Consider the following 254,943-nt stretch of genomic DNA (forward strand, 5'->3'; position numbering starts at 1 on the left):
TCACCCTGCCTCAGTTCACATAAGTATTCCCAAGCTCCTCTGAATTGTTCATGTTCTCATTTCTTACAGCATATTAATAACCCCATTGCACTAATACAACGCAATTTGTTCAACCATTCCCTAATTAATGACCATCTCATGTGTTTCTAGTCCTTTTCGACCACAAAAAGTGCTGCTACAGATATTTTGATGTCTGTGGTAGCGTTCCTTCTGTCCTAACACTGTCCTTACAAAACAGTATGAAACTATCTATCTATCTCTATGTATGTATTTATCTACCTACCCACCTGCATATATATTTATATCTGTGTGTATATGCGCATATGCATATATGTGTGTGTGTGTATATATATATCCTGTTACCTACCCTTTTTTCCATCTTTTGTACATTTTGTCCAAAACTCTAAGTTGGCCAATGAATTCCTTATGAATCCATCTAGGTCTTTTTAGATAACTCCTCTTAATCATCATCAGATTTCATTTACATCTCTCCTGGACTAGTTTCCTCTGTGGAATTTTAGCCCATAGGATCCTAATTATCCTTTTTCTCAACCCTTTGAAAACATCTCTGCCAAAACCTAGGGTACACAACAGACTGTGTTCATCTTTCCTCTCTTCTATTATAAATTCTGAGATTGAATGTTCCCTTCAAGTTTATTATTACTTCTATCTAAATCAGATCCAGAATAGCAGTTCCCATCATTAGCTCTTCCACCTTTCAATGAATGGAGTTATCATTAAGGTAAGCCAAAAAAATATTAGTGAACCTGCTTTTGGATGAGAGAGTATCAGCAGACACCCATCTGGACAATTTAAGTCCCCATCAGATCATACACACACACACACACACACACACACACACACACACACACACACACACACACATATACACATACACATGCGTGCGCGCACATATCTATGTGCCAAGCTTGGCTTGGGATTGATTTCCAAAAATCCTCAACTATTTCCGCTTCCTGTCCAGGTTTATAATAGATCCTAATGTCAATATCATTGGAAGTAGCTAGGTGGCTCAGTGGATAGAGTGCTGGGCCTGGAGTCAGGAAGAGCTGAATTCAAATCTAATCTCAGACGTTCACCTGGGTAAGTGTGACCCTAGGCAATCCACTGGAGAAGGAAATGGCAAACCACTCCAGTGGTTTTTTTTGTCATGGAACACAACAGAACAACACTAATGTCAATATCACTTCTGTTTCTGCCTCCCTTGATCTTTACCCAAATGCTTTCCCTCTCTGCTTCCTGGCTTTCCTCATATGTGTAAATTCCTCTTGATTGAAGAGGTCTAGGGGTTATGGGGTGCTGGGACCCCAAGATCGCGGTACCGGGCCCTGCTGAATGAATTCAACTCAAATCTTCTTCAGCCAGAGGAAAAGTTTATTAGTGATAAATCACAGAGCCCAGGTGACGCCCATAAGGACAGGTGGGCATGAGAAAGGCTCAGCCCTTTGGGGCACGAGAGATTCTCAGCTAGGTGACGCCCGTAAAGACGAGAGGGCATGAGAGGTTCTCAGCCTTGTGGGCCTGAGATTCTCAGCATCTGAATGAGGGCCAAGGTGGATCTTAAATACTAAAGTAAACTTTGGGTGGCCAGAGAAGGGGGTTGGGAAAAGGGTCTAGGTAAGAATTCTAATTGGGGAGGTCAGAGAGATTGAATAGACAATGGGAATAGATAATGGAGGGAACAGGAAGGCAGAAGTTTGAAAGGCATCTGCACAAAATCAAGGTGGGGCTAGGACTTTCAAAAGGAGATAAAGGAAGTCGATAAGGAACAGTTTGAGACCAGAGAAGGCCTTTCTGTAGCCTGTAGACAAAAGGGAGCCTAAGGCTTTCAAAGGGAGATGAGGGTCTGGGGCCTGTGAGTCAGATTCCCTTTTGGGGCAAAGGGCGAAGATCTTGGCCTGGGCCCTGCCCCCATCATTGATTACAGTATTAACCTGATCCTCCTTTATTTAGCCTAGTCCTTTTGAATATTGTATATCCTTCCAGAACCATAATCCATGAGAGGTCTTATCCCACTAAGTTTCAGTGATACATGTGATGCCAAATTTGCCTCTTGCATTAGTATTCCTAGTTGACCGTGCGTGTTACCCATACATGGTACAAACATCTGGGGCCATGGGTTTTCATGCTGGCTCATGTCTTGAATTTCATCTCTTATGACCTTCTGAGTTTCACTATCTTCTTCTTTTTCCTACATTATAGCTCCAGTCCTCTACTTGCCATACATACACAGACACACATGCAGCTAAGTATAATCCATAACCTTTCACATTCATTTCAGTACAAATAGATAGACAAACATCCCACACATGTCTTGTTGGCACTTTCTTTAGTCTCTCCCTCAAAGTTTTCATGATAGGAAGGATAAGACATTTATTGAGTAAAGCCATTCTCTCTGGGCCTCAGTTTACTTATCTGTAAGATGAGGAGAATTGGGCTAGTCTCTAAAGTCGCTTCCAGTTCTACATCCTATGATGCCATGAAGTCAGGAATCAAATCAAATCCCTAACTTTCCTCTCCATCCCCCAGAAAATTGTCATTTAAATGAGCAGCATTATTTAATGATTACCTACACAAACATGAGTGAGATTCATTCCAAAGTATTAACTCTAACCCTAACCACCCCACCTCCCTAGTCCCTTTGTCAGAAGAGGCAATAATTGCCTTCTTTGGTTAAATCTGTCTTCTAACAGTGTGAAATATCACCTCCTGGGGCTGTCCCTTAGTTACCAGCATGCAGCTCTCAGGGCACTCCCTTAGCCCCATTAAAGCATTTGCTTTTCAATTCTCCATCCACCTCCCCCACCAGCCCAGGGTTCACTTAGACACATTTTGAAGGAGCATTTGGAACAATGAGCACAAATGGGAAGGATAAGGAGCCACACCAGCCTTTGAAGATAATGACTTTGGAAACTGGAGTCATAATGGGTCCCTAGACAAGAGCAGAATAGCTCTCCATTTCTGCTTTTCTTATGTATGAAGAAGATGACAGCCTGTTAGCATAAGCAAGTACTTGACCTACGAACTTGCCTTGAAGAGCACCAGGGGCCTGGCTTTCAAGGAGAAACACAAGCGCTTGTCATCTCCTACTTTCAATTCAATTCAATAAGCATTTATTTATAAAATGCCTGCCATGGGCCAGGCAGTGAGCTGAGAGCCCAGGAGGCAAAGATGGAAAAAAACCAACCTATTCTCTCTCCTCAAAGGTACTTACAATGTAATGGGGAGGTGGGAGCTATGCAAATAAGGTTGATACACAGTACTTTAGAATAAGGGTGAAAGAGGGACAGACACTCAGGTGGAGGAAAGCACGAAGAGGCACCATAGAGGAGGTGACACCTTGAAGGAAGATTTCTTTTTTAATTTTTTTCAGGAAGAAGATTTCAACAGGTGGAGATGTGATAGAAGTGCCAAAGCTCAGAATCAGGGCCATAGTCATGCTTCTGAGTTGAGAAGAATAAATGAGAGACCCCTCAAGAAAGTTACAATTTGAGACTAATTTTATTCCATTTTCTCTCTTTGCATCTCACCCTCCAGCCCTCTGGGATAGGGATGGGCAAGCGGGCAAAAACAGTTATGGGAGGAGGCAGCTAGGTGGCCCAGTGGATGGAGCACCAGCCCTGGAGTCAGGAGCACCTGAGTTCAAATCTGGCCTCAGACACTTACTAGCTGGGCAAGTCACTTAACCCCCATTGCCTTAAAAAAAATAGTTATGGGTGGGTAAATGGTTAGAACTTATTTGCAAGGCTATTCTGGCCTCACAGTACATTGGAAAGCTTCCGGGCAGACCACATTGCAGAGGGGAGGCAGGATGGTATTCCTCCAGAGCATAATAAAGTACCTGTGCATAGTGATCTATGCACACTTTGGGAACTTTTTTTCTTGGCTGGTGGAAGGCAGAGGAGAGAACAGGAAAGGAACTGCAGCGGCCAGAACATTGACACCTTTGGCTGGAGGCCTGGTACCCTGGGCCTGTGGTCAGCCTGCTCTTAGAAGGGTGCCCTGCCTTGGTAGCAACAAGTAATCAAGAGTGCCCTTGCTCATCCGGTTCTGATCCTTTGTCTGGTGGATAATAGAGCATGGGGCCAGGTTGGAAGACTTCTTTGTCCTGCCCTGCCCTTCACTCATACAATTATCTCAATGATAGTCTGTTGTCACTGTCTCTCAGTCTGAAGGTCATGGTTAATGACAAACATTCTGTGCTAATGGTTTTCATTTTACAGGGTCTATAAAATGGACCTGCAGAGCAGCTATCTGAGGGTTTGACAGAAACCACTCATTGCCATGGTCTTGCTCTATGACATCAGATATTTACACAGCCCTTGGAAAAAATATCCTTCCCTGCGGATTTTTAAAGAACGCAATGAATATCCATTTGCCTGAGTTGAGTTCAGTACAGTCTGTATTAGAGGCAAGGGATGGACTCAAAGATTTGATTCAAGGAGCTAAGTCATATAATTGACATTTAGGTATCAGGAATGATGGGAAGCAGATCAAAGCTCTTGCCCATATTTGATAAAAAGAGGGAAGTGAAAAAACAGTGATAATAAAGTCAATTCACTTCAATTGAACAAACATCTAGTAAACATCCACTGTAAGTAAGGTACCAACCATGCTACGCACCAGAAATACAAAGATGGAAACAGGATACTTACTTAGCAGGGAAGACACTACAATAGGGAAAGTGGTTTTCGCAGTATGACATAGTTATTTCACAAGCACTGGAAACAGTCCCTGTCCACTGAATACAACATGTGCAGAGATAAGTAAATACAAAGCATGTATGTGACACATGGCCTAGGACCCCCCCAAAGGAATTCTAGGATCAAAGAGACCTAGTTCTGATTCTGGTGCCTGACTCCCAAAGGGTCAAGTATTGTCCCTTTGGCCCATTCCCCCTACACAGGAGCAAAACTCTCCGAAAATCTGAAAGACGTTTAGTTATGGATTGTGGATTTATAGGCACAGATTCTCCAGATATGGGCATTACAGTCCCTCGTCCCCCAAAGGTTCTGATAAGGGTACAAGGTATGAGACAGCCTTTATTTTGCCCACCACAGAAAAATCGTGAGATACAAGGGATTCATAGGAGCTCACAAACAAATGTAATGTAGAAATATACATCACTCAGCCCATTAGACTTCTGAAAGGTAAAGACACTTTGGGAACCTGAACAAATATGCCCCATTCCCCTCAGTCCAGCTTCATTGGAGGAACTCACAGCAATGACAGAGTAGGCAATATCCTGGGGAATATGGGTGAGGACATGTGCTGTTATAGCTATATTTCCCTCTAGGAGGCCAGGGTCCATCTCTCAATTCAAGAATTCTCAATTCCTTGAAAACTTTGAAACTGATCAGAAAAAACATTCTTAGAAATTGTGGTTGGAACAGAAAGGCAGAGGAAGATGAGGTCCAAGAATTCCCTTTCCTCCTTTCCCTCCCTTCCTCTACTTGAATCTTAATCTGGAAGCCCAAGGGAAAGAAAGTTTAGGGGCAAAAATCAGAGATAATAACCCACATCACTGCATACTCTTATAGTCTATGGGAAAAGGGCAGCTTCCCTCACCAGTTTGTTCTCAGTCATCAATTTTCTTAAAAAAGTCACTGGGAACCAATCAGAAATGTTCCCTCTCAACAGGTCTATCTCCATGGGACATGTCTTTTCCATCAATTTCATTAGGGGAGGGAGGATTCATCAAATTGCTCTGATGGAAGGGGAGGGCTTATCACCCTTTTATGTACACAAAGTTGTATAAAGTAATTGCAAGATGTAGGAAGTCCTAATAAGAAGGCAGAGCAATAGGAAGGGGTGGCTCCTGAGCTATGTTTTCAAGGAAACTAGAAACTCTAAGAGACAGAAGTGGGCAGGGAGAGAATTCTCCTGTCCCAAACCTGGGGGACCACTTGTACAAAGGTCGCTTCTACTAGGAGTAGCTAGCAGGCCAGCCTGTCTGGAGCAGGAAGGGAGTAAGAAGACATAAAACTGGAAAGGTAGACAGGAAACAGAGTTTAAAGGGCTTTGAAGGCCACCCTATGGAGTCTGTTTATGTTTTAACTAGAGTCAATGGAGGGGGCACTTAACATTTTTGAGTACGATAGTGACACGGTCAGATCTGTATTTTAAGAATATTTATTGCTCTCTGAAGGATGTATTCAAGAGAAGAGAGAATGGAAACAGAGAAACCATTTCATAAACTCTTAAACTAGATGCGGCAGATAGAATGCTGGTCCTGGAATCAGGAAGACCTGAGTTCAAATCCAGCATCAGATTCTTAGCAGCAATGTGACCCTAGGCAAGTCTCTTAACCTCTCTCTGCCTCAGCTTCCTCATCTATAAAATGGGGACAATAATAGCACCTACTTCCCCCAGCCATAGAGAAGAAAAGATAATATATGTAAAGACTTTGTAAACCTTAAAGTGCTACATACATGCTCACTGTTATCAATCAAGTATTTATTAAGTGCCTATTATACACTGGCATTGTGCTAAATGTTGGGAATACAAATATTAAAAATGAAGTAGTCCTTGCCTTCAAGAAGTTTACTTTATGTGGGGAAAAGCAATGTAAGTCCATACAACAGTAAATACAAATGGTTCTCTCTTTATGCAAATTTACATTACATAAATTTGACGTTATGTAAACAATTCTGAAAGACACCCACATTCCAAAAAAAACACCTATGTTAACTTTACTGTACAGTACTGTGCTCTCTCTCCACTCTTGCCCCTCAGTTTGGTGCTCCATGGCCTTCGATCCCCCCACCAAAAAAAAAACCCTCCAAGTGAAAGCAGAAGGGCTGTGGGAGAGACATTAGCCCTTCTCAGCCCTCTCAGTCCTGTGTCCAGCCCTGCATGTCTGTCTTCCATCAGTCTGTGCTAGTCCTCTCCAGTCTCTATCCATGTCAGGCTCCCACGTGTCTGCCCCCCACATTCTTCCTTTTGTTTAGTCCAGGTCCCTAAGTGTTCCTCCTCCTGCTCTCACTTCTCTGTTCCCTGTCCCCATGTGTTTTTGAACCATGCACAGGCCCCCTTCTGCCTCCCTCCATCCCTTCCACAATTGGGGGGGGGGAATTCACATGATGTAAAAATTGCTTCACACAGAAGTCTGTGAAATGGTTCACTTACATCCAGCAAGAACTGTTTGTACTTGGTCATTTCAGTGTGGGGAGGCTCAAGCAGTAGGGAGAGGGGGAATCAGGAGAGGCTGTGTATAGGAGCTGGTATTTGAACTGAGCTCTAAAAGGATCCGGGGATCCTAAGAGGTAGAGGTGAAGAGGTGGTGTGTTCCAGGTATGGGAGCCAGCCTGGGTGAAGGAAAGAGACAAAAGAGGGAATGTCACATATAAAGAACAGTGACACTAGTTTGACATTTGATCTTCTGTCCCTGCCTTTTCACAGGCTGACCCTCATACCTGGCATGCACTCTATAGGGGAAGATTGTATAGTAAGACTGGAGAGATAGGTTGAAGCCAGGTTATGAAAGATTTTGAATGCCAGACAGAAGAGTTTTAATTTGATCCTTGAGGAGCAGGAAGGGAAGTGACGTGGTTAGACCTGTGCTTCGGGAATATCACTTTGGTGGCTAAGTGTGAATAGATTGGAGAGGGGAAAGCTTCAAAACAGGGAGGTCAATTAGAAAGCTATTTCAGTAAGCCAGGTGAGAGGTAATGAATGTCGGTGGTGGCTATGAGTGGAGAGAAGGGGATGGATAGCAGAAGGGCTGCTCTAGTAAATGTTTAACAACAGTCTCTCACCTAAACGTAAGCATTATATACTCTTAAATTTAATCTACATCATTAATATTTTCTCCATCACTTTCTTGTCTAGACATCTAATGAAACGAAAAATTGAGCTCTTATTTGTAGCATTTGCTTTTTTCTCAGGTCTAAATTGCACACACCGAAAATTTAATAATCGGCTTTCTAGAGCACACACCTGCTCCTGCCTAATCTTTCTGGCCCATGGTTTTCATTTCCTTCAGGAGACAGAAAAATTTCCATCTGGTTTCTGTTTTTCTTATCTGATTCTCCTAATCAGTCAAAGGGACACTGACTGGTGCCCAAGCCAAAGCTGGCAGGAGGGTACACAACTTCTAAGATGGCATTAGTCTGATAAATTTGATAACTGTTGAGGGTCTCTGCAAGACAATGACAGGAGAAGTAGGACTGGAGAGTGTCAGTCACCAAAGCCGAGGGGACTTGCAGCAAAAAGCATTTTCCCTCTGCTTTGGCTCTCTTTCTCCCCAGAGGCTGAGTGTCCCTTAATATTAGGATTCAGAGGAGGTCTTAGAAGCTCCATTCAAACTGGGTTTATTTTTAGTCCCCTCCCCACCTTTTTTGTTTTTTCTAAGCCTGCTTGGCAAGCTGCTTAAATGCTCCCAGCTGTTATCTGCCAGAGGCCAAACAAAAGGGAAGGTGCTTCCATCCTGAGGGGTGAGGTGGGGGGATGGAAGGGGGAGGGAGGTTAGAGGGACAAATTTTTCCCTTCAGTTAGAGATGACATTGTGAAGTAAGAAAGCCTGCCTTCCTAGAAGATAAGGATTTTGCTCCAGAGTGACAGTTTCCAGGGACTTCATTGAACATCTGCTCAAACAGCTCAGTGTCCCTCTCTTCCAAGGCTTTTGAAGATAATTCTGGGAACCATTCAATGAGTGCCTACTATGACAATGATAATGAGAACTCACAAAGACCACCGTGCAGGTCAAGATGCACTACACTTTTCCCCAAACTTGCAACCTATAATCACGCAACAACAAAAATGAAGACTAGAGCAGTAATGGGTTTTTTAAAAAGCATATTTACTTGAAAAGAAATATGAATTTTCATAGTAAGTCATTTTTATTAAGTAGTAAATTTGTGTAAGAGGGGCGATGTGGTGTAGTGGGTAGAATGTTGAAACTGCGGTCAGAAAATCTGGGTTCAAATCCTGATTCCTGGTAGCCATGTGACTATCAGCATATTATTTAACTTATCTGAGCTCCAGACAATTTTTTAAGAGTTACCTGCTATTATAAAGAGAGTGTGATTTGCATATGTGGGAGAGGCAACATGATGGAGTAGAGTAGGTCAGCTTTGGAGTCAGAAATATCTGGGTTCGAGTCCTGTATCTGACCCATAATGTCTATGTAACCACAGACAGTCATTGAACCTATCAGTTCTCCAAGAAGCCCTAAGTCTATAAATTATAGATAAGTTAAAAATTCACTTGTGCACCGGATATCACAGGAGGCATATTGAGGCAGTCAACAAGCATTTATAAAGCATCTACTATGTGTGCTAGGTACTCTGCTAAGCCACAATACAAATACAAGTGAAGAGGAAGCTAGTCACTGCTCATTAATATTCTGATGGGGAATGATAACACATAAAAGGAAACTGCAAAGCTGGTGTTGGGGGTGCAACCAAGCCAAGACTCCGTGAAGAAAAAGTCTGGAGTGTAGTCTAGTGTGTATATGGGTGTGTGTGTGTGTACACACCCATGCACATGCACACAGCCACACCCACACCCATATACACACCTACATACACATGAACACACACACACACACACACACACACACACACACACACACATTACAAGATAACCTTAGAGATGAAGGCAGGCTTGGTTGGGGAAACCAAGACAGGCCTCTTGCAGGAGATGGTACTTGAACTATCTCCTCCTCCTCCTCCTCCTCCTCCTCCTTCTGCTCCTTCTCCTCCTTCTTCTTCTTCTTGTTCTTCTCCTCCTCCTTCTCCTTCTCTTCTTCTCTTCTTCATATAGAAAGATATTTTGAATCGATCATTTCACTTATTGTTTACTCCTCAGATTGGTCTTGACTCATTACCATGTTTATTCTCATCATCCTGAGTTATAGGGTAATCCAGAGGTATATTTGAATATTTTGTCATTAATTAATAAAAATTACAATCCCTTTCTCATTAATTCAGCACTCGGCTTGGAGCCTTCCTCCACCCTATTTATTAGATATTATTTAATAAAGTAGAGAACTCTCTTTTGCCATAAGTAGTTTCTTATACTTCTCTGTACATCAAAAATAAACATCTTCTAGGATTAATTCAATATTGAAATGAGTGACTGTATAATTTATTAACAAATTAATCTGTAATATCACAAGACCTAAATAAATATTTTCAATATGTTAGCTGTGTGAAAGATCAAAGTCAGAGTCACCTCTCACCACCCCTGTAACTACAGATGATTTCTCCTTACTTCTTCAGTTTTCATCACTCATTTCACTTAAGGGTGCCAGATATAACCCTGCCTCAAAGGGCCAATTGTGAGGGACTCCATCTTCATTGGTAAAAATTAATTACTCAATGCCTCACACCTCCCTGAGGGGCAGAGCTGAGTTAGTAAGAACAGGAAAGAAGAGAGATCTGGTCTTAGGTCTTTGGAGTGGGGAGGGGCAGGACTTCTAGCTTCCAGTATCAAAAGAAAAGATGCATGGGATACCAACCTCTCCTTAGGGCCATGAAGACAGAAAGACTATGGAAAGAATGAGAAGAGCTGGCTGTCTCTATCATGCCCTTATCTCTCTCTCTCTCTCTCTCTCTCTCTCTCTCTCTCTCTCTCTCTCTCTCTCTCTCTCTCTCTCTCTCGGTTGAGCTGAGTTACCTCAATCCCATAAGGAGAACTCCTTCACTCTGCGTTGTTTGGTATATATTCTCATATCCACACTTTCTCTGATTTTTGTTTTGCTATTGATTTGGATAAGTGGGTTTCTTTGCTTTTTGCTATGTGTGCTTTCATTGTTGAATTGGCGTTTGGTGGAAAGGAAGTCAAGCATTGTATATAGAACTTGGAGTCCTCCTTTCCCCATCAAGAAATAGTGGCTGGGAATTTAGCTTGAGCCTAAAAATTACATTCCCTAGCCTAAGAACATTTTATGACAACACCCCTTCTCTCTGAGAAGAGCAGAGGGACCAGTCTCTGGCGCCCAACCTCCTGCTGCTCTTCCTGGTAGAAACCAAAGTCTTTCTTAAAGAAGGGTAAGGGAGAGAAGACACTAAAAAATGTCTATTTTTGCCTCCCTCTGAGCCATTCAGCACCCCCTACGACATAAGCAAAGTCTATTCTCAAGAATTTTCTTCAAAAGATAAAGATTGAAATAATCCTATCAAAAAAATAAGGCCTTTATTCTCTTTCTGTCTTCTCTACCTTCTTTCTATCCATGAGAGGAGAATAGCCTCTTTAGGTTCTCTCAAATCATTACACTAAACAGGAAAATTGACAAATAAAACTATTTCTTCAACATTCCATTTGATTCTTAAAGATACAGTAACAGTAATAATAGTCTCTATAGGAAAGGCTTTTAAAGCAAGTCTTACATTTAATTTTCTTTTTTTATTATGAACTAAATAAATATCAATAAAAATTTACAAAACATATAAAGGACAAAAAGGAGATTTCATATCTAACCCAATATTGTTATATAGAGTTTGATGTTTCCCTCACTCTTTATATTCTTTTTTTAATAATTCAAATTTAACATGGTAGATAAAACATTGCCCTACTTGTCTGCATCCATTTCTGAACTTCCTCTTGTTGTCCATTGTTTATTTTCTAATTATTTAGTCAACCAATAAACAATCAATAAACGTTGTTTCAACAATTATGCTGAACGCTAGGGACACAAAGAAAGGCAAAAGACAGTCTACTCACTTGGAGCTCATAGTCTAATGGGACAGACAACATACAAATAGCTATGTATAGACGAGGTTGTATATGTCTTGGATAAGTTAGGGATGAAGAATAGAGAACGCACTAGTATTAAGGGCCTTTAAGGAAAAGCTTCCTTTAGGAGGTGGAATTTTAGCCAGGATTTGGAGGAAGCCAGAGGAAAAGATGAGAAAGAAGAGGATATTAGGCACGAGAGACAGCCAGTAAAAATGCCCCAAATCAGAAAATAAGAGCATCTTGTTCAAGGAATAGGAAGAAGGTCAGTATTACTGGATTGTAGAGTATGTGAGAGAAAGGGGGAGGGAGGTATAATAAGGCTTCAAAGTATGTGGTGGCAAGGAGAAGACAAATTATGAAGGTCTTTGAATGCCAGACAGAGGAGTTTATATTTCATCCTAGAAGTGATAGGGAATTATTGGAATTGAGTAGGAGGTGATACGGTCAGACCTGAAATTTTGGAAGATCACTTTGATGGCATAATGGAGGATGATTCGGCAACAAATTGAATGTGAGAGTGAGAAAGACTGATGAGTTGAGGATGACACCTAGGTTATAGGTCTAGGTGATGGGAAGGATGGTTATACCCTTGAGAATAATAGGGAAATCAGAAAGGGGAAGGTTTGGGGCAAAAGATAATAAGGTCAGTTTTGGATATATTGAATTTAAAATGTCTATGGTTCATTCAGTTCAATATGTCTGATAGATAATTTGAGATAAGAAACTGGAGATCAGCAGAGAGGCTAGAATTGGATAAGTAGGTTTTAAAATCATCCGCAGAGAGATGATAATTGAATCCTTGGGATCTGATGAGATCACCAAGTAAAATAGTACAGAGGAAAAAGAAAGGAGTGCCCAAGACAAGGCCTTGGGAGACAATCATTAAGGAATGACCCATACAGCAAAATCAACTGAGAAGGAACAGTCAGACAGATAGGAGAAGAATCAGGAGAGAGTGGTCCTGGGAAAATCTGGCATAAAGACAATATCGAGGAAAAGAGAGTGGTAGTCAAAGGCTGCAGAGAGGTCAAAAAAGATGAGGATTGAGTTCATGTTCTTTTCTCTCATTTTTAAAGTATCACTAACATTACTCCTCTCCCCCCGCCACACTTCTTTCTCCCACTCTTCTACACACACAAAAAAAGGAAATATAAAATAACCCTTGTTAAAACAATGTATAGCCATAGAAAACAACATTGGCTATATCTGAAAATGTATGTCTCTTTCTGCACCTCTATTCCATCAGCTCTTGTAAAGAGATGTGAAGTATGATTTATCATTAGTCTTCTGGAGTCCTGATTGGTCATTGTTAGTCAGTCAATAAACATTTATAAAGCCTTACTATGTGCCAGGAAGCATGGTATGTTGATAGTTAAGTCTTTCATAGTTGTTTTTCTTTACAATGTATAGACATGGTATACATTGTTTTCCCACTTCTGCTTACCATATTCATTCAATTTAATTCATTCGGTTCCTCCAAGGTTTTTCTGAATCTGTTCCTTTCATCATTTCTTAAGATGTAATAGTAGTTCATTACATTTTTTAATTTAAGAAGTTTTAATAAACTGAAAGATAAGTAAATGCCACCGATTGAGGAATGACTGAATAAATTATGGCATACAAATATAAATAATTATTACACTGTCACAAATATAAAATATGAGGACTTCAGAGAAACTCGGAAAGACTTATATGACCTGAAGCAGCATAAATCAGAACCAGGAAAACAATCTACATTATGATAACACTAACATAAAAAGAGAAAGCAAAGATTTCAGAACTTTGATCAATGTAGTCATCATTTGTAGATTCAAAAGAATAACAGTGAAACATACTCTGTCCCCAGGAATGGGGAATAGAGGTAGGAAACCATATTGTCCTTCCATTCGCATTCTCTCTCTTTTTTGTGGCTGAACTCCCTGAGAAAGCTGCCTATAGTAGATGCCTCCATGTCCTCTCCCACCACTCTCTTCTTCATTTTCTGCAGAATGGCCTTCAACCTCATCTTTTAATGAAACTGCCCTCTCCAAATTTACCAGTGATCTCTTAATTGTCATATCCAATGGTTTTATTTTTTTTCCTCAATCCTCATCCTTCTTGAACTCTCTGCAGACTTTGATATCATTAATCTCCTTCTTCTACTTGCCACTCACTTTCCTCTAGGTTTTTGGGACACTGTTCTCTCTCATTCTCCTCCTTCTCTTCCTGCTCTTTCTTCTTTGCTGAATCTCCACTCAAGTCAAGCCTGCTAATCATGGGTGTTCCATAGGGTTCTGTCCTGGGCCTTCCAATAGAATAAAGAAGGCCTTTTGCCTACAACTTCTGTGAGCTCTTTGGTTTTATTTTATTTTATTTTATTTTTTTAGAGTTTAATAGTTGGTGTACGGCCTCTGTGGTTCTTCGATATTTTCAGAGTCAACAGTTGTTGCATGACCTCTGTGGCATTTTGGTCACTTATTTTCAGAGTTTGACACCTTAAAATATGTTTTTACCACTGTCTGTCATGAAGAGATGGCCCTTCTCCTTGCTGAGACAAACCCTTCTACATTCACAAGAATCCCATTCCATCCAGTCTTGTCCAGAAGATTGCCCCCCATCATCCCCATTCTCTCACCTAACTTTCATCTTTCTCTGACTATTGGCTGTATGGGCTGCTTCCCTGATGCCTACAAACATGCCCTTGTCTACCTCATTCTCAAAAAAACTCTCACTTGATACATCCATCCTTGCTAGCTATCTTCCCATATCTTTCTTCCATTTGGTGGCTCAGTTCCTTGAGAAATCCACCTAAAATTGATGTCTTCATTTCCTTTTCTTTCACTATCTTTCTAAGTCTCCACATCATTGCTTCTGACCTCATTATTCAATTGAAACAGCTTTTTCCAATGTTACCAATGATCTCTTAATTGCCACGTTTAATGGTCTTTTCTCAATTCTCATTCCTCTTGAACTTTCTACAGAGCTTTTGACCTTCTTGACCTCTCTACTACAGCTTATCATTCATTGACTCCTTATCTTTAATATTCTCTTGACTCTAGATTTTCAGATCCTCATCCCTCCTGCTTCTCCTTCTACCTACCCTGCCGATCCTTTTCAGTCTTCTTCAATGTCTCTTCATCCAGGTCACACCTGCTAATGATAAATGTCCTTCAAGGCTCTGTCCTAGCCCCTCTTTTCTTCTCCCTCTATACTTTTTTGTTTAGTGATTTCAGCAGGTCAAATGAATTCAGTTGTTATCTATGTTGATTATTCTTATGTCTTCTTATACAGCCCTAACCTCCCTGCTGACTTTCAGTCTTGCATCTCCAACTGTCTAGTAGACATATTGAAATGGATTTCTCATAGACGCTTTAAACTCAATATGTCCACAAGTGAACTTGTTATCTTAGAACAGTGACTGGCACATAATAGGTGCTTTAATAAATGTTTATTGATTGATTTCCTCCAAAACCTTCCCCTGTTTCTAACTTCCCAATTACTGTCAAGGGTATAACCATCCTTCCCATCACTTAGGCTTGCAATCTAGGTGTCATCCTTGACTCCACAGTCTCTCTCACCTTCATGTTCGATCTGTTGCCAAGTCAATTCTACCTTCATATCATCTGTTGCATATACCCCTTTATCTCCTCTGACAAAGCCACCATCTTAGTGGAGATCTTCATCATCTCACACCTGGACTATTGGGATGGCCTGACGTCCATGCTTTGTCATGCCACAAGTCTCTTCCTACTCCAATCTATCTTCCACTAAGCTGCTAAAGTAGTCTTCCTAAAGTGCACCCTCCCTACTCCCCAGTCAATAAACTTCAGTGGCTCCCTATCATCTCCAGGATCAAATATAAACTCCTCTTTCTGGCATTCAAATCCCCTCATAACCTGACCACTTCCTACCTTTCTAGTCTTCTTACACCTAATATTTCTCTCCTCACTCCCATACTCTGTTATCCAATTGAATGGGATGTCCCAGTGAAGACTTCTCAGTGTAATTAAGGTATGAGTACAGAAGGTAGTGTGAGAAACGAACTTTCAGAAGTGAAGGCTCCTCAAAGGGTCAAATAATTCTTGACTATTACTTTCAAAATCCTCCCCCACTTAGACCCTGTTTTTAAGCACTTAACAGAAGGAATAAGCCCTTCCCCATCCCCAGCCTGAGCTTCTGGCCTCTTTCCTTGTCTTTGAATTTTGGGCCTGGAATGTAAGCCTCACCTCCCAGTTAAGAAGATAGGAAGAAACTTTGGAGCTTAGAATGTAAGCCCAACCCCAGTTTAGGGGGTAAGGGATAGTGGTGGGTGGAAACTTGTTTGTGTGGTGGGTGGAGGCTTGTTTGCATGGGCGGAGATTTGCTTTCATAAGGTGGCCCCTGTTACTCCGTCTCCCTCTCTCTCCACGTGTATGCAAGGAGCAGACAGCCATCTCTCGAGATTGTAATAAAGGTAACTTTTACTTTCCAGCTTGAGAAGTCTCTGAGTTTAATTTGGGTTGGGGTCGCTGTCCCACACACAATGACATTGAACTCCTTGCTATTTCTCAAAGAAGACACTCCATCTCCCAGTTGTGTGCATTTTCTCTGGCTGTCCACAATTCCTGGAACTCTATCCCTCCTAAATCTCTCTACTTCCTAACTTCCCTGGCTTTCTTTAAGTCTCAGCCAAAGGGTTCAGAAATGCTTTCTCAACCCCACTTAATTCTAGTGTCTTCCCTTTATTGATTATTTTTATCCCGCATATATCTTTTTTTTAAATATGTAGTTGTTTATATGTTGCCTCCTCCAATAGACTGTGAGCTCCAGAGCAGAGACAGTGTTTTGCCTTTCTTTGTATCCACAGTGCTTGGCACATAGTAGGTGCTTAACAAATACTTGTTGACTAGAAGAGAGGGAGTAGTGCTTAATAGCATAAAAAAGCTGCAGAGATATCACGTAGACCAGTGGTGTCAAACTCAAATATAAAAGGGGACTAATAAACCATAAACCATACACAAGGATCATATATTGACTTAGTTTTAAAATTTAATGTTATCTATGTTTTATTGTATTTTTATCTATTTTGTTACATAATTTCCCAATTGCATTTTAATCTGATCCCACTTTGGAATGTTGCAGACAGTATGCACTGCCAGGCATGTTTGACACCTCTGCTGTAGAGTGAGGACTGAGAAAAGGTTGCCAGTTTTAGCAGTTAATAGGTCATTAGTAGAAAGTATTTTCAGTCATGTGGTAAGATTAGACACCAGAATACAAGGAGGTGAAAAGTGAGTTGGATGGTGATGTGGAGGCACTGATGATAGAAAACTTTTTCCCAGAATTTGGTTGTGAAAAACAGAGATTTAGGAGGATTACTTGAGTGAATAGTGAGGTCAAGTGAAGGGTTTTAAGGCAAGCAAGGAAAACAAAAAGAGGGTTTTCTTAGCTATACATTGGGAAAATAATAATAGTAATCACTAGCATTTACAATACACCTTAATGCTTTTTTTTGAAGGATGGTGGAGAATTGAGAATGTTTTCAGGCAATAAGAAAGGAAAGATTGAAGATGACAGATAGAAAGAGAATGAATGAAGGTCCAAACTTCTACAGAGGAAAAGAGGAGATGGAATTAAGGGTCCAAGTAAACAAGTTAGGCTTGGTGAGGATGAGGGCCATCTCTTCCTCAGTGACTGGAATACACAATGTAGTAGGGTTTTGAGGTGGGAAATAGGGGACAAACGGGAACTCACAACATCCTGCATTTTCTCAGTAAAGCAAGAGGCAAAGTCTTTTCCTAAGAGAGATTTGGAAGGCCATGTCTTAGCGGACTGGAAAAAAGGTTTGAAACAGTCTTTGTGAGGAGCATGATAGAGTTGACTATGAAAGAATAAATGGATTGCTATTCAGTAGACAGGTCCCAGTTAAACTTAGACCTCATCAATTTTTCATGGACCTTGCCATTATTATGTGGTATTGAAGTATCTGGTGTCTGGATAGAGTATGGACTTGAAGTTAGGAAGACCTGGGTTTGAATCCTGCCTCTGATGACCTCAAGGAAGTCATTCAACCTTTCTGTGTCTCAGTTTCCTCATCTGTTAAATAAGGAGGTAGGATTTGATGACCTTTTCAACGCTAAATCTCTGACCCTTTGATCTATGGAGACTGAGGTTGCATGACTTTTCCCAGTGGTTTCAGAAGAACTCACGTAGGATGAGAAAAGGCAGATGTGATGAGAGGAGCAGGTGGGATCACATAGGTAAAGTGCTCTTAAAGCAATATAGAAATGCTAGCTTTTTATTATTATCACCCCAGTGTTAGGGTTTGGTAAAGTGTGCCTGGAAATGAGATGAAGAAGCAAGTACAGAAATTAGTGTTTAGTTGAACTGGTCACCTAGAGGGTCCACATGGTGAAGGGAGGAAAGTGAGGTCAGCTTTGGGGTAATGGCCTGAAAGAACAAAGAGAGATGAAAAGAGTGGAGGTCAAATATGTACAAAAATGTTTATAGCAGCTGTTTTAATGGTGGCAAAGAATTGGAAATTGAGGGGATGCTTATCAATTGGGGAATGGCTGAACAAATTGTGGTCTATAAGTGTAATAGAATACTATTGTGTGATAAGAAATGACAAGCAGAAAAACCTGGAAAAATTTAAATGAACCGATACAAAGTGAAATGAGTAGAACCAGGAGAACCTTATATGCAGTAATATTGTTTGATGAAGAACAGTGAATGACTTAGCTATTCTTAGCAATACAATGATCCAAGACAGCTCTGAGGGACTTGTGATAAAAAATGCTATCCATCCCCAGAGAAAGCATTGATGGAGTCTGAATACAGATCAAAGCATAATTTTTTAACTTTTTTATTTTTCTTGTGGATTTTTTTAGTTTGTGTTTTTTAAACAACATGACTAATATGGAAATATGTTTTGCATGACTACACATGTATAACCTATATCAAATTGTTTGCCTTCTCAATGAGAGGGGTGGGGAGGGAGGGAAGGAATTTGGAACTCAAAATTTTAAAAAGACAAATATTAAAATTTGTTTTTACATGTAATTGGGGGGAAATAAAATTCTAAATAAAGTAAAAACAAAAAGACTGGTGGTCAAGCTGAGGATGAAGAATGATTCCAGAAGGCCAGTGATGAAGTATTCTATCCATCTCATGACAGGGAAATGTTGGATGCAGGGTGTAGAATAAAACATTTTTTAGCACAGCCAAAGAGGGGATTTGTTTTGCTTGACCATGCATACTTAATACAGGGAATCTATTTATTTTTCCAATGTGACAAAGGTAAGAGGGAAGCAAAGTATATATTTTTTAAATTACAAAATAAAACTTAATTTTAAAAAGAATTGGTCTAGAAGGAGTGAGGCAGAGAATGAGAATAAGAGTGAGACAGTTATGATCAGAGAGGGAGATTTCAGGATTCAGTATCTTGGTGATAACACAGTAATGGGTGGTGTCAAGATCCAAGCTATGACCATCACTGTGGATGGCTGAGGTAGAGTGAAGATGTAGGTCATGGAAATCAATGAGGTTGATAAACTAGGAGGCCAGTTTGATGCATAAATGCTTAAAACATAAATGTCTTTATGGAATTTCCCTAACATAAAAGGCAAGAGTTGGGGTATGGAGGAAGATGTGGCTCCAGATACTGAACTCATTCAGAGAGGGGAGAAAGTGACCTGGAGGCCAAGAGATGACTGCATCAAGGATCTGTACAGAATAATATCAATAGATGGAGAGAACCAGGAAAAAGGAGGGATTACCAAGTGGTCATGGAAGAGTGAAGAACTGGGAGCAGCTGTGAAGAGGTGATCAGATCTCCTCCTAGGCCAGACTTGGGGTCCTTCACTAATGTCAGGAACTCAAGCTTCTTGTTGGAGATGGCCCTGGCTTTTGTTGTATTACATCTAACAGTGAACTGGGCATAACAAATCAGTATTGCCTGTGTTATAGAATTACAGCAACCACAAGACCTTGGGGCTACAAGGGATCTTACTCGTCTATGAACTGATCTAACCTCTTGGTCAGCACAGGGATAAAGGGAGGACACAAGGTAGAAGTACCGGGTAGCCAGCAAGGCAATGCCTTCCTAGGAGATCCAGGTTTTCATGAGTGCAAGAAGCTGAACACATCACAAGAGGAAGCGGTCTAAGATAATGGGAAGCTTACTCCCTTCATCTTATCTAGGAGTTCTGGATAGCACACCAAAGTTGAGGTAGGAGATAAGGACTGGGGAGGAGGCAAGACTGTGATAAAAGTGGATGAGGCAGCGAGGATTGCTTAAAGAAGAAAAGAGCTTTCTCCTCAGCAAATAGTGATTCTGAATCCTATAAGCAGTTGGGTAGCCATAGATAACTGACTCTGATGCCAAAATCCTCAGTGTTGGGGACATTTCCTTGGTCACACAGCATGATGTTTTGTAAGCCCCTCATATATCCCCATTCTCCCCTGTCCCATGCCAAGTCTGAAGTAGAGAAGCAGAGATAGACTGGGGCACTAGAGACACACCCCATCTGGAGATGTCCAGACCCCCCAGTGAAATCTCTCCCTACTCCACCCCACATTTGTATTGCCCCATAACCCACTTCTAAAACCCATTAGCACAAAATTGCTGCCAAGCCCTGGATTCATAGCTCCTGTCTGCAGGCATGGCCCTCACTTCCCTCCTAACAGCAGTTGGAAGCCATTAGCCAGAGCTGGGCAGGAAATTGCTTTCTTTGTCCTTGCAATCTGTGGGGGGGGGGAAAGGGAGGGGGTGTTTTTCCCACTCTGAATAGACTATTTCTTGCTCTCCTTGAGCAGGCCTCCTGTTTTCTGCACAGTTGAGATTAGATTTCTGTCTTTGATAAAAAGAGGGAGCCTTGTGACAGTGATGTCAGAGAGGAACAAGAGTCAGAATGATCCAGTTGCGGGGAGGGGAGTAACCTTAACGGGGGAGGGGGGGTGGACATCTGTACACCATCATCACCATCACCATAAGCTTCATCAACATTTATTCTTTGCCAAGTGCCCACAAGCCACCCAGCTCAGACTCCATGCTGTACCAGCAGAGTAGAGCTGTGGCATTTAGGCATCATGGCGGATGGAGCACTGGACTCAGAGTCAGGAGCCCTGGGCTCCCCATCAGGGTTCTAATGCTTAAGTATGACCTGAACAAATCACTTCATTTCTCTGGGCCTCGGTTTTCTCATCTGTACAAGGAGGATAGTAGATGCTTTCATTACTGACCTCATGGGGTGGTTAGAAGGAAAATCCAGCACTGTGATTTCATCAGTGGAGAGAAGTCCTGGTGAAGAAACACCTTCTACCACTACAGATTAGCAACTCAGTCTTAGAGAGTTGCCTGGAAGACTGGGAAGCTGAGAGCTGCTCTACACGTATGCCTGACAGATAGAACTTGAACCCAGGTCCATCTCTATCAACTAAACCAGTGGGGTCAAACTGAAATAGAAATGGGGGCACCAATCCCTACATATTAGTTTCATTTTAAAATGTGATACTATCTACTTTTTACTGTATTTTTAAAATACATTTTGTTAAATATTTGTTATTGATATTTGAGGAGTGTAGCCCCCAGACCATATGTCTGATGAACATACATGATGATTACTCGGGGGAGGTCCATAGCAATGCTGACATTGTTTAGGAAGGCACTTTGTAAGCCTTAAAGTGCCAACTAAATGTGAACCATTGATGGAGGGCAATGAATGGGACAAACTCACAGGATAGGTTTCTAGGTTCTTGGATTGACTGGATAAAAATTTGAGTCTATAAGCCAAACTGTACAACCTCATCCAAACACATACAAACACCACCCCCACACACACACACTTGCACAGACTCAACTAAAATGTTTCCATTCTAACTTAATGTTAGAATACATAGAAGTCCTACTAGCATTTGCAGGAGCAAATACTATCTGTGGTCCTCCTTTCTCCAGGGTCTGTTAACCCCTCCATTTTTCCTTCCCTCATTTCCCACCCATCTCCACACTGTACTCTAGCCATCATCCTCATCCTCCTCCCACTGGAAACTTGTACTCTCCCTCCAGAACTCTAACACTGACAGGTGAGCTTTTCACCTTGTCCTACTTGGAACCAAGACTCTCCACTGCTTCTCAATCACTTCTATAACATACTGCTACATGAAACTCCACTCCCCCTTATGTTATCTTCCTCCATTAGGAAGGGAGGGATTATCTTGTTTGCTTGTATTTGTACCTGTGTTTAACACAGTGCCTGGAACATAATAAATATTCCATAATAAATAAAATCGAATAAATGTTCTATCTATCTATCTATCTACCCATCTACCTACCTACCTGTCTCCAGGCACTGCCCCTTACCCCTAACCTCTCTCACAGCCCATGAACCATCCCTCTTCCACTCAGACTTTCCCAGTCTCCCGTCTGGGAAGCACCTGAACTGGTTTTCACAGCCCTGGCCTAGCATAAAAAAAAAACCCTATTGATTGGATTTTGCCTAGCTACTCAGTCTCCACTACAGCTTTTTCTAACTTCTCATGACCTCCCTGGTACTGCCTCATTTCATCTTCCTGCAATCTAACTGTTTTCCTCTTCAGTCCAACTCAATTTGATAACTATTTAATATAGGTGGAAAGAGATGAAGAGACATAAAGACATATAAGATATGGTTCCTGCCTTGTCAGGAACATATTGGGGGGGGGTTATAATCTAGTGAATGGGCAGGACCAATACTCAGGAAAAGTTAATTAGCAAGGCAAAGCATTCATTTATTCAATCACCATTTGAGAGCTTACTATAATCACCATTTATTCAGTATCAAAGCACTGGGTTGAGTACTTTGGGAAGAAGTAAAGTGAATAGTAATAATATTTATATAATGTAATTGCAAGGTACTTTATAAGTAGTATCTCATTTGAGTTTCACAACAATCCTGAAAGACAGTTACTATTATTATCTCTATTTTACAGATAAGGAAATTGAGGGAGATAGAGGGTAAACTACTTGTCCAGGATTACTCAGCTAAGAGGTCTCTGATGCCAGATTTGAACTTGTACTCCTGACTTCCAATCCAGCTCTCTTTCCATTGTGCCTATCCTAGTGCCTAGGTGAATAAAGCCCGTCCTTCCCCTTGATAGCCTTGAGACATTTAATCTGGAAGGAGATCTAGGATATGTATTCAAATCATTGTAAGAAAGTACAATAAAGCATTCTGGGGACAGAGCTATGCTTAGGAGTAGGTAAAGTAGACAGCTGCTTAGGGCATAATTCCCAGGTGGGAGCACACCATAACCAATTCTTTGCACTACATTTCATATGTAACAGCTTCTTTGAAGCAATGACAGTGAAAGCCAGGAGAATGCCAGTAAATGACTTGGCCTGTCCTGGGTTCCGTCCACATGAAGGATATGAGGATATGTAGTATGTAAGGAGAAGGGGCTGGTAATCTAGGTTGCTATCCAGGGGCACTTACTATGTTCTGGAAACTGTTCCAAGCCCTGGGAATACAAATAAAAGCAAAAAGGAAGTTCTTGCCCTCATAGAGCTTATATTTTAGTGGGCAAAGACAACACACCAAAGAAGGCTGAAAATCAGGGGCAAGGGAAAGAAATCCCAAGTATAGCTTGGTGAGAAATGAGACGTGGCTGGCCTGGTTGTCTTCAAATAAAAGTCATAGAAGAAGCTACCCAATCAGAGAGACAGGCTTCGAAGGTGTAAATTCCCAGGCTGGAGTAAGGCTTTGGGATAAAGAGATTTCTGGGACATAGTAGAGAAGTCAGGAGTGCAGCCTGGTGGGCAGACTTTGGATGGACACACACACACACACACACGCACACCCCTGAACCAAATGTCTGGGAAACTTGAGGCCAACTAGACAAACCTGTACTTGAACAAGAATTCCCTCTAGAGATGATAGAAGGGAGGGCAGATTGGGGAAGGAGGTAATCTGAAGCAAACACTTTTGAGGAGAAACAGGGTCAAAGGAGAGAATAGAATAAATGGAGGGTGGGATAGAATGAAGGGAAGTATAGTTAGTTTTTCACAACATGGCTATTATGGGAGTGTTTTGCATGACTACACGTGTGCAACCTATATTGAGGTGCTTGCCTTCTCAATGAGGGTGAGTGGGCAGGGAGGAAGGGAGAAAATTTGGAACCCAAAGTTTCAAAAACAAATGTTAAAAATTGTTTTTACATGCAACTGGGAAATAAGGTATACAGGTAATGGGGTATAGAAATCTATCCTGCCCTACAGGAAAATAGAAGGGGAAGGAGATAAGAGAAGGGAGGGCAAATCAGGGGAAGAGGTATTCAGGATACATGCTGTCTTGGAGTGGGAGAGGGGAGAGATGGGGAGAAAATTTGGAGCTCAAAATCTTGTGTAAGTGAATGTTGAAAACTACAAATAGATAAATTCATTAAAAAAAAAAAAGGATTCCCTCTAGACCAGGGCTTCCTAACCTTTATTGTATCATGGACCTTTTTGGCAGTTGGGTAAAGCCTATCTTCACCCCTTCTCAGAATAATGTTCTAAAACCCATAAAATAAAATATGTGAGATTACAGCCCATATATTTATATTGAAATAACAATGTGGGTTTGTTTGTTTTTCCCATCCAAGTTCACAAACCCCTCTGAAATCTATTAATGGATCACAGGTTAAAGGCTCTTGCTATACAACGTGTGGTGCAAGTGGATAGAGTTCAGGGCCTGGAGTCAGAAAAACCTGAGTTCAAATCTGGCCTGATACATTTTTTATCTGGGTGACCCTGGGCAAGCCACTTGACTTCTGTCTGCCTCAGTTTCCTCATCTGTAAAATGGAGAAGATAATAGTACCTGCCTCCCAGCGTTGTTGTGAGGATCAAATGATATAATAATTGTAAAGTGCTCAGCATGGTTTGTCCTTCATTTTCGAAGAGGACCAATGGCATCAGAAGAATGATGCCTTGACTTGCAAGTGAATTGGATTTAAGTGAGGCAGATGCAAAGTCATCGTCCTCACTCTCCTCCAGAGTTATCAGAGTCCAGTGGCAAAACTGGCGATGCTACAACAGTAATAATTACTGTTGTTGTTAGGTGCCCAACAAGTGTTGATTGGCTTGAAGCCTCCTTCAAAGGTAATGCCAGTCTTTATTCGAAGAATAGCCTTGAGCGGCATGATGGGTAAAATCTGAAATAACTGTGGAAACAAAGGTTTGAGTTTCTGAGCATAATGATTTGTTAAGGAATGTATGCCAATTGCATAACAAATTGGGACCAGGCCTCCTCACTTGGCACTGGACCTGATTTCTTATGCAATTGGCATGCACTGCTTACTAAACCCCCATCTCCCCAACCCATCCCATCCCACTCTTATCTAAGTTTAATTCCTAGGAAGTTTCTCCTTACATTCAAACCGAAACAACCTCTTTATAACTTCCACCCACAGGATCACAAAACTACAGAAATTTAGAGTTGGAAAGGACCCCAATGGCTACCTAATCCTTCCAGGACTGAGCAGAATAAGTCTAATACCTTTTTCACATGACAGCCTTTCAAATGCTTGACTCCGGGTATCATAAGCTCCTCCTTCCTTACTTAAATCTCTTCTTTTTCCCCCGGTAGATATTTCACTTTTTCCAATTACATGTAAAAACAATTTTTAGCATTGATTCTATATAAAATTTTGAGTTACAAATTTTCTCCCTCCTTCCCCACCAAGATGGTAAGCAATTTGATGTAGGTTATGTATGTGCAATCATATAAAACATATATCCATATTAGTCATGTTGTGAAAGAAGACACAGAACAAAAGGAAAAAACTATGGAAAAAAGCGAAAATAGTATGCTTCAATGTGTGTTAAGAGTTCTTCAGTTCAATGAAAGTACTTTGTAAACCTTAAAGAACTATATAAAGGTGAGTTGTGGTTGCTTACTACCTGCACGCCTTGAGAAAAGTCAGTAAACTTTCTCTGGACCTCAGTTTCTTCAACTGTACAGTGTGAGTAGAGGTTGAATAAAATAAACTCTGAGGTACTTTCCTGTTCTAAATGTATTATGATCTTATGATCCTTTCATCACCCTAGCTGCACTTCTCTGGATGATCTCTAGCTTATCAAATAATAATAGAGAACATTTATATAGCACCTAGTTTTTTTCTGGGCCCTGTGCTAAGTGCTTAGCAAATATCTCATTTGATCCTCACAACAACTCTCAGAGGTAGATGCTATTATCAAACCTCTTCTTTAAACCAAATAGTCACAGAGCCTTCTGCCCATCTCATATAGCACAATATCAAGACCCTTTATCATCATGTTTGCCCTCCTCCAGCCTAACAATGCCTTTCCTAAATTATAGCACCCCAACTGGAGCACAATACTTCAGATGTGTTCTGGCCAGGGCTGAGAATTGCAAGAGTCTCCTCCTTGGTCCTGAATACCATAGCATTCCTAATGAGCATTTCTTAATAGAGAGGATAGGAGAGAAAGGACCTCAAAAAATAGCAGAATTATATTCAATGGTCTCAGAGACCAATACATACACATTTGTTCCAGTTATCTTTCAGGCAACACATCCCTGAAAAAAATTACAGAATAGTCCGCTTATGTAGGGAAAAGAACACAAATTACTGGATGAGGTAAGCACACCTGTAATTCTTGCTGCTGGGGAGGCTGAGGCTGGGAGATTTCTTGAGTTTAGGGGTTACAAACTTCAGTGGGCTAAATCAGTTGAGTGTCTGCACTAAGTCTGGCATCACTATGGGGAGGCTTGAGGACTGGGGAAACACTAGGTTGCCTAAAGAGGGCCAAACAGGCCCAGTTTGGAAACAAAGTGGGTCAAATCTCCCATGATAATTACTAGTACAATTGGGCCCACGAGTAGCCCCTGCATTTGCAGCCTGGGGAAGATATGGAGGGCCAATGTTTATAAAAGAAGGAAGGGAAACAAAAATTTAAAGCACAGTCATGTACTGATGGTTCTGAGTAGGGTAGGAAAAGGGTTTTGAGGGGAGGATTTGGAAGTACTGTATCATGATGGGAAGAGTTGAGGGAATTATAAAAGCTCTTGCCAAACTTCTGGTCAGGAAGGTGGGTAGCAACGTATGGTTGCATCCTGCTTTCCTTGCTGAGCTGATGTGGATAATAAGTCTTCTTGAGATGCACATGCAAGACAAAAGTCTCAGTCTCTATGTTATTCTGTACCTCTGGCCCTCTCTACAGGAGAAGAAAGGGGAACATTAGGACTAGAACACAAGACCAGGGACCAACATCCTAAAATGTACATTAGCCTGTGCTTGGCCTTCCCTTTTAATTTATCCCAGTCTCTCTAAGATGGTATCATCACTGCCTCCCAATGTTCCTATCATTTCCTATCATTTCCTATCAATAGCTAGATGGTGAAATGGATAAAGAACTGGGCTTGAAGTCAGGAGGACCTGAGTTCAGATCTGCAGACACTTGCTAGCTACATGGCCTTAGGCAAGTCATTTAATATGTCTGCTTCAGTTTCCTCAACTATAAAATGGGCATCGATATGCCTAGTTGTTGTGAAGATTAAATGAGATTATCTTTGTAAAGCACTTGGAACAGTGTCTAGCACTCAGAATTAAGCTGAGAGACAGTCATAGAATCATAAGAATATGAGAATTGAGAGTGACCTCAAAGATCATCCAAAGTCATCTGGCCAAATCTTACCCTTTTATAGATGAGGAATTTGAGAAACAGATTAATTGACTCGCCCTAAATTGAACAGCTAGTTAGTGGCATGGTCACTTCTATCTGATGCCATCTTGGGCCACTGACAATTGTCTTGACTTTTGTCTTGCCACTGGACTTTGATGACTGTGGAGGACAGAGTGAGGCTGACAACTTTGTGCTGCTCTGCCTCACTTAAATCCAGTTCACTCTCAAGTCAAGACATTACTCTCATGATGTCACTGGTCCCCTTTGAGAATAAAGGATGCAGAAATACAACAATAATTCCAAAGAGTCAGAGTAGAGTGAAGTGAGAAGTGGTCCCTGCCCCCTGACCCTTGGGTATTCTGGACAGAGAGAGAGAAAGAGAGAGAGGGAGGGAGAGAGGAGAGAGAGTAGGATTAGAACCTTAAAAGGTCACGTGGTAGGCAGACAGCAGTGTTGACATAAGGGAAAAGTTTCGGCTAGCTGCAGGGATGGTTCACATGTTCTCCTCAGAGAGATAAAAAGCTGAGAGACTTAGTCGCATCGTATGTCCAAGGACAATGAGAAATATCAGTTCATAAGACATATTTGATCATCTTGCCCTGTGATCCCATAATAAGCATAAATAAAAGGACCACCATGAAGAAAATCGTAGCTTACAAATCAACATCCATTTCAGTTACTCAGTCAATAGACATTTATTAACTGCCTACTATTGTGCTAATTCAAGATACAAAAAAAGTAAAAACAGTCCCTGCTTTCAAGTATCTGACAGTCTAATAGTGGATATGACATGTGTGGATATGACAGCTATGTATGCACAAGCTATAATCAGAATAAACAGGAAATAATCAACAGAGGGAAAGCATTAGAATTAAGAGGGATTGTGAAAAGCTTCCTGTGGAAGGTGGGATTTTAGCTGGAAGTTGGAGGAAGCCAGGATGTCCAGCAAGCAGAGATGAGGAGGGAGGGAATTCCAGGCATAAGAGACAATCAGTGAAAATGCCCCAGAGCTGAGAGATGGAGTGTCTTGTTCAGGGAACAGCCAGGAAGCCAGTGTCTTGGGATCAGAGGGTACCTATCTAGGAGTAAGGTATAAGAAGACTAGAAAAATAGAGTAGAAGTTCTAGGTTATGAAAGACTTTTTATGCCAAACTGAGGATTTTGTATTTGATCCTGGAAGTGATAGAGAGCCACTGGAGTGTATTGAGGTGGATTGTGGGGGCAGGGGAAGGCAGGGTGATATGATTGGACCAGTGCGTTAGGAAAATTTCTTTAATGGCAGGATGGAAGATAGACTAGATTAAGGAGAGATGTGTGGCAGAGAGACTAACCAGAAGGTTATGACAATAGTCCAGGTATGAAGTAATGAGAGCCTGAGCCAGGGTGGTAGGAGTATCAGAGTAGATAAGGAGATTGAAGAGATTTTGCAAACATAAAATCAACTGGTTTTGGCAACAGATTAAATGTGTGTGGTAGGGGGATGGAGGGGAGATCGTGAGGAGTTGAAGATGAGACCCGGCTTGTGAACCTGGGGGACTAGGAGGAGGGTGATAGGGGAGTCTGGACAGGAAGAGGGTTTAGGGGGGAAAATAATGAGTTCGATTTGGGGCATATTGAGTTTAAGGTGTGTATTGGACATCCAGTTGAAGATGTCTTATAGTCAGTTGGAGATGCAAGATCGGAAGTTAGCAGAGAGTTTAGGATTGGACAAGTGGCTTTAAGAATCGTCAGCCTAGAGATAATACTTGAACCATGGGAGCTGATGAGATCACCAAGTAAAATAGTATAAAGGGATAAGAGAGAGCCATATGGGGCACCCACGGTTATTGGGCTTGACCTGGATGGAGATCCAGCAAAAGAGACTGAGAAGGAACAGTCAGATAGGCAGAAAAAGAACCAAGAGAGAACAATGTCCCAAAGATCTCGGGAGAAGGGAGTGACAAGTAAAGAAAGGTAATTAACAGTGTTGAAGGCTGAAGAGAGGTCAAGAAGGATGAGAAAAATCCATTGGGTTTGGCAATGAAGACTTTGGAAAGAGTAGTTTCAGTTGAATGATGAGGTTGGAAACCAGACTGTAGAGAGTTAAGAAGTAAGTGAAGGAAAGGAAGTGGAGGCATCTCTTGTACATGACCTTCTTAAGAAGCCTAAAATATATGAACACTTCAAGAAAAAAATTGGAAGACTTTGGACATGGTGATCACCAAAAAAATGAAACTGACCGTAACTTGTCAAGAAACAAATAATTAGTGATGTAAGAATCATTTCAAATCAGCTGAGTACAGTCACACCATGGACTAGTTAAAGCAAAGCCAAGCTCAAAACCAAATTTTAAAAAAGGCTACAGATAGAAAAAGGCACTGTATACAGTCACAGTAGCTCCAACCAACCTATTATTAGTTAGTATTTAATAATACCTAGCATTTATACAGCACTTTAAGGTTTGAAAAGTACTTTACAAATATCTCATTTTATCCTAGTAAGTGTCTGAGACAAGATTTAAATTCAGGTCTTCCTGACTACAAGCCAAGTGTTCTATCTACTGCACCACCTAGCTGCCTCAAAGTAAGCTATTGACTCTGAAAAATGGACTAGGGATAAAAATGAAAAGACATTGACTGAATATCATCACTTCTTAGAGGAGTTTAACTGATATGAAGCAGCTGCTGCAATGAGGAGGCTGATAGCACTTTAAGGCCACTTCAGCCAGTAAGTGCTTAATCTTCTTGTCAAACAGAGAGACATGGTAGCCAAGGGTATTTGTGAAACACCAAAGAAAATGACAGCAAGCTACAAAATAGCATCTAGCAAAAAGCAGTGGGAAGGAAAATAAGCCTGCAGAAGACCTGACATGAGACCCAACTCCCTAGAGTATCTATAAATGAAACTGGAAGAATCCCAAATAGCTCTGCCCCTACGAATGGAAGAGTTCTGCCAGCATTTCTATAGTTATATATTTCATCACTCCTGACAGTGGAATTACAGCACTGAGATTCTAACACCTCAGTTCCCAATATGTAATATGAGGTAGCTGAAATGACAGTAAAGAATACAAAATCAGGAAGAAGGGCACAACTTGGCCAAAGACACATGCTGAAGGTGACATAATTTTGAAGGCATTCAGGGGCTGATTTTTAAGGTATTTCAAAGAAAGAGGGAATGAGACCCACACTCACACCAAAAACAAAGAGAAAAATATCACAGATGGTGGTGTTACTTTAAAAAAAAGTGGCCCAGAAAGCATTAGCAACTACAACCTATATGCCTACTTTCTCATCTCTATAAATCATCTTGTGCTACTACATAATGTAACCTGACCTACAATGTACTGACTTCCTCATTGGTTCCCTCTTCCTCCTATTTTAGTGACAAGATTTAGTGACAACCTGACCTGTGGTTGTGAATCATGAAACACTATAATCTCTGAAAAACTGAAATTGAGGATCATCTAAAGGATGATGGAGAGAGCCATGGTGAGTATAAGTATTCTTGCCATACATGACAGATATAACCCATCCCCCAAGGGTTCCCTGATCACAGCCTGCAGCATTAACACAAAGAAGGGATTACAAAAGAGACATAGCATAAAGGATGTCATCAAAGAAATATATGCATAATAAATAAGATAGGCTGATCTTCTCTGGTAGAAATCTAGTGTCTGACAAACCTAAAGGTCTACAATATTGGGACAAGAAATCACTATTTGACAAAGATTGCTGGGAAAACTGGAGAGCAGTTTGGCAGAAACTAGGTATAGCACAACATTTACACCATATACCGAGATAAGTTCAAAGTGAGTACACGGTCTAGACATAAAGGGTGATGTGAGCAAAGTAGGGGAGTATTGTATATTTTAGCTTTCGCGTTTGTGGATAAGAAAAAATTATGACCAAAAAAGAGATAACATTATAGGATGTGAGATGGATAATTCTGATGACATCAAACTAAAAAGGTTTTACACAAACAAGACCAATGCAGCCAAGATTTGAAGGAAAGCAGGAAACTGGGGGGGAAATTTTTACAGTAAGTTTCTCTGATAAAGGTCTCGTTTCTCAAATATATACAGAACTGATTCAAATCTATAAAAATACAAGTCACTCCCTAATTGATAAGTGGTCAAAGAATATGAACAGGCAGTTTTCAGACAAAGAAATCAAAGCTGTCTACGTAGTCATAGGAGAAAAAAAAATTATCTAAATCACTATTGATTAGAGAAGTGCAAATTAAAACAACTCTAAGGTACCACAACACACCTATCAGATTGCCCTAATATGACAGAAAAAGGAAACGACAAACATTGGAGATGTGGAAAATTAGGGACACTAACGCATTATTGATGGAGTTGTGAACTGATCCAACCATTCTGGAAAGCAATTTGGAACTATGCTCAGAGGGCTATAAAACTGCATATGTTTTGAGCCAGCCAAGACCACTACCAGGTCTTTACCCCAAAGAAATCAAAGGAAAAGGAAAAAGGACCTATATAAACAAAAAATATTTATAGCAGCTCTTTTTGTGGTGACAAAGAATTGAAAATTGAGGGGTTACCCATCAGTTGGGGAATGGCCGAACAAGTTATGGTATGCAATTGTGATGCAACACTATTCTGCTATAAGAAATGACAATTAGGATGCTTTCAGAAAAACCTGGGTAGATTTAGGTGAACTTATGCAAAGTGAAACGAGCAGAACCAGAACATTGTGCACAGTAGTAGCAATGATAATCAGCTGTGAATGACTTAGCTATTCTCAGCAATACAATGATCCAAGACCATTCTGAAGGACTTGTGATGAAAAATGCTCTCTGCCTCCTGAGAAAGACCTGATCAAGTCTGAATGCAGACTGAAGCATACTTTTATACTTTCTTATTATTCTCGGGGGATTTTTGCCTGCATTTCCTTTTGTAACATGGTCAGTATTGGAAACGTGTTTGCATGAATACACATGTATATTCTTTCTCAAATTTCTTGCCTTCTCAAGTAGGGGGAAGGGAGAGAGTAAAAGAATACGGAACTTAAAAAGTTGTTTTAAATTAATGTTAAATTTTTTTATTTACACGTAATTGAGAAAAAATAAAATTAAAATTAAATGTAAAAAACCAGCCCATTACTTAGTATTGACTGACATTTTATCAGAAAGATCAAAGAAAGATGTCAAATTCATCTTCCTAAGGGCACAAGTCTCATCCAATTTCCCCTCTTCTGCTACTCTCCCACCTATCGCTTGGCAGAGGTGGGGGAAATCTAGTCATTATTCCTCTAGTTTTGTTAGGATGAATTTGTCAACAGAACTGCCTAATCTATTTACAGAGCAAGGAATGACCTACACTGTTAGAGGGAGTTTCCTCTATACAAATGGAATCACAAGACCAGTACCCAAAACATGTCTCACTGCCTATGTGGCTTTGTTTGTCACTTTTCCTCTCTGGTCCTCAGTCTCCTCATCTGTGAAATGGAGGGGCTGGATTAGATAATCTCTAAAATTCCATCCATCTCTAAATCTATGGTCCTTTGACCCCCATACCTGTGCTAGCTTTGAAGATAGTGAACTCAGTCTGTGAATGAAGAAATTGGCTCCCCAAAAAGGGGCCAACAGGCTACTCCTGACATAAGCCACTCCTTCTGACATTACAGGAAATGAAATATAGGGGACCAATCTCAAATCCCCACTCCCCTCCTTCCTTGAAGGAAGCTCCAAGGCAGGAGCTCCTAACTGGGTGGCCCAATCCTTCACTTCAGAGAAAATGTATAAGCACTAGTACCCTGTCGGTAGAGCTGTGAAGTGGTACAGCCATTCTGGAAAGCAGTTTGGAATCATGCCCAGAAATCTCATTATCAAGCTCTGCATGATTGACCCAGCTATACCACTCCTAGGCCTATTTTGCTAAAGAAATCAGAGAAAGAGGAAAAGGACTTCTACATATGAAACTCTTCATAGCATCTCTTTTCACGGTAGCCAAAAATGGGAAACTAAGGAGCTATCCTCCTGTGAGGGGAATGGCTAAACAAATTGTGATATATGAATATAATGTAAAATATTGTGCCATAAGAAATGATGAACTGTACAATTTCAAATGAAACTGGGAAGACCTTTATTAGAATGTAGAATGTAGAATGAAGTAAGCAAAACTAGGAAAACAATTTATAAAATGATACAACGTTATGGAGAAAAACAAGTTAGACTTTATAATGTCAATCAATGCAGTAATAAACTACGAATCTAAAAGAATGAAGAAGAAACCTGTTCTTCACCTCTTGGCAAGAGAGAAAATGAACTTAAAATGCAAAAAGAGATGTCCATTTTAGGATATGGCTAATGTGGGAATTTGTCTTGCCACACTATGTGGATGTATACTGAGAGATTTGTTTTTCTTTCTTTTTTTTTCAATTTGTTCAATGGTGGTGGGGAGGTTAGCTGTGGGGAATGAAAGAAGCAAATTAATAATAAAAAATTTGTTGTTACTTAAATAGACATATTTTGTCTTCTCTTTCCCTTCCAGAACAGCTTTGGGACCCACTTAGAACAGACTCGGTGAGCTGAGCTTTTATTCATAACTGGCACTTCAGAGATGAAAAGCCTGGGTTATGATGTAGGGAGGAGGGGAGAGAGTAGGAAGCATCTTCCTCTTCTAGTCATACACCCATAGCACATGGAGATTGGGGTGGTGACTGATGGGTTGTGGGCCCAAGCCAAGGTCTCCCATTTGTCTACAGGCCCCAGCCCCTTATTTCCCTTTGAAAGCCCTAGCTCTACCTTTTGATCTTATCGAGATGTGCCCTTGGCCCCTTGCCCCAAAAAGAATATGGCTACTGTTTTAGGTTCCTTATGGCTCCCCTTATTGACTCCCCTTATCTCCCTTTGAAAGCTCTAGCCCCACCTTTTTTATCTCATTCAGATGCCTTTCAGTTCCCTTCATTATCTATTCCCATTATCTTTTCTATCTCTCAGAACTTCCAAATTGGACTTCTTACTTACACCCTTTTCCCAGCCCCCTCCTCTGGCCACCCAAAGTTACTCATCCTAGCCCCTATTCAAATGCTGAGAATCTCTCATTCCCAAAAGACTGAGCTTTTCTCGTGCCTGCTTGTCCTTATGGGCGTCACCTGGCCTATGTGTTTTATCTCTAATAAACTTTTTCTCTGGCTGGAAGAAGATTTGAGTTGAATTCATTCCCATCTTGGGGTTCCAGCACCCCAAACCTCTAGACCTCTTCATATGGTTCCCTGACTGGGAATCGAAGCTGACAGTCTTAGGTGGTATGAGAGGCTTTCTGGAAATACCTCTGCCACAGGAATGGCAGGATTCTACAACTGAGGGCAACCAGCCATTTGATATACAGTCTGCAGGGAATTTTCCACTTTCTGCATTTTTCTAAAAGCCCCTGGTCCCCACCTCGACATTGGATCACTCAGTTTTGGGGAGCTTGCTATCCATAACACTTAACCCCTATACTAGTAGGATATTGTGGAGAAAAAAAGATGCAAAGACTCAGCATATAAGACACAGGAGTTCACAAAAACTCTTCTCCAATTTCCTTCCAACAGCATAAGGAATCTTTTCCAAAGTAATTATGGGAAACAATGGACTGTTGTATGTGGGGTGGGTGTGGATAGGGGTAGGCAGTAAGTAAAGAAACTGGCCACTCATGAACAAATGCCTAGATTATAATTGTAGCTGACTCTTACTCCAAAGTTCCACCCCTATCCCTACTCCAAGGAAATTCATCAGAGTCAATAGAGAAGTTGTCTTCTATTGCAAGTGACCACCTGATTACCTCAGTAGCCCTCAAATTCAGATGCCTCATTGTGATGTCACTCAATTTCTCCTCACCTGGATACTGCCATTTGCCTTCCTCATTCTGCTGAGCTTGGATAAGGCCTGGGCGGCTCTGTCATAAATACTTCTTTCCTTGATTTTTTGAAGTCTTCACTCACCACTCTGAAACAAATGAAAGTTTCTCCCTTCCGTAAGGCCCAAGCCCCTGATCTTTCCCTATGCAGCTCCTGGGAACCAGACCGAGCCTCCAGAGACTATGTGCATAGGCCCTGGAAAGTGTCTTGCTGTTCAGCATCTTAGTGGAAACGTCACAGCAGCATTTGAATGCTGGAAGTTACAAGATTTTGCAAGCCCTTCAAGTACAAAAGAATGGGGGAGCATGGGAGCAGCAGCAGCCCTAGAGAGATAATGGGGAATCTTGTGAACAGCATGGCCTTGGCAACAGTGGGTCAGCCCAATAGTTTCCTTTTCTCACCCCAAGAGGAGAAAGGAAGAGAAGAGTCATTATTAGCATGGTACAGAGACAGTTCTCCATCGAGGCAGCCCTCCTGCCATGGGGCTGAAACTCCAGTCAAATTGCAGAGGCCTTTCAAAGCCTGGAGGAATAATTCCCCACTCTCCTCCACTTGTTTGTTCATTAGCAGGCATTAATTTATGGTTTGTTTTCTTGTCACGTACTAAAAAGCTATAAAGCTTTTTGTTTCTTACTGACTTTTGCTTTTTCTATAAATAGTTGGTCAACTGAGATGTTGTTGTTCTTCCTTCATTCTGGAAAAGGACCAATGACATCATAAGGGTGATATCTTGACTTGTATGTGAATTGTATTATTTGAGGCGGATTGGAGCAAAGTCATCAGTCTTTCCTCCAGAGTCACAGAAGTTCAGTGGCAAGACAAAAGTCAGACAACTGGAGATGGCCCAGGAGGTAGTGGGTGACCTTGGCCTTTCAAATTGAGGTCTTTCCCAGGTCTCAGTTTATCTGAGGCAATGCCCATTCAATGACTAAAGGCTAGGTAAGAATTAAGATGGCCTAATTTACCATGACAAAAAATTCAAAGTCTCCGGCCAAAGCAGAAAATAATTTCAGAAAGTAATCTATACTCATTCTAAGCCATCAGAACCTAAACAATGAGCCATAGAGGCTTGGGCTTGAAGCTACTGTTAGCCATTCAATGAAAGCCAGAGTGATTTTGGGTTTAAAGATATAATCAGGTAGTTCAATTTGAAATACAATGGGCTTTTTTTCCCCTTTTTTGGTGAGGCAATAGGGTTAAGTGACCCGCCCAGGGTCACACAGCTAGTTAAGTGTCAAGTGTCTGAGGTCAGATTTGAACTCACCTCCTCCTGACTCCAAAGCTAGAGTTCTATCCACTGCGCCACCTAGCTGTCCCAATGGGCTTTTTTTTAAAGGCCAGTTTTTACAGAGCTGTATTTCAAGAAATTCATAAATGAAAACTGCATAAGACAAAAATAAATTATCCCAGCTCTTTGAAAAAAATAAAAATTAATTAATTAAAATTCAAATAAAAAACTAACCCCTAAATCCTAAAATATCTTACAAAATATAAACAATCAAAAATTATATTCCTATGGACAGAGTATCTACATGTAAGGATATGGAGCTCCAAGTGGAGAGAGGGACCACATACGGTGAGAGAAGAAGAAAGATGAAAGAAGGAGGAGGAGGAGGAACATTCCCCTACCTCTGTTCAGATTGGCAGATTAGGTTCCCAGAAGAGAGATGCTACTACTCTCAGGGTTCTAGAGATATCTCTCAGAGACTATGTCTCTCCTACTATAGGTTTTGAGTGACAAATGCAGTAGTTCTCATTGACAGTCATCCAATACTCTCATTTAGTTTTTATCAGTTAGTTTTTATTAATTAATTAATTATTTTAATTAGTCAGGTTTTACTCAGTTTTATTTCAGGAGGAAATTTGGTTGAATAAATCAATGTACACAAACTGGAAGTTCCTATTTGTAGCTTAGGGGGTGTGTGTGCATGTGTGTCTTTATGTTCCCTGAGGGCTTAATGCGCTAGTATTTTGTTTTATGACTGATTCTATAAGTGTTTCAACAAAGATAAATTTAAATCTAAACTTGGACATTCATTTTCTTTTCCTTCAGAAGAATAAGCTTATGTTAAGTCATGTGGGACTGAGATCTAGTTCCTGAAGCTAAAACTTCATCCCTTTAGCCAGAGGTGGGGAGAGTAATAGTGGGTGGCTCTTACTTTGGGTTTCATTCTCCACCTTGACCCAAGATCCTTGCCATATATATTCAATCAACCAACCAGCATTTGAAAGTGCTTATTACACGTCAGGCACTGTGCTAGCGACATCTAGTGGTTTTACCCAATGTACCAGTTCCTACTACAAGATGACCTAGGACTCTGCATGTTCTGAGCTCTTGGAAACTAGGTCCCATGATTAGGTCTTCTGGGGATTTGACTGTCTGCTCTGAGAAAAAGAATCATACCTTGGCACTTGATGGAGACGTCACATGTCGCATCCCACTCCCTACCTCCCCTCACCCTACATCTCCCGGAGGTGATAGAAATGACAGAAAAAATCTTGGAGTTCACCTACTTTCAACTACTTAAATTTTCAAATAAGGAAACTAAGGCCTAGAAAGATTAAGTTACTTACTCAAAGACACATGAGTTATAAGTGGCAGAGCTAGGATTCAAAGCCAGGTTCTCCAACTCTGAATCTAGCTCTGCTCCTAAGAAAAGTTATTCTTTCCATGACATTAACATAGCGAAGCAAACTTGGGGAGTCTTGCAATTGTAACAAGACTGTGTTCCTGAGCATTCCATCACTAATGTTTGGAGGGATAGGATTTAAGGATTCAGTCTAGGGTAAATGAAGGTAAAAAGAATAAGTTAGAAAAGACAAGTTGGAAGGCAATGTGGAGAGCATCAAATTTGTAATCATCAGCACAGAATAACATGATTGTAGAGGCCATCCAGTCTAACATACACCTGAATACACTTTAATATACACCTGAATACACTTTAGAGGCCATCCAGTCTAATACATACCTGAATAAAAATTCCCCAACAATATTCTTGACAAAAAGTCATCCATATTTCTTAAAGACCTTTGGGGAGGGGGAACCTACTACCTAAAGAGATGGCCCATTCATTCCATTGTTGGCTAGTGCTAATCGTTATGTAGTTTTTCTCCACACTGACTGATATTTGTCACTCTGTAACCACTATGCCAAATTAACAATTCTGCCACTAGGGCCAAGCAGAAAAGGTTTATTTCTCTTCCACATGAGAGTCCTTAGAACCCTTGAATGAAGTTACATGCCTCTTCTCTTGGCTAAAGTTCCTTCAACTACCCCTCACATGGTATGATCTTGATACTAATAATTTGGTTTTCTTCTTTCTTTTTTCAAGTCAGATTAACCAATGGTTTAAGTATTTTTTTTTTTCATAAAACCAGATCCTAGTTTTATTTATTCAGGTTTTTTTTTTGCTTCAATTTTATTGATCTCTGATTTTTAGCATTTCTATTTTGGTATTTAATTGGGGATTTTTAATTTTTTTCTTTTTCCAGTTTTGTTTTTAGTTACATGCCCAATTTATTGATCTGCTCTTTCTCTCTTTTACTGATGTTGATATTTAGAGATACAAATTTGATATGTTGTCTCATTATCATTGTTATCTTCAACGAAATTAATGTTTCTATGATTTGTTCTTTGACTCATTCATCCTTTAGGATTAGAATGTTTACTTCCCAATTAATTTTTAATATATGCTTCCACAACCCTTTACTGACTGAAATTTTATTGCATTATGGTCTGAAAAGGATGCATTTAATTTTTCTGCATTTGTTTGTAAGTTTTTTATGCCCTAATAAATGGTCAATTTTGTGAAGGTGTCATGAGAAAAAGGTATGCTTCTTTCTATTCACACTCAGTTTTTCTACAGAGGTTTATCATATCTCATTTCCCTAAAATTTAATTCATCTACTTAACTTCTTTCTTATTATTTTATGGTTAGATTTTTCTAGCTCTGAAAGGGAATGTTAAGGTCCCCCACCAGTATATTTTTTCTATTTCCTCCTGTTACTCATTTAACTTTTCCTTTAAGAATTTGGATGTTTTTCCATTTGGTACATATTTGTTTAGTACTGATATTTATTTCATTGTCTTTGGTACCTTTGAACATGATGTAGCTTCTGTGATTATTTCTTTTAATTAAATCTATTTTTGCTTTTGCTTTATCTGAGATCATGATTGCTACCTCCTGCCTTTTTTTTTTACTTCAGCTAAAGCATAATAGATTCTGCTCCAGCCTCTTATTTTAATTCTGTGTGTGTCTCTCTGTCCCAAGTGCATCTCTTGTATATAACACATTGTTGGATTCTGGTTTCTAATCCATTCTGCTGTTTCCATTTTATCAGTGAATTCCTCTTATTCCCATTCACAGTTATGATTATTAACTGTGCATTTCCCTTTATCCTATTTTCTTTTGTTTATCCTTCTTTATCTCTTTTTATCTTGTCCCTCCTCAAAAGTCTGTTTTTCTTCTGGCTACTGCTTCCCTTAATCTGCCGTCCCTTTTATCACCCCTCTCTTTCTCTTTTTTCCCTACTAATTCCCTATTGGGAAGGTTAGATTTCTATACCCAAAAGAGTGGGCGTATATTTTCTTCCCTCTTTGAACCAATTCAGATGAGAGTGAGGTTCAAGTGTTATCTGACCCTCCACTTTCTCCTCCACTTAAAAGCTCTCCCTTGCAAACTTCTTTCATGTGAGATAATTTTCCCCATCTTTCCTCTCCCTCACCCCTTCTCCCAGTGCATCCCTCTTTCTCATGTGTCCATTTATTTTTTCAGATCATCCTACATCCTACATCACTCCTTTGCCCTCTGTCTATGTAGAGTCTTTCTAACTGCCCCAATAATGATAAAGTTCTTAGGCATTATATGCGTCATTTTCCCATATATGAATGCAAACAATTTAACCTTAAATTGCCCCTTATAACTTTGCTTTCATGTTTACCTTTTTATGTTTTTCTTGAGTCTTGTATTTGAAAATTGTATTTTCTATTCATTTCTAGCCTTTCATCAGGAAAGCTTGAAAGTTCTATCTTTCATTAAATATCCATTTCCTATACGTAGGATTATACTCAATTTTTCTGAGTAGGTTATTCTTGGTTGTAATCCTAGCTCCTTTGCCCAGAATATCATATTCTAAGCCTTTTGCTCCTTTAATGTGTAAGCTGCTAAATATTGTGTGATCCTTACTGAGGCTCCATGGTATTTGAATGGTTTCTTTCTGGCTGCTTGAAGTATTTTCTCTGACCTAGAACTTCCGGAATTTTACTATAATATTCCTGGGAGTTTTCATTTTGTGACCTATTTTAGAAAATGATCAGTGGATTCTTTCAATTTCTATTTTACTCTCTGGTTCTAGGATATTGGGGCAGTTTTCCTTGATAATTTCTTAAAATATGATGCCTAGCCTCTTTTATTTTATCATGGCTTTCACGTAGTCTAATAATTCTTAAATCATCTCCCCTTAATCTATTTTCAAAGTCAGTTGTTTTTTCAATGAGATGCTTTACATTTTTCTATTTTTTTCATTCTTTTGACTTTGTTTTATTGTTTCTTGATATCTCATAGAGTCATTAGCTTCCACTTGCCCAATTCTAATTTTTAAGGAATTATTTTCAGTGAGATTTTGTGTCTCTTTTTCCATTTGGCCAATTCTGCTTTTTAAGGAGTTTTCTCCAGTTTGTTTTTTTTTTTTGTGTGGGTTTTTTTTTGTTTGTTTTGGTTTGGGGTTTTATTTTTGGCCTTTTACAAGATGTTAGTTGTCTTTTCATAATTTTCTTTCATCACTCTCATTTCTTTTACCAATTGTTCTTCTATCACTCTAATTCGATTTTTTGAAAAATGTTTTAGCTCTTCCAGGAATTTTGTGACCAAAAATGCTCCTCCTGTCCTGGAACTTCACCTTGGATCTGGGAATAAGCAATGGAGTTGCCAAACAGTACCCGGTCCCGTGCCCAGTGCTAGCATAGGGGTCCCAGGTAATATCTTTCTGACCAGTTGCCTAATCCTCTTACCATTTCTGGCTTGAGAACTCCTGATGCTTCTGTTGCTGCTGTCATTGCCTACAAGGCCAGAGGCTATAACATAGCTGGAGTTACAGCAACTTGTGTACCTGGCCAGCCACCCATCCCATTGTCACAGATCTCTCCTTCCAATTTCCTAAGTTATCTTGGCCTGGGAAAATGTCTCACCTGAATATTTTGTGGTTTCTGTCATGCCAGAATTTGATTTGAGGCATAATTTTAAAGTTGTTTGGAGGGGAATGCTGGGAGTGCTCACCTGTGCTTCTTCTACTCCACCATCTTGGCTCTGCCCTTGTATCCAGAATGAGCTTGAGCATCTTCACCACACTAGTTGCACTACTTTTTACTTTCTCCTACTTATTACCATCTTTCCTAAAACATGGCAACCAGAATTGAACACAATATTTCAGATGTAGTCTATAATCTTGTACAGCAGGATTGTCACATCCAGAGTCCTAGATAGCATAGTTCTCTCAAGGCAACCCAAGATCACCTTAGATATTTTAGCAGCAATTAAAAAAAAAAAGCTCTAAAACCCCCCAAACAAACAAAAAAATACCTTTTCTCAGATAAACTGCCATCTCCCCATTTGTTACTTGGTTAGTTGATTGTCTACACCCAATCATGACTTGACTTTACATTTATCTCTACTGGGTTCCATCCCATCAGATTCACCCTAGTGCTCTGGCCCAGGGGTGAGGAATCTGTGGCCTTGAAGCCACATGTGGCCTTCTAGATCCTTAAGTGTGGCCTTTGGATTGAATCCTTGGCCTTGAGGCCACAGGTTCCCCATGCCTGGGCTATCCTGTCAAGATCTTTTGGCATCCTGGCTCTGTCATCCAATGCACTAGTCACCCCTCTCAACTTTGTGTCATCTGCAAATTTGATATGTATCATTTATGACTTTATCCCAGTAACTGACAAAACAAGTTTAAAAATACGTGCCAAGCAAAGATCTCTGGGGTGCCCCACTGAAGACCTCCCAAGATGCTATCTTTAATAACTACTCTTTGGGTCTGAACACTTAATCAGTTTCAAATATGTCTAACTGTACCTTTTACCCAGACCACATTTCCTCATCTAATCCACAAAAATACCATAAGAAAGTCTGTATTATTCTTGTGGTCAAGATGGAGAGATGAGATTAGACAATAATAAAATTAGTTGCAATCAGGGCTGGTTGCTAAATTTAGGTAAACCAAATTACTATGCTGAACTAAATAGACTGCTAAAATGTAGGTAGACTATCTGCAGCACTTTCCCGATTTTGTAAGTTGGCCAAAAGTTAAGTGAGATTAATTTGATATGACATGTTTCTGATGACACCATCCTGGTTTTTTCTGATCTCTACTTCCTTTTCTACATATTACTAACCATCTGCTTCATAAGGCATTCTAGAATGTTTTTTACAGGAATTAAAGTAAAACCTGGAGTGTACACATTTTAGTCTCCTTCCTGTTTTTGTTTTTTGTGGGGTTTTTTTTGCTAAGCAATGGGGTTAAATGACTTACCCAGGGTTATACAGCTAGTAAGTGTCAAGTGTCTGAGGCCTGATTTGAACTCAGGTCCTCCTGATCCCAGGGCCAGTGCTCTATCCGTTACTCCACTTAGCTGCCTCCTCTCTTTTCTTTCCCTTTTTTTTTTTAAATTGAGATGTTATCATCTAGTACCATGGTACCTCTGTTCTCTACAATCTTTCAGCAGTCACATCCACTGTTTTTTTCAGTACCTATCTGGGATATAGGTTGGCTAGGCGTGGTGATTTTAACTTATCGAGGGCAGGTAAGTAGTTAAAACCTTGCACAAAACAGATGCTTAGTAAATGCTCATTAATTGACTGACTGACCTATTATCCACTTTTTCTCTAGTCTTTTCTAGCCTAAAGATTATTCTATTTGGGACATATAGTCAAAATAAGAGTTGACTGAAAAAAGTCTGCCTTCTCTCTATTATGTTTCCATTTTCCAATCCACCCTAAGAACACTTCTTTGATCCTCTCCTTTTACAAAATAAAAAATTCTTGTCATCCTCAGCTTTTTTTGAGATTCCCAACTTGAGCAGCTCAATTCCACATCATTCTTATAGGAACTGGCTGCACTATTGTCTCTTTCTTCCTACTTACAACTCTTATCTCCATATTTTATACATGTCTTTTGAAAATCTTGGGTTGGCAGTTACACATCTACACATCTACATTGGTTTGTTGAGACAACTCTCTCTTTTTCCTTGTCAAAGGAATTATTTTTCTTTATGTCTTCAGAATTTCATTCTTGAGAGCTTCTCCCCAATTTTAGGCCGTGGGATTGGATATATCCTTTTTTCTGAACACTCTGATCTCTGCCCTCCAAAAATTCTGGGCTCATGTCAGACTTTGCCCAGATTTCCCTTCCTTCTCTATCACAAATTCTAAGATGGACCGGCCACTTCCTGCTAAGTCTCACCATTTCTGCCCCAGCAACAAGTTCTTAAGTCTTATTGAGGAGAACCTGGTCCATGCTAGCATTTCCCTTTACTGGTTGCTTCCCCCATCTTTCGAATGATTGAATTATGATTAAGTCCAGCCAAGAATATAATAACAGCTCTCCTTTTGGCAGAGGGAGAGAGGCCTCACAGATGGCCAGATAATTGAAGTCTCCCATCAGTACTATCTAAGGCCTTAATGCCAGGCTTCAACCTATTTTTCAAATGTTTCATGTATTTGGGCATCCTGTCCAGGTGGTCTATAATGCAAGGGTCAAATACGGGCTGCAGGCCTCGCTGCTTACAACATTTCCCAGTAGATTCAAACCAGATTAAAATGTAATTGGGAAATATTTAACAAAATAAATAAAAATGCAATAGAACACATACAATGTTACTACGTGATTTTCTAAGTCAATATGAGGCCAGCAGCCTCATTTCTATTTGATTTTGATACTACTGGTCTATAGTATTCTTAAGATCAGTTCTGCTGATTATTTGGTATGAATCCTGGCCTCTCCAGGCCTCAGTTTTTTCCTCTATAAAACAGACTATATGAATAAAATTATATATGATTTTGTAAGGTCCCTAACAGCTTTCAGGCCCAAAGATCCATGCAATGTCCCTTGTAAGGTGGAAATAACACAGATATAATGGGCCATAGGTGTAGCTTTTGATGATCAAAGAAAGACAGAGATAGGAGTAATAAGGAAAAAAAAAAGCAGGACTGGGTTAGGAACAAAATGAGGGATGTTTGGGCTTCGTTTTGTCAATTCGACTCAAGAAATATTTATTAACTACCTACTTCGTACCAGGCACTGTGCTAGGAACTCAAGATACAAAGACAAAAGAAAACAATTCCTGCCCTCAAAGAGCTTACATTATAGTGGAACACGGAGGTCGAGGGGGAATAAGCACACCGGTAAGTAAATAAAAATATGTATGTACAAAATAAATATAAAGTAACTTCAGGGGGATGCTATCATTGGGAAAAAAAAATCAGGGAAGGCCTATTGTAGGAAGTGGCATGTGAGCTGAGCCTTGAAGGGAGCTACAGATTCCAAGAGGTGGGTGAGGAGAGAGAGCATTCCAGGGCAAATCAGGGGCATGAAATGTTGAGAGTGTAAAGGGGAGGAATGTGCCATCGGTCTGGAACAATGGATTGGAGCCAGGCTGTGAAAGGCTTTCAACACCAAGGAAGGCTGTATTTTACCTTTCAGCGGCAGCATTAAGGGAGCACTGAAAGGTTTCTTGAGCGATGGGAGTTATGTGGTCAGAGCTACGCTTTAAGAGTCTCCATTTGGCCGTTGTGGTGGAGGATATATCAGAGAGAGGAGAGAGACAGGCAGCAGGCAATAAGAAACAGAGTAACGGTGGTGTGAATGGAACAGGGGGACCAGTGACTCTGAGCTTGTGCACCCGGTACTTTTGACAAATAGGGAAATCAGGAGAAGGGATAGGTTGAGGGGGACAAGAAGTTGGAATCTGGGACTGTCCCGCCAAGTCCTGGTGTCATGTCGTAGAAACATGGCTGGGCAGCCTCATGACTATTAATAGGGGCCATCATAAAGCTGCCCCAGGCTAGGAAGGAGGCCTACCCTGGGGGTCAGTGACCCAAGATGACTCCTTGAGGTTAGACAAATTTTATTGTTGAAGCATCTTGTGTGATATAGCTGCCCAGGAAAGGGACTGTCATCCCTCACAGAGACATTAGCCAGCGCAACTCATGGCAATGGCCCCTGTGTTGGCAAAGACGTACTAGTGCTCAAACAGGACTTGGTTTTCCTGCTCTGATTCTTCTCTTGGCAAGAGATGACCTCAGCCTGAGCAGGGAGGCCCCAGCTCCTCATGGGTAGATCATGCTCCTCTTCTTCATGTGCCGCCCCCATCTTCTGGCCTCAGAGGCCAGTTTGGGAGCAGGAGGTAGCTCTTGGGAGAATGAGAAGTATGGGAGAAGAGGAAAAGATGTTCAAACATTCAGCATCTGGACAGAGATGAAAGGCAGGCCGCACTAGTGTTTTCTGGGAGCAAAGCCAGCTTGGATCCTCAGAAAGAGCAGTGTGGGGAGGTGAGAGCAGGGGGAAGTATGTCCAGGCTTTCCCTCCTTGGCATTGGAGCACACATAGGTGCCACGTTGTCAGACCCAAAGAGAAGATGAGGAAAGTATAGATGGAATCGTAAGGCACTGTAGGCATGGGATAGGCCCTTGATATGAGAGATATTCCAGTCCAGTAGGATTTTGCCATGGATTCTCAGAATCCTGGGCAAGGGTCCACATCTTTGCCACCTCCAGCCCTTGAATCTTCCAGGTAGGGAAAGTGTGGTTCACTTGTTGGCAGCCAGAGTAGAAGCCAGATATCTCAGAAGCCTGGCAGGTCTAGAGGACCCCCAGTGGGGATCTCTTGGGAAAACATTAGACTCTGAGTTCTAGCCAGATACCTTCTGGCATAGTCCAGCCACAGACTGTGGATGCAGGAGAGGCTGGGAGGAAAGAAGCCATCTCCGAGATTCTGTGAAGGCCTTGATCTCAAAAATATCTAACTCTTTTCCAACTCTTTAAGAAAAAAAAAAGTCAAGTCATCCCTGACATGGCTGAGGAGCAGCTTCCATTGACAGTTAAGAGGTTGGATGGCCAATGTAGTAGACTGAAGCATTAAGAGGACAATGGGGAGAAGTGTGGAGCACCTTTACTAGGTAACACTGTAGATCTAGCAGAAACTTCCTTCTGGAAAAACATTATCCAGGGCAGCTAGGTAGCGCAGTGGATACAGCACAGGCCCTGGAGTCAGGCTGACCTGAGTTCAAATGTGGCCTCAGACGCATAATACTTAGTAGCTGTGTGACTGGACAAGTCACTTAACCCCAATTGCCACACACACACACACACACACACACACACAACACACACACACACACACATACACACAAAACCATCATCTAAGCACTAAGGGAAGATTTGCTTCAAGGGCCCTCCACACACACCCCAGTGACCCTCTATGTGCAGCGTGCCTACGGCTTAAAGAATTTAGGTGCCATGCCTTTGTCAGCTTGTCTTTCTGCCACGATCCAGAAGTCAGCAAGACAAGAGCAAGAGAATAATCCAGGTCATTGAAGGTATCTCCAGAGCTCTTCCATGATCCTGTTCACTGGATCCACCCACTTAGGCTTCCATGTCAACCCTTCTCCTCTCTAAACTGGTGTGGGCATTCCCTGTTGAAAAGGTCCACGGAACTCAAGGTCAACTCTCCCAATATTTTCCAATTTGGTTAGAAAATTAGGTCCTTTTCCATTTTACAACAATGCTGCCCAGGCTTGGGAAAACAGGGACATGTACACACATAAGCATACACACGTTAACATGCACACACACATCCATGTCCCCATTGAATGAAATAATAAAATTACTGAAAAGCATCTTTTGGGCCCACATCTCCAGGTCATACTGGAGAAATCCTGTAGCTTCAGTCACAGGTAGAGCCTTCATAGTCAATGCTGTGAGATGGTCTGGCTTGTCATGCCATTTATTTAGAACTTCTGGCCCCGCACCTCACCCTGAGAATAGAAGAAAAGTAAAGTACAGAGCAGGTTAGAAGGGCACAACAGGGCCTGGAATTTTCCTTGCCCTCCTTAGCAGGGATTTGTTCCCTGCCTCCCAGGAGAGAAGATAGTGGGCCCCATTTCAATTCAACTCTAGAAATACTTCTTTAACACTTACTATGTGCCAGGCTAGTGCTAGGCAGGGTAAAAACTACAACCGAAAAACAGGCCCTGCCCTACATTCAACTATACACAAACAGGTAAATACAAGATAATTTGAGGAAAGGGAAAGAATTTGGGAGAGATTAGGAAAGGCTTCATGAAAGTGGCTCATAGCAGAGCCTTGGGAAAAGCTAGCAGGGATTCCAAGGAGTTGAAATAAGGAGGATAGTGGTGCTTTCTAGGCTTAGAGAGTAGTAAAGGCAAAGGTAAGGGGATGGGAGGTATTCCATATTTTAGGACACTGTAAAAGTGACCACATTAAAGTATAAATGTCCATTTGGTTAGGATCCATGCCGAGGAAAGGGGCTCCTTAGATGTCTGGGTGGCCTGTCTCATGCCCCTAGTTCTTTCACTTGTCATTCTCCTACCTCTGAGACATTGGAAGGGCTAGGTATAGGGGTGTGCTAGTATATGTTTAACAACTGGCTCTCCCCTCCAAAAAAAAAACACCCCAACAACAAAAAGCAGGTATAAGACATTTTTAAACCTCATCTGCATCGTTAACATTTTCTTCATCACTTTCTTAAGTCTGGACAATTGACAAAACAATCAAGCAAGCTCTAATCTGCCTATTTCTGAGGTGTAAATGCTCACCAGAAAATTTAACAATCCACTAGCATGAGCTGGCTCCAGCACACCCCTGGCTGGGGATGGTTTTTCCCTTTTGACCACTGGAGACAATAAGGCACAGAGACAGCAAATACTCTGTCTGATCACACAGCAAGTTGGGGCAGAAACCAGATCTCATGACTCTTAGCCTCCTTCCTGGACAATACTGAATTTCCAGCACAGAAAGGTAAACTCCATAGCAAGCCTCACCTTTCATGGCCCAGGGGTGGGGAACCTGCAGCCTCGAGGCCACATGAGGCCCTCTAGGTCCTCAATTTTGTTCTGTGAAGAGTTCTGCACTTGAGGACCTACAGGGCCTCATGTGGCCTCGAGGCTGCAGGTTCCCCACCCCTGGGCCATCCTAACTAACAATGTAGGTGTTGGGCCTGTGGGCCTGCAAAGGACAAAGATGACATTTCAGGTTAGCACAAAAGCAGGGTCCCACCATATTTTCCTAGTAGGGAAGCAATGAAAGGAGAATGGTCTTTAAGTGTGATGAATCCTTAAATTTTTGCCAACTCTATGTTTTGTAACTTGTTAAGCCACTATCATGTAATATAGCATATGATCATTTGAGGGTTTTGTCTTATCTTCTTTTAAGACTGAAAATTTCACAAATGCAGAAACTGGCTCTCATCTCAACTTTGTATACACTCTAGTGCTCAGCTCTACACACGATAGTACATCATACATTTCTGTTAAACTGAATTTTATTTTAACCCCACCATTTTTCAGTCATTGTATTATGGCAGCATGAGGTAGGTGGCATAGTGGATAGAGCACTAGACTTGGGAGTCAGGAGACAAATTAAAATGTGCCTTCAGACTCTGACCAATTCATTTAACTTCTATCTGCCTCAGGTTCCCCATCTGTAAAATGGGGAAAATAAAAGCATTTGCTTCTCGGGGTTGTTGTGAGGATCAAAGGAGATAATATTTGTAAAGTGCCCTGTAAACTAAAGTTTAAAAAGTGCTACATAATAATAAATAGTAACTATAGTAATAATAATAAATGTTGGTCAGATTAAGGGGGGCAGAGTTTTCTGTCCTCACCTAGTCCAGGAGTGCTAGCAGAGTACCTAGAGGTCCAGAACTGACAGGATTAAAGATTAAAGACTAGTACCCATGTTCTCTTGGTTTTGCTCATTTTGTTCTTCATTATTTCATGCAAATCTCCATTGATCATTAAGCTCATCATTTCTTTTTTTAAAATTTTATTAATTTATTTTGATTTATCAACAATCACTTCTATATTCTTTTGAGTTGAAAATTTTTCTCCCACTTCCTTCCCACCACCCTCCCCAAGATGGCACACAATCTAATATAGGCTATACATTTACATTCCTATAAACATATTTTCACATTAGTGAAGTTGTAAGTAAAAATTAAAACCAATAGGAGAAGCCATCAGAAAGAGGAAACAAAACTCAACAGAAGAGAAAAAAATGATAGCGATTCAACTTCCATAGTTCTTTCTTTGGATGTGGATAGCATTTTCTATCACGAGGCCTCTGGAGATGTCTTAGATCCTTGTATTGCTGACAAGGGTTAAGTTTATCAATATTAGTCATTGCACAACTTGGCTGTAATTGTGTACAACGTTCTCTTGGTTCTGCTCACTTCACTCAGCATCAGACCATATAAGTCTTTCCAGGTTTTTCTGAAATCATCCTGTTCATCATTTCTTATAACACAATAGTATTCCATTACATCCAAATACCACAACTTGTTCAGCCATTCCCCAACTGATGGGCATCCTCTCAATTTCCAATTCTTTGCCACCACAAAAAGAGCTGCTATGAATATTTTTGTACATGTAGATCCTTTTCCCATTTGTATGATCTCTTTGGGATATAGCCCTAGAAGTGCTATTGCTGGGTCAAAGGGTATGCACATTTTTATAGCCCTTTGGGCATAGTTCCAAATTGTTCTCCGAGATGGTTGGATCATTTCATAACTCCACCAACAATGCATTAATGTTCCAATTTTCCCATATCTTCTCCAGCATTTATCATTTTCCTGTTTTGTCATGTTGGCCAATCTGATAGGTGTGATGTGGTACCTCAGAGTTGTTTTGGTTTGCATTTCTCTAATCAATAATGATTTAGAGCATTTTTTCATATGACTATAGATGGCTTTAATTTCATCTGAGAACTGTCTGTTAGTATCCTTTGACCATTTATCAATTGGGGAATGGCTTCATCATTTCTTATAGTACAACAGTACTACATCACAATCACATGCCACAGCTTGTTCAGCCATTCCTCAATTGATGGACATCCCTGAAATTTGCAGTTCTTTGCCACCACAAAGAGATCTGCTATAAACATTTTAGAACATGTAGGTTCTTTCACTTTTTTTGTAATCATCTTTGGAAATAGATCTAGTAGTGTATTGCTGGGTCAAAGAGTATAGGCAATTTAATAATTCTTTGGGCATAACTCCAGATTGCTCTCCAAAATGGTTGGATGAGTTCATAATTCCAGCAACAATGAATTAGCTTCCCAATTTTTCTTTGTCACTTTCCCCTTCAATCATTTTAGACAATCTGATAGGTGTAAAATGATATCTCAAGGTTGCTTGAATTTACATTAGAGCCATTAGAGCATTTTTTTCATCTACCTATAAATTGTTTTGATTTCTTCATTGGAAAACTGCTTGTTCATATCTTGACCATTTATCAGTTGGGGAATGACTTGTATTCTTATAGATTGGACAAAGTTCTTTATATATTTGAGATATAAGACCTTTACCTGAGAAACTGTCTATAATAATTTTCCCCCAATTTTCTGCTTTCCTTCTGATCTTGGCTACATTTGTTTTATTTGTACAAAAATTTTTCAATTTACTGTAATCAAAATTATCCATTTTATACCTAACTTTGCTCTCTGTCTTTTTTAATTCATAAATTTTTTGCCTATCCATAATTCTGGTAAGTATTATGTTCCATGTTCTTCAAATTTTCTTGTAATATCTCTCTTTATATCTGGGTCATGTATCCATTTTGACCTTATCTTGGTAAATGGTGTAAGATATTGGTCTATACCCAGTTTCTCCATACTGCTTTCCAGTTTTTCCCAACAATTTTTACCAAATAATGAATTCTTATCCTAAAATCTTAAGTCTTTATACTTGTTTATACTATATTTTCACATTAGTGAAGTTGTAAGTAAAAATTAAAACCAATAGGAGGAACCATCAGAAAGAGGAAACAAAACTCAACAGAAGAGAAAAAAATGATAGCGATTCAACTTCCATAGTTCTTTCTTTGGATGTGGATAGCATTTTCCATCACGAGGCCTCTGGAGATGTCTTAGATCCTTGTATTGCTGACAAGGGTTAAGTTTATCAATATTAGTCATTGCACAAATACAAGGTTATTATATTTATTTGCTGCTATAAATTGTATGTCTATTTAGTTCCATTGATCTACCTTCCTATTTCTTAGACAGAATAGTGAAGAGTGAAATCAGCAGAACCAAGAGAACATTGTATACAGTAACAACAATATTGTTTTAAGAATGACTCTGGGCAAATAAGTCATTTTGACTATTATAAATACCCAAATTAACTATGAAGGACATATGAAGAAAGATGCTATCTGCATCCAGAGAAAGAAATGATAAATAGGAGTACGTATAGAATAATTTTACATATATACCTATGTGTGTCTAATGGTAGCCATCTCTGGGGCAGGGGTGGGGAGGTAAGAGAAGAAAAGGGGGGAGGAAATTTACATGATAACTTTGTTGTATATTTAAAATGAATAGCAAGTTTACATAGTGGATTTGTGATTTCAAATGCAATTATCTTTTTATTGTATTATGAAAATGCTTGTTTTATGCCATAAATTAAAATAATTAATTAATTTTAAAAAGAAAATTCATTATTATAATAAACTTATTATTATCTGTTTTATAACAAAATATACTTCATTAAATATTTAACAGTTTTCAAATGTCAAAGACAGAGAGAGAGAGAGAGAGAGAGAGACTGGTACCCAGCAAAGCTGGGGTGTGGGATTATTGAAGAGTAAGGCCTAGGGCTCAGTCATGAATACCCCACCTCTCTCTGGAGGGAACGCCTAGTTCTCTCACCTCCATTTTGCTGTAAATCCAATGAAGTACTTCTGTCACTTTGGTGTATACGCCAGGTTTGTTCCTCTGGCCACAGCCTGTGCCCCAGCTGGTCACCCCAGTGAGGTACCATCGGTTGTTCCTCTCACACACCAGTGGCCCTCCACTGTCCCCCTACAAGGAGAAGATAGTGGTCACAGACAAGGAGGGACACCAGATTCTTCCCCAGGTATCTTGGGTATCTTGCTATAGGGAAGCCTGAGTCTCCATTCCCCCATTTCCTCCCCACTCTACTCTATCCCCTGGGACATTAGGATCCACCCTCCCTTCCCACTCACCCAAACAGGAGTCACTGCCTCACCTGGCAAGAGTCTCTCCCTCCTCGGAGGTCCCCAGCACACATCATTCGAGGAGTCAGGTAATTGTCATAGACCAAATAGTTATTGCACTGCTTAAAGTCGATGAGATTGACTTGAACTTCCCGTAGGTAGGGGGAAGTCTTCTCTTCATGGAAAAAAGCGTGAGAGAAGGGAAGCAAGGGAGATGGGGAACGAAACCCAGAGTTTGATTTCCAGCCCAGCTTGGCCCAGCCCAACCTCCACAGTGCCCATGTCCAGGGAGGCCTCCTTTCATTGAGGTTTTCTAAGTATTACTGGTCCTCGTACTTGACCCTAGGGCCAAGCAAGCCCAAGTGGCTGAATGTATACTCCCCAATACACACATCTACCAGATACATTCTGATTGACATAAATGTACACACACACACACACACACACACACACACACACACACACACACACCCCCCATACTTTGATTTTGCATAAACTCATCCACAAAGCACCTTCACACACCTGCACTGATCCTCGAAAGAGTTCCATGAAGTAAGCAGGGCAACTATTCTCATTCCCATTTTACTGATGAGGAAATTAAAGTTGAATGAGATTGCCTTAGGTCACCTGACTAGTATCCTGGGAGCCTAACCCAGATCTTCTGACTCCCAATCCACTGTCATATACTACATTCACATACACATGAACCCCAAAATGTGCTCTGCAGTTACACATGCAAACACACAAAAAGAAAACCAAAATTTACACAGACATATAAACACAGACTTCTTCGATGGAGGCCAGGTGGCCACCACCCTCCTTCTGTTCCTGTCCCTCGGTTTCGCTCCCCCCCAAGATTTTCAGCCTAAGAAGCAGTAGGGCACAATCACCATCATCATCATGATAATAATTATAATTTTTTTATATTGTGTCCTAAGCATTTTGTGCAAAGCATTTTCTATCATGTTATCTTACCTTAACAACAACCTTGTGAAGTAGGTGCTGCTAGTATCCTCATTTTACAGATGAGGAAACTGAGGCAAACAGAGGTTAAGTGACTTGCCCAGACTCATACAGCTAGTAAGTGTTTGAGGCAGAATTTGAACTCAGGTCTTCCTGATTTCAAGTCCAACACTCTATTTACTGCATTTAACACCAAGGAGTTAAAACTGAGCTTCCTGGCAAGACTACTGGCTCCCTGTGGCCAGTGACCTGCAGAGGTGACTACTGCTGGGTCCTCTACCCTCCTCCTGAGGCAGATAAATTTCCCTGTAGGATACTCAAACCCATAGCTCTAGTTGTTTCCCTTGCTTTTCTAAGCTCATCACAAGATCCCTAATTAGATTCTGAGGAGTAGCCCCCCTCCCCAGTCTTATTTCCCACAGGGTATGGTCAGCTCTGTACATAGTTTACCTCTGGTTCAGGGCAGGGAATTTAGGAAGGCTGTGTCTCAGGCTGCCTGCCTCACTGCCCCCACAATCAGCCACTGCCTCAACATCATCTCTGGCTCCTTACCATCCGTCTCCTTTGTCTTGCCAAAGCCTGTGATCCAGCAGGTCTCATTGAGACTGAAGGTCTGTCCATGCATGGGGAGGCAGGCAGGATGGACGTGAGCTGCAATAAAGACGGCAAGGAATCAGCCCAAGACCAGCACTGGAGTTTGGTCGTTTGTTTTAATTTTTTCTCATAAGTATGGAATCTACCAAATGCCCTAAAAATCCTTGTTCTTCCCCACCCCTATCCCCCACAGATCTCAGAATTCTTGGGAGACCTGAGACTCACTCCTTCCCCTTTTCCCAAGCAGGTCTCATGGCTAAATACTCGTAGGCCTCCTCTCCCCTTTATCCACATACAGAATCACATTGAATTTGAGAATGGGAAAAAACCTCAGTGGCCATCTAGCCAAGCCCATAGTCATCCATACTTTGGTTTCACCCCAGTCCAAAGGTCAGTCCTTAGGTCACCAAAAGCATGACAGGATTAAGTGTGTGGTCTGTGGACACTGAGCAGCCTGCAAGGGGCTCACTCCAGTACCCTATGGCTCTCTTGTACCATACTTGCAATAGAGGGACATCTACTTGACAGAAAGCACACAGGACGTGTGTTTTATAGCCACTGGACACTTTTTGCACTCTTTTTGTTAGACAGAAGAAAGCAATAGCTTGAACTTCTGGACATCCAGGGCAATGGTCTGGTCTCCTAGGGCTGTGTCCATTCAGCTCTGGTGATGGTTTTCTCCCTTCTCCCTGGAATTAATTCCAGGCCATATGACCAGAGTAAAAGTCTTCTGATTCTATTTACGTAACTCTGACTTAGGAAAATGTAGAGGGACGAACACTGAACTGAGAGTCAGAAGATCTGGGTTCAAGGCTATACTTTGACATTTACTAATTATATGTAATCTTAGGGAAGTCATTTCTACCTCCCTAAGCCTATTTTTCAGATGAATATTTGGAAGGTAATTATTTGATCTCTAGTCCTTCCTATAATATGGTTTTGAGCATGTTAGTAGGCACTGAAAAGGTTTATTAAATTGAATTCCAATCCTAACAAACCTCTCAAGAATGGGTCCATTCCACTGTCCTTCTCTTTTATCCCTTGTGTTCCCCATAGGCAAAGTGTCTTTTCCCTCCAGGCTCCTTCTCTTCTCTTCAAATGTTTGTTTAAACCTTTCCATTACAGACTTTTCCTGCACAAGGATGAATGTTGCCCTGATGGTGGTCTGAACACGTTTCAGAGATGCCAAGCCATCACAGTCTCTTGAGACTCTCCCTCCATGCCTAAACATCAGGCCTGAGTGAGACTGAATCCCTCAAAAGGGGACCCTTAAAAATGGGAAGCACCTAGGCCAGGTTTGTGATGGTCACAGGTTCTGGGTGGGGACCCCTGGTTCACTCTATGCCCCACTTCCAGTCCCTCCATGCTCACCAGGACTCAGTTTCCTCCTCATTCCAATGGACTAATTGCAATGATTCATGGCATCATTTTCATAATTAAGGAGCCAGATACTAGCAAGTACCCCAGGCCCAAGAGCATGACAGGGGCAGGATTAACAAGGTTAAGATTCCTGGGACTCTGGCTCCACCCTAGGACCTCCTGCTAGTACAAGTGTTAGACACAGAACAGGCCCTACTCCCACCACACCTTCCATTTCTCCATCTGCATACCTTTGTAGCATCACAAGATCAAAGATCTATGGATGTAAGGCACCCCCAACCCTTTCATTTTGCAAATAAGGAGAGTAAGGCTCAAGGAAGCTAAGTAATTTGCTTATAATCATACAGGCAGTAAATGTCATTGGTAAGATTTGAACCCAGGTCCTCTCTCTCCAGAGCTACATGTTCCTCGTATCCTGTACTCTCATTTTACAGGCAAAGAATCTGAGATTTAGTTTAGTGAAGTGATTTTTCCAAGGTCACATGGCTAGCTAGTGACAGGACCAGGCCTAGAACCCAGACCTTCTGACTCCAAAGCATTCTTCCCACAACACCAGGATTGACCATGCTTCCATGGTCTTCTTTTTTCCTGTCCTCTTACCCAATTCCTTCCCATCCTTCAAAATTCAATTCAAGTGTCTCCTCCTCCATAAAGTTTCCCCTGAGTAACACAAACTACCATGATTGCTACCCCTCCTTGGAACTTCTGAAATACTTACTGCCTGACTCATTCTTTTGGTGCTTATCAAAAACTGCTTTATGTTGCTTTACTATATACATCTTTTTAAAAAATTAAATTCTATTTTATTTTCAAGTCTTCATTTTCTCCCTTCCACTCACATACCCCTCTCCCCACCATAACCCACTCTTGAAAGAGAAAGAAAAACAAAACCAGTTACAAACACTTAGTTAAGCAAAACAAATTTCTGCGTTGACTATGTCCAAACCGAAAAAAAAAAAGAAACCTCAATCTGCACTATCTTTCTATCTGGAGAAGGGTGGTATACTTCATCATGGTATTGTGTAATACACATGTCTTTCCAGACATTCTGAAAAGCAAAAGTGGAATTATACCCCCCAAAAAAGTCACTGTCACAAAATTGTTCATATTATGTCCCAAAGAGAACAGAGAAAGACAAAAAGGACCCATAGGTACAAAAATATTCATAGCAGTTGTTTTTGTGGAATGTCAAAGGATTGGAACAAATTATAGTATATGAATATAATAGAATGCATTAGAAATGATGAAAGAGATAGATTCAGAGAAACCTGGAAAGACTTGTATGAACTGATGCAGAGTGCAGTGAGAAGAACCAAAAGGAAAATTTATACAAAGACGAGAGTATTGTAAAGACAAACAAATTTGAAAGACCAACTATAATTCCAGAGGGCTGATGCGGAAGCATGTTGACTACCTCCTGATAGAGAGGGGACGAACTCATCAAGGGGTACAATAAGTTTTTGGACATGACCAATGCAGGAATTTGTTTTACTTGACTAGGTCTATTTGCTTTAAGGATTAGGTTTTCTCTTCTTTTTTCAATGAGAGGCAGGGTAAAGAAAGGTGGTAGTGAAAGAAAACAAATGCTTGTTAATTGAAAAACAAAAGAAAAGTTGGGGAAAAAAAGAAAATAATAATGTGTATGCTTTATGTTTCCAGCTGAATAGAAAACTCCTGGAGTCTAGAAATCACAGAGAGAAAGTAAGAGAAAACAGCTTCTGTGAAAAAGATCTAGAATTTTTAGTGGAATGCATGCTCGATATGAATCAACAGTATGACATAGCACTCCTAAACCTGATAGCCCCTTGAATACTTCAGGACCTGCTGTTTCATTGGTGAGGACTCTCTCTCTCTCCCCATGGAGTTTACAGCCCCTCTTTGCCGTAGGATGTTAGTCTTCATGAACTCCTGTGGCCCCAAATTCAGCACCTGGCTCAGCATCTAGCTCCAGAGTCAAAACCTTAGTTAAAAAACCTCCATAGACAAAACGTTTCCAGCTGACTAGGAACTACCGTGACATGTGCTCCATTGGCCAGGGTCATCTCCGCACTACAATTCGATCTCAAAGAAGGACTTCAGGCAGAGGTGGCCTACACGCAATAGTGGGCTATATCAGTATAAGCATAAAGTGAGGTGAAAGTCCCACTAAATTCCACCCTCACTGGATTCCGCTTTGGAGTATGACGCCCGGCTCTCAGTACCACATTTGAAGGACTGTGAGGAAATGGAACATGACCCAAAGAGGGGGAATAAGATGGGAAGAGAACTGGAAACTGGGCCGTAGAAGATGTTGGAGGAACTGAGGATTTTAGTTAACCTGGAGAAGAGGTGACTTAGAGGAAACACGATAGTTGTCTTCAACTATCTGGAAGAATGTCACCTGGAAGAGGGATTAGATTTGCTCTATGTGGGCCCCAAGGACAGTCTTAGATTTCAGCTAGATGTGATTAAAATATCCCTTAAACAAACAAACAAACCCAAAAAACCTGTTTGAGAAGGAGATGGAATTTCTCAACAAGTAGTGAGTTCCCCATCATTTAAGTAGGTGGCTAGGGGCTAGTTGACAAGTAGGGGCTAGATGACACTTCTTTTGCATATTGTCAAGGAAATGAATACTCAAGCACCAGCTAGGTGAGATGACCCCTGATCTCTGCTTGTTGAAACCCTGCCCATTTTCGAAGGTTCTGCTCTAATGCCACCTCCTCCTAAAACCAGTCCAAAGTGGTCTGTCCAAAATTTGCAGAGCACTTTGAACTTTTCTTAGTTTTCATTCTATTCATTTCTGCATGACATCTATTATATAGTTATGACATATCTGTGTATAAAATACCCCCATATTAATTTCTGATAAATTCTGTAACTGCAAGTGTTGGCACCAGATCCACCATTAAAATATAAGCTCCTTGAGGGCAGGGACTGTTTCACTTTTGTCTTTGTATTCCCAGTGCTCAACCAGTGTTGGCACAAAGTACGTGCTAAATAAATATTTGTGGATTGATTCATTGATATGTGTCGTATGGCCTTTGCCATACTATATCATGGGCAGCCCAGTGTTACAACAGGTAGAGTGCTGCGCCTGGAGTCAGGAAAACTTAATTTGGACTCAGGCACTTGCTAGCTGGGTGACCCTGGGCAAGTCACTTAACACTGTTTGCCTCAGTTTCCTCATATGTAAAATGAGCCAGAGAAGGAAATGTCGAACCACTTCAGTATTTTTGCCAAGAAAACCCCAAATGGGGTCACAAAGAGTCAGACATGCCTGAAAAATGACTGAACAACAACAATAAATATGACATCATCACGAATGAGATTATATAGTGCTTTAAGATTTGCAAAGCTCTTGAATACATTTTCTCCTTTGGCCTTCACAGCAAACCTACAAGGCAAGTGCTACAGGTATTATTATTATCCAATTTTACAAATGAGGATACTGAGGCTTGGAGAAGGTAAATAGTTGCACCAGAGCCACATAACTAGTGTCAGAAGTGAGACTGAAGGCCAGTTAGTTATTCCTGTCTTCAAGCCCAGCCCGCTATTCACTCTACTATGGGAGCAGGGGCTGTGTCTTCATTCTCATCACACTCTTTCCCTCTCCCGCTCCCCACACACCCCCGTGTTTTGCACATAGTTAATGCTTAATAACTGAGTGGCTTCATGGAGGCTGCCACACTGAGCTTCATCCTTCTCTGGTACCATCCCCAGGGAGATCTGGGAGGGACAGTCTCAAGACTGTCTCACTCACCAGAAAGGGTCAGGGGTTTGTCAAGCTTCATGAGAGCGATGTCATAATCATCCTGCTCATCAGAGTAGTTGGAATTGATGATGATCTGGGCGACTGAGGCTGCTTCAGGCAAGTGCAGCAGGTTAGTAGTCCCAGCATACACTTTCCAGCCCTCCAGGATCTTCTCTCGGGTCCTGTCAGAGAGAGAGAGAGAGAGAGAGAGAGAGAGAGAGAGAGAGAGAGAGGTTGTCAGCAGCCACCCACCTGCCCAGCCTAATTAGCAGCATCCGCTTCAAGCAGATAACATCAGTTTGTGCCTATGGCAGCCTGATTAGAAGATCAGTGGCGAATGGGATGGCTTGGGAGGCGCCTTCTAGGAACAGAGTTTCCAGGGGTCCAGTTACTCTGAGCTCCTGTCCTTTACTATACAGCCCCTCTGCATATGCAGAGTACCTGCTGTTACTTCAGCACCTCTTGCCCTCCCCTTCCCCCACCAAAAAAAAAAAGCCAGAGACTAGGACAGCTGTCAGTCCCTGCCACCCCCTTTCCTTGTATCACCTATGCAGGGATGCAAGTAGGAAAATTTCCCTATGAGCTCTGATTCAGTGGTTGCTGCCACAAACAAGCCTCCTTTAGTTTCATTTCACAAATGTAACCTCCAACTTCTTAGTTGTGTTGAAGATACTCCTGCCCCTCCCATCTTCCCCTCCTGTAGGGGAAGTGCCTCCAATAGGCACTAAATCAATGGTTAAAGACTGACTGAGTGGCTTCATGGAGGCTGTAACACTGAGCTTCATCCTTCTCTGGTGCCATCCCCAGGGAGATCTGGGAGGGACAGTCTTGAACTCACTCACTCACCAGAAAGGGTCAGGGCTTGTCAAGCATCATGAAAGCAATGTCATAATCACCCTGCTCATCAAAGTAGTTGGAAGAGATCAGGAGTAGTTTAGGGGAAAGAATGTTTAATTTGGAATCACAAGACCTGAATTTGAATCTTAGCTTTCATACTTGCTACTTTCAGAATCTCAAGCAATCATTTAACCTCTACCGGCCTCAGTCTTCTAATCTGCAAAATGAGTGCATTGGACTAGAGCTCTAAGATACCTTCTAGCTCTAGACCTGAGGTTCCCAAACTTATGTGGTCTACAGCCCCCCTTTAAAAAAATACTCAGTGTCCTCCTGGAAATCTACTTTCTTTAACCCTTTAACAGTTTTTTTTTAATTTGCATCATTCAAAAAATATAAAACATATTTTTTTAAATGACACATCTTAAATTTAACAATTTATTATAAATTTGTGGGTTTTTCCTACATTGAAATTTTGATGATGCAATATTGCATCATGTAACCATATAGTATCATACTATAAACAAGTCATTACATGCACATATTCCTGCCGATTCATACCGGACTTCCCGACAATGAGCGATAAGCTCGCCTGCCAACACTTTCTTGTTAAGATCTATTGGCAGACTTGACCATTGATCAGTTATAACTTGCATTTTATATGTTTATTTGAAAAATAGTAATCACTATGACTTTAACTCTGTTACACAACAGATGAAACATGTAAAATTGTTTTTTGAAGTTTTCATCTCTTCTCTTCTTTCCTTATGATTCCACTGCCCCCTGATTTTTATACAATGCTCCCCAGTTGCACCGGAAGCTACTACTACCCCCCTGGATTGTTCCAGCACCCCCAGGAGGTGGTATCGCTCACTTTGGGAATCTATGCTTCTAGACCTATGATCCTATGAGTCATGTAATTTCATCCTCAGTCTATAAATTAGATGAGGCTCCTGAGAGAGCAGCAGCAGCATCTTCTAACTTTGCAGAAGTCATCTAACCTAATTCCTGACTGGGAGCATGACTTTATTTGAGACAGCCCAGATGCACGGGGGGTGAGAGGGAGGGGAGGAAGATTCTTCATTTGGGAGTGTGCCCTAGCCCTTATTAACCATCCCACTGCAGTTTGGAAGCCCTCTGTTTCCTCCCCTGCCCGGTCCAACCCAGTCCACCCCCACCCCATCCCAGATCATCACTTACACAAAGAAGCAATGGGCAGCTGTGAGCACCCACTGGGCATCAATGAGGGTGCCCCCACAGATGTGGGTTGTGCCGAACTGGAGACTAACTTGCCAGGGCCACTTGTTCTCAGGGGCCAGGGCCCCACCCACAATCCGCCCAGTCATGACCCTCATACCACAGCCTGTGAGGGAAAGAACAATGGGAGAGACCCTAGAAACTCTGATTCTTCCCCATTACCCTCATTCCTCAACCTAGGCACCATGCTGTTCCCCCTTCGGCCCAGGAAGGGCTGAAAATGCCCCACCCCTGCAAAACACACCTCCCACACTTGCTGCATCATGTCCTAAATATGACCTGGCTTTATCATTTCCTAGTCCCACATTGCAAAACTTCAGGGACCTGCCCTGGGCATCAGTCACTTTGAGAGTTATCTAATATTTGGAGATTCAAATGAGATAACACATGTAAAGCACTTTGCAAACCTCAAAGTGCTACATAAATGACTATTGTTAGTTTTATTATTCTCTCTGACCTCAGAAGTCTATGGTACTTCTTCCCCTTTTCAATCTAATTTTAATGCCCCTCTTGAGCAAGATATAATTAGAGGAATAAATCTGTTTTTAAAAATAATCATGTGATATACTTCAAAGCCCAGATTAAATAAACTTTGGATTATATTATATTTTTTATTATCCACTCCATAGCTCCTTTCATTTAGGATAAGTAACTGAGGGTTAAGTAAGACTCCTTATACTGATTTAGCATGTCCAAACAATACATTTCATCAGTGAGTTTCTTTGTAGGTAATATGCAGGGGTGCAGTAGATAGAGTGCCTGGAGTCAGGAAGACTCATATTCATGAGTTCAAATCTGGCCTCAGATACTTACTGGCTGTAAGACCCTGGGCAAGTCATTTAACCCTATTTGCCTCAGTTTCCTCATCTGTAAAAAGATCTGGAGAAGGAAATGGCAAACCCCTCCTGTCTCTTTGCCAAGAAAACCCCAAATGGGGTGGTGAAGAGTCAGGTATGACTTAAAAGGACTGGATAACAACAACAACATGTGTTGGTAAATGTTTTAACAAGGAAAAAAATATTTTTTTAAGTAATCAACACGAACACTTTCTGAGGTATAGAAAATCAACAAAATAACAACTCAAGCCCTGATTTGTAGCCATTGCCTATTGTTAGAGCTGGCTCAAGCACATGCCTGCCAATAGGGGAGCAAACTTCAAATCACAGACTGGGCAGACTTCCTCCAGAGGTCAGTGGCCCAGAAGCCAACAAAGAAGTTTACACTTTAATGATGAGGGTGGAGGGAGCAAGCTCTAGGCTAAGTGAGCCTCTGGGTACTCTGCCCAGTGCCATGGGTGCCTATGGCCTGACCCTGCACTAAGGCATGGGACGACATCTAGATCCGGACTAGGATTCCTGCTTACCCCTGTTCCTTTGAACAGTGTTGTCAGACTCAAATAGAAAAGGGACCAGTAATCTGTGCACAAGGATCCCTGCAGGCCATATATTGACTTAGTTTTAAAATGTTACATTATCTGTATTTTATTGTATTTTTATTTATTTTATTATATATTTCCCAATTACATTTTTGTCTGGGTCAGGCTGCGTTTGAGAGTAAGCTACATGTTTGACACTTGTGCTTTATGATACAATAGATTCAAATTTCCCTTCTGGGCCGAGTATATTAAGCTTGGCACTGGCTAGTCAATGGAATGTGAAGCCATCACATCATAGTATCACACTGAGGGATTCTAGCCCTGAATCAAAAGCCTGTTGATCTCCTCTACCCTAGCTTGCATGCAACCTGTAATGTTATTAGTAAAAATAACAATGGCTAACATCTACAAAGTGCTTTAATGTTTGCAGACTGCTTTATAAATGTGATTTCATTTGATCAGCATAACAACCCTATTATTATTCCCACTAGATGCTTTTATTATCCCCACTTTACAGATGAGAAAATGAAGGCAACCTGAGGTAAAGTGACTTGTCCAAGGTCACACAGGAAATGGGCATCAGAAGTGGGATTTAAACTCAGGACATCTGACTTTTTCTCCTGCATCTGAGCAATGTTAGAGTGGAGGTAAATTGTCCAAATAATAATTGTAATAATGACTCATGTTTCTATAGCCCTTCACAGCTTACAAAACACTTTCTTCACAATAGGTCTATGAAATAGGTAGTGTACATATTATTATTCCCATTTCACAGATGAGAAAACTAAAGCTCAGAGAGACAGCATAGAATAAAGGATAGGGCACTGGTTTTGCAGTCAGGAAGAACAGAGTTTAAATTCTGCCTTAGACAGTTATTGGCCGTGTGACCCTGAACAAGTCATTTAACCTCTGTTTCCTCATCCTGTAAAATAAAGGGATTGGACTTAATGGCTTCTAAGTTTCTTTCTAATTCTAATTCTATGACCCTATAAATGGCTCACACACAGTCACATAACTACTAAGTATCAGAACTACAGCTTGAATTCGTGTCTTCTGATTCTTTCGGCTACTGCCTTGATGTTCCATAATAAAGCCTCATCTTTCACATTGTCTCTGGCCCAGAGCCACTGAAGCCTGGCCACCCACTCCCCTCGACGACCCTACTGCCGCTTTTAGCCCAAGTCCGGTTCCTAGCAGGTGCCAGGTCTACCCTGAGCCAACAAGAAGGGAATCTTCTTACGGGTGCACTGAAGAGAGACGAACTGATGGGAAGGGCAGTCAGACCTAGAGAAGGAGATACACAAAGAGGTGGGAAGCGAGAAGGACAAACCCGCCTCCCCCAGGAGCCTTCCTTGATTCACCACCAGTCAATCGTCTGCATTGCTACTGATGAGGCCATCCTGTCAGAATTCACTTCCCACAAAAATCTGTTGAAGTTGTACTTGGCAGACAAAGCTGACTCCCTGCCAGTAGAGCTGACTGTTAACCACTGCTCTTAGTCATCTACCCTTTCTCACCCAGTTGCTTTTGTGGCTGAAGACCTGTGTTTGCCAGGATAGATGGATTCCACAGTTTCTCTCTGTGTGAATCTGATTTGTGGAATCTGTGAGGGTGGTGTAGTTGAAGGGGTACTAAGGTAGGACTCAGAAAACCTGCATTAGAATCTGCCACCTCCTGGCTGTGTTACGTTAGGCAGATTGCTCTGCCTTTCTGTACCTCAGTTTCCCTATCTCTAAAATGAGGGGATTGGACTAGTTGATATCTCAGTTCTCTTTGAGTTCTAAATCCTACCACTGGGTGAATCATGCTTATCTTCTAATGGCTGAGTCCCCTATTCACTGCTGTTAGTATTCCTCAGTCTAGCTCCAAATAGGCGCTCAGGAAATGCTGTCCATTGACTAATAGTAAGGTCCTGGTGGTTTCAGGACCAAGGTGTATCAGATAAACCCACAGGTAGAAACTGTATCCAAAGCATAGTTGGGAACTCACCACACAAGCCCTGCCAGTTCTTAGAATTCCCTCCATTCTTCCGTCCCACTAGTATATTCACCCTCCCCATTCTTCTATTCAAAATCCACTTCCTCCTAGCAGATTTTATAGTGTAAACATTGTGATGTTTACCTTGGCATTAGCCTTATTAAATGTTATATTGTGCTCGTGAGGTCAGATCAGCCACTCTGTCCTAAATGTCAGCTTCCCAGAAGCCCAGAAGGTAGGAATTATGGCCATGTCCATCCTAAATAGGCATTGCATATGTGCTTGTAGACCATAAAAGGAAGGGGAGGATTGAATTTCCTGTGACCTCCATAGATGTCACAAAATCATAGACTAACAGAATCTCAGAGTCAGAAGGGCCCTGCTAGGGCACAGAACTGCAGTTACCTAGGGTTAGAGCCAGAAGGAGTCTTAGAGGCCACTTATAGACAAAGAACTTGCTACCCAGAGAGGTTATGTGACTACTCCCAACTATAATTGAACAGGAATCCCCTTGATGACCTTCACAACAAATCATTATAAGCAGATCGCCTTTTTTTTTTAATAGCTCTAATTGTTAAGAAGTTTTTCCTGCCATCAAGTTTAAATTTGCCTCTTTGCAATTGCCCTTACTCCTAGATCTGCCTTCTAGTGATAAAAATAACCAATTCAATCCCTTTTCTAGATAAAACCCTTCCTATACTAGAAGATAATGATCATGTTTCCTCTCCACCTCCTACTCCCCAACTAGCTGGGGACCCAACTGGAACTGGCCAGTGGAGCAACACAGCTTCCTTCCTTCCTTCCTTCCTTCCTTCCTTCCTTCCTTCCTTCCTTCCTTCCTTCCTTCCTTCCTTCCTTCCTTCCTTCCTTCCTTCCTTCCTTCCTTCCTTCCTTCCTTCCTTCTTTCTGTCTCTCTCTCTCTCTTTGTCTTTCTGTCTCTGTGTCTGTTTCTCTCTATCTCTGTCTGTTTCTCCCTCTTTCTCTCTGTCTCTCTTTGTCTGTCTCTCTGTCTCTGTCTCTCTTTCTCTGTGTCTCTCTCCCCCCAACCCCACCACCGTGCCACACTGTTGACTTATATGTCCATGGCTATAATCCAGGAGTCTCAAGTTCCACACCTAATCCAAGTTGGAGAAGATTCCTAACATAGACACTGGTCCTCTTGCCCTCTGGCCCACCTGATAGGTGAGAAAAAATGGAATATGGAGGGACAGGTGGCCTCTAGACAAATTGGTAGCACTCCTCCTCGACCCTTACCTGTTGATGCTTTCCTGGATGGTGTTGTTGTATTCAGACACAGAGTAACTACTGGTGAACCCTTGGTGAACAACTTCACCTGTGTGGTGAGCACTGCTAAGACAAAGGAGAAAAGAATGAGGCCCCTTGAGCCACTTGTCCCTCCCCCATGACTCTGAATTCTGACACAGGCCTGAAGTCAAAGGCTAAGCGTTCCAAATCATAACCCCTTAACATGGATGGAACCCCTTCTTATCCCCTGCCCAGAGCATTTTTGTCTATTGTCTTATTTCATCCTTACAGCATCACTGAAAGGTAGATAAAGCAGAAGTTATTCTTCCTATTTCACAGATTAGAAACTGAGATGGAGAGAAGATAAGGAGCCACTCCCTCTACTCCCTACTGAGAAAACTTTAAGTTTCAATACTGGCTTCTGGGAAAACGCCCTTCTGACTTCTGGAGGAGGTCTGCTCGGCCTGTGATATGAGGGACATCACTCACATTCTCTAGCATCAAAGAAACTCACTCATTAAATGAATTGCTTGAACGTGCTTTGTCTGGATAAGGAGTCTTAGAGCCACAAGGGTGAGGGTCAGAGGACTGGTCAAAAGTCCCAGGCCTGGTCTTTTATGGTAGCTTATCTCCAAGGAACACAGAGTCCTCCTAATTAAGGTTTCTGTGAGAAATGCTTTTGGTATTGTTAAGCTTTTTGGTGTCATAAATTTCTTTGGCAGTCTGGTGAAACCCATAGACTCCCTTTTTCAGAATAATGTTTTAAACTTTTTAAATATATAGTTATCAATTTTTTTTTAAAAGTTTTGATGAAGACCTCAGATTAAGAACCCCTGACTTACACAAATGTTCTGTCACTTGGCTGTGCCTGGATTCAGGAAGACCTGGGTTCAAATCTAGCCTCACACATTTACTAGCTGTGTGACCCTGGACAAATCACCTGACCTGTTTGCCTCAGTTTCCTTAACTGCAAAATGAAGTTAATAATAGCACTTACCTCGAAGGGTTGTTATGAGGATCAAATGAAATAATTTGTGAAAGCATTCAGCACTGGCCCTATATCAACTCTTAGTTCCTTCTCTTTTCTCATCTTCCAAGATCCTTTTCAAGACACAGACACCTGTGCCCATAAACACATTCAGGCACATTCAAGCATTTACATGCTTGACCAGTCCCATGCATAGTCCTATACTGGTGATAGCAAAAACTCAAAAACACAGAGGGCAGAAGGAGAGCAGATATTTTGGCTATAAATCACGTGATACTATGAATCCCAGGCATTATCTATACGTACTTCAACCTAGTAAAGCAATTACTTTGCTCTTCCTCATAGAGGTTCCCAGCATCCTTGGTCGTCTCTCCCCACATCTCATTTCCCTTCTAAGACAACAAGATTATAGGATTTGGATCTGGAAGAAGGCTTCATGTCACTTCGTCCAACCCTACCATTTTGCAGATAAGGAAACTGAGGCCCAGAAATGTGAAATCATTTGTCCAAGACCTTATTTAAGGTCCTTCTATTGCATGAGACTCATTTAATCACTGAATATCAGGTGTGAAAGGGATATGAGAATTCATCTAGTCTACCTCACTGGCCAATATAAGAATCTTCTCCATGACATCTCCAACAAGTTGTGATTGAGGCTTGACTCCAATCATCTCTAACGGTAAAGTGTTCCCCACTTTCAAGGTGGCCAGTTAGACTCTTAGACAGTTCCATGGTTAAGAAGTTCTTCCTTAGGCCAGGAAGAAGGTCAGATAAGCAGGATGGCTTTGAAAGTTATAGGTTGATCTTACTACATGCTTTTTTTTTAAAAAAAGCAAGTTATAGATACTTGAGACCTGCAAATTCATGTACAACCCTCTTCCTGTTCTACTACGTATATACAAATACAATATGAATTCTATTTGGTGTTTGTTAAGATCAGAATAAAATTTAGAATTAATTCTTAAAAATGTTCTTCCATAGACTTATATGAACTGATGCAAAGTGAAGTGAGCGAACCAGGAGAACATTGTACACAGTAACAATATTGTAACAGTAATCAACTGTGAAAGGCTTAGATGCTCAGATCAAGACAATGATCCAATTTCAAAAGACCCTTAATGAAAAATGCTATCCACTTCCAGAGAGAGAACTGATTAACTCTGAGTATAGATTGAAGCATACTTTTTTTACTCTACTTTTCTGGTGGGTTTTTTTTTTATATGTGTATGTGTTTTCTTTTTCAATTTGGCTAATATGTTTTGCATGACTTTACATATATAATTATTATTATGTTACTTGCCTTCTCAAGGGGTGGAGAAAAGATGGAGAGGAAGGAGAGAATTTGACACTTGAAATTTTAAAAAATGAATGTTAAAAAATGTTACATGTAATTGGGAAATATTTAACAGAAAAAATAAAAATATATTTACAGTAAAAAAAAAAGTACTTCCTCATATGAAACTAAAATCTGCCTTTCTGTAGCTTCTGTCCATTTGTCCTAGGGCCCTCTTGGGACCCAGGAAATCATTTCAGGATGGGTCCTTTCATCCCTGTGCTAGAACTCGTTCAAAAAGGTTTTGGAAAACCGATTGTTTTCAATGTGAAAATTTAATGCCTCAGAAATGAGCAAAAGCTACAAGTCAGGGCTTGGTTTATTGTTTTGTTGATTTCCAGACTTAAGAAAGTAGTAAAAAAAAATGTTAATACTGTTGATGAAACTTTAAAATGCCATGCATTGTTTTTCCCCCTAGAGAACTAATTGTTAAGTATTTACCCTTGAGTCCTTTTGATCCCAGCCATCCTATTAAATAGCACAGCAGCCTCTTCAGAGAATGCTGTACAGCAAGACTCTGGCTTTCACAAGTCTTGGAGTCAGGAGGCCCTGAGTTCAAATGCAACCTCAGACACATAACACTTACTAGCTTAAGTCACTTAACCCCGATTGCCTCCTCCAAAACCAGAAGTCTTCTTAGGCTAATATTTAGCTACTACTAGGGTTAGAAAGCTTTGGAAGCTGAAGGGGAGGTGTTGGAGGGAAGGTAATAGGACATAAAGGCAAGAGGGCATGGGCAAAGGTGGAGGATGGATGAAAGGACATAGTACCTCTGAAAACCAAGTTGTTGGCAGATCTTTTCAGAATAGGAGTTGTTCCAGCCATCACTGCAGACAGGCAACCACTGGCGATGGACTCCAGAATAGAGTCTAAGCAGAGACTTGTCCCAGTCAAATCTCACTGGAAAGAAAGGAGAAAAGACCCTGAGTCTTGAGATCTATGGGCTTACAAGCCATCCTCACAGAACAGAAACTAGGAGGAAGGAAGAGCTAGACACACTGAGGGCCTGAACTCTTGTTTGGAGAGGTAATCAGGAGCCATTCTAGGAAGCTCTTTATTAGCTGAGGTCCAGGCATCCTGAGAAAGTATATGAAAGTGAGAATATCCCTCAGTTGCTATGTTGGTTAGTTTTCCTGAAACGCTTTTTTTCTTTCTCCTTTTTTAATTTTTGTGACACGGGATGGCTTTCTGGGGAAGGGAGATTGAGTCAGTTAGCCAACAAGCATTTATTAAACTTCTACTATGTGCCAGGCACTGTGCTAACTGCTGGGGATACAAAGAAAGGCAAAACAACAAACAACAACAACAACAACAACAACAACAACATCAAACCTGGTCCCACCTCTCAACGGGGTCACAACTTAATGGGGAAAACCCCATGAAAACAACTACGTACATACAAAATATATACAATCTGTAAAATGAGCCGGAGAAGGAAATAGCAAACCACTCCAGTATCTTTGCCAAGAAAACTCCGAATGGGGTCACAGAGACTCGGACATGACTGAAACAAGTGAGCAATGACAATAACAACAACAACAAAAAGTGGGTGGGGGTAGTCTCAGAAGGAAGATTAAGGGGGACTGGGAAAGGATAGAGGAAATGAAGATGATATAACAAAATCAACGAAATCATTATAACAAAAAAAATTTTTTAGTTGTTCTTTAAAGAAAGAAAGAGATTTCCTGGGTCTTAGTTTCCTTAACTGTGAAATGAGGTGTTGGACTAGATGGCCTCAGATGTCCTTTCCAGCTCTAAATTGATGTCTGCACTCCTAATCCCCTAGGCCATTGGCCAGACTGTCTGTACCTAGGAGAGCCACAGCCACTCACTGCGGGTGGGCTGGAAAAACTGCTAAGGAATACTGCTCTGGGAAGAGGTGTGAGGCCCACAGAAGAGAGAGCAGGGACCTCCATCTGGGCCAAGTTCATAAACATCAAAGGACATGGCATCCTAAATTTGGAACTGGAAGGTACTTTAGAGACCAATGAATTCAACCCCCCCACTTTTTTACAGAGAGAAAACTGAGGTACACTTTGTCGATTTGTCTCTCCCCCGCACACACACACACATAGGCACACATGTGGGTGGAATATGAACACATGCGCATGCATAGATATTCACAGACATGATTGTGCAGCACCCTGAAGGAGGATGGGGTGGGCATAGGAGCCTTTTGTTTGTCCCACATTCATCTTCACACTTACAGACCCCCGTGTGTACCAGGCTTAGGCAGGATCATTCACATTTACAGCCAGAGTGCTGCCCACCCACCCTGACCCCACTTACCACAGCCCAGCTCATCACTTTTAAACTTGCAGTCCACAACTCCATCACAGCGCACGGCATTCCTGTGGCAGCTCTCCACGGGCTCCTTGTACTTGATTGCTGTGTGGCCCTTCCAGAAATAAACTGGAAAAGGAACAGATGTGTCTTTCACTGTGAGGACTGAGGACCCAGGAGACTCAGCAGTCAAAGAACCAGACAGGGAGCTGGGTTCCTCTGGGACTCTGGGGTTCTCCTTCACCATTGTCAAAGAATGGATAATCTGCAATGCTCCCCAAAACTCTGTATGTAGCATGGAAAGCAATCTCAAGGAAACTGAGGCAAGTCATTTCCCTCACTCTGGGACTCAGTTTGTGAAATGAAAGACTTGGACTGGTAGATTTCTGGTGTCCCTTTAAACTACAAAGGGTCAAGGAGGCAGGGTGGAAAAGTGGAGAGAGAGCAATGAACTTGGACCTGCAAAGATCTAGGTTCAGATTCTGCCTCTGACATACTAATTGTATGGGCAACATACTTAAACCCTCTGAACCTAGGTTTCCTCATCTGTAAAATCAGGATGTTGATATCTATACTACACACCTCATAGAGTGGTTGTGAGGTCTAATAAAGTAGTGTATTTATGATAATAGATAAGGTAAAAGTGGAGTGAAAACTCTAAATGTTAATTTTTATTATAAGTAACTATAAATCCAGACTCATTGGAGGAGAAGCCCTCTATGCTGTAGATGCCATACATCCCAGGTACGTCTTTTAGTTCATCAGGATCCATCAGACAGAAAATCCTCTTGGGATACTTCCTATACACTAACACATACTAACTCTGTCCACCTAACTGGCTCCCACCATCTTCCAGAACCTCAAAAGTTATTGGGTTCTTTTCTTCTTTCTATCCATTCAATGAAGGGGCCCCTCAAAATTTTATCCTGAGCCATTTAAATTCATTCCCTCATTAATTGTATTGCATTATCTCTAAAGCCCCTTTTGATTCTAGTGATTGATGACTACAAGTGGTAGACAATGTAGCATAGTCAATAGAGAACTGGCCCAGAAGCCGGGAGAATCTAGTTTCAAGTCTCAACTCTGAAAGGTACCAGTCTATGTGACCCCAGATAAGTTATTTAATCTTTCAGTGTTGTAGGAAACTCTCTTAGACTCTATGTTCCAAAGAAGCACTGACTTGCATTGGTGGAGAGAATTTCCTTACCTGTGACTTCATCAACAAAAGCACAGATACACTTATCCATTAATCTTTTGGTGAAGGAAAGCTCACCTATGACCACAATTGTAATTATCACCTCTTTGTGATGCATGGGATCATTTTAATGACTTAGAAATCTCTAAGTGGTGAGATGAATGCCATAAGCCACATACCACAATCCATCCCATTACTTCTTTGGTCATACCTTGTCTGTAACTATATCCAGCCCTGAAGTTTCATCCAAGTTCTAGTCCCTGTTACATCAAGTGACTCCAGGGCATCTCCACATCCTCATCATCACTCACATTTCTGTAGCGCTTTTAAGGTTTACACCTTCCTCACCAAAGCCCTGTGAGGTAGGGATAGTGAATATTATTATCTCAGTTCTACAGATGAGGAAACAGATTCTGGAGGATTGAATGACTGAAACTTATAGGTATGGAGCTTGGATTCTAACCTGACTACAAGTCTACAACTTTCTACTACACAATGCTATCCAGTACCTCCTCCCAATGAACACAACTGAAGTCATAACCCCACCCTCCAAACCAATTCCCTCTCCTAAATTCCCTATTGCTGATATAGCTGCTGCCATTCTCCCAGTACTACATCTGAAAGCTTGGCTTTGACTTTTCCTTTATTTCATACTTTCTAGCAAATCTGTTGCCAAGACCTGTCAATTCATCCTTTGCAAATCTCTTGAATTAGTCCTTTCCTTTCTGTTATCAATACCATCTCTCTAATCTAGACCTTCACCTCTTGGATAATTGTTAGAATCTATTGATCAGTCTTCCTGACTCCAGTCCCTCTATTCTCTACGTGCCCCAACCCCAAACCAAACCACGTTGAATACCATCTAATCAATTTTCTTTAAATGCCACTTAAATCATATCACTCCTTTTCTTAAGAACCTACAATCTCTCACAGCATATCAGATCAAGTCCAAACTAAACATACTGAGACTCAACTATGAGTCCATAATCTGGCCCCATTTTACTTAAACTAAACCTCTCTCTTATCACTCTTTGTTCCATCAGGAAGAGCTGCCTCCTCACTGACCACTGAACTGACTCCTATGTTTATTTTTACTTCCTTCACTATCGATGGAATTGTACATCCCACCTGGAATGCCCCACTTGGAATGCCCTTTTCTCTTTCTTGTTACCTATCCAAAGTATTGCCTTCCTAAGTCTACCTCAAGTCTTCCTTCTTCCTTGAAGTTTTCTCCTACAAATTCCTCACCCAAATGTCTGGTCTCAGATATTTCCTAGCTGTGTGACCCTGGATAATGCTCTTAACCCCTTTGAGTCTCAGTTTCCTCATTTGTAAGATAATAATAATAACAGTAGAATAATAATAGAATTTATGTAGCACTTTAATGTTTGCAAAGCACTTTACATATGTTACTTCATTTGATCCCTACAGTCCTGCGAGGAAGGTGCTATCGTTAGCCCCATTTTATAGATGAGGAAATTGAGAGAGTTAGAGGGCAAGTGACATGCATAGGATTACACAGCTAATAAGTGTCCGAGGCAGTATTTGAACTCAATTCTTCCTGACTGCAAGTCCAGTATTCCACTGTTCCACCTTGCTGTCTCCCGATGAGGATAAGAGACCAGTAGTACCTATCTCACAGGTTGTTGTGAGGAGCAAACAAGATAATGTATGTAGGTTGCACTGCAAACCATTAAGCACTACATACATGCTAGCTATTATTATTATTGTTGTTAGGGTAAGAGTTGAGTGGATGGTTCCCTGGTCACTGCCTGTGAAGGAATCACAGTATTTCTGAGTTGGAAGGAATCTCAAGCCATCTAGGCCAACCTATAGTGATCCAGAATCCCCTCTACACCACTCCAGACACATGGCCGTCTAGCCCTTGTCTGAAGGCCTCTAATGAAAGGGAACCCACTACCTTCCAAGATATTTCATCCCACTTTGGGATAGATCTAATGAGTACACGCATGACCTTGCCTGCCCAGCCCACCCATCAGCGGCAGGACTCACACAACAGGATGAGTGCGACGACCAGGGCAATGAGCAGCAGGACACAGCCAACGAAGGTAAGTCTTTTCTGGCTCCCCTGCCAGGTGAGCTTGGGCATGGACACACCTAGGAGTGGGGTGGCAGCAGAGGAAGGTGAGGTTCTCGGGAGGGATACAGGCACCATGGAAGAAGGAGAAGGAAACAAGACTGGCCCATTTGGGCCCGGTTAGGGCTTTGACTCTTCACCCAAAAAAAAAATCCCTCAACTAATTGAATGATTGACTGGAGCTTTCCCAAATGACTACCATTTAATACAAAGTACCTGGATGCTTGTTCTTAGTGTTGGGAGACCAGTTGGGTCTCGGACAGGTAGACAACGTGTCTAGGGTATTAGGGCACAGTTGGGATGGGCTAGCAGAGCAAGCATGAGTAAGACTTGAATACTGTCAGAACCAATCCTAAGTAATCCATTCAGAATGACTAATTTTCCTGTAGATCAGTAGTTCTTAACCTTATTGGTATAATGAACTCCTTTGACCATCAGTTGAAACCTATGGATCCCTTTAATGTATTTAAATAATGGAGGGAAATGCCAAATTTCATTTAGAGGTTATCAAAAATAAAGATGTAATTTCTTTCTTATCCAAATTCACAGACCCTCTGAAATCTATCCACAGACCCCTACAAAGAATCCTTTGCTGTAGAGGAATTACCCACCCCCATGGTCTGGGCAAGCCATGTTTCTCTCCTTATGTCAATCTCCTCCAAGAAAGGAAAACTTTTTCTCTTAGTCCTTCTTCACAGGTGGATCTTGCTCACCATCACTTCAACCCACAGCCAGCAGTATGTGGTACCAGGTGGACCCCCAGCTAGTTGAATAGGATGACCCAATGGAAAGAGCTGTGGTCTTTAATTCATTTCCTGGTTGTAATGGATTATCCCATGCCCAAGAAATCAGAACATCAGACAGACCAATAGCAGCTAAAGTTCTTATCTGTCTTACGGGGATCCTGCATTCCCCACCCCCTGCACTGCCATCGTGACCATGGTCTCCTATCTAATTACTTCTTCAATATCTCAATAAATACTCCATGACTGATTGATAGAACTTCATTGCCAGCTCTTCTTAATTCTCCTAACACATATAAACACACCCAAATTCAAGAAACAGAATCAATAGCAGGATGTCCCCCCTCTTATATGGGTTCAATATGTCTACTGTTTCCCTATGGCCCTCAGTCCAAATTTTGTTCCCTCCAACCCAATATCCCGTCTTACTTCTGCTTTCTGGGGCTGCCCGTACGGCTGGAGATGACCTTGTGGGAGTTGATCTGACAGCAGATCTCACTGGGGATGATCTAACCAATCTGACTGAGGATGCTCTGGCAGGGGATGACCTCACTGGGGATGATGCGATGGATGGTACCCTGGAGGGTGATGACCTTAAGGGGCATGATGCGATGGATGGTGACCTGGTGGGTGATGACCTTAGGGGGGATGATGCGACAGATGGTGACCTGGAGGGTGATGACCTTAGAGGGGATGATGCGACAGATGGTGGATGGTGGACGGTGGACCTCGTGGATGGTGACCGGGAAGGCAAGGCATTCTGAAAGGAGAGGAGATGGGTAGGGCATTTTGTGCATTTTCCCTGAGCTTTCAAATGTGTATAACCGCCAAATATTCCCAAACCAGGAGACAGAAGCTACACAAAGAGAGTCTGTAGTTTCTACCAAATTTCTTCATAAACAAAGGTCTGAGATGGGCATATCTTCCAGCAAGAGCTGGAATTACCTCAGAATCACCATAGCTGCCCCGCAAACTATCATCTCTAGGGATCTGCAAAGGGTAAGATGGGCTCCCAAGGGCAATGGGGCACTTCCCTCAGGTCTGCGGAGTAATCTGCCTTTTGGAGACTTTTCTGTGCAGGGGAATTAAAGCACCCTAGACCAGGCTACCAGATACTAGACATAGCCTAGTGTCTTGGCATTAGAGGAATAGGCCCTGTCCGCTGAGCAGAGGTTACCCATTGTAATTTAAAGAAAGCCTGCAGGCCATGATAGATAACATAGATAGATAGATAGAAAGATAGAAAGATAGAAAGTTAGATAGATAGATAGATAGATAGATAGATAGATAGATGATATACAGTCAGACAGATGATTTAAGTGAGGCAGAGTTGTGCAGTCATCAGCCTCACTCTCCCTTTCAGAGTCATTGAAGTCCAGTGGCAGGACAAAACTCAAGACAACTGGCGATGGCCCAAGATACAGTGGATGACCTTGGCATCTTTGATGTCTGACCAAGCTCTAAGCGCTCCACAGTGCCTGCTTCAGCTGCCTTCATGGCCATTGGAACAAATTGTTCTTATCGACCCATTCCACAAGGGAAGTCTTCACATGCTTGGAGTAAACATCCCTCTAACTCACCAATGGGTTTGAGGCCTGTTAGTTGCCCTAAACCTGTCTGCCAAGACAGTTCACCAGGGTGTGGCTGCTGCACATGCTACCACTTCTTGGAGCGACATGTGAGAGTTGGGTGAATCAGGTGACACCAAAGGTGGATGAGCAGCCTGAAAAGGGCTCAGCAAGCCCTCACACCTGAAATGCTAGTCCTCTCTGAATACCCCATACACCTCAGATAGATTACACACACACATACATACACAAATACATACATAGCATCTACTTCCCAGGGCTGTTGTGAGGATCAAATGAGATGATATTTGTAAAGTGCTGAGCATATGCCAGGAACATAGTAAGTCTTAATAAATGCTTGTTTCCTTCTTTCCTTCCTTTCTCCCTTCCTCTGATCCTTCCTTCCTTTCTCCTTCCTTCTCTCCTCCCTCCCTTCCTCAACTCTTCCTTCCCCCTCCTTTCTTTCTTTTTTTCTCCATTACTCCCTCCCTTACTCCCTCCTTCCCTCCTTTCCTTTCCTCTCTCCCTCCCTTCCTTCCTCCTTTTTTTCCTTCCTTCCATTTATTAAGTAATTTCTACATGATACTAAGCACTGAGCAAAACACAAGCAAATGAGTCAGTCTCTGGCCTAAAGCTCACTTTCTATTTTTATTTTATTTTATTTTTTTAATTTTTTTTTCCATATGCTTTTGAGTTGAAAATTTTTTCTCCCTTTTTCTCCCCCCTCCCACCCTCCCCAACACAGAGCACAATCTGACATAGGCTTTACATTTACATACCCATTGAACATATTTTCACATTAGTGAAGTTGTAAGTAAAAATTAAAACCAATAGGAGGAACCATCAGAAAGATGAAACAAAACTCAACTGAAGGTAAAAATAAGTGAGAGCGATTCGACTTCCATAGTTCTTTCTTTGGATGTGGACAGCATTTTCCACCCCGAGACCTCTGGAGATGTCTTAGATCCTCGTAATGCTGAGAAGGGTTCAGTTTAACATTCTTAGTCATTGCATAACGTGGCTGCTATTGTATACAAAGTCCTCTTGGTTCTGCTCACTTCACTCAGCATCAGACCATATAAGTCTTCCCAGGTTTTTCTGAAGTCAGTCTGTTCATCATTTCTTATAGAACAATAGTATTCCATTACATTCATATACCACAACTTGCTCAGCCATTCCCCAATTGATGGGCATCCTCTCAATTTCCAATTCTTTGCCACCACAAAAAGAGTAAAGCTTACTTTCTAAAGGGGGAAAATGATGCAAAAAGAAAGAGTTGGTAAGGGGAGGTGAGGCGGGTTGAGGGAGGAGAGGGGCACGGCTGTGGCTATTGAAGAGCTGGAGGATACAGTGAGGGAGTAAAGCAAGAAGTGACATGAGTGTGACTGGGGCGCCTCCTGAAGTGATGGCCAGGTCAGGGCCTGGGACTCACCAATCCTGAGAGCAGCCTCAGGACACAGACAATGGGCTATGTGCCCGTCACAGCTACCAGCAGGCATCAGCACTAAGAGCAGCTCTGCCCTGAGGAGACCAGGAGACCCAGGGCCTGGGTGGGGGTGGGGCTTCTAAATCTGAGGTACCATAAGTGAGAAAGCTAACTGGACCTTGGCGCCTGCAATTGTCCTCGGCTAGCATTTTAGAAGATGCTTCTCCCCCTCTTCACCCACTGCTGAACACTTGGCATAGAGAATATCCAATTTCCCCTTCCAAGCTCTGGCTGCCACCCTGGAGCAATGCCAGAGCCGGTGGTGCTGATACATTCCAAGCTGCCTGGCAGTTTTCCAGCATCCAGGCATGCTGCTCTCTGGTGATTCTCTCTGCCTGTGCCAGGCACCTGCTGCAGCTGGAGAGCATCTCCTCTTCCTCCCTCCCAAGCATCTCTGTAGGAACAGGAACAAGAGACCCAGCAGGCCAGCCCATGTGTCCCTGTGTCCCTTGTACCATTTCTGATCCAAGCTGCTCGGGCTGACAGGTGGATGAGGTAGAACTGAGAGGAGCAGGCTCACAGGAGCCCAAAATTTAGAGCTGGAAGGAAACTCAGGAAGCCATCTAGCCCAACTCCTCATTTTATAGCGTAAGAGGAATTGAAGCCCAGGGAGGTTATGAGAGAGGTGGCCAAGGTCACACAGGTAGGAAGTAGCAGGGCCAGGATGAAAATCCGAGTGTGCTAACTGCAAGTCATGGCATCCTTCCACTGTACCAAGCAGGTGGTTTGGGGAGGATGAAGAAAGTTGACTATGAGATCTAATCTGCTGTGCTATGTGAGTTTGAAAAAAAAAAAGTCACCTCTCTAGGTCTCCATTCATTTTAAAAGCATAGTAGAAAATCCCTTATAATTATTTCACTTTATTACTAGGGCTAATAATTAATAAAATGGTCTATCTAGTTATTAAGGTCCTTGCCTCAATCCAACACTAGCATCCCTTTGGGGTAGGAATCCAAGTACTTCTATCATTATTGTTGTTGCTATCTTATTATTGAGATATTAAGATGACACGGTGGTAAGACCTGGATTCAAGTCCAGCCCATGACCCATACTGGCTGCGTGGCCCAGGCAAGTCCTTAACCTGATGGCGTTCACAGGTAACACTCCTAGACTAAATTTTGCAGTGGCAGAAGTTTTCTTATTGCAAGTGCCCTATCCAGGTGGAAGCAGACATCCAATCCAAAAACTAAATCTTTTGATTCACATCTCTGAAGGTAAATGATGTAGTCATTTCTTCATGGTGAAGTTCTGAGGAAGGAAGGGCCTCTTTGGGATAACATCCCAGGCCCAGGAGTGGGGAAATCTGGGGTCCTATGCCATATTCCACTGGCTGAAGAAGGGGTTAGGAGGCTCAGTGACTTGGCAAGCATGTTGCTGGAGCTAATTACTGAATGTTTGCTAGTGGTGTTGATTTCCCGAACGATTTTCTCAAATGAGATATCTGTAAAGCACTTAGCCCAGTGCCTGGCACATAGTAGGCACTTAATGAATGCTCTTTTCATTCCATTGTGTCTGGCTTAAAGTGCTTACAGATATATTTGTCTAGCTGCTGATGATGATGATTACTGACCCATCGAAGGGTGGTTTTCTTAGCAGGGATTTTTTCACCTGGGGTAAAAACAGTTGGGGGAATGGGGAGAGATGAAGAGTGGTGCAGTATGAAAGACGGTCTGGGATCCACAATCCAGCTCTAGAAACCTCTCCTTGATTTGGCTTCATCCTTAACTTTCATTGGGTTATGAGGAACAGGCCACATGGGAGAAGGACCTCTCTCTCTCAAATCCTCTGAAGTCCCACTTTCCCCAAGCGGGAATGGGATGGGTGGTGGAGGAGCTGCAACACGTGAAGCAGGGGCAAACCAGCCTCTGGACCACATCGAAGAAGAAGCAACTCTCCTGGATGTTGACACTTAGGACATAGCCTTAGTTGTCCCATCCTGGTTCGGGTTCTGCTCTCATAAACTAGAGACTGGATTTGCAGAAACCTTCATAGTGAAGCCCTCTGAATGAAAATTTACACAGGGGAAGGATGTGTGCCTCCCCCATACATTTTCATCCTCCTATTTTCACAATCACATAAATCATTAGCCGTGGGATAGTGACTAAGCCTTGAAATACTTTTGCCAGAGTCCCTGAAGCATCTGCACAGTGTCCTAACACCATAGGCATCTGCCCAGCCTGCTCTGACCCCTTTCCTCTCTGTGTCCAACAGATGAGCCTTCCCCTGGTCTTGAGGAGAAAGGGGATGTACAGAATCTTCTCTGAACTGTCCCCTGAAATATAAGCCAGGCATCTGGTATAGTGTTGGGGGTGGGGAGGTGGAGTAACAGTATCTCTGATCCTTTGGGCTGGGGATGGAGATTCTCAGGTGGACTCCCCTTTAGTTCCTCCTGTCACCCTGGGTCTCCTTTCATCCCAAGAATTCCAGCCTGGAGAAACTACAGGAAGGGGGTGAGAAGGGCCTCAAAAGAACTTCATCATCTTTCCCTCCAGGGTCATTTTCCTCTAGCAAATAAGCAGGTTTAAAATATCTCTCCACCCACTGTCTAGGCTCCAGCAGGAAGTGGAGGTGATAGGCCCAGAGGTAAGGGAGGTATGTAAGGGGTGGAGTTATCAAGACGGTCCCATTTTCCCTAAAACAGAAGATGGTAGGAAAGGCCATGCTGAAGGTGAGCCCAGAATAGCTATAGCCCTGGCCTTAGCTAGCCAGAGGAAGGACAGAGTTCTCAGAACTAGGAGGTTAAAAAATAAATAAGCTGCTGGTTTCCTGTTGTTCATTGTGAAATGTTCACAGGCCTGGAGGGTGGAGGCAATATGCCAGGAATGAGGTCCTGTTCTGGGAATGGAGTATATATATTGAGGAGGTCAGGGAGTGGAAGGGAGGAAGAGAATAAGAACCAGAGAGAAGAGAACACCTTAGAATTCAGGACAAGGGTTCTATTCTACCCCAACTCTGGAATTCCCAAGACCCAGCTTTGGGCAAAGGTAGCCATGCTCAGGGACTCCCAGCCACAGAAGAGCAGGCAGCCTGGTTTGCAAAGCTGTTTGGAGGGGGTGCGGGGAGCACCATTGGAAGACAGCACAGACATTAGCCGCCTCCATTTGCAGAATCCCTCTTTGGTAAAGGACTCAAACAAAGCTTCCCCAGATTCCAAAGAGCTGAGTGAGAGAGATCTATGTCTCTCTCATGGGGACATAGTGGTAAGGAGAATAGAATCCCGGAGGGAGGAGGTAGATGGGATGTACTGGAGTGGCTTTGGATTCAGAACACCTGGGCTCAAATCCCTGCTCAGCCCTGACCAGCTGCATGACTCTGGGCAAGTCTCAACCTCCCTGGGCCTCAGTTTCTTCATAAGTAAAATGAGTGGATTGAACCAGACAGTTTCTCAGGGCCCTTCTAATTCTAACCTTCTATGAAATCCTCAGTTAAAAAGAGTGATATCAAGGTTTTCCAGTACAAACATGGCTTTGGGGGTGGAACTACACCCAAACTGTTCCAGAATATACGTAGAGTGATCTAGTTTGTAGGACCCACCTAGGAAGCCTAATATATTGCACACAGGGGACACTTGATAATGAATGCTTGTTTAATGAGATTCCATGGCCTTCCTCTTCACTTCTAGTACTTGGCATTCCTCCAGTCCTTCTTGAGCTCTAAACTACAGCAGCATTAACTAAACCGAGTCTCTTCTTCCTTCCTCGATAAAGACGGGGAGTTCAATTCCACAAACATTTATTTTTACAGTATGTAGAGGATTGCCCTAGGAGTAGGAGGTACAAAGAGAGAAAAGAAAAAATAAAACAAGCAAACAAAAGTAGTTCCTGTCCTCAAGGAGCTGGCGCTCCCCTGGAGTCTAGACATGGCTGGTGAGATTCCAGCATCTTGGCCAGAGTCCTAACTTCTTCCCCACCCCTCCCCCCAGGGCCAGCTCAAACTGATCCATCTCTGGAGACCCTAGGGGTCTTCATTTATCTATTCACTCAGAACAATTTATTAAGTACCTATTTTGGGCTAGGTAGGGGCAGAGTAGGGGGTAGAGGGGGCTAGAGTCAGAAAGACTTATCTTTGTGCGTTCAAATCTGGCCTCAGACATTTGTCTACTAGCTGTGTGATCCTGGGCAAGTCACTCAACCCTGTTTGCCTCAGTTTCCTCATCTGTAAAATAAACTAGAGAAGAAAATGGCAAACCACTCCAGTGTCTTTGCCAAGAAAACTCCAAATGGGGTTATGAAAAATTGGACGCGACTAAAATGAGTGAACAGCAACAAAATTGTGCTAGGTACTTTGTTAGATTCTAGGAATACAAAGATAAAAACCAAAACAGTTCCTGCCCTCAAGGAACTTACATTCTAAAACAGGGGTTATTAATTTTCCCTGTGTCATAGACACCTTTGACAATCTGGTGAAGTCTATTGACACCTCCTCAGAATAATGTTTTTAAATGGATAAAATTAAAACATATAGGATTATAATTATATTAAAATAGTTATCAAAAAAATTAAGTATATGGACCCCCTCAGGTTAAGAACCCTTGTTCTATAAGATGAACCAACATGTACGCAAATTAGGTTCTAAGTGCCAGATGACGAAACTTCCTGGTCTTGGGAGTGTGCATAGGACTCAGAGAGACTGACTTGCCTCTTCTGTCAGAAGTAGGACTTGAACCCAGGTCTTCCTAACACTGAGGCTAACTTTTCAACCACTATACCACACTGCCTCTGTGTATGTGTATACAAAATATGTACAAAGTAAATATAAAAAGAATCAAGAAGACCCAGGTTCAAAATCCTGCCCCTGACAAATACTGGCTCTATGATGTTGAGCGAATCATTAAACCCCTAATGTGACCCAGGTAACTCTTAGACTTCGAGTTGCAGAGAAGTTGCCAATCTGCACTGGTAGAGCTAGTTTCCATACTGGGAATCCCTCCATTTATGAAATCATAAATTCCAATTCATCCTCCCCATCCCCCATCCCTCAAAGAAAACCCGAAGGAATTTGAAGTAAGGAGAGTGCTAACAGAGGCCTCTCACAGAAGGAGCCCCTTGAGTTGGGCCCTGGAGGAAGCAAGAGGTGGAGCTAGGGAAGGGGAGCCTTCCAGGGAAGGGGTGACTGCCCAAGGAAAGGCATAGAGATGGAATGCTATGTGTGAGGAGCAAGTCAGACAATTTGCCTGGGAAGTAGACTTGAGGGTGAGGCTAGTGTCTTCTGAGGTCTAGATGAGGGAAGATATTTCTAATGGGTCCTAAGTAGAACCCAGTGGGACTATTAAAATGCCTCTTTCCAGAGGAAAACAGCAATGCCCAAGAGAATACCACCTGGAATCAGGCTGATGACAATCATAGAATCATAGCATTTAGAGCCAGAAGATACCTTAGAGGTCATGTGATCCAACCAACAACCCCTGGAGTGTTGTTTTCACTTTTATTTATTTATTTATTTTGCATGTAATATATGATATATAAATAATATGTTTATTTTACAGAGAAGGAAACCAAGGCACAAAGTCTTCAAGTGCCTTGCCCAGATCGCACAGCGACTAAAATAGCACCTAGATTTCTGACTACTAATCCATGGCTCTTTCCACTACACTATATTCACCCTTTCATATCATTTTACAATTTACAAGATTTTTTTTTATAACAACCTTGTAAGGCAAGTCATAGCAAAGTATTATCATTCCCCTTTTGTGGGTGAGGTAACTTGAGACTCAGAGCTGTCAAGCGACTTGCCTAAGGTTACACAGTGACCTTAGTTCTAGTGTTAGAACTAGGATTTAAGCCCCAAATCTTCTGTTTCAAATCCAGCATTCTATCCCCTACACTCAGAACTTTGTTGATCTTAGAGTGTTCTATAAATACAAGCCACTGTGAGTCATTCATTCACTTAACCACAACAATAACAACAAAGGACTGGCAGTAGGAAGGCTGTTGAAATAGTCCAAGCAGATAGCAATGAAGGCCTATAGTAGGGCAACAGAATTAGGAGTCAAAAGGAAGGCCTGTAGATAATTTTTTTTCAGGCTTCAAGAGAGTAAAGAAACTGCCCAAAGTTATACAGCAACTACGACATCTGTGGAGCAGTGGGGAAAGCCCTAGATTTGGAGTCTGAAGGCCTGGGTTGGAGTCCCAGCTCTACCACGGATAAATAATCTGAGTTCACAAACACAGAGAATTTCAGGGTTGGAAGGGACCTCAGATGTCACTTAGCCTAATGCATAGCTGAACAGGAATCCCCTCTAGAGCAACCCTGATAAGCCATTCAACAACTACTTGAAGACCTCTACTTTGGGCAGTGCTAATTGTTAGAAAGTTTTATTTAAGCCAAGCCTAAGTCTACTAATCCACTTCGCTGAGACTTCTCCCCATCGCTCCTGGTTCTAGCCCCTTACACCAAGTAGAACAAATCTAAACCCTGTTCTCCACGACAGCACTTAGAGACAGTTATTTTGTCCCTTCTTAGTGGTCTTTTCTAAAAGTCAACTGTCTCTTGCTCCTAAAACCACATCAGTCCTTGTTTGGCAAGATCTCAAGGTCCTTAATCATCCTGGTCATACTGTCTATATGAACATGTCTATGACATACTTGAGTTTGTCTATGACCTTCCTAAAATGTGGTCCTCAGAAAACCATATTCCAGATGAGGTCTGAGCAGTGTAGAGGACCAGGGGACCATGACTGGTCCCTTTCTCAGTACTGGGCAACTTTTAACTCAGCCTAAGTTTGCACTTTCTTCTTGGCTGCCATATGATACCACTGATTCATATCGGGGTGGCAGTCTACTAAACCCCCCTGATCTATTCCAGGCAAACCCCTGGCTAGCTTTACCAGCTACATCCTGTATTTCTGAGGTTGTTTTTTTTTAAATCTTTTTAGAATTTTACATTTATCCCCACTAGAGCTCATTAAAAAAAAAATTAGTAAATGAAAAAGCATTTATTGAGAATTTATTAAGTGAAAAGCACTGAGCAAAGAGCTGAGGACATAAATAAAAGCAAGATAGTCTTGCTCTCAAGGAGCTCACATTCTAACGGAGAAGACAATACATATAGGAGGTCTCAGCTGCAAGACAAAATTAAGGCATTTGAGATGCTTTTGGATCTTGACTCTTGGCATCTGATGCGTTTGCTATTCTTCCTAGCTTTGTGGCAGCTATGCATTCTCTGTGCCTCAGTTTGTTGATGTGAAGCAATTAGGCTAAAAAATATCTCTAAGGTAAGAGTGTCCTCAAGCTCTAATCCATATTTCAGGTCAGGGTTCTTCCTACTCAACCCACAAATCTCTACTACCACTACCACTACAACTAGCACCTGAACTACCATAACTAGGGCCACTACCACCACTGCTACCACCACCTACCACTGCCACCTTGCTACCACTACTGCCACCATTACCATTTCCCAACATTGCCATCTTGCCACTACTACCACCACTATTACTATTACTACTAAACTGTTACTACTACCACCACTATTACTACTACTACTACTGCTACTTATTATTATTATTATTAAGTTATGGATATTTTTAATGAGCTTACAAAAATACATTCATAACCTAAAACTTTTTAAATTGAAATTACAAAAAAATACAGTTATTTTAGCTACTTGTGCAGTTGTCCTCAGAATATTAAATAGAAAATAATAATAACAGGATAATGACTTGCCCTAGGACCATTTCCATTTGGATTCCGTAGAAAAAAATGAGAAGTTTTGATTATTATTATTAATCATTGAACCGTTGTTTTGTTAATATTATTACTAATACTAATTAGTATTACTGATAATATGATTAACAATAATTAGTATTACTAATAATAATAACAACCATTCACTTTTCTATAGTGTTTTCCTCACAGCAAACCTTTGTGGGCAGGTAATGCAAGGTTTATTATTCCCATTTAACAGATGAGCAACTGAAGTTCAGAGAGATTAAATGACTTGTTCCTGATCGCATCACTAGTAAATCACAGGCCCAGGATTTGATTCCATTGAGCTCCCTCAGAAACATGACAGGGGAAGGAATAGGTACTGAAAAGAATAATGAAGGTAGAGAATTGGTGTGTGTCCTTTGGCTCCTTACAGGCCTCAGGGACATAGAGGACCTTCCTTCCCGAGACTGCATGGCCTTGCCCACCCACCCACCATCCTCATTTCCACCTCTCTTCCCTAAAAGTTTCCCTATCTGAGGAATTACTCTCTCCCCTCCTCTCTCTGAGGCAGTGACCCCTATAGCTCTCTGCCTTCCCCTTGCTGGTATCCAACTCCTAGACCTGAGACCAGAGACATACTATCTTAGCAGTGAAAAAGATAGTGGTCACAGACTTGCCTCTCCCCCAGAGAAGAGCAAAGAGAGAAGCTCTAAAAGAAAACAGAGAAATCTCTTCCATACCCACACAGCTTGCTACTTTTCAAAGCACTCACATTTAAAATAAATTATTGCATTTTATCCTTCACAATCCTGTGAGAAAAATAGGGAAGATCATACCCATTTTACCCATGAAGAACTAAAGGCGTAAAGAGATTAAATGATCTGCCCAAGCTATTATTTAGTAGCTGAACCAGGATTAAAATTCTTAATTTTCAACCTAGTGCATCTTTGAGGGAAGATTTTCCCTTAAGTAGCAATTTGCCTTTTGCCTATTATCATGGTAACCTGGTGCTTTTCTGCTTTTACAAGGGAAGAAAGAGTAAGTAGGTCCCTGGCCTCTCTGCACTTCCTGGGGACTTGCATTCTCTGCCCCCCCCCACCACAGTCACTTGCTCTAGGAAAGGTTTCTGACCCTTGTGCCTTCTAAGGAAAGAGGTGAAGACTGCATTCTCATAGTCCTGGGGCCAGGCCACCAAGAGAATTTCCCAGAAACTTCCCAGATGCCTAATTACTTTTTCCCCCTAGAACCACCCCAAACCACTCTTGTTAGATTGTGAATATACTTATCTGTGCATGTGTCCTAATCCCTTATTTAACTATAAGCCCCATAAGGCCCCCTACGTTACCTAGGCAGGCAACTGGGCTAAAGTGGAAAGATCCCTAGTCTTGGAGTCAGAGGATCTGGGATCCAGTCCTAGCCAGAAGACTTAATAGCTGGGTGACTGAGGGCAGGACCCTTGATCTCTTTCTTTCTCCACCTATAAAATGGAGATACTAATGCTTGGATTGTGGGCAGCTAGGTGGCGCAGTGGATAGAGTGCTGGGACCAGAGTCAGGAAGACTCATCTTCCTGAGTTCAAATCCAGCCTCAGACCTTACTAGCTGTATGACCCTGGGCAAGTCACTTAACCCAGTTTGCCTCAGTTTCCTAATCTGTAAAATGAGATGGAGAAGGAAATGGCAAACCATTCCAGTGTCTTTGCCAATTATTAGACACAACTGAAATCACTGAACAACACCAATAGTGATTGGATAACCTCTCTCACTGGATTGTTATAGACACATTGTTTTGCATGCAGTAGGCACTTAATAAATATACAGTAGAATTTCACTGTGACTTTCTGGGATCATAGATCTGGAACTGAAAGGAACCTCAGAGGCCATCTATTCCAACCTTCTTGCTTAGTACTTACCAGCTGCATGACCCTGGGCAGGTCACCTCACCCCTGTTTGCCTCAAGTGTTCTCATCTGTACAACTGGGATGCTAATAGTTCCTACCTCCCATAACGGCTATGAGGATAAAATGAGATATTTGTGAAGTGCTTTGCAAATCTTAGAGTGCTATATGAATGGTTTTACTATGATTTCAGAATTGAGGAAACTGAGGTCTAGGGTGGTTAAGTGACTTTGCTCAAAGTCACACAGCCAAGATTTGAACCCAGGTCTTCTACTTGATAGCATTGCTTTCTCCACGTTGCCTCTAAACGAAGAGGTAAGGCCTTTGTGTAACACTTTCTGTACTGTGTACCAGGAGCTGCCTCACGCTTTCTGCTCAGAAGGAAGAAGAGGCTATGGCATGGGAGAGGCAGGCAACAGTGTCCAATATGACCCACAACACTCCATCATATAGCCTCAACTGGATTAAAATGTAACTGGGAAATATGATGTAAATAACAATACAACCTAGATAATGTTAGTTTGTGCTTTTCTAAGTCAATATGTGGCCCACAGGGATCCACTTCTATTTGAGCCTGACACCAGCCACATAGCAGATTTGGAACTAGGTTTGGATCCTCACTCTGCTATTTCCTACTTGTGCCAACATGAGTGTCACTTTCTCTTTTGGCATCCCAGTTTCCTCTTCTGTAAAAATAGAGAGCTGCAGGACCATATTACATGATCCCAAAGTTTCCTTTTGACTCTAAATTCCACAATCCTCTCCTGATAGTGGGCGTGGTGGTAGATGGATGGGACTAGAATGCACTTCCTCTCTTATGGTGACACCCTCCATCCCCAGCCCTGACCACTTGGGTGGTTCCTGCGTAGGGATGGAAGGGGGAAACTCAAACAACCATCAAATAACAATGTTAGCATAGAGAGCAACTTTAGCAATCATCTAGTATAAGAGTTCTTCACCTGGGGTGTTTGAACTCTTTTAAAAAATTTTGATAACTAATCTCAATATAATTGCACAATCAGAAAGGTAGTGTCAGAGGTGAAATTTAAGCCAAAATCTTCTGCTTCCACAGCCAGCATCCGCGTTCGTGTCTTATTAGGTAGTTGGTTAGACAGCAGGGCTAATGAAGTTGAGATCGTAGGTTAGATTCCCTGCAGACTTGTTAGCTTTGAATAAAGAAATGCTTTGCTCCTGAGTCACTTCACAGGTGAGGGGAGTATGGCGGGGGGAAGGGGTGGTGAGAGAACATGAACGATTAAATGTAAGGGATGAGGGAGTGACTCTTCTTTACTTGTCTGGGACATTAATCTGACTCGGCGCTTGGAAGAAAAGCAGCTGCTGAAGTAAGCATCCGAGGTAGAATTTGAACGCATATCCTCTAACTCCGTATCTAATATTTATTTCACTGGACTATTCTATAGCTGCACGTTCTGAAATGTTGTCGTTTTTGTTGTTCAGCCGTCTCTGACTCTTCGTGACCATGTGAACCACAGCACGCCATTACTGGCTATGGGGATTTCTCAGCAAGGATACTGAGGTGGTTTGCCGTTCCCTTCTCCAGAGGATTAAGGCAAACAGAGGTTAAGTGACTCACACAGCTAGTCAGGTAATCCTGACTCCAGGCCCAACACTTTATCCACTGAACCACCCAGCTAGTTGCTGAACCACATCTGGTAGGTTTGAAAGGATATACTTTACTCTCTCACCTGCCACTTGAGGCTGAGGAGAAGAAAGATTAAAGAGGACAACTTTGCTTCCTCCTAAGTACAGCGGCTGACAAAAAATAAGAAGAGAAGACAGAAGAGATTTCTCTGCATTGCATGAGAATTGTTGTTGCAAAGGGGAGAAGAATCCTGCCAAAGGAACGCTGGAGGGGTTTTTGCCAATATTACGATAAATGTCACCGCTTTTTCCAAAAGGAATGTAACACTACTTCAGCTGCAGGCAACAACTAAACCGGAGACTGGAAGTGATAGGTACTATATCTTGTCAAGGATTAGGCCTAGCTGAGCAGTGAACAGATCATCAGAGAAGCATCTCCACAGCTAAAGTCACCCAGCAGCGACTGTGCCCAGAGAGGTGTTAGTTAGCCCAGCCCAGCAAGGATTGACCTAGCTTAGTAGTACAAATATCTGGCTCAACACAGAAACTACACTCATCAGGTAACTTGGACGGACAATGCCTAAGACAGTATGGAGATATCAAAATCTTTAGTTCCAGAACTCTGTACCACCACGGTCACAAGAATTCCCTAGATATGTGCCTTAATACCCCGGTACCTTAAATGCATGCCCACTCCTCCCAACAGGCAGTGGTAAGTGCATTGGTGGGAGCATGTGATTCAGGTTTATGAGTGGGATGTTATGTAACTATTATGTGTTCGTTTTAGACATTTAGTATTAGTTAAAGTTAATGGAGTATTAGAGGCTGGTATACTAATGGGAAATACCCTGGTAGGGGTAGAAGGGGGGAGGTCCTGAACTACAGTGTTAGTAACACCCACAGTTGTCACTTCTAGGGCTCTGACAGTATTGAGTATAGCAGATGCCCTCCCCCTGATGAAACTCCTACTTGCTAGCATGGAGGCAGATTGAGGGGGAGAAACAGTTGCACAAAGAGAAAAGTGGAATTCCTCTGGGAGCACAATGTTGCAATGCATTGCCTTGAATAACTCAGAGGGCATAGTCTGATAATCAGCCAGCCAGATCATTCTCATAGAGAGACATCCATCTGGGACCAGTGATCCGAGGGTCCAGAAACCTCAGGAAAGATGCCAGGGCTGAAGAGGACCTCCCAGAGCACCTCCTGGGACTCGGTGTCTGTGCTTCAATAGAGAGACAGCTACTAAGCAGGGCAGCTGTATGTGGCCAACCCATAGGATGCTCTTTCCCCCCCAACATTCACACATTGAACATAACAGCCAGAGGCCAAGTTCCTAGACCACCCACTAGTGCCTTGCTGAAGGTCCTATTGCCTCCTAGTGATTCCCTAAAGAGATAAAAGGACACAAGGAACATCAGAACCTTCCACTGTGAACTTTCTTCAACCCTGGATGCGTTCTGGAGTGGGGAGGGAGAGAAAAGGGAACTTTCTCCTCTCCTGGAAGCCCTAAGGGCATCAGAAAGGCCTGGCATTCCCTATAGTGAGTGTGTGGAGCCCTTTGACTGTGGAAAGACAAGCAGAATTAAATCAGGTTTGGGTTGGATTGGATTGCACAGAATTGGACTGGCCCAGACTAGGTTGAATAACAGTTTCTCTCTTTTTGGTGCTCCCTACCAGAAACAAACAAAAGCCCCAAGACAATCGACTCACAGCCAGTTGACTCTTCCTAGCCCAGGCATGGAACCTCCTCATGCTTTCACGGCCCTGGACAGAGTGCCCTTTCTTCTCCTACCCTTCAGAAAGAGCACAGTGCCTGTATCCCCATAGACCCAGGGATAATATGGATGCTAGTGGGGATTAAAATGTCAGTCCTTTACTCTTGATTCCATCTCCTCCCATCCCTCACCCCCAGAGTGGAGTCAAGGATGCCCCCACGCTGTCACTGTCACCCATAAGGCTGAGTAGGATTCGGCCCTCCGAGCCCCAGGGAGCCAGACTGTCCCTATTCTCTGGCCCTGGTACTCATCCTACCCCCACCCACCCTAAACAGCTTCCTGCATGCCCTGGATTGTCACCTCCACCCCCAATATTGCTGCACAAAGGGGCAGATACATTTCAAGACAACAAGCCATTTAAATGTTACACAAATCAGAATTCCTAGATGTCACCGTAGGAGTCATACACCTACACACACACACACACAAAACTATATTGGCTGTTCAGTATAAAAGGATGAATCCACTAGGGAGAAGGGGAACCTGCAACCTAAGCGAGATGCCTACATAGGATTGACAGCTTCAGATGCAGGGAGCTGCCATCAGGCTAACCCAACTCTACCTCTCCCAAGTACGTGGCCAGCGGCCTGGGAAGAACTTACATTTTGTATGCTTTGTGAGACAGGCAGCATGGGACCTCTAATAGACCACTGCACTGGTAGTCAGGGAGTCTGGGTTTGAATCCTATCTGAGACGTGTACTAGCTATGTAATGCTGGTCAGATCATCTAGTCTCTCTGAACCTCAGTCTCCCCATGTGTAAAATAGGAATGAAAGTAATAACCCCCGCTTAGAATCACAGAATTTTAGAGTTGGAAGGCTCCTCAACAGTTATTTAATATAACCTATACCCCCAAGGAGAATCACCGCTGTGAGACAGAGAACCCACTTCCTCCTGAGAAAGGCCATTTTGGATAGCGCCAAAAGCTGTCATCAATAGAAGTTTTTTCCTGACATCAAGTCTAGATTTCCACTTCATAGTGCTGACTTGAGGATCAACAGAGATTATACGTAAAGCTCTCTGCAAACCTTGAAGCGCTATATAAACATTCACTATTACTCTGGGGGAAGTGGAGAGGAGGGAGGGAACCACAGCAGCAGGCTTAGACCAAGGGTTTTCTATCTGATGGTCTGACAGCTTGGTGGCGTGCCAGGCCTGGTCTTGGGAGGGTGTCTTCAGCTATCCCCACAGGCCTAGAGTCTTAGCGTTATTCGGCTCAAAATAGACCCTAATAAAACCTGGCTGTTTTAAGGTGATGTTTGAAGAAGGTCTTGTTCTAAGAGTGCTTGATATAAGAAAAACTAAATTTTGAAAGCATGTGAATTCATGGGGTGATCATTCTTTAAGCAGGAATTCAACCTAAAGAAGGCCCAAAAAGCAGTGGTAAGATAAATGGTAAGTATACGGATGCTGTTAGCTGGGTATGAGAAGAGACATCAAATTCATCACCAAGGTCACATATATTGGGAAATGGAGGCTGGTCAGCCATGAAGGGGAGTGAGAAAGATAAGGCAACATCCCTAATCTTACACTGCACCCCCGACTCTGATATTGGAAGAACTAGAGGAAGGCCACCAACACCTTGGGCATATCTCACAAAGTGCACCTGTGGAAGGATGTGGACAAGAATTAAGGACAGTACAGGATGAAGAAGTGTAGGCAGGTTGGAGCCTAAAGTGATGGAGCCAGAACCCAGTTCATGGATCATTTCCTGCCCACCTAGCTGCACTACTTTGGGACTCCTCTGACCCACTTCTCCACCATGCCCAGGAATGTCATCATTGGGAAACCCCATCATCCTGCAAGATCAAATCAGCCTTGGTCCTCATACCTCATCACTACCTTCTCCTCCTCTGATTGGAGAGTGGAGCCATGAACACTAAAACTCCCATTTAAGTAGGGCGCTCAAGTCAAACAACACATTTCTCACCTGACTGCACTATATAAGGACTTCTTGGATTTCTCCACCATGCCACCTCGTAAGGTACCTTCTCCTCCCCCTTTTCAGTTTCCTTTTGTGTTTTATCTTTACTCATTAAATTGTAAGCTGCTTGAAAGCAGGGACTGTCTTTTTTTTTCATATTTTTATTCTCAACATTTAACACTGGGCCTGGCCCAAAGTAGGTGCTCAATAAATGTCTTGACTATAGGTACATCAAGGAGTCAAAATATTCACTTTACAAAAGAATTCTTTGCTTAACAAAATTGTCTGCAACAGTTTGTTTGAATATCAAGTTCACTTCATGTATTAAATTATATTTTACTTGCAAAAACTCAATTTGCAGACTGTTTTACATTTTTTCCCTTACTACCTGCCTGACCTTCAACAGACCACTTAAGGCTTCTCTAGGTCTCAGTTTCCTCATCAGTAAAATGAAAGATGACAAAAAGACCATCAAAAGAAAATCTATTCTATGAGTGGAAGTTTCCACTGTGCAGTGGAAGGGCCCTAGCTTTGGAGTCCGAAGAGATACATTCATATTCTGGTTCTGTCACCCACTATTTGTGTGGCCTGGAGCAAGTGTATAACGCCTCTGGTCTCAGCTTCCTTATCTGTAAAATGAGGGGGTTGAACTAAGATCCCTTTCAACTCTAAAATGATTATCTTTGAAAGGCCAATAATCCAATTCTTTGACATTTGAAATGTCCTGTTTTCCTTCCTTGGATATAGAAGGGAAGCCATCCCATCTCCTCTTCCACACTATCCCTGGAGGCTCTAGTGAAAATGTAATGAATGGCCATCATGAATGGACAACAATCTTTTTAAGCCACCAGCTCGCATGCTGTCAGAGTGAACACCTATGACTGTTCTTCTGTTACTAGTAGGACACCACGGCACGTAAAACTTAAAGTCGATGGGTCATCTCTGTTCTTCCTCAACCCCTACCTCACCAGCATGAGCCTCCAGACTGTGCCTTCCAAAGGTTTTAAAGAGCCCAGCCTGCAAGCACCCTGGAACAATATCCGATGGAGAGGTGCCACGCCAAACAAAGGGATGAACTCAGAGACCACAGAGGAGGGAATTAAAATTGCTCACCTCAAGAGTGAAAGTTTGCCACTCAGGGGCCTATGTGGCACCTGCCATGCCACATCATGGGGCACCTAGGAATTAATTGTTCACTAGTCACCACTTTTCTACCAACAAGAACAATCCCACTCTCAGCTCTTACATGTTGGAAATGAGTGTCCTTAGCAAATGTTGACCCAAGGTCACTCTCACCAAGCAACCATGTGTCATGAAGCCTCCAAGTCCAGCTCTCCTACACCTCAGGCCTGCCCCTTTCTCACCTATTGACAAGCGATTAGCAAGTTCCACTCATTCAACTAAGTGGGACTCCAAGATGAATTTAGCAACCTGGAGAAGACAAAAGTAAACAGAACACAATTCATTATGGACAAGGAGGTGCCTACCCAGAGTAGGGGGGGAGGGGGAGAGGGGGAATGTAGCCAGAGAAACTAAAGGGAAGGATAGAAGAGTGACAAGTCTGGTAGAAAAGGATCTGGGAGTCAGAGTGAATAGCAAGCCCCACTCCAAATCAGCTTCGTACCTCTGTAACCATGGGTGTTGTGAGGCTCAAATGAGATAATGGATATAAAGCACTTCATAAAACTTAAAGTGCTACATAAATGCCTATCATTATTATTATTATTATTAGCCTCTAGTCTGGTGATGACTTCATTCTCTGAGCCTTCTACTGCACTTCATTGAGCTCAAGCAAGGCTTATAGAACAATACAGGGGTGCTCTGGTAAATGTTTAATACCCAGGCTTGGGGAAGGTATGTATGAACACACCCTTTTAAGTTTAATCTGTATTATTAACACTTTTTTAAATCTAGAAAATCAACAAAACAATAAATCAAGACTTGACTTATATAGAGATTGACCACTTCGGAGGTCTAAATATTCACACTAAAAATTTTGCAACAGGCTTTCTCAGGCTGGTCTGAGTGGCGCTAATACACACCACATGCATAAGGAGAAGTAAAGCATAGAATAGACTAGGGGTGGGGAACTATCTCGAGGCCATGTGCGGCCCTCTAGGTCCTCAAGTGAGGCCCTTCGACTGAATCCCAACTTCATAGAACAAATCTCCTTAATAAAAGAACCTAGAGGGCCACATGTGGCCTGTAGGCCACAGGTTCCCCACCCCTGGAATAGACCCCTTTAAAATCACTATTTCTTGGGCTTTTTTAGAGTCCCAGTACAAGTGAAGAGATACTAAAGAAATGTGAGGAGTAAGTGGGATGGGAAAATATCTCTGAGAAAAGAGTCAAGGAATTGGAATGATTTCACCTGAAGAAGAGAAGGCTGAGGTATCATTTACCAAAGACCTTTGGGTTCACTCTACCTTCTCAACTGCCTCATTATGGAATGGAGGTGATCCAGAGTTCTCAAAGGTTCCTGAAAGACCAGGCCTAATGGGGTGCTTGTTGTGCTAGGTGGTGCAAAGAACATAGCGCTGGGCCTGGAGTGAGGAAGACCTGAGTTCAAATCTAGCCTCAGACGCTTAGAACTCTGTGACCCTGGGCATGTCACTTAACTTCTGTCTGTCATTCGTTTCCTCCCCTATAAAACAAGGATAATACTTCACAAGGTTGTTATAAAGATTAAAGGAGATAGTTTGTAAAGTACCTGGTACATAGCAGGTGCTTAATAAATGCTTACTACCTAACTAAATCCAGCAAGCTTTGTCACCAGTTTGTGGACCATCAGGTGGTAAAGTAGTTAGTTTTTTTTTTCCTATAACAATTCTCAAAGATCATCTCCTAAAGCTCAGAGAGGGTTGTAGAGAGAGTAATCACAAGGATATCAGATATTTTGAAATCTGAAAAACTGCCTCAAGTACCTAGGGCAAAGTGGTTTGGTGGAACAGGTCACTGAAGGCAGAGGACCTGGGTTCAAATCCTAATTACCAACTGTGAGGCTTTGGGCAAATCATTTAACCTCCCTGGACCTCAGTTTCCTCATCTGTAAAATGAGCTGGAGAAGGAAATGAAAAATCACTCCAGTATCAAAATCACGAAAGGGATCACAAAGAGTCAGACATGATCAAAAACTACTAAACAACAGCAAAATGAGAAAGAGCTTCCCAACATCATAATAGCAACAATTATTAAGTGAGAGAATGGTTGGCCAAGGAAGACCGTGAAACCTCCTTTAAAATTATAAAAAGTTATGAAAGAGTCACATCTATCTGAAATGGTTTAAATGTCTAGAAGCAGAGATGAATGGCATCCTCACTAAAGGTCCTTTCCCATCCATGAGTCTCTAAACCCCAGAAAGGTTATAATCAACACAGATCGACAAGTAATTGGAAATAACTAAGCACCCACAGGGTGTAAAGTCAGTATGTAGCACTTAAAGAAAATGCATGAGCTTGACCCTCCCCTCACCCCAGCCTGGTTACTCCCACTGACCAAACCCCAAATCTCCATTGGTTTCTCTCCCCCATCAACTCCTTCCTGAGAAAAAAAGAGATGGAGATCTCTGATCAAAGTAGCCATTACATGTAAAAAGCTATATTCAAAATTTAGGAAACAAAGAGAGAGAGAGAGAGAGAGAGAGAGAGAGAGAGAGAGAGAGAGAGAGAGAGAGAGAGAGAGAGAGAGAGAAGAGAGAAAGAAAAAAAGAAGGGCAGGGAGAAAAGGAAGGAAGGAAAGAAGGGAGGAAGGGAGGGAGGAAGGAAGAAAGGAAGGAAAAAAGAAAGGAAAGAAGGAAAGAAAGCAAAAGAAAGAAAGAGAAAAAGAAAGAAAGAAAGAAAAAGAAATCTAAGGCAAATGATGAAACCACATGATTCTGCTTCTCCTGAGCCTTCCTTCCAAACCCTCCCTGGAATCTAACCACCTCCTAGGAGGAACTAGCTGAACAAGGTTTCCCAGAGTTAGCTTACCGGGTGGTTGTCACCCTCCATGATTTCAGGTGGGATGAAACCTCCCCAACTCAGCTGATGAGCGGATCCATGTTGTACTGGACTCTGGTGTCCCAGGTACAGGAGGGGAAAAAAGAGGCTGGTTCAAAGGCCTAAAGGGCTGGTCCCCGTCAGAAATGGGGCGGGGGAGCAAGGTAGTTGGGATGTATGAGGTAATGTGATGTATAAACAACAAGGCAGAACTAGCTGGACCTGTCCCTCCACCCCTCCTCCAGCTGGATCCCCAGTTACTCAGTGAATACTAGAGACTTTGCCTGAAACTATCACCTTAGCGGCACCTTTGGGTGAAGCTTTGTGTGGGGGTGTGGGCCTGGTACTTAAGAAGAAAGAGCAGGAACCTAGAGAAATGTAGATAGTGTTATCCCCCTCAGCACCTAAAAAAAAATATCCCCCACCAAAGCTTCTCCAATATCACCTAGTTCACATAGCAGGCATCAGAAGAGATCCAGGCCAGAAGAGGCTGAAACCTGTATTACTGCCTGTGTTCCATCTCAAGCTTCAAAATCCAAAGAGATAGACAAAGAAGCAGTGTGGTATGAGAGAAAGAGACCTGGAATGAGGGAAGACATTAGAGGGACCAGAGTTTGAATCCTACTTTGGTTCATACTAACTGTGTGACCATAAGCAAGTAACTTAACCTTTCTCAGCCACTATTTCTTCATCCATTAAAGGAAGCGGGGCGGAGGTGATGAGGGTGGTTGTGAATAAGTTTGCAGTACTTGCCTTTCAGAGTAATTGTGAGGAAAGTGCTTTGTAAGCCTTTTATAAAGCACTATAAAATTGTGAATTATGATTATTATGATGATTATTAATATGAAAGAGGGAGTTATCCAAAATTGCAGTAAGAAAGGTACAGCTGAATTTCTAAGAACCTTCCTATTGATCAGAGCTTAAAAGACTCTAGGATAAAATGTTATCCTCCTGAAGAAATTCAGCAGAACCCTAGACATTTTTTTTTAATCACCTAGGACAAAGAGTTAGGGGTGTGAAGGGTGTTGGTGGTACAGAAGACCATCTAATTGGGTACAGTCATTCAGGGAAAAGGGCATCTCTGTCCCCTAGAAAATCTGGCCCTCACCCCTGCTAGAATTTGGGAAAAAGGCAGGCTCTGGGAAAAGGGGACCACAGTGATAGGGCCATAGAGGTAGTACCAGCCCATAGATTTTTGGCATGGGCTATCAGAGTTTCGGGAAGGCAAAGTACATGAATGGCCCCAAACAGGAAATATAACCATCATTTCAATGTCAGCAGCCAGGGGCAAAATTCTTTTTACCCCATGCTAATTACAGCTAGGTATTACAGGGCAGCTAGGTGGTACAGTGGACAGAGTGCCAAGCCTGGAGTTAGGAAGACTCATCTTCTGAGTTCAAATCTGGCTTCAGACACTTAGTAGCTGGGTGACCCTGGGCAAGTCATTTAACCTTATTTGCCTCAGTTTCCTCATCTGGAAAATGAGCTGAAGGAAATGGTAAATCACTCCAGTATCTCTGCTAAGAAAACCTCAAATGGGGTCAGAAAGGGTCAGATGTGAGTGCAAACAACTGAACAACAACAAAATTACAGCCTGGAAATTCAGCAGTTCTCATCTGCATGGGATCATGTGAGAGACAGTGTGGTATGGAAGAATCGCTGTACTGAAAACTAGGGGACACCTGGCTTCTAGTCCCAGCTGCCTTGCTCCCCATATGTTTATGTCCTTATCTGTAGAATTGTAGAGAGTCAAGGGGATTGGACTATATGATCCCAAGGCTTCTTTTAGTGTTTATATTCTATGAAATCTGGGTAGGGAAGTGAAGAAGACGGCACGTAGAGGGTCCAACTAAATAGGGGAGTTTAGAATTTGGGGTTATTTTTAAGTGCCATATCCCGTTCCCATCAAGAATGATCACTGTGAAGAGAATGGAATTTATGCCCCCTATTCATGGCCTATTGATCTCACCACGCTATTTATAGATGTGACCCATAAGATTGTGGAGTACTAGACAGGCAGAGCTGAGATGGAAGCACCTCGCCAGGCCCTTTTCCCTTCCTGCTCTTCCTCACTGTCTGTGGGACCTGGAGAAGCTAACCCTCACCCAGAGGAATGGCCACTCTGGCCGTCTTGGAGACTTCCCTTCTATGCAACAATCAATGGGGGAAATGGAGGAGAAGGAAGGAGGAGCAGACAGATATAGCTTCCTTGAAAAAAATTAAGCAAATCTCTTTGATTCTAGGACCTAGAGCTAATCTTCCAGAGGCTGGGACCAAGGCTACCCAATAACTCTATTCACCCTGGGGAAAGGGGGATGAGGGAAGGACAGGTTCCCCAAAAAGCCAATGGATATATGTCCCATTACCCTCTACAGGAATCATACATACTCATCTGCATGTATGCACGCTGCTCACATGCGCGCGTGTGCACACACACACACACACACACACACACACACACACAACCAAAACCCTACCCTTGTAGCTCCTGTGGAGCCCTATTCCCAGCCTTCTTGGCTGATCATGGCAGTGTGGGAGAGGGAAAAGAGCACTGAATTTATAGTCAGAGGGTTCAAATTTTGCCTCTGACCTTAGGCAAATCATTTAACTTCTCTTAAGGAAAAAGGCCTGAGTTTCCTCTTCTATAAAAAGGAGAAGTTGGAACCTCTGAGGTCCCTTCCAACTCTAAGTCAATGGACCTAAGATGACAATCACCCACCAGCACCTCTATGTCTTAAGACTATTTCTAAATAGCTTCAGAGCTCTCCTTGGGTGACAGAAGACAGAGGCTCATGCCCAGTGACTTCTGAAAGAATCTAACTTTTCCTACTTCTTGACTGTGAGAGAGGGAGTCTCACTATGGCCTCAGCCCATGGACATCCTGTTCAGGGAGCCACCATTATTGGCCAACAATACAACTTGTCTAGATACAATTATTCCACTCTAATGGACTGGTATCTAATGGACTGATATTTATCCTCAACCCCCTACCTTCCCTCCTTCTGCACCTAACTTCTGGTAGGTTTCACTCCGCCTGATTTCACCAGCTGCAATCCTGCTCCGTCTCATCTCTGATCTCTCCCTTGGTCTACCTCCCTTCTCACCTCCTGAGAGAGGAACAATGAGTCTTTACTCATAGGTTCTCTGCTCTGCCACGCCAACATGCCTCCCATGTAGGGTGCCCAGCCTGCCCCAGAGAACTGAACCTGTCGACCTAGTTGGGTAATAGGCATTGTGGCCCTAGCTTCCTCCACACTGGGCCGTTAAAAATAAATCATCATCAACACCCTGTGCCCTACTGGGGGAGGGAACTCCATCAAGAAGGCCCAGGTTAAAAATAACACTCACCTTTTATTCCCTAGCTGCTTAGGACTGCCCTTCCCTGGCAGCAGAGACACAGGCCCTCACCCTGAAAACCATGCCCATTTGTTCTCTGGCCATTTCTACTTTAGGATTTTTTCCATGTTGAGTCCAGGAAAGTTTCACATTAAATAATTATTATTATTATAATTATAACATTGCAACTGTGATAATGAACTTCTGTTTAAGGTAAACTAGGCATTAGGTCTAAAAGAAATCAGGCAGTGGGTCAGTGAGAAAATGGCAGACTCTGCCTTCTTGGGCACTTCTACAACCACTCCCCAAGGTCTTGGAGAAAATTACTTTCCTGGGGACTGCAGCCTCAGGAATGTCATCACAATTGCTGGCATTCATATAGCGAGCATATGATAGTCCAGACAAACTCTCTGGTTTATGGACCTACCCTCTCTTATGTCAAGCTGTCTCTGCTCTTCACGTTCCCCCTGTTTCCCACATGACACCCTCCCCAGCCTTCCCTTTTTTTGGAAACTTCTATGCCTCATACTTTTAGAGCAGGGCCTTTTCTTAGCCAATATCTAGAACAGGGATGAGGAACCTGTGACCTTGAGGCCACTTGTGGCCTGCTAGATCTTTGGGGTGCAGCCCTTTGACTGAGTCCAAGTTTTATAGAATAAATCCTTTTATGAAGGGGATTTGTTCTGTGAAGTTTGGAATCAGTCAAAGGGCTGCACTTGAGGACTTAGAGGACCACGTATGGCCTCAAAGCCTCAGGTTCCCCACCCCTGATCTAGGGCCTTCTTTCAATGACATGAGAAACAGGAAAACAATCAGACACTCCAAACTGAGACCTCCCTATAAAACTTGTGGAAACTCTCATCTCCCCTAGGGCTGCCCCGATGGAGTGTGTGCTCACTACTCACTACCCTAGTGTGGGAAGTTGACAGTTGCTCTAGTTTGGAGGTGTCAATGGGCCTTCTTGGTATGGGAGAGCCAATCCCCAGCTGTCTCATGTATTAACCAGGAGAAGGGATAGAAAATAATACAATTAGTTAATACATTTATGTAGCACTTTAAGCTTTGCAAAGCACTATACATCTTAACTCATTTGACCCCCACAACAAGCCCTGGGAAGTAGGTGTTGAGGAAACTGAGGCTGAGAAAAGTTAAGTGACTTGCCCTCAGGATTACACAGTTAAGTGTCTGAGGCATGATAGAAATCAGATCATCCTGACTCCAAGCCCAGCACTCTATCCATTTTGATACCTCAATGCCTACAGAACAGAGAACTGGTGAAGCCAGGTGTACCAAACCCAAGAGGCTCCACCTGGGCATCATTCACTGAGCCCTTCTTCCACCTGCTGCAGCCTGAAGACCACCACCTCTCTGGTTGTATCTTTCTCTAGTTCCCTCAATGGCCCACATTCTTACCTCTAGGTGTATTGTGTTTGGCCCAAAGCCTTACCTTACTCGGTTAAAGGGCACCATCATGGGCCTTAATGCTTGAGTCATTTACTGGCCAATCTGATTCTTCTGTGAAACTGTCACAGTGGACTGAGACATACTTCATAGTTTCTAAACATTTCTCATACATCATCTCATTTGGTCATGCAAGGGAAGTGATAAACAGTGGGGAAAGCCCTAAATCTGAATTCAAACACTGTCTCTACACTTTACTGCCTCTGTGACCTTGGGCAGATCACTTGTTCTCTCTCTGCCAGAGCTTCCTCATCAGTTACATAAGGAAGTTGGCCTGTGAGGTCTCTTCCAGCTCTAAATCTATGACCATCTGATCCTCTCACACACACACACACACATACACACACACACACACACACACACACACACACATACACACACCCATTTTAGAGATGAGGCCCTGAGGTTCAAAGAGAGTTCTAAAGTTGCCCAGCTATTAAGTGGAAGGGTTAGAATTCAAACCTAGGTCTTCTATACTTTCCACTGAGGTACCATAGCTGTTTCATGTAGCTGCCTCACGTTCAGCTAACCCCCCATTGGTCAGCCAGTCAGCCAGCAAGCATTTATTAAGTGCTTACTGTATGCCTAACTCTGGGGGTACAAAGAAAGGCAAAGACATCATTCCTGCCCTCAAGGAACTCACATTCTAATGGGGGAGACAATATGCAAATAACTACATTCACAGTCTCTACATATACGTACACATGCACACATATATGGTAAATGTAAGATAATCTCAAGAGGTTGTTATTGTTGTTTGTCCTTCGTTCTCCATGAGGACCATGACATCAGGACGGTGGTGTCATGACGTGCAAGTGAGTTGGATTTAAGTGAGGGAGGGCTGTGCAAAGTCATCAGCTTCACTTTCTCCTCCAGAGCCATCTGGGACCAGTGGAAAGATATAGATCAGGACGACTGGAGATGACCCAGGATACAGGGGGAGACCTTGGCCTTATTAAGACAGGTCTCAGTTTGACTGAGGCAATACCCATTCAGTGATTAAAGCTGAATAAGAAATGAGGCAGAAAATGGCCTCAAGAGGAGTAGGGGTAGGAAAGGACTGGGAAAGGCTTCCTGGAGAAGATGAGATTTGAACTGTGTCTTGAAGGAAGCTAGAAAGTGGAGGGGAGGAGGGGGAGCATTCTAGGTTTGGGAGACAGCCAGTGAAAATTTCTGGAATCCAGAGGTGGAACACCGTGTGTGAAAAATGGCTAGAAGGCCTGGTCAATCTTAGAGTACATGGAGAAGAGTTGATTATAAGAAGACTGGAAATGTAGGGAGGGACCAAGTTGTAAAGGGATTTAAATGCCAAATAGAAGATTTTGTCTTTGATGCGGACAGCGATATGCAGCCGCTGGAGTTTTATTATTCAGAAGATGGTGGGGGTCAGACCTGTGCTTTGGGGAAATCACTTTGGCAGCTGAGAGGAGGACAGACTAAAGTGAGGAGAGACAGAGATGGATTAGAAAGTTATTGTAATAGTCTAGGTCAGAGCTTCTTAATCTTTTTCCACTCTGGAGTTGGCATTGCGTGGCCCAAGGGCATGTACAGTGCAAAGTGCACATGCTTCATACTCAGAACCAAGGTTGCAGTGAAGTTGCCCAATGCAACATGGGCAAGCACTGACAAAAACACCTCAGATTCATTACACATTTGATTTTTAGTTAATTTTTGGTTATTGCACATTCAGAAACCCTTTGCTGTTGCCAATTTTTTTTTTAGGCAATTGGGGTTAAGGGACTTGCCCAGGGTCACACAGCTAGTAAGTGTCAAGTGTTTGGTCCCAGGCCAGATTTGAACTTAGGTTCTCCTGACTTCAGGGCCAGTGCTCTATCCACTATGCCACCTAGCTGTTGCCAAATTTTTCGAGACTCTACATGGGGTTGCAACCCACAGTTTAAGAAGTGCTGACTAATAATAAGGGCCCCTAATGAGGGTAGTGACTGTTTGAGAGAGGAAGACATATAGGAGAGTTGTCATAATGGTTAAAAATGAGAAGATTGGACAACTGGTTACGTTTGTGGGGTGAGAGAGAGGGAGGAACCAAGGATCCTGGGCTGTGAGTCTGGGTGACTGGAAGAATGGTGGTATTCTCTATAGTATAAGAAAGTTGGAGATAGGGAAGAGTTGGGGGTGGGGAGGGAATAATGAGTTCCCTTTTGGACATGTTGAGTTTGAGATACCCATAAGCATCCAGTTTGAGATGTCTAATAGGCAGCTGGTGATGCTGAGCTGGAGCTCAGGAGAAAGATTAGGGCTGGATATACACATCTAGGAATCGTCTAAATGGAGATAATAGTTGGATCCATGGGAGCTAATGAGATCACAGAGCAAGACAGTGTATAGAGGAAAAAGAGTAGAGGGCAAAGGAAGAAGATCATTCGATTGAGCAAATGAAGGTATCATTGGTAACTTTAGAGAAAGCAGTTTTAGTTCAAGAATGAAGTCAGAAGACAGGGGCACCTAGTGTAAATAGCTTTCTTGAGTTTGACCAAGAGGAGGAAGAGAAATAAAAGATGATAGCCATTGGGAATGGTCAGATCAAGCTAGGATTTTTTTCTTCTAAGAATGGAGGAGACAGAGGTAGATTTGTAGTCAGCAAGGAAGAGGCTGGTAGATGGGAAGAGACCGAAGACTATACTCAGGAAGATAGGGAGATATGCTGGAGAAGATGAGATGAGATCAAGGGTGCATGTAGAAAGGTCTGCCTCAGCGAGGATTCTTCTTGTGATCCAGGAGCGAGGGGGAATTCTTGGGGGAACATGTCTGAGTGATGTGAAATAAGGAGGAGGTAAGAAAAAAGAGCTTTCAGTTACTAGCCTCCAATCGTTCCATAAAGTATGAAACTATTTCATTGCATGAACGATGAGAATGAGACAATCTGGCTAACTGAGACAGACAGGGCAGCCAGTGAAGGCTGAAGGCATCACTTTAAAGCTCAGAAGTGGGAGTTGGGGTAGTGGGCAGTTGCACCTACATTTAAGGGTGGAAGGAAAAGACTGAAGAAGATCAACTAGGAGATAAGATTTGAATTAAGAATAAAAATAGGGGCAGCTAGATGACGTAGTGGGTAGAGCACCGGCCCTAGAGTCAGGAGGATCTGAGCTCAAATCCGGCCTCAGACACATAACACTTTTTAGCTGAGCAAGTCACTTAACCCATTGCATAGCCAAAAAAAAAAAAAAAAAGAATAAGAATATAGGGATCTTTGGGGACATAGTAGAGAGACTTTATACAAACCTGGAGGCCAATTCTATGCTAGCAGAGCATAGAATTATAGATTCATGGAATCTTAGAACTGGGAGGAATCTTAGAGCATCTCATTTTACAAGTAAGAAAATAGATCTGATGAGGTTAAGTGACTTGTCCAAAGTCCCACAGGAAGGTTAGTGAAGCATGATTATTCTCCATGGCAATCATACCTTATACTTGAAAAATACTTATTTTTTTCCAAAACACTTTCACATCCATTATCTTATTTGATCTTCACAACAGTCCTGTGAAGTTAGACCTAGAAGGTATTATTATTCCCATTTTCTAAGAGGAGTAAACTGAGGACCAGCTACCTCAAGTGACTTGTCAAAAGTTCATACAGCTAATTAATAGCAAGTGTCTGGACTAGGCTCTGGTGTCTTGACTTAGCCCAATTCAGCACTTACCCACCTCAAGAACTTAGAGGTATATCCCAAACACCCCTAACTATTCTCAACAGTCAATTATACTTATATCACCCCAAAAGTGAGCTACACACTTTCTGAAGCTATTCATATTTTCAGTTTATGTCAGATACCACTATATCAATTGTGCAAATATACAATGAATAATGCTTAGTAGTATTTTAATTATTTTTTCAAACCATGCCCTTTTCAAATTTCACAGTCACCGATTATATCCAATGTTATTAAATTATAGCAGAATTTTATTTTCTTTTATTTCTTAAAGTCTGTTTTCACTCTCTAAAGAAACACTAGGCAGGAAAAAACTCTCAGCTAAATTCTTGATCCCTTTCTCTAAAGCAGGGGTGGGGAATCTGTGGTTGAGACCTGCTCTAGAGAAAGGTTTCCTTAATTTCTAACAGAACCATCCCTCAAATTTTCTTCTATCTTTAGTACCTCTTCCATCTTCCCTGCCACAAGCACCAGCCTAGAATTCTGGATACCTGGATCTCATCCTATGCCATCCCAATTCCGCTGGCCTAGTTGGGAACAAATATCAGCTGTAATTGGCAATTCTGTCTCCCAGGGCAAGTAGCACAAAAGTTGCCTGTGGTGAGGGCAGTGTATCTGGGATAGGTTTTGGATATAAGGTCCTGTTTGAGGAGAGAGCCCAGGATGCTATTCCATGGGAAAGAGGCAGAAATCACAGGACTTCAAGAACGGGGAGACTGCCTTCCAAGAGAAGAAGCAGAGCCAAGGAGGGAGCTTTTAAAAAATTTTATTGTTGTCTTTCATTTTTATATCACCAAAACATCTCTTAGTATACACTCACTTTCCTTTTCCCAAAGAGTCTTCCCATAAAACGAACATTTTTAAAGAAAAAAAAGAGGAAGAAGAGGGGGGAAATCAGCAAAACAAATCAATATGCCCCCAAAATCTGAAAGTATTTGCAATCTGTGAACCTGCCACCTCGGGAAAGGAATGGGATGGGGGTGTATCCATATCCACTGACCCAGCATTTTCCTATTAGGCATATATGCCAAAGAAGTCATCAATAAGAAGAAAGCCCCCTTATAAACAGAAATAAAGGAACTGGAAACAAAAGAGATGCCCATTGATTTGGGGAATGACTAAATAAATTGTGACACATGACTGTAATGGAATATAACTATGCTGTAAGAAACACCAAATATGATAAATATAGGGAAGCATGGAAATAGTTATTCAATCTGATACAGAATAAAGGAAGCAGGGCAAAAAAAAAAACCTAAAAAAACTAAAACATACAAAATGACAATGTAACTGGAAACAGCAACAAAAATCAAAAGTCAATGTTGCAGAATTATAATGAACAAGCATGACCCAAAGAAAGAGAGATGCTAAATAATTATTCTTACTAAGTGATCAGTATAGCTGTTTCTATCTGCTGAAGAAACACAAGTGATATAAGTATCCTATGAATTTTGGCACCCCTGAAAAAGTCGCAATTGTCCCACCCTAGTTAAAGCTTTGTTTTTTCTCCCTTTCATTCAAATAAGAAACTGTAAGAGTTGTTCTTTTTTTTAAGTTTTCCTGAGGAATTGAAATAAAAAGCAACCTAAGACAAAATAAGTACAAAAATTTCAGGAAGCTAAGTTTATATGGGGTTATTAAACTTTTTAATATCGTGAATAAGTAAGAAAAACTCATAGAGGCAACCATGGAACCCCAAAATGTCACAGGGATGTTCCAGGCATAACTGATTCTGAGGTGACAGAACAAAACCATTCACACTCCTCCTAACACAATAGGTGCAAAGATCCAGCAAATAAAAGAGGTGCTGAAGGAGCACAATGAGCTGAGGTAGAGTCTAACTCAGACTAGACAGTATGGCTACAGTCAGCAGACCAAAAGCACTGCAGCCACGTGGCTGGTTGGCAGAGAATAGGCCAATGTGGGTAACTACAAAACCAAGTGAAACCTTGACTGAGTCACTAGCCAGAAGAGGGTGGCATGGGGCAGTAAAACAGGACCCACAGGTGCTCTGGGAGATCACTTGGCAAACAAGCTAGACCACACCCTGAAAGCCATCCAACTTAGGAAGTAGGGATGGGCTCTTCTAGAAGACAGATCATCTACATCTAGAGTAAAAGGGGATTTTTGCTGTTGTTGAGTCCTTTTAGATGTGTCTGACTCTTCATGACCTCATTTGGGGTTTTCTTGGCAGATACTGGAGTGGTTTGCCATTTCCTTCTCCAGCTCATTTCACAGATGAGGAAACTGAGGCAAACAGAGTTCAGTGACTTGCCCAGGGTCACACAGCTAGCAAGAATCTGAGGTCAATTTGAACTCAGGTCCTCCTGACTCCAAGGCTGGCACTCTACCCATTGTACCACCTAGCTGTCCTGAAGGGGATTTTAGAAACCGTCTAATCCAACCAACCCATTTTATAGATTAGACCAAGACTGAGTGAAGTAGCTCGCACTGAGGGCACACTGAATTTTTGTCAAGTAGCAGAACTTTGAAATCTGGGCCTTGGGATATAAATCCAGCATTTTTTCTACCTTATTTTCTTCCCTATTTCCTTTTGCCAAGAGAAACATATAACAGAGAAGGAGAAGAAACTTGAAGAAGAAAACCCTTCAAGGGGTGAAAGAAACCCTTTGGCAGAGTCACTGTTAAACAAAAGATTTCCTCCATAAGATCTCCCTCTACATATGCAGCCATGAATGATCCTGGGGCATTTTCTGGGCCCTTCAAGGAGGCAGCAGCCAAGAGGAAGATACTAGAGTCAGAGATGAGACAGCATCTCCCCAGCTACAGGACTGGGAAGTTATTTGTGGTATACAGACACCACCCAAAGGGAGGGGAAGTCTCTACACTGAGACTAGAGGCCACCTATGAAACGTCCGATTACGACCCAGAATATTGCCTGGGAAAGTTCCGAAGCCTGGTTTTCATTAGTGGGCAGCCCATAACAGAGCTCATCACAGAACCAACAGGTCAAGAAGGGCTTGACTTGAGACCAAACACACAGCAGAGTTGCTGGAAAGTTTGACTTTCTGACAGCAGATTTCCTCATAGGATTTTTCTCTGATGTAAGGCCTTCTCATCAGATGGCTTTACCAAGAGAAGTCCCCTAAATTGGTGCAAACATGGCCACTGCAAGCTTTTGTGCTTTCCTGTGGTTTATGTTGCCATTTCCTTTTAATTCTCTAACAAAACAATTTAAGCTCATCATATTTTATTTGAATTAAAGAGAAGAAAAGTATTTGTCTATTCTTAGACCAAGAGAACTGGAGAAATCCATGCACCACAGTGGTCAAGTGGTGGAAGAGAAGAAGAAAGGTCCAGCGCCTTCCCCAGATCTGTCCTCAGAACTAACCCCATCTCTGTCTGCTGACATCCTATCTATCCTTCAAGGCCCAGCTCAAATGCTACCTCCTTCATAAAGCCTTTCCTCATATGGACATATAACATTTGATAATCTCTTAGGGACTTTTCATATTATAATTTGTATTATATTTATCTTTATATATGCCTCCAATGTACCTAGTAGATCCTTTTAGTGGACTTACAGGGGGTGGGGAGGAACCAAACAAGAATTGCACAGGATGAAGAGAAATAGGGGGACTGAAATCTGAATCAGTGGAGGGAGAACCCACATGGATAAAATCAAATTCCATCAGTAAACATCTTTTATCTCCCCCTACTAGGCTATAGAAGGCAGGTAGGTGGCACAGTGGACAGAGTGTCGAATCTAAAGTCTGGAAAACTCCTTTTTGTGACTTCAAATCTGGCCTCAGACACTTCGGAGCTTTTTGACCCTGGGCAAGTCACTTAACCCCACTTTCTTCAGTTTCCTCATCTGTAAAATGAGCTGGAGAAGGAAATGGCAAACCACTCCAGTACCTTTGCCAAGAAAACTCCAAATGGGGTCAGGTAGAGTTGGATATGACTGAAACTACTGAGCAATAACAACACTAGGCTGTAAGCTCCATGAGGGAAAGAACAGTTTCTCATCTGTCTTTTTAACTCCCCCCATACCTAGCACAATGCTTTGTATAAGTAGAAGAAATGAATGCAAAGTCTTATATGCAGCAGGTGCCCAGTTAATAATTGTGGATTGATTTATATGCTTTGTTTGATTCCTGTACAACATTCATCATCTGGCACAGTGGCAGGCACCCAGTATGATATGTACAATAATTACTTAATTAATTGACTAAATTGTACCCACTATAATGGAGGATAATTACCTCAAAATATCTCTCAAATGAATGGACCACAGATCTGAGTCAATATGACATTTCTTAGATTCTTAAAAGTAGCCAGAAAGAGGCCTTCTGCATATGCTTATTCACTTAAATCACCTGACTTTGGAGAAGTCCTTTAACTTTTGGTTTCAGAGCCTTTGGTAAGCTCAGATTCCGAATTCCTCTGCTTATAGACTGTATTCTAACATCCCAGTGGCCAGAGACATCATTCAGAATTTTGATACCCAAGGGTAAAGTCAATTGATCAGAGATAGGAAAGAACAGAAAGCAATCTACCTGGTCTGGTACAGATGATCTGGGACAGAGGGAAGCCCTTTTCTTTGCTAGCCCCTGTGGCATGGCTAACAATTCCCAAATTTCTAAGTCCCAGGAGAAAGCTGGGGAAGGTGACGGATATGAGCAGGACCAGCAAGTGAGGTGGAACCCTCAGGGATGGCTGGCCAGACCACAGCTGCAGGAAGGAAGCATGTTCCCTAGACACTGATGCCCTGGGACAATATCCTGGTTGTGCCACTCTCGTTACAGCTTTGTCAATGATTAGAAGCATCTCCAAACTGCCTTCACTTGAATCATATGGCTGAGAACATATAAGATTCTATGGAGTCTCTGCACACTTTGTCTTAGCTCATCTTAACTCGCTCTAAAGCATGTGTGTGGGGGGGTGTTGTGGTTGTTGCTGGAGGTATGGATTAGAGGCTATGCACAGAGCATTCTACCCTGAGAGCTGCTGCTGCCAATTCCTGTATCCCCAGTCTGTGGTTCCCCAGATCTCTCTTCTCACCTCTCAATCCTGTCAAAGCCAGTTCTTCAAGTTTAGGATTTACTGACATGCAAGGGGGTGGTGCAACACTGACTCCTCATCAGCCTCACGTTCAGTTTAATTATCCCAATGTAGAAATGATACAGAGGGGATAAGGAGGGAGTAATTATTCAGGTGGAGCAGTACATACTGGGAAGACTAACTGGATACTTTGCTTGCTGTAGAAAGAAACAAACAGGGGGAAGGAAGGAGGGCTAGAAAGTAAAATTGCCTATTGTCTATCATTTCCAGTTGGGGATTTTGTCCCCCCTCTTTGAGATACATGTCATGACTTTTCCAAAGACTCAAGTGACTGCCTAAAATTCCCAGGAACAAAGCTACAACTTCTAAAACACTCCACCTTCACTCCAAACACACACATGCCACACATACACCCCTAATCCTGGGTTCCCTAGGACTTGTGTGACCAGAGGCCTATAAGGGAATATGTACTTAGTACTTTTCTATGGAAGAGCAGAGGCCTGTGATCACTGTCTAGTGATTCAGCTTCCCTTTCTATTAATTAATCAATAAATCAGCAAGCATTTAGTAAGTGCGTACTATGTGCCAGGTACCATACTGAGCAACTGGCTAAAAATAAAGTCTGCCCTTGAGGTGCTTGTATACCTAGTATTTTCCCCATAAGGGGAGAGGGGTTATGTAAAGTGGTTGGATGTAGCTGGGAATGATGTGACCCTTTGGCCTCAGTGGAGAGACAGAATGGCAATTCTATGTTCTTAGACGCTCGGGTCATGCCCAAGATGAGGGCATTGAGGCAAGTTGTATCCACATGCCTAGACCATTAGCTATCAGCACAAGTGTGATTAGGAGGCCATATCACACTTGATCAGGTGGGGTGGGGATATTGTGTGGGCCGCCCCAGCCCCCGGTGTTGGCAGGAGGGTCAGTATGACACATCCTCCTCTTACCCCAGTGCAAAGAATGTAGCCAGGATTTCTGGTCATCCTCGAAGTCCTGAGCTGTGTCAGAGCCAGGCCCAACCCCTGACCTGACCACAGAAACCCCCAGTAACTGCTCTTGTTGAGGGAAAGGCAGAGGGAAGGAACTCCTGAGGCCCAGCACCTAGGTGTTATAGGCTAGGCCAGTGAAGCCTAGATTGCTATAATTTCATATTAATAATCAGCTAAAGCCACATTCATCCAAGCTACAAAAAGGTAATACTAATAATGAATGAATGAACTAGCTTTTATTAAGCACCTATTATGTGGCAAGTACCATGCTCGGTGTTGGGGATCTAAAAAAAAAAAAGTGAGACAGTCTCTGCCTTTAGGGAGCTTATATTCTAATAGAGACATACCACACATATAGAGAAGTGGGGATCAGAGAAGAAGCTTTGTTCTGGGGAATCACAGACCCCTCTACAGGGATAGCTTCCTAATCAGTTTGCTATCCCACTCTCCAAGGTGGCTGTTCCACATCTTCTCATCTCTCCTCAAATTTCTTATGAGATATAAAACAGAGAAAGGAAATTATAGTTACCTACATGTTTAATGAGGATTGGAAAAAAAATGAATAAAATATTAGTGAAGAAGTCACTACAACAACTTCATATGAAAAAAGACTGTACACTACGACAACGTAGGATTTAAGCCAGAAATTCAGGGTTGGCTCAATATTAGGGAATCTATAATAGTTATTATAGGTAAAAATAATAACAAAACAATATAAAATCATATAATTATGTCTGAAAAAAACCTTGAAAAATGCAATACCCATTATGTTTTGTGTGTGAGAGTGTGCAATATTCTCACAATCCAACAAGAGTAATTAATAGTTTTCCAATTATTTAGGTCTATATGTTTCTATTGAGGGTTTTTAATTGCATTCATATAATTTCTATGTGTGTCTTGATAGCTGGATTCCTAGTATATTAAACATCCTCTAGTTACTTTGAAAGGAATGTATTTTTCTTTCTCTTCTAGCAGAGTTTTGCTCCTAAAAGTGAATAGGCTGATGATTTTTGTGGGCTTATGTTATATCCTGCTACTTTGCCGAAGCTATAGTTTTAGTTAATTTTTAGTTGACTCTCTTGGGTTCTCTCAACAAACCATAATATTATCTGTAAAAAGAGATAATTTTGTTTCCTCTTTAGCTATATTTTCTTCACTCTATTTTTTGAGGTTTTCTTGTATGCTATCATTTCTAGAACTATATTAAATAAAAATGGTCAGAATGGACATGCTTATTTTATCCTTGATCTTACTAAGAAAAGCTTCTAGCATTTCTCCATTACCAATAATACTGATTCTTGGTTTTAAACAATCCTTTTTTCCAATGCTTTTTAACTTTTTAAAAAGCACAAGCCCTGGAGTTAGGAGGACCTGAGTTCAAATCCAGCCTCAAACATTTACTAGCTGTGTGACCCAGGCAAGTCACTTACAATACTACCTAAATAATTTATAAAGTCCATGCCAGATTGATCAAGCTAGCAAAGGGTTACTTTGCAAAACTAGACAAAATAATTTTAAAATTCATTTGGAGGAAATAGGCCAAGAATCTCAAGAGAAATGATTTTAAAAGTGGGGAAGAAAGGAGCCTAGCAGTACCACATATCAAACTATTCTACAAAGCAGTAACCAAAACTATTTAGTACTTGTTTAAAAAAGAATAGAAAAGCTGATCAGTGAAACAGATTAAGTGCAAAAAACCCAAGAACAGCTGAACATGATTTGATATTTGATAAACCCAAGGGTACCAATAATTGAAGCAAGGATTCACTATTTGTTTTTTTTTAATTTTGTTAATTTATTTTGATTTATCAGCAATCACTTCCATATGCTTTTGAGTTTAAAATTTTTCTCCCCCTTCCTCCCCACCACCCTCCCCAAGATGGTGCACAATCTGATATAGGCTATACATTTACATTCCTATTAAACATATTTTTACATTAGTGAAGTTGTAAGTAAAAATTTAAACCAATAGAAGGAACCATCAGAAGAGGAAACAAAACTCAACAGAAGAGAAAAAAAAGATAGCGATTCAACTTTCACAGTTATGATTACTATCTGTGTCTTTTTCTCCATCCTTTTCCCCCCTGTTTATGCTTTTCTTTCTCCTTTCTCCTTTCCCCGCCTCACTAGTGTTTTGCTCTTGACCACCGCCTCGTTCAGTCTCTCCTCCCTTCTATTATCCCTTTCCCTTTTCTTCCCCTTTGTCCTTACTGCTTCTTCCCTCCCTTCTCTCCCCCGTCCCTTTTCTTTCCCCTTTTCCCTCCTGCTTCCTATAAGGCAAGTTAGATTTCTATACCTGATTATGTTATTCCCTTCTTGAGCCAAATCTGATGAGAGTAAGGTTCAAACAATGCTCACCCCCCCCTTCTTTCCCTCTGCTGTAATAGGATTTTGTGTCTTTTCCTGTAATGTAATTTGCCCTTGTCTGCCTCCTCCTTTCTCAATACATTTTCTAAGATCAGACTAATCCACTTACTTGGATCCATTTAACCCACTTGATTAGATTTTTTTTTAACATTACATCAAAGTCAACTAATAGCTACCCCCTTTATGTATACTCCTTTAACATGGTGTAATAACAATACAGTTCTCAAGGGTTGCAAGTGTCATCTTCCCTTGTAGGATGGAAACAGTCCACCCTTATTAACAACATTTTGTATCTTTCTGTCCCATTTACCTCTTTATGTCTTTCTTGAATCTTGTACTTGAAGATCAAATTTTTTGTTGAGCTCTGGTCTTTTTATGAGGAAGGTTTGGAAGTCCCCTATTTCGTTGAATATCCATCTCCTCCCTTGAAAAATCATGCTCATTTTTGCAGGGTAGTTCCTTTGCCTTACAGAATATCCATGCCCTGCAGTCTTTTAATGTAGAAGCTGCAAGGTCCTGTGTAATCCTGACTGTGGTTCCATGATATTTAAATTGTTTCTTTCTGGCTGCTTGCATCACCTTCTTTTTCATCTGATAATTTTGAAATTTTGCTATTATATTCCTTGGCGTTGTCAATTTGGGATCTCTTTCAGGTGGTGAGCAGTGTATTCTTTCTATGGTTATTTTACCTTCTGGCTCTAGGACTTCTGGGCAGTTTTCCTTTATGATTTCCTGAAAAATACTATTCATCATGATGTTCAGGTAGTCTCTCCTGAATTTGATTTTCCAAGTCGATTGTTTTACCGATGAGGTATTTTCTGTTTTCATTTATTTTTTCATTTTTTTGTTTCTGTTTGACTGATTCTTGCTCTTTCATTAGTTTCCATTTGTCCAATTCTAGTTTTTAACAGATTGTTTTCTTCTGTTAGTTTTTGTACTTCCTTCTTCAATTGGCCAATTGTATTTTTAAGAGATTTGTTTTCTTCAGTGTACTTTTTTTCCAATTGGTCAATTGTATTTTTTAAGGACTCTTCTGCCTCTCTCATTAGACTTTTAAAAAATCCTTCTTGAGCTCTTCTAAGAAGGCTTTTTGGGCTTCAGACCAGTTCATATTCCCTTTTGATGTTGCAGATGTGGGTTTGTTGACAATGTTGTCCTCTTCAGAATTTCTGTCTTGATCTTCACTCTTCTCATAATATGAATCTAAAGGTATGTTTCTTTTTACTCATGGTTTCTTTATTCCCTGGACTTTAAAGAGATTGAGCTCTCCTGCTGGGGAACAGAGGGCACTGACCCAAGCTTCTTGTGTTGGGAGCCTAGGTCTTAGTCACTGGCTTTGTGTGCTGGGTCCTCTTATGTTGGCAATTGGAGGCTGTAGGGTTTTGGCAGCTTACCTCGTATTGGGCTGGAATCAGCAAGGCTGGAACCTTCAGGCAATTCTAGGTTGCCTGCTTTTCCTTTAGCTTTCTTCAGCTGCTTTTAGATGGGTGCTGCAGGGTGTTTATCTGCGTGGGGCCCCTTGCAATGCTGCCTCCCTTGTTTCTGCTAATGCACTAGGAGATTCCTTTGTGGTAGAGTGTCGAGGCACCTGGTGGTTTTCTGAGCTGGCTTCCACCAGTTCCCCCACCCTCGCTGAAGCACTCAGGTCCAGGTGTTGGTGTTTGCCTGCTCTACCACCTGGGCTTCAGGATCTCTTCCTGGTTGACAATTGGAGGCTGTAGGGTTCTGACAGCTTACCCGGTGTTGGGTTGGAATCAGCAAGGCTGGGACTTTAGGAAGACACTAGGTTGCTTTCTTCAGCTCCTTTCAGATGAATGCTGCAGGGTGCTTATCCGCCTGAGGCCCTTTGTAGTGCTGCTTCCCTTATTTCTCCTGAGGCACTGGGAGACCTGGTTGCTGGGCTGCTACACTGCTGTTCCCCATCTTTCTTGTAGTTCAGCTGCTCCAGTGTTTTGTTTTGTTTTGTTTTTCTGGGGTGATATTTTCTTGTTTTCAGAGGTTGATAGGGGAGGGTGAGAGCGACTACCTTTTTACTCCGCCATCTTGGCTCCCAGAAGCAGAAGTCCCCCAAGGATTCATTCTTTGACAAAAAGCAATTGGGAAAGCTGGAAAAAATCTGACAGAAATTAGATTTAGACTAACACCTCACACTACGTACCATAATAGTTCCATAAGGCCATAAATTCCAAATGAATCCAAGGCCCAAATATAAACGGTTATATCATAATCAAATTAGAGGAGCAGTGAAGAAGATACCTTTTACACCTATGTATAGGGGGAAAGTTCTTGAAAGGGATAGAGAAGCCCATAAGAGATAAAGTGGTCAGTTTTGGTTACATAAAATTGAAATGTTTCTGCGCAAACAAAATCAACAGAGTTAGAATTCAAAGAGAAGCAAACAGTTGAGTGGGGGAAATCTTTGTATCACATTTCTCTAATAAAAGTCTGATATCCAAGACACAGAGAATTTATGTAAGTATGTAAGAACATGAGCTATTAAATTAATCAACAATCATAAACCAATCAACACCTATTCAATCAATAAACATTTATTAAGCATTTTCTATGTGCCAGACACTCTGCTTAGCTCTGAGAATACAAAGGGAAAAAAAAGCAAAAATCTTCCATACCCTCAAGGAGCTTACATTTTAATGGGGAAGACAGAATGTAGAAATCAGATTGCAAGAGATAAATGTAGAGTAGATGGAAAAGTAGCCTTAGACAGAAAGGCATTAGCAGCTAGGCAAACCAGGAAAGGCCTCCTGGAGGAGGCGACCCTTGAGCTGAACCTTAAAGGAAAACAGGTTCTGAGAGTCAGAGAACGGGAGGGAGAGCATTCCAAGCACAGGAACAGCCAGTGCAAAGGAATGGAGTCATAAACAAGATGTAGGTCAGTGTGCCTAGACACGTGGGGTGAGGGTGAGGAGTTGAGAATGATGTCAAAGTGATTTGAGAGGACGGTGGTGCCATCAACAGTTAACAGAGGAGGATTTGGGGCACGGAGGAAAATGGTGATACTATTTTGATACTATTGATGAAACTGTTTTTAAAATGGTAGTATTTTGTGCATATTGAGTTTGAGATACACACAGGAAACCCACTTTGAAATGTGCAACAGGTAATGGAGAAGTAGAACCTGGGAGAAACGCTTGGACTAGATAAATCGATCTGGGAATCATTTACGCAGAAGGTGATAACTGAAGCTATGGCATATGACGAGTTCACTAAGGGACAAAGTATAGGGAGAAAAGAGAAGATGGACCAGGGCAGAGCTTTGAGGGACACAGATAGCGATCAAAGGCTATAAACACATTTTTCAAAAGAAGAAAAGCATGCTTTCAACAACCATGTGGAAAAAAATACTCAAAATCACTCATAATAAGGGAAATGTAATTAAAGCTACTCTTGGGTTCTATCTCATACTCAGATTAGCAAAGATGGCCAAAAAAGGGAAAATGACAATTTCTGGAGGGGATGTGGAAGGACAGACACATTAATACAGTACTAGTGAAATTTACTGCAATTTGGATCTATGTCACAAAAGTCACCAAACTGTGTATACCCTTTGACTCAGAAATACTTTATACCCCTCAAAGAGATCAAGGAAAGAGGGAAAAGACCCAAACGTGCAACAATAATTATAGCAGCACTTTGTTTTAGCAAAAAAACTGAAATGAAGTAAGTGCACATCAAATGGGGAATGGCTGAACAAATCATTCTATTGTAATACATAATGTAATTGTAATATGTAATATTCTATGTAATAGAATACTGTTGCACTATAAGAAATGATAACAGGGACAGGTTCAAAGAAACCTGGGAGCAGAATGAATTGAGCAGCACCAGGAAAACAATTTATATAACGACTACAGAAAACAACTGTGAAAGAAAAACTTAACGACTATGATCAAAGCAATAACCAATTACAACTCTAGAAGGCTGATAATGAGTCATGTTTCCTACCTGTTGGGAAAGTTAGTTAGTCCTATGGTCATGAACTAGAGGGCAGAATGAGACATACATTTTTCAAACACAGCCAATCTCTGAACTGGTTTTATATGACTATGCTTATATGTTACAAAGGAAGGATTTTATTTTTCTTTTTTATGGGAGGTAATTTTTAATGGGAGGCTAGTGACAGTGATACCAAAAAAAAAAAAAAAAGAAAGAAAAGAAACACAAAAGCATCAATTTATCATAAAAAAACCCAAGAGAATGGAAGGGAAATCAGGAGACGCAAACAAGCAGGACAGTGGTGAAATTACTATGTTAAATTCAAATTATAAGAAACAAATGTTGTATGTAAAGAAAAAAAAGCATAGGACATAATAGATGTATACTGTTTCACATGGGGCAGCTATGTGGGCTGGACCTGGAATCAGGAAGACTCATTTTTGTGAGTACAAATCTGACCTCAGACACCTACTAGCTGTGTGACCCTGGGCAAGTCACTTAACCCTGTTTGCTTCAATTTCCTCATCTGCAAAATGAGCTGGAGAAGGAAATGGCAAAACCACTCTAGTGTCTCCGCCAAGAAAACCCCAAATGGGGTCACAAAGAGTGGGACATAACTGAACAACAACTGCTTCATATACAATCCCCTTCGTTGTTTTCCTTCCTTGTTGAAGTTTTTAAAATTCATAATAGAAAAGAAAGTGAGAGTAAGGAGATACAAATGGGTGGTAAAAATGCCCATGCTGAGTAGGCCCTGTGAGTGACTGGATGGAATCTGAAGCACAATCTGGAGTGGGTTAGGTGAGCTCACACTCATTCACTGGTCAGCAGAGCTCAGCTGCAGGACAGACATCTTGGCAGATGTTAGGGACCTGAAGACAAAAAAAATGAAATTGTCTCTACCCTTGAGAAGCTGACATTCTACTGGGGAAACAGATCTAAATACAAACTTAATACCTGTGTGAGACCACAGGCAAGTCATTTTATTTCTTTGAGGCTCAAATTATAAAACTACATCATTTATGAAATGAAGATGATAATACACAACACGCAGCCTACCTGACCCATGAGAAAACTGCTTTGCCAAGCTTAAAGTACTTCGATAAATAGGACTGACTAGACTCATTTAATGGAGGCAGCAAAGGTTATGGCCAGTGCCCCATGTTCTGGCCTCTCCGCAACACTGCTGTAATAAACCTTTGCCACATACTTCATGCCCTGGAGAAAAGGGACCACAGCTGTGGGTATAGTTATTGTCACTATCCTAGGATTATAGATCATAGATTTAGAGCCAGAAAGGACCTGAGAAGTCATCTAGTCCAATCTCCTTCATTTTACAGATGAAGAAACTGAGGTACAGGAAGGCAGTGACTTGTGTAAGGTCACATGGGTGGCAAGTGTCAGCGGTGGGATTTTAAGTCAGATCCTCTGACACCGCGGCCTGTCCTCTTTTTACTGTATCACAGTGCCTCTTGTACCTTTGCACAAATTATCCTATGCCTGAAATATTCCCTCCTCACCTATAGCTGCTTTAATCCTTCCCAATGCAATGTACATTGTACCAAGTGCAAGGTAATGTGCTATGTCCTGGGATTACGAAGACAAAAAATAGAAACAGTCTCTGACAGTTTACATTATAATATTACACTGGAGAAGGAGAAAGAGAGGCAAACAACCGAAGCATGCATATGCATAAATATGACATACATTGGATATATACATAGTATAAAGCAAAGGCGTGTGCAGTATTCAGGTAGCAGCCTTTTCAGGCTGCTCGTTCACCTTTAGTGTCCACCTTCCGAAACTCTCACCTGTGGCTCCAAGAAGCTCAAGCAGTGCAGTGGCCACACTTGGGGAAAACTGTCTCAGTAGATGGGAGAAACAGGCCTCAGACCCATCTGAGAGTTAGGAGGATGGCCACCCACCCCAAGCACGTGAAGACTTCCCCTGGTGGAAAGGACAGATGAGAACAATTTGTTCCAATGGCCATGAAGGCAGCTGAAGCAGGCACTGGGTCAGGGGAGCACTTAGAGCTTGGTCAGACATTGAAGATGCCAATGTCCTCCACTGCATCTGAGCCATCACCAGTCATCCTGACTTTTGTCCTGCTGCTGGACTTTGATGAATCTGGAAGAGAGAGTAAAGCTGAAGACTTTGTGCAATTCTGCCTTACTTAAATCCAATTCACAACAAGACATCACCCTGTGACATCATTGCTCCTCTTTTAAAATGAAGGACAAGCAGCAGGTATAAACCACATCATGCCTGGTGAATAGGAGTGGGGGAAGGATGGGAGGAGGAAGGGAAGAGAATAAAGGAATAAGCATTTATATAGCACCTACTATGTGCCAGGCACTGTACTAAGAGCTTTTTTAAAATATCATTTCATTTAATCCTCACAACAACCCTGAGAGATAGATGCTATTATTATCATCCCTATTTTAGGGTGAGGAAACAGGCAGACAGAGGTTAAGTGACTCGTCCAGGGTCACACAGCTACTAAGTATATGAGGCTGAATTTGAACTCAGGTCTTCCTGATTCCAGGGTCAGTGCTCAGTCTACTACTCTATCAATTGTCTCTATAGGGACTGGAAATGTGATTGCATTAGTACAGGAACTCCTAGGACAGGCAAACAATGTAAGAGAGCAACTTCTCTGCAACTTATATTCTTAGAGGAGAGAGTCTTAACCTGGGAATCCAAGGACCTTCAACAAGTCTGTGAATAGATTTCAGGGGAATGAGAACTTGGGTGGAAAAAAATGACATCTTCCATTCCACTTCTTATTTAAATTTAGCATTTCCTTCAATGATAATGTAGGCAACAGTAGTATTAGGTTTCAGTGGTCTTCCCAAGGAGTTCATGACACTAAAAAAACAAAAAAACAAAGTTAAGAACTCCTCTCTTAAAGAACTGCCCAGAACACTAGGGGTTAAGTGATTTACCCAGAGCCACTCAGTAGGTGTCAGAGGTGAAACTTGAACCCAGGTCTGCTTTTCATACATCTGGCACATAGCAGGTGTTTAATAACAAATGATAATTTTCACGGGAGAGAAAGAGCTCCAACAGATGGAGGGGTAAGGGAGTACCAGGAAAGGCTTCCTATAGGAAGGCTCGAACTAGCTGAGTCTTGAAGGAAGCTAACAATTCTAAGAGGTAAAAGGGGAAAGGGAGGGCATTCCAAGCATTAGGGGCAATCTGTGCAAAGGCTGGGGGATGGGAGATGGAAGATGGAATACCTAGTTTGGGGGTGGTAAATAAGCCCATATGATTGGAACATATGGCACTAAGGGGAGTGATATGGAATAACCTCGAATGACTACGTCAAAAGAGCGTGAAAACCACAGGATCATTTGGAGAATCTTAGAACCAGAACAGACTTCAAAAGTCGCCCGGACTAAGCTCCTCATTCTACTGACAGAGGCCAATAGAGATGAATTCCCTTGCTCAAACTCATGATCATACAGTGATTGTCATTAGACCCTAAATCCAGTCAGTGATCCTTCCAGTCTCCTGAGCCCTCTTCTGTTTTCTCTGAAGTGTCGGCCGTTCAGGATTTCAGGGGCCTAAAATCTTCGGGAGAAAGACTGAGATGTGCCCAGAAAACCTGGAAGATTGCCTTGTATGTGACACACATTTAATAAATATCGACTGAGTGAATAGGTGAAAGAATGTTTGTTGAGTAAATGAAAGAAGATACAGCACCTTCAAATGGGGCCCAGGCACCCCCAGGAAGACCTAGGGAATGACAAAGTGGCACAGGCCACCTAGGGCTCAGACAATCGAACCAAACAACAACAATGGAAAAAAAAAAACCCTACTAATCATGAGTCATTTCCGGGGAAGGAACCCAGAAATTCCCATCTGACAGACCAGAGAGTGCTCTAAGAGTGGCTGGGTCTGCCACCTAGTGGAGCTTTGAGAAATTACTCCTCTAAAACTTAAAGACTTTCATCCAGAAAAGCAAAGCAGCTTAGAGAAATATCAGCATCTTAGAGGCCCGTTACAGGTGTGAGGATATAGAGACAATGGGATGCACAAAGAAAAGAGGGTGCAGCATAGGTGATGCCTTGATAGAGGAAGGGAATAAACATGTATTAAGCACTTACGATATGCCATGTAGGAGCAGCTAGGTGGTGCAGCCCACAGAGCACTGGGCATGGAGTTAGGAAGACGCCTCTTCCTGAGTTCAAATGTGGCCTCAGACACTTCCTAGCTGTGTGACCCTGGACAAGTCACTTAACCCTGTTTGCCTCAGTTTCCTCATCTGTTGGAGAAGAAAATGGCAAACCCCTCCAATATCTTTGCCAAGAAAACCGCAAATGGGGTCACAGAGTCTGAAACAACTGAACACTTTACAGACGTTATTTTATTTGATCCTCACAACAGCCCTAAGAGGTAGATGCTATTATTACCCCTGTTTTACAGGTGAGGAAACTGAGGCAGGCAGCAATTGCGTGATTTGCCCAGAGCCACATAGTAAGTATCTGAGGCTAGATTTCAACTCAGATCTTCTGACTCCAGGCACAGAACTTTATCCTCTGTGCCCTGCCTCAGTTGAGGCAGCATGAGAGGTTCTGGCTACACAGATCCACAAAGAGGAGATGAACAGAATCACTTAAATTTGAGCATTGAAAGGGACCTGAGCAGCTATCTAGTCAAATCCGTGCCAAAAAGGAACAGCCACTATACCAAACCCAACAAGTACTCAGACTTAGCTTGAAGATCTGCAGTGTGGGGCAGCCAGGTGCCACACTGGATAGAGCACTGGCCCTGAAGTCAGGAGGACCCAAGTCCAAATCCGGCCTCAGACCAAACACTTGACACTTACTAGCTGTGTGACCCTGGGCAAGTCACTTGACTCCAATTGCCTAAACAAACAAACAAAAAAATAAAAAATAAAAAGATCTGCAGTGGAGCCCACCATGTCCCCAAGGATGCCCATCCCGCTCTTGGACACTCTTGTTACAAATTTTTTTCTGACATCAAGCCTAAATGTGCCTCTTTGCAGCTTCTACCTCCCATCTTTCTCCTTCTGCCCACTGGGGCCAGATAGAACAAGTCTAATCTCTCTTCAAGTACTTGACGTTAACTATCATGTCCCCACCCTAGCCCAAGCCTTTCATCCTCTGAGCTAAACATACCTTTCTCCATTAATCTCATATGAAATGGACTCAAGGCCCTCTACTATCCTGGTTTTCCTTCTCTGGATGCTCCCCAGCTTCTTAAGCCCTTTTTAAACTGTGGCACCTAGAACTGAACCCAGTGTCCCCAATGGGATCTAACCAGAGTCAAGCTCAGAGGGATTCTCACTTCCTCATTCCTGGAAGCCAATTCAAATTCTTTTAATGCAGCCCAAGGTCACACCAGATGTTCTGGCTGCCATATCATACTACTGGCTCATAATGAACTTGAAGCCACTAAAAACTCCAGATCTTTTTCAGGAAAAATGTATTCTAATACGTGTAAGATACTGCACTTATGTCTACTGAGTATCATCTTATTTTGAAAATAATTGGACAGCTAGGTAATGCAGTAGATAGAGCACCAGACCTGGTATCAGGAAGATCTGAGTTCAAATCCGGCCTTAGACACTTAATATCTGTGTGAACTTGGTCAAGTCCCCTAATCAGTGGGGATAATAATATTAATAGTACCTACCTCCCAGGGTTATCATGAGGAACAAATAAGATAATATTTGTAGAATACTTAGTACAGTGCCTGGCACATATTAAGCACTAAAAAATGTTAGCTATTAAATCTAGCCTTAGATACTTACTAGCTGTGTGACCTTGCCCTCTATTTACTTCAGCTTCTTCATCTGTAAAATGGGAATAATAATAGCACCAACTTCCCAGGGTTGTTGTGAGCATCAAATGCTATAATAATTTTAAATCATTTAGCATAGTACCTGGCACATAGTAAGTGCTATATACTATTATATTTATTATTATTATTATTATTATTATTATTATTATTATATTATATTTATTATATTTATCCCCATGTTCTAGCCTGTCAAGATCTTTTTTGGATTCTGACTCCCACCCAGGTATATTTCCCAGCTTCATGTCATCAACGAATTTGCTGAGCATGCCATCTAAAACGTTTCATCATGCAGGGCCTAGCACAGACCCCTAGGCTACTCTGGTGGAGGTCTTTTGCTAAGGTAACATTGAATGATAAATGACTACTCTCTCTGAGTTCATCTGAATGCAATGGCATCTAATACACATCTCTTCATCTTTTCTACACATCAAGGATGAGATGGCTTATACTTTGCTAAAATCTAGGAAAACTCTACCTATAGCACTTCTCTGAGTTACCAATTGAGTAACCTTGTCAAAAAAGAAAAGAAAGGGGGCAGCTAGGTGGTGCAATGGAGGGAGCACCAGCCCTGGATTCAGGAGGACCTGAGTTCAAATCTGGCCTCAGGCACATAACACTTACTAGCTGTGTGACCCTGGGCAAGTCACATAACCCCATTGCCTAGCCAAAAAAAAAAAAAGAAAGAAAGAAAGGAAAATAACATTATCCTTGCATGACCAGGCCCCGATGAAGCCAATTGGTTTTTTGTAATCACTACTTCCTTTAATCCCCTCCTTAACAATCATTCTAGAATTTTCCCAGGAACTGAAGTCTAGATTACTGGCTCATGGATTACAGATATTGTTCCCTATCCCTTATTTGAAAATCAAAACGTTCATCTTTTTTCAATTTTCTGTCATTTTTCAAACATCATGGTCTCATCTGGGAGCATACAGATAGAGCTGGAAGGGACTATAGAGGCAACCTAGTCTGACTTCCTCATTTTATAAATGAGGTAACTGAGGCTTAGAGAGATGGAGCCATCTGTCCATGGTCAGACAGGTAAGAGTCAAAAGTAAGATTTGAACCCAGGTTCTAGGACTCCTCAGGCAGTCTTCTTTCCACTGTACCACAATTCATTTGAGCCAGATAACTTGAATTCACTGAGGGCAGTAAATGCTCTCTATCTTTTTATCTATCTTTGATATAAATTCCCTGATAGCCTCTTTGTTCTATCATTTCCAGTATAAAGGTCACTTTCCTTGGCAGGAGAAAAAAAAGATGAAAAATGAAATGGTTCTATCTTCACTCTGTTTTTAATTATCATCATTCCAGACACCTTAAACAGGGGTTCTACACCTACTTTTATCTTCTTCTTTCCCCCAACAGAGTTTTTAAAATTTTTCTAACCTTAACTTTCCTTGCTAACTTCCCATCATTCTGAGCTGTATCACTTCTGACTCTTTTTCTAGGACTATGACCCAAGCCTGTAATCATCCTCTGTTGCTGGCCCTCACTTCCCTCTGCTGTACATATAGTATTAAAATCTAAAAAGTTGGTTGATGAGAGTACCCTGTGCATCCACATCAGTCACTTTAGACAACTCCTCATTGGAATGGTTTCTCTTAGTGTCTTCAGAATCTTCTTCTTGAGAATTCCTCTCCCAGACTAACTTGTAATCTAGAGTTTTAGTCTATGGTATTTTTCTATTACTCCTTTGAACCCTCTGAATATTCTTTCCCCAAATACAGGGTGCATGTCATGCTATTGCCAGGTTTCTTTCTCCTCTGTCACAAACTCTAGAAGGTAGTGGTAGCTTTTCTACTAAGGTCCTCATCATGTCCACCCCAATGATCAATTCTCCCTGTTGGTGAGAATCGGATTCAACATAGAATTACCCCCTTGTTAGTTCCTCTCCCTTCTGAAATGTGAAATTATCAGTAAGGTAAATCAAAAGATTGTTAACTATTCTGCTTTTGAAAGGGGAGGGGGAATAGAGAGACAGAAACAGAGATGAAGAGAGAGAGAGACAGACAGACAAAGACAGGGGGATGGAGGGAGAGAAAGACAGAGGGGGAAGAAGGAGAGAGAGGGAGGAGAGAGGGAGAGGAAGAGAGAGAAAGACATAGGAGGAAGAGAGATAGGGATGGAAGAGAAAGAGAGAGAGGAGAGGAGGGGGAGAGAGAGAAGGAAGGGTAAGGAAGGGGAGAGGGGAGAGAGAGAGACAGAGACAGAGAGACAGAGACAGAGACAGAGACAGAGAGAGACAGAGACAGAGACAGAGACAGAGAGAGAGACAGAGAGAGACAGAGAGAGACAGAGAGAGAGACAGAGTGCTCCAGCAGATGATATCTGGAAAAGTGGGTAACTTATCACTGTGATATCATGCCTCTGAGCCAAATTTAAGATATGTTTCCTGAACCCCTAATCTGTTTCTTCAAATTGGCAGCTGCCTGAACCAGGACTTCCACCAGAGTACTAAGGGGATCCAGATGATAGAAGAGAAGCTAGCATAACATTAGTCAGACTAACTTATATGTGTTGTTGAGCAGAATATGTGCTGCAGAAGAGAATGTGCCAAGCACTTTTCTAGGTGCTGGAAATGTAGATACAAAGCCAGGAAGTCCCTGCTCTCAGAGAATTCTCATGAATTAAGAGAGACCACACACAAAGGAGAGTTAAAAAGGGAGGATGGAACGGTCCAGTAGTCTTGAGGGTGTAGAGACAGAACTGGTGGCAAGGTCAGAGTGTCCTTGGGAAGAAGTGTTGGGAAGGATAAATCATCATCATCACCATCATCATCATCATCATCATCATCATCATCATCGCTAGTATTTATATAACCCTTCAAGGTTTGTAAAGGTCTTCACACATGTTAACTCATTTGATTCTCACAATGACCTTATGAGGTAGATGCTGTTATCATTCCCATTCTATAGATTAGGAAACTGAGGCACAGAGATGTTAAGTCCAGGGTCACAGAACTAATCTAAATGTATGCGACAGGAATCAAGCTCAGGTCTTCCTGACTCTGTCTAACCTCTGTGTCACTTGACTGGACAGGGTTCAGGAAAGGAGGCTTTCCTTGGGGGAGAAATTCCTAAGCCAGTTCAGGTGGGACCTTCTGGTGTCCCAGTGGTGGTCTCTGTGTGGACAGGGTTCTGGCCAGGAGGAATGTGGGATGTTTGTAGAGATACCCAGGCTACGCAGGTAGTTAAAAGGAGTAGCAGCACAATCATTAAAGGATGATTGAGGTTAGGAAAAGTCTCTGTGGTTTAGAAAGGAAACTTGGCATAGTGGCTAGAATGGTGGATTCAAAGACCAGAGAGCCCTGTGTTCAAATACAGCTCTGACACACACTAACTCTGTGGGCACGAGCAAGTCTGATCCTCAGTTTCTTCCTCTGTAAGATGGGTATAATGATTCCCCCATGACATATATATAGCACCATATCCATATCAGTTATTATAATTAAGGGCCTGGGTCTTCCCGGTCTTATATCTTCATCTGTGGTGACTGCAGGATGTTTACAGGTGATTGTATAAATCCAGCCTCATGTTTTGTTCTATGAGTCAAAAGGTGAGGAGTAAAGAAGGGTGCAGTGGTGCTTCAGAAGCAACCAATATAGGCCTATCTGAATCGTACCAGCCAAGCACACTCCAATTCCCCCATCATGCCTGTGGCTTTATATATTCACGTCTGAGACTTCTCAGAGAACCCCTAGCCTCATCCTGATTCAGGCCACCTGCCTCTAACCTCTGTCTCTGTCCTACTGACTTCTCCATACTGGAATCAGACTAAACTTAAATTGAAAGCCCTTCCCAGGCCATACATGCCCTCCTCTGGCCTCCTGTAAGTTGGGCTTCCTGGGGCTCACACAATGCGTCATTACTGGCCACAAGATCGGACATCATGGAAAACAGACTAATCACATTCCTCAGTCAATGGACTTCTCTCCAGCCACAGATAATCTTCCTGGACTCTTTCCTCAATGGTTAGCCTACGCCTACCCTGTCATACTCTCCTAGCAATTCTGAATCCCCAGCTGTCATCGTACAAACCCCATTCCCCATCCCCTACTGCCCACTCCCTTGCTCTCATCCACCTCAAACTTACCCCAAAAATGTTCCCATCCAGATCTACCCTCCTGTCCCATTGTGCTCTCGGGAATGCACGCTTTGTACTTCAACTTGCTTTCATCTTAAAACTTTTCCTTCCCTGCTTCCTCCGTCTTCTGGTTTGTATTGAGACCTAGCTCTCTCCTGCCAACATGGTATCCCTGGCAACCCTTTCCAGGACTAGTTGCACTTTTCATTCATACTCTCAGACCCACTGGTCATAATGGGGAAGTTGGAACACTCTTTGCTCTTCATGGACACTTGCAAGCTCTCTGGCTACCACCAGCACTGAGTAAGATTCGTTCAATCAAAATTTACCACCCACTCAAGGTTCTTGCTGCTGCTATCTACCAAGCTCCAAGATCTCCTTCCTACCCCAATGAGAATAGTCCTTCTCTCCTCCCCAACTCCTGCTCTCATATTAGGGGATTTCAACATGCATTTTGATGCTCCCCCAAACACTCTGACCTCCCAGTCACTTAACTTGCTCATTCACTATCACCCACTCTTTCACCTTACCATTCTCTTATCTTCTCTGGTGGAATCCTTGAATTGGTTCAAGTCTACACTACTCATTATTTAATTCCTTGTCCCTTCATCTTCATCAATAATCATGCCTTGACAAGTTCTAACCTCAGATTACTCCCATCCTCCAATGTCTTCACTCTAATTCATGCAGTGCTGCAGAAACCTGGAGGAAATCAGGAAATTGTTCAGACTGGGTCCACTCCGAAAATTTATGGGATATAATCTCAACTAGGCCCTTGCTGTGGCAAAGCAATTCTTTTATACCTCCCTAGTGGATTCACTATACCACTCACCACAGAAGCTAACCAAAATCTCTACATCCCTTCTCAAGGCCCCCATGGCACCTCCTTACCCCACCCCCTCATCCCAGAACCTTGCCTTATGTTTCACCAAAAAAATTGAAGCCATACACTGAAAGCTCTCTCTTCTCCCCTGCTCCTGATCTCAGACCCCTTTGTTCCCTTCCATCTCACACAGAGGTGGCTCTTCTTTCTGCCAAAACAAACCCTTCTATAACACCCTGGATTCTATTCTATCCCATCTTTTCCAGCAGATTTCCCCCTAAATCATCCCTAATTTCTCACTAGCATTTAATCTCTTCCTATTTACTGGCTGCTCCCAGCTACCTTCCCCATCCTTTAAAAAGTCCTCACTTGATCTGATCATCCTTGCTGTCTATAATCCTACGTCTCTCCTCTCTCCTGTGCCTAAATTCCTTGAGAAGCCTTTCTCCAGTTGGTTTTCTCTCCTTTCATTCTCTTCTCAAGCCTTTGCAGTCTGGCTTCTCACCCCACCAATCAACTAAACTACCCAAAGTTACCAGGGATCTCTCAATTGCTGACCCTAGTGGCCTTTTCTCAGTCCCCATCCTTCTTGTCCCCTACGCAGCCTTTAATACTGTCGATCACCTTCTTCTCTTGGATATTCTCTCCTTTCTGGGTCTTCATGAAACTGTTCTCTCCTGTTTCTTCTCCTGCCTATCTAGCTACTCCTTCTCAGCTTCCTTTGCTAGTCTTCATCTTAGTCATACACAACAGTAGATGTCCCCCAAGGGCCTGTCCTTGGTAGTCTTCTCTTATTCCTCTATACCAGGGGTGGGGAATCTGCTCTATGCCCTCTCATCTTATCATCTCATCAGCTCTCAATTCAATTATCATCTTCATGGAGAAGATTCTCAGATCTATCTCCAACCCTAACCTCCCTCCTGAGTTTCAGTCTCACATCACCAACTACCTCTTAGACATCTCAAACTGGATATCCTATAGACCTCTCAAACTCAGTGTGTTCAAAACAGAACTCGTTATTTTTGCCCCCAAACCCTAAACTTTTTTTTATTACTGTCAAGGGCATCATAATTCTCCTAGTTGCCCCCAGCTCACAACCTCAGTCATGCTCAGTTCCTCACTCAAACTCACACAGGATGTTGCCAAGTCTCATTTTTTCTATTACACAACATCTCTCACATACATCTCCTTTTCTCCTCTGAAACTGCCTCCACCCTAGTACGGGCCTGCATCACCTCATGCCTAGACTATTGCAATAGCCTGCTGGTTGGTTTTCCTGCTTTGCCTCTTCCCACTTCAATTCATCATCCTCTACTCAGCTCCCAAAGTGATCTTTCTAAGGAGTAAGCTTGGCCATGTCACACACCCCTACACACAAATACTCAATAAATTTTAATGGCTTCCTGTTACCCCCAGGATAAAATTTTTTTAAAAACCTCTCTGTTTTGCTTTCATAACCTGGTCCATTCTTTCCTTTCCAGTCTTCTTACACTTCACTCTCTGTGCATTCTATGATCCAGAGACACTGACCTTGTTGCCATCACACACAATACTCCATTTCCCAATTCTCTGTCTTTTCACTGACTGTCTCAGGTGCCTAAAATCCTCTCCTTGCTCACTGTTGCTTCCTGGAAAACCAAGCTTCCTTCAAGATTCAGCTCAAATCCCATCCCCCAGCCCTGCTGGTTAGTGCTTTCCCTCTGAGATTACTTCCCAATTTCTATAAATCTTTTTTGGTCATAACTGTTTGCAATTTGTCTTCCCCATTAGAATGTGAGCTCCTTAAGGGCAGAGACCACGTTTTTGTCTTTTTTTGTATCCCCAGAATTTTGCACAGTTCCTAGCACATAGTAGGTACTTAATAATGATTGTTGATAGTGATGATGATGGGAATGATTCCCAGAGGACAGGTGCCCAACAGTAGGCATCAGGATTCCTAAGTAGCCTTATCAAATGTCGTCCTCCTTTCCCAACACACACCCCATACCCTAACCCTCAGAGGTTGAATTTGTTGGGGGTTTTTTAAGATATATTAACCAAATCATCTTACCCAAGACATCCCAAATGGGATTTGGGGGCCTATAGTTCAGGCAAAAGGAAAATGAAAGAAGGCTTAAGACCAATATTCAGTATGGCTGAAATGATGATAATGGACGACAGAGAGAAAGTAGAACTAGTCAGTTCATTCTGCTTATGGTCTTTTTTTCCTACCAAAGTAGAATGATCTTCAGATAGGGAAGAACAGAAGAAAGATGGCTAATAAGGAATTGAAAACTGAAATAAAAGAGATAGCTTAGAAAGCACTGAGGTCCCCTCAACAAGTTAAGGTCACCAGGAGAGGACAACCTACATTTATGGGTTGTGAAAGAGCTGGCAAGTGAGACTGCAAAACTACTGTTGGTGAACTTTTAGGAATCTTAGTAAATAGAAGAAATGCTGCAGGAACAGAGATAGTATTCTAATGGTGTACAGACAGTGTGCTAATTTTGAGAGACAGACAGACAGAAGGTGGATTCTTCAAACCACAACCTAGCGAGATTGACACTGATTCCTGGAAAAATAAACCCAAAATTTATTATTAAAAGAGACATGCAGTGATTCCTAAAAGTCAACATAGACTCATCAAGAATAGGCTATTGCTAGTAATAACAATAATAATGTTTTATTGATGATCACTTTCAATGACTCCCCCCGCCCCCAACCCAATAGAACTCCCTTTTGTAATAAACAAATTCAGTCAAGCAAAATAAATTAACATACCAGCCAGGTCTGAAAATGTATGCCATTCAGAGGTCAAACTTATTTCTGTCAAGGATCAGCTTCCAGGCACCTAGGTTTATAACCTCAGAGCCATCCTCAACTCTTCACTCTCGTATCTAAACAGTTGCCAAGTCTTCTTAATTCTCCATGCTGAGGAAGAGCACATGGCAGATTAGCATTAAGTTGCACAGTGAGCTCCATACCCCCTAAACCCCTCTCAAACAAACCTAGAAAAGGCACCAGACCAAAACCTGATGGGAAAATACAAGAAAAAGTCATAGCAAATAATTTTTTCCCATCTAGGTTGGCATAGGAAGACAGACAGAGAGATCTGGGGGTGCTAGGGATAGAGTCTGGCCAAGAATGGCCAGGTAGAGGATTCCAGTACACCAGGCAGAAGCTGTGTATTAGAGCAAGGGGCAGTCCCAGACTCATTTTAGGGCACCAAGACCTTGTGTAGGATATGGAAACAGGTGCCAATAGGCAGCTAGGTGCTGTCCTCAATACCATGTGACTGGTCACAGATGAAGCGTGGACTGAGGAGGGGTTAAAAAGAGGTTGTGGGCCCTAGGCAATGTATGAAGAGAAGAAGAAGTTCAAAAGCAAGCAGCAGCAGCAGCAGTATGATTCAGATCCCAGGAGCAGAATAGGTTCTCAATTATAGCCTCAAACCCAATCTGAAGCCTCCCAAGAAACAACTAAGGCAGAAAACCCATACCAGAAGGCAGCTGCCAATTCTGTCAATCTGAACAAAGCTTTCTGACTAGCTGAAAGAAGCAGGCTCCAGCAGCAATCTACTTTTTCTCAGACCCAAACCCAGGACAAGAACTTGCAGAATCCAGATCCAGGAGGCAGTAATCAGACTTTGTCCTGGATCAGACTACCTTGGGAGCACTGCCAGCTTGCAAGTTCCCAGCCTGATCTGTCCCTGAGGTCCTGGAACAGCACAATATTCAATACCCCACGAAAGCAGCAATAAAACCAGTCCAGATCTTCCCTGAAGAAATGCACAGAACCTAGACTTAATATCAATTCTGAAATCAGGAAGTAGGCTGGAAGAATGAACAAACAAAAAAGAACCCCACCATAATGAGATATTGTGGCGGTACAGATGCTCAAGACACAAAGCCAGAAGAGAATGACTTTAAAATATCTGCAAGCCTCTGAGAAAACCATAGGTTAGACACAAACTCAATGAGAATTCCTAGAAAAGAAGAAACAAGAGACTTCTTAAAAAAGAATAAAGAAAAAGGGCTTTTATCAATGAAATGAGAATGTTAGAGGAAAAAAAAATAGGAAGAAAGAATTAAAAAGTGAATTAACAAGAATTACAAAACATAGCCTAAACAACATACTCCTTGAAAACTGGAATGAACCAAACAGAAGCCAATAATTCTATATGACAACAAGAAAGAGTAAGACCAAGTCAAAAGACTGAAATAATAGAAGAAAACATAAAGTATCTCATAGTAAAACAACTGACCTGGATAACAGATAGAGGAGGAAAATATTTAAAAATCATTGGATTATCTGAATGTCATGACTTTAAAAAAAATTAAAAGCACAGACATCATATTCAAAAAATCGTAAAGGGCAAAACCAAGATGGCAGAGTAGAGGCAGCAACCCAGCAAACTCTCCCGACATTTGTCTCTAAACAACTTTTTAAAAAACATATAAAATCTAATTCTGGAGTGGCATGGCCAAGAGAGAGGGAGGGGTAGGGCACAAAGATATTTTTCCAGTCCAAGACAACTCAGGAGATTGGCAGGAGAGGTCTGTGACATAAGCACGAGTGCTAACTCAGAAAGCACCTGACAGTAACATCAGCGGTGGGCCTCCGAGGCAGCTATGACAGTGATGGTGGCAGCTTTGGAAGCTCTCAGCCCTGTGACAGTAAGGGGGTTGAAGATTTGGCCAGAAAGAGATTACAAAGCACTCAGAGCTAACACCGGGCGCAGGACCAGGAGTTGCAGCTGCATTGCCAATAGGGCAGTTTTGGATCATAGTTCCAGGGTGGAGAGGAGTACTTATGGTCACAAGGGGGAAAGGACTTGGAAAAGAGATTGAGGGGGCAGAATTTAAGAATTATTGGACTACATGAAAGCCATGATCAAAAAGAAAGATCATATACATCATCTTTCAAGAAACTATCAAGGAAAACTGCCCTGAGAGTCTAGAACTAGAAAGTAAAATAGAAATTCAAAGAATGCACCAGTCACCTCCTGAAGGAGATCCCAAAATGAAAATTCCCAGGAAAATTATAGCCAAATTCCAGACAAGGAGAAAATATTACAAGCAGGCAGAAAGAAAAAATTCAAATATTTTGGAGCCATAATCAAGATAACTCAAGATTTAGCAGCTTCTACTTTAAAGGATCACAGGGCTTTGGGATATGATATTCCAGATGGCAAAGGAGCTAGGGTTACAACCCAGAATCACCAAAACTGAGTGTAATCCTTCAGAGGAAAAAATGGATATTCAATGACATAGAAAACTTTCAAGCATTCCTAATGAATAGACCAGAGCTGAATAGAAAATTTGATTGTCAAATATAAGATTCAAGAGAAATATAAAAAGGTGAAGAGGAAAGAGAATTCATAAGGGATTCAATAAGGTCAAACTGTTTATATTCCTTTATGGGAAAATGATACTTGTAACTCCAAAGAACTTTATCATTTTTAGGGCAGTTAGAAGGAGCATACATAGACAGAGGGCATGGGTGTAAGTTGAATATGCTGGGATGATATCTAAAAAAAATAAAATAAAATTAAGGGGTGAGAAAGACCAATGCATTGGGAAAAGGGGAAAGGGAGAGGTAGAATGCAGTAAATTATCTCACATAAAAGAGGCTTGAAAGAGCTTTTACAGTGAAGTGAAGATGGGGGAGGCAGGGGTTGGGGGAAAACACCTGAACCTTACTCTCATCAGAATTGGCTCAAAGAGGAAATAACATAAACACTCAGTTGTTTATAGAAATCTATCTCACATTACAGTACAGTAGGAGGGGAAGGGGACAAGAGAAGGCAGGAGCTGACAGAAAAGAGGGCAGTTTGGAGGAGGTGGTAGTAAAAGGCAAAACACTTTTGAGAATGGACAGGGAGAAAGGCATAAAAGGCATAAACGGGGTGGGGGAGAATAGGATGGAGGGCAATACACAGTTTGCAATTATAACCATAAAAAAAATTACATCAACTTTCTCTGATAAAAGTCTCATTTTTCAAATATGTTGAGAACTGAGTCTATATATATATATATATACACACATATATACACATACATACATACATACATACATATATATATACATACATACATACATATATATATATATATGTATGTATGTATGTATATATATACACACATATATATGAGCCATTCCCCAATTGATAAATGGTCAAAGTATATGACCAGGCAATTTTCAGATGAAGTAATCAAAGGTACCTATAATCACATGAAAAAATGTTCTAGATCTATTGATTAGAGAAATGTAAATTAAAACAACTCTGAGATATCACTTCACATCTTATCAGATTGGCTAATATGACATAAAAGGAAAATGACAAATGTTGAAGGGCATATGAGAAAACCAAGTCACTAATACATTTTTGGTAGAGTTGTGAACTGATTCAACCATTTTGGACAGTAATTTGAAATTATTCCCAAAGGGCTATAAAACTATGTGTACCCTTTGACTCTGAAATACCACTTCTATATCTGTATTCCAAAGAGATTTTTTTTAAAAAAGGGAAAGTACCTATATGTACAAAAATATTTATAGCAGCTCCTTTTGTAGTGGAAAAAAAAAAAGGAAATTGAGAGGATGCCCATCAATTGGAGAATGGCTGAACAAGCTATGGTGGCATATGATTGTGATGGAAAACTTATGCATTCTCAGAAAAACCTGGACTTACATGAATGGATGCAAAGTGAAATGAGTAGAACCAGGAGAACGTTTTACACAGTAACAGCAATATTTTATGATTATGAATAACTTAACTATTCTTAGCAACACAATGATCCAAGACAATTCTGAAGAACTTATGATGAAAAATGCTATCCATCTCCAGAGAAAGAACTTAAAGTCTGAATGCATATCAAATTATCCTTTTTTAAAACTTTCTTTATTTTTGTTTATGTTTTGCATAACTACCCATGTATAAGCTATATCAAATTGCTTGTCTTCTCAGTGAGGAAGAAGGGAGAGGAGGAGACAATTTGGAACTCACAAAAATTTTAAAGAATGTTAAAAATTGTTTTTACATATAATTTGGGAAAATAAATATTTTAAATTAATAAATATGTTAACCAATATGACAGAAACATTCATTCGATATACTTCTGAATGCTAGAAATCATTAATTATTATTGCTATTTTTTTTAGGCAATTGGGGTTAAGTAACTTGCCCAAGGTCACACAGCTAGTAAGTGCCAAGTGTTTTGTCTGAGGCCAGATTTGAACTCAGGTCCTCCTGACTTCAGGGCCGGTGCTGTATCCACTGCACCACCTAGCTGCCCCAAAATTATTAATTATTATTATTTATTAATCAAATGTGTATAAATAGTAGTTTATATTATCTACTAAACAATACAATCATTAACCCCACTAGGAACAAACCACCAACCTAATTTCTCAGGATTCCCAGTAAGGATGTATCATACTAGTACTAAAGAAGATTTCCATTCTATTCAACCAGAGGGTTGTGCATCTACCTCCAAGGTGGTTGCCTGGCAAGTAGGTAAATATGTCGATCAATCAGCTCTGCTCTAAGCAAACGCAGGCAATGCTTAAGACTCAAGTGGGAAGGAACTCAAGAGTCAGTCTTGGTCACAGCCCAAGAGCAGGCTGAAGACTGGGACCTCCAGTGGATTTCTTATGGTTCTAGCTATCGGAATTAGCTGGTTACACCCAAGTTCTGATAAGTGACCAGTGACCTAATTTGTCTACCAATGCTGTTCTCTATGCCAGGAATACCTTCTCCCATCAGTTCTCCTTGCAGACATCCTACTCATTCCCCAAACCTCATTTCAATGCTGCTTTCCCTAGGAAGCCTTTCCCAATCTCATCAGCTAGAAGTGATTAACTCAGATCGTCCACAGCTCAGTTCATTTGCACATCATAGGAAAAGTTATCCTTTATCTCCCTGGTCCATAGTCACAAGTTTTGGTTGTGTTTTGGCAGGGAGGTGGGGGGGTTATAGTAGCAAAGAACTGCAGACAAAGTATCTGTCATTTGGGGAACAGCTAAATATCATAATAAGGTAATAATAATAATAAGTTCTGATTTACTTTCTGAGTGTTTGGTATCTCCCATTCTTTCAGATATCTTGAGACAATCCCTCAATGCCACCGATTTGATTTAATTCAACAAACATTTATTAAATAACTAGTATGTATACAGTGTTGTGATAGGTATTTGAAATATAAAACCAAGAGCAAAACAATCTCTGCCATCCAAGAGCTGGATGAAATGCAATTCTACTAGAGAAATGCAATTTGTACACAGATAAGTAAGCCTATGACCCCTTGGAGAGGTAGAGTTACTGGGAACAGGCTTTATTCTGGAAGCGCATCCCTCCCAGGAACAGCAGGGGCTGATCTTCCAGGTTCTGAAGAAGTGGTCATTCCAAAGAGAAAAACTTGGGATTGTGTAGCAGTTCTTCAAGTCTGGCATCCACCACCCAGAGGGATCCCACAGCCACCCATTACATATTCCAGGATGATCCTTTCCTCACCCCAGTCACATCTTCAGAAGCTCGTATGTTTTTATGGGCAAAGGATTCTGGAAAGAATGCAGCAAAATATGTTATTAATACATATCCCGTGTGGGATAATCAGGGGAAGCTTACCCGAAGAATGGAACCTGAGATGAGATCTTAAGGATTATATGGATTCTGGAAGATGAGAGAAGAGGAGGGAGTGCATTCCAGGCATAGGATACAACTTATGCAGGTGCATAGAGGTAAGATGATAGAATGATGAGTTCAGGAACAATGTGTGAAGAAAAGTATTAGAGAATAAGGCTGGAAAGGTAAATTGAAAGTCATAGAGGAAGATTCAGCAAGACTCAGCTACTATATATTCGATGAAAGGGTGGGGTGGGATTAAGGGCATAGAAGAGGGCAGAGTCAAGGATAACTAAAGTTGCTAACTTGGGTAACTGGATCATGGTCACTTTAAGAAAAATGGAAGTGAGATGAGCTCATGGTGAAAGATAATTAGTACAATTTTAGATATGTTGAGTTTGAAGTGCTAACTAAACTTCTAGGTAGAGATCTCCAGCAGGCTAAAGGACTTGAATTTTAAAAGATTCATCCTGGAGAGAGATGACTATTGAATCCATGGGAGCAGTGAGAGAATGTAAAGAGAGGAGAGCCCAAGACAGAACTCTGTGGTTTAGGAGGGAGGAGAGGAGAAGGAAGAGAACTGTATTAGGATGATGATCCAGTAAAGGAAACTGAGGAGGAGCAATCAGGCAGTTAAAAGAAGAGCCAGAGGAGAGGAGCAGCATTATGAAAGTTAAGAGTATTCAGGATGGGGCCAGCTAGGTGGCACAGTGGATAGAGCACTGGCCCTGGAGTCAGGAGGGCGTGAGTTCAAATCTAGTTTCAGACACATGACACTTACTAGCTGTGTGACCCTGGGCAAGTCACCTAACCCCAACTGCCTCACCAAAAAGTAAAAAAAAAAAAAAGGAAAGAAAAAAAAGAAACTTGTAAAAAAAAAAGTAAAAAAAAAAGAATATTCAAGATGAAGGGATGGTCAACAGTCAGTCAGTCAATAAACATGTATTAAGTACCTACTATTTACCAGGCATTGTGCTAAGCTCTGAGGGGGAAAAAGAATGGAAAAAAAAATAGTCCCTCTCCTTTGAATGTAGCAAACAAGCTACATACAAGATAAATAGGAAATAATCAACTCAAGGAAGTATAAAAGTAGCAGAGAATTAGGTCACAGAGGCTGAAGCCTGAGAAATGACCATTGGATTTAGCAGTTAAGAGATGATCATCTAGAAAACATTTTCCATGGTGGTGAGGTCAGGAGTCAGATTACAAGGGGTTCAATGGGTGTTGAGTAAGACAGAAGAGGATGTGAACAAAGATAACTGTTTTCTAAACAATTGCTCTCTCAAAGGTCACCAGTAACCATCTAATAACTAAATCCAATGCCCTCCATCTTCTACCTCACTGACCTTTTTGTAGCATTTTGAAACGCTGATTTTCCCCTCCCACCAAACACTTTTCCCTGTCTTGGCCTCAGAGACTCTACAATCTTACATCTCTTCTATATGCCTAATTGCTCCTTCTGTCTTCCTCACAAGCACCTCATTCTCTTCCTGACAGCCCTTCATGTTCACCTATCCAGAAGACATCTCCACCTGGAGGGCCCACCAATACCTCAAGTTCAATGAATCCAAAACCAGGAATATCTTTTCCCTAAAACTTGCTTTCCTCTCTGAATTTATGATTACACAACCATTCATTCCATCTAATGAGTTCATAACTTTTGACTCTTCTTTCTCCCTCACCACTCAGATTCAATATATCTTGTATCCAATATCACTCTATTTTCCACTTCTACCACTCCACTACAGAGGATGGTAGGAAATAAATGTTTATTAAGGGCCAAGCACTGTGCTAAGCACTTTACAAATATCATTATCTCATTTGATCCTCATAATAACCATGTTATACATGAAGAAACTGAGGCAGACAGAGGCTCAGTGACTTGCCTGGGATCACGCAGCTAGTAAGTATCAAAGGCTAGATTTGAATTCAGGTCTTCCTGACTCTAGGCCCAGAGCTCTACCTATTTTTCCACCTAGCTGCCTCAAGGTCACACAGCATTCCTCTTAACACCCACTTATAGTATTGTAAAAAACTCCTTACAAGTTTTCCCACCTCCATCCTCTTATTTTTCCAATCCAATCTTTCCAGTCTCCACATCACTAACAGACTCACCTTACCCATACATAGAGTTATGCCATTCTTTATCTCAAAAATCTTCAGTGGCTTTCTATTGTCTGTACACTAAAGTTCGAATTTCTTTGCTTGACATTCAAGGCCTTACACAATATGGCACCACCTTACCTTTTAACCCTGATTTCACACTCTCTTCTACATGCTCTACTCTCCAACTAAAACAGACTGACTACTCTTTCCCCTGAATACTTCCAGAGCTTGCCTGCCTCAAAACTTTCATTCATGCTGTTTCTTATGCCTATGATATCACACCTTTCCCATCTTAAACTGTTGAATTACTGTTGTCTTTTAAAATTCAATTCCCAAAATCTTCCCTGGTTCCCTCCAATGAATAATGATCATCCCCACCCCAATCCAGACCCATAACACTGTGTTACATATTTCTCTAGTTTTTTTTTTTATGTAATGTTGTATGATGCAACTCTACATCATGGGTTATTTATTAGATTGGAAACTCAATGAAGGCTAGAACATTGTCTCACTGAAACTTTGTATCACCTCCAGCTCCTAATATAATGTCCTATACACAGTAGGCACTAAATAAATCTGTTAAATTGACTTATAGAAAAAAACTCTTTTTATTACACTAGTGTTAAACTGCCTGAGAATATGGTTCCTGTTGTGATGGCTTATTATGGCAAGAGACAAAGGGGTAAGAGGTGAGGATAAGTAAGAGGGGACCCCTATGTCCACTAACCCAGGATCACAAGATTTGAGAACTAGAAGAGGCTTTAGATATCATCTGATCTAGGGATTCTTAATCTGGGGCCCACAGACCCCGTCCCCCACCCAAGGATCCATGAATAAATTTTAGGGGGGGGTCTGGAAACTTTTATGGGAAAATACTACATTTTTATTTTCACTAACCTTTGGTTTCTTTGTAGTTCTGTGTATTCTGTTTTATGCATTTAAAGCAATTATTCTGAGAAAGGGTCCATAGGCTTCACCAGACTGCCAAAGGGGGTCCATGTCACAAAACAGGTTAAGAATTCCTGATCTAACCACTCATTTTACAGTTAAGAAGAGTAAGTGCTTAATAAATTGAAACCAAGTGACATAAAATTACTCACAAAGGGTCACATAGATGACATTGCTGAGATCAGAACCTAGTCTTTCAATTTGAAATCCAAGACTCTTTCCACTAGTCCAGCTATAAGCAACAGCCTCAAATGATCAGAGGAAGTTGTAGAAACAAGGAATTCTGCTTCTATAAGTACTAATTTGGACTGGTTCTTGGGCAGATTACCCAAAGGTTAGCTGGGACAGTCAATGAGTTTCACATAAATGTTGAAGTGGCAACTGGATGAGTATTATTCCCCAAAAGGTCAGGAAGCCACACACCTGGTTGGTGGTGTGTGAAGCTGTCATTTTCTGAATGTCATTTTCTGAGTCCTTGGCCCCTCTAACTTTCATTTTCTTCTAAATTTTAAGACTTTTTCAATCCACTTGAGAAGCTGCTCTCCTCCTCCAACCATTTTCACACACCCTCAACTTCCTCAGCTAACTTCTAGTTATTATTTCTTATATTTCTTCTTCATTTCCACTAAAAAGGAAATGATTCTTTAATAACAAAGCTTGGAAAGAGTTTTGGCCCAAAGGCAGGGGAATGGATCTGGTAACCTCTGTGGATTTTTCCAGGTCAGGAATTCCAGCCAATCAGTATCCATGGTTCCAGAATAGAGTGGCAAGTGTGTTCTACTAGGGGACAAGGAAAAGACTAGAGGCAGAGGGCTATGTTTCATTGTCAGCCAACCAGGGCTACTTGATCCAAGGAACAGAAAGGAAGTCTTCTGGCTAGGGAGATGGAGCTGCCTCGTGAAAGTGGATAAGATTGACCAGTCACCTTGGAGTACCTCTTACCTTAACCTCTTCTTCTCAAAACCATAGAAAGATGTCTGCTAGGTCAGACCTTAGGGACAGTGACACTCCATCCACATTATCAGAACAACTTTTAAAAAAGTACCCCTCTGTGTGGGGTATTGGGCTCCAAAGTATGCAGAGATAGGTACAGCCTCTGCCCTTGGCTGGCTGAAGAGGAGGAAAGAAGGAAAGAAGTTGGGTGGGCCACAGGAAGCAGTCCTTCCCTTCTGATGGAGATGGGGAGGCCAGCTGGTAGAATCAAGTGGTATGAATGATGAAGGAGGAACACCTTGGAACACATGGGCAGGAGAAAGGGCTGAGAAAGAGCATTTCAAGAAAATTTCAGAGGCCATAAGCCAGTGGGACACCAGGCCATACAACTGCCACTGCAAATTTGAGGAAAGCAGCAGCTCCCCCACCAATCAGGGCTCACTCTTCCCCCACATCTCAGAAGGATACACTAGAGTCTAAAAAGTCTACAATGGGCATATACACCTGGGAACTCGTGGAGGAAAGCCCTTACTTATCAATCAACAGGCATTTATTAACCTTTTCTATATGCTAATCTTAGCAGGCCTGGGCAGTGTGGGGCAAACACTATGACTCATTCTCCTAGCCACGACACAGACTCAAATTTTCCTTAACTTTGACTGACATCCCCTAAATCTTCCCATACCAGATCTCTAAGATCTATCCAACCCAAAATACCAGAACCAGCAGGATTGTGTTTAAGTGTTTTCTCTGCTTAAATATAAGCCTTAATCTGAGGGGAGGCAGAGAGGTGGCTGGTGATGAGGTGGACAAAACTCTTGTCAGGAAGATCTGAGTTCAAATCCAGCCTAAGACACTTACTAGCTGTGTGACCCTGGCCAAGTCACTTATCCTCTGTCTGCCTCAGTTTCCTCAACTGTAAAATGGGGATAATAATAGTACCTATCTTCCAAGGTTGTTGTGATGATCAAATGAGATAATATTTGTAAACCTACACAGACACAGCATAGCATGTAGAAGGTGCTATGCCAATGGTTATTCCTTCCCACTCCCTTCTTAGCTTTTGTGCCTGAGGAAGCCAGGGAGTGGCAATTAGACAGTCAATCTCCCCGCGTATTATACTCAGGTAGATAATTGACCTGAAAATTCAGGTCTGGGTGAAGGGATGCGCTTATCTTGTATTCATATCTCCCAGACAGTTTTGAGGACTGTGAGGTGGTCAGCCCCTTCTCAGGGAGGGTGGAAGCTAGGTCCTGCCTTGTAATCTGTCTGGTGTGCTAGAGTTGGAGGAGAGGAGAGAGGGATTGTCCTTCCTTCTCTCCATGAATCCAATTAGCCAGAAGGTTGCTAAGTATTCACCGTCTCTTCCTCTACCTCTTTCCTTACCCCCAAACTATGGTTCTCTCTCGATGGGTTTTATTTGCAGCTATGACGCATCAATCACAAGGGGCTGGAACTTCCCCAATGAGTAGGCCCATGAACAGAAACAGGCTTGCTTATTGCTACATTCTCACATCAGCTTCCTGCCTATTCCAGCTCTTATCCCCTCCCCCCACAACATTCACTGGGGGGCGCTGCTCCCAAGGTCCAAGACAACGAAAAATAAAAAGATAACCCACAACCTGCCTCAAAAACTCTCAGATGCTGATAGAAGAGACTCCCAGAATCTCTCAGAGAGTACCACCCAGCTGACCTCCTTCTAGCCCCAATACTGAGAGGAAGTTTATCATCATGAGAAATGTAGACCCTGACCAAATGACCAAAGAGCCACAGCAGCTCTGCCAGGTGCTGTTAATCCTAAAAACCCCAAATCCAGAGAGCTCACAGATTGTCAAAATCATAGTTAACTCTACAAATAAAATAAAAAAAATAAAACCAAAGAGCTAACAGTAGTTATAAGCAAAGAGCTTTCTTTATTCCTTTCAAGAAAGGAAACTATGCACATATGTCCCAGGGCATCCCTAGCAGGAGACTGACTTTGGCATGGATATGTCTCAATACTTATACCAATGGCTCCGCAGGGAGCTGCAGCCCTGACAATGAGGGGTAACAGCAACAATGAAACAAGTTTGATTCATAGCAGGGCTTCATGAACAGAACACATGTGCTACAGGTGCTTGCCTGAGCTCAGAGACCACCTGGGGCTGGTGTAAAACAATTCTGGGATTTTGCTGTGGCTGAGATCATCCAGAGGGTAGCCACAAAGGATTGTTGATATGCCAAACTTGCTGGACCTTAACTCTGGAAAACAGTGTCTCCTAATAGTAAAAAGAGAGGATTAAAAGAGAGGGATGGTCTTGGCATGGTGAACCTGACAGAAACTTGTCAAACGTGGAGACAGGAAGACCTGGGTTCAAATACCACCTCTGAGACTTAGTAGCCAGTCACTCTGGTGACCTTGGGCCAGTCACTCTGAAACTCAGTTCTTTTATCTGTAAAATAGAAATGATAATACTTGTAGTATCTATCTTATAGGGTTATTGTGGGTATTGAGAGTTTATATGTGTGTGTGTGTGTGTGTGTGTGTGTGTGTGTGTGTGTGTATATATATACATATATATGTATATATATATATATACATATATATATATATATATATATCCATATTGTACTCTGCAAACTTTGAAACACTATATGAATGTCAATTATTCTCTCTGCTCATTCTTGGCTCTGACCTTATGCTTTCACCTAGAACCTGTTTTTCAGTCACTGAGCTGCTTCTCATCCCTCTCTGAAGTTCACCTGAATCTTGATTCTTCCTATACTGGGTGGGACCACTGAAAACTAGGTTTCCCAGACATACCAAATCTCACTTATCTTCCACATCCTGTGTGCACCATACACCAGTGTATGTGCTTCAGAGGACAAGGAACAGGGACAGGCTGGATAGCATTGCTAGAATCACAGAATGTTAGAGTTAGAAGGCACCTTTTTTAGGACACTGAAAATAAATAATTAGAATGAGGAGATACCTGGGTAAGACGTCAGCAAAGTCTCCAGCCCCGCATTCCTCAAGTTTTATTTCCCCTCTGCTCAGATCTCACCAGTGGTCCTGGGCTTTCCCACACACTAGCTAACAGAGGATATGTTCTTTGGTCTTTGGCCTAGTCAGAGGGGAATTTCCCAGAAAATGCCAGCTCTCCAACTCACCAGGCCTGGCTGCATCAAAGGCTGACCAAAGGCTCACTCTTAGTAGAACCAATAGCTGGAAGGGTCTATCTGTCCAAATCCCTTCATTTTACTTGTGAGGAAATGAAAGATTATAAAGAGAAAGTGATTTGTCTAAGGTCCTAGAATTATAGGCTTTACAACTGGAAATGACTTCAGAGTCTATCTCAACTAACTGCCTAATTTTACAGATGAGGAAACTGAGGCCCAGAAGGGTTAAATGACTTGTCCAAGGTCATTGACATGGGTAGTAATAGTCAGAGGTGGGACTTTTAACCTAGGACGATCAGACTCCAAAGCCAGACTCTTAGGTTAGCCCTTTATCCATTACACCACGATGCTTCAACAATAAACTACCACCACTATGACCACTTGCATGTGAAGGTTCATGAGGCACAGTAGATAAGTGGCAGTGCCTGGAGACAGAAATACCTGGGCTCCACACATACTAATTGCATAACCCTGGGCAAATCACTTGACCTCTTAGTGCCGCTGGGCAACCAAGAAACTACTTCAGTGGCAGGAGGTTTTCAAACAAGGCATTCTCCACACCAATAAAGGCAGAGGAACATACACACACACACACACACACACACACACACACACAAACCTTCATATTTATATAGTGCTTTACATATAGGCTAATTAGACACCTGTTAGCTGTGTGATCTTAGGTACTTTAATCTCTCCAAGACTCAGTTTCCTTATCTGTAAAATGAGGTGGTGGGCTTGATGACTTCTGAGATTCCTTCTACCTCTAGAATTCTGGGGTCACCCTGCATTGATAGAGGAAGCTTCCAAGAGTAGCCGAAAAATCCCATGCCAATGAAATCACAGGTCACTTCCTATTCTTATCCTTTACATACATTCCATATTATCTAATTCTCACAGTTGTCCTGTAAGGCTTCCTAGGAATTGAGAAAACGGACATCAGAGCCCCAAGGTTCAGAGAAGATACAAAGTCACACAGCGAATGTCAGCCTGGGAACTAACAAATTACTAATGATTCTATCTTCATGTTAAATTAACCCTTTACATCATATATGCACATGTATACCATGATTCATCCTTGCAGATGTATGGCCATATACGTGGGACTTATTCTTTTTTTTTTTACTTATTCTTTAAAAAAACAAGTTATTGGGGCAGCTAGGTGGTACAGTGGATAGAGCACCAGACCTGGAGTCAGGAGTACTTGATTCCAAATCTGGCCTCAGACACATAACACTTATTAGCTGTGTGACCCTTGGCAAGTCACTTAACCCCATTGCCTAGGCCCCCCCAAAAAAGTTATTGCTATCTTTTGTTTTCATATTACTATCATGTCTGGATATAACCTTCCCCCTCTCCTACCCAGCAAACCATCCCTTGCAAGGAAGAATAAAAAAGAAAGGAGTAGGGGGGAACTATTCAGCACAGTCACATACTCATACATATATCCTCCCTTGTCAACTGTGACTTTCAAGGTAAGGTTACCCCCTTCCCCACCTCCCCACTTAGAGCCAGCAAAACTCTTTGATTTACTCTTTCTTTTGTATAATCCTTGCCCCTCCAAAACTGTTGGTGACTGGTCAGTGCCTCAGGAATAGAGAAAAAGAGAGCCAGACAGAGAGGGATGAGGGGTGGGCATTATTTCCAGATAGCTGAAGCTTAAGAAGTCCAGAAAGCCACATATATGGCATGAAAACTCAAGAGAGACTGCCCTTAGAATCAGAAAATCTGTTATTAATTACATGACCTTGGACAAGCCACTTACTCCCTCTATAATTGCTTTGGATCACTTTAATTAATTATATATTATCTTCTTCAGAGGTTTACTAACAGGACCAAATGAGATAATGTATGTAAAGTGTTTTGTAAATCCACTACAGAAATGCTAGCTACTGTCATCACATTATTACCTCATTCTCAAATTTTTCAGTGGGATTCAGAGAAAAACTCCTGGGACAAGTAACTAATCTACTATTTTTTTTATTTTATATTCAATGTTCTACAAACTATTGCACAGGTGGATAAAATAACCACTTTTGGAATGAATAAAAGTATTAGGATGTAAGTTCATCTTCTATAGGCTTACTGAAAGCATCCTTGCTTCAATTTCAGTAGCAGACAGAACAACAGGGAATGAGATACACCTGCTCCTATTATCCCATAATGTTGATGTCCTCGGCTAGATTTATATTTTGAGAGCTCTTCTTTGCACATAGCTTGGAAGCTTTAAGTACTTGATATGGCAACATCTATAAAAAAACAGTTCTTTAAAAAAAAAAGGAAAAGGGCATGTATATATGTGTAAAGAAAATATTTTAGCAGCTTTTTTTTGGTCACAAAGAACTGGAAATTGAGGAGATACTCATCAACTGGGAATGGCTGAACACATTATGATATGTGATGGAATACTACTGTGCTGTAAGAAACAACTGAGTAGAATGCTTTCAGAAAAACCTGGAAAGACTTACATGAACTGATGCAAAGTAAAATGAGCAGAACTGGGACACTGACACAGTAAAAGCAACATTGTCCGGTTATCAACCCTAAATGACTTAGCTATTCTCAGCAATACAGAGACCCAAGACAATTCTAAAGGACTTAAGATGAAAAATGCTATCTCTAGAGAAAGAATTAATAGAGTCTAAATACATATTGAAGCATACTTTCTTATTTTTCTTGGACTTTGGAAAGGGGGGGGTCTATGTTTTCTTTCACAACATGACTAATATGGAAATCTGTTTTGCATAACTGCACATGTAACCTATATCACATTGCTTGTTTTCTCAATGGGGAGGGTGTGGAGGAGAGAATTTGGAACTCACAATTTTAAAAAATAAATGATAAAAATTGTTTTTACATGTAATTGGAAAATTTTCTTAAGTTCTTAAATTCACTGTATTACTAGCTATGCTATAATACTATACAATTTATACTACACTATGCTATTAATACAATGTCCTACCCCACTACTGAGCAAGAAAATTTCTCTGCCCTGCTCCAATTCCCCCTTTTTTTTAGGAAAGGGGAGAGGTAGGTCATAAAATTAGCATTTACTAAAAGCCGGACTATTAGCGAAGCGTTGTGCTAACCCTAATTGCACTTTACAAATATTATCTCATTTGATTCTCGAAGCTACACTATTAACACAATCCCTTACCCCATCACTGAGCAAGATCTGTTTATGACTTTTTTTTTTCCGTTGAAGGGAAAACAAATGGGAGTGAGGAAAGACAGGGTAGGATTAGGCCCTGGGATAAGGTCCTCCTAGAGACAATCTGTTCTGCAGGAAAAGTCAGCGTATCACTATTGACCAAATCCCAGCTCCCTCCACCCACCCCTTAGCAACCTCTTCAACCCCCAAAGTGTAAGGATTTAGTCTTCTGAAGTCCGAGGTTTGGTTAAATGCTGCCAAAGTATAAAAACAAGTTTGGCCATGAAGAAGAGATCTGATAAGACGCACATACACCCGCCCTGCCCCCTTCCATCCCCTTCCTTTGCTGGGGTGAAAGGGAAGGGGAGGTCCACGGTTTGGAGCATTGCACATAACGTCAGGTATTTTCGATGTTGATCGCTGCGGAATTTTTTTGCTCCTTTTCCTCTTTTTTTTTTTTTAATTCTTCATTACAAGGAGGGGAGAGGGAGGTGGAATTAGAATCTAGGAGATGTAAAAATGTATCCTTAAAAATTAAAATTTTAAAAAGTTAAGATCCCGCAATTGTCCCAACTCGCGAAGGGCTGTCTCAGCATCTGGGAATGGACGGGAGTCTGGTCCAGCTGCAGCTCGCTGAGCAAGCGCGGTGCTGGGGAAGCCTCCCGGGGCCAGGCAACTCCCAAAGGCTAAGACGAGCGCAGAAGAGAAGCCACGCCCTCAGGGACAGACGTCAGTCCTCTCTTGCTCAATTTCAGCTGAGCCGAGAAAGAAGAGGTTTAAGTGACTGGCTGCGGCGCAACAGTCCACACAGGGAGCGCTCAACAGACAATGCTGTCAGCCCCAGGATGATGCTGCCTTGGGTGGTAGCATGGACGGCTTCACTATTCCTCCTCTCCTGCCTCCAGATCTCGGGTAAGGCTGCCCCAGCGAGCCACCCCTGACCCCCAGCTCCTTGGACAGGGCTCTTCTTCCCACCCCACCTCCCAAAAAAACACAGCGCCCCATACCCCTCACTCTCACCCCAGTGGGAGCTCATAGTCCACACTCACCACAGAGCTTGAAGGCTTCCCCGACCTGATTCCCATCCAAAGAACCCTCTAAGCAGCTTCGAGGAACCTAATGGGACCTTGAATACAGCATCCTTATTCTTTCATTCCAACAGGAACTGGAAAAGGTTAAGGTTGGTTTGAGGCGGCAGGTAGAGGAAAATGCCCGCTTTTCCTCTCCGCTGAACCCCCACATGCAACCTTGACTACGGCTCTGCTTAGGCTATGAGTCTCAAAAGATTTGCTTATGTGCCTTTCATGGAATTTGCATGACTCAGACAGACTAAATTCAGTAACTTTAACAGTGTCTTGGGTCTTAGATCCTCTTTGCCCCACCTCAGTTAACTCCCATGCATTTCTGCCTCCCCCACCCCATTCAATTCATGTCCGTCTAGCCTGCCCTTCTCACTCAAGTGACGCTGACTCCTCTTCCCCTCCTCCAGCTTACCCCTAAATAAGACCCAACCTCTTCATAATCCCCTATGCCCCTACATACCCACTATTGCCTCAGTATAAAGGTTTGGCCTTAGTTAATGAGTTGCTTTTACTTTCCCCAACACTCACCCACTGCCCTGCCCCTCAGAGTTTCTCCAACTTGGATGTAAGCCCTTAAGAGAAGAAAAGAGAATATAAACAAAGTTTAGAGGAGCAAAGAAAGGCAGATTATTTCCACATTAACAGCCAAACAAGTTCGGTACTTACCCAGATCATCATTCCCTACACTGTTCTGATATAATCCTGGTGTCTCCTGAGGTGACCTAGGTGGTTCTCTTGGAAGGCTTCAATGTTCATGACTCTTTCCTCTCTAAACATTAACAGTGAACACGTGTATCAAAATACTTATTTTGTTTAGCAGTTAGCTTTATGAAAATAGATTCATGTATTTTATTTTGTTCCAAATGTTACTGCCTTCCCCTCTCCCCAACTAGCATTACTAGATGCTATCAATTGATCCCCTGGCCAAATATCAGGTTTAACATCAGGCACCAAATCTTCCATATTGACAGGTTGTTTGGGGTCAGTTTTCATCCCGGCGTTTTAGCATTTCGTACTCACAAAGACTGGAGGATCGAAAACAGTGTCAGAAAGAATCGGAGGCAGGGACTGAGGTTCTTTTACTAATATTGTGAGTGAGATTGAGGCAGAGCCAGAGAGGCACACAGATGGGTGTTGTCAGAGAGATGCTGAGAGATGAAAGCAGTGTGGTCATGCTGAAAAAAATTCTGGGTCTGGAATCAGAGGACAGAGAAGTTCAAATCCTGCCTCTTACTCTTACTGCCTGCATGACCTTGGGCAAATCACTTAACCTTTTAGACTTCAGTTTTCCTCATCTGTAAAATAAAGGCTTCTGAGGAACATTCCAGCTTGGAGTTATGAGCCCTAATGTCAAAGATTCAGAGATTCAAATATTCTAGATACTCAACGGGAAAGACATTGCAAAGTGATTTAGAAAGAGATACGGGATTTATTGTCAGAGGGGAAGATACAGACAAAACAGTCTCATTTTGTCAGACTGAAACTGAAACCCAAAAGGACAGGGAGAAATTATTTTCAGAAGAGACCAAGAATTTGGAAGAATAAAAGTTCAGGAACTTCAAAGAAACCAGGGCAAAAAGATATAAAGGAAGTACATTCAGCAGTATAAGGTGAGAGCAAAGTGTAAAATGGGTAATTTCGATTTTTGTAAATTAAAATGTTCTTGTATAAATAAAACCTATGTAGCCAAGAATAGAAAGATTGCTGAAAATTGAGGGAAAAAACTTTCATAGACGATTTCTCAGATAGGATGTAACTGGGTTGGAGTGCTGCTGTGGTGTAGGAAGTAATGAGCGGGTTGATTTAGAAAAACATGGAAACACTTGGACTTACGAAGGAAGATGCTACCCACCTTCAGAGAAACAGGTGATGGGAGGAAAGAAGCATAGTGATGTCTTACATATATGTGTATGAGTGTATAGGTGTATATATCCACGCTTAACTGTAGCCTTCTTGGGGTGAGGGGAGAAGAGGAAAAAAAAGCAAAAAATGCACACAGAGAACAAAAGAAAACCAACAAGGAAGCAAAGCTGGGCAGCTTTGAAAATAGTGTGTAGTATTTGTTATATAGATTTTCTTGAAATGGAAATTTGTTGTTTTATATTGAATCTTCTCTTATGGTCTGCTATGTACGTGGCAATTTTTTTTTCTTTTCTCATTTTGTATTTAAGTTTTTTTTTTTAAATTATAATAAGTAGGAGGCAGCTAGGTGGCGCAGTGGATAGAGCACTGGCCCTGAAGTCAAATTCAACATGAGACCAAACACTTGACACTTACTAGCTGTGTGACCCTGGGCAAGTCACTTAACCCCAATTGCCTAAAAAAACCCAAAAACAAACAAAAAAGATTACAATAAACAAAAAGAGCCTGAGAGTTCTACTGCATTATATCATAGCTATTAGAGGTGGGGGCCGCTAAGTGGCACAGTGGATAGAGCTTTGGCCTTGGATTCAGAAGGACCTGAGTTCAAATTCAGCCTCAGACACTTGACATTTACTACCTGTGTGAATGTAGGCAGGCCAATTAACCCTGATCCTCACCAGAAAGAAAAAGAAAGAAAGAAAGAAAGAAAAATAAATAAATATTAGAGGTGAAAGGAATGTTCAAGCAGAACTTGTAATCGTCTATACCAGGGTTTCTTAACCTTGTACCATGGACCCTCTGGCAAATCTGAGGAAGCCTATGGACCCCTTCTTAGAATAACATTTAAATACATAAAATAATATTTATAGGGTTTCAAAGGAAATTAATTATATTGAAATAGTTATCAAAATGTATATATTTTTAAAAATTTATGGATCCCAAGCTAAGAACACTTGATCTAGAGACCATGTGCCTAGCCCAGAAAGCATATGCCAGATGTTCAACTGCACGAATGGAGCACACATATAACCCCAGACTCCAAGAGGACAAGGTCTCAAAGGTCTATTCCCCACATCCAGCAGTAAGACCAGGTCAGAGCCAATAAGGTTTGCTTATTGTGCAAACTTTTCCAAATCAATCCAAGCTAATAGGTAAATTTAGCCTGTATGTCCATGTCACATGAGGATTAGTCCAAGGAATCAGAGATGTTTAGTTGGGAGAAGAGAAATTCATGAGGGCGAATAACAGTAGTCTTCAAAAGCCATCATAGAAAGGCCATCATAGAAAGAAGAGTGAGACTTGCTTTTTTTGGACCCAGAGGCAAAACTAGGCCCAGTAGGGTACAGGTTGCATAGAAGGTTCAGGCTCCATGTCAGGAAAAACTTCAATATTAGAGGTGTCCAAAAGTGTCCTATGCTGTCTTGGAAGGTAGTGAGCTCCCCATTGCTGGAGTTCTTTAGGTGGAAGCTGAATGACTGCTTCTTGGGTGTGTTTTAGTAGGAGTGCTTGTTCAGCCAGGGGTTGGACTAGATGGCCCCAGAGAGCCCTTCCAGCTGAAATTTTGTGATTATAAGTTCCCCCAGTGGGCAGAACCTTCCATAGAATGTTGGAAAGAGATACTGGGTCCTGTCAGTAAGGGGCTCCCAGGCTAATATAGGAAAAAGGAGACAGCAAGAAAACAGAGGGAAGCTAGGGGGTACAATGGAGAGAGTTCTGGGCCTAGAGTTCAAATCTGGCCTCAGACACTTCCTAGCCCTGTTACCCTAGGCAAGTCACTTACCCCTGTTTGCCTTAATCTTCTGGAGAAGGAAATGGCAAACCACTCCAGTTTCTTTGCCAAGAAAATTCCAAATAGGGTCACAAAGTGTCAGACACGTCTGAGAAATGACTGACCAACAGGAACACTAATGAGAAAGTTAACTGTGAGGGGCAGCTGGGTGGTGCAGTGGATAGAGCACCAGCTCTGGAGGCAGAAGGACCTGAGTTCAAAACCTGCCTCAGACACATGATACTCACTAGCTGTGTGACCCTGGGCAAGTCACTTAACCCCAATTGCCACACACCCCCAAAAAACATAAAAGAGAAAATAACTGTGAATTAATTTAGTATGAATTCTGTATGAAGTCACATGATATAGTAGAGGGGGAGGGAAATAAAGGGGCCAATGTCCAAAACCCAGCTTTGACTCTTCCTAGCTACCACTGGGCAAATCACCTAACTCTTCTGGGCCTCAGTTTCCTCATCTGTAAAATGAAGAAGTTAGACTAAATCAGAGGTTCTTCCTATTTTTGGTGTCATGGACACTCAGATTTAAATGCATAAAATGAACTACATAGGATTACAAAGGAAACAAATTATTTTAAAATAGCTACCAAAATGTATTTTTGAAAGAAACTTTTAAGTTCTCACACCCCAGGTTAAGAAGCCTTGAATTAGACGGTTTCTAAAGCATGTAGTGCCTATCATCATTTTCTCTTCCTGCAGAGAATCATTTCAAAGGAATCTTGTATTAGGTACTCTCTGTCAACAGGCAATCAGCTTCACAAAACTTATACGAAAACTAGGCTTTTTACAAGAGAAATGAACCTGCGTGTGGGACCCAAAGAGTTCACAATCCATATAGAAGTCTGCATTTTTATAACAGCAGGACAAAGGAGGGAGGAGGTACCAGGAATCTCCACCTAAAGGGGCTTGCCATGGGAGGGGGAAAGGTGCAGAAAAGGTAGGAAAAGGACAAAACCCCTCCTGAAGGGGAGGAACAGGGCCACGGCAAAAGTGGCATTCTTTTCCCTTGGGAACTGTTACACCATGAGGATAGGATGGTCTGCATATCTACAAGGGTCCCAGCTGCACAAGTGGCTTCTCAGCCTAGTGCAGAATGACTGGCGCCTGTCTTGACAGCCGAGGACAGACAGAGAATCCAGCTTGGGATGCAAACAACAATTTATGTCAGCTCCAGAGAAAGGGGAGGGGCTTCATCTTTGATTCAGTCACGGCCTCCTGCATACTCTGGGTCCAGTGTTTCTAGAAAATATGGCAACTCAAAGAGAAAAGTTCAGGGGACCCTTTAACATTCCTTAACATCTCACAAGCTAATAAGGTTCAGAAAGACCTGGAATTACCGCCTTGTCCACACATTTGCTCCCAGGCCTTCTCAGGAAATCATCTTTGTGGTTCATTCTTCAGAAATCTCTGGGGAAAAATGACTCAGTCATTTCTCTTGTCTTATATTCCAGGGAGGAAGTTATTTCTAATGCCAAATCTGAATTTTCTCTAAGGTGTCTCCAGTTTCGTCCAATCATTTTCAGTCATATCTGACTGTTCATTGAAAGAAATAATTATTAATAGCCAATATCTTGGTGAGATTCAGAGCCCTCCCTTCTTCCAAAGTCCTGACTTTAAGTTCAATGTTTTTAAAGACATTATTGATAATTAGATTGCATTAAATCTCCGGATCTTGGTCAGAGCCCACCCAACCTTCCTAGGAATTTAATCTAAAGTGGGGAAGCTCATTGTGTTCTACTCAAGCTTGGATGAAGATAGATCCTTTTGTCTAAATAGCCCAAGGCTGTGGTGGTCTGAGGAAAGACAATTTCTCTGTCCAAGGGTGACATGATGTCAGTAGCGACCCCTCATTGCTTGCAAGGGTATATAAATTGTTGGCCTGCCACCGTGGTTGTCTTTGGTCTGAGAGAGATGGCCAAATGACCATCCTTTTACTAATAACCTGCTGACCTTATTTAAAAAATGATTAAATTACCCAGAAACTGTTTCTTAAACCTTTTTAAATGACACATCATGACCTCATTTGGGGTTTTCTTGGCAAAGATGCTGGAGTGTTTTGCCATTTTTTTCTCCAGTTCATCTTACAGATGAGGAAACTGAGGCAAACAGGGTTAAGTGACTTGAGTCCCACAGCTAGAAAATGCCTATGGCCCCATTTTAACTCATGAATATGAGTCTTCCCGACTCCAGGCCCAGTGCTCTATTCACTGCACCACCTAGCTGCCCTAATGTGTTCCCAGTGCAAATAGAAAATAGCAGCCCACTTGTACCACAGGAGATAGCCTGGTGTAATATAAAGGACACTGGATTGAGAGTTGGAAGCCCTTCGATTAAATCCCAGTACTGCCACTTAATTTTTCTGCGATGTTAGCCAACTCACATTCCTCTGCTCTGATCATTCCCTCATTTCTTAGTGAGGGAGCTGGACTGCACAATGTCTAAAATCCCTTCTAGCTCTAAAATACCATAACCCTCAGAGGACTAAGCCGCAGGGGTGTGTGCACAGTAGGAGGACAACATCCCTTGAGTGGTCAAAGGCCTGCTTCCCTGTTTCACCAGGGATACCACCTCCTTGTCTGTGAAATATTGGTCTGCATCTCTGTCTTTCTAATCCAAAGGTGCTGCTGCTTCTGGGGAGACTCTCTGGACCACATCCGTGCCTGAGTTGCCTGCCCCTTCCTCTCCCAATGAGACACAGCTGCCTAGTCCCAAAAATGTCCGGTTTAAAGCCATCATTTTCCACCATATTCTCCACTGGGAACCAGGCCAGAATCAGACCCATAACATCTCCTATGAAGTCCAGTACATGAGGTAAGACATGGGTGGGTTGAAAGTGGGAGTAATCAGATCATCTGGGCCCCTATTCCATCCCTTTTTGTCATAACATCCCCAGACAGACGCATAGGACACCTACTTATTAAGTGAGACTAGGCATATAGAATGGGCAGTGTCACAGAGTAGAAAGAGCTCTGGACCAGAAGTGAGTCCTGGGTTTAAATTCTGCTTCCACTGTTTACTAGTCAGATGACTTTGTACAGGCCAAGTGATTGCTTTGTGCCTCAGTTTCCCTATCATGAAGATGGGGATAATATTACTTGCTTTAACCCCCGGAGTTGGTGTAAGGAAAGAATTTTGTAGAGAAGCAACATGGCACAGAGATCAGGGTGCTCCACATTCAGTCAAAGGACCTGGGTTCTAAATACTGGTACTGACCCTTAATAGCTGTGTGACCTCAGTCAAGTCACTTCACCACTCTAAGCCTCAGTTTCCTGAACTGCAAAATGGGAGGGGGGGGAGAGGAAAGGCATTTATTAAGCATGCCTTATAAACATTATCTCATTTGATCTTTGCAACAACCCTGGGAGATAGGTGCTATTATTATGTTCATTTTGCTGCTGTGGAAACTGAGAGGTTTAGTGACTTACCCAGGGTCACACAGCTAGTGAGTATCTGGGGCTGGATTTGAACTGAGGTCTTCCTGACTCAGGTCCTGTACTTTATCCCTGGTTGGACCAGATGGCCTCTAAAGACCCTTCCAACTCTAACCTTGTGAGCCCACGATGGACCTTAAGGGGTGCCCTAGAAATGCTGTCCGTGGCACCATTCAAAGGGTAGCTCTTGAATCCATCAGATACCTAGCACTGGGGCTGTGTTGGAGGATCCTTAAGATAAGCCCCATGCCACCAAAGCCTTTATGGCATCATGGAAGAGCCAAGTCAAAAACCCATGACACAGGGTGAGGCAAGCACGTGCTAAGTGGCCAACACTGACTACACAATAGACACTCAGGTAATGATTAGGAGGACTGACATTGATAGAGGGCCTTAAGTTCTGCAAAGCCCAGTGCTTGGCACATAATAGGAGTTTAATAAATGTTTGTTTATTGATGGATCAGTCAGTTGATTGTATCATTAGAATCTGGAAGCCACCCTATGAGGGTTCAGAGAAGGAGATTACTGTGAGATACAGTAATCATTAGATTGTAAGCTCCTTGAGGGCAGGGAGAGAATGTGTTTTGCTTCTTTTTGTATCTCCAGTGCTTAGCACAGTGCCTGACACATAATGGGTGCTTAATAAATGTTTACTAAATTGAATTGAATTGGACAAGTAGAACTTGGCTGGCTGATCAGCGACTCCAAGAGAGACACTACAGATGGGGAGCCCCAGACTGAAGGAAAGTGTCTAGGGGTGGAGGGCAGAGACAACTCTGGGGGGAATCCCGTTGTTGGGAGGAGGCCCAGTTGAGGGAGAACTCCCTCCTCACAGGGAGTTCATAGTGTGGGGGAGGAGACGTGGGGCTTGGGAGTCAGAAAGACTGGGAGGGAAACCACAGAGGGAGATCCCAAAGAGGGTGAACCAGGGCTAACGGAGAACCCTCCAAGAGAGAAAGAAAAAGAGAAAGGGGCTAGGAGTTCTAGGTTCCTGCTTTGGCCCAAAACCCATGCTTCCTCTTGAGAGACCTTTAATATTTCCTCCCTAGGTATGGGGAATCCTGGAATCCTGTCCCCCACTGCAACAGGACCCCACATCTCTCCTGTGATCTGACCCTGCCAACCCTAGACCTTGATGAAAAGAGCTACTATGCCCGTGTAAGGGCTGTTGGTGGTCACCAGATGTCTAACTGGACCAGAACGGATACTCGACTCTCTAAAGATGATGGTACTTTTCTTACCCTTGGCCTAAATACATTCCCACCAGGAGCCCAGATTTAGAGCTCTTCTTTGATCCATGCTCTCAAACCTTTCCCAAACCCTAGCCAAGAAGAACAGTGGGGTAGAAGGGTCTTAGCTGTCTTTCAGAGAAAGCTCATCAAAATCATGCAAAAATAATTCAATGTTTGAGACAGGAATGGGGGCTAGTTATTCCAGAAAAGAAAGGGTTAGGGGGACTCCGTGAATTTGTAAGGACCTTTGTAGCCTAATGATGCTGTGATTCTGCCTCTTGATTCCAGTAATTCTTAGGATAGACCAGCTGAAGCTACAGTTGAGTGGCAACACTATCCTGGGGAAAATCCTGCCTGCTAGGCCCCCAGGGGCCATTGGAAATATTTCCTATGAAAGCCTCTTCAAACACTACCGGGAATATGATCTTTCCATCACCATGGAGTCAGAAAATCATAAGGAAAGGGGAATCCAAAGAATGGAGGTAGGGGTGCTATTCCAGAGGCATGGCTATAGCCTATAGACATAACCCTGTCTTAAAAAATTCATTGTGGGACAAAACACCAGCAAGAGTAACAAACAGATCATTTGTCCAGTGGCCCGGGGTGGGGAATGTCAGCTGAAGGTGGGGAGCTGGTCCCTGCCCGTCAGTGCTTTTTTATTTGTGGCTTAGGGTAGAGGAGAAGGTTAGGGTCATTGAAGAAAGGGATCAGTAGTGACTGATCCATGGCACCAAAGACCTGACCTTCTGGAGGGGTCTCCGAATCTGATTCTAGTGCTATCTTTCCTCTTATCATCCCAACACTACAGATTTAGAGCAGGAAGAGATTCTGCAGGTCATCTGATCCAGCTTCTTTACAGAAACTAAGTGACTCACCCAGTGTCACAGAAAAGTAGTACCAGAAATTGAGTGCTGTAATACCTGCACTCATCCGCCTCACTGCTCCATAGATCCTAAAGTCACAGTCGTCATAGAAGCACAGGGCTTTATTGATTAGTTGGAAGCCAGCCTAGAACAAAAGATTGTCCCCAATCCTGTAGCTAACCAGTGTTTCTTTTAGCCCATCCAGATTTTCAGAAAGATAAAAGGTGAAGAATTTAACATCTTGGTCACCGAAGGAAAGCTGGTCTGCATCAGAGTGAAACCTGTCATCAGGTCCCAGACTAACAAGGGACTGTGGTCAGAGTCGAAGTGCATCACTATAACTCAGCCATGTAAGTGAAGGTCAGGTCTCAGACTCAAGAGGGTAGGGAAGATGCTGGGGAAGGACTCCAACCATACTGGAGTGGGAAGAGGAGAGCTAGGATTCTCCCCACTCCAGTCTATCTTCCACCTAGGTCACAAGGTGATTTCAGAAGCAGGAGTCTGAGCATGTCAGTCCCCTGTTCAATAAATTCCCTATTCCCTTTGAGGTCAAATGCAAGTTCCTCTATTTAGCCCCAGTTCATTTACAGATGAGGAAACTGAGGCAAACAGGGTTAAGTGACTTGCCCAGGGTCACACAGCTAAGGAAGTGTCTGAGGACCTATTTTAACTTAGGTTTTCCTGACTCCAGGCCCAGCACTCTAACTACTGCACCACCTAGCTGTCCTCAAATGTCCCTAGTGCAAATAGAAAATAGCAGCCCATTTATACCACAGGACACAACCTCATGTAGTGTAAAGGACACTGGATTGGAAGTTGGAAGACCTCAGATTTAATCCCAGTACTGCCACTTAATTTCTCTGTGACTTTAGCCAACTCACTTCCCTTAGTCTGAGCATTCCCTTCCCTGGCGCAGAGCTGTTTTTAGACTCATTGCCCATGATTTCCTTTTACAAACTTTAACGTGCAGCCAGACAGGCCTTCTTATTTTTCTTGCAAGGTTCTGTTCTATCTCCCATCTCAGGTTTCCTTTCCATAGGCTCTATTCCATGCCTAAAATACACTCCCTCCTGCCCCCCAATCCAGATTTTCCTTCAAAGAGCAGCTCAAATGCCACCATCTACATAAGGCCACTAAGTAGCACAGTAGATAGAGTACCAGGCCTGGAGTCAGGAAGACACATCCTTCTGAGTTTCAATCTGGCCTCAGCTGTGTGACCCTGTGCAAGTCACTTAACCCTGCTTACCTCAGTTTCCTCATCTGTAAAATAAGCTGGAGAAGGAAATGGCAAACCTCTTCAATGTCTTTGCCAAGAAAACCCCAAATGGGGTCACCAAGAGTCACACATGGGTAAACAACAAAAACACATAAGGCTTTTCTCTAGCTTTTCAATTCCTCCTACCTGCTTTGTTGTCCCCCCCCGCCCAAAAAAAAAAGTTACCTGATACCTATTTTGCACATATTTAGATGTCTTCATGTTATTTCCCTCAGTGGACTGGAAGCTCCCTGAGAGCAGGCACTCTTTCATTTTTAGCTTTATATCTATCCCCAGCACCTTGCACAATGCCTGGCTAAATGTTAGTCAATGCTCATAGATTGATATCATGTAGGCTCAAAGAAACAAAACTGGCCTTTTTCAAAAAATCCATCTATTTCCACTGTGTCCTCTACTAAACCCTATTCTTCCTTGCTGTCCTTCCCTCCATAGGGTTGCACTGTCTCTATTATCAGAACTATGATAAAGCCCCACTAAGATGGCATCAACTAGTCAACTAACCAACCATTATGTATTGTGTCTCCTTGCTATGTGACAGGCACTCTGGCATAGGGGGGTGCTATCTGGGATACAAGATATGCAGGCTATCCCTTTCCCTCAACAGACTTACAGTCTATTGGGAGGACAAGACATAGCCACAAGAGGAGATAAATGACAATGCAAGCTAAGTGTCTAATGAGCAATGTGGTGCAAATACATAGGGCTCTGAGGTCAGCAAAGAACAATAATAATAATAATAATATATAATAATAATAATAATAATAATAACTAGAATAATAACATGGTGCTTTAAGGTTCACAAAACACTTTACAAATAGTATCTCATTTTTATCCTCAGTCACCCTGGGAAATAAGTGCTATTAACATCCCCATTTTACAGTTGAGGAAACTGAGGCAGGCTGAGATTAAATGGCTTGCTCAGAAACGGACAGCTAGTAAGTATTTGAGGCTGGATTTGAACTTATAGCTTCCTGACTCCAGGTCTAGAACTCTATCTCCTGTGCCACCTGCTTGCACTCTGAAGAAGTCACCAACAGGTGACTCATTAGGACTCATTTCCCCTTGATTTAAGCATTGGGAAGTCTGGGGATGTGGAGTGAAGAGCACAAAAAAATTAGGAGACATGGTTCCCCAAGCACGGACCAATTATAATAATGCAGCTTTTATGCTTAGAGTACTCTAAGAAAGCACAGTAATAGAGTGATCAAATCTGGTTGGATTAAGCAAGAAAGACTTCTTGGCAAAGATGAATTTAGAGGCAAGAGAGGGGCCATAGCAAACAGAGACATATCTGGAAGAAGAAGGCACCATGGCATAGGATCAGTACTGTGTGACAGTTGCTCCACAAAGCCCCAAAGTGCCAGTAGTTTCTATGAAGTCTCCCTAGCCCTCCAAGAGAATTAACCTGTCTGGGCCTTGCTTTAGATCTCACAGTGACAACCATCAGTGCCTTCTTTGCCTCCCTTCTGACAGTCTGCCTTGCTGTTGGCTACCTGAGTATTCGACGCTACATAAGAAAACCCAAGAAGCCACCTGAAGTCCTGGTAAGTAAGATCCTACTACTGATATTTTGACCCCCAGTGAGGACAACTGCACTGGCCTCTTTCTCCTGGCCGTTCCAGAGCTGCCAACAAACTTGGGAGAATTCAAGGTTACTTAAGCTATCTAGTCTCTAGGCTTCCAAGACAGTTAGAAAACAGAAATCTTAAAAGACGAGTCTTTTTGTTTCAACGGAAGGCAAGGGTTGAAGTGGGTGGGAAATGAGGAAGAGCCATGAGGAAGAGAGAGGGTTTACTAAATAGCATTTAAAAATGTCATCATACCCCAAAGTACTGAGAAGATGCTGAGATTATATTTTGAATTGCGTTTTTATTGAAGTTCAGCTTTTGAGAGTTAAGCAACATCTGTGAATATGAGGAACTCTGGCCCTTTTCTGTGCCTTGGTTAACATCAGAGAATGGCTGCTCCAACCTCGTTACCTGGTTTCACTGTGACTGGCTGACTTTGGGGTTGGGTTTTTTTTTTTTGGGGGGGGGGTTGTTCATTTTTGTCCTGACCTACAATGTCAATAGTTTGGCACTCCTGGTCCCTCTACTAATGCAGGTCACCAGTTGTTCTGCAATTTATTGTCTTAAAGAATTGCCTAAGATACTGAGAATTGCCCAAGGTTATACCCAGTTCATATTAGAGACCCCATCTGAACCCAAGTTTTCCTTACTTCAAGGCCAGCTCTCAATCAATCTTAACAAGTTTTTATTAAATGCCTACCATGTGCCAGGCACTGGGGATACCATTACAAAGAATGAAATAATCCCTATTCCCTAGTAGATCCCATTCTCCACTAAGATATGTTGCCTCCCAAGAGTCTTACGGACTTTTAATGGCTAAAAAGTCGTCGAAGGGAAACAATGCTTCCTATGAAGCAAGCAGGCTGGGAGGGGGATTCCATAGACTCAGAAATAGGAGGGACTTCAAGAGATGATGTGGGGTTGTTAAGGGGAAAGTCACATCCTTACTCTGGCCAGGAGATGAAAAGGAGAGATTGGAAATTATTTAAGGAGAAAAACTAGTTTCTTCTCAACAAAGGAACCAAGAGGAAGGAAATGAGATGATGAACCTAGTGTGTGTGCCCCAGACTGCTAGAGCTTCTTCCCCCTGAGTGAGGGTGAATTGAATAGCACTCAGTGGTAGAGGTTAGTGAATGCCAGTGGGGTAGCATGATATCAGAGGCAAGGGGAAGGGACTTTGAATCCAGAGACCCAGGTGCAAATCTCAGCTTTTCCACTAAGGTTCCTGCCAGGTCTGACATTCTAGGTAGGCGTGTTCAAAACACACTTAGAAGATTAGAAAAGTTCTATTTTGGGTTTAATGTAATTGCCTCTTGTTACAGTGTAGACCTATTTCTTCTTTCTAATGCCTTTCATAGAATTTCAAATTGAAAGGACCCTTAGAGATCAGCCAGTCCCACCCCCTCATCTTTCAGATGAGGAAACAGAGACCTAGAGAAACTAAGTAATTTGTCGAAGTTTCACAGCTATGAAGTTTCAGCCTGGGTTTTCTGACTCCAGATCCTGGGTTCTTTTTCCTATGTTGATTAGAAAAATGAAAAATGGGCTGAGATTGCTCTTCAGTAAGCCAAATCCAGTCCACTTTTAGATACAACTTGTGTGAAGATTAGCTGTCTTGCAGATCAGCTGGAAGAAAATTTTTCCTTCTTGTTTGACTTCCTCCTAACCTTTTACTGTGCTATTCCTCCCTAGGCCTCCCTTGCCAAACAAAAATCCTGTGGCATCCTGAGCAAAGAGAACTACAAAGTGAAACCAGATACCATCCACCCCCTTGATGAGGCGACCTTCCCCAAGGTATCCCTAGAGCTAAAGAACTCAGAGCTCCATAGTAGCACGGACAGTGGCTTCAGCAGCACCAAACAGTCACTGCAGAGCGAGGATCCTCAGTTCCTCCTCCCAGTCCTGGACCCCATGACAGGTGGGCCCCAGGGAGGCGGTGGCCCTCAGCAGCCAAAGAGCAGCTCGGGCACCAGCAGCTCCAGCAGCTCCAGCAACGCCAGCACGGACAGTGGAATTTATCTGCACAACCTGAGCCCACAGTCAGGACAGGAATGGAGGCAGCAGCCGGGGAGCAGTGACCAGGACCGAGAAGACAGTGGCATTGGTCTACCCCAGAGCTCCACAGCAACTCCACTGGGCTCCTCTGAGGGCCTTCGGCACAAGAGGGCCTCCACAGCTCTGGAAGGTAGGAGCTCCACTCCCAAGCTTCCTGAGGAAGAGGCTGCAGCCATTGTGGTCTTCCAAGGCTACCTTCAGCAGTCCAGATGCACAGATGGAAACCAGGAAGGGGCCTCTAGCCTAGGGGAGGACTCTTCCCCCGAAGGCAGCCCAGAATACAAATGCAGGATGGAGAGGGATGTGGAGTCAGGCTGGCCCCCACTGGCCCAGACTAAGGGCTATCTAAAGCAGGGCCTTGGGGTCTTAGGGGCTTCGCGTGGGCAGTGGATCGAGCCAACAGAGGAGTGGAGCCTCCTGAATTTGGTCAACACTGCTGAACTGACAACATGTGAATGGAGCAACACACCTGACTTCCCTCTCCCGTACCTCCCCACAGCTCCCACTCCCCCCGGGATCTTGAATACAGATCCCATAACTCTGCCTTTGATCTCCAGTTTACACACCAGTGAGTGATTTGGGTTGCTCCTGAATAATAGCAGAGTTTCACTCAGCCCCAAACACTACAGTTGGTGTAGTACCAGAATGGAGGGGGCCCAAGGGCACAGTGCTGGGGGCAGCAGACAAACAGTAATATAAGCTCACTCTTCTGCACAATCAGGAACTACCTCATCTGCCTTAGAGATGGCTGGTCCATGATCAGCCCTGACATGTGGAGATGCTCTGGTGGGCACGGTCTGGGAGGGTGAGGAGAGTACAACAACGTGTTAACTGACATGTCCCTGGGCCTACTGTCAGAGCCAGGGATCTTGGGGACCTAGCAAGGACTGAGGGGAGCAGAGCAAGAATGGCTCCTTGTGCCACCAAAACCCCCTTTAAAATGGCTGCTCGATCGTGTAAAGCAAAGGGTTTGGGAAGCTCTGTAGTGAGGTGCCTTTGCCTAAAGTCACCTCTGATTTGGGCCTGAGGGGAAGGAAGAAGAAGGAGTATGGACAGGGCTGCACTGGGGAGATGGCTTTAGAGAAGAGTTTCTGTCCTCAGAGGTTTAGCTTGGGGATAGAGAGGGACAGTTTCCACTAGGGACAGAGAGGGTGGAAGCTAGTCTTTGATCTCAGGGACAGTCAGTGCTCATGACTGGGAGGAAAATCCCTGTGGGGCTTGGGGAAGAGGAGAAGTGACCAAAAGGAGAAGCCAGCATAAAAGGTCTCTCTCTGAGGGGTTTTTCTCACCTGATCCTTTCAAACCGTTACAGCTCAGAGCAAAGAGACAATCAACTTGAATCCTACTTATGTTGTATCCTACTCTGTTGACTAGCCTGATACTTAACTTCTGTTGGCCTCAATTTTCTAATCTGTAAAATGGGAGCAATAATGCCTGTTGTACTTACCTCACAAGGTTGATGTGGGTTTGAAATGAGATAATGTATGCAATGCCTTTTACAAATTTTAAAATATTTTGTAAATATCAGCTATTATTATTTTTATTAATATTAATAAGTATTTATGGAGTTCTTATTCCAACTCAATTTGAACATTTATTAAGCACCTACCATGTAGAGAGAGCACTGTGTTCTGTACTAGGGAACGATAAAGTTCAGATAAGATATGGTCTCTATTCTCATTGATTTTACACTCTAGTAAGTAGAAAAGGGTATCCTGAAAGTATAAGTGCAGTTTAGCAAGATTTTGGCACCTTCCGCATAACGAGTGATGTGGAAAAATTGAGTTTCTCATTAGAAGGAAGCAATAGGTTCACAGGTGGAGATCCCAATTATAATATTTATCAGATTTGTGACCACAAGCAAGTCCCTTCACCTTTGTAAAATGGATGATCACATTCACACTACCGATTTTATAAGATTCTTATGAGGAAAGTGCGTTGTAAACCTGGAAGAGGCTATACAAATGTTAGCTACTGGTGTTGTTGTCATTGACCCTCGAAGAGTCCCAATGACATCAAGAGGGTGACATCTTGACTTGCAAATGAACTGGATTTAAGTGAGGCAGGACTGCGCAAAGTCATCAGACTCACTGTCTCCTCCAGTTCATCTGAGTCCAATGGCAATGACCCCAGATTCACTGGGAAACCTTGACCTTTTTAAGCTAAGGACTTTTCAAGTTTGCAGTTTATCTGAGTCAACACCCGTTCAGTGATTTAAGTCTAAGTGAGAAATGAAGCAGAAGATGACCTAGTTTGCCTACTCAAAAAAAAAAAAATTAAAGTCATTGACGATACAGGTGTTCAAAGCCCTGAGAGTCCAGACGGAGAATGAGAAGCAGAATTTGTTGATGGGAGCATCTCTGGGTCCTGTCTGTCTTTAATTGGCCAAAATTCTGGCCCTGAACATCTGCTTCTGGGGTTGTTTAGGCAGGAAGGGGCAAAGCTGAACCAGAGCATTCTGCTTATACCATGAGACAGTACCAGATTTGGCCTTGACAGAGGGTGACAGTGCCAGGTAGCTCTGGTTTAGCTTTAGCCTGGGCTAGAAGGGGGTCCCAGACCATTCCTTTTCACTCTGCAGAGCCAACTTGTCACTAACCACAAAACTGCCAGGCCAGAAGAAAGTCAGACCTGAGGAAACTGGTGACCCTCCTCCAGAGACCAGACATGCCTTTTTATAAGTCCAGGTTTTTTAATATTTTTTTGTATATGTCATAGACCCCTTGGCAGGCTGGAGAAGATTATAATAGATCTCATCTGAGAATAATGTGTTTAAATGCATAAAATAAAATACGTAGCATTAAAGTAGAAACCAGTAACATTGGAACATATTTATCAAAATATTTAAAAAAAAAAAACAATTTCCTGGACCCCAGGTTAAGAATCCCTGTAGAGGGACTCCCATGATGTCAGGTGTTCTCCCTAGAGAGCAGGTTACACTAAAGGGTTAGAGAGCTCAGCTCTGCCACAGACCTTAGTACCAGGGTTTGCTGGGATTGCAATCCACTCCCACACACACACCACTCAACTATTTTAGGGATCAGTAGAAAGGAGTTAGGGGAAATGTCTACATTTCCTATTATAGCCCCAAACTGTTATTGTTTCAGGATTTTTCTCAACAATTGTTCTATGCATCAAATATTTTACCCAGAACTGTAGGCCACACCACCCTCTGCTTTTATTCTGCCTTAAACCACCTCTAAGTTTAGAGTGAGGGGGAGAGACCTTTACCTGGGCTGTGTATGGGCTTGGTTTCCCCTGTTGCCTGGGCATGAAAAGTATAAAACTCTTTCTCAAAGCTTGTGTGTGGGGAGAAAAACTTCCCTCAGTTATCTAAGGGCTGAAACCTAACTTATTTACTTTTTAGAGAGGATTTATTGTACAGAAGAAGGAATCCTAAATAGGGAGTCAAAAAGACTCAGGGGCAACTAGTTAGTGCAATGGATAGAGCACCGGCCCTGGAGTCAGGAGGACCTGAGTTCAAATCATGCCTCAGACACTTGACACTTACTAGCTATGTGACCTTGGGCAAGTCACTTAGCCCCAGTTGCCTCCCTCTGCCAAAAAAAAAAAAGGGAAAAGGGAAGACTTGAGTTCTAATTCTGACTTCACTGCCAAATAGCCACATGACCTTAGACCGATCAATTCTCCCTCTGGGCCTCAATTTCACCATTTGTAAGATAGGCTGATGGTCAAAGACCTACCCTGCCTCCCTTGTGGGGTTGTTGAGAATTCATAGGATTGTAAGGTCTTCGATTAAGAGATGAAAAGGGCTTTAGAGATCATACCTTCCAACCTCCTGTCATCCCCATTTTACAAACGAGGCAACAGAGTCTCAGTTCACCTGCTACAGATACTTAGCTAGCTGTGTGATCCTGGGCCAGTCACTTAACCTCTTAGCCTTAGTTTCCTCACCTGTAAAACAGGGATATTAATAGCACCCACCTCCCAAAGTTGATCAAATGAGGATCAAATGAGATAATATTTGTAAAAACAACAACAACAACAATACATCACAGTGCCTGGCACATAGAAGGAATCATAGCAATGCTTATTCCCTCCCACTCCCTTCTTAGCTTTTGTACCAGGAAGCCAGGAAGTGGCAGCTAGATAATCAATCTCCCCATGTATTATGCCTAGATAGACAATCAACCTGAAATTTCACGTCTGGGTGAAGAGATGCCCCTACCTCATATTTACATCTCCCAGACAGCCTTGAGGACTGTGAGGATAAAATGGGATGACATATGTGAAGCACTTTACAAACCTTAAAGCTCTATATACCTATAAGAGGACTTCCATAGAAATGGGGAAAAAATCCCAGCTAGGGGTGTGAGGATCTTTCAGATCATCAAGAAGACTTGATGGAAATTCCAAAGAGAGAATCTGGGGGTTTCCCATCCTCCACTTCCAAAATAATATGAATTATGAGAACTTTAAAACCATTATTCCACTCAAGAGAACATACCCAGAAGTCCTTTGAAGATAATGCTCTTTCCATATAGAAAGATGAGCTAAAGCTTAGCTTGGGTCCACTTCTGTTCTATTATCTGATTCAACTGCTATTATCAAATGAGATAATATTTGTTTAAAAGAAGAAGGAGGAGGAGGAAAAGGACAAGGAAGAGGAGGAGAAAAGGGAAGAAGAAGAAGAAGAAGAAGAAGAAGAAGAAGAAGAAGAAGAAGAAGAAGAAGAAGAAGAAGAAGAAGTAGTAGTACTTGGCACAGTGCCTAGCATATTGTAGATGCTTCCTTTCCCCCTATTGAAAGGGATGCTATGAGGACATCTGGGTTTGAAGTCAGAAAGCCTCCATTAAAATCCTGGCTATGCCACTTAGTAACTGATTGATATTGGACAGATTAATTTATTCTCAGGGTCCTAGTTTCCCTAGCTCTAGAATCAGTGGGGGGAGGAGAGGTCATGTGGATTGTAGAGGATGGAATAGAGGATCTCTAGTGTCCCTTCCAACATTGCCATTCTTATGCTGGATTAGGCAGGACTGGGTAGTGTACTTTTCAGGGAGAGGCCAGGTAATTTGAGTCTTCATTTTGAAACCAGCAAAGTCATTTAAAGAAACACAAGTCTTCTTTGTGGGTTTGAATTACTCATTAAACTGAACTCAGTGTTATCAAGCAAAACCCAGGGCCCAAGCATGAGTCACTTCAGTCCATCTTATCATCCTCCAATACAGATAGGTCTTGGTGAAGCCCAATGGGTGAAGGTGATGCATTGACAATCTACTTTCCCCTGAATGTGCCTAACCTTCATGCCTCCTTCCCTTTCTAAGACAGCCTTTGCCTTGACACCAAGAACATGCTCATTTCTGGGGAAGTGCTGATGATAATCAGTGTTCAGAGAAGCCGATTAATCCCACCCCATCTTAGTTCTGAGCAGAACTTTCCTCCTGGTGCTGTCCATCATTGGGTGTTGAGGGAATTGGGGTTTGTCACTTTCACCAGGAAATGAGGATAGATCAATAGGTTCTGTTCTTTCAAAAGGATCCCCAGAAACCCCAGCTCTCTGAAGCAGCCCCCACCTCCTCTCAAAGTCATTGGGAAATTGCTTTGGAGAGAGAAAAGAAGCAAGGGCGATAAACAATTCAATTCAGCAAACACTCACTAAACCAATACAGTGTTCACAGCATCTAGGTGTTAAGGTTTAGATGAGACTCAGCTGTTGCCTCTCTAGAGTTTACAATATAATAGAAGGATATGATAACCACAATACACAATAAAGCATAAATGAATTACAAAAAGGTATGTCATTTGGGGAAATTGGACTTGAGGGAAATGAGAGCTGAGTGTGAATCCCACATATTTACTTGTGTATGACTGTGGGCAAGTCCTGTAAGCTGAGATTCAGTTTCCTCATCTGTAAAAGGATAATGATAGGTGGGCAGCTAAGTGGCTCAGTGGATGGAGTATGGGGGCTAGATTCAGGAGGACCTGAACCCAAATCTTGCCTCAGACACTTACTAATTGTATGACCCTGGACAAGTCACTTAACCCCAACTGCCTCTCCCTACAGGGAAAAAAAAAGGATAATGAGAGTACCTACCTCAAAGACATGTTGTGAAGAACAAAAGAGATAATGTTTGCAAAGCATTTTTAAAATTGTAAAGTGCTATGGAAATGTTATTATTATCATTACTATTAAAGTGCAAGAAAGGAATCTATGAGGTAGCATTTGGGTTGGGCTTTAAATGATAAGTAGGAATTGAGTAGGAGGTGAAGGTTGTTTGGGACAGGGGTTGGGACAGGTAGGAGTGTAGTGTACCTGAGAGAGGTGTCAAAGTATAATGGATAAAGGACCTGCCTTACAGTTAGGAAGACCTGGGTTCAAGCCCTGCCTCTAGGGATAGAAAGAAAGTTCCTTGAGGGGTGGAGGCTATTTCATTTGTGTCTTCACATCCACAGTGTTGAGCACAATGCCTGGTATGTAGGAATCACTTAATATAATGTTTGTTGATTGATTCATTGATAGATAAATATTATCTGTGTGACTAGGCACTATGCACTGAGCCTCTTGGGCCCCCCCAGGCAACTCTAAGAGTTGTACAAGTTGACCTCTGCATCACTGGGGAAGTTTCCACACTGGGCATTTCCTAAAATGATTAAATCATAGTTCCAGATTCCACCTACCCCTTCAAAAAAGAAAAAGAAGGGAATAGTATGAGAAAGATAAGGTGGTACCAGATTGCGGAGGGTCTTGAATAAATGGACAAGGAACGCAAACTTTACCCAGTAGGCAATAAAGCCACTGAAGGGTTTGGAACAAAGGGTTGACATGGGCAGATTCATTCAAAAGGTAGAGGAGTATGGGCAGCAGATCGAAGGATGGATTGAAACAGGGAGATCGTGGAAGAATACCTGTTGGGAGGTTCTTTGATAGTCCAGGTAAGTGGTAATGAGAGCCTTACTCACAGTTGGCAAGATGATTGATATAGAGAAGGCAGATATAAAATATCTGCCAATACTATTGGGAACAAGAGGTGGAGGGCAGAGAAAGATTCAAATATAAGGCCAAAGTTCTGAACTGGAGACTGGATGGTGCCACTGTTGGAACTAGTGAAGTCAAACAGAGGAGCAAGAGAATAAGAGGGATGAAGTTCAAGGATTTGGGGTGTCTTAATTTGGAGGAGAGAAAACTATGAGACAACTTAATTACTCCGGGTTTCTTCATGGGTAAAATGAGAATATCAGACTCCAGCCTGGAGCAAACTGGGTTTTGTCCCAAAGCATCGACATCGAGGAAGACAAGCTTCTTCCCCATGGTACCTCACTTTGTGGTCCTCTGCTGACCCCTGACCACTCCCAATCAGAGTTCCCTGACCCAGTTCTGCCTCTCCATGCCAATTCCTTCCAGGACCATATTGTCTCCTTGTAGGCTGTATTCATGATTAAATTGTTCTCTGCTGCCTCCAATTTTTTTTTTGCCCCAGATGAAAAAATTCTGAGTTATGACCCTATTGGACTCCATGGAGCTAAGTGGCACCATGGAAAGAGAACTGAGCTTGGAGTCAGGAAGATTCATCTTCCTGAGTTCAAATCTGGCCTTAGCTGTGTGACCCTGGGCAAGTCACTTAAACCCATTTGCCTCAGTTTCCTCATCTGTAAAATGAGCTGGAAAAGGAAATGGCAAATCAGTATTTTTGCCAAGAAAACCCCAAATAGGATCACTGGATCAGTCAGATACTACTGAACAGCAACAACAAAGAGGAATCTAATATTTTTGAATCCATAGTCCATGATCTATGAGTTGCTGATCATTAATAGAAACAGGTTCCTTCCATAGATCATATGTAAGATCTAAGTAGAAAAGAAGTTTGAATCAAAAAACAGGAGATCGTTTACCCTCTACTTTTCCCAGAGGACAGACCAGAGGAAGGGCTTGATGGGAATCTTTCCACATTGCCAGTGTCTAAGAGAGGCAGCATTGTCCAGAATGCTGTCCAGGCCCCACTCAGAAGGTCCTTCATCTGCCCGGGATGTCCTCATCTTGAATTAGTTGAGCTTTTTCAAGCTGAGAAAGTAATGATTCCGTGATGATTTAATAAGTGAAGGGAACTTCCTTTGCGTAAGGAGAGACAGGAACTGAACCAAACTCAACCGGAGAGGAAATTCTGCAGAATGCTACAATTTCCCAATTAAGCAACAGCTGGATCCAACCAAGACGGTGCTCACCACATTAAATGCTGAGGGGAAGGCTGTGTGTCCGTGTCATGGGCCATCACGCCCTTCCCAAGGAGGATTGGGTGAGACATTCACTGAGCCTTTTTTCTAGGGACAGATAGGAATTTCCAGGTATGAAGATAAACTTTTTTCATTAAGCTTCTAAGCAGAGGGGACTATGTCTTGGACTAAGATCCCTGGGGATGGATGTTTTAAACTTCATGGTAGCTATGAGAGACACCATCAAGTGGTTAGTGTTGTTAATATCAAGCCTCAACCTACAGTACATGAGCTGCTGCTCTGGGAGGCCTGACTCATGTGCTTCCTGGAGTACTGATGGGTTTTAGGGTGTCTTTTTCATCAAACCCACATTTTAAAATAGCCACGCACTTGTATTATTTCTCCTGGCCTCATATATATACCCTCCCTATCAATCCCCTCTCCTTCCCCCTCCATCCCACCCCTTCCCCCAAAAAAAAGTTACGGAGGAGGCATTGAAGATTTTTGAGTGAGGGAGTGATGTGATCAGGGCCCTGCTTTAGGCAGACCAGTCATGGGGCGGCTAGGTGGCACAGCGGATAGAGCACCGTCCCTGGATTCAGGAGGACCTGAGTTCAAATCTGGCCTCAGACACATAACACTTACTAGCTGTGTGATCCTGGGCAAGTCACTTAATCCCATTGCCTAAAAATCAAAACAAAAAAAAAAAAGACCAGTCATCTGACAGTAGTGCTCACGATTGATTAGTGAAAGGAGAATGCTAGAGGTAGAGAAACTGGTTTAGCGGATTTCCGATAAACTAGGTACTAGGGTGGTGGCTGTGGAAATGCAGAGGAAGGGATGATTTTAGGAGATATTTTGAAGAAAGACTTTTTAGGACTAATCAGTTCTAGTGAAGTAAAGGAGAGGGAAGAGCCAATAAGTCAGACAAAGGGGAGGCAGGATAGTAGAGTAGAAACACTGGGCTGAGAGGATATCAGGAGACCTTGCATTCTGTTCCTAGCTGTGCCTTTAACTAATTGTGTCTGATCAGGTTACCCTCCTCTCATTCAGTCCACTCCAGTGGCTCCCGGTTATCTCCAGGATCAAATATAAAATCTTCTGCTTGGTTTTTAAAGCCCTTCATAACCTGGCACCTCCCTACCTTTCCATTCTTCTTACCCCTTGCTCATCCTGAAATACTCTAACATCTAGTGACACTGGCCTCCTGTTTGTTCCTTGCACAAGGCATTCCATCTCCCAACTGTCCATTTCCACTGGGTGTCCCCCATGACTGGAATGCTCACCTTTCTTGTTTCTACCTCCTGGCTGCCTTCAAGACAGCTAAAATCCTCCTTTCTTCTGCAAGAAGCCTTTCCTAATCCTGATTTCTAATTTATCTTGTATTTATGATGTTTGTACATGGGTATTTGCATATTGTGTTCTCCATTAGGGAAGGGATTATTTTTACCTTTCTTTGTATCCCTAACACTTAGCATAGTGCCTTGAACATAGTAGGTGCTTAATAAATGCTTGTTGACTTAGCTGCATGACCTTAGGCAAATCATTTCATTTCTCTGGGTCTCAATGTCCACAGCAATAATGGGGGGGGGGAGGTTTGAACAGATGGTATAAAAAGATTCTTCTGGCTGTTATGTTGTATCAATCTATAACACTATAATGTTTTTATGCCTATAGGATGGAGGCAATGAGATTGCCATTTTACCACAAAACCACAAGCTGGGGAATGGAGTTGGTTTGAGGTACAGTGGATTAATTTAGTTTTAGGCATTCTAAGATTGCCAGCACATTTAAGTGGAAATGTCCAAGGAAATACATATAATAATAATAGCTTAGTATTTACATGGCACTATTATATGCCAGTCATTGTACTAAATGCTTTACAACTATTATTTCATTTTATCCTCACAGCAACCTCAAGGAGAGCTGCTATTATTGCCCCTGTTTTACAGTTGAGGAAACTGAGACAAACAAAGGTTAAGTGACAGCTAGTAAGTATCTAAGGCTGGATCTTAACTAGGGTTTTCCCAACGCACTGTGTTACCTAGCTGCCTCTACAGGCCTGGAGTTCAGGTGAGAGAGATTCAGAAGTCATTAGCATGGCTTATAATATATTTCACCAGTTACTACGAGCCCGAGCACGGGGAAGGGAAACAGATTCAGAAGACTCGAGCTACCTGCTGGAGGTCACGAAGCCAATGTTAGAATTCGTAGCCCTGGAGTTTCCCTTTGGTGGCTCTGGCCTCGAAGGGAAATCAAAAGGGTCGATATCGATGTTTGCAAGAACCATGTCCGTGGGTGGAAGCATGTCATCCAGACCCCAGCCTCACTAGGCAAGTCTCCTCAGTAAGTCTTCAGGCTACCCTGCACGCAGGCATTGCCGAGTCTGTGGTTTTTCCTTGAAGACAGAGTTTACATCCTGCTGTAGGGCCCCAGAGTCCTCCTGGCCCTTTGTAAGTGTTTGAGAGGGCAGGGAGAGAGGTGGTTTGGTGATTTGCCTGACTGAGTTTAAGAGGAGCAATGGAGTAGGTGAATGTCCTGCAGGCGGGGCACGGGCCCACTCCCCATGATAGAGTCCTTTTGAGTTCTTGGCATAACTTAGAACAGAGTCATCCTACAGGTCCCTTACTACCCAATGTACTCGAGATCTCCTGACTGTGGCGTTATCTCTCCTCAAGGCCCCTGTGACTCCCTCTATATTCCCCACACCCTAGGAAGGGATTAAGATTCTCTTTGTTCTGCCAAGCATGACTCCCCCTCCCACCCACCCACTCCCCAATTCGACATTTCATGTCCTTCACAGGGAGACTCGCTTATCATTCTAGCCTTGTTTCACATTGCTCCTCACCACACACTCTAGATTCCAGCCCAATTAGCCTGTTTGCTATTCCCTAAATAAGTGCCACCCACTACAAGAAACTCTTCTTGTTCCCTTGGTTATTGATGCTGTCTCCCTTCTTAACTGAAAATGTACTCTTCTATCTCTTTAAATATTGTAGCTTCCCAAAAGACTATAATGTCCTCGACAGGAGGGCCTGTTTTATATTTAACCTTCGTATGTGGGGAACCTGTGGCCTTGAGGCCAGAGATTCCCTGCCCCTACTAGCACCCAGCAAGTGTCATGCTCTGGAGGTGTTTAATAAAGGCTTGTCACACTGAATTTGTGTCGCTGGATATCTCACATCCTCTCTAGTATCAATTTCCTCATCTGTTGAATGATAATTATAATAATACCTAACAACCTGATAGAATGGTTGAGAGCTTCAAAAGAGATAAAGTATATGGAACAGTACTGAAAAACTGTAAAGCTTCCCACATACACCAAAATGCTCATGGCAGCACTTTTGGGGGCAGTAAAGAATTGAAAACAAAGTAGACGTCTGTTGATTGGGAAATGGCTAAACAAATTGTGGTACATATGTGTACTGGGATATTACGATGCTATAAAAAGCTATGAATATGATGCATGCAGAGAAGCATGGAAAGACTTATATGAACTGCTGGAAATTGAAGTGAGTACACCCAGAAAAAACATACACAATGATTACAACAACGTAAATTTAAAAGACAACTGTAAAACAATTGAAAGAGAATGTTGCAAAATTACAAAGAACAAACTTACCCCCCATATAAACACACACACATGCACATATACATACACACACACCCCTTCTTTGTAGAGGTGGGAGATCCACGAGTGAGAAGCGCTGCATGTATTTTCAGATTTCATCATATCGGTTTTGCTTTGTTATGTGAGATGAGTTTCTGAGAGGAGGGCGAAGGAGGGATACTGAAAGAAATTAGATTATGTAAAACAAAAGAAAACACTAAAAATTTATTTAAAAACAAGAAAAATGATAAAGCCATTGATGAGACATGTTGAATATTACACAATATGGACATATTTGTATAAGGAAGGTAGAAGACACAAGCACCTTTTCTCTGTTTGTCCTGGAGAGGCACTTAATAAATTATTATTGATTGATATTGATTGACTGTATCTGTAACTGCTTCTAGAAGAGTGGCTCTCTAGAAGGCAATGATAGCACAGCCCTAAGAGGCCCACATACTTTAGGGGTTGTACAGTCTGACACTGATTTAGGCCAAAAAAAAAAAAAGAAAAGAAAGGTTGTACTCAAAGAGGAGCAAAATGACATCACTACGTCAGAGTCAAGGTGCAGTGTGTCCAAGTGTGGCAGATCAGACCAAGATGAGTTCAGAAGGCTCTACCACTGATTGGGCACAAATAGCCCATATGAACATTTGGAACCGAGAAGGCTCTAAATTTACTCATCTCATTTCCTTTGAGCTACTGAAGTTCCGCTTTGCTTATAGAGCACAGTTCTTTCTTTGATGTAGGCATGCCATGCTAGGTGGTCCTGTGCCAGCGTCTCCCATGTCATACAATCAATTACAAAGTTCTTCAGAGAGACTTTAAGAGTGTCCTTGTATCATTTCTTCTGACCACCATGTGAGCACTTGCCTTGTGTGAGATCTCCATAAAACAGTGTTTTAGGCAAACCTACATTTGACATTCCAACATAGCCAGCCCATTGGAGATGCAATCTCTGAAAGTAGAATTTGAATGCTTGACAGTTCAGCTTGAGAAAGGACGTCAGTATTCAGTACTTTATCTTGCCAGATGATCTTTAGAATTTTCCTAAGACAATTCAAATGGAAGCAAGTCTGTTCCCTGACATGGCACTGGTATACTGTCCAGGTTTCACAGGCAATGAAGTCAGCTCAACGGCTCTGTAGTCCTTCAGTTTGGTAGTCAGTTTAATACCTCTTCTCTCCCACACTTTCCTTCAGAGCCTCCAAAACACTAAGCTAGCTCTGGCAATGCATGCGTCAACCTTCTTATCTATGTGTACATTCCTGGAAAGTATACTGCCAAGGTAAGTGAACTTATCCATAGCATTCAAAATTTCTCCATTGGCTGTAACCTATGACTCCATGTATGGATGGTGTGGTGCTGCCTGGTGGAGAACCTCTGCTTTCTTAATATTAACTGTCAGGCCAAAATTAGCACAAGCAGCAGAGAATCCACCCATGCTCTGTTGCATCCCAGACTCAGAGGTTGCATTTAGTGCACAATCATCTATGAACAAGAAGTAATGCACAACTCTCTCTTTACTTTAGTCTTGGCTTGGAGCCTTTTCAAGTGACACTTCTTACAAATGTTCCAATCTTGAGTATATTAGATGAAGTTAATCACTTGGGTTGGACTTTAGGGCTATCTCATCTTCAGTTACTGTAGCTTTTTTTATCTATTCCTCTTCTGGCTGAAGAGGCTGATCTAACCAGTCTGAATCAGTAGTATTAGAGGGCATCACTCCCTAAACTGCCCCTTTCCTACTAGCTTGGCTGGGATGGTCCCTTCCTAAACCAAATAGCACTCAAGACCAGGTAGGAGAGGAAATTGCTGTATTTAATACTTCACTTTATCCCTTCCCCTATAGGCTACCTCCTGACTTCCTCACCACCCACAATTTTTCATCCACACAAGGATGCCCATCCCCTTTTCCCCTGGCAGCTCAGAACTGAGATCACACAAGGTCTGTAGAGACCTTAGAACTTAAAAATCATGAAGATGACTTGGACCTTAGAGATAATGTGAACCAACATTCCTCCCACTCCATTTTACAGGGGGGGAAACTGAGGCTCCAGCAAGTAATGGAGATGAGATCATAACAAAAAGCTAAGGCTTCTTGAAACTTCCTGCATAGCTCTTTTCAAAACACAGAATAAATCTTATTCTTGGTATGAGAGAGAGAGTTGTGGGAGAGGGGTTGCAAAGGCAGCACCTAGTTCAGTGCCTGAACTTTGGCAAATGAGAAGCTGATCAGAGTCCTCCAGATGCTACATCTATCATTGGGGGGGGGGGAGACAAAGAGAACAATATTGTCATTTCTGGGCCCTAAGGTGTGAAAACCCAACAGACCACTGGCTTCCTGTTTTGTAAGACCGTTGGTTCCTAGAACAGAACTTTGGGGTGGTTTTCATTCTTGAAGCACATTTACAATTTATTTTTAAATGCCCATGGTACCATTCTTGCTCTCCCCAACATTGCTTTTATGTCTTCAGACTCCACAGGCAGAAGGCACAGGGTAAAACCTGAGTTCATAACTTCTAGGACCCAGCCCCTTCCCATGTGGCCCCTCTGTTGTTTGAGCCTGAATGAGGTTCCACAGCTTTGCAGTAAACCTGCTAGAGAGGAAAGTCCTCTTTCCCCTCCCTAATGTCGACATGCTAACCCTTTGACAGTAGATAGGAATTATTTTATGCAGCAAATGCACACATACACACAGATGTGGGTGTGAAAATACATATATATGTATACATATTTTAATTTTTGTGGTAGCAAAGAGCTGTAAACAAAGAATATATTTATCAATTGGGGAATGGTTAAGCAAACTGTTCCATGAATATTACTGTATCATTAAAAAACAATAAACATGAAGAAGTCAGAGAAACATGGGAAGGCTTATTTATTTCCTATTTATCCTATATGTACCTTGTTTGTAAATATGTTTGCTTGTTGTCTCCCCATTTTCATGACATGGAAATATTGTTCTCTTTGTCCCTTTGTCCCACAGAACTACAGGCAAAGTGGCTGCACAACTCTGATCAGTTTCTCATTTGCCAAGGTGCAGACACCAAACTAGACGTTATTTTCATCTCCCCTGTCCCACAACTCCCTCTCTGATACCAAGAATAATATATATGTATATATGCAGATAGGTTTATATGTATGTATGCACATAAATATGCATGTATGCATGTATGCCTGACTAGTCAACCTGTAAAGATTCCCCTTCAGCAGCATTCTAGAACCTTGGGACTGATTTATCCTACATATTTCTGCCCACTTGGCACTCCGCTCTTCACTATGGCTAGTATACCCCCAACCACTTGCTTCTCTGATCTCTGTCATTGAAAACCACTGGTTTGACTAAATGAGGCTCCCTTTCCCCTGCTAATTCTTTTCATGCTCTCATTCCTGTCTGTATCAACACTTTCCCTCACTAGGCTTTATCTTCTGCCCACTTCTTCCACTATACCCTTTGAAGTCCCTGCTTGATGGTTCATCAGATCTCCTTTGTCTTCCATTTCTTCCTCTCAAGCTCCATCCCTTTCATGGCATTAACAGGAAGACACCACATCCCATTCCATTCCCTTCAAGTCCTGGCCATTCCTTGACTCACAGGAACAGATGATCTGTAGCTTACTTGTCCTGCACTGCTGCTTTCAGATGCATGCCACCACTGTCACCACCACAAAACAACCTCTTCTCTTCTGAGGTTCACTCAGGCAGATTGCATCACTATGTCACAATCTTTGCAACTGTCATTTACTAGCCTCCAGAACATACATCTAGCTCAAGCCAATTTCATAAGCATTTATTTAGTGCCTTCCTCCAACTTTCTGACTCCTTGAACACCTGGTTTAGAGTCCTCCCCTCCGTGTTTTCCCTGCCACCTTTCTTGGTATCAGCAATATTTATGTGCATAATCATCTTAACCACAAGTACTCTATAATTTTTTATTTTTACATAATTTTTTTGCTTTGCCTTCATTTTCAAATATATCCCTTCCCCTCTCCCTCTCTCTGAGGTGAGCAAAACCTTGTAACAAAGAATAAAAAAGAGCATACTTTTAAAAAGCAGTTCAGCAAAAACTAATCAATATGTCAGCAGAATCTGACTGCTCATGCAATTAGATAGAATCTCCACCTTTACAAAGAAGAAAGAGAAGTACATTTCTTATCTCTTCCCCAAGGCCAAGCTTGGCAATTATCATCACATAGTCAGAACGCCCAATTTGTTGCTGTTCTTCTTTCCATTTCTGTCATTCTGGTCGTTGTGTGTATTGTTTTCCTTTGCTGTACTTACTTCACTCTGTATTTGCATCACTCAGTCAATAACATTTATTATGTGCCCGGGATACAAAAAGAGTCAAAAGTCATTCTCTGGCCTCAGGGAGTTCATAATCTAAGGGGGAGAAAACAAGTAAGCAAACAAATATTTACTAATAAGCTACATATAGGATAAATAGGAAATAAATAAGCCTTCCCACATTTCTCTGAATTCTTCATATTTATTGGTTTTTATGATACAGTAATATTCCATGAGACAATTTGCTTAACCATTCCCCAATTGATGGATATATGCTTTGTTTCCAGCAATTTGCCACCACAGGAAGAGCTGCTATGAGTATTTTGGTGCTTTCCTTTCTGACTTTGATTGCCTTGGGCTACAATTGGTGTCACATTCAACTTCCTCTGCTGTTATTACCTCCTTCACACTCAACTTCAGTCAGCTACTGCGTTGATCATTGATCGCATTGTAAACCTCACCACCACTGGTAACTGCTCTATCTCAAAAATTCAGAACTCCAAAACTTTCTTTCCTTCTCCTCTCTCTCCCTCTTCCTCTCTCACTTCTCTCTCTCCTTTTCCACACCACTCTCTCCTTCCTTCTTCCTCTCTCCCTCTGTCTTTCCCTCCCTCTCCCCCCTCTCTCTTCCCTTTCCTCTCTTTCTCCTTCTCTCATCTTCAGTGTCTTTTTCTCTGTTGGCTATTACTTCATATTCTTACAAATATGATCATTTCTCCCCCATCCTAAAGAAACAAATGAAAACCATATTTGGAGGGTATAAAAACCATTTCCATCTATTGCCCTATCTCTCTCTTTCCCTTCCTTGTTAAACTTCTAGAATGAGTAGCTGACATTCCCAACCCCCCCTTCCTCATCACCCACTCACTCTTCAATACCCTTTAATCTGGCTTCTGGCCTCACTTTGCTATTGAAATGGCTCTTTCCAAAGTCACCAGTACCCTCTTGACTATCAAACCCAATGGACTCTTTGACTTCTCTGTAGCTATGGCTACTGCAGAACACCAGTTCCTTTTTGATACTTTATTTTTCCCATTGACGCTGTAATACTTCTCTTTGCTTTTCTCCTATCTGATAGTGCCTTCTCAGTCACCTTTGCTGATTTGCTTTCTTCCTCTGGATCCCCAAAGCTCTATCCTCAGCCCGTTCTTTTCTCGATCAATCAGTCAAGATATTTTTCTTAAGCACCTTCCATACACCAGGCTCTGTGCTAGATGCTGGGGATGCAAGCACAAAAAAATGAAACAAGGAGCATAAATACAAAGCTAACAAATGCAAATCTATGCAAAGAAGTTGAATGCAAGGTACTTTAGGAGGGTGGCCACTAGCTAAATGGAAGGCTCAGGAAAGATTTTGTGTCCTAAGGAAAACGGCGCTTGAATTTCATCTTAAAGGAAGTGAGGGACTCTATGAGGCAAAGTTAAAGAGGAAAGGTAGTCCAGGAATGGGAGATGGCCAGTGAAAAGGCAGGAAGATAGGAAATGGCATGGTCTGTGTGAAGAACAGAGAGGACAGTTTGCCTGCACTGTAGAGTATGGGAGAGGGAATAATGTCTAGTGAAGATGGAAAGACACATTAAGTCCAGGTTTTAATAGGACTTTAAAAGATAAGCATAAAGGAATAGTTTACCTGTCAGAACTATGGAGAAGGGAAGAATCTATGACCAAACAAGAGACAGAGAACACTATGAAATACAAAATGGATAATTTTGATTACATTAAATTGAAAAGGTTTTGCACAAATAAAGCCAACACAACCAAGGTTAGAGGGGAAGCAGAAAGCTGGAAAATAATTTTTACAGCCAGTGTCTCTGATAAAGTCCTCATTTCTAAAATATATAGAGAACTGAGTAAATCTATAAGAAAGCAAGTCATTCTCCAATTGATAAATGGTCAAAGGATATGGACAGGTAGTTTTCAGCTGAAGAAATTAAAGCTGTCTATAGTCATAAAAATGCTCTAAATTATTATTGACTAAAGAAATGCAAATTAAAACAACTCTGAGGTACCACATCACACCTATTGGATTGGCTAACATGACAAAACAGGAAAATGATAAATATTGGAGAAAAGGTGGAAAAATTGGAACACTAATGCATTGTTGGTGGAGCTGTGAACCAATCCAACCATTCTGGAGAACAATTTGGAACTATGCCCAAAAGGCTGAAAAACTGTGCGTACTCTACTAGGTAGGTATCCCAAAGAGATCATAAAAGGGAAAAGGACCCACGTGTACAAAAATATTTATAGCAGCACTTTTTGCCATGGCAAAGAACTGGAAAATGAGGGGATGCCCATCAGTTGGCTCAATTGAGCCAGAGACACTGACTGTAATTGTAATTGAATTGTAATGAAGTGTAATGAATGTAATGGAATACTATTGTTCTGTAAGAAAAGGTGAGCAGGCAGACTTCAGAAAAACCTGGAAAGACTTACATGAACTGGTGCTGAGTGAAGTGAGTAGAACCAGGAGAACATTGTACATAGTAACAGCAACACCATGTGATGACTGACTTTGTTAGATTTAGCTCTTCTCAGTAATGCAATGATCTAAGATAATTCCAAAAGACTCATGTTGGAAAATGCTATCCACATCCCGAGAAAGAACTACAAAGTCTGAATACAGATGGAAGCATACTATTTTATCTTTCTTTTGTTGCTCTTGTTTTTTCTTTCTCATGGTTTTTCCCTTTTGTTTTGATTCTTCTGTCACAACATGACTAACGTAGAAATATGTTTAATATGATCGTACGTGAGTAATTTTCCCAACCCAGGTCAGCACAGAGAAACCATCTACAGGTAGTAAATGTACATCTACAGGTGCCCAAGACACAAACCCAGAAGAAGAGATTTATCTACAAGTAAAGCTTCAAATAAGAACACAACCTGAACACAAAGTCAATTAGAATTCCTGGAAGAAGTGAAGCAAATGTTTTCAAATGATTTTATGAACAGGAGGAACTGAGCATAATAAGGCAACAAGTTGAAACTCCAAGGGTGAGAATTGGGGCATTCAGCTGTATATTGGGATAAAAAGTAGTCATGAATGCAGGGATAGGCTTGGCACTGTGTAGGAATAAGAGCTGATCAGTAGCTCTACTGCTTTGGCATAAGTACTAGATCATAGGCACAGTGTAGAGTGAGAAGGGGATCTGAGCCTTGAGGTGGCTAACTTGAGGAGTTAATTGATGGCCTGAAGCTGTGTGCTGGATAAGAAACGGGAACAGAAAGAGACAGCATCTGTGTGGTTGGGTTGCCAGAACAAGATCTCAGATTCAGGCCCCAGCCTAGTCTAAAGTATGCAGCTGAGTGACCAGAGCAGGAAGCTCAGACCAAGAGGAAGTCTGAAGTTCCTCTACCTCTGAACCTACAGAGCCTTCCAGCTAACTAACAAGGATTAGGATCAACAGCAGCCTGCTAGGGCTCCAATCAGGGGCAAGACTACAGTAGGTCAACCAGATTCAAACTGGGGTCTGGAGCTTTGCAAAGTTTAGATGAGAAAGACAGCAATCAAATGTTGCCGTAGATCCGATCATTTACTGCGGGTACACTGAAAGTTAGCACGTTCCTGTCCTGAGCTATCCCTGAGATCTTTGAAGAATGTAGAACTCAATACCCAAAAAAAGCACCAGCAAGATCTCAGAGAATCCAAAGCGAGATCAAACAAAGCCCAAGCATATCCTCCAGAAGTGCACAGAGGCAGAACCCTTAGCAGAGTCCCAACTTGGGAAGCAAGGCTGGGAGGAGTAAAAAAATGGCGACAACAACCAAAGGTTCCCACTGTAGAGAGCTATTATGAAGATAGAGATGAAACTCGAAGGAAGAGAATGACTCCAAAATAGCTACAAGTAAAGCTTCAGACCAGAACACAATCTGAACACAAAGTCTACTAGAATTCCTGGAAGAAATGAAGTAAATGTTTTTAAATGATTTTATGAATAAAACTAGAGCACCAAAAGAGAGAATTGAAAGAAAAAAAGATGAGAGCTCTGAAGGAAAGATATGGAAGGAGGGTTAATAGATGAGTACAAGAGATACCCAAGTAACAGACTCCTTAAAAATAAGAATGGGCCAAACAGAAGTTAATATCTCCATGAAACTAAAAGAAATATTAAGATAAAGTCGTAAGACCAAAAAATTAGAAGAAAATATAAGCTCTCTCATTTCTAAAACAACTACATTGGAAAATAGATCAAGGAGAAATCATGGAACCATTAGTGAATTACCTGGAAACCACGACCAGAAAAATAATCTAGACAAACGTGAAGAAATCATGGAAGAAAATTGCCCTGATCTATTACAACCAGAAGGAAAAGTTAAAATAGAAAAAATGCGCCAGATAACTCCTGAAAGACATATCAAAATGTAGGGGCAGCTAGATAGTACAGTGGATAGAGTACTGGCCCTGGACTCAGGAGGAACTGAGATCAAATCCAGCCTCAGACACTTACTAGTTGTGTGACCCTGGGCAAGTCACTTAATGCCAATTGTCTCCCCCCAAAAAAAAAAAATTTAAAAGAAATCCCAAAATGAAAACTTCTAGGAACATCATAACCAAAATCCAGACATCCTGAGCCAGAGAAAAAAATACTGCAATCAGAAAGAGGTCAAGTACTGAGGAGTCAGTCGAGATCAAATAAGATTTACCAGCTACTATTATCAAAGAGTAAAGGACTTGAAATATGGTATTCCAAAATGTAAAAAGATATAGCTTATGATCAAGAATCACTCACCCAGCAAAACTTAGTTTAATCCTATAGGATAAAAAAATAAACACTAATGAAATAGAGGATTTCCAGGCATTTGTGATTAAAATACCAGAACTGAGTAGGAAATTTGAAATGTGAGTACAGGAGTCAAAAGGAATATGAAATGCAAATACAGATGAGAGCTGGAAAGGCTTAAACACAGATGAAGTCTTTATATTCTTACAGGAGGCAGTGACATAAGTGTTTCTTCATTACCATAATGTCAGCAGGGATCATAAAGGGATTTAAATAAGACAGAAGACCTGGGAGTGGTTTTGTTATGTTCTGATTATCTTAAAAGAAGAAAGGAAAAGGAAAGGGAAAGTAATATAGCATGAAATATGGAGAAAGAGAATGTGGAATTACCTAACATAACTGGGGTATGCAAGCAGAAGCTGTACAAAGAAGAAGGGGTAGGAAGAGTGGGTGACACTTGAACCTCACTTTCATCCGATGTGGTCAAAAGAAAGTAGAATACACACATCACACTCACTCACACACGGAGTCTGGTGTAGAAATACATTCAATTCAACAGAAAAATTGGAGGGAATGGGGAGAGAGGAAAGAGAGAAATAAGAGGGAGGGCAAATTCAGAAATTTAAAAGCTAAACAAAGCGATTTTTTTCCCTAGTGACAATAGGGAACCACCAGACTTAGTTGAATAAGAGAGTCACATGGTTAGAGCTGCACTTGAGGAAAATTACTTTGGCAGCAGTGTGTAGAATGGATTGGAATGAGGACTTGAGGCCAGGAGACCAAAGGAGGCTGTGTGGTAATAATCTAGGCAAGAGATGATAAGAGCCTGAACTGAAGTGGTAGGTGTGTGAGCCAATCGAAGGGCTTAGTGAGCTGGATGTGAGAGATGTTACAAAGGCAGAAACTATAAGATTTGGCAAATGATGGACTATGTGGAATAAGCAAGAGAAAAGAGTTCAGGATACTGCTAGAGATTACAAACCTTTTCAATATTCTTTCTTTCAGTAATATCGTGCATTTTCATGATTTCAATTATTTATATATATAGAAGTGATTCCCAAATCTATATATCTACCCTAAATTCCCAACCCAATGCTCTAGTCTCACGTTTCCAACTGCCTGATATGTCCTGTTGGCATTTCAAATTCAATTTGTCCAAAACTGAATCTGTCAGCTTCCCTAAAACCTGCCCTCGCCCAAACTTCCCCTTTCCTATTTTTGTTGACCCAGTCATTCAAGCTTAAAACCTCAGAGCCATCTTTGACTTTTTGCTGTCTTTCAGCTCCCCCATTCAGTCAGCTCCCCAAGTCCTATCAATTCTTCCTCTGCCATAATTCTCATGTATCTCCACTCTCCTTACCACCACTGGAGTACTTATGACCTCTGGCTTTGACATTTCTAACAGCCTCTTTCTAATAGATTCTCTGCCTGTTTTCTCCTCCTTGCCAATCCATCCTTCAGATGGCTACCAAAATAATCTTCCTAACACAGGTCTGACTGTGTCATTCTCTTTTGCAAAAATCTTCAGTGTGTCCCTATTACCATGAAGATAAAGTAAAAATTTCTGGCATTCAAGATCCTACACAACTTATATTTCAGTCTTGCTTTACTCTACTACCTTTTGCACACTCTGTTCCAGCCAAACTGTCCTATTCACTATTTCCTAATCTTATCCTGCCCTCTCCCAACCGTATATTTGCACAAGCAGGCTCCCTTTCCACATGTCCACCAGTAAAATCCTCTTCCTTCCAGGCTTATCTATATTGCCACTTCTTTCATGAAGCCATACCTGATTCCCCCACTGAAGGAAATCTTCCTCTATCCATATTTCTGATAGCATCTTGCCTAGACCTTTCAGCCTTTTATAGAGTCTACCCTGTATTATCCTTTTTTCTGACCGTATTTCCTCGGTCCCTACTTCCCTATACCTACCCTGTACCTATTAGATTATTAGCTCCTTTCAGGCATGGATGGTGTTATGTTTTACAAAGGAATTTGCATGTAATAGACAATAATATTTATTGAATTGAATTTCATTCCATGCACATAACTGTATTTATATGATTGATCATAATAATAACTGACATTTATATAGTATTTTAAGGCTCACAAAATACTTTCTGTATCTCACTTGACTCTCACACCAACCTGGCAGGTAGATATTATTATTATTCTCATTTTTCAGTTAAGGAAATTGAAGCAGGCAAAAATTAAATGACTTGCCCAAGGTCACACAGGTAATGAGTATCTGAGGCCAGATTTTAACTCAGGTCTTCCTGACTCCAAGTCCAATGATCTAACTACTACAATCTGCTATTTCTTCATTCCACAAGATTTTATATGCATATATAGTGTATGTATGTATATATATACGTATACATATATACATGCATATAATTTTTTGAAAACTTCATAGTGCTATAAAATGCTAACTATTGTTATTACTATTAGTGGTTGTAAGAGTATTACTAAGAATTGAGTGTGGAGTGTGGATGGTTGAAAGGAAAATATAGATTGAATTAAAAGAAGCCAAGCACCAAGCTGAACAACAGGTATCTCAAAAGAACCAAGAATCAATCAACCAGCAAATATTTGCTGAGCCCCTATAATGTGGCCAGTAGCAATTAGATGGCTCAGTGGATAGAATCCTGGCCTAGAGTTAGGAAGACCTGACTCAAAGACCTGACTCAGACCTCTCTGAGGTGGGTTTGAGTTTGAAACCAGCCTTAGATACTTCAGCTGTAAAATAGGGAAAATAATAGCACCTAACCTTCAGTATTGTTGTGAGGATCAAATGAGACATTTGTAAAAAAAAAAAGTTTAGCACATAGTAGGAGCTATATAAATGCTTATTCCTTTCTCTCCCCCATTTTCTGCATGACTGTGTTTAAGGCACTGTATGGAGCCCTGGGAAAGATGCAAAGATAATCAGGTAATGAAGATCCATGCCCTCTGGCACTTACAGTTTAGCAGTGGTGTCATGACCACACACAAATATGCAACACTAAGCAATAACAACATGGTGTCCCAGAATCTGACATTGGCATCTGGGTTCCAATCCCAGTTCTTCTACTTACCATCTAGGTGACCTGGAGTAAAGCACTCACTGAGCCTCTGCCTCCTCTATTGAATGATGCAGCATGTTATGCATCTCCCGACAGAAAAGAGATATTCTCAGGGTGAAGAATTTTGGGGGGACAAGGCCAATTTGGAAATTTGTTTTGTTTGACTATGCCTTGTTTCAGGGGTTTGGTTTTGTTTTGTTTTTCTTGGTGGGGGATAGGAGATGAAATTTTGTTAATTAAAAAAATTTAATTAATTTTTAAAACTAAATAAAATGACTTGGACTATGATTTCTAAGGTTCTTTCTAGCCTTAAATCCTGTGAACTGCAATATCTGTGGTGAAAGGTATAGCACAATAAGAGAGGATCAAAGTGCTAATTGAGGCCACCTTCTATGACATTGTTCCCATGGAAGTACCCCCTAAAATACGACGTTACCTAATGATGCATAATGCTTAAACTAGGCCCTTCTCCCAGAGGAAAGAGGGAGGAAACATAGGTAGAAATGCCTAAAATGACTGATGGAGCTCTGAGGGCAACCCTTGACAATTGCGGAATAATTCTAGACCCAATGTTTATTCTTAGCTGACCCATTAGCTACTGATATATTCAAATGTACCTGGGGGAGAGGGTGTCTCTTTCCCCTTAATTGATACAGATTAAGTTTTCAGGTTCCTTCATCTATCACACTATAAAACTAAATAGCTCTTCAACCTTACGTCACCTTTAATTGATAAAGTAGATTGCCTAGGTAGCATTTGTATATGTGAACCAGACTATTTCACAAGACCAGACTAAGGCCATAGGATGAAGGCGAGATGGAAATCCTTATCTCCTTATGTCTGTTTAGTCTGTATTAATGATTATTACACTTTTAATAAACCTTCTACTTTAAGGATAGATGTTAATAAAGCTGACTAAACCTAGAAGTGTGGTTTATGTACATTCCCCCCCCCCAAAGAACCAGTTATTAATTTGCCAGCACATCCCTAACCTACCTGGTAACCATGAGCAGGTGTCAACTAATCCAAAGATTTGGATGTTACTGACTACTAGGGAAAAGCATGTTGACCAGGGAACTAGGAACCTACATGTTCACAATTGGATCAGTTCACAGATCCACCAGCAGCGAATTAGTGTCCCAATTTTTCCACATCCCCTCCAACATTTGTGCTTTCCCGTTCAATCATTTTAGCTAATCTGATAGGCGTAAAATGATAACTCAAGGTTGTTTTAATTTGCATGATTTAGAACATTTTTTCATATGACTATAAACTATTTTGATGTTTTTTATTGGAAAACTGCTTGTTTGTATCCTTTAACCATTTATCAATTAGGGAATGATTTGTATTCTTATAGATTAGACAGAATTTTTGTAAATTTGAGATATGAGACTTTTATCTGAAAATCTGTCTACAAAATTTTTCCCCCAATTTTTTGCTTTCTTTCTGATCTTGGCTACATGTTTTATTTGCACAAAACCTTTTTAGTTTAATATAATTGAAATGATCTAGTTTACACCTCATACTGCTCTCTACCTCTTGTTTATTCATAAATTGTTCACTTATCCATTAGTCTGATAAGTAACAGTTTAATAACTCTTTGGGCATAATTCTAGATTGCTCTCATCCAAATCAAGTTTATCATTTTTCCAGGCTGAGAAGTAAGCAGCAGTGACCTGATGCCCTTAACTCCTGAGAAAGCCAGCCTGTGAAACTGTGTTAGCCATATATACTCTTCTATCTCTTCCCTCTTCTCTTATCCCCTTCCCCTTCTATTTTCCTGTAGGGCAGGACAGACTTCTGTACCCCATTTCCTGTATTTCTTATTTCCCAGTAACATGTGAAAACATTTTTTTAAACATATGTTTTTAAAACTTTAGGTTTCAAGTTTTCTCTCTTTCTCCCTCTCCACCCACCCTCATTGAAAAGGCAAGCAACTCAATATAGGTTGTACATGTGCAGTTATGCAAAACACTTCCATAGTAGACATGTTGTGAAAAACTAACTCTATTTCCCTTAATCCTATCCTGCCCTCCCATTACTTCTGATTACCCCCCTTTCCCAATCTGCCCTCCTCTCTATCATTCCCCTGCTCTCTTGTCCCCTTCTCCCCCTATTTTCCTGTAGGGTAAGACAGATTTCCATACCCAATTGAATGTGTGTGTTATTTCCTCCTTAAGCCAAATCCTACGAGAATAAGATTCACTCATTCCCTCTCACCTTCCCCCATTTCCCCTCCACTGTAAGAGACTTTTCTTTTGTTTTTTTTTTGTGAGATAATTTACCCCATTCTACCTCTCCCCCTTCTTCTTCTCCGAGTATAATCCTCTCTCATCCCTTAATTTTATTCTCCACATATGACCCCTTAATCTTCAACTCACCCTGTGCCCTCTATCTATCTATCTATATATACATACATATAATTTTTTTCCTCCAACTACCCTAATACTGACAAAGGTCTCATGAGTTATAAATATCATCTTTCCATGCAGGAATGTAAACAGTTCAATCTTAATAAGTCTCTTATGATTTCTCTTTCCTGTTTACCTCTTCATGTTCCACTTGAGTCTGTATTTGAAAGTCAAATTTTCTATTCAGCTCTGGTCTTTTCATCAAGAATGCTTGAAAGTCCTCTATTTCAATGAATGTCCATTTTTTCCCCTGAAGGATTACACTCAGTAGGTGATTCTTGGTTGTAATCCTATCTCCTTTGCCCTCCAGAATATTATATTCCATGCCCTGCGGTCCTTTAATGTAGAAGCTGCTAAATCTTGTGTTATCCTGATTGTGTTTCCACAGTACTTGAATTGTTTCCTTCTGGCAGCTTGTAATATTTTCTCCTTGACCTGGGAACTCTGGAATTTGGCTATAATATTCCTAGGAGTTTTCCTTTGGGGATCTCTTTCAGGAGGAGATCTGTGGATTCTTTCAATTTCTATTTTGCCCTCTGGTTCTAATACATCAGGGCAGTTTTCCTTGATAATTTCTTGAAAGATGATGTCTAGGCTCTTTTTTTGATCATGGCTTTCAGATAGTCCAATAATTTTTAAATTCTCTCTCCTGGATCTATTTTCCAGGTCAGTTGTTTTTCCAATGAGATATTTCACATTGTTTTCTAATTTTTCATTCTTTTGGATTTGTTTTACAGTGTCTTGATTTCTCATAAAGTCACTATTTTCCAATTGCTCTATTCTAATTTTTAAGGAAGTATTTTCTTCAGTAATCTTTTGGACTTCCTTTTCCATTTGGCCAATTTTTCTTTTTAGGGCATTCTTCTCCTCATTGGCTTTTTGGACCTCTTTTGCCATTTGGGTTAGGCTATTTTTTAAGGTGTTATTTTCTTCAGTATTTTTTTGGGTCTCCTTTAGCAAGCTGTTGACTTGTTTTTCATGATTTTCTTGCATCACTCTCATTTCTCTTCCCAGTTTTTCCTCTACTTCCCTTACTTGCTTCTCAAAATCCCTTTTGAGCTCTTCCAAGGCCTGGGACTGATTCATATTTTTCTTGGAGGCTTTGATGTAGGAGCTTTGACTTTGTTGTCTTCTTCTGGTTGTATATTTTGATCCTCTTTTTCACCAAAGTAAGATAATATAGTCTGACTCTTTTTGCGATGCTTGCTCATGATGCCAGCCAATTACTTGAGTTCTAAACTCTTTGTCAAGGTACAAATCTGCTTCCAATGTGGAGAATGTACTGTCCCAAGCTTCAGGAGTTTGTACAGCTGTTTTCAGAGATACTTGTAGGGACCTGTAAATTTTCAGTTCTTCCAAGGTGGTATGATAAGGGGCGAGGTGTTTACTCCTTTCCTGGCCTGTGACTACAAGTACTCCTTTCTGTCCTGTAACCATAAGGAGAGGTTCCTCTCCACAGACACCACAAGCTCCTCTACGCCAGCGCTCCTCCTCACCCCAGCACCACCGCCCAGAACTCTGACCCAGATCCAAAAATGGCAAAGCAAGAGATTCCTGCCTCAGCATTGGCAAAGAGATCCCTGCAACCCCTCTCTGATCAGCCACTGGATTCCCCCTCAGTCTATGGGCCCAAAGCTCAGGAAGCAGCTGCTCCCCCCAGGACCACGCTCCTGGGGAATGAAGCTGAGACCCCGCCTTCCTTTCTCATCACCGACAGACACAGACTTTTCCCACTGACCTTCTAAGTTGTCTTTGGCATTAGGCGGTTAAGGAGTCTGGAAACCTCCACAGCTGCCTGAGATTCAGTACTCTGAGGCCTGCTCTAGGTTCACTTCACACCCCCGCTCCGCTAAGCTCCCAGCCGGGCGCGATACACCTTTGCAATCAATCATCCAGGTTGTCTTGGGCTGGAAATTTGTTTCACTCTGTCTTTTTGTGGGTTCTGCTGCTTCAGAATTTGTTTAGAGCCATTTTTTATGAGTATTTGGAGGGGTTTGAGGGAGAGCTCAAGCAAGTCACTGCTTTCACTCCACCATCTTGGCTCCGCCCCCCTCTCTCACACACCTTTCTAATAAGGACAATATAGTTTTGTTTTTTAGGTTTTTGGGGGGAGAGGAGCAATCGAGATTAAGTGACTTGCTCAGGGTCACACACAGCTTAGTAAGTGTCAAATGTCTGAGACATATTTGACTCCAGGGCTGGTGCTCTATCCAGTGCGCCACCACTGCTCCTGACCATGTAGTTTTGAGTAGCCCAGGATGCCAGTTTCACATGACGCAGTGAGTATTTTTGAGCAGATACCATTTTGCTATCTGGGAGATGCAAAAGAAGTGTAACACAGGGTCCGCAACCTACTGGAAGTTTCCAGTTTATTTGGGGAGATAGGGCATGCACTCAGGAAAAATAACAGGTTGTCTCCTAGGTCCCTTTGAGCTCTGAAATTTCACAAGTCCATAATTAAGTGCCAAAAGTGATCTGTACAGACATTAAGAAGTGTAGAAGGCCAGTGGGAGGAAGGAGAGATCCTTAAGCATCTTGGTAGATGGATGAGGCTTTGTGAAGGAGATAAGGCTTCACCTTGACCTTGAAATACCTTAAAGAGGAGTCAGATAAAAAGAAAGGAGAGATCATATTCCAGCTGGGTTAAGGAGAAATGGGTGGGGAGAGAGAGGGGACATCATGAACAAAGACACAGAGGAATGAGGATGGTTTTTTCGAGGGATGATTAGAAGATGGGCCTGGATGAACTGTAAGGTCTCCCTTGGCTAACTGATAACTTTGGGCAAATGCAAAGAGTGATGAATTGTCCGAACACAAACGAGGAGTAGGTGAGTGAGGCTCATCTGGGCTCCATTGCCCCTCCTGACATCAGCCGGGCACTTTTCAGGAAAGGCCCAGCCAGAACTAATCACAGCCAAGACCAATCCCCTCAACCAACAAGGGTCTCTCCCTCCTTCCCCTGACCTCAATGTTTATACAGCTCGTTTTTTGGACCTACAGAAGCTTGAAATTTGAGAGGTGGAAGAGACCTATAAGACCAGCTGGCAGTTTTACTATGTGCCCTATTCCCCCCCAAAAAAACAGGAAACTTTCTGTAAGAAAAAAAAAAGAGTTAGGACCCAGATAGAAAACAGAGTGAGTAATAGAGGACTGTATCTTTGACTCTGGACGAATCATTTACCAACTTAATACCAAATGCTAAGTATCAAATTCTGAGTGCTCTGGAGTCCATAGCAAAGGTCATGGGCTGGGGGCCACTCAGCCACAGGTTCCATAAGCATAGAGGAAATGGTTCTCTGACATGCTAAGCCAAAGGTATAGGAGAGAAGTAGATACTCCCAGGGAAAGGAGAAAGAAAGAGAAATGGGGAGGCTGTCAGCAAGCCTTAAGAAGAGGAAGTGATCTTGGTTTCAATTCCTCTCCGCCTCCGTCAAGGGGAAATACTCTCCATTTTCCCAGTGCTCATCAGGGTCCCTCTCCTTAGGCCTTGAAACCTAGGAGGGAGCCCAAATGTAACTGTTCAATAGTCCCCCGCCTCACCCTTTTCAAGTAGCCAGAGAATCTGTGAGCCGGAATGGGCCCTGCCATGATGGCAGACCATAGCATCCAAACCCAACTGAGGAAAACACCTGGGGCACTTCAGAGAGTCTCACTAGGGTCAAAAATTCAAAAGACAGAGAAGGCGGCCCTGACGAGCTGAAATTGAAGGCACACATGTCACCCACCCCACCCATCTAACTTCCCCAATGGAAGGGAGGAGACAAGAAGCTCCTGTCCTTTCCCATCCCAGGACCAACTCGAATAAAATGCTGCACCCACTGCCCCTCTACCCCCAAGACCTTCAGGCCAGAGTCGTCGTCTTCTTCTTCTTCTTCTTCTTCTTCTTTCTTTTTGGCAAGGCAATGGGGTAAAGTGACTTGCCCAGGGTCACACAGCTAGTAAATGTCAAGTGTCTGAGGCCAGATTTGAACTCAGGTCTTTCTGAGTCCAGGGCCAGTGCTCTATCCACTGTGCCATCTAGCCAGATGTCTTCTTGATTCAATTCATGGTTTAAGGACTGATAGAACTATTGATAAAAATGCTATTCAGACCAAAAAATACTTTTAAAATAAGGAAAAGTGGGAGTCATGATAATAATAATAATAATAATAATTCCCATTTGTGTCCCTCATTCTGGAGTCTGGTCCTTCCTCCTCCATAGCTCCTTCAGTTTCTGGGCTTAATAACTATTTCCAGATGCTGGTATTGGGGATAATCATGGCTAGTAGGGAATAGATTCTAGCTGCAAAACTTCAGTTAATCAGTTAGTCAACAATCATTCATTAAGCACTTACTCTAGCCCCAACTCTGTGCTCAGCTCTGGAGATCCCGAGAAAGGCACGGTTCCTGGACTCAAGGAGCTCACATTCTAATGGGGGAGGCAACATGAAAACAATTGTAGATACAAGATATACACAACTGAAATAGAAGGCGAGGTCAATGAGAAGGTACTAATAGTAGGGGAAGCTGGGAAAGGCCTCCTGCAAAAGAAGTCAGGGAAGCCAAGAGACAGAGTTAAGTAGGCAGAGCATTCCAGGCATGGGGAACAGCCATGGACACAGGAGATGGAGCATTATTTGCAAGGAACAGTAAGAAGGCCAATGTGTCCCTGGATAGTAAAGTGCATGGAAGGGAGTAAAACCTAAGACTAGAAAGAAAGGATAAGGCCAAAAGACAAACAGAGGCTTTTACAGTTGATCCTGGAGGTAATAGGGAGCCACTGTAATTTATTGAGGAGGGGAAGCTCAGAAGCTCAGATCTGCACTTCAGAAAATCACTTTTTCACATTGCTTCAGACAACTGGACGGACAACAGGAATCTGTATCCTCCATTCCTGGTGGCCCTTTGTCTGCCCTCATGAGAACAGAAGATGGGTTGAAGGCTTGAAGGACAGAGAGGAGGAGCACCCACAAAACAAACTTGCCTCTTGTCTATTTATCTATGTTTTTTTGACAATTTATATATTTTTTCCAATTACATGTAAAAACAATTTCAACATACATTTTTTAAACTTTTGAGTTCCAAATTCTCTTCCTCCTTCTTACCATTCCTTGAGAAGGCAAGCAATGTGATACAGATTATACATGCGCAATCATACAAAACAGATTTCCATATTAGTCATGCTGCAAAAGAAAATACAGACCAAAAAAAAAAAACCCCACAAGAAAAATAGAGTTTAGAAAAAAGTATGCTTCAATCTGTACATCAGACTCCATCAGTTCTTTCTGTGGAGGTTGATAGCATTTTTTCATAAGTCCTTCAGAATTGTCTTGGAGCAATGTATTGCTGAGAACAGCTAAGCATTCACAATTGATCATCATACAATACTGCTGTCACTGTGTACACTGTTCTCCTGGTTTTGCTCATTTTACTTTGCATCAGGTCATGTAAGTCTTTCCAGGCTTTTCTGAAATTATCCTGCTTGTCATTTCTTATAGCACAATAATATTCCATCACCATCATGTACCACAACTTGTTAAACCATTCCCCAATTAATTGACATCCCTTCAATTTCCAATTCTTTGCCATCACAAAAAGAGCTGCTATAAATATTTTTGTACAAATACTTGACCTACATTCAATTGTGGATTATCCATGTGTGAATTATGTACTTTGTGGAATATCTATTCCCCTTCCACCATGCAGCAGCATCATCATAGGATCCAAGATTGATAAATTCAAGAGATCCTAAATGCCATTTAGTTCAACATCCTCATTTTACAGATGAGAACACCAAGGCCCAGAGAGGCTAAATCACTTGCCCAGAGTCACACAGCTAGTAAGTGTCTGGGGCAGGGTTAGAACTCAGGTCTTCCTGATTCCAAACTCAGTGTTCTATCCTCTGTGTCAGTAGCAGTGAGTGCCTAGGGAATATAACATATCCTTAGAGAATTTGATCTGTAACCCCTCAAAATCAAAGAAAAGATTGTTTTAAACTAGCCTTTGTTATGAGCTATCTATGTTACTACAGATAATTAGGAGTTGGATTTGGACGGAAATGTCAACAACTCCACTGACATCATGGTGGTGCAGCAGTGATCCTGGGTCCTAGAGGACTGGCAGGTGACAACTGTCCTGTCAGGTAGAAAGGCTTGAAGCTGGGCCTAATGGTGGAAAAGCAGTCTAGCCAAGTTTGGGGAGGCTCATCACCAGAAGCCTGGTTACCACAAGATGATTTTTTTTTAAATTTTATCACAGAAACCCATAAACCCACCTACTAATAGGTAGCATGGTTTCCCTGAGGTAACCAGTCATCAGCACAGAGAGCAGAGCCCTCCCCAGCTGCCAATTGGAATGAAATAGATTAAACATTTATTAAGCACCTACTGTTTGTCAGGCACTGGGCTAAGAACTTTACAAATATTATCTTATTTGATTCTCACAACCCTGGGAGATAGGTGCTATTATTATCCCCATTTTACAGATAAGATTGAGGCATACTGAGGTCAAAGGACTTGCCTCAAGGTCACACAGCTATTAAGTGTCTGAGGCCAGATTTGAACTCAGGTCTTCCCGAATCCAGGGCTAGCACTCCATCTGCTGTACCACCCAACTGCCTCTGAATGTGTCCCTAAGAGGATATAGGCAGAGTAGAAGAAAGATCCAGTGGAATCTTCTCATCATAAAGGTTTATAGGTATAGAGATGGAAGACCCCTTTTAGTCTAGTCTAACCCTTTCATTTTATAGATGGGGAAATTGAGGACCAGAGACATTAAATTACTTGCACAAGGTCACACAAGTCATAAATGGCAGGATTTAAGTTAAAGTTCTCCCACTCCAAATCCAGGACGACATTGTCTCCTGCCAGGAAGGCCAAGGACCAGAGCTGGATTCTCTCTTATTAAAGGAATTGTTGATTTCTCAGGCTGGGGAGGAGTAAGTTGAGTGACGCCTTGGGTGGAGTTCCTATCTCTTTATTCTTCTGTGGCTGTGTATCTCCTTGTCTCCTTTCTTGTGAGAAGAAAGAAGGTCAAGAAGGAGATACCAAGGAAAAAAACAAAGGACAGAGATCTAATGGGTAATGCCCCACATCAGGCTAGAGTTTTTTAGCTCAAAGGTGGGCTGAATTCACCACAAGAATCACTGCAGGTTCTCATTTCTTCCATGAGGTACCCATTCTCTCTAGGGGCAGCTGTCTTCTCTTTAGCTCTAGCAACACTACATTGTCAGAAGACCCAGCTCCTCCTTCAAGCTGATCCAGAGAGGATTGACTTCTCATATCCCCCAGGGAGGGGCACCAAGGCCATTCCCCTATGGCCATTAGGGAGCTGAGGAGAGAGGAGAACTAGGACAGTAGCCGAGGCACGAGCTTCTCCCTAGAGGACCAAGATGGAAGAGATTAGATAGGAAGTCAGACTTTGAAGAGCACAGCTCTGTTCTTATCATTCTTCCCTAATTAACCCTCCCTTCTGCTCTTCCTTCTCTATGAGAGAGAGAAGGAGAGGCAGAAAGAGGGTCCAAGAGAGAACAGGAGTGACTTGTGAGAGGCATTGAAAGGGGGGAATGGAGAAAAACTAGGCAGAGTGGGGAGATGTAGGTGGAAAAGAGGCTGGAGATAATTGGGGAAGAAAAGATGGAGAGAGGCTGGGGAGGAGAAAATTAAGAGAAGTTGAGAAACTTGACAAGGAGTAGATGGAGAGGGTCTGGGGGAAACTGGAGAGGAGTAGACATAAGGGGAAGCTGGGAGAACTAAGCAAAGGTAGATGAAGGGAGAAGTAGAGTGGACACTTAGAAAAACTGTGAAGTTAGGCGTTTTCATCATTGAATGAATAAAAGCAGAAGATTTGAATGTAGTGAGCCAAAGAAGTGTCACTTGGCTTATCAAATCTGGGAATTGATGTCCTAAAATGATGCACCTTGGAGGAAATGATTCTTTCGCATGGAGCAAAGGCAGAAATTCTGCTCTGCAGCCTTCTATCTGAGAAGAATTAGAGATTTATCTTGCCAAGGATAAAAGGAGGAGGTATGAGCCCACTGCTCAATGAGGCCAATGCTGAAAGAAACCAGGCAGTGAAAAACAAAATGACACCTTGTTCTGAGACAATGCGCACCTGAGTGAGCACACTGTCTCACACACACACACACACACACACACACACACACAAAAGTTAAATGCATTGCCATCAGAAAGCGGATCCCCACTCACCTCTCACACATCCCTGAATGTGGGAATTCCCCCTGCTTCAGACTGGTCTGTCATAGAACTGCTTATAGCCACCTTCTGTGTTGCTGAGGTGGCCGCTGATAGTGAAGGGAGGACCCAGCTCCAGCTCCCCGGATTTCAGGTTGCTGAGGAACAAGAGACACATCTTGTCATAAATTCATAGATTCATAGGACCTAGAATTAAATGCACTCTTAGAGATCCTCTAATAGAAACATCTCATTTTTAAAAATGAGGAAAATAAGTCCTGGAGAGGGTGATTTGCTCAGTCACACACCTAAGAAGTATCAAAGCACTTGGGGTTTGGAAGACATGTCCTTTGACCCCAAAGCCAGCACTCTTTCCACTAAAGATTCTGTTAATAAGGGTAGGAGCAGAACTTAGGTGGGAAGAAGACTTTCACAAGAACCCAGACTTTCTTTGGGTTCCCTGCCAGTTAGGTTACACAATTGGGAGAAAGTCTGGACAGCAAGAATCTTCTCTCACTGGTTTGGGAGCAGAGGATAGGATGTGGAAGAGTGAAGATTTCAGGCCAGGGGGCACGCATCCACAGGGGTCTAGCTTGATTAATACTGCTAATTGGCTGATAGATCTTTCAAGACAGTAACTTCAATCCATCAGGGTAAGGGAAAGAAGGCAGGGGAGGATAGATCTTAGGATCATAGATTTATACCAGAAGAACCTTAGTCAGGCCATCAACCCCACCTCATCCCCATTTTACAGATGGGGCAATAATGGCCCAGAGAAGCTATTGGCCTCAGGAGAGCCCTAACACAAGAGTATTTCTGATTATCTGAGATCCTAGGGTGCTCAGGATCCACCATATGTATGTTTGTATTCTAGTTTTTATTAATGGGATATTCTTAAGTATTGAGCTATAATGATTGCTAAAATAAGATCTGTTTGGATTCTAACATCCTATGATTCTATGACTACCCAGCTCTCCTTTGGAATAAAAAAAAATGACCCCCTTAAAGTTATAAAGGAGCAGAAAAAGGAGAGAGTAGTCAGGGAAGAGGAGAACATGAGCGCTCTCTTTCCCATTGGCAGGACAGAGTGATGCCAGCCAGTGTGGTCCGCAGAGTGGATTTGGAGTCAGAGAACTTGGGTTCAAATCCTAGGATGAGTCACTTAGACTCTCTGGATCTAAATTTCCTCATTCTAAGATGAGTGGGGAGGTCTACGTAACCTCCAAGATCCCTTCCAGCATCAACTTTTTGATCCCATGAGCCTGCGATTACATTGGCTGGCAATGTCCCTGCCAGTTGGGCTTGTTCAGAGATGAAGTCCTCAGGTAACCCCAGGTCTACTCACCGGATCTGATACAGGTTAAACACAAAGTTGGGCCCTAGAAAGACAAACAGACAGAAAGAAGATAATTAGTGCAGTCCACGGGGAAGCATGTCCCTACTGGGATAATCTTAGTTCACAGGTTGGATCTTGGGGGGAAACTGAGGTCCTAGAAGGAATTTATTTCAGGCAGTATTGCAGATATGTTCCAGGTTCTTTGGACCTCATCTGTATCCTGTGGGATATTTTTCATTGTCCTAGAGTTAGCCATCTTCCCAGGAACAGAGACACCCAGAGAGTAAAATGCTTATTAAGGCACTGAAATTTTTCTACTTGGTAGGTCATGACTGTCATGAGTATAAAATACTCATCTTAAAATGGGGAAAGCTCAGGCTTATCAGCTGAATCCATTACAATTTTAAGAAATGGGAGGGGAAGGGTTTACCCTACTTTTTTGGTCCCCATGTATTCCAGAAGCACTCTACTAACTGCTTCAGTCCTCAGGGTATCCAGAAATGAATGTACATAGTAGTTGGGAGCCCTGTCAAAGAACCGCAGCAAACTTCCAGTGAATCTGTAAGAGCTGGCCAGACAAGGAGGAGGCCCAGAGACAAATTTCTGGGGAAGAAAATACCTACTTAGCTGAATGGAAGGATGGTAGAGATAGAGTACACCCTACAGTGACCTTTGCCTTAGAATCTACAAAAGGTTCCACAGACCATCTGTTTTCACTCCTACTTTTTTGCACAATTGGTTGGCAAGAACAACAGAAGATTGCACACTTCCAAGGCACAGCAAGAACTTTGTTCTCCCTTTTTCATCACCCTCCTTTATCCCTCTGTGTATACACACACACACACTACACACACACATACACACATTTCAAACAGTCAGCTGCCTGACAAAATCTCCAACCACTTCAACCACAGGAAATATTTTTATGTTCCGCTCAGGTAGGAACAGAGCTCATGGTGCTTTACCCAGCCCACGCCCTTACTCCACCCTAGCTGTGATGGCTGTGAGCCCCAAGGAACTGGGCAGAGCTCCCAGAGTGCTGGCATGTACTCACCCTCCCAGCAGTATCCGTGTTGGTACCACTTGGCCAGACTATAGCCGAGGATGGACACTACCAGTAGTGATAGCCCCACTCCTAGGATCAGACCTAAACTACTGATGGACTCCTCACCTGCAGAGAGAACAAGAGAGGAGGGTACCATTAGCCTCTTTAGGAAGGCCTTGGTGATGCCCCACACTAGACAGAGACAGGAGTAGGCCTTGGAGAGCCAACCTAAGGCCCAGACTCTGGCCTTGGGGAAACTGAGGAGTCCAAATTAGAAAGAAACCACAATGCAGAGCAACCAGCCTCCTTCCAGTCCACATCATTCTCCTCCATAAACTGTAACTTCGGATCACCTTTACTCAGTGTGACATAATTGGATTCTTGGGCCTGGATATGACATGAGAGATGGGAGAGGAGGAGAACAGTGGAGAGTCTATACCCTCTAGAATAATAGTGGAGGTTCCTCTGAGGTGTTCATTGTGGTGACAAAATGAGAGAGAGTTTCCCCCATTGTATGAGAAGCAAGGTGATGTAGTGAAAATAATATTTGACACTTTTGCTATTGTTCAGTCATTTTTTAGCCATGTCTAACTCTTCATGACCCCATTTGGGGTTTTCTTGGCAAAGACACTGGAATAGTTTGCAATTTTCTTCTCCAGCCCTTTTTACAGATGGGGAAACTGAAGCAAGCAGGGTTAAGTGACTTGCCCACAGTCACACAGCTAGTAAGTGTCTGAGGTCAAATTTGAACTCAGGTCTTCCTGACTCTAGGCCCATTCTCTATCTACCATGCCACGATATACAACTCCAGCCCAAATCTTTCCTATTCCAGTTATTGCCACAACATTCAGGTTGACTAGGTTTTTGTTTTGTTTTGTTTTCGTCACAGACATTCAGATACTGGAGCAAGGAGACAGGTGTATTGTATACCCTCAGATCCTTTCTACTTAAGCTGGGTTATATCTCCCCAAAGGTCTCATTGTAAAAAAAAAATGGTCCTGGAGCAGTTAGAAAATAATAGAGACCAGCTGAATATTTTCTTTTTTTTAATTAAATTTTATTTTATTTTTGAAGATTCATTTTTTCTCCCTTTTGCATTCCTTTCCCCCTCCACCTGAGGAAGCAAAATAAAGCAAAACAAAAACCCAAACATGTAGAAAACATGTATAGTCAAGAAAAACATTGGACTTGTCTAAAAATATATGTCTCAATCTGCACCAAGTCCATCACCCCACTCTCAGGGGCAGACAGTCTTTCTAGCATCTGTTTTCTGGAATTGTGATCAGCCATTACACTGATCTCGAAGCTAGGTAGCAGAGTGGTTAGAGCATCATGCTTGGAGTTGGGAAGACTCCTCTTCCTGAGTTCAAATCTGGCCTCCAACATTTACTAGCTGTGTGTGATCCTGGACAAAGTCACTTAATCCTGTCTGACCCAGTTTCCCTGTCTGTAAAATGACCTGGAGAAGGAAATAGCAAACCACTCTAGTATCTTTGCCAAAAAAACTCCAAATAGGATCACAAAGAGTCCAATGCGACTGAAAAATGACAAAACATTACACTGATCAGAGTTCCCAAGTCTTCAAAGTTATTTGTCTTTACAATATTTTTGTAATATATAAATTGTTCTCCTGGTTCTTCTCAACTCACTCTGTATCAATTCATACAAATCTTCCCAGGTTTCTCTGATAGTGGTTCCTTCATCATTTCTAATGGCACAATAGCATTCCATCACATTCCATATAATTTGTTTGGCCATTGCCCATATGATGGGCACTCTCAGCATTTCCAATTCTTTGCTTCCACATAAAGGGCTATTTTAAGTATTTTTGTACAAAAAGGTCAGATCCACTTTCCAAGAACTTCTAAAAAAAATTTTAGAGCAGCCACCCCACCATCCCACCCCCAGCCTGAGTAGATTTGAGTTCAGTTAGAGTGCTCCATGGCATAACTGGGAAACCCAAAATTTCCCCAGTTCTTTTAGCCTCTCAAGAAATGAATACACACCTTCTTCTCTTTAATAGCATCAACTTGGGGTTAAACAAAACAAAACAAGCCAAAACCCCAAAGCTTGACAAGATCAATAAGAAAAAAGATTAAAGTAAATACAAGGTAAGGGTGGGTGGAGGTGCTAGCAAAAAGCTTGCTAGGCCCTCAAGGGAGCAAAGGAGATACAAAGATAAAAATGATGCAGTCCCTGCTCTAAAGTAGTTTGTGGTCTAGTAAGCCAGGTTTTTATTTTGTTTTGTTTTGCTTCCTCAAGTGGAGGGAAATAAGACATATATACAAATAGCTATAACACAAGGCCACAGGTAATAAGAGCAAAGGAGAGTTTAGGACAAAGTATTATGAGTGAATGAATTAGGAGGAAGAGATCACTCCCAATTGTTGGGGAGTACTGAGAGTCAAAAAGTAAGAGAAACCTCCTTAGAGAGTGGCATCACATTGATGGATTTCAACAGGCAGAAAACTCCACTACCTTCCTCTTTCTTCAAATCTCACCATCAGTACAGTATTTGCCTACCCTCCCCTTCCCTTCCTCAGTCATATCACCAACCCCTAAGACCATGAGAGCAGACGCTCTAGATCTCATTTAGATATTCAGTCTCTGTTTAGGCCCAGGTTTGTGTCCCCAACAGAAAGGGCCACTGCTCCGAGTAGCCCTTAGTAGACTAGTATGGCATTGGCTAATATGAGATTTTTTAACCAGATGGCACTGTCTTCAATGGTTACGGTCCTATCTCCACTCTCCCTAGTTAACTATTAAATCAGCCGTTAATATCTATCCAGCGTGAAGTTATATTTGAGCCATGTTTCTTAAAACTGGCACGTGAATTGTTTCAGACAGTTAAAAGTGACAGAAGTCCAATGCCTTCATTTTATTGAAGAGAAACTGGGGCCCAGAAAAGTCGCATGGTTTTTCCCAGGGTCATATAGCTAATTCAAATCCAGGTCTTCTGGCCCTAGATTCAATATTCATCTCATTACACCACTGTTTGATGGATAAATAAGAGATCAGACCCACTCCTGCTATCTCAACCACCTCCCCCTTCATGGTTCTTTTGTTTTTTTGGCAATGGTGAAATCGTTAGACTGTGAAGTCCAGTACAGATGCCACTCTTACAAACTGAAAGACTGGGAAAGACAAACCTGATTGTAATGAGTTCATCTTCTCTACAGTTGAGGAAATGCACAATCATTTCTGGAAAGCACATACCCCCTTGTGGCAGATCCAGCCACTTGCACTTAGAGTTTTAAGGTCAACTAGTTGTCCATGTTTCACTATGAGAAAGCTGAGGCTCAGAGAAATGCAGCTGCATAGCTATGGAGTCACACAGCTGTGGAGTGTCAGAGATTAGACTAGAGTCAGATGTCCTGTCTCCCAGCCCAGTGCCCTCTCATTATATCATGCCATAAGAATAAATGACTGACAGAGAGTCAGGCTCCTCCAGAGTTCAGTGAGAAATCTCCCCAGAGGCTTTGGGGCAAATCTACATTCTGCACTTTCCCTACATCAAGGATTTAAGATTGAGAACAGCAAGGGCTGACCTCCTGAGATTTGTTCGGAATGCCGAACTCTTGTAAGAGTAACCTATTATGACCTTCTCTCAGTGAATAATTCACTCTGGGCTGCTGGGCTATGTATGGGGAAGATGACAATAAAGACATGTTAGCCATGTGGCTCTTTAAGAACATGAAAATCTTTGCACTCTGCAATGCACTATGCCCCTTCCCCACAACAACCCTGAGATGGGCCAGGCAAGTACTGTTGTTGTTGTTATTGTTAACTTCATTTTGTATCATCAGTTCAACAAGTATTTATTAAATGCCTATAGTGTGCTGGTGACACAAAGATGAATATAAAGCAGTTGCTGCCCTCACTGAGCTTACATTCCACTGTGAGATACCACTCGTACACAGATAGGTAAATAATAACAACTCACATTTCTATAGCGCTTTAAGGTCTGCAATTTCCACAAAATGTGCGTGCATGGAAGTCTCCATTAACATGTCTCATCGTGGTGACGTGGTCACCCCAGATTTTCAAAAGCCATGCTATGCCATTGGAGTCCAAGCTCTGGCAAGTCTGTGAGTACAGTCCTGGCAAACAGAGTCTGTATCCCAAGGACCAGCCTGGCTAAGTATAGAGTGGCTCATCATACACAGGCTGGCTTCTAGGCGATGTATTCTCCAGCCTTGGCAAGGCAAGGAACAAAATAAAATAGAAAATGGCCCTGGTCCTATGCAGCCCTCTTTCTCTTCTGCAGTACATAGTAGAATTGTGGAGAAAGAAACAGAAAGTATGAAGCATCATACATTTTTTATGTCACCTATAAACATTAACTTAATAAGACACTTGTTCAGGGACCAAGTAGATACACTTCTACTAGATGAACTAAATTATGTCAATATGTATCATCTTACCGTAGATGAAAGCAGAAGACAAAAAGGAAGTTGTAGTTAAATGAGGATATGGTTTACAGGGACCTCAGAGGCCACTCATTTTATAGGTGAGGAAACTGAGGCCCAGACAGGTTGAATGCTTTGCCCAAAATAATAGAGTTGGCCAGCTTGGTTTTGTCATTCATTCAAAGGCAACAGGGAAAATCTAAGACATTTGGTCACCTCAAATAAAAATATTTGTTAAGAGCATTTATAAAAATACCACCATGAAGATAATTGCTTCAAAGGATGAGGAGGAGATAGTGACATTCTAGATCAGGGACTTGATAAGATACTCCAAATTCAATCAATGTATACTCAGAAAATTGTATTGGCATCCTTTGTTTTTACATAACCTTTATTTCTGAACATCTTCCTCTGCAGGATCTGTACCCAGTGAGCCATTCCCAAAGAATAATAAAGAAAGGAGGAGGAAAAAAGGAGTTCAGCAAAACCAGCAAACGCAACACCCAAGTCTGACAGTATATGCAATGTTCTATGCCCATAGTATTCCACCTTTGCAAAAAAAAAAAGGGGGGGGAGAGGGGAAAAAATTATGTCTTCCTCTCTTTCCTTTAGGGATATGTAATCCCACAGTGTTCAGTTTTGGCTTTTTGTTCTTTCAATTTACACTGCATATACGCTTTCCTGAGTCTGCTTAAAATCAACATTCCTTTAAAATCCAGTGAGATTAATATAAAAATCAGTATAGAGAATATTGAAAAATACATTAGAAAATGTGGCTCAGGAATAACAAAGAAAGACAGCAACTTCACACCTATAGAACATGGATGCTTTCTTCAAGAAAAAAATCAGAAGACAATGAATATGGTCAATCATTAAACATTTATTAAGCAGCTACTATTTGTTAAGCATTGCGCTAAGTGCTAGGGATAAAAAAAAGAGGCACAAGATAGTGCCCTCAAGAAGTTTGCAATCTAATGGATAATAAGCACCAAATTATATTATAAAAAAATTAAATTGATGATATCTTAATACACAGGAAATGTCTGGGTCTCATTTTTAACCAGCTGTCCATATGCAATCAGATCATCTACTTATAACAAAAGTCAAAATCTGTATCAAATTAGAAGAAGAAAAATAAGGTACCATATTACTAAAATAACTGCCGCCTAATCTATCTAATCAAAAGCCATTTACAACCCCAAAATGGGAAATAGATTTTTTTAAAAAATCACTTTGATACAGAAAACCATCATTTCCTAAGGAAGCTTAACTGATGCAAATCATTTGCCACAAGTAAGCCGAAAAGAAAAGAAACCAACCACTTAGCCAGCAAACATTTGATCTTTTTGCCAAGTAGAGAGATATGAAGCAGTCAAGTAAGGCAACATTCAACTAGACTGTAAACTTGTTTGTATAGTCTTCCAGTGGAGAATGGGGAAAGTTTATGAGCATCATCATCTCATAAAACACTGAGAAGCAACAGGGCCAAAAACACACTTACAAAGAGCTTGGTGAGAGACCCAGCCAAAAGAGATAATCCCAAGGGCATTTAAGGACAAAACTGGTAGCAGAAGAACAAAACATAAAAAAATGAAAGAAGATCATCAAGACATCTGTAACAAGACTGTTCTTTCTACTGTTAACAGAATTTTAAATGACTGGACCAGTCTCTAACCTGGGAATGGCCAGAGACAGAACTGAGCAGGCCAGAGATGGGTGTGTCAGGAATCAAGTAGCGGTTTAATTAATTAACTCCAGAGTGAGGAATTCAGTTTGCATTCCTCCTGAGAGGGAGAGTTTATCATGCTGCAATAAAGACAAAGTTTTTATACATAAATCACAAGTGGGGAGGGGAGGGGGAAGAATAATTTCTAGGTCTTGGTTTCCCACAGCAAATCCATGAGTGCATGACAATACAGCTGTTCTCCAGGCCTGTGGAACAGTTCTTAAGTCGATTGTCTCAACACTTGGAGGCTGTGATTACTTGGTGGGCTTCAGAACCCTGATGGGAACAGGTTTTATAATCTTTGATTTGCTTCACTTAAGATACACAAACATAAAAATGTAGGAATTGTGAGCATGTTAAAACATCTTGATAGATCATCCTATATTGCAATGTGAGTCTCTGACTCCCATGCCAGAATCTGCTGGGAAAATGGTAGCTCTGAGAAATTTAATTATTCGTGTATTCATTACACATATCATATCAATTCATACAAGAACAATAAGTCTTTTACACTACCCATAATCGTATGAGAGGCAGCACTATACAATGAAAAGAGAACTGTCCTTGGCACCAGGCAGGCCTGAGTTCCAGTACCGTTTCTGATACACAGGCTGCATGACCCTGAGCAAGTCACTTAGTTTCTTGGTACTCTAGGTAGCTCTCAATAATGATAACTCTAAGTTGAAGAGAAGGTGCCAACTCTACCAGTGCTGATAGCTCCCTCTGAAATCCCTAATGATAACAGAGCTACTAAGGTTGTATTCTCACACTATACTCCCCAATATGCTATATGAGAATATAAAAATGGCACTAAAGAAAATGGACAGAACAGGTGGTTCAACCTAAGGGACACAGAGGAAATCCAATTTTGGACATCTTCAAGGGATAGCTCTCAAGATACCTGACACAAAATATATGGAAACGATCACAGATATCAGTGCAGTGCAGTGGAGAAAGGGCTGGATTGAGAGTCGGAGGACCTGAGTTTCAATTGCAACTCACTATTTTTATCTTCCTTCTCAGGCTCTGGCTACATTCCTAACTTTCCCCATCTTGACCCTTTAGTGAACATGTTTAACTCTACACCACCCTCTTTTCTCAAGTCCTTTGCCTCTTCACCCTATTGAAGACCTTGTCCTGCCAAACCCTAGCCTTGGACTACTACCACCGTGTGCCTTCACTCCTACTCATACGCTGCCAAACAAAGCTAAAGAAAATCATGAAACCATATCGACTGGGTCCACTACAGATTTATGTCACATAATCTCAACTGGGCCCTGACTATGGCAAGCCAATCTTTTTATACGTCCGTACTCAATTTATTATCCCACTCACTACAACAGCATTTCTTAACTTATTCATCCCTCTTCAGACTTCTCATGATTCTTCCTCCTCTTCCCCTCTCAGCTGAGAACCTTGCCTCATGTTTTACTGGGGGAAAAAATGAGACCATTCTCCAAGAGCTCCTTCTTCTCTCTTTCTCACACGTCACAACACTCAGTGACTGATGTCACGGTCCTTTTCAAGAACAAAAAACAAACAACAACCTCTGTGAGTAGTAGGGGCTGCCCTGCCACAGACCCCAATGGAACTGGCCAGTTGGGAAACACAGCTCCTTCCTTCCTTCTTTCCTCCCTTCCTTCTTATATTTTTTACCCTCCCTCCTTCCCTTTCTTTCTTTCCCTTCCCTTCCTTCTATCCACATAGGATATCATACCCTTACCTACAGGTGCTCTGCCCAAAGGAATGTAAATTTTGACCACTGAAACTTCATAGGATATCTTGGGATTTATGGGCTAGATTTTTTTCTTGAGGACCAGGCTTAAACCCAGATTACTCTGGCTCTCATTGATTGGCCAACAACAGATCCCCGGTTTGGCCATTTGGGGCCCTAATTGGCTCAAAGTGAATGTAAATAAGAATTGTTTCTGTTTTGGCCGGAAACCTGAGGGTCTTCCCCTCCCAGATTGATTTTTTTCCCCTAGGTACAAGAGGCCATTTTCTATCTCACTTCTTACCTAGCCTTAATCACTGAATGGAGATTGCCTCAGTCAAACTGAGACCCATTAAAGACTTTAGCTTAAAAGGCCCAAATCTCCCAATATATCCAGGGCTATCTCTAGTCTTCTGGAACTATATATGGCCACTGGACTCAGATGGCTCCAGAGGAGAAAGTGATGCTGGTGGCTTTGCACAGCCCTCCCTCATTTAAATCCAATTCACTTGTATGTCAATGGCATCATCTTCCTGATGTCGTGGTCCTCTTTGAGTACAAAGGACAAACAATAACAATAACCTCCTTCATTCTTGTCTCCTACGAAGAGGTGAACCTTCTTGCCAAGGCAGACCCCTCTACATGCTCAAGTGATCCCATTCTATTCTGTTTTCTCCAACATATTTCCCCTCTATCATCCCTACTCTATCACTAATCTTCTGTCTCTCCCTGTCTGCTAGCTGCTTACCTTCTGCCTATAAATGTGCTCACATCTCCCCCATCCTCATAAAACCTTCACTTGATCCATCCATTCTCTGCTAGCTATCATATTACATCCATCTCTCTTCCCTTTCATGGCTAAACTTGAGAAGCCCATCTACAATAAGTGACACCATTTCCTTTTCTCTCACACTCTTCTGAACTCCTTATAATCTGGCTTCTGACCTTATTATTCAACTATAACCAATATCTTTTCATTGATGAATTTAAAGGCTTTTTCCAGTCCTCGTCCTTCTTGACTTTTCTGCAGCCTCTGACACCGTTGATCACCCTCTTCTCCTTGACACTCTCTTCTCTCTAGGTTTTTGGAATATTGCTTTCTACTGGTTCTCCTCCTACCTGTCAGAGCGCTCCTCAGTTTCCTTTTTTAAATCACTCTTGCAAACTACGGATGTCCCTCAAGGCTCTATCCTGGGCTCTCTTTGTTCCTTTATATCATTTCACTTTATAGCATTTCAGCAGCTCCCATGGATTTAATTGTCATTTCTATGTAGATGATTCTCAAATCTATTAGTCCAGCCTTAACCTCTCTCACGACCTTTTCTCATATTCCCAACTGCCTATTGGACCTCTTGAACTGCATATACCACAGACATTTTAACCTCATGTCCAAAACTGAACGTGTTATTCCTTCAAGGCACCACCATTCTCCCAGTCACCCAGATTCGTAGCCCTGGTGTCATCCTCAATTCCTCATTCTCTCTCACCTCCCATATCCAATCAGTTGCCAAATATTGTCATTTCTACCTTTGTAACATGTTTCATATATGCCCCTCCTCTCCTCTGACATGACAGTAACAAGGTTCAGTTCCTCATCATTTCACTTGTGGACTATTATAATAGCCTGCTGGTTCATCTCCCCATCTCAAGCTTCTCCCTTCTCCAATCTATCCTCTATTCTGCTTTCAAGCTGATCTTCCTAAAAGGCAAGTTTGATCACGTTGCCATCTCACTCAATAAATTCTGGTGGTTCGTTATTGCCTCCAGAATCAAATGCAAAGTCATCTGTTGGCTGTTAAAGCCCTTCTTGATTCATCCCCTTCCTATCTGTTTAGTCTTTGTAGTTTCATATAAGAGTGAGGTTCATTTGATGCCCTAAACTTTTGCCTCTTCTCATATATCCCAATTATTAGAAATAGCTAATTCCACTTTCTTCTTTCTCCTTTCTTACACTAATGTATTCTTTTTAACCTTCCTTCTCCATCCTGTATAAAAACCCTCAAAATAGAGCCAATTTATACCAGGTTGTCAGTTTTTCTTATTTAATTTTCAGAATCTTTGAAGACATTAAGGTTCAGAAGGAAAATGTGTTCCTTTGCCCCTCCCCCATCATGACACCAGCAATCAGGAATAGTTTTGTTCCCTCTTTGACAGTTTTTATACCATTAATTTATTTCCTAATTTTATTGTTATTCCTAGCGTTTTTAGAACTAGGTCAAATTATAGTAGGGGGAGGGATGTATTTAAAATATCAGCTTAATATTTTGTGATATAGTGATTTAAAGATATGGTTCCAAGTTCATTTTATTTCTATGCTTGGTTTTAATGGCTATCATAGCTGCAAAAGAGACCTCGTAAACATAAAGAGATCCCAATGGAAGAAGTGCTTCACTGGCTGCACTTTAAAAATCATGAGCATTATTTTTCAATCTCATATTTTTTTTAATTCATCTCATCAAATTCCATTATTCCTGATGTTAGTTGTTTTCGAAACCAGTCAAAAGGTGTTGTATTTTAAAATTTTTAACAAATAGGTTCAGAACCCACTGAAACGCTTCATTTGGAAGATTTTTCAAAAGAGGTTTGAACATATTCTTTCCAAGCTTTTGAAGTATACAGAAAAGGGACTTCTCACTGGTGGCACACGTGATACTTTGGAAAGCAAAAGAACAGGATAATGGAAACATTTACACAAATTCACTTTCAAAATACTGTCTCCACAATATGTGTTTCTTTGCAAAGCAGGTACTTTTCTGCTCATGGTTTACCTTGAAGAGACAGATTAGGTGAGTTTATTTTCTCAAACATGTCCACTAAGTGGCCTACTGTTGACAGTCACTTGTCTATACAGGAAAGCTCAGCAAATTTGAAACACTTAGTTTGCTTTTGGTTTTGTTTTCCAAAAGAAAATTTCTTAACTCATCTTTAAAGGCAAAAGGTAACTTTTAAGCACATTGCCATGAGATAATCAATGAATCGGTATTGTACACAAGATTGCATGACTTCTTGTCAGATCTGATTAGATCATAATTATTTTTGCCTCATAATTTGACTGATGAAAAACTCATGTTAGGGGTAAGGGAATTTTCAGCCCTACTATTTTTCTTATTCCTTTATGCTCTCATTACTTACATTATTTTCAATATGTGGGTTTTTTTTGTTTTGGTTTGGTTTTGGGGGAGTTTTTTGGTTGGGGTTTTTTTTTTGCAGACATCTTTTAAACTTTACTTCAATTTCTGTCATTCCCTTAAGATACCTTCAATACCTTACATGATACAGGGCTCCCTACCATCGTGGCCAAATTAAGGCACCAGCGTTGATTCTTATAATAAGTATTAGCAAACTTTAATTCCTTTCCTTTTTTTGATTAACAGTTGAACTTGACCTAATGTTTGATAAATCAAAAATATAAATTCCCTAGGAAAGAATGCCCTATTTGACAAGAATTGATAGGGAAACTAAAAAAAGAATCTGACAAATTTGGCTTATACCAACATCTTGTACCACATTCCACAATAAGTTCAAAGTGGATGTGATTTTAACAGGAAATATCATGCCATTACAAAATCAGAAAAGAAGAAGATAATGTCTTTCATAGCTGTTAACATGGGATAAATTCTATAACCACATAAGGGATAGAGAAGATTAGTGAGACAACAATAGCTAATTTTGATTACAAGAAATTGAAAGGCTTTTACACCACCAACAAAAAAAAAATGAAACCAGGATAAGAAAGAAAATGGTGAGCCGGGAAAAATCTTTGTATCAAACATCTCTGATGAGGGTCTGATTTTCAAGCTATATGGAAAACTAGCAGAAATATTTAAGACCAAAAGCCATTCCCCAATGGATAAGTGGTTATAGGCCATGAACAAACAGATCCAAAAAAGGATTGTAAACTATTAACAACTATATAAAAGAATGCCCCCAAATAACTGACAATAGAAATGCACATTAGAACTACCTAGAGGTTTCAGGTTAGGAAGAGCAAATTGCTGAAGGTGATAAAAGATGGGAAAAGTCAATGTTGGTAGGGTAGTAAAAAAGGCTCCCTATTTCATTGTTGCTAGAACTGTAAATCAGCCTACTCAATCAGAAAAGCAATTTGAAATTATTTGAACAAAGTGATTAAAATTTCACACATTCTTACTCAGAGAGCCCACCAATACTAAGCAAGGAAATCAATGGTAAATAAGGAAATGAATTAATGAATCTCCACATACACAAAAATATGTACAGCATCCTCTTTTGTGGTAGCAAAGAACTGTAAATAAAGTAGACCCCTATCAACTAGAGAATGTCTAAATAAATTGTGCTATAGGAAAGCAATTGAATATTGCCATTCTATAAAAAATTATGAATGTGGAGAAGCATGAAAAGACATATAAACTGATGCAAAGTGAAGTAAATAGAACCATGAAAATATTATATATAATAATTAAACAACATAAATGGAAAGAACAATAAAACAATCAGAACTAAATCCTGTGAAATTATAATGACCAGACTTGGCACCTAAGAAAAGATGTAAAAAGACACCACCTTCCTCTTCCTTGCAGAGGTGGGGGGGAGGGGTATGGAATACTTCATACTCATGAGACTTTTTCCATGTGTTGATTAATCTTGCTGAACTATTTCTTCTTCCTCTTTTAAAAAATTCTTTAATATAAATGAAGCCCTCTGGAATGAGAGAGAGGATGGAAGAAGAATACAGCAGAAAATTAAAGTGATAAAAAACAAAAGATATTAATAAAATTTATTTTTAAATGTTATAAAATAATGAAACATTCAATCAACAGATTCCCACTAATAATATTTAAAGTTACAATAAAAAGGGTTTTGTGTCAATGATAAATACAATTTTTAAAAATATTTTAAAATTATTTTTTATTTCATCCTATTTTAGTTTCTCTTTTTGTTCCTGTTTTATATACTAGTTTCCGGGATATCCGGTTTGGAATGTCCAAGAATCAACTGCTGATATGAGATTTGTATGTCTAGAGATGACACTCAAACCTATGAGAGCTCTCTATGAAGCAACTCTATGAAAATCAATTCATCTAGTGTGGCCTGGCCCCCATGATGTGTGTTTGCTAAGGTTCAGTTTGACCTGGAGGCCAGATATTCCTCCCCTCCCCTACATTTGCTTTCTGTGGCATAGCTAGAATTATGTTTCTTATGTCTCTTCCCCTCATTCCTCGTGCCTTCAATTCAGAAAATACCCTCATTTCAGTTGTCTCCTATGGATGATACCTCCTTCTAGAAGTGCAGTGTATTAGACTACCAGGCCTGGAGTCAAAAAGTCCTGAGTTCAAATCCGGCCTCAAACACTCGCTAGCTGTGTGTCCCTGGGCAATTCACTTAACTTCTGTTTGCCTCAGTGTCCTCGACTGTAAAATGGGAATATTAATAGTACTTCCAGGACTGTTGTGAGGACCAAATGAGATATTTGTCTAAAAAATAAAGCTTTTAGTACAGTGCCTGGCCCATGGTAGGCACCATATAAATGTTTTTCACGATTAGTGCCATGCCAGGCCTTTGTCTGGAACTCTGTTTGAGCCCTGAGTGTCTTGGGATAGGGCCTTGGATTGTAGTATGCAGATCATTGCATATTTTACATATATTGCATTTATTCCCCATAGAATGGGAAACAGTGCCATCCCCCTTTGCTGCTCCCCATTGGCCTCTGTCTCCTTCCCATGGCGGTCATCCTTTTGTGGTAGGGTCACTCTTGGGGAACAATTCCCTCCCATTTTGCCCTATAAAGTCACCTCAAGCTAATAACATTTCCCTTTTCCTAATGTGATTACTAAATGAGTAAATCAAGGGAATGCCATGGCCATATTATACCATGATTCAAGCAAGGCAAATTCTCTCAAAATATCCTGTCAAGAGTTGAGGATTCTTTGAGGCAAAAACGAAAGTCAAAAGATGGGAAGTCTGTGACTTGGGCTGTGGGGGGAGCCCTTAATACTCAAGCCTTTTCAAAGCATCAGAAAATAACCTTAAAGTAGGCTGTTACCAAGGAGAAACCATTTAAATTGGTATCTGGTAAGAAATTTCAGGGCAGCTAGCTTGCTCAGTGGATAGAACACTGGGCCTGGAGTCAGGAAGACTCATCTTCTTGAGTTCAAATCTGGCCTCAGACACTTGCTAGCTGTGTGACCCTGGGCAAGTCACTTAACCCTGTTTGCCTCGGTTTCCTCATCTGTAAAATGAGCTGGAAAAGGAAAGGGTAAACCACTCCATTATCTCTGCCAAGAAAACCCCAAATGGGGTCACAAAGAGTCAGACAGGACTGAAACAACTCAATAAAAACAAGGAATTTATGGCAGTGAGTATGGAGTATTCTTTCCTGAATTTTGGCAGTGAATGAAGGAAGAAAATAAACATTTATATAGCACCTACTACATGTTTGGCACCAACTTTACAAATATTTGCAACCCTGCAAGCTAGATGCTATTATATCCCCATTTTACAGATGAGGAAACTGAGACAAAGAAAAGTTACAAGTGACTTACCTGGGGTCACAAAGCTAACAAATGTGAGGTGGAATCTGAACTCAGGTCTTCCTGACACAATGCGTACTGCTCCATCCCCTGAACGAGGGGCTTAGGGCTAGTATCATAGCTTCATGGAGAAGAGGGTGTCTAAGGAAGCTTCTTTTTTTTTTTTTTTGGTTTGGTGGATTGTTTTTTGTTTTATTTTACTTGTTTTTTAAGGATAGGGAAGATTTGAGTATGTATCTAAGCATCTGGGAAGGATTCCACTGAAAGGAAAATCATAGGATGGTAAACTTAGAACTGGAAGAGTCCAAACTTCCCGTCTAAACTTGTCATTTTTCAGGTGAGGAAGCTCGTATCCAGAGAGAGGAAGCGACCTGCCCATGGTTACACAGAGGATGAGGGGCCAAGCTGACCCAGGACACAGCTCTTCTAACTCTTCTTACTATGGACAAGAGCCTTTCCTGTAATCAGTCCCCTTCACTACACTGATCTATGTTTTCCCCACCTACAAAACAGAATTAGCATGGTGTAGTAGAAAGAATATTAGTTGTGGACTCCAAGGACCTGAGTTCAAACCCTGCCTCTAATTCCTTTGTTTTGTTAACTCCACTGACTGATTGAAGCTGGCTCAGTGCTTAGCATAGAACAGGTAGCTTAATAAATGCTCATTGAATGAGTGGACCTATTTCACTGCCAGGAGATCATGACTCATGCCTTGAGTAAGGGGAGCTATGAGGAAAGAGCAGAGAAAACCTAGGATGAAATTCTAATCACATGATGGGCAGTCACTTCTCCGAATCTCAGTGGTTTGTTGCTGCTAGGTTGTTTTTTTTTTTTTAATATGTTAGCTGGGTATAATGCCTCACAAAGTTATTAGATAAGAATAATTAAAAGAGATAATATATGGAAACTGCTTTGTAACTGTGATGCTCCAGATGCATACCAGCTATTACTAGCTCTCTAGCTCTCATGGATTGGCCAACAATAGGTCCCAGACCAAGTCCCACTTGGTCATTATTTGGGCGCTGATGGCTCAGAGTGAATGGAAATAGTAATTGTTTCTGTTTTGGTGAGAAACCCTAAGGGTCTTCTCCTCCTAGATCTGATTTTTTACCTTGGTAAAAGAGGCCATTCTCTGCCTCATTTCTTACCTAGCTTTAATCACTGAACAGGTATTGCCTCGGTCAAACTGAGACCTGTTAAAGACATCCAGCTTGAAAAGGCCAAGGTCCCCCACTGCATCCAGGGCCAACTCCAGTGGTCCTGATCTATATCTGGCCACTAGACCCAGATGGCTCCAGAGGAGAAAATGAGGCTGATGACTTTGCACAGCCCTGCCTCACTTAAATCCAATTCACCTGCATCTCATGGCATCCCCTTCCTGATGTCGTGGTTTTCTTCAAGAAGAACAACAAGCTATTACTAAGCATTTACAGCATGAGAAGGATGTTTCTCAGGATGGCTTCAACCTCAGAAGTCCGAGCGGTCCCAAGAAGGAAAGACAGTGGGGCATCAGTCCTGTGGGTCACGGGGAGTCTGCAATAGGAGTACATTTCCAGGGGAAGAGAGAACAGCATTGGCCTAAAGCCCCAGGCACCCTGCCTAATGGCCTGGCTACTTGGAGATGTGCCCAGCGTGCTCTGGGAATGATGTCCTCTCTCTCCACCCCAACCATCACCATCCCATGTACCCTGAGGGACTCAGGAAACCTAAGGGCTCTAGTCAGTCGATTTCTTCTGAGAAATGAGGACCGGATGCACTTCCTCCTCACCTTGACCTCTTAAAACCCCTCCTTTTCCTTCAAAGCCTAGCTCAAGCAGCACCTTCTTCATCCAGAGTTCTTAATCTGGAGTCCATGAACTTGATTTCAGAAGGTCTGTGAACTCAGAACAAAATGGATAGGGTGCTAGGCCTGGAGTCAGGAAGACCTGAGTTCAAGTCTGACCTCAAACTAGCGACCCTGGGAAAGTTACTTAACAGCTGCTTCAATTTCCTCAACTGTAAAATGGGGATATGGGCAGCTGCTGGCACAGTGGATAGCATGCTGAGCCTCAAGTCAGGAAGACCTGAGTTCAAATCTGACCTCAGACACTTACTAGCCATGTGATCCTGGGCAAGTCACTTAACCTCAGTTAAGTTTGCCTCAGTTTCCTCATCTGTAAAATGAGTTGGAGAAGAAAATGGCAAACCACACCAGTATCTTTGCCAAGAAAACCCTAAATGGGGTCACAAAGAGTCAGACATGACTGAAAATGACCAAACGACAAATGGGGATAACAGAATTTACTCTGCAGGATTGTTGTGGGGATCAAATGAAGCAATAGCTGTAAAAGTCCTAAGTACAATGGCTGGCAAATAGTAAGTGCTATAATAAATACCTATTCCCTTACCCTTCCCTTTAAGTGGGAGGGGGTTTGGAAATTGTATCTTCATATTTACTAACTTCTAACTGAACTATAGCATTTCTGTAAATTATGATCTGGCAGCTAGGTGGCTCAATTGATAGAGCACTAGGCCTGGAGTCAGGAAGACCTGGGTTCAAATCCAGCCTTGGATACTTGTCCAGTATGACCCTGGACAAGTCACTTAATCTCTATTTGCCTTAACCTACTGAAGAAGGAAATGGCAAACCACTCCAGTATTTTTGCCAAGAAAATTCCATGGACAGTATGGTCCATGGGGTCACGAAAAGTCCGACACAACTAAATAACAATAAGAAATTATCTTTAGGAAAAAAAGAAAGTATTATTCTGAAAAAGGATGCATAGGCTTCACCAGGCTGTCATAGAGATACAGGACAACAAAAGAGGTGGGGAGGGAAGGGGGCTAAGAATTCTTGGTCTACATGAAGCTCCATCTCAAAATTACCTTGCGTAAATGAGGCATCTAAGTGGCAAAGTGAATAAAGTCCTGGCCATAGAATCAGGAAGACCTCTGATACCTACTTCCTGTGTGACCTTGGGCAAGTTACTTAACCTCCCTCTACCTCAGTTTCCTCATCTATAAAATGTGAATAATAATAACACCTACCTCCCAGGATTATCGTGAGGATTAAATGTCATCTAAGTTAAGCACTTTACAAACCTTAAAGGGCTATATAAAAGTTACTATTATTATTTTTATAATTATTATCATCATTTTATCTTGGGTGACAGCCCTTCTCTAAAGGCCTTCAGAATTGTATTGCTCACCTTCAGAGAAGTTATCATGAGATTCGGACAGGAGGGGAGGATTGTAATGAGTTTTTGAGATCTTGAGAGGAAAGAGAGAGGCCATGTGGGGCAGCAGCATGATGGTAGCAACATCTACATGTCCTTTCTTCAAACCCCAGCCCCCATGAGAGGTGACCTCTGGATGGACAGGAGAAAAGATCTATCTATAGTGTGTTGTGGTGGTGTTACAGTGTGCGTGGTGTGTTGTGTCGTTGTGGGCACTCACTTTGGGAGCAGGAATGCTGAGGGGAAAAATAGCTGTCCTATTCCCCATCCTTTTTCAGCAGGTGCAACTGGCATCGGTTTCCAGTTGTGTCCTTTCATTCTGCTAAATGTTGCATTTAATGAATCTATAAATCTTCTTTCTCATAAATACCCACTGCTGTCCCTAGACATACATTTCCTAGTGTCTCTTTATTTCAGACCTGAGAGAGGAAGAAAGCTCCAGAAGCCACAGGAGAGGTGGTGACCTTTCCTAGAGTGGAGCTGATATCTCAACCCCCACCCCCACCCCACCCTTGCCCAGCCTATGGTTAGAGAGCTTTCATTTCCTACCTGGGGGCAACATCTTAAGCCACTCATATGTTCCATAACTATACTTTCAAGGGCAAAACTACTTTGAACTTGGGGCCTTTAAAAATCTGTCTCATAGTGAACCCTAGGATTATACAAACAAATATATGTGTGTGTGTGTGTAATATATAATTTTTATATTATATATAATTACATGTTATATAATTATACAGAACATATGTAATATAATATAAAATAAAACATGTGTGTGTGTGTGTGTGTGTATGCTGTATCCCCCAGTAGGGCATAAGCCACTTTTGGTTAGGACTTGTTTCACTTTTCTTTTTATCTCCAGCTCTTACCACAGTGCCTAAGGCATAGAAGGCACTTTAAAAATGATTGAAAGAATTGACATTCACATCCTCTGAATCTGGGGTGGATAAGTAAGCTATTGCAGCCCCAAATTCAAGATGACCACCCAGGAACGCGCGCTCTCTCTCTCTCTCTCTCTCTCTCTCTCTCTCTCTCTCTCTCTCTCTCTCTCTCTCTCTCTCTCACTCTGCCTCTCTGTCTCTCATTCTCTCTCTCTGTCTCTCATTCTCTCTCTCTGTCTCTCATTCTGTCTCTCTGTCTCTCTGTCTCTCTCCCTCTCTGTCCCCATGGATCCATTCTCCCCTTCCCCAGAAGCCAGGGATATGAGTAGGGCAGAAGGCAGGTTATGGACCACAGGTGCTTCCAGTAATGTGTCCCAGTATTGACCCAAATACCCACACATGCTCACTGATTGCCTTTTGACTGGGAAACAGGATGCATTTGGCAAAGCAGAGACACTGAGCTGACTAATCCTGCCGCCCCTAGCCCTGTGTCAGCATTCCCAGCATTGTGATGGCTCCTGAGTGACTGCCAGAAATCCAAGGCCCAGCCCCCAGAGCAGCACTCAGCAGCCCTGGGCACTTAGCCCTGCAAAAGACCCTGAGGTAGGAGGGAGCAGAGAGGAAAAGAATCAATAAATCATCAGCCACTGAATCTGGTAAGGCTGAGATGAAAATAATTTAAAAGCATCTTCTGCAATTTGGGACCAAGGTACTGAACTCATCAGTCATCAGAAAATGACCCCATCTGGACTTTCTACGGCTATACAGTGACCTCTCGATTATCCGCATAGTGCTCGTCCAATAGGGTCAGGTAGGTAGTACAGCGGATAGAGCACAGGGCCTGGAGTGAGGAAGACTCATCTTCCTGAGTTCAAATGTGGCCTCAGACACTTACTAGCTGTGTGACCCTGGGCAAGTCATTTAACCCAATTTTCCGCATCTGTAAAATGAGCTGGAGAAGGAAATGGCAAACCACTCTAGTATCTCTGCCAAGAAAACTTCAAAAAGGGGTCACAAAGAGTCAGATACAACTAAAATGACTGAACAACAACAAAGTTCATCCAATAAGCACCATATCTGTGGCAAGCTTCTCAAGACAACAAGTTAGTAATCCCCAAATGGATGTGGTTTACAATTGGCCTTAATGGAAAAGTACTTGCATTAGGGGTCAGGAGCCCTGGGTTCTAATCCTAGATCTGCTACTACTCTCTGTCTCTGCAGCCCAAGACAAGTCATTTCAATCCAGGCCTCAATGTCCTAGTTTGTCAAGTAAAGGACACCAGAGAAGATGATCTTTTAAGGTCCCTTCCAGCTGTAAAACGGTATGCTTTCTATCTGTCCCTTACTCACTGAGGCAATATGTCATACTGGCTAGAAGGCTGGGCCTTGAGTCAGAAAGACCTGAGTTCCAAACCCGCTTCTGATCCTTATTAGCTGTGTCCCTGGACAACTCCTTTATCCTCTCTGTATCTCAGTATCCTCATCTGTAAAATGGGGATACCTGTGGGTATCAATTGCCATTTGGTACTTGCTTCACAAGGTTGTCTTGGAATCGCTTCTAATGAAGCAATGTATGCAAACTGCTTTGCTTCAAAGTGCTTCATGACTGTCAGTTACTATTATTCCCAAGCACTGGGTACTTGTGAGCACTGGGCTAAATGACTGAACTCCAAACTCAGGACTTGGGATGCAGAGATGAAAGAAAAGTAATCATTCAGAGACGCTTGATCCATACCAGGAAGAGAGAACAACTGTGATCTGTCCTGTGGCTTGGAAGATTCGACCCCACAGATACCTCCCCTTAAGTTTCTAAACCCGGAAAAAGGGAGCATTAAGGAGCCCAAAGACAGAGACTGAATAGCTTGAGGTCCTTTTCCTTTCTTCTTTTTATAGGCAGCCCTATCCTGAGCCTGACTCAGAGCCACAAATCTACCCTTTCCTGGAACATGATCGTGATTCTAGTTAGTTTTTGTTTCCAGTGCTGGGTGTGTGCTGGGTGTCTGGGGTGTGTCTGCACTTTTCCAAATAAGAATTAGGCTGGTTGGAGATTTAGGGATCTTTAACTGATTGGCAGGCTTACAGTGGGATGCCTGGAATGTCCAAGTCACCAGCTCGCATGCCAGATCTGCCACTTACTAGCTGTTTAACTGTTCATGAGTCTCTTCATTTCCTGAGCCTCAGTTTCCTCATCTGTAAAATGTGGTTAACAGCTACATTGTCTACCTCAAAGTGTGGCTATGGGGACTGAAAAAGATAATGGATGTGAAGGCACTTTGGAAAAAGGACAAGCCACTTTACAATACATAAGTATTGTTGTTGATATTATTGTTATATGTTCTTATTACCAACTTACTCTGTCCACAATGTTCCTCAAGCCCACTATGATGGCTATATCTCTAAAGAAGGAAAGTGCTGATTGATAACCAAAAAGTGAGTTGGTGGAAATAAACTTCTATCTGCTTCTTTATGTCAAATGAGAAAAATAAACATCTTCCCTAAGAGGGCTGATTTGAGGATGGGGGTGGGGTGAGGACATGGAACCTGAGACTTGGAAAGGGCAGAAAGTGTTTTAAGAGAAAGGAAAAGAGAGCTCAAAGGCAAATAAGCACTAATTTAATCTGCACAAATCCCATATCTATCCACCCAGACATCCCAGTATCTGCCCTGTCCCTTCCCTTCCAGACTTGGAACCGTACCCTCCAATGGACAAAAGGCCACACTGAATCAAACTCTCTTAGTTCTGGACCTCTGTCCTGGGAATGAGCTTGACTGGCAAGAGAGTGAGTACAAACTTAGTTGCCCAGCTAGATCTAGGTGACCCCAGACCATGTTTCATATCTATTCACAATGCCAATTGGACTATACCTCACTTTCTACCTCTTTCTCTAGGAAGAGTGATCAATCACACAAATCTAATGCTGTTGTTGAGTTGTTTCAGTCGCGTCCAACTTTTCATGACCCCATTTGGGGCTTTCTTGGCAAATATACGGGAGTGGTTTGCCATTTCCTTCTCTGGCTCATTTTACAGATGGTGAAACTAAGGCAGAGTTAAATGACTTACCCAGGGTCACACAGCTAGTAAGTGTCTGAGACCAGATTTGAACTCAGGTCTTCCTGACTCCAGGCCCAGCTGTCTATCCACTGAGCCACCTAACTGCCCAAATCCAAAGGGAGAGACAATCAGCTGTCCTGGGTTCCAGTTACCATCCCTGTGACTCTTCAGACAAAAACTCTCTTCCTTAGCCACCATTCTCCTTTGTGGCACAGTTTCTTTCATGACAAGTTAAGTGTCTTGAAAGCAGGGCCCGTCTCATTTTTGTATTTATTTCCCCAGTGCCTGGCACATTGTAGGCCCTTAACAAAGTTTCTTCAATTCACAAATATGGTACAAAACTAAATTGGACTCTATAGTCATATTTCACATTTCTATGGTGCTTCAAGGTTGATAAAGTGCTTTCTTCTCAACAGAGTAGACAAGGCAAATATTATGGTCCCAGTTTTTTAGAAGAGGAAACAGACTCAGATCACAGTAACTTGTTCTAGGTGACACAACGACTTTTCTGGAGCAGGGATTTGACTCAAGTCTCTTGACTCCAAATCAGTTTTTTTTCTGGTTATTACATCACAGCACCCTTTTCATTTATCTTGGTATTTTCCAATGCACCTAGTACCCTGCACATAGCATGAGTTCAGTAAATATTTGTTGAGTTGAACTGAAGACTAGACATGCTGATGACAGAACTCTGAAAGAAGGAACAAGAGAGGAAAGGAAGTGAGAATTTGAGTTTATTGTGTTTATGGGGAACTAGAATGTGTTTGAGTATGGAAATTTCTTTCCATCTGTTTAGTAGTGGGAAGAAATAGCAAATATGCAACACTTTAATAAGGTGAGTGTTTCTTAGAGTCAGCCTGTCATGTTGTTGTTGTTTGTCCTTCATTCTCCAGGAAGACCACGACATCAAGGAAGTGATGTCATGACATGCAAGGGAATTGGATTTAAGTGGGGGAGAGCTGTGCAAAGTTCCCAGCCTCACTTTCTCTTCTGGGTCCAGTGGCAAGATATAGATCAGGATGACTGCAGATGACCCAGGATGCAGGGGGAGACCTTGGCCTTTTTAAGCTAAGGTCTTTCACAGGTCTCAGTTTGACTGAAACAACATCCATTCAGTGATTAAAGCTAGGTAAGAAATGAAGCAGAGAATGGCCTCTTTACCTAGTCCAAAAAAATATATCAATCTGGGAAGGGAAGACCTTCAGGATTTCTGGCCAAAACAGAAACAACTGCTATCTACATTCGCTTTGAGCCAAACAGGGCCCAAAAGATGACCAAGTGGGGCTTGGCCTGGGACCTATTATTGGCCATATCAATGAGAGCCAGAGTGATTAGAACAGTGAACCTGTCCTAATGAACAGAAAGCCAGCTTCAGTGACAGAAGTACTGCTCTGACACATAGATTGTGTGACCTGGGCAAATCATTTAACTTCTCAGTGACCCAAATTAACTCTCTAAGATGAGTTCATAACCTGAGGTCTACAAACTTCTTGTTTTTAAAATTCTGATATTTATATTTCAATATAATTGGCTTCCTTTGTAATTCTAGGTATTTTATTTTGGTCATTTAAAAACATTCTTCTGAGAAAGGGTCCAGAGGGTTCACAAGACTTCCATAGGCCATAACACAAAAAGGCTTAAGAATCCCTGACTGAAGACTGAAGTTACCGAGTACATGTTGTTTCCCTGGATAGAATGTAAGCTGCTTGAGGACAAGGGCTATCTGATTTTTTTTTCCACATTGCATTCTTGGCACCGAGCACAATGTTGTTCGTTTGCCCTTCGTTTTCAAAGAGGACCACTGACATCACAGGGCGTTGTAATGACTTGTGTGTGAATTGGATCTAAGTGAGGCAGAGCTGCACAAAGTCATCAGCCTCTTTCTTCCAGTCGTCAGAGTCCAGTGGCAGGACAAAAGTCAAGACAACTGGCAATGTCCCAGGATGCAGTGGATGACCTTGGTGTCTTCAGTGCCTGACCAAGCTTTAAGCCTGCTTCAGCCACTGTCATGGCCATTAAAACAAAATGTTCTCATCCACCCATGTTACCGTAGTACTATCATAGTTCACTTAATGCTTGTCGATTTATTGGAATGAGCTGTCTTAGGAGTAGTGGAGCTCTCCCTTCTTGTCAGTTTTCAAACAAAGAATGGATGACTATCATTTGATGTGTTGTAGATATGGGTTTTGTCAGTGCAACCTCTGAGATCTCACCCAAATTTGGCGATTCTGTGAAAATGAAGGGACTGATCCAGAATAATCTCCCAGGTCCCTACCTGGTCTAATATTCTTTTATTCACACTGTAAACTAGAAGGATATGCAGGTATAGTGAAAATGGCATTGATTTGAGAGTCAGATGACTTGGTTTTAAGTCTAAATGGTACCATTCATTAGCTATCTGACCTTGGGTGAATTACTTAATTTCAGTTTCCTCATCTATAAAAAGGAGATAAAAATTCTTGTACTATCTTTCATACAGGGCTGGTATAAGGAAAATACTCACGTAAATATGAATTGTTTTCTGTTTTCTCTTATTTATCCACAGTGCTCTTTGAGGAGCTTAATAAGTATCTCTTGATTCATAGAACAGAATGAAACACCCTAGCCGGAGTAGACCAACCATAGCTCTACAATCCCAGGCTACCGGACCGAGCAGCTGCTCCCTCCCCCAATAGGAAAGCATGATTATTGCATTATGCAGAAATTTAAAGTTGCCAAGCACTTTACAAACACTTCCTTGGATCCTTACAGCAACCCAGTGAGGTCAGTAGTGCAAGCATACTGTATATTAGTGCTTGTAAGCTCCTTGAGAGTGATCTTAATGGACCTTTGTATCCCTAGCTTCTCAGCCTAGAGCTCTGAACACAGTAGGAGCACAGTAAGTGTTCGTGAATTAAATGACCATTTTATAGGTAAATAAAGTGAGACTGGAGATTAAGTGACTTGCCCCAGATCTAGTCCTCTGACCCATGTCCACTGATCTCAGAATCAGTGCTCTTTCTACTAGGTCATGCTTAACCCCATCCCCTCTTGCATTCTAATCATTGTGTATTTATGAAGCACCTGCTATGTGCCAGATATTGTTCGAAGTGTTGAGAACACAAAGAAAAAAACCAAAAAACATCCCCTTCCAAAAAGTGTTTATATGGGGGCAGAGGATCCAGTATTGGGGGGGACACACTAGATAGATAGATAGATAGATAGATAGATAGATAGATAGATACACACACATATACATATATATGTACATATGTATGTATGTGTGTATGTATATATATATATATATATATATATATGCATATGTATGTGTGTGTGTGTGTATACAGAGAAGTGAATATATCCATCCCCTTCACAATGTAATCAGCAACCAGATCAAAAATGAAAAACATGTCCAAGGACAGAGGCAGGAAACAAAAAAGGCCAAGTGAAAGAAACAAATTAAGGAAACATCTGGTGTAACTACTCTGGGTTCCTTTTTTTTTTTTGACCAGAGTTTCCCTCATTGTATTTTTTTTTCCCCTCAGGGTGTCTTGCTTAAATAAACAAAAAAATCCTCACCCAAAGGGATTGCTTCTTCCCAGTCAACCCAATCCCCGTGAGAAAGGAACCCAGCTTCCCATTTAGACCTATTTCTAGAGTCACTGAGTCACAGAACTTTAGAGCAGGAAGAGACTTCTCAGAGATCATAACCTCCCTCAGCCTCAGTTTTGATATTTATAAAATGGGGATAATAATAGCTACCTCACAGAACTGTTGTGGGGCTCAAATGAGAGGACATATGTTAAATGTTTTATAAACTTGAAAGTACTATATAAATGCTAGCTTTTATTATTGTTATCATCTCATCAAAATCTTTGACAGGTTAAAAAAAAAAAGAAACAACATAGGCCCAGAGAATTGAAGTCACTTGTTCAGGGTCACACAGCTAGTAACAGGGCCATATCTAGAATCAAACTCTTCTGACTTTCTAGTACCTTATTATCTACCTTATCATTCCATACTGTCTCCCTTCTCAGGTGGCATTTACCCAGTTTGCTTTTGAAGCCAGAGAACTAATCACGTTTCATTCAGTTTCGTGCCCATAGCCAGGAAGGTGTCTTGATAAAAACACATATAGAGAATGTTCAGTGTGGGACCTGGATGAGGTGGGGGACATGACAGCTGGCTTCAAGCCTTTGAAGGCCTTACATGTGGAAGAAGAATTTGTCTTTATTGGCCTCAGACAGCCAATGGGTGTCAGATTTGGGCTCCGTATTTTCTAATAATTAGCACTATCAACAAGTAGAATGGACTGCCTAGGAAGATAAATAACTCAGGGATTTTTCTCCAGGAACTTGGCTTATCTCTCTATCTCCCTCACCCTTCCTCCTCCTCCTCCTCTTCTTTCTTCTCTGTCTCTCTTCTTCCTCTTTTCTCTCTCCCTCTTTCTATCTCCCCTTTTTCTTTCTCTCTCTTCTCTGTCTCTGTGTGTCTCTCCCTTTTTTCTTCTTCTTCTTCTTCTTCTTCTTCTTCTTCTTCTTCTTCTTCTCTCTGTCTCTCTTTCATTGTCTTTCACACTTTCTGTCTCTCTGTCTGTCTCTCTCTCTCTTCTGTCTTTTTCCTCAATTTCCCTTTTCCTCTACTTAATTTATATGTATTGTGGTATTCCCACAGGAGATCATAAGCTCCTTGAGGGCAAGGTCTCTTTCATTTTTCCCTTTGTATCCCCAAACTCTAGTCTAGTACCTGATACAAAGCAGATACTTCATAAGCATTTGTTTTTGTTGACTATTGCAGTGGGGAATTCCTATTCAGGTTGAACTTAAACTAAATTACTTTTGAAGAACCAGCCAACTGTGAGTCTATGATTCCACAATGTTATGCCACAAACTGCCCCCTATCTCTTACCAGTCCTGGTCATAGAGCATGCACAAACTACCCCGAGGTTGGTACAGGTCAACCCTCAGTTATCCAAGTCTGGGTTATCTACATCCCCTACACCCTAACCACCAGGCCCTGTGCTACGTAAGCACTTGAAAAACACATGCAGCCTCTTTCAGAGCCATGGACTTAAGAGGCTCTTGGTTAAGTCTAAAGCATTTGGCTTCAGTTGACCTTCCCTCCTTTGTATTATTCACTCCCTCATAACAAACACTCACTAAGAAGGTAACAAAAATCAGCTTATCTTTATCTGGAGATAAAACTCTTTATAAAAGCACAGATAGCAAATAAACAAGGTTTAAATAGAGCCAAATATTTCAAGAGTCATTGAACATTTGAACTGCATCAAGGGCCTGGGGCCTGTGACCTCCAGAGCTGAGCACAGTCCACTACAGCTGCAGCCCCTCCCAGAAACACAGAGGTGTTTGTAATGTGAAGAGGTGACCTGGTGCAGGCAGCTGTGGGCAGAAATCTCCATCTCAGGCTGGCTACAGGCTCAGCTCCTGCTTCACAATCACTTGCCTCTGTTCATCCACCATGATATTGGGCCCCAGCAGCACTGGCTTCCTTGGGATGTAGTCCTGGAGGAGAGCCAGGAGCACATTAACCAATCCACCTTAGGTGCCCCCAGCCTGCCAAGGTATTGTTGGTGCTGGGTGTGCAGCCCAAGGGCCTGGCCGTCTGCTGCATGAAGCCAAGATCTGCCGGGAGTATTAAGTACAGCATTATTAAAGCCTGAAACACCAGCAGTAAGTAGCTGGCTTTCACAATTCAGTTGTTTGAACCAGATGGGAGAGAATCAAATGAGATTCCTCATTCCTTTAAAAAAAAATGCAATCTAAATATGTAGTGGGCTTCAATTTAATTGTTTCTTTAACCTGAAATAAGAAAATCTTTGGTACCTTTTGATAATCTAATGGACGGTAGTTTTGAATCCTAATTTACTGTGGACCTGCCTATGGTATTGTTGTACTGAGAAATCAGCAAGAGAGACACAGACGTAATTTAAAATGTGGATTTATTAGCGCATGGCTGCAAGGGGTATGCACATCCAAATCAAGCAGCCCCAATCTGGGGTCAAGCTAGGGTTTATATGGAAAAGAGCATGGGAAAGAAATGCCAGGAACACTGATGAGGTAATCCAAAGGTGCAGGTGTCTCTGGGGGCTATGGATGGGAAAGTACAGGGAGTATATCGGACATGGGGTGGGGGGGGAATGGATCTTTGGAGTCTGGCAGGAGGAAGAATCCTTGGGCTGGCCAAGGACACCCCTCTCCCTCTGTCTTGATGAAAGAATGCTCTGCAACAAGGGAAAGCTTTCTCACAACACAGGAACTTACTAAGGAATTGGGAGGCTTCCAGAGACATGATCTGAGGGCTGGGGCCTGAGCAGCCCAGCTCTGTGTAGCTGTACCAGGGAGAGAGATAAGGGTCGTGCTGAGGCCCATGCATGAATAACTGCTAGGCACAGTGTCCTTAGGCTGGGGAGTGGTTGTCAGAGACAGTGTTTCTGAGACTAGGGAGAAATTGGGGCACAAGTACAAGCACAAGCACCCGAACACCCCATTATTACGGGTCAGAGATCACACAAACCAGACCAGGTGTCCTGGTCTCTGGTATAAACATAATTATCTAAAGCAATTATATTGCAAGCTTTCTTATCCATTTGCGTTGGAGGTATGGGCTATGCTGAGCTATGCAAGAGTACATTTCACTATTGTTTAGATTTAGGAGGAAAGAGGTCTGGGACAAGATTAAGCACCAACTTTTGCTTTCCATGGCTTAAAGGGCCCTACTACCTAAATGGCAAAATAATGTTCTGCATTACAGTATCAGAAGAAAAGCCACCAAATGTTAACGAACTCCTCAACCACCATGAAGATATTGATGTGTATCTTAGATAAATAGAGGCCAAAGGTAAACGTAAAGTAGTCATACATAACCAACAGCATGAGGACCATCCTGGTGGACTGGCTGGCAGAGAAGGCAGAGGAATATTCAGCCATGTGCTGGGAAATGTTTAACAACTGGCTCTTTTTTGTTTTTTGGGTTTTTTGCGAGGCAATTGGGGTTAAGTGACTTGCCCAGAGTCACACAACTAGTGAATGTTATGTGTCTGAGGTCGGATTTGAACTCAGGTCCTCCTGACTTCAGGGCCAGTGCTCTATCTACTGTGCCACCTAGCTGCCCCAACAACTGACTCTTAAAAAATGTATACATGGGTATTTTTTTCCTTTAGGTCAGTGTCTTCTTTCACAACACGACTAATATGGAAATATGTTTTGTATAATTGCACATATATAACCTAATATCAAATTGTTTACCACCTCAGGGAAGGGGAAGATGAGGTTCTGAGGAAGAGAGAAAATTTTGGAACTAAATTTTTTTAAAATTAATGTTAAAATTATCTTTACATGTAAGTGGGGCATGGAATGAAACATTTTTAAAGCCAATAAAGAAAACTGGAAAATGTTTTTAAATAAAATAATAATAATAAAGTTTAGTTGCTAAGCTCTGAAAAAAAAAACATACATATGACACATTTTAATCTTCATCGTTAATGTTTCCCCAGCCAGTTTAAGTCTAAACAATCAACAAAACAATAAATCAAGTCCTGATTTATAGAGTTTGCCCATTTCTAAGATATAAATGCTCACATTGAAAATGTAACAATCAGCATTCCCTGGCTCCAGCATATCCCTGAATATACTCCCCAGAATAAGACCCTACACTTGGCAGTGAACTAACCTGATACATTCCTCTCACCTAGGTCAGCACGAGGGACGTAGAGGCGGGGAAGCTTCAGCTTTTTGGGACCATTGGCACACTTCCAGCCTCGAGCAGTTCATGCCAAAAGGACTTGATTTTGGTCTAGTAATATCAACAATAAATCAGCTGCTTACTCAGTGCTTCCTACACTGAGAAGAGGCGAAGCCAAAAGTTGACAATTTAGCAGTGCCCCGGGGATGGTAAGTTTAGTTGATGCTGACCCACACCTAGAACATTTACAAGCCATTGTTACAGAAATGACCTTTCATAAAGCAGTCTCATAATAACTCATAATACTCTAGCATTCATAATACAAAATCACTGGGAAATGCTGGCCTGAGTCATTCATTCAAAAAACTGCATATTTGTTGGAATTTCTTAAGCCATCTCTCATGGCCCTCCACCAGGCCCACCTCAGAGCATCATAATATGAGCAACAATCTATGTGAGAAGAACATAAAGCTGTCAAGTACCAGGACTTATCTTCCATCTGAGACACTGAACGTGTCACAGTGATCAAGAGACTGATTCTTTTAAAGTTGCAAGTCCAATAAAACATGATATGTGCTATATAGTTTTTATCTTAAACCCAAGCTTCTCGATCACTTCAGATGGCACAAGTTATTAACAATTACAGATTATGAAGAATGTTTTGTTTTATTTTAATGATTTTAAATCTTTTTGTATGGACAATTCTTCTAGATACTTAGCCAAAAACTTAAGTAGTTTTATTAAGTATAGTATAAACCAGGTAAATACCTTAGGATAAGAATGAATAATAGTGATGTGGTCAAATTGAAAGAAAAAAATTTAAAAAGCAGAAAATACCCAAGGGTAACAATGCCAGCTGGCCAGGCAGCAATAAGCTAGGGGCGAAAGAGTAGGGAGTGTTCTGATATGTTTCTGACAGTGGTGATCAAGATATTGAAATGCAAAATAAATAAGGTGGCGCACTAGGTCCAAATGAACGAGTCTCAGAGTACAGAAAGAACATGCAGATGTGATTGCTGAGCAAATCCTAGGAAATGGAAGAAGTGCCACAAAACTGGAGGGAGCCTAGCATCATCCTGGTTTTTCAAGGAAGGAAGGAATGTTTGCTTAAATTCATTCATCTGGCCTGTAAAATAAATGGGGATGGGGATGAGGAAGAGAAAGGAGTAGGAAGGATAGAATAAGAGAGTACTGAGTATCTAAGAGTATCGTACCATGGAGAGGGGAAAACTGAGCAGAGAAGACAGAGCATACCCCTCAAATTTGACCTCAGTCCAGCCAAGGACAATATTCCCCCCACCCCACCCCACAAAGATCTATCCTATGCATTTACCTAGCTCTTCAAGAGACTATTCATATTTTCTAAACCTATTTTAAATTATCCACTGCTCTCCTCCATTAGTGGGAATTAAGAATTGACTCCAGGGGGCAGCTAGGTGGTACAGTGGATAGAGCACTGGCCCTGAAGTCAGGAGGACCTGAGTTCAAATCCCACCTCAGACCAAACGCTTGACACTTACTAGCTGTGTGACCCTGGGCAAATCAATTAACTCCATTACCAAGCAAAAAAAAAAAAAAGAATTGACTCTAGACCTAAAACAATACATGAGCAGATCCAAAATTACCCAGGAGAGCCTTTCTCTCTTAGTTCTGAGGTGCAGGGGTAACCCCTCCAAACCCCTGTGGACATAGCTCTTTAGATAGATAGATTGTCCAATTACAAGACATGCTTTGGGAGCTGACCCAGTAAGAGATCCCCTGTTGGGTAGTCTCATTAAGCTGTTGGCTGTCATGGCCTTGCCTTTCTGTTTCAGAACCTAGTACTAATGGCTTAGCTCCAGGGGATGTGCCTGGAGCTATTAACAGATCCCCAGAGACTCATGAAAGCAATGTGCCTCAGAAACAGCTTGTGCTGGACTGGTCATGAAATGGCCCTGAGATACTTTGATAGCCTCAAATGCTGTTGGGAAATCATGGGCTAGTGACCAAGCCCTTCTAATTGCATCTGCCCTGGAGGGCCATGTTCATACCTTCTAAAGGGGAGTTAATTAGGTAACCCCTGAGGTTCTTTTCAACTCTCAGATTCCAGTACTTATCCCTTATTTCCATTTATTCCAAAATAATACATCCTCAAGGCCTGTCTGAGATGGCCGTGTATAGCTCCAATTCCACCTTAGGGCAACGGATTAGATCTGGGAATTTAAAGCCTTGTGAAGTCACAGGACTTTTCTTGGTTTAAAAAAAAAACAACTATAATCAAGCAATACAATTTTGTGAAAATATTGTAAAAATGAAAGATAATGCTATCCACATCCAGAGAAAGAACCACAGGGTTTGAATGCAGATGGAAGCATACTTTTTGCTCTTTTTCTCTCTTCTGTTGTGTTTTGTTTCCTCTTTCTGGTGGTTCCTCCTATTGGTTCTAATTCTTCTTTACGCATGACTAATGTGAAAATATGTTTAATAGGAATGTATATGTAAAGCCTATGTCGGATTGCACGCTGTCTTGGGGAGGGAGGTGTGAATGGAAGGGAGAAAATTTAAAAATCAAAAGCTTATGGTAGTGATTATTGAAAACTAAAAATAAATAAATTTTTTAAAAAGTAAAATATATATATAATGAGAAGCTCCCAGACACTATATGCAAAATGAGCGTGGGGAAAAGGAAATCTATTCCTGGCTTGACTCCCTCTCCAAAAATTAGATAAATTAGACAAAATCAAATAATAAAGCATGTAACTGAACCATGTGTAATGCAGAACATTATTTTACCATTTAGGTAGTAGAACCCTTTAGGCCATGGAAAACAGAAGTTGCTGCTTACTCTTGCCCCAGACCTCTTTCCTCCTAAATCTAAACAATAGTGAAATGTACTCTTGCATAGCTCAGGCTCCAGCCCTCAGATCATATCTCTGGAAAACTCCAAATTCCTTAGCAAGACCCTTATCTGGCTGCTCAGGCTCCAGCCCTCAGATCATATCTCTGGAAACCTTCAAATTCCTTAGCAAGACCCTTATCTGGCTGCTCAGGCCACATCCCTCAGATCATATCTCTGGAAGCCTCCATTGTGAGAAAGTTTGCAGAGCATTATCATATCTAGACAGAGGGAGAGGGGTGTCCTTGACCAGCCCCCCAAAAAAACCCTCTTCCTCTTGCCAGACTTCAAAGATCCATCCCCCTCCCTGTCCTGTATACTCCCTATATAAACCCTAGCTCAACCCCTGATGGGAGCTGCTTGATTTGGATGTGAATATCCCTGGCAGCCGCGCGCTAATATAATAAAGTCCACAATTTAAATTAGTCTGGGTCAACTCGCTAATTTTTTGGTATAGTACATGCTAACAAAACCACCAGTAGGAAAACTTATGCAATAAAATCGTTCTTTGCCTGTCATAAACTAATGGGAAACAGTAATTTTCTTCCAGGGATGGAGGGAAGAGAAAGAATAGAAGGAAAAAGTGACATGAAAACACTGAAGAAGCTACCTTGAGTTGCTGAAACAGGTCTCTGGGTAGACCCTTGCCTCCTCAGTTATCACTAACACCAGCTGCATCTCTGCTATCTATCATAGCCAACTCTGCCTTCTTAACCATCAGTCTTTTGGGAAGGCACCACTGAGGTTCATTGCCTTTAACATTGCTGATCCACTCTGGAGTCTTTGTTGATGTTCCCAGAAGCTCTTTCTGCTGCTTCTGCTTTGGGTAAGTGTTCTTTTAGCTTCAGACTTAACTATTTCTAAAGTGTAAATGCTCACAATGAAAATTTAACAATCAGCTCTCAAAAGCCCAAAGGATGGCACATACCTGGATTAAAGGATAATTAAGAAATCTTTCCTGCTCTCAAAGCATTTATAATCTAGCAAATAGGATATGACATACATACACAAAAGCAAACTGCTATACAATAAATATTTAATTATCATAGTGCAAAATAGAGAGAAAAACATAAGATGACTGTGTTCTGTGTTTATGTAGAACAAAGCGTATTTGAAGTAGGCAGAAGGAAGGAATTTCTGACCACAGGGAATCAAGGAAGGCTTCCTGAAAGAGGTAGCATTTGAGTTGAGCCATGAAGACTGGTGGAACTTCAAAAGGCAAGGACAGGGGTGGGAGAAAACATTTCTCAGCATCAGAAAAAACCTTGATAAAAATACAGCTACAGGAAGTCCCCAGGTATACGATAGCAATGGCAAACAGTACAGTTTGGCTAATGTATAGCTGACGTGGAGAAAAAAATTAAGAGGAAAGAAGGGTGGCACCAGATCGAGGTGTGCCTTGATGCCAAGCTAAGAAGTTTGAAAGATCCAATAAACAATAGTGAGCTATTAAGGAGTTTTGAGCAGAAAAGCAACACAATCAGATCAATATAAATGGAAGATTGATCTGGCATCAGTATGAAGGACCATAAGGTATAGGCTGAATTTATATCCCTGAGTACTAGATTCTGAGCCACCTCTCAGCATTGCTTTTTTCCCATTTCTAGGTGTTGGCCCTGGAGCAGCATGAGCCGGAATTCCAGATGAGGCCCACAGACACCCCTGGACATCCCCCACGCATCACAATGACCCCACTAGGGTGGCACGTGTATGACCAGACACTGCAGCTCCTGCAGTTACACCATCTGCCCCTCCCGGCTCCAGCTGGCCTTTCCTCTTTCCTCACTCCTTTCCATTACCATTCAGTAGAGGCTGTTTCAAGCAGATGCACCAGGCATCCTTATACACCGTGGTGAAAGTGGTGCCAACGCAGCTAGCTACCGCTCAACCCAGCTGCTTCCTGCACTATAGGAGCAGCCCGCAGGAATCTCCCATAAACTGTGTGAGAATCCACTCATGCCCCCTTCACCTCCTCTCGGCAAGTACTCTGTGTACCTTCTATTCCATTCTCCCGATCGTATTGATACTGCCTCAGTTAAAGGTGAGCTCCCTCCAGTGTATGTATGTGCCCCCCAAATCTCTAAGCCCTCAGCCCCTCAGGGGATATTCTAGGGAATTTTTTTCTTCATGGACCCTATCTTCAAACAACCACAGCACTCTCCCCATCTGCCTCATGCCCTGTTTTTCCCTCTTTTCCTTGGTTCTCAGCCAGTGGAAGAAAGGTTTTCTATTTTGAATTAAACTGGGACCATCAGGGAGGATCATAGAAGCTGATGAAAGGCATCCCAAGGGATCACCTAATACATCTCTCTGCTTCCATGCAGAGCAGTCATCAGCCTGCCTGAGGATGAAAGCTATGTGGGAAGGGGGAGGGGAAGGTAAAAAGAAATGAAAAGATGGTCCCTTAAGCCAGAGTAACCTGAAGGAGACAGGGTAGGCACAAGTAGACACTGACATGCTATAATCCTAGTTATGGCAGGCAACATGGAACAAGGGATAGAGAGTTAGCCTCCCAGTCGAGGTGACCTGGCCTCAAGTCCCCCCTCTGACAAATACTGCTCGTATGTCCCCAGGCAAATCTCTAGGACTATAAGTGTCCAAATAGTCATTGATCTGAATTAATGAAGGAAATTTCCTCACCAGGAGTTCCCACAGGTTCAGACCTCTCCCCCGCACTCCCCCAAAAATTCTAGCTACAAGTATTGTTCATACTGGAAGATGATATTACAAAAGGAGAATAGAAAGATGGGAATGGAGAAAGCTGTTGTGGTTGCATGGTTTGTCCTTCGTTCTTGAAGAGGACCATGACATCAGGGAGATGATGATATGACTTGCAATTGACTTTGATCTGAGTGAGGGAGGGCTGTGCAAAGTCACCAGCCTCACTTTCTCCTCCAGAGCCATCTGGGTCCAGTGGCCATATATTCATCAGGTCAACTGGAGACAGTCCAGGATGCAATGGGAGACCCTGACCCTTTTAAGCCAAGGTCTTTTCAGGTTCTCGCTTTGAGTGAGGCAATGCCAAATGAGAAAAAAGGGGGAAAGGAGGAGAGGAAATTAAAGAGGAAAGGAAGAGATTTTATGGTATAAGAAGACTGGAAAAGTGGGGGAAAGGGGAAAGAAAAGATTATGAAAGGCCTTGCAACACCAGAGGATTTCATATTTGATCCTAGAGACAATAGGAAGCCACTGGAGTTCACTGAGTAGAGGAGTTACATGGTCAGACTTGCACTTTAGATAAATCAATTTAGTGACTGAATGGAACATGAACTGAAATGGGGAGATACTTATAGCAATGAGACAAATCAACAGGCTATTACAATAGTCCAAGTGTAAGGTGATGAGAGCTTGCACACCAGGTTGATATGAGAGAGAGGTTATGAAGGCAAAATCAACAGGCCTTGGAAATAGATAGGGGAGGTGGGTCATGGAGAGTGAGGAATCAAAGATGTTGCCTAGGTCAAGAGCCTGGGTGATACCTTCCACAACAACAGGGAAGTGAGGAAGAGGGAAGGGTTTGAGAGGGAAGACAATGAGTTCCATTTTTGACATGTTGAGTTTAAGACATCTACTAGACATCCAGTTTCATATGACCGATAGATAGTTGGAGATGTGAGAATGGAGATCAGCAGAGAAGTCAAACAGCATAGAAATGATAATTAATTCTTTGGGAGCTGATGAAATAAGCAAGTGAAGTAGTATAGAGGGAGAAGAGGCCCCAGGACAGAACCCTTGTGGAACATCCCCAGTTAACAGGCATGACCTGGATGAAGATCCAGCAAAGGAGACTGGGGAATGGTCAGAGAGGTAGGATGAGAAGCAGGAGAAAGTAGTGTCAAAAAACTAGAGAGAACGGAATACCAAGGAGAGAAGGCTTTTTCAATAGTGGCAAAGTCTACATAGGGGTCAAGAAGGACAAAGACTGAGAAAAGGCCATTGGATTTGGCATTAAAGAGATTATTAGTAACTGGAAAGAAAGTAGTTTTGGTTGAATGATGAGGTCAGAATTCAAACTGTAGAGAGTAAGAAGAAAGGAAGTTGAAGAACCTATTGTAGAAGACTTTTTCAAGGACTTTAGTCAGAAAAGGGAGGAGAGATATAGGATGACAGGAAGGGGAGATGGAGGAAGTGAGGGTTTTATAAGGATGAGGAAGACAAAAGCACATTTGTGGGCAATACGGGAGCAGGTAGTAGATGGAGAAAATTAAGATAAGTGAGAAGGTGGTATAGAGAGGGAGCAATCTACTTGAGAAGAAGGGATGGAATGGGGATTACTTGGGCAAGCAGAAGGGTTTGTTACAGAGCTAGGTGCTGCAATGCAGAGAGCATTGGGCTTAGAGTCAGGGAGATCTAAGTTCTAAATCCAGCCTCAGAACACTTACTGGCCATATGACCCTGGGTAAGTTACTTAACCTTTGTCTTCCCCAACCACAAAATGGGAATGATAATACCACCTGACTCCCAGGACTTTTGTGAGAATCAAATGAGATAATATTTGTAAAGCATGTAGAGAAGTGCACATATTAGCATAAGTGTTTAGCATAGCTAACAGACATTAGGAGCTATTATAAATGTTAGATGGTAGGAGGAGGAGGAGGAGAGGAGGAAAAAGAGGAGGAGTAATGTCTTCAAGGAGAAGGGCTCCCCTTCACAAGAAAGAGTGATGAAGGCAGAGATATGATAAAAGCTTTCTAGGAAATGTGAGTTGAGGAGGAGGGGAGAAAAAGACATTCTCAGTAAATAACCTTAATTTTTTCAGTAAAATATGAGGCAAAATTCTCAACTGAGAGGGTAGGGGAAAAGGGAGATGTGAGAGGTTTAAGGGAGGATGAAAAGGTTTGGAAGACCCTGAGTGAGTTTTTTTGCTGTTCAGTCATTTCAGTCATGTCTGACTCTTCATTGACCCCATTTGGGGTTTTCCTGGCAATAATACTGGAGTGGCTTGCAATTTCCTTCTCCAGCTCATTTTTTACAGATGAAAAAACTGAGGCAAACAGAGTTAAGTTACTTGCCCAGGGTCACACTATAGTAAGTATTTGAGGTCAGATTTGATATCACGACAATGAGTCTTCCTGACTCCTAGCCCAGTACCTTATTCACTGCGCCATGAGTTAACTACAGAAGCACAATAAGATTTTCTTTCAACAGTGAGGACCCAGTTGAGGTTATGTAACATAAAAGTTTTAGTGGACCCAGTCAACATCATTTCATGATTTTTCTCCAATTTCTTTTAGCAGCATATGTATAGAAGTGAAGGCAGTAGATCGCAGGAATGACCCAAAGCTGACGCTTGGCAGGGCAGATCAGCAATTAAGAGGAAAGGGCTTCAAGAGAAGAGAAGAGATGGGAGGGGAGGAGAACACAGCTAGGGCAGGGATGATGGCCTGGGAGAGAGCTAAGGAATTGAGGGACCCAATGAAGGTTGTGGTGTGTATGAAGAGCAGGTCTGGAGTGCAAGGAAGAGGGTAAGATGGAAAGACAATAGATTATAAACAAATAATAGTTCGTGAACCTGGAAGTAGTGTGTTTGTGGGTGATGCAAGATCGAGTGCATGGCCACTTTTGTATGTGGCTGATGTGGGGTGGAGGAGTAAGTCACAGGAAATGAATAAGCTGAGGAGCCAAGAAGCTAGAGTGTTATCAGGATTATCAACATGTATGTTGACATCCCCTATTATGAGGTCAAGAGTTGAGGAGGAAAAAAAGACTGATTCCAAAGCCCTAATGGATAAAATTCTGTCAAGTTTTTCCATAACCTCTCCAGCTACTTTTTCTGAACATGGCCATAAACCTTCCATTCCCATTTTACTGAGGAATAAACTGAGATATTGAGTAAGGTGGGAGTGGTCCTTCCAGAGGCAACCTGACTTCTAGATGCCTTCTCCCAAATACTCCCACCCTTCACATGTAGGCACATCTTCCAGAATGAAGTCAAGACTTAGAGAAACAAAATTTTGAAAAGCCACAAAATGTTATCAAAGGACTTAAAACTTGTAGGGGAGGACATTAGAGATTATCTAGTCTAATCTCATTTTACAGCTGAGGAAACCGAGGTCCAAAGAAGCAAGATGATTTCCCAAAGTTACAGAAGCAACAAGTAGCAACATGCACAATTCAAACTCAGGTCCTCTGACACATAACCCAATGCTTTTTTCTACTGCACTCCATTGCCTCTTTTAAGGTCAAGGGCTCTTCCAACGTCTTTTCACCCCTTCTTCCCCTATGACAAAGGAGCAATACAAGTACTACCCTACAAAAGAAAAGATCAAGACAGATTGAAACAGTGAAAATACCTTGACATCCTTCCTCCCTACTCACCTCCCCTAAACTCAGGAAACACTCAATTGGGTAGAAAGCATTCAGGCAGGGAGGTCTGTGCAACTTCACAAGCAAGTCACCCTCTCTGTGCTTGTGGTGCCCAAGGGTGACTCTAGGTGTTATTCCACCCTCAAAGATATGTGTCAGGTTTCAAGACATATATGCATTCCTGTTTGGCCACTTTACTTGTGTTTTTCTTTTTTTAGTAGACCATCCCCCCTCTCCCAAAGTCCTTCCTGGAATACAGGAGCAGTGAGGGCTGAAGGGAAGAAAGATGCTAAACTTCTGGGCAAGAGGCTTGCCCCAAAGATAAGACTCCTTGGGAACATGCCTCTTGGGAACTTCTGATCAGCACTTACATAAGGAAGGCCTTCACCCACCTTCAGTCTTCAAGAGGTCATCAACTAATAACAAGCAGCTGGACGCTTACAGTACCAACACGGTGAGTGAGATTACCCAGAATTCCTAGGTGAAAAGAGGCGCCCTAACATATTTAGTTCCATATACCTGGTTGCTAAAGCCATTGGGCCCCCTAGAATTAGTCTGGAAAGTTTCCTATTTGAGAATTCTGTAACTCTGTGGGTACCAAGTGACAGCCCTTAGGGAGAATAGAGGTCTGTAATCAGTGACTGACTTGCCTGTCCCACAATCCTCATCCAAACAAACTTCCACATGTGACTGGCTCCAAGCTGCACAGCAAATGAGCTGGCAGACCAAAAGCAGTTGATGTTTCCACATTCTCTGACCCTAGGTCATTACAGCTAGAGAGAGGGAAGGGGAAGGGGAAGGGAAAAGAGGGGATTGAAGTCCTTGGAGGCCACAGGCCACTAGAGGGAAGGGTTAGGGGCAGCATTTATATAGCATAGAACTATCCAGTCCCTAGAATTATTCTGGAGACACCTGGAACAAGGACCTCTCACTACCAGTTACAGGGAGGCAGGATTTTGGTTCAGTAAAAAAAAGAAGAAATTTCCAACAATTCTAATAGCCCCCAAAATCATCTGATCCATTGCATTAAGTTCCTATTATGTGCCAAGTTTTGTGCTAGGATCTGGGTATACAAACACAAAGAAAAAGAAAGAAAGAACGCTTCCTCTCAAGGAGCTTACATTACAATGGAGGAGATAACAAGTCTATACAGAATAAGTATAAAGAGAATCAATAATGAGTAAGTGTAAAGTAGTTAACCACAAAGCAGTTTAGGAGGGAAGGCACAAGGTGAAGGAGTGCATTCCAGGTGTAGGGGACAGTCAGTCCAAAGAAGCAAAGACTGAAGAGAGAGCTTCATGTTCCAAGAAGAGAGAGGCGGCCATTTTTTGGCTATACAATATCTCAGAATATGGGAGGGAGAGTAATAGCCAGGGAGGCTGGAAGGATAGGTTAGGGCCAGGTTGTGAAGGGCTCTAACAGCTAAACAGACAAGTTTATATTCTATCCTAGAGACAAAAGTTGTTGATTAAATAGGGAGTGACGTGGTCAGATTGCCACCTAAAGAAAATCATTCTGGCGACTGTATAAGATGGACTGAAGTGGGAAGAGACTGGAGGCAGGGATGCCAATTCGGAAGCTTTTGCAACAATCTAGGTGACAGGTGATGAGAGCCTAAATTAAATTGGTAATTATGTGATTAGTGAGAAGGGATTAGGGATGAAAGAGCAAGAAGCCAAGGATAACAGCCAAGGGCACTTCAGTAAGAGGATGAAGACTGAGAGGATGGTACCCTTGACAGAAACAGAGAGGTTTAGAAGAGGGAAGGGCTTGGGGTTAAATAGGAGTTCAGTTTTGGACACACTGAGTTTGAAATCTCATGGGACATCCAGTTCAAAATATCCAATAGGCAGTTGGAGATGAGGAAACAAAATTCATTGGAGAGACTTAGGCTGGATATACAGATCTGTTAATCATTTGCTTAGAATTCATAATTAAATCCATGGGATTTAGGTAGTGAGTTCCCTGGCACTTGAAATATTCACACAGTGATTGAATAACAACTGCCAAGGAGGATAGCTTTTGTGGTTCTCTCCTACTCCAATATTAATTAGATTTACCTACTTTCCAGAGAAGTTTAAGGATTTGCTTGAGTTTCCATAAGTAACTATTGGCTGAAGTAGGACAAGAACCCAAGGCTTCTGACTCCAGGCCCAGGTGTGTTTTTCCTATTCCTGTATGCTGAATTGTTTTAAGAGAAATGGACTAGAAGAGGGAAATGGTTGGGGGTATCTTTGACAGAAACAGGTTCCCCTAAATCCTTCCCTTTTCCAAACTTCTCCAGAGAGAGACTGGGGCCTCTAACAAACAAGACCATAGTAGAAGTGGGTCATCTAGCCCAAAGACCCATCTGGTCTAGAGGAATGCAGACAGATAAAGAGAAACCACATAGATCTACTCAACCATCTGCTGATCCCACTCTAAAACAAGGAGGAATGGCACTAGTCAATAGAGCGAAGAGCTGATGCTCTGAGAGGAACTGTGACTGGCTCCAAGCTGCATAGCAAATGAGCTGGCAGACCAAAAGCAGTTGATGTTTCCACATTCTCTGAAAAGAGTTCCACATTACAAGCAACAGTCTGTAGATGGAGAAACCCAATCACAGAGCTCATGCAAAAGCCCTGGACCTCCAGAGAAAGGGTAGTGCCACAATCATCAGGAAACCCTGGCTTCATGCCCTGTGAGCTAACCACCAAATCACTCTCTCTTAATAAACCTATTATGTCCTATTAATGAAAGCCAGGATAAATGGTAGTTCATTCCCTCCTGTGAGCCCCTCCCTATACAGAGAGCCTCACAGGCTGCTGCTCGTTAACAATAGGTTTCTCCCAAACCTATTCAACAAGTGTTGCCCAACTGCCCACTCTGTGCCTAGCCCCAGGTTAGGCTCTCCAGGGACTTGGAAATATAAGAAGGTAACCCTCCCCTTTGATGGGGTCACACATTGCCTACCAAGTGAATTGTGACTTGAACTCCAGAGACTTAACCCCAGAGAGAGGAACTCTTCTACTTAGCTATGTAGAGGATCTGATCTAAAGAGAGATTTAAGCACCAAATTCATCTGGAACCTTTGGATGAGGAGTCCCCTAGGCTGCTCAGGATCTCTGGAAATGATAAAGAGCAAATCCTTCCTTCCCATTCTCTTTTATACTTCAAAATAGAAAGGAATCCCCAATTCAGATCAGTACAGACCCAAAGCATTTGGCCAATTTGGCTGGGCCTCAGGAAGGTGGCAAGTCAGGAAGCCATCCAGCTCGTCACATTGGCCTCTCAGGTAGTCACCCTGGAAAGGGTGTAGTCCCCTGCAGATATCTGGAAGTGAAATGTGAAAGTGTGGAGCCCAGCCAACTACTACACGGTCTTGGGTTGGGTAAGAGTTCTCCTAAGAAAGTTCTTCCAGTGAAATGAGAGGTCAGACAAAAGAGACGTGGAGGAGAAGCCCCACACCAAGCTCCCCCCTAACTGGAGGAGGGGATCCTGATATTATTCTGATCACTGAAGGAAACTAGCGGGCATTAAACCCAGGGAGGATCCCAAGTTGGGATACTGTTCCCTGAGCAAGGCAGGGCAGATCATCATCATAGCATCAGACAGAGCATCCAGTCCTATATCAAGATCAACTGCTCTGGGCAGAAGGCTGTCCTAAAATCACTTATCTCATCCATCAGCCCAAAGGCTGATGAAGCCACAAAGAGGCTCCTCCCCACCCAAAATCATAGGCCTAGAGCTAGAAAAGACTTCAGAAGCCATCTAATGCAACTTCTACATTTTACAAATTAGGAAACTGAGTCCCAGAGAGGTTAAGTAACACCAAAGGGCATACTGCTAGTAAGCTGCAAAGGGAGGATTTGAACCCCTCTGCTGGCTTTCAAGCTAGTACCCACTGAACTGTATCCCTCTCCCTCCTTCCCAAGGTAAAAGATAGAGCTAGAATTAGGGGTAAAGAAGTTGAGCTATGGACCTGAGAAGCAACCCACTTTGAAACTCATAGAAGGACTCTTTTAGTATCACTTTTTATATCTATGTATGTTTGATGCTAGAAAATTCTTCCCTCAGGACACATAAGGATCTATTTTGTGTTAAGTGGACCCGAATATTTTAAGTAAAGACCCAAAGCAGCTAATGGGCAGTAGTAAAACATGAGATACAACTTTTTAACTCAAAAGGGATTACTGTCGTTCAGTCATCTCAGTCCTGTCTGACTCCTCGTGACCCCATTTGGGGTTTTCTTGGCAAAGATACTATATTTCCTTCTCTACTTATTTTATAGATAAGGAAACTAAGGCAAACAGGGTTAAGTGACTTGCCCAGGGTGACAAAGCTAGTAAGTATCTAAGGTCAGATTTGAACTCACAAAGATGAGTCTTTCCTGACTCCAGGCCCAGCTCTCTATCCACTGCACCACGAAGCTGCCCAGCTCAAGGGAGAGAGAAGGTATAAATCTCTAACACCACTTAGAGGTCTGGTCTCAGGATCTCCATCTGGGCGACTTACAAAGCCTTGCCCTCTTCATTCTACCGATGGGAAAATGAAAAGAGGACTGTGAGAAGCTAAGGAACCCAGGGAGAGTGGGAACTGGTGTACTGACCAAGGCCAAGCCCCTGTCCAGCCTCTCCTCCTGCTTCCTTAATGACCCAATTTTAAAATCTCCTCCACATTTCCTTCTGGCCTAGCCCCCTTAAGGTACCATCAGGGTCAGTGATTCATTGTCTGCCCTATTATAATAGTCCCTATTTATCAGGCTTCCTTGACCTCTGACACAGGGGGCATAAGAGGGGACAAAGAAGGGTTTAAAGCCACCGTCAAGGATGCAGCTGTCACTGACATTATGACACATAGACCCCATACCCCAACCCTTTGGTGTTCTCTGGGACTAAGACATCAGGCAACCTACAGCTCACCATAGGCCTTCCCCAGGAACACACAGAATACAGGAGAATATAGAGTCATAAAGGAGGGGGGGAAAGCCACCCAAGTATAACAGATAGCCCTGCCCCCCCCAACAGTGAACCTGCTTCACCGTAAGGCATTCTCACCTAGCTCTCTCTCCTTCCCTTCTTCCGCAATATTGGTAGAAAAGGCTAGCCACTAAACACCTAGCTCAGGATGTCTAACTTTCCCTGCTTTTAGGCAGGTTGAGGGAAAGACTGAAGTCGTCCTCAGGGGTAGTGTCCACATCTGCTTCTTCTGGACCCCACAGTTCAATCACCCTGACTTTGTTAGAATAGCACAGCTGTCATCTGGATAGAAAAGTTCTGTGGGGTTGGCCCTGGGTGGATCCTCGGAATCACAGAGTTGTAAAAGACCTCTGATGCCATGCAGCCTGACACAGACTAGAATGAGAATCCCTTCTATGACATACCCAGCAAGCTGGCCAGAGACCTCTAGTGAGGGAAGAAGACCACACCACCTAAGCTAGTTGGCTCATTCTACTTTGGAACGGCTCTGTTCCCCCACATCAAGACAAGAGTCTACCTTTCTGGTTCTGCCCCCTGGAGCCAAAGCAGACCAGGTCTAATCCCTAATCTTCCTCATGACCGCTCTTCAAATATGTCCATATACCTACTATATTATTTCCTCAACACCCAAGTCTTCTCTCCTCCTAGCCAGACATCCCCATTTCCTTCACCCATCTGGCATGACCTTTTTTTTTTTTTTGGTAAGGCAATTGGGGTTAAGTGACTTGCCCAGGGTCACACGGCTAGTAAATGTCAAGTGTCTGAGGTCAGATTTGAACTCAGGTCCTCCTGACTCCAAGGCCAGCGCTTTATCCACTGCACCACCTAGCTGCCCCCATCTGGCATGATCTTAAAGCCCTGCACCACCCTGGTTGACCTCCTCCAGGCACCCTCCCTCTTATTACTGTCTTCTCTAAAATGTAGCCTACAGAGCTGAACACAATATCCCAAGTGTGATGTGACCAGAGCAGAGTTCACAATACCATCACTTCCCTAATCCTCAGCATCCAGACTGTCATTAGTTGTTTTTAATCTTTTTTTTTTAATTTTTGGGAGAGGAGAAGGGTGACAACTATATCACACTGTTAGCTCATAGTGAGCTTGTAGCTCACTAAAACCCTCAGATCTTTTTCACCCTAACGACTAGCTAGATATGACTTATCTTGCATCTGTAAAATTGATTCTTTTAACCCAAGTGTAAGACTTTACATTTATCCTCATTCAATTACACCCTCTTAGGTTCATCCCAATAGCCTAGCCCATCAAGAATATTTTGGATCCTGACTGCCATCCAACATATTACCTAGCTTCCTGAGGACTGTGTCATGGCAAAATTGATCAGCGTGCCTTAAGCACATCCAGATCTTTAGGCTCTGCTTCGTTTGCATTCCTAATTCTTCTGCTATGCAAACCTGTAAGAGAGATGAACATGCCTTATTTGCCAAGGGACAGAGAAGCAAAGGCCCAGGGAAAATGGGATGTGTGTGTTCTCTTAGACTGAGGACAAATTTTCGATAGAGTAGGATTTTTTTATAAATGCTTATGGACTGACTGACAAGAGCTAGCGATTCCAGGAAGAGACTTCAACCAGAAGAACCATCCCCACAGGTGGCACGACAAGACCTTATATAAGGCCATGGAAATCCTAAAGTACCATAGGTAGAGGGAGTAAGTCTCTTGGAAATTACCACCCAGAGTCCGACTACTGGATTCCCTGCTTAGGGTGGGGTTTTCCCAGAAGGTACAAGGGAAGGGGGAAAAGGAAAAGCCTTTATTAAGTACTTACTATGAGCCAGGCACTGTACTAATTATTATCCAATATTTTCTCATTTGATCCTTACAAAAGCAAGAAAAACAGGTGCTATTATTAGCCTCATTTTACAGTTTAGGAAACTGAAGCAGAAAGAGTGATTGGCCCAGGGTCACTCAGCTAGTATCTAAGACCGGATTTGAATTCATGTCTTCCTGATTTGGGGTCTGGTGCTCTATCCATTACAAAAATGCCTACGGGCATTTTTCCAGAAGAAGGGGAGTCTATTAGGAGTAGTGAGTAGTTATCTAAGCTGCCTAACCCTCTGACCTGCTCAAATCTTTCTGACTATCCATCATTATAGAGTTTTGACACAGGCATAGGAAAGCCCCAAGACAACATTATAACCCTTTTCCTTTCTGATCAGGGTGACGTAAGCTTCTTGCATTGATAGTAGGGAAGAAGGCAGGTAATAAAAGACAACCACTTAAGTGAGGTAAAGCCCTTCCTCCTACCTAACAATGAGATAGGAGACCATTCAGCGAAGCAAAAGGCCGAGTCACCAGCCTCGGAATAATTGAGCAAAGCAAATAAAGAGGGAAAACATACATACATGTATACATGATATATGTATTTGGGGTTTTCTTGGCAAAGACACTGAAGTGGTTTGCCATTTCCTTCTCCAGCTCATTTTACAGACGAGGAAACTGAGACAAACGGGTTAAGTGACTTGGCCAGGGTCACACAACTAGGAGGTGTCTGAGGCCGGCTTTGAACTCTTGAAGATGGGTCTTCCTGATTCCAACAACAACAATAAGCTGTGTATGTAAGAAAGATAGGTGGATTGTCATCTGGATGGATAGATGATGGATGAATAGACAGATGGTAGTGTACTGCCGCTTTAAGCTTTAATAGCTTAAAATTGCACTAAGACTTTTGGTAAGTCTTGGTACAACCTTCATATAATTTATAAAGCACTTTTAAGCATTACAAAGCATTTTCCCTACAACAAGCCTATGAAGGAAATCATACAAGTGCTATTATCCCTGTCTTACAAATAAGGAAACAGAGGCTCAAAGAGATTGTGACCTAGCCTCATAGATCCAGAGCTGAACAGAACTTTAGAGGCTGTGCAATCCAACTCCCTCATTTTACAGTCGGGAACTGAAGCCCAAAGAGGGTCAGCAGCTTGCCCAATGTAACATTTATGAGTCAGGGGGGAGATCTGAACTCTGGTCCTCTGACTCCAGAGTTAGTGCTATCTCCACTGTCTCATGCTATTTCCCATAAGATCACAGTCAGGAGACATCAGAGCTAGGACACTCCCCACCTCACTAGGATCGGAGAACAACCAATTACAGCAAGGACACTTAAATATGCCCTCCTCCGACCTACAGAATGGACTGGATTTAGAGCACGGCAATCTTCTGATAGCCACAGTCTAGCTAGGGGTGGTGGGCAAAGCTTCAGAAGGCACAGCTTCTCTCTTTGGTCTTAGCCCTGCTCAGCCTCTGGTGAAGGCTGACTCGGCCCTTTGGAGAAGTCGTTCACCAAGGCACCTTTTGTTCTAATTAGCATCTGTGTTTGGCTTTGCCAAGTGGTTAATTGTCATGATCACATGGGTATGTAGCTGGGGAGCGGGTGGGGAGGGGGGCAGAACAAGAGAGAGACAGAGACAGAGAAAGACACAGAGAGAGAAAGGGAGAGACAGGGAGAGACAGAGACAGAGAGGCAGAGAGAAAGACACAACAGAGAGAAAGGGAGAGAGAGAGACAGACAGAGACAGAGACAAAGAGAGAGACAGAGACAGAAAGAGAAAGGGAGACAGAGAGACAGAGACAGAAAGAGAAAGGGAGACAGAGAGACAGAGAGGTAGAGACAGAGAATGCCCTTTTTGATCCTTGATCTAGCATCCTCTTGGCCCACCATCTGATTCCCTTCACTTCCCACAAGAAACCCACAAACCCCACAATTCAGCAATTCTGGAGTCAAGTCTTTGGGTGTCGTGACCACCTCCCCTAGGGCACATAACCATAGTTCTGTGACAGAAACAGGTTCTACAGTCTTTGATTCATTTCAGCTGTACAGGCACAAGGATGCCAGTGATTGTGGGCATTGTCAAAGTGTGAATGATCATTTCAAGCTGCCTTGTGAGCTCTGATTCACAAGCTGGGAAAGGCAATTCTTTTTCTTTTTCTTTTTCTTTTTGCAAGGCAATCACTAGTAAGTGCCTGAGATTGGATTTGAACTCAGGTCCTCCTGACTCCAGGGCCAATGTTCTATCTACTGCACCACCTAGCTGCTCCCAGAAAGGCAATTCTTGAGAATTCTAAATTATTAGTATATTCATTACACATATCATATAGATTATTATAAAAATCATAATTCCCTTCACAGACTCTACCATCATATTTCTTTTAGGTCTTAATTACATGAATACACTCTTGTTACCATCTTTTCCTTCCTAGACCCCTTCTCTGATTAAAGTTGTTAAATGCATAAAATAAAATTCATAGGACTACAAAGAAAAGTAGTTATATTGAAATGGTTATCAAGATATTTTTGAGTTCCTGGACCCGAAGTTGCAAACCTTTGCACTACTGAACCACCAATCACAATGTCTCAGAGTTGGAAGGGATTCTAAAGAACATTTAGAACAAACCGCATTTGAACGGGAATCACCATTATAAAACACCTGACAAGGGGCTGCTAGGTGACACAGTGGATAGAGCACTGGCCCTGGATTCAGGAGGACTTGAGTTCAAATCTGGCCTCAGATACATAACACTTACTAGCTGTGTGACTCTGGGCAAGTCACTTAATCCTATTGCCTAACCAAAAAACAAACAAACAAACAAATAAAAAAACACCTGACAAGTGATTCTGCAGCCTCCAGCTAAAAACCACTACCACCTAAGACAGACCTTTCAACTCTAGGATAGCTCCAATTATAAAAGAGGAACCTTTTTTTTCCTTATATTGATCTTAAATTTATAATTTGCACTCAACGTTCTTAGTTCCACTCCAAGAAGCCAACCCAAACAAATCTAATGCCTCTTCCACAAAGCAGTTGAATAGTTGAAATGATCCAGTCCTCCCAAGCCTCCTTTTGTCCAGGTTAAACACTTTCAGCTCCCAAGACTGATCCTGAGCTGGCCCGGCCTCACATGGTTGCCGGGACACATGCAATGATCACCGTCCTCTCCCCAGACTCCAGCCCGTCCATGTGGCACTGGGCTCTTCTGGACAGTGAAAGAGCAGTCTCACAGGGAGGACCTGCAGGAAGGCTATAAGAGATTTCAGAAACAGGGCAGAGGAGTGTCAAAAGAAGCAAGCATGGGGAGGCAGTATGATGTGGTAGAAAGTGCACTCACTGGCTGTGCACTGAAGACCTGGGTTCAAATCCCAGCTCTGCTACTTACCACCTGTACAACCTTAGTCTCTCTGAGATGCAATTTCCTCATCTATAAAACAAGGGGATTAGACTAGATGATCTTTAAGGTCTGGCATTCTTTGGAAGGAGAAGGTGCAAGTATTATTTTTCTCTAATAAAGAAAAAATTAAAGACAAATAATCAGAAAAAAAAATTTGGACTCTGCATACAAAGCCAGCGAGTTCTAAACTATAAATTACAGACTGGGAAAGATTGTCCCTCCTTAAAGCGCTGCTGGGATGACATCAAGCTGCTCTGCATCAAGAAGGGACTGGAAACAAAACAGATTATGTGCCTGGCACTCATACACACCCTGGATTAGCCACAACTAGAACACTTATGTCATTCCAATCACCACACCCCTGCACACAATGGAGTTGGAGAAATTCCGGAAGAGGGTGACAAGAATGAACCTGGGGCAGATGTGCCCACCTGCACACACACACACACACACACACACACACACACACACACACACAACACACACACACACATCTCTCTAGATGGGCTCTTCACTGGAACCATTGTGTGGGAAAACACCAGGACCCAGGACTTGCACCTAATCTCTCCTGCTTTGGGGATCTCATATTCCCAGGTTCTGAAGATTCAGGTGCAAGACCCCTATGCTAAGGCCACCTTGGCCTCATCTCTCTCAAATGCAGTCATTCTTCCTCACTTTCTAGCACTGAATCAATCCCAGCTAGTGCGATGCAGGTAAATGTTTGACAACTGGCCTTGGGGGTTTGGGGGGTGGAGCTCAGGGGAGGGATGTGCCCCATGACACCTTTAAGTTAATTCTGCATTATTATTAACATTTTCCCATCACTTTCTTAAGTCTATACCATCAACAAAATAATAAAGCAATCCCTGATTCATATAGCATTTGCCAGTTTCTGAGGTATAAATGCTCACACTGAAAATTCAACTACCAGCTCTTACAAGTTTGAACAAACTGGCTGCAACACACCCCTTATCTCAACCTCCATTAATTACCTCTAATCGTGTGTGTGTGTGTGTGTGTGTGTGTGTGTGTGTGTGTGTGTGTAGAGGGAAGAGGAAGAGGAGGAGGAGGAAGAAGAGAGAGAGAGCAAGTAGATGATATAGTGGACAAAGTGCCAGGCCTGGAGTCAGGAAGACCTGAGTTCAAATCCAACCTCAGACACTAGCTGTGTGACCTTGAGCAAGTCACTTAACCATGTTTCCCTCTGTTTCCTCATCTGTAAAACCAGCTGGAGAAGGAAATGGAGAAGTACTCCAACATCTTTGCCAAGAAAACCCCACGGGGTCACAAAGAGTTGGACACAACTGAAAAACAGCTGGACAACTATATGTGTGTGTGTATACACACACACACACACACACACACACACACACAGGGTTGGGATTATTGCAAAATAATAAGGTTTTTTTTCTTTTTCAGAGAAGATATCGTTTCTCTGGGATGTATTTGTGTCACAACTTATCAACAGGAGAACGGAAGTAGATAGAGCCCAAAGCTAGGCCAAGAAAGGTGGGGAATATTCACTGGACCCAGCAGGCATAAGTCATTCCAGATTTATGAATGGGCCCAAAGCACTTTTGGGCCAGAAGCTAGAACTCAGTGAAAGGTACACTGGGGGTACCCAAGCCTTAACGTCAGAAAATAAACCAATTTAGTTGGAGGTCCTCCCACAAGATAGTCCCCTGAGGACTGTGACAGCTGGCCACATGGGGAAGTCAAACACAGACACCGGTTAGATCCAAGGGTGCTGAAGCATGGCTTCATCAAAGGGCTGAGTCAGCCTTCACCAGAGGCTGAGCAGGGCTAAAACCAAAGAGAGAAGCCGTGCCTTCTGAAGCTTTGCCTACCACCTCCAGTTTGATTGTGGCTATCAGAAGATGGCCATGCTCTCTAAACTGGCCCATTCTGTATTTTGAATTATATTGGTTCTTTTAGTTTATCTTTTCCACTTAATAGCTATTAATTCTCCTTTTAAAAGCCAATTAAGGGGCAGCTCGGTGACACAAGGGATAAAGTATTAGCCCTGGAGTAAGAGGGCATTAGTTCAAATCCATCCTCAGACACTTGACACTTACTAGCTGTGTGACCCTGGGCAAGTCACTTAATCTCAATTGCCTCACCAAAAAAAAAAAAGGTGAGTGGTTCAAAGAACAAATCATAAAAACAATTAACAATTTCATTTTTTAAAAAAGCCAATTAAATTCAATTCAGTAAACATTTACCAATCAATCAATAAGCATTTATCTGGGAATAAAAACACGTAAGTAATAATCCTTACTCACAAGAATTTATAATGGGGGAAGAGGAGCCGTGTGTGTGTGAATATATATAGATATAGATATGTATGTGTAGGTGCATGAATGTTTGTAAGTATACACACAGAGAGACTTGTTATTGTTATTGTTCAATCATTTCAGTCTTGTCTGAATCTTCATGATTCTATTTGGGGTTTTCTTGGCAAAGATACTGGAGTGGTTTGCCATTTCCTTCTCCAGCTTATTTTACAAATGAGGAAACTGAAGCAAACAGGGTTAAGTGACTTTCCCAGGGTCACACAGCTAATAAGTGTCTAAGGCCAGATTTGAACTCAGGAAGAGGAGTCTTCACTGCCAAGATACAAGAGTATCTTGTTTGAGAAATATCCAGGAAGCTAGTATCAATGGTTCAAAGACTTTGTGACAGGGAATGAGGTATAAGAAGACTAGAAAGGTGAGGGGGCAAGGAGAAAGGGGCCTTGGGGAGAGGTTGGTCATGAAGGGCCTTGAATGTCAAACAGAGGATTTTGTATTTGATCCTGGAGGTCACAGGAAGCCAAGGGAATTTATTGAGTAGCAATGTGACATGATCAGACCTGTACTTTATGAAAATCTCTTTGGTGGCTAAATGGAGAATGGATTGGAATGGAGAAAGACTTGAGGCAGGCAGACCCACCAGCAGGCTACTGCACTAGTCCAAACATAAGGAAATAAGGGCCTACACCATGGTGGTCATAGTATCAGAGGAGAAAAGAGGGCATATTTGAGATGTTGCAAAGGTGAAGTCAGCAGACTGGATATATAGGGGGTGAGAGATACTGAAGACAAGAGTTGACACCTAGGTTGTGAGCCTGGGGGTCTAGAAGAATGGTGGTGCCCTTAACAGAAATAAGGAAGTTTGAAAGGGGGGAAGATTTGGTGGAAAAGATAACGAGCTCAACTTTGGACATAGTGAATTTAAGATGTCAACTGGACATCCAGTTCCATTGTGTATAATATGTAGTTAGAGGTGGAATCCTGGAGGCAAGCAGAGGGTTTAGGACTAAAGAAATAGATTTGAGAATCATCAGCATAGAGATGATAATTAAATCTATGGAAGGAGATGAGATCATCAAGCGAAGTAATATAGACAGGAAAGAGAAGAGGGCCCAGAACAGAGTCCTATGGGATAGTGCGAATGACCCAGATGAAGATGCAGGGAAGGAGGCTAAGAAGGAGAGATCAGGTAGGCAGGAGGAGAACCAGCAGACAATGGTGTCCTAAAAGACTAGACAGAAGGGAATATCAAGGAGAAGAGGGTTTTTCAATAGTATCAAAGTCTGTAAGGAATTCAAGAAGAATGAGGATTGAGAAAATGTCATTGGATTTGAAAATTAAGAGACCATCAGTAACTTTGGAGAGAGCAGTTTCACTGCATGATGAGGTCAGAAGCCAGATTGTAGACTTAAGAAGAAAATGAAGGGTAGCTAGTTGGTGCAATGGATAGAGCGCCAGCCCTGGCATCAGGAAGACTCCATCTTCCTGAGTTCAAATCTGGCCTCAGACACTTTCTAGCTGTGTAACCCTGGAGAAGTCACTTAACCCTGTTTTCCTCAGTTGCCTCATCTGTAAAATGAGCTGGGGAAAGAAATGACAAATCACTCCAGTATCTTTGCCAGGAAAACTCCAAATGGGGTAACAAAGAGTTGGAAATGACTGAAATATCTCAACAACAACAAAGCAAAAGGAGGGAAGTAGAGGCACTTATTGTAGACAGCCTTCTCAAGGAGTTTAGCCACAAAGCGCAGAAGAGATATGGGATGGTAGCTAACAGAGATGAATGGGGCAAGACATGTTTTTTTAAGATGGGGGAGGCATGAGTATGTTTGTAGGTAGCAGAGAAGCAGCCAATAGACAGGAAGAGACTGAAGATGAGTTAGAGAATGGGAATCATAGAGGGGTTAATCTGCTTAAGATAGGATAAAATTGATCCCTTGTGCATTTAAAGGTTTTTCTTGGCAAGGAGTAGGGCCACCTCTTCATGTGAGATATGGGTGAAGGAGGAGATGGTGGGATCAGGCATCTAAGTGCCCTTACCTCTGTCTCTGAGATGCTACTTGACCTTGGGCAAATCACTTAAATTCTCTGGGCCTCAGCTCCCTCATCTTTTAATGGGAAACCATCCTATTCTCAACCTTTCCACTTGCTCGTACCCAGAGTGAAAATTCTGTACCTAAACACAAAAGCTAAATCTTAAAAGATGGCAGGAGAACAGCAGGTACTCAGCAAGACAATGGAACACCACCTGATATGCCACGTATGCCTCAATCCCTGCTCTCTGGCCATTGTCTACATGGAATGGGGTCCATAGCCTGTGTTACTCAAGTTGCCAGGAAGTTACCACTTTCTTAGCATGGATATTAAGACAAAAGAAGTCTTTTTGAAGTAAGAGTGATTGAGGTTAAACCTAAGGAAAAACTTCCTGATTCGAAGGACTTTTTGTAAACTATGTTTTCAAGTATGGTTTGTGAACTTTCTTCACTACAGAGGTGGGAAATATGCCTCTATTTGTCCAACCTGGCTTAAGGGGAAAGCCCAAAGGTAAGGCGACAGACAAGATGGCCTCGGAAGTGGGTGATTCTCCTTCATATTCACTGAGCAGTACCGACATGCCTATTGCTGAGAGAATATACCACATACCATCCATGTCACTCTCAGCTCTGAGGTTTCCCCCCATTCTCACTGCCAAGCTAAATTTAAATATTCTACCACCGCCACAGCCCACACCCCCAAGCTGCACCTCTTACTCCCACCTTACCTGTCATGGCTAGGACTTGGGGAAGAGAATGTCTTGGGTCCAGAGAAGCAGAAGGACATTGAATTGACTCCCCGCAGTCAGGGGGACAATGAGGAAGCAACTGCCCCCCAAAAAAGATATAGCAGAGGCCACAGGGTAGCGTAGACAAAGCGGACTCAGTGCAATACCACCCGCTCTCCTTAGCTCCTCTGCTTAACTGTTCTCATTAGCTGAAGATTTAGTGGGCTGGGTCCCAGGAGCATCCTGCACAATGATCCCAAAGGGTTTGCCTGGATCCCTTTGTTCTAGTCTCAACATCCTGCTTAGCACCAGCAAGGAGCTGTTTACCCCACTAGCTAGCAACAACAGCAGCCCTCCCTGGCTCCCATTCCTCAGAGACCACAGCCCTGGGTCCCCAGGGAAGGCCTAGAAGGAACAACAACTTGGCAAGATCAGAGGCCAGAAAGCAGCTTTTTAATCTCTGGTTGTCTTCAGTTATCCAGTCTGTCCAATCTGAAGGGGGAGAAACCGGTCATGATTCTTGCAGGAGAGGGAAGAAGAAAGGAGGGGGAAAGAGTACCCAAAGGCATATAGATTGGAAAGAAAAGAGGATAAAAAGGAAAGAAAAAAGCCAGCCAGTCTTTTATATATTCACTTGGCTTCTGTCAGATGCTGCCTCATCTCTGGCCCCCATTAACAGGAAGTAAAAAATATACCACACTTGAATACCATCTGGCTGCATCCTTAGAGCAATGCTCTGCTTCTGGGCCAGATTTACAATCTTTTTATCTGCTTCAGTAAGCCCCAGAAGGACATACCCCGCCTAATATGTACAACAGGGATACTAGGACCCCCTCCCCAAGGTAAAGACCTGCCCAAAACTACACAAAAAATTCAGTTGTCTTTAGCTCCTTACCATGGCTTACATTCTACGTCTTCATTTCACAAACAAGTTAATGGGTTTCCTAAGGGCAATCAATCCATATTTCTTTAGGGCTTTAGGGTTTACTACGTATTTTCCTCCATGAGATAGCACATATTTTATTATCCCCATTTATTGAGGCTCAGATATATAGATATAGATATAGATATAGATATAGATATAGATATAGATATAGATGATATAGATACAGATGATATAGATATAGATATAGATATAGATATAGATATAGATATAGATATAGATGATATAGATACAGATGATATAGATATAGATATAGATATAGATATAGATATAGATATAGATATAGATATAGATATAGATATAGATATAGATATAGATATAGATATAGATATAGATATAGATATAGATATAGATATAGATATAGATGTAGATGTAGATACAGGTCAAGGCAACAGAAAACCATTTGAATGCCACAATTCTCTGTCTGGTTTCTACAGGACACAGGCTGAATGGGACTACCTAACGACTGCCCTCAGACCCATGGCAAGAGGGGGAAAGACTTTTTTCTGATAATTGGGATGCTCAGGCACTCAGGACATCATAGCTGTCTCCCTTGAACCATGCTGTCAATAAGAATTCATGAAGTTCTCACTAGAGAAGTAGCCTGGCCTAGTAAAGAGCCAGAGTCCTAAAGACCTGGGTTGGAATACCGCCATTTATACAGACTGCCTAAGCGACCCTGCCTCACTTAATCTCTGACCTCCCCAGCCAGCTTTCTCTGGCTACAAGTTGCTAAGCAGGTGCTGATATTAACTGATGGAGGGAGTTCCCTACAAAAATGAAATTGCAGACCTAATCCCCCCCAAAGCATGCAGAGGCCCCAAACAGACAAAGATCCTGGGTCCCTTCCTCAGTCTACAACTCATGCTCCTAACCCCAGCCAGGATCCTACCCTGAAGGCCCAGTCAGTTCAGATACTATGTCCAAATGCACACATTAGCCTGCTGAGCCCTAGGCCAGCTCACTTCTGCCTCTGACACTCCTAAAGTTATTTCAGATAAACATCAATCGGTGAACCCAGGCTGCTGAGTAAGGGAATTTGTTCCAACCTAAGTGAGTAACTAGAGAAAGCTGAGGAGGCCATGCCCTAAGCTCTTTGGCCACAGTCAATCGACAGGATTCCAGGACAAGATGTTCCTGCCCCCAAATCAATTTAGGGAATGTTGCCTAAAGAAAGTGCTTGAGGGCTCCCTAGCCTGGGGCTGTGGAGACTTGTCCCTATGAAGCATTGGGGGGAGTGTGTGAGTACAACTCTGTGTGGTGGGAGGGTGGCAGAAGTAGGGAGAGATTCACGTGCATGCATGTGAATATGAGGATGTGTGCTTACGTGTAGATGTGTGTGTGTGTGTGTGTGTGTGTATGCCTGTGTGCACTTGCACACAGAGTGAAAGTGGAAATCCTTTTTGTTGTTCAATTGTTTTTCAGTCATATTTGACTCTTTGTGACCGCATTTGGGGTTTTTTTTAGCAGCAGTACTAGAGTGATTTGCAATTTCTTTCTCCAACTCATTTTACAGGTGAGGAAACGGAGGCCAACAGGGTTAAGTGGCTTGCCTAGGGTCACATAGCTTGTAAATGTCTGATGCTGGATTTGAACTCAGGTCTTCCTGACTCCAAGTGCAGTACTCTATACACTGACCCACCTAGCTGCTCCAAGTGGAGATTCTAACACCTGAAATATTTTGTAATAAAATAACAGATGCTCATAGGCAGGGAGATCACAGAGGACTGTCT

At 42.0% G+C, this 254,943-nt stretch overlaps 3 protein-coding genes across 4 annotated transcripts; 1 reads left to right on the forward strand and 2 right to left on the reverse strand.

Annotated features, from left to right (window-relative positions):
- Nucleotides 1–44,403: 44,403 nt before the first annotated feature.
- On the reverse strand, nt 44,404–148,156 carry TMPRSS13 (transmembrane serine protease 13). Of its 2 annotated transcripts, none has more exons than XM_078146847.1 (13): nt 147,781–148,156; nt 74,843–75,173; nt 73,586–73,690; nt 70,384–70,506; nt 68,865–68,994; nt 65,783–65,878; nt 63,792–63,835; nt 61,120–61,282; nt 59,095–59,267; nt 53,931–54,029; nt 52,448–52,590; nt 52,108–52,260; nt 44,404–47,195 (listed from the first exon to the last, which is right to left on the reverse strand). In XM_078146847.1, the coding sequence occupies exons 1-13, from the start codon at nt 147,814–147,816 to the stop codon at nt 47,169–47,171; spliced, it is 1,623 nt and encodes a 540-aa protein (XP_078002973.1). In that variant the 5' UTR covers nt 147,817–148,156; the 3' UTR covers nt 44,404–47,168. The 2 variants fall into 2 exon arrangements, with proteins under 2 accessions (XP_078002973.1, XP_078002972.1); XM_078146846.1 differs by lacking the exons at nt 44,404–47,195; nt 147,781–148,156 and adding exons at nt 49,258–51,339; nt 96,283–96,461.
- IL10RA (interleukin 10 receptor subunit alpha) lies at nt 147,319–163,549 on the forward strand. Its single transcript, XM_020984765.2, has 7 exons — nt 147,319–147,643; nt 154,080–154,272; nt 155,942–156,120; nt 156,413–156,606; nt 157,184–157,337; nt 159,689–159,807; nt 161,524–163,549. The coding sequence occupies exons 1-7, from the start codon at nt 147,334–147,336 to the stop codon at nt 162,460–162,462; spliced, it is 2,088 nt and encodes a 695-aa protein (XP_020840424.2). The 5' UTR covers nt 147,319–147,333; the 3' UTR covers nt 162,463–163,549.
- Nucleotides 163,550–192,891: 29,342 nt separating this feature from the next.
- SMIM35 (small integral membrane protein 35) lies at nt 192,892–209,847 on the reverse strand. The gene is made up of 5 exons (XM_078146150.1): nt 209,826–209,847; nt 198,716–198,832; nt 197,671–197,704; nt 196,341–196,483; nt 192,892–195,510 (listed from the first exon to the last, which is right to left on the reverse strand). Exons 1-4 carry the CDS (start codon nt 209,845–209,847, stop codon nt 196,378–196,380), a joined length of 279 nt encoding a protein of 92 aa, XP_078002276.1. The 3' UTR covers nt 192,892–195,510; nt 196,341–196,377.
- Between the last annotated feature and the right edge of the window lie 45,096 nt (nt 209,848–254,943).

The sequence above is a fragment of the Phascolarctos cinereus genome, unplaced genomic scaffold, assembly GCF_003287225.1.
Source record: "Phascolarctos cinereus isolate Bilbo 61053 unplaced genomic scaffold, phaCin_HiC Scaffold_726;HRSCAF=1367, whole genome shotgun sequence".
NCBI lineage: Eukaryota > Metazoa > Chordata > Mammalia > Diprotodontia > Phascolarctidae > Phascolarctos > Phascolarctos cinereus.

Bases quoted from the DNA above. Each gene is read 5' to 3' on its own strand.
- TMPRSS13 (XM_078146846.1), bottom strand. From the start codon at position 96,303: ATGGAGGGTGACAACCACCCG. The intron at 73,691-74,842 runs GTAAGACGGGAT...CCCCACTCCTAG, and splicing joins GGCAGCCCCAGAAAGCAGAA to GTGTGTCCATGCCCAAGCTC. The intron at 51,340-52,107 runs GTGAGAGAACTA...AACCCTTGTCAG, and splicing joins GGATTTACAGCAAAATGGAG to CAATACAAGGATCTAAGACA.
- IL10RA (XM_020984765.2), top strand. From the start codon at position 147,334: ATGGACGGGAGTCTGGTCCAGCTGCAGCTCGCTGAGCAAGCGCGGTGC. The intron at 154,273-155,941 runs GTAAGACATGGG...TTTCCTCCCTAG, and splicing joins TATGAAGTCCAGTACATGAG to GTATGGGGAATCCTGGAATC. The intron at 156,607-157,183 runs GTAGGGGTGCTA...TGTTTCTTTTAG, and splicing joins GGGGAATCCAAAGAATGGAG to CCCATCCAGATTTTCAGAAA.
- SMIM35 (XM_078146150.1), bottom strand. From the start codon at position 209,847: ATGGTAGGGAGCCCTGTATCAT. The intron at 198,833-209,825 runs GTAAGGTATTGA...TTCTCTCTGCAG, and splicing joins GGTAGGGAGCCCTGTATCAT to GTGAGGAGTCCATCAGTAGT. The intron at 197,705-198,715 runs GTGAGTACATGC...TTGTCTTTCTAG, and splicing joins ACACGGATACTGCTGGGAGG to GGCCCAACTTTGTGTTTAAC.